We start from the raw sequence: 205,000 nt of genomic DNA, 5'->3' as shown, positions 1-205,000 counted from the left end.
TGATCTCATCTGATGTGTCCTTTCAAATTAAAAGACCCTTTTTCCACAATTAAATAGGAAAACTCAGATTTTGTATCACTGCTTTTCAGTGAAATTGAGAAAGTAATTGTTGGCGTATGGCAACACCGTGCAGTAGAGGGTTAAGGTAAATTAGGTCACTCAGAGCGGTTTGGTGTGAAACTCTGTTCTAGATAAACTGACCGAGTCAGAACCGCTCACAGTGGTGGTGATAGGAACCAGACGTCCCTCTAAAAGCTCCTCACAGAAAGTTCCTACATGAACTGGATCTGAATTCACTGATATTTGAGACATTCCTCTGAAAAAAAGTTGCTTATTTTTCACGGGGCTAAAAGTCACGTGTTCATAAGTAAACACATGAACTTGTCACACGATCATGCTTTTCCGTGTTTTCCGGGATGGCACATTTATTTTTATGAAAATGTATGTGAGGTGTCTAAAACTGTTTAATCGCGTTTTTAAGACATTGTTTTATAGTAGTTCAGAGGAACGTCTGGCCTAAAACATCATTTGTAACATTCATTTAATCCCAAAGATTTTTTTTCTTTATTCTGTTAAACCAGCATCAACATTACATATAATTCTGTATTGGGTAGTAAATTAAATATTTAACTGAATGTATTTAAATGATATTTGAATGTCCAACAGGCTCGATATGTCCATGTGTTCAGCATGAGAAAGTGAAAACATACAACCATTAGCTTGGGGCTAACTTGACATGACATGACATGACATGACATAACATGGTATGACATAACAACATGACATGACATAACATGGTATGACATAACAACATGACATGACATGACAACAGGACATGACATGACAACATGACATGACATAACATGGTATGACATAACATGACATGACAACAGGACATGACATGGTATGACATAACAACATGACATGACATGACATGACAACAGGACATGACATGACAACATGACATGACATAACATGGCATGACATGACAACATGACATGACATAACATGGTATGACATAACAACATGACATGACATGACATAACATGGCATGACATGACAACATGACATGACATAACATGGTATGACATAACATGACATGACATGACAACAGGACATGACATGACAACATGACATGACATAACATGGCATGACATGACAACATGACATAACATGGTATGACATAACAACATGACATAACAACATGACATGACATGACATGGCAACATGACGTGACATAACAACATGACATGACATGACATAACAACAACATAACATAAGGATGCTGGCGTTTCTATGCATTATAGTAACAGTGGATAAAAAGGTACTTAGATGTGAATCTTTAAAGATTAAACAGTGTTATATGATAAAAAGTCCATAAAGTCCAGATCATCTTGTGGTTTATTCCAGCTGCGCTGATATCAGAGCTCGAATGTTTATCCATAACAGTATCAGATATTTCCAGTCGAGTATGAGACACTCAAAAAAACGTGCTTAAAAATGCAAACATCTGGGTGGGTGAATGAATTTCATATGCAGATAAACATGTGGTCACTAGACATTCTTATAACCTAAGAGTAGCTCAGCCAGTTTGCATGGACGTCCCTGTAGTGACTGAGTTATAAGCCTTAATGTCGCTGTTGCTGGAACAAAACCTCGCATCTCTAAAATGGTGACTTTACAGGAGAAGGAAAAAACCTACTTTCTTTTTAATGGAAGTCAATGGAACCAGAATTTTTTCCAAGTCATTTTGAGACGTTTGTCTTGATCCATTCATCATCAAATTTACACACAATGATAAGGGCAACGAGCATTTTCAAAATATGTCAAAAACTGAAAAATGACAAAAATGGAGATTTTAAGGGGATAACAGCTGGACATTAAAGCCTCTGACCCCTTTGGTGCATTACTTTAACATTACTGAAGGAAAAACCTGAACTATCGCTTTAAGGCCGTGCTTTCCTGACTGTAACTCTAAGCTTCCACTCAAAGCTCCTGAATGTGCCGTCAATTCTAATGAATAATTCACAGATAGGCCATTACGAGCGTATAGCCGACGCAGTAAGTGGGGCAGAATCACATCAGCAGGGCTTTAGCACTTTAGCTTGAAGATCTGGGTTTATGGAGAAGGGTAAAGTAAAGGTGTTCAGACTGAGGGGTGTGAATTTATTTGACCGTGCGCCGGTGGAGACACTGACGTCTCTTATTTAGATTGTTTGACCCTCGGTCGATAACAGAAGCACCCTTTCAATTCATACCAATAGACTTCACTGTTGGAAGTTTGGCTTTGGAACAGATTTCGCCTGTTTAAGTACGAAGCTTCAGATCAAAAGGTCTTTAATATGAAGAACCACGTTCCGTCAGATGGATGGAGCTTCATACCAAACCAAATAACATCTGATTTTCATCCACGCTGAATCCTCTTTCCTTTAAAGAGGAATTCCTCCCATTTTTCCCACATAACTCAGTGTGTGAGGTGTAAACAGAGAGGTTCAGAGGGTTTGGTGTGAACTGGTTCAGACGTCTTTACAGTGGTGGTGATGGGAACCAGGCGTCGCCATGACTACAACACAGATATAGACGTTTTATTTACCATCCAGAACCACCAGAGAACCTCCACGAGTCTTCTGAGCTTATATGGAATGTTGATGATGGAAAATGGTGGAAAAACTGGAATAATCAGTTTTCTCTGGGGACTATTTTGCCTCATAACACCCTGCATATCATGTATCCCTCCACCATGAATAGAGTTTAAAAAGTATGTCTAAAAAAAAAAAGATCCCTTATAGAAAAATTGCAATTTCACATCCAAGGAAACATGTTTTTTAGTCACTTCATGTTATTTTTATTACATATGTGTGAAAAAATGTGCCGTATTATTGTTTACTTCTGAGTTTTATATGTGATGTTGAAGTTTTCTTTGGGGCTGTTTGTTCTCATGACGCCTTGTATGTATTGTAACATGTTTTAGATCAAACCTTTATCTTAAAGATACAGTAAAATAACATATCAGGCCTCAGGCAGTGAGTTCATAACCATCTCATGAACTTTCTGTGAGGAGCTTTTAGAGGGACGTCTGGTTCCTATCACCACCACTGTGAGCAGTTCTGACTCAGTGAGTTTCTCTAGAGCTGAGCGTTTCACACCAAACCACTCTGAACCGCTCGGTTTACATCTGAACCTTTTAATTATAGAGAATTTGCCCTTGAAGTGGATTTTATCAGCGTTATTGCTGAGGCATGAAGACGTTTAGCCTGCCTGTGTTCTCATTTGTACTGTGTTATTTGTCTGTGTGGTGACTGTGATTTGGAGGGGGGTGTTTGTTTGGGCCTGGCTGAGCTGCTCCACAGTCTGTTTCTGCATCGCTGATCAGCCTGGAAGGCAGCTGATGAAATTTAGGAACATCTGCTTCATCCCTTCTGCGCCTGATACACACATACCAGCACTCGCTGCCATGTCAGGGTCACTGCTGTGCTGAGAGTGAACCACAACCAGCCCCGTGCTTAGACACTGACCAGTGTTGAGTGGAGTAGAGGGGGCTGATAGATTGTGGAGGAACTGATTTAATACAGTCTGTAACCGAACACCGACGTAGTGGAGCTACGAGGAACCGCAAAGTGTGATAGAACCACAAAGTGTGATAGAAGCGAGCGCTATTCATTTTTACTGTACGGAAAACTGAGCCAGGACTGGTCCAGATGCCGCCACTGAACTTAAAGATGAAGAGATGCTGGCAGCGTGCCTGAATGTTCACTGAATCCATCAGAGACTCTTCTGCATCATCTGCAGTAAAGAGAAGCTGATGCGGCTGGTTAGTAAGCAGGCAGCAACGAAGGTCAGGCAACGGCACAGACAAAGGGTGGGCGAGGTGGGCAGTACCGCCCTGAAACGAAGCAGGGTCACCCTTTGGTGCACCTGAGGTGTGAAAAGTGAGACAGCTTGCGTTTTGGTGAAAATCTGTCCAGGCCACTCATGTCACTGCTGTCAGAACAAAACCTTGTATCTCCAAAATGGCAACTTTACAGGAGAAGCAAAAACCTGCTTTACTTTTAATGACAACATGACATGACATGACATGACATAACATGGTATGACATAACAACATGGCATGACATGACAACAACATAAGGATGCTGGCGTTTCTATGCATTATAGTAACAGTGGATAAAAAGGTACTTAGATGTGAATCTTTAAAGATTAAACAGTGTTATATGATAAAAAGTCCATAAAGTCCAGATCATCTTGTGGTTTATTCCAGCTGCGCTGATATCAGAGCTCGAATGTTTATCCATAACAGTATCAGATATTTCCAGTCGAGTATGAGACACTCAAAAAAACGTGCTTAAAAATGCAAACATCTGGGTGGGTGAATGAATTTCATATGCAGATAAACATGTGGTCACTAGACATTCTTATAACCTAAGAGTAGCTCAGCCAGTTTGCATGGACGTCCCTGTAGTGACTGAGTTATAAGCCTTAATGTCGCTGTTGCTGGAACAAAACCTCGCATCTCTAAAATGGTGACTTTACAGGAGAAGGAAAAAACCTACTTTCTTTTTAATGGAAGTCAATGGAACCAGAATTTTCTCCAAGTCATTTTGAGACGTTTGTCTTGATCCATTCATCATGAGATTTACGCACAATATAAAAGGCAACAGGCACTCTCAAATGATGTCACAAGCTGAAAAACTACAAAAAAAGAAGCTTTTGTTCCGACAGAATAATAATAATTATAAACTTACAAGTAAAATGTTTATTTCAGTGTTTTACAAACTGCGCTGCACTAAATCCAATTAAACAGGACTAATTATGCTCTGATACTCTGTTACCCTGTTCTTCAGTGGTCAGGACCCCCATGGACCCTCACAGAGCAGGTACTATTTGGGTGGTGGGTCATTCTCAGCACTGCAGTAACACTGATGTGGTGGTGGTGGTGTGTTAGTGTGTGTTGTGCTGGTGTGAGTGGATCAGACACAGCAGCACTGCTGGAGTTTTTAAACACTGTGTCCACTCACTGTCCACTCTATTAGACACTCCTACCTTGTCGGTCCACCTTGTAGATGTAAAGTCAGAGACGACAGCTCATCTGCTGCTGCACAGTTTGTGTTGGTCGTCCTCTGGTCCTTCATCAGTGCCCACAGGACGCTGCCCACAGGACGCTGCCCACAGGACGCTGTTGGCTGGATATTTTTGGTTGGTGGACTCTTCTCAGTCCAGCAGTGACTGCTGTCTGATCCACTCGAAACAATTAAAGTGAAATATTACCTTTAAAAAAAGCAGAAATGATCCAGTGAAGAAGAACTTTTAAACGGAAAACGGGGTTGGGATGCTGTGAGTAAGGGTCAGTATGTCAGTTAAGGTCAGGAAAGGTCAGTGTGTCAGTAGGTTATAGAGTCTGGAGGTCTCTGTAGCCCTTAGAAACTGGAGCGTCCGGCTTTATCTGTGATGTAGTACAGAGCTCTGAAATATAGACATGAGGATGAAAAGAAAAGCAGATGTGAAAGATGGGCGGGAATAAGCTGGGAGAGAGATGGAGTGGGAGCGAGAAGGAGAGAGAGTAAAAGCTTGGAAATGTTTCTAGCCGGAGAGGCAGGGCTGTAATTGCCTTCCTGCAGGGAGACGGAGGAGCGTGTGACGCTTCAGGAATACAGATGAGGAGAGAGATTTAAAGCACACACGTGCAGCGGCTGCACCTCCCCAAGCATGATGTCTTTATCACAGCCATGTCAGGCTGCTCCGCTCCACACATACACCATGGCGTCATGACGTTTCTCCTCACGTCTCCTCGGTTATTATGATCGGTGTCACTCTTGTGGCTCGTGCTCAGTCGTTGTAGTGATTTCTGCGCCATCGTTTCATTTATCACAGTCCAGGAAACAGGAATTCACTCCGTAATTCAACACGCTTTCACTGCCTGTTTGTTAGGGAATCTAGGCCCACCCCATATTAGCTCCAGCACTACCTTGATATGCCCGTTTTAGCCCCGCCCTGTGCTCCATCCTAGCTCCACCCCCATCCTTGTTATACTCCACTCTAGCTCCTCCTTCTTCCTACCTGTGCTCTGTCCTAGCTCCGCCCCCTCCCATGCTATGCTCCATCCTAGCTTCTCCTTTGTCCTAGCTCAGCCCCTCATAGAGCAGGTACTATTTGGGTGGTGGGTCATTCTCAGCACTGCAGTAACACTGACGTGGTGGTGGTGTGTTAGTGTGTGTTGTGCTGGTCTGAGTGGATCAGACAGCAGTGCTGCTGGAGTTTTTAAACACTGTGTCCACTCACTGTCCACTCACTGTCCACTCTATTAGACACTCCTACCTCGTCGGTCCACCTTGTAGATGTAAACTCATCTGCTGCTGCACAGTTTGTGGTGGTCATCCTCTCGTCCTTCATCAGTGGTCACAGGACGCTGCCCACAGGACGCTGCCCACAGGACGCTGCCCACAGGACGCTGTTGGCTGGATATTTCTGGTTGGTGGACTGTTCTCAGTCCAGCAGCGACACCGAGGTGTTTAAAAACTCCAGCAGCACTGCTGTGTCTGATCCACTCACACCAGCACAACACACACTAACACACCACCAGCACGTCAGTGTTACTGCAGTGCTGATAATGATCCACCACCCAAACAGTACCTGCTCTGTGAGGGTCCATGGGGGTCCTGACCACTGAAGAACAGGGTAACAGAGTATCAGAGAAACAGATGGACTACAGTCTGTAACTGTAGAACTACAGAGACCAGCTATACAGTAAGTGGAGCTGATAAAGTGGACAGTGAGCGCAGAAACAAGGAGGTGGTCAGTTATGCCAATGTTATGCCTGACCGGTGTATGGTATTTGTTTTGGTTGCGTGCCGTTACTCCCTAGTGTTTGTTTAGTGTCTCCTAGTCGCGATCCTTGTTTAGTTTTGCTTTGTTGTGTTTCTTTGTTTCTTTGTTTTAAAGGATACTCAGCTTACTTTGTTAGCCTGTGTGTTGACCCCGCATATGGAGTCGTATAATGATTTTTGGATTAGCGTCAGTAAACCGACTGTGCGTATGCATCCTGTCTCCATGCCCATTCATTAGCCTTTTATGGGTGTCAGATTCAGGCTGGACTGCGTTACTCTCCACTTAGAAGATAACAGCCATGTGTGTGTGTGTGTGTGTGTGTGTTAAAAGCATCTCAGGTTCAACTCAGGTCAGATCTCTCACATACCAGCATACCAGATATGACTCCCAATATTTTGCCCAAATCAGAGTGAAGCATTTTCCTCAAACACAGCCTTCCACACACTTCAGGATGACCTCATATCATCTGCCATCTGTCCTTGAGAGATGGCAGATGATATGAGGTACACTCACAGCAGTACAGCAGGTTCCCTTTGAGGTACAGGACTGTGCAAAAGTCAGAGTCCGCCCTTCATTCTTTTCAGGAAATATTTGGGAGTAGATTAGAAAAAAGATAATCCACTTGCGTAAAGAAGTCAAAGGAAAACAAGTGGAGTCCAGAGTCCAGGCCTCAACACCACTGAGGCTCCGTTCACATTACCAGGTTAAAGCGGCACAAATCTGATCTTTTGCCCTAATGTGAATCAGATCTGAAGTTTTCAGGGCTGTGTGGACACAAATCTGATCTTTTGCCCTAATGTGAATCAGATCTGATGTTTTCAGGGCTGTGTTGACACAAATCTGATCTTTTGCCCTAATGTGAATCAGATCTGAAGTTTTCAGGACTATGTGGACACAAATCTGATCTTTTCTAATCCAACCTGAGCTACTTTCATATGTGGTCCTAGATCGGATACGTATCCGATTTGTATCATTCAGCGTTACCATTTCAGGCCAGTTCATCACATTAATGACAGATTTGAGTCTCTTACCTAAACGAGTGTGAACCATCGAGTCAGAGGGATCAGATTTGAGCAACGAGGCTTATTAATTATTATCTAATTGTCTAATTATTATTATCCGATTGATTGGCGAGCCGGAGCATCTCATTGGCTGTTCACACTCACAGACGTTATGGACATACATGAGGCGCCGTTTTAACCTCATGTAACTCGAGTTTAAAATCTCTTAAAAATATTACGGCAGTGTTAAAGTGCTTTATGCTGATCAGGAGAGAAATGAATAAATTTACATTAAAAATGTTTAAGCATTTATAAACTATTTATAACCTTTGCTGAAATCTTAACTCATCCAATTTGGACTCACTCAGGGGTGCCACCTAGTGTTTGAGAAACCCAGAAGACAGTACAGTGTGGAAATTCTCCTCTTTACAAGTTCTTTAGCTAAACTCCAGATGTGTCTTTGGGAGTGGACTGCCACTCAGAAACAACTAGCCAGAAACTGACCATTGATGAAGGGCTAGAGGGTGGCTAACACAAACCACACATCAACAGGTGGAGCTACAAGGTCAGGGTTTCTGATAAAGTGGCCAGGGAGAGTATAATGCAGCTGTATATGAGCCTTGCACAGTGTAAACTCCTGCTGAGAGCTTGCTCAAGTATGTGACAGATGAGAAACAGTCGCCCTCTGGTGGACACTGTGGGAACGTCTTAGATATATTAGTCCAGTGTTTTCAGCTCCATTTCTGCTCAGATGTGTGTTTCCTGCACCGCCATGAGATCGGACTGAAAACGGTTCTGCTGAAGATGCTGAAAGAGGAAAATGCCTGACAATGTTGAGAGAAGATCGAAGATGGAGATAATTAAAACGATAATAAGAATGAGGAATAATGGCGAAACACGCCTGTTTCCTTCGCTCTACTGCGCCGACCAGCACAGACTGAGCAGCAGATCAACAATGAAAATGTCAGCCACGTGTAACTTTCACAGTTTCTACAAAGAATTTTAGACACAAGATTTATAATCTCTGTTCAAGAAGAGCATCAAGACGCCCAAGAACTTCTCCACTGCAGGTCTGATAGCACCTAAAAACACAACTCGATACACAGAACAACAGAAGTAGCAAGGAAAGTCCAGTGAGCATCACTGAAAAGTCACTAAAACTCCAGCAGCACTGCTGTGTCTGATCCACTCAGACCAGCACAACACACACTAACACACCACCACCACGTCAGTGTTACTGCAGTGCTGAGAATGACCCACCACCCAAATAGTACCTGCCCTGTGAGGGTCCATGGGGGTCATAATGTTGTGCCTGATCGATGTAGAACAATATACAGTACGTTCACCTCCACATTCAACCCATCCATGCAGTGAAACGCCACATACACACTAGGGGGCAGTGAGCACACTTGCCCGGAGTGGTGGGCAGCCCTATCCAGTTGGGGGTTAGGTGTCTTGCCCAAGGCCACGTACTGTTGGCTCAGGGGATCGAACCGCCGAGCTTCCGGCCACAGGGCCAGTTCCCTGACCGCAGCTACAGTCTACATAAACGTCTAAACAGTGACGGTGTTTATGTTTTAATTTCATGTTCTCAGTCAAACCTGGACGATTAAAAAGCAGTGGGTGATATGATCATTTGAATGATTATGTATTCAGTTTGAGAAATGACCATCTGTCTGTCTGTGTCTCTGCCTGTCTGTCTCTCAGATCAGGACGACGCTGATGCCGAGGCCTTTTTCTACCTGCTGATCTTGTTCTCCACCATCAGCTCTCTGTACACACTGATCTGGGATCTGAAGATGGACTGGGGTTTGTTCGACCGGAACGCAGGAGAGCACACCTTCCTCCGCGAGGAGATCGTCTACCCACAGAAGGTACGTCAGAGTCACCGCCCCGAAGCCAACTCACTGCATAAATACCACTGCGGGCGCTGACTCGAGTCAGTACTCCAACTCTGGAGTTATTACCGTCAATCTACTGTGCAAAACATGGTCTTAAATCGAGTGAATATCTAATATTTCCCATTCTGAGTTGGTTGTGCACTTATTATAAGATTATCTGCTCATTTCCAGAATCTTCTTGCTTATTTTAGATCACTCTATTAAGTAAAATTATCCCACTGTACTGGCAGATAATTGTGCTGGTTTGCGCCAACATAGTGAGATCATTTTACTTCATAAAATGACTCAGAACAAGTAAACAATGTCTAGAAATAAGTTAAATCATCTTCCAATAAGTGCACAAGCATCTCAACAGGAGAATTATTAGGATGTTTCCCTGGATTTGAGATGATTTTACTTGACTATATACCATTTTCTGCAGTGCACTGTCATTTTTACTACAGTTACTCAGATTGACATTCAGTTCTTCTGTTTGCTTTAGATTAAGATTCCCTTATTAGTCCCACAGCAGGGAAATTTCACCTCCACATTTAACCCATCCATGCAGTGAAACACCACACACACACTAGGGGGCGCCGAGCACACTTGCCCGGAGCGGTGGGCAGCCCTGTCCACAGCACCCGGGGAGCAGTTGGGGGTTAGGCGTCTTGCTCAAGGACACCTCAGTCACCTAGTGTCGGCGCTGGGACATGGTTCAGATGTCTTTCCGGTGGTGGTGATAGGAACCAGGATGTTATTTTTTGCAGTGTAGTCATTTGTAGCCCCCTGAAATTGATATTGGCCACATATTCAAATCATTCAGGCCCGAATATTCACAGCTTAATAATACTCACTGTTTACTGCAGGCGTATTACTACTGCGCCATTGTGGAGGACGTGATCCTGCGCTTCGCCTGGACGCTGCAGATCGCACTGACCACCATGACCAACATCCCCTCCATCCCTGACATACTGGCCACCGTCCTCGCTCCACTGGAGGTCTTCAGGTGCACAATAACACAAGCAGAGTTTCTTCATAGTACTGTGTTTCCAGGCCAAGACCCATTTGAGGGCCTTCATTTTTAAGTGGGTGTCGTTTTGTTGTTGCTGTTGTCGTCATTTAATCATCACATAATCAGTAATTGAGTTATGAAAAAAGGAAAAATTTGTCTTGTGCAAAAGTTTTAACTTAAAAATTTGAACACACTGTAACATAAACCATGAAGTGTGCACAGTCCACGTCTTACTGGCAGGTAAACAGTAGCTGTGTGTTCAAATCTGCACTAGTGGGTCTCTGTAGACTTAGAAAACTCTTACACTTAGAAAATCAGCAACACTGGGAATATATGGCTTTTTTAGCGGTGGTCATTTTGTGTGTGGGTCAAATGGCCTTCCTCTTAAAGCAGGCGTGTCTTGGCCACATCAAGCCATGAAACCCACCAGACTCAGAAGTCAAGTCAAGCCAGCTTTATTGTCAGTACTCCAGTATGTACAGGACATACAGTGACTGAAACTGCGTTACTCTCAGACCCCTGCGGCGTAACTATAACCGCGTTGGCCGTGTCATCAGGAGGTCGCGAGTTCGATCCGTAGCCGGGAGTCCAAGAGAGCACAATTGGCCTCGCTCTCTCTGGGTGGGTAGGGTGGCCCCCCTTCTTCCCCATCACTCAACATGATGCTAGTCAGCAGCGTGTGATTGGGGGAGTCCTTACTAGCATTGGAGACTAAATTGGGGAGAAAATTGGGTAAAAATATAAATATATAGACGATAAACAGGAAGAGTGTGAATTTAAATGGACACTGAAAAACACTAAACTCTAATGATAAAAAGAAAATAGGAAAAGAAAAATATAATCAAAATGAATATAAAATCATGTAAACAGAAGTGACTGTTTTCATGGCCTTCTCAAGGCCCACTCGTCCGTGTGGAAGGCACTCTCAACTGATTTGGGTTTGAATCCATCCTTGCACGTCATCAACACCCGTACATGCTGACTGTCTTCCTTGGGGTGGACGGGATCTTCCAGCAGGGCAACGCGACACGTCGCAGCGGGTTGCGATCTGCTAACTCACCACTAGATGGCACTAAATCTTAAACCCTGCCCCTTCAGGGAAAGCTGGAGCTCAGTTTCATTTGTGTTCAGTTGTATTCTACCTTCATCCAATATCTACCATCGCAGCATTCACAGTAATACTGAAATCTGACTGAGACACCCGTAAAACTGGAAACAAACAGGAATGAAATAAAAAATGATCATTTTAACGCTACAGTGGCCGACCTGGCCTGGCTGGGTCTGTTTACAGTGCATTGCTGATGGAGGAGTGTGAGTACTGTGTGGTAGAGATGTGTGGACGTTCCTGCACCTTCATCCTCTGCGTGTCTCCTTTAGGCGATTCGTGTGGAACTTCTTCCGCCTGGAGAACGAGCACCTGAATAACTGTGGTGAGTTCCGGGCGGTGAGGGATATCTCCGTAGCGCCGCTGAACGCAGACGACCAGACGCTGCTGGAGCAGATGATGGACCAGGAGGACGGAGTCAGACACCGCCAGGGCAAGAAGAGCTGGAAGAGGAGCTACAGCCTGTCGCTGCGGCGGCCGCTGCTGTCCTCACAGTACGAGCTCTCGCACTCTCGCACTCTCGCGCTCACACACTCGCACAGCTTTGGTAACGGGGCAGTTAAAAAGATTTTACACACATTTAGTCTAAAAGTGGACGTAGGTGTGGGCAGAACCACACTTTGATGTGAAAGTGCACAGTTTGGTGTGAATACCTGAACAGGGCTGACAGACAGACGGTCGTATGCAAATGTTTGTGCACCCTTGGTCAGTATCCATGACATCCTGTACAGCAGGGCATTCAAACTCAACCACTGAAAGGGCAACATCATAACATCTCAACAAATCTGTGGGTCAGTGAACACTTACACTTTCATTTGCTTGACCAGAATTGGCCACTTGTGATATAGATATATGTAGGCATAACATTATGTCCTCGTTTCTACTCTCACTGTCCACTTTATCAGCTCCACTTACTGTATAGCTGCACTCTGTAGTTCTACAGTTACAGAGTGTAGTCCATCTGTTTCTCTGATACTCTGTTACCCTGTTCTTCAGTGGTCAGGACCCCCATGGACCCTCACAGAGCAGGTACTATTTGGGTGGTGGGTCATTCTCAGCACTGCAGTAACACTGACGTGGTGGTGGTTGTGTGTTAGTGTGTGTTGTGCTGGTACGAGTGGATCAGACACAGCAGTGCTGCTGGAGTTTTTAAACACTGTGTCCACTCACTGTCCACTCTATTAGACACTCCTACCTTGTCGGTCCACCTTGTAGATGTAAAGTCAGAGACGACAGCTCATCTGCTGCTGCACAGTTTGTGTTGGTCATCCTCTAGTCCTTCATCAGTGGTCACAGGTCGCTGCCCACAGGACGCTGCCCACAGGACGCTGCTGGCAGGATATTTTGTGTCTGATCCACTCAGACCAGCACAACACACACTAACACGCCACCACCACGTCAGTGTTACTGCAGCGCTGAGAATGACCCACCACCCAAACAGTACCTGCTCTGTGAGGGTCCATGGGGGTCCTGACCCCTGAAGAACAGGGTAACAGAGTATCAGAGAGACAGATGGACTACAGTCTGTATAATCTCCCGAGTCAGAGTGGACTGTGCCCTGGGCCTCCTGTTTGATACATTGGGCTCTACAGAGAACAAACCTCTGCACATTTTAATGCGCAGTGACTTAATTTGTTTGCTGAATTTACTGTAATGTAAAAATAATCTATATAACAGGGTGTTTCATGTTTTTTTCCACAGTATGTTCAGAGAATTCATGCTAATTTGTTCAGTGCGTTCTCCAAAGAAGATTAACTCCTCTCTTAGAAAATCAGCAAGACATGCGGTTTGGCCAGGGGTGACGTTCTGACTGGGGGTAACGAGATGTTCAGTCTTTCTACCCAGACAGTAAGAGGATAGCGGCCACACTGACCTGGAGACAGACAGCTAAGCTGGCGGCCCACAGCCTTTTTTTTCTGAAAATGCCCCTTTTCGTTACTCGCAGTCAAATCTACTCGTTTTTCCTTTATTTCTTCTTATCGTCATCCTTCATAAATGATTGTAGTGAGTTATTCAACAGCAGTATCATAAATAAAGCTGGTTCTACAGCTGGAACCAGTTTAGCAGAGTTATCTGATATCAGGTCTGGTTCAGTATTTTTGGGTAGTGGTTTGTATATTTGTCTTAGTTTATTTTGTGCAAATTCTGTTTGAGGAGAGGCCTTGTGTGCAGGACAGTAATCTGGGTGGTCCGAGGGTGGGCTGGCGAGCCGATGAGCTTATTAAGACAGCAGACTGACACGTGCTCACTATGTGGGCAGTTCTGACCTGATGTGGTAACAAAAGCAGCATGAAATCTTGGCCTTTATGTAGCAGGGCTGATTTTACTTCTCTTCACTGTGTGTGGATGTTCTGCCCTCCGCTAACGATACGGACGCTAATCTGATGGACGGCTGTACCTTGTGTGTGTTTGTGTCGCAGGTCTAAGAAGGACACCAAGGTGCTGATCGAGGACACAGACGACGAAGCCTTCAGTTAAAGGAGTAGATCCACCAGACACGCTAACGTGGCTAACGGTGAATGGGAGGAGTGGGAGCCAGTTAGCATGATGACGTTAGCATCGTGCCGATTGTTGGCCACTCGGTTTCATTCACTGTTAGCAGATGGTCCACCTCCCACCCACATCATCACGGAGCTGCCTCAGCATCACACACACACACACACACACACACACACACACACACACACACACACACACACACAACCACACACACACAACCATACACACACACACAACCACACACACACACACACACACACACACACACACAACCATACACACACACACAACCACACACACACACACACATACACACACACACACACACACACACACACACACACACACAACCACACACACACAACCATACACACACACACACACACACACACACACAACCATACACACACACACAACCACACACACACACACACACACACACACACACACAACCATACACACACACACACACAACCATACACACACACACACACCCCCAACCATACACACACACACACACACACACACACAACCATACACACACACACACACACACACACACACACACACACACACCCCCAATCATACACACACACACACAACCATACACACACACACAGACACACACGCACACACACCCAACCATATATACACACACACACACACACACACAGACACACACACAACCATACACACAGACACACACACACACACCCAACGACACACCTACCCAACCATACACACATCCAACCATACATACACACACACACACACACACAGACACACACACACACAACCATACATACACACACCCAACCATATACACACACCCACACCCAATCATACACACACACACACACACCCAACCATACATATACACACACACACAGACACACACACACACACCCAACCATACATACACACACACACACACACACACACACACCCAACCATATACACATATACGCACACACACACCAAACCATACACACACACACCCAACCATACACACACACACACATACCCAACCATACACATTCACGCAAACACACACACACAATGTATTTTTTAGATTTTTTAATTTAACTTTTTAGAGTTTTTTTCTCAATGGTGAGATTTGGTTTGTATATTGATTTTTTAAAGGATTTATTAACACATACGAATAACAACATGACTGTTTACAAACACATAATAACCAAAATCTACAGGGAAAAAGCATCATTACATCAGAAAATCAAAGACTAACCTTCGTATAATAAAACGCTCAGCATGGTCTTCGGCAGTGGCCTATTTACCACAACTAGCAAACAGCAGCTCACAGCGCGTTATGCTTGTTCTTCTCTTTTGTTTCTTTTTTCTATTCATGCTCTTTTGTAATTTTTTCTGACTGAGTTCTGATGTTCCTCCGAGCACTTGCAGGAAAAGTGCATCGGTTTAAAGAGAAAATCAACAGCCCCAGACATGTGGGACGGAATCTGACTCACGCGAAGCTCCACGCTGTAATAACTTCATAGCTGTCTTATTTATCTGTGTGTGATTGTTTGGTTTTGTTTTGTTTTATTTCCACGAGCAGCTGAGGTTAAACTTTTTCTTTCTTTTCAAATCTGACTCATTTGTCCTCGCTTGGTGGTCACACCTCCCTGACCTACACTGCAGGCCACAAGTCTGGAAGCAAGCAGTGAATTTTATTTCATTTTTAAAAATATTTTACTAAGCTAACGATCACATTTGTTGTCCTTCAGTTTAGCCAAAGCAGTTTGTCCCAGAATTTTCCGCTGGTGTTGCCGCGCTGTGCTCTGAAAGGAGTCGTGCCGCCCGCGTGGCGGATTTTCAGGAGCAAAATTACATTGATCTCAATGGAATTTGCCGAGATCAACGTCACAGACGTCCAGGGCCAAAAAATCCCATGTGCAAAAAAACTGCTTGAGCTTAAGCGCTCTAGAAATTTAAACTGAAAATTGTTGTTTCATGTTCATTTTACAAAATTAGTGCTTCCAAATGGTCTGTCGTGTGTTTAGGATGATCTGCTGCTGAATCTTTAGTTGTCATTAATTTAAAACACAGTGTTTGTTGCAATATTCAGCCATATTTCCACCCAGAGAGGACGAGTGGACCGCGCAGCTCATTTCTGTGTCTATATGTGTGTGTATACATTTTTCTTTCTTTCTTTCTTTCTTTTTTTTACGTGATGTTTTGGCCACCAGTAAGACATACTCTGTCTTTGAGTGGCACCACAACTGGACATGACGGGATTCCTCCACAGAAGACAGCTGAAGTGACCGATCTCATCAGCAGCACATCGGGCCAGTTTTCTGACGGTGTTTGGCGCTGCCGTAGGCCAGGTTTAGCTCTCTGCTTAATGTTTGATACCACAGTTTTTTACCATTTTTAAGACAGAAAGCACAACAAACATCCTGCTCAAACCCTGCGCTAAGCTGTCCGGTTAAATCCCATTTCTCCAAATGCAGTTCATCAGCCAAGACGTTCCCTGCTGAAAAAATCCGCTCAGTATGAATTCCTTGCTGGTTTATGTTGGCCTAGTACTGGTGTTAGCTAGTCACCAGGAATGGCCATGCTGGTTGACCAGAGTACCAGCATTTGAAACAGCATATCGCCGCTGTTGGAACAAAACCTTGTATCTCCAAACTGGTAACTTTGCAGGAGAAGGAAAAAACCTACTTTGCTGGAATGGAAGTCAATGGAACCAGAAATCTTTCCCAGTCATTTTCAGCCGTTTCCTTTGGTCCATTCATCATGAAATTTACACACAACGTAAAGGACAACAGGTATTTTCAAATTACATCAAAAACTGGAAAACGGAGATACACACATATATATATATATATAAGTTCTCATATATGAGAAAATGCTTCTAGCACAAAAATCATGCCATGTAGAACCTTGTTTGGTGCTGTATAAGAAGATAACTTCTGGAAGCTTATAGCCACCAGCTTGCACCGTGCACACTCACCTCAAAGCACATGGAGTTGAACATCACAGAAACCATTAAAAGTTCCTACTGGTTCCAGTGCCCAGTAGTCAGTAATGGCGATTTGTGTTCTCCTGATGGGCTGGTATCATGGTCTAAAGGACTATAATGGTTTAACGGGTGTTCTGGGACTGATTCCAGATGCATTTGATGGTTTGCTAATAAAGCATCTGCCATTTTATCACGGGGAAGGGTGTTCTTAGGCACCACGCAAAGTGGTGTGATAAAATCTTCGCTGTGATAAAATCTTAGTAATGCACGGCCTCAAGTGGCTTATTGTCTTTATAAAATGCGGCCAACATAAAATGTGATCAAATACACAATTGCTGAGCAGATAATTTGAGTTACTATTAATAATAGTTGACATAAACAAGTATTCCGCCAAGAAATGTAGTTCCTTAAGAGTATGGTATGGCTCAAACGGCTCCCTGCTCCCTACATAGTGCACTACGTTGGAGTTTAAATACTGGATCCTGCAGCCCAACAGAGCAAAACACAGCAAAGAACCAGTCGTTTGGGATTCAGACACATACACACTCAATATATGAGGCACTGTTTGAATGTAGAGGCTAGAACTTCTACACTTTCATAGCTAGAACACTGTTTAGGGAGTCCAGAGCCGTTTGGGACTCATCCTGGGTTTGACGCGACTTCTGACTGAGACACAGACGTTTGAAGGGTGTAAGACACTGAAGTGACGTTGTTGGTCTTTTATACTGCAGTTTCACAGTAAATCACAGCGTCAGGCTTTAATTCAGGCCTGTGATGTTAATGATGGAGCTGTTTAGCCTGTTGGCCGGCTGACCAGCCTGCTTCTCGTTAAGAACATAAGTTGTCAGCCGCTCAGTTTAAACGAAAAAGGCGGCTCAGTCAGATTTTAGGCCTGAAACTGTCCGTTTTATAATGGAATCTAAAGCTGTTCAGGAAGCTAGTGGGCTCTAATGGTAACATTAAGCCAGATCCTGTTAGAATGCAAAACCAACAGGTTCTAATCCTGAGAGTTCTATTAGTCCTTTTTCAGCAGGGTGGTAGTCTTGGTTATGTGTTCTCTAACGCCGTGTGACGCTCTGGACAAAAACGATGCTACGTTAGCCGTGAAGCTCCAGTGTGTGAAGCTAAACACCAAACGTCTTGGCTGATGAGCCGAGTTTGCGATCAGTGGGGAAAACGGTGTAAATGTGGTTATTTTGCTGAACTACTGAGGAAAACATGACATTCTGTAGGGCAGGTAGTGATGACCTTGTGAAAGCTAGCTTCAGTTAGCATCAGTGTTTCAGTCGGGCTTGACGGCAGACCCACACACACACACACACACACACACACACACACACACACACACAGTCTCTCTCGGCACTTTGGGAGGGTTAGCTGCTGCGTTCCTCCGCTCGCGTTGTTCAGGTGTTGTTTTAGCTCTGCAGCAGAAGCTCCGGTCACTGAGGACTGTTAGTGCAGCCATATTTAACAGATTCTACTGTTATCATAACAATATGTTTATTATCTGAAGTGTAAAATACACTTTTTACACGGTAAACAATCCATATCTTGGCACATTGTGGAAAAAAAAAAAAGTGGTGTTTTATCTTGAAAAAATAAAAAGCTGTACCTTCTAATTTTGAGCTAATTGAACATGAAATAATAAATTGGCAGACTCTGATTCTCATTCAGCTCACTTACAGTGACCAGGCATAACATTACGCACTGACTGTCCACTTTATCAGCGCCCTGTTCTTGGTGTGGTGGTGGTGTGTTAGTGTGTGTGGTGCTGGTGTGAGTGGATCAGACACAGCAGTGCTGCTGGAGTTTTTAAACACTGTGTCCACTCACTGTCCACTCTATTAGACACTCCTACCTTGTCGGTCCACCTTGTAGATGTAAAGTCAGAGACGACAGCTCATCTGCTGCTGCACAGTTTGTGTTGGTCATCCTCTAGTCCTTCATCAGTGGTCACAGGACGCTGCCCACAGGACGCTGCTGGCTGGATATCTTTGGTTGGTGGACCACAGCAGCACTGCTGTCTGATCCACTCACACCAGCGCAACACACACTAACACACCACCACCATGTCAGTGTTACTGCAGTGCTGAGAATGATCCACCACCCAAATAGTACCTGCTCTGTGAGGGTCCATGGGGGTCCTGACCACTGAAGAACAGGGTAACAGAGTATCAGAGAAACAGATGGACTACAGTCTGTAACTGTAGAACTACAGAGACCAGCTATACAGTAAGTGGAGCTGATAAAGTGGTACAAATTGTACAAATAAAAGTTCAAGTAGCTCAAAACTCAATTTAAGGCAGGCTGGCAATTTTTTAAGTAAAAACACCAGTTTAACCAAAAAACATCATCTTAGCTCTAATCCAAATATCTGTTTCTCATTATGAGGTGATTATAAGAACGCTATAAGATGATTTATTGGTGTCTTTAACTTGTTTTAAGTCATGTTGTCTAATGAAAGTGTTGCACCACTGTACTTGGATCCTGCTGTACTCTTTAATAAAGATGGTTCTTCAAGGGTTCTTTAGAAAAGGCAGTGGTTCTGTGTAGAACTTTGAATGCTCAAAGACCCATTTGCCTGCTTAAATGATTCCTCGGATTGATGGAGAATGGGTTGTATATGATTTTGTAGAAAATGGTTCTGTACGGCACAAAAAACGGTTCTTCTGTTGTTGCAAGCTTGACATCATGACAGTACAAGAACCCTGCTTGGTGCTGTATAGAACCACATTCTCCATCTATCTGAGGAACAGTTTCACCATGCAAAGGGCTCTTTGAGTGTTCATGGCTGTATATAGACTCATTGTCTTTACTATAGAACCCTTCGTGAACCATACATAACACTGACATAACTGTGCTATAAACATGTCATGGCAGAGGTCGTATGTAATTGTTATGGCATGGTTATGGCATGGTTATGTCAGTGTTGTGTAGCAGCAGCAAGACAAGTGTACAAGATAGAATTGTTTGAAACAACCAAATAATGTCTAGAATAAGTTTAATAAGTCTCCTAATGAAAAACACCAGATATTTACACTCGTTCTGAGATGATTTCACTCGGCCAAGATACCTGTGTGTCCTCCTTTCTCATGTTCTTGTCTTTCTTTGCGCTCGTTGCTGTCTGGTTCTCTCTGTCCTGCTGGCGGCGGGCTTTTGCGAGCAATCTATGGGCTGTTAGTGAAGTGTGTGATGCTCTTTAGTTCAGAGAGCCGCGCTGCTCAGAGGAGTTCTTCGCTCTCTCTGTCTCTCTATTCACGCTCTCGTGCACTTCGTTATTCTCTACTTCCATAAACTGGGAAAGGTGACATCTCGGCAAGTGAAGCGATCGCACAAGCAGCACTGTGGGAAAGATCACTCCTCATTTATTAAAGGTCTGGACTAAATGGCAAAAGTAGTTTGTTTTTAAGGAGATATTTGTGAGGAGACACTTTACTTTGGAGTATATCAAGGAATATATATATATATATGTGTGTATGTATATTGGATTGTGATTGGTTCCAATGCTCCTCACTGTTGTAAAAATATGGAGCATTGAAATTAAATGAGTCCTTTTAAATAACCCTATATATATATATATATATATATATATATATATATAGAGGAAGAAAACCTTGTATCTTCAAACGTCAACTTTACAGGAGAAGGGAAAAACATACTCTAATTTTAATGGAAGTCAATGGAACCAGAATTTTTTCCAGGTCATTTTGGGTCGTTTCTTTTGGTTCATTTATCATGAAATTTACACACAATGTAAAGAGAAACAGGCATTTTCAAATTATGTCAAAGTGAAAAATCTCCATTTTTTTTTTGGTTTTTCAGGTTCTGACATAATGTTATATTAAGATGGTTATAATTAGATTGTTTAGCCTATTTCTAGACATTTTTACTTGTTTATTTTTATTTATTAGTTATTTAGCTAGAATTATCTGTTCAAATGCTAAATATATATATATCTATTGGATTGTGATTGGTTTCTAGGCTCCTCACTATATATATATATATATATATATATATATATATATATATATATATATATATATATATAAAATGCTCCTTATTAAAAAATGGCTAAAAATAAGTTGAATAATCTTACATGACAGTTACTCATATTTTTATTTTACCCATCTCTCATAATAAAAATATTAGTTATATTACATACATTCAAAATATTTTCACTTGCCAAGATATCATTTTTCACAACCTACAATAAATACTTGTGTTTATCAGTGTCAGGTTTTTTGAAGCATTTGATATTAACATTTGGGTGGAGCCGATAATATTCTCCTAAAAACCGTCAAATAAATATTCCAGAGTATGTGAAAATGTCCTTACAGAAGAATAGGACAGAACGTTTCCGGGCGTGTATCGGTGTAAGGCAGAGAATTAGGGGCTGTCCTCGTTCTGCCTCGCTCTGTGTGGGACTCTTACAGTATAAACTATCCTGACCTCCGAAGTGAACCTCCTGCTGTAACCATGCTGGAAAACTCGAAAAAGTGAGTCAGCCTGGCTGCCTCGAAACTGGGATTGTATTGAGCTTCAGTTAACGGAATGTAAGGAACACCGTTTTCCTACTGTTAGACGTTCGGTTAACTGGGCAGCGTCTTTAAAGGTTACTGACGCTTTCTTTTCATCACTTGAAACAGCAGTTTTTGTCTTTCAGTGCACCAAAGAGAAGCGTTTGGACCTTTTTAAAGCACTTAGGAGCTCAACTGCCTCTAAAATGCACACATAAAAAACACGCTTCCAATTGAAAAAATACATAATAAAAGTCCCCAGATTATATTAGATGCATTAAGAGACGACATCGGTTGTGCACTGGGGGAAACAGTTTTATGGATAGACGGTTATTGAAGTTATGGATCAATATTGTACACACAGACGCCCCCCAACCTCCTCCCAGATCGGAATTGACCGTTGACCTTCGCCCTCTGGGCCTTGAGCACAAACCCACTCTGTTAGAGTTGCTTTGCCGGTCGTCTTTGCCTGCATGCTACTTCGATGTTTCACTGTAAATACTTTAATTTATTTCCATGGCGTGTAGGAATGACGGTTAATGTATTGTACTAATTCTCATTTATGTAAATGTTTGGAGTTCTTTTGCTTGAATTAAGCAGTATTAGGGTTAACGAGGGGCATTTTGTTTTGTTCTGAATGTTCACAATCCTGCACTCTGTCTTATGTGTCACTGTCGTTAAGCTGTGTTATCAGAATAAGACGATGCTGTCGTGACTGTGGAACGTGATCGATCTTCTATTGGTGTTTCTGATCACCTGTGGCTTTTTCATCTCCACTGGCCAGGCCCATACGAACATCTGATACACGAGCGCATACAGTGTGTCCATAAATCTGAGATATTTATATCACTAAGATGTTGTTATAAGAATATTAGAAGATTATTCAACCCATCTTGGGATATTCTTCTCATTTTAAGTCATGTTGTCCAGTGAAATGATGCTGATTTCATGTCAAATCATCTGTGAAATAAGTAAAAGTGTCTAAAGTAAGTTAAATAATCTTATAAAACTCCCACTGTAATCTCATCACTGCAAAAATTGGTCTCGCGTCAAGTAAAATGATCTTAAATCTAGTCAAGAAATCCAATATTCCTCCTGTTGAGATAGTTTGGAGCTTGATTTAAGTTTGTTTAACTTATTTCTAGGCATTTTTTACTTGTTTTAAGTAATTTTGTTAAGTAAAATTGTACTATATTGGCAGATAATTGTGCTTGAAACCAGCTAAATTATATGCCAGTACCGTGAGATAATTTTACATACTAAAATGACCTGAAACAAGTAAAAAACAATTTGCCCAACCATGTCAAAATGGGAAATATTACATATATTTACTAGATATTACATGTTACACTAGAGTTAAGGTTATTTCACTTACTAATATGTCATTTTTGGCAGTTTATTTACATTAGATAATGGCACAAATGTACATATATACACAAGTTAAATATCTGAGACCTACATGTTATATTATTATTATATATATTTCTCATTATGAAAGACTCAAAGATTTTAGTACTTTTTTACTAGTGTCATTTTTTCCAGCCAGCCTAATTATCCCAGTGGCAGCTTGTTTTAAGACATACTGCTGCTAATATGATCATTTAATTGGATAAAATGACTTATAATAAGTAAACATGTCTATAAACAGGTTGAGTAATGTTCTTACTTCAGTCTCATACTGAGAAATATTAGCCATATGGACTAGATTTAAGATGTTTTCACTTGACAGGAGTTCATTTTTTGCTAGTGATTTTTTTATGAAATGTAGAAAGTCTACAGTATAGATAGAGTATGAATATAAATGCACACTATTCTGCCCCCAGGTGACAGTAATATTGTGCATATATGTAAATATGCCAGTAGATTTTTTTTGTAATTATTTAGTGGCTGCTTAAAATACAGCTACTACACAAGCCGAATAGAAAAAAGAAGCATTTTTTATTTTTTATTTGAAGAAAAAACAAAATCCTAACACAAAATTTTAAAAAATATACCTACATATTCTCATTTTAAGCGAAATGATCCTGATTTCAGGCCAAATCATTATAAATTAAGTAAAAGTGGCTTAAGTAAGTTGAATAATCTTATAAAACTCTCACTGTAATCTCTTCACTGCAAACAATGGTCTCTTGTCAAGTAAAATGATCTTAAATCTAGTCAAGAAATCTAATATTTCTCCTGTTGAGATTGTTTTGAGCTTGATTTAAGTTTATTGAACTTGGTTCTAGACAATTATCGCTTGTTTTAAGTAATTTTATTAAGTAAAAATGTACTATATTGTCAGATTGCACTTATATGACACATATGAAGCCCCTATATGTATTCGTGTATCATTTTTTCATATGGGCGACCAACAGCAGATGAGAAATAGAGTTGGTGAATACTGAGCCAACATCCATCCAGTTCCATGCTGAGTTCAGTGATGAAGTGAACCTTCCCAGCGGAGGGTTATTTTGTACATTAATTTTTTTTAAAATACCTACAAATACCCAAGTAATACATAAGCCCTGACATCATGGTTGTTTTTCTATCATCACTATTATTATTATTATTATTATTACTATTATTAATGGGGGGGAATCAAAGCTATGTGTCGGTTTATCTGCTTGCTAAACCCATGATGTTCCAGTGCTTGATATCTCTGCATCTTTTTCTATCTTCTATCTTCTCGATGTTGTACCTTTTCTTAAATTACCAACTGTGACGATGTTTGTAGTTGATAGATGGACGTACTTTTAAGTAAAACAAAAACTGAAATAGAAAATAGATGAAAACTTTAGTGGCTCTGTGTTTGAAAAGACATAAAAAGAGAAAATGTCTTACGGTTCCCTTTTCGCGGAGTAGTTTGTAAATGTTGAGTGTACTTATGCTCTTCTATGATGGTCGTACTGATGGTATCATTTGTATTTCTGTACACACTTTGGTGATCCTGTCATTACTTGGTTTTATAAACCACGCTTATTTTTAAAACCTTCACTTTGAGTCGCCTTTTTTATTCAGAGCATTACAACGATAATTCTGCATAACAAAACACTGAAGATGTAAACAGAGTCGTGCAGAGCGGTTTGGTGTGAAACACTCCGTTCACTGTGGTGGTGATAGGAACCAGACGTCCCTCTAAAAGCTCCTACAGAAAGTTCCTACAGGAGATGGTTCTGAATTCACTGCCTGATGACTGAGACGCTGTTTTATGAGAGTTTAGAGAACTTCAGCTCCATTCATGGTGGAGGGAGACATGCAGGGCGCTGTGCGGCAAAATAGTCCCCAAAGAAAACTCATTATTCCAGATTTTCCACTGTTTTCCATCATCAACATTCCATATAAACTCAGAAGACTCGTGTAGGTTCTCTGGTGGTTCTGGATGGTAAATAAAGTGTCTATATATATATATATATATATATATATATATATATATAGTCATGGCGATGCCTGGTTCCTATCAGCACCACTGTAAAGACGTCTGAACCATAGAGTAGAACGATGCTGAGATTTTCAGTCTAACTGTCATACATACACACATAAATCTGTCCAATAGTGTCCAGACAGTTCCTCTAATGAGTGAATTCAGCTGCTTTAATTTGCACCCACTGCATATAATCTTCATAGAAAAGCACTGACCAATATATTGAGACCCTCTGGAGAAGCCAGACATGAGCCTAAAATCACCATGTCCAATGCCAAGTGTGGGCTAGAGGGGTATAAAGCCCCCCAGCATTGGGCCGTGGAGCAGTGGAACTGTGTTCTCTGGAGTGATGGAGCTCCATCCAGTACCTTTGAGATGAGTTGGAGTGACCCAGAACCTGACCTCATCAGTACCTGACCTCACTAATGCTCAATCAGATCCTCACAGCAATGTTCCAACATCAGTAGCTGACCTCACTGATGCTCCATCAAACCCTCACAGCAATGTTCCAACATCAGTACCTGACCTCACTGATGCTCCATCAAACCCTCACAGCAATGTTCCAACATCAGTACCTGACCCCACTAATGCTCCATCAAATCCTCACAGCAATGTTCCAACATCAGTACCTGACCTCACTAATACTCCATCAAATCCTCACAGCAGTGTTCCAACATCAGTACCTGACCTCAATGATGCTCCATCAAATCCTCACAGAAATGCTCCAACATCAGTACCTGACCTCACTAATGCTCCATCAAATCCTCACAGCAATGTTCCAACATCAGTACCTGACCACACTCATGCTCCATCAAATCCTCACAGCAATGTTCCAACATCAGTACCTGACCCCACTGATGCTCCATCAAATCCTCACAGCAATGTTCCAACATCAGTACCTGACCTCACTGATGCTCCATCAAATCCTCACAGCAATGTTCCAACATCAGTACCTGACCTCACTGATGCTCCATCAAATCCTCACAGCAATGTTCCAACATCAGTACCTGACCTCACTGATGCTCCATGAAATCCTCACAGCAATGTTCCAACATCAGTACCTGACCTCCCTGATGCTCAATCAAATCCTCACAGCAATGTTCCAACATCAGTACCTGACCTCACTGATGCTCCATCAAACCCTCACAGCAATGTTCCAACATCAGTACCTGACTTCACTGATGCTCCATCAAATCCTCACAGCAATGTTCCAACAACAGTACCTGACCTCACTGATGCTCCATCAAATCCTCACAGCAATGTTCCAACATCAGTACCTGACCACACTGATGCTCCGTCAAATCCTCACAGCAATGTTCCAACATCAGTACCTGACCTCAGTGATGCTCCATCAAATCCTCACAGCAATGTTCCAACATCAGTACCTGACCTCACTGATGCTCCATCAAATCCTCACAGCAATGTTCCAACATCAGTACCTGACCTCACTGATGCTCCATCAAACCCTCACAGCAATGTTCCAACATCAGTACCTGACCTCACTGATGCTCCATCAAATCCTCACAGCAATGTTCCAACATCAGTACCTGACCCCACTAATGCTCCATCAAATCCTCACAGCAATGTTCCAACATCAGTACCTGACCTCACTAATACTCCATCAAATCCTCACAGCAGTGTTCCAACATCAGTACCTGACCTCAATGATGCTCCATCAAATCCTCACAGAAATGCTCCAACATCAGTACCTGACCTCACTAATGCTCCATCAAATCCTCACAGCAATGTTCCAACATCAGTACCTGACCACACTCATGCTCCATCAAATCCTCACAGCAATGTTCCAACATCAGTACCTGACCACACTCATGCTCCATCAAATCCTCACAGCAATGTTCCAACATCAGTACCTGACCCCACTGATGCTCCATCAAATCCTCACAGCAATGTTCCAACATCAGTACCTGACCTCACTGATGCTCCATCAAATCCTCACAGCAATGTTCCAACATCAGTACCTGACCTCACTGATGCTCCATCAAATCCTCACAGCAATGTTCCAACATCAGTACCTGACCTCACTGATGCTCCATGAAATCCTCACAGCAATGTTCCAACATCAGTACCTGACCTCCCTGATGCTCCATGAAATCCTCACAGCAATGTTCCAACATCAGTACCTGACCTCACTGATGCTCAATCAAATCCTCACAGCAATGTTCCAACATCAGTACCTGACCTCACTGATGCTCCATCAAACCCTCACAGCAATGTTCCAACATCAGTACCTGACTTCACTGATGCTCCATCAAATCCTCACAGCAATGTTCCAACAACAGTACCTGACCTCACTGATGCTCCATCAAATCCTCACAGCAATGTTCCAACATCAGTACCTGACCACACTGATGCTCCGTCAAATCCTCACAGCAATGTTCCAACATCAGTACCTGACCTCACTGATGCTCCATCAAATCCTCACAGCAATGTTCCAACATCAGTACCTGACCTCACTGATGCTCCATCAAATCCTCACAGCAATGTTCCAACATCAGTACCTGACCTCACTGATGCTCCATCAAATCCTCACAGCAATGTTCCAACATCAGTACCTGACCTCACTGATGCTCCATCAAATCCTCACAGCAATGTTCCAACATCAGTACCTGACCTCACTGATGCTCCATCAAACCCTCACAGCAATGTTCCAACATCAGTACCTGACCACACTGATGCTCCATCAAATCCTCACAGCAATGTTCCAACATCAGTACCTGACCACACTGATGCTCCATGAAATCCTCACAGCAATGTTCCAACATCAGTACCTGACCTCACTGATGCTCCATCAAATCCTCACAGCAATGTTCCAACATTAGTACCTGACCTCACTGATGCTCAATCAAATCCTCACAGCAATGTTCCAACATTAGTACCTGACCTCACTGATGCTCCATCAAATCCTCACAGCAATGTTCCAACATCAGTACCTGACCACACTAATGTTCCATCAAATCCTCACAGCAATGTTCCAACATCAGTACCTGACCTCACTGATGCTCCATGAAATCCTCACAGCAATGTTCCAACATCAGTACCTGACCTCACTGATGCTCCATCAAATCCTCACAGCAATGTTCCAACATCAGTACCTGACCTCACTGATGCTCCATCAAATCCTCACAGCAATGTTCCAACATCAGTACCTGACCTCACTGATGCTCCATCAAATCCTCACAGCAATGTTCCAACATCAGTACCTGACCTCACTGATGCTCCATCAAACCCTCACAGCAATGTTCCAACATTAGTACCTGACCTCACTGATGCTCCATCAAATCCTCACAGCAATGTTCCAACATCAGTACCTGACCACACTGATGCTCCATGAAATCCTCACAGCAATGTTCCAACATCAGTACCTGACCTCACTGATGCTCCATCAAATCCTCACAGCAATGTTCCAACATTAGTACCTGACCTCACTGATGCTCAATCAAATCCTCACAGCAATGTTCCAACATTAGTACCTGACCTCACTGATGCTCCATCAAATCCTCACAGCAATGTTCCAACATCAGTACCTGACCACACTAATGTTCCATCAAATCCTCACAGCAATGTTCCAACATCAGTACCTGACCTCACTGATGCTCCATGAAATCCTCACAGCAATGTTCCAACATCAGTACCTGACCTCCCTGATGCTCAATGAAATCCTCACAGCAATGTTCCAACATCAGTACCTGACCTCACTGATGCGCCATCAAATCCTCACAGCAATGTTCCAACATTAGTACCTGACCTCACTGATGCTCCATCAAATCCTCACAGCAATGTTCCAACATCAGTACCTGACCTCACTGATGCTCCATCAAATCCTCACAGCAATGTTCCAACATCAGTACCTGACCTCCCTGATGCTCCATGAAATCCTCACACCAGTGTTCCAACATCAGTACCTGACCTCACTGATGTTCCATCAAATCCTCACAGCAATGTTCCAACATCAGTGCCTGACCACACTGATGCTCCATGAAATCCTCACAGCAATGTTCCAACATCAGTACCTGACCTCACTGATGCTCCATGAAATCCTCGCAGCAATGTTCCAACATCAGTACCTGACCTCACTGATGCTCCATCAAACCCTCACAGCAATGTTCCAACATCAGTACCTGACCTCACTGATGCTCCATCAAACCCTCACAGCAATGTTCCAACATCAGTACCTGACCTCACTGATGCTCCATCAAATCCTCACAGCAATGTTCCAACATCAGTACCTGACCACACTGATGCTCCATCAAATCCTCACAGCAATGTTCCAACATCAGTACCTGACCTCACTGATGCTCCATCAAACCCTCACAGCAATGTTCCAACATCAGTACCTGACCTCACTGATGCTCCATCAAATCCTCACAGCAATGTTCCAACATCAGTACCTGACCTCACTAATGCTCCATCAAACCCTCACAGCAATGTTCCAACATCACTGCCTGACCTCAGTGATGTTCCATCAAATCCTCACAGCAATGTTCCAACATCAGTGCCTGACCACACTGATGCTCCATCAAATCCTCACAGCAATGTTCCAACATCAGTACCTGACCTCACTGATGCTCCATCAAATCCTCACAGCAATGTTCCAACATCAGTACCTGACCTCACTGATGCTCCATCAAACCCTCACAGCAATGTTCCAACATCAGTACCTGACCTCACTGATGCTCCATCAAATCCTCACAACAATGTTCCAACATCAGTACCTGACCACACTGATGCTCCATGAAATCCTCACAGCAATGTTCCAACATCAGTATCTGACCTCACTGATGCTCCATCAAACCCTCACAGCAATGTTCCAACATCAGTACCTGACCACACTAATGTTCCATCAAATCCTCACAGCAATGTTCCAACATCAGTACCTGACCTCCCTGATGCTCCATGAAATCCTCACAGCAATGTTCCAACATCAGTACCTGACCTCACTGATGCTCCATCAAATCCTCACAGCAATGTTCCAACATCAGTACCTGACCTCACTGATGCTCCATCAAATCCTCACAGCAATGTTCCAACATTAGTACCTGACCTCACTGATGCTCCATCAAACCCTCACAGCAATGTTCCAACATCACTACCTGACCTCACTGATGTTCCATCAAATCCTCACAGCAATGTTCCAACATCAGTGCCTGACCTCACTGATGCTCCATCAAATCCTCACAGCAATGTTCCAACATCAGTACCTGACCTCACTGATGCTCCATCAAATCCTCACAGCAATGTTCCAACATCAGTACCTGACCTCCCTGATGCTCCATGAAATCCTCACACCAGTGTTCCAACATCAGTACCTGACCTCACTGATGTTCCATCAAATCCTCACAGCAATGTTCCAACATCAGTGCCTGACCACACTGATGCTCCATGAAATCCTCACAGCAATGTTCCAACATCAGTACCTGACCTCACTGATGCTCCATGAAATCCTCGCAGCAATGTTCCAACATCAGTACCTGACCTCACTGATGCTCCATCAAACCCTCACAGCAATGTTCCAACATCAGTACCTGACCTCACTGATGCTCCATCAAACCCTCACAGCAATGTTCCAACATCAGTACCTGACCTCACTGATGCTCCATCAAATCCTCACAGCAATGTTCCAACATCAGTACCTGACCACACTGATGCTCCATCAAATCCTCACAGCAATGTTCCAACATCAGTACCTGACCTCACTGATGCTCCATCAAACCCTCACAGCAATGTTCCAACATCAGTACCTGACCTCACTGATGCTCCATCAAATCCTCACAGCAATGTTCCAACATCAGTACCTGACCTCACTAATGCTCCATCAAACCCTCACAGCAATGTTCCAACATCACTGCCTGACCTCAGTGATGTTCCATCAAATCCTCACAGCAATGTTCCAACATCAGTGCCTGACCACACTGATGCTCCATCAAATCCTCACAGCAATGTTCCAACATCAGTACCTGACCTCACTGATGCTCCATCAAATCCTCACAGCAATGTTCCAACATCAGTACCTGACCTCACTGATGCTCCATCAAACCCTCACAGCAATGTTCCAACATCAGTACCTGACCTCACTGATGCTCCATCAAATCCTCACAACAATGTTCCAACATCAGTACCTGACCACACTGATGCTCCATGAAATCCTCACAGCAATGTTCCAACATCAGTATCTGACCTCACTGATGCTCCATCAAACCCTCACAGCAATGTTCCAACATCAGTACCTGACCACACTAATGTTCCATCAAATCCTCACAGCAATGTTCCAACATCAGTACCTGACCTCCCTGATGCTCCATGAAATCCTCACAGCAATGTTCCAACATCAGTACCTGACCTCACTGATGCTCCATCAAATCCTCACAGCAATGTTCCAACATCAGTACCTGACCTCACTGATGCTCCATCAAATCCTCACAGCAATGTTCCAACATTAGTACCTGACCTCACTGATGCTCCATCAAATCCTCACAGCAATGTTCCAACATCAGTACCTGACCTCACTGATGCTCCATCAAACCCTCACAGCAATGTTCCAACATCACTACCTGACCTCACTGATGTTCCATCAAATCCTCACAGCAATGTTCCAACATCAGTGCCTGACCACACTGATGCTCCATGAAATCCTCACAGCAATGTTCCAACATCAGTGCCTGACCACACTGATGCTCCATGAAATCCTCACAGCAATGTTCCAACATCAGTACCTGACCTCACTGATGCTCCATCAAATCCTCACAGCAATGTTCCAACATCAGTACCTGACCTCACTGATGCTCCATCAAACCCTCACAGCAATGTTCCAACATTAGTACCTGACCTCACTGATGCTCCATCAAATCCTCACAGCAATGTTCCAACATCAGTACCTGACCACACTGATGCTCCATGAAATCCTCACAGCAATGTTCCAACATCAGTACCTGACTTCACTGATGCTCCATCAAATCCTCACAGCAATGTTCCAACATCAGTACCTGACCTCACTGATGCTCCATCAAACCCTCACAGCAATGTTCCAACATCAGTACCTGACCTCACTGATGCTCCATCAAATCCTCACAGCAATGTTCCAACATCAGTACCTGACCTCAGTGATGCTCCATCAAATCCTCACAGCAATGTTCCAACATCAGTACCTGACCTCACTGATGCTCCATCAAACCCTCACAGCAATGTTCCAACATCAGTACCTGACTTCACTGATGCTCCATCAAATCCTCACAGCAATGTTCCAACATCAGTACCTGACCTCAGTGATGCTCCATCAAATTCTCACAGCAATGTTCCAACATCAGTACCTGACCTCAGTGATGCTCCATCAAATCCAGTCATTCGTAAGCCTGAAGACCCAAGCAGAGGGCAGGATTTTCTGGAGAAACGCTGTCCATACGGTCAGCAGGAGATATGGAGTTGATTATGACGCCACTTTTCACAGACGTACGTAAAAAGGCCTCGTCTGTGAAAAGCGGTGATCGGTTCTCGAGGCAGAGAACTTATCAAAGAATTACTGTAAATAAGTGCATCACATAAGTGCATAAATTACTATTTTGAGGCCACAATTTACTACATAGAGACCACAAATAAATACTGAGGCCACAAATAAATATATTGAGGCCATAAATGACTATTTTGATACCACAATTTACTCTATTGTAGCAACAAATGAATATACTGAGGCCACAAATTACTACATAGAGGCCACAAATTACTATTATGAGACCACAATTTACTCTATTGTAGCAACAAATTAATATAGTGAGGCCACAAATTACTATTAATATATATATAATGAGGTCACAATTTACTATATTCATGCCACAAATTAATATACTGAGGCCACAAATAAATATATTGGGGCCACAAATTACTATTATAATACTACAATTTACTCTATTGTAGCAACAAATTAATATACTGAGACAACAAAAAATATATCGAGGTAACCAGTTATGAAAAATGTAACTCGTGTCTTCAACATATTAACTTGTGGCCACGCTTTATTAAAAATAAATCACCTTATGATGCCAGGGGCACCATAATTAATCCTTTAATTCCGTCTTCCAAACCCCTCATGTTTAATGAACGGATGTTTAAATGATTAGGGAATTATCAGCTGATATGATAATACGCGGCTGTAATATCGATCATCAATCGAACATATTGATCATTTCAGGCTTCACTGACAGTTTTGGGTGAAATGGTCCTTCCACACATCCGGGTACCATCCGTGGGCCTGTAAGCCCACCCATGCCGCGTTCGCGCATGCTCTGTGCGCTCTCCCACATTCGCTCCGCTGCCGCCGAATTTAAAGAGACAGGCGACCGTTTTTTAAAAATAACGTTTACAAACTGTTCAGTCCGAAAATATTCCTCCTAGTGCGGGTCTGTCGGGCTCTCCTCCAGCCTCTCGCTACTTTTTTTGGTTAGTAGAAGTTTAGCTTTAGATGCTGTAGCTAGTGGTTCGGTATTCGAGTTTTGAAGCCAGCGGTCCGTCCTGCCGCTGCTGGCCGGGGTTCGAGTCACTCTGCGCGGATTCAGCGGCTTCGGCGCTCCGCTGCTGCCTGGAGCGCGGCTACGTTGAAGTTCGCGTCGTTTCATCACAACAGAGCTTACTTCTCGGCAAATACGGAGGGGTGTAAACCTTTATTTTGTGTGGCTGTTGGGGACGATGGCGAAAATCCAGGCTCACAGCAGCACCACGAAGCAGCTAAACCCAATAAACCAGGACAACAAGGCCTTTATGAGCGCTCAGAAACAGCAGCAGCAGCAGCACTTTCAGAAACTGAAGGTAAGAAACGGCTCAAAAAGAGAGGAATAAAGACGTAAGACCCGGTGTTTTCCACAGGAACTGTGAGCGGCGTTGATTATCTCTTTGGCTCAGGATCTGAAACGAGGCTGAAGTTGGCTTCCTATTCGAATTTTTCCGTTCCACCTTAAATGGTGCAGCGGTTGCCTTCTGGCGCCCGACGCGCCACAACGTAACTGCTGCACCATTTAAGGTGGAACGGAAAAATTGGAAAGGGAAGCCAACTTCAGCTTCGCCGATCTCGGGATTTTTCACAGTGTTTGTGCTGAAGTTTTAGTTCTTCTTTCACAAAATCAGATTTTAAATAGCTACACGAACCCTGGTAAAAGACCCCCAAACCTCATAACATCGGTGCCTGTTAACCGCTAACTCTGATTAGCTTCTCTTTGTTTTGCCTCCTCAGGCTTTTCGCTTTGGCACCTCGAAAAAGCGAAAAAAGAAGCAGTTATGAAACCGAAAAACACACTTTGTGATGTTCAGTTGAACTTAAAAGCAGTTTAATCTCACCAAAGAGCTTCTAGAGCCTTGTGATTCACAGTTAGCCGGTTAGCCACCTGGGTTAGGTTAGGTTAGCTAGCTGCTCCCTGCTTTTGTGTACTGCTAATGCAGTTTGCCCATTTCTTGTGCTCATATCTCCAGTTCTGTGGTCTCAAGCTTGTGTTGGTGTAAGAAAAATAAGCCTCAGTGCTCATACGAATGAAATAAAGAAATAAGAGGAGTAAAGTAGCTGGATAGTAACACTAAAGGGGTTGTGGGCTGTATTTCAGCTTCACTGCCACTGCTGGTATTGTTTTACTGATAGCTGGTCAGTTAACGTTACTTGATTTCTTGGATTCAGCTGATCCTGTGAGCTGCTCTGCTTCTTTACTGCTAGTTTGCAGGTAGTTTTAGTAGGTCAGAGTCAGTTTTCCTGCTGGAGTCTCTTGTGGCTGTTGCTAACTGCAGAATTTACCACTCAAGCTGCTGCAGAAAACAAAGCAGCTTCTCAGATTTTCCCTTATGGTCATTATACACCGGTCAGCCAAAGCATTAAAGCCACCTCCTTGTTTCTGCGCTCATTGTCCAGTTTATCAGCTCCACTTACTGTATAGCTGCACTTTGTAGTTCTACAGTTACAGACTGTAGTCCATGTGGTTCTCTGCATACTTTGTTACCCTGTTCTTCAGTGGTCAGGACCCCCATGGACCCTCTCAGCACCGACGTGGTGGTCGGGTGTTAGTGTGTGTTGCGCTGGTGCGAGTGGATCAGATGCAGCAGTGCTGCAGAAGTTTTTAAACACCTCAGTGTCGCTGCTGAACTGAGAACGAAGTAACATCCAGCCAGCAGCGTCCTGTGGGCACTGATGAAGGACTAGAGGATGACCAACACAAACTGTGCAGCAGCAGATGAGCTGTCGTCTCTGACTCTACATCTACAAGGTGGACCGACGAGGTAGGAGTGTCTAATAGAGTGGACAGTGAGTGGACACAGTGTTTAGAAACTCCAGCAGCACTGCTGTTTGATCCACTCAGACCAGCACAACACACACTAACACACTACCTCCACGTCAGTGTTACTGCAGTGCTGAGAATGATCCACCACCCAAACAGTACCTGCTCTGTGAGGGTCCATGGGGGTCCTGACCACTGAAGAACAGGGTAACAGAGTATCAGAGAAACAGATGGACTACAGTCTGTAACTGTAGAACTACAGAGTGCAGCTATACAGTCAGTGGAGCTGATAAAGTGGACAGTGAGCGCAGAAACAAGGAGGTGGTCAGAGTGTTGTGGCTGATTGGTGTATTTTGATTAGTTTGTATGGATTTTAAACTGCTTTTTCAGAACAATCTGAATTTGAATTTAACATTTGAGGCATTTGGCTGACGCTCTTATCCAGAGCGACTTACAATTTCACGTTTTTTACGCAGGGAGGTGAAGGCGGTGAGTCTTGCCCAAGGACCCTTATTGGTATAGTGTAGGGTGTTTACCCAGGCAGGGGATTGAACCCCAGTCTACAGAGTAGAAGGCAGAGGTAGTTAACCACTACACTATCCAACCACAACAAGCTTAGTAGTTGCTTATGCGGCATTTGTGACACCATCTCAGTATGAGCCACAAATATAGTCCTCTAGTCAAGACATGGCTGTGCTTTTTGTCCCTTGCAGAGTTTTAACTGTGAGGGGAAAACTGCAGAAGTCTAATTGTATTTCTCCTCCACAGGTAGAAGATGCTTTATCATATTTGGATCAAGTCAAAATACGGTTTGTAAACGAGCCCGGAATATACAACAAGTTCCTGGACATAATGAAAGAGTTCAAGTCTCAAAGGTATGTCAGATAAAACGCATCTCAGAGCAGTTGGCTGTTTAGACCTTAATTAAAAGCTGGTGTAATTAGGCTGATTGTTAACCTCTGTGTTCTTCTCTCGCAGTATTGACACCCCTGGTGTGATAAACCGCGTGTCTCAGTTATTCCATGGACATCCGGACCTGGTCTTGGGCTTCAACGCCTTCCTGCCTCCAGGATATCGAATTGAAATACCCAAAAATGGAATGGCCTTTCTCCAGTCCCCTTTCACTGCACAGGTAAAAGTGTAAAAACGTTTTTTTTTCTTTTCCCCCAGTGGGGATTCAACTTTTTTCCTCTTGATAGCGATTCTGACTTCTGAACTCTGGTTTAGGGCCTGTACCAAGTACGGATCCGATAACAGTGCTCTGTTGTGGATGGTAGTTAAGCAATAGAAGCCGAGAAGGAGTGTGTTGGCACCGCTCTGGTTTGGTGGCTGTAGATCATCACAGCCGTGATGTTATTGGTGATAAAACACTCCTCGGGTGCTCTACTGCTTTAATACAGTTAAATAAATACAGTAAGAAGTTAATAAACCGGGCCGTGAACACGTTTAATATGTTTTAATGTTCAGTTCCTTCACCAAATTATAGCTCCTTACGTCAGAGTAACGAGCTCCACCCACTCGCTGCTCAGCCGGCAGTTCGTTCTCCAGCTCCTTACACTAAATTCCCAAACTGTCGTCTCCACTGAGCAGCTTTTCAGTCGGCAGCTGTGACAGAAGAACAGCTGAACAACCTGGAATCAGTCAGAAATGAACCCAACACCATTCGCCAGACGCGTCTGATCTTCAGAGTCGGACCAAATCAGACTGAGCCATAAAACTGACCCAATATCAGGTTCAGCTCAGTTTGGTCAGTTTCTCCAGATCAGTATTAATGTTGTTTTGTTCCAGCCGGTCTGTAAAGCTTCTTACAGCCCGTTTAGTTTGGCGAATGGTGTTGGGTTCATTTCTGGCTGATTCCAGGTTGTTCAGCTGTTCTTCTGTCACAGCTGCCGACTGAAAAGCTGCTCAGTGGAGACGACAGTTTGGGAATTTAGTGTCGTCTCGTCTTCAGAGTCGGACCAAATCGGCTGTCGGTCAGATGTGATTTTAACAGTGTCCGTTTTCTGTTTGGGGCAAAGTCAGAAGTAAAAACATTCAAACGGCTTGACGTTTACGTCTTAACGTCCTACAGCTGTCAGAGTCGTTGCTTAGTAGTTTAGTGATACAGTGTTTGTGAAGAACCCGTGATGTTCTGGTGAAATTACAGCACGTCTAGACACTTCTCAACCAACCAGCTCACGTAACCGGAACTCACTGTTGTATAAACTCTAATGTAACGTGGGGAGGATGGTCATACATCAAAAACTAAGGTAGAGTTTCTAGTAGCATGACGGCAGCCTGTTACAAATACGGTAGATTTTGACTTGCAGGCTGCCGGACCTCCATAAGTCAGGGTTTTTTTACAGGTTTGGTTGAAAGGGCTTTAAAAAGCGAAAGGAAAAATGTGCGGTTGTTTATGTTTCCATTTTCTAGCTCTGTCACATTTGAATTATTGATTTTCTCCGAGTCCGACTTTGGTTAATCTTGATCAAATTACACAGTTTTATACTATGTTCACCATACAAGGTTGAAGAGGTGCAAATTTCCTCCTCCTTCTGGCTCTAATGATGAAGCTGAGAGCTGATCAGAGTTAATGATCTTCTCAGCGAAGCTCGTTCTGCTCGTTAGTTTGTGCTGATGATGCAGTGATTCAGTCACGTGAGGTCACTGAGTAGGAGGAGCTCATGAGGGTCATTTCAGGACGCCCTTAATGACCCCACGTCCACATTAATGACAGATTTGGGTCACTTGCCTAAACGAGTGTGAATCAGAGAAATCGGATGTGCAAGCCTCACTGCTCAGTGTGAATGTAGCCTGAGTTGTTTTAAAACGGTTGCAGCCCCATTTGCAAGAGCAGAGCACAGTAACGTGGGATTCTGACTGCAGTTGGATGAAACGATGAAGCTCATTTGAATTATACACATGATTATAACACCCAGTTCAGCCCCAGAACACAAACAGCCCAGTCAGACCGAGTTCTGCATACTTAGTAAAAGGAAACAGGTACAGGTAGGTGCACGTTAACAGCGTGATGTCGGTGTCCACACCCTTCAGTTTTTAATGAAGGAAAACTGTTTTTCGAGTGGGCATTTAAAAAATCTTTTCAGAAATATCTGGATAGGTGTGGAAGGGGCCTGAGAAGCCGTATCGAATGTGGATCTGTGAAGTCTGACTGATACCAGTTCCATTTAATATGGTCAGTATTGGGCAGTAAATCTGGTCGGTGCACCACCAGCGAGCCGCCTACTGAATAAATAAGTTTTACGGTCAACTCTTAATTGCCCTTCACTGCCTGCAGTGTACTGTTGGTTCCTTCGGTTTGCAGTGCTCTAAATGCTGTTTGTTCTTACTCTACTACATTTGCACTCCTGTAGATGGAGCCTGACTGACGTGTTGGTTGGCTGACCGCAGGTTTATTAATGTTGGTGGTAATTTGTGGTTAATTAGCTACTTTTTTTAATGGGTACTCAGACTCTGGTGGTTCGGTCAGTGGCCACCAACTTCTTTGCGGGAGAGGTTTAGTTGTAATCTGCATATATCTGTATATTTCAGAACCGTATGTTGTTGTTTTTTTGTGCCCAAACTAAAATTCTGGGCTATTTTCAAACATAAGTTACCGGTCAGAAAAGCAGAAAAACTTTGCTTGGCACATTATAATTAGTTCAAGTTATTTGAATGTATATATTTAATGTATTTGAATTTTTTAAAACTTTACCAACATAATAATCAAATGGATTTGTGGTGAGAATTTTAAATAAATGTTGCATCCCTGAAAGTTCAAGGTTGCACAGAATCATAATTGCGGTTGAGGTGTTGTGATGTTAACGATAGCTGCTGGTTTGTTTCGACAGGTTTCTCCAAGTAAAGGTAAGAACAGCACCACCTGTGTGGGCAATGCGGCCAGTGTGTCGTCGTCGTCATCGTCGTCTTCTTCAGCGGCCGCGGTGGAGGTCAGTTCTGCTCCCAGTGAACCTGTAGCGTCTCCTCAGAGCGCCTCGCCCTCGGGCCCTCCGGAACCTTCTGCCAGACTGGCGCTGCCCCTGCCTAGCCAGTCACAGCCTGCCACCTCGTCTGTGTCTCCGCCCACCTCTGAACCCAGTCCTGTGGAGTTTGACAGCGCCATCAGCTACGTAAACAAGATCAAGAGCCGATTTTTGGACCATCCGGAAATCTATAGATCCTTCCTGGAAATACTGCACACCTATCAGGTAAGTGTGATGTTCTAGAAGGTCGTTCTGCACTTTTTAAATGAAACAGTAGAAGCCGTATCGCCCCCTACGCTTCCTGTAGTGTATTACAGTCTGTCAGAGCGACTGTGTGGATCATATGAACATTATAGAGCTTTTTAAATGAAACAGTAGAAGCCGTATCGCCCCCTACGCTTCCTGTAGTGTATTACAGTCTGTCAGAGCGACTGTGTGGATCATATGAACATTATAGAGCTTTTTAAATGAAACAGTAGAAGCCGTATCGCCCCCTACGCTTCCTGTAGTGTATTACAGTCTGTCAGAGCGACTGTGTGGATCATATGAACATTATAGAGCTTTTTAAATGAAACAGTGAAGCCGTATCGCCCCCTACGCTTCCTGTAGTGTATTACAGTCTGTCAGAGCGACTGTGTGGATCATATGAACATTATAGAGCTTTTTAAATGAAACAGTAGAAGCCGTATCGCCCCCTACGCTTCCTGTAGTGTATTACAGTCTGTCAGAGTGACTGTGTGGATCATATGAACATTATAGAGCTTTTTAAATGAAACAGTAGAAGCCGTATCGCCCCCTACGCTTCCTGTAGTGTATTACAGTCTGTCAGAGCGACTGTGTGGATCATATGAACATTATAGAGCTTTTTAAATGAAACAGTAGAAGCCGTATCGCCCCCTACGCTTCCTGTAGTGTATTACAGTCTGTCAGAGCGACTGTGTGGATCATATGAACATTATAGAGCTTTTTAAATGAAACAGTAGAAGCCGTATCGCCCCCTACGCTTCCTGTAGTGTATTACAGTCTGTCAGAGTGACTGTGTGGATCATATGAACATTATAGAGCTTTTTAAATGAAACAGTAGAAGCCGTATCGCCCCCTACGCTTCCTGTAGTGTATTACAGTCTGTCAGAGCGACTGTGTGGATCATATGAACATTATAGAGCTTTTTAAATGAAACAGTAGAAGCCGTATCGCCCCCTACGCTTCCTGTAGTGTATTACAGTCTGTCAGAGCGACTGTGTGGATCATATGAACATTATAGAGCTTTTTAAATGAAACAGTAGAAGCCGTATCGCCCCCTACGCTTCCTGTAGTGTATTACAGTCTGTCAGAGCGACTGTGTGGATCATATGAACATTACAGAGCTTTTTAAATGAAACAGTAGAAGCCGTATCGCCCCCTACGCTTCCTGTAGTGTATTACAGTCTGTCAGAGCGACTGTGTGGATCATATGAACGTTATAGAGCTTTTTAAATGAAACAGTAGAAGCCGTATCGCCCCCTACGCTTCCTGTAGTGTATTACAGTCTGTCAGAGCGACTGTGTGGATCATATGAACATTATAGAGCTTTTTAAATGAAACAGTAGAAGCCGTATCGCCCCCTACGCTTCCTGTAGTGTATTACAGTCTGTCAGAGCGACTGTGTGGATCATATGAACATTATAGAGCTTTTTAAATGAAACAGTAGAAGCCGTATCGCCCCCTACGCTTCCTGTAGTGTATTACAGTCTGTCAGAGTGACTGTGTGGATCATATGAACATTATAGAGCTTTTTAAATGAAACAGTAGAAGCCGTATCGCCCCCTACGCTTCCTGTAGTGTATTACAGTCTGTCAGAGTGACTGTGTGGATCATATGAACATTATAGAGCTTTTTAAATGAAACAGTAGAAGCCGTATCGCCCCCTACGCTTCCTGTAGTGTATTACAGTCTGTCAGAGCGACTGTGTGGATCATATGAACATACAGAGAGCTGTTATTTTAGGGAATCTCTGTCGACTTTTCTTTGCAGCTGTAATGTGATTGTGGTGTGTTTGTTGTGTTGCAGAAGGAGCAGCTGGAGCTGAAGGAGAACAGGAGCAGAAGCAGTTCGGGAATGACAGAGGATGAAGTTTTCTCCAAAGTGGCCAGCCTATTCAAAGGTCAGGAGGACCTGCTGGCTGAATTCGGACAGTTCCTGCCTGATGCAAAGAGATCACTGGTCAGAAAATAATTTTTTTTCTTCTCTGGACATTTTTGTGGCTTCAGTAGAGGGGGAAACATTTAGTTCCAAACATCTTTAACTCGAAGGCCAGAAACTTACCCCATGCATGCAGCAGTAAGAGAGGCTGTAGTGTGCGTCAGCCACCTTCTGCCAGTAGAGTCTGGCTGCAGACATGCGCTCTCTGCCACAACGGCAGAAACAGCCCTACGGCATGGTAACTCTTGGCTGCTGCTGCTTAGCGACATTAATTCATCGAAAACACGGCTAGAGTTACATTTAATGTACCTCCATGTTGAAAATAATCATAGAACACATTAAAAGTGTCTGGTTCCTGGGGGCTTTCAGTAGTGGCTAATGGTATTGGGTTGATATCACAGTATAAAGGATTCTGACTGTTGAATCAGGTGTTTTGAGACTGATTCCAGACCGTTTCCTAATGGCCTCTAACGGGAACGGGCTTGATGGCTGCCACTAGGCCGTAAAGCCATCAGGTTTTATTCCTGTGATAATGTACTGTTTTGGTGCCCACGGCGCTGCCTGCTTGGCGCTTTTCTACACTGTGACAACATTGAAATGTAATTCCTCAAAGTTCTGACGATGTTGTCTGACTTTCTAGGAGTTTGCCATCATAATCAGTATTACAGTTTGTGGGAACCGGTTCTGATCGTCTTCAGCCTGGCTTTCATGAATTTCAGCAGCCTTTTATTTTGAAAGGTTCATATTTAGTTGCCTTATTAGCAGTACGACAGTGGTAATATACATTAAGTATAACTCTTGTTGCCCAGCAGTATGTGCTTCGCTGTTTTTCCTCATAAAACCGACTACACTACTCCATAGGCTGGCAGTGCATGTCAGGCTGAGAGCGCATATCTGCAGCCAGACCCTTCATCTGCGGTCAGTGTGCTTTGTTTCAGTCGAAGGCACAGGCCAGCAGAGCTGGTGTATATGGTACTTAATCTTCGTTTTCTTAGAAAAGCAGTTGTGGTTCCTATTGGAATTAAAATGAGCTCTCGTTTTAGACACGAGCAGAGTTGTCCTCCTTCAACCCCTTGAGGTTACTGAGGTTTATAATGGCCAAATACCTCCAATTCATCAGCCATGCATGGCCGTTGGCTTCTGCATACGTGCGTGGCGTACGTTTCTGGCCTAACCGTCCATCTAAACACTGTTTTAAACCGGAGAGTTCTGTTCTGATGGGATGGTGTTTAATTCTCTGCGCTGGTTGACAGTTCACTGGTGGCTCGCTGACGGGGAAGGAGCACGTGAAGAAGCCAGATGAGGAAGATCTCAGCAAACAGAGCAAAAAACGGCCCCGCCCCGTCCTGCTGCCGCACATGACCCCCCTGCTAAAGGTCAGACCACTTTCTTCTCCATTCCTCAGAAACATTTCACTGAGCAGGACTTGGGCTAATTAAGATGGACAACCATCAACTTAGGCTTAAGTTATCTAATAGTAATATACCTTCCCATCCTACTGCTCAGGCTGGTCAATTCCTGCTCTCCTGGACGACTGAACCAGGGTTACAGTGCACGTTCTTTCATTTTACCTGCTTAGACTCCCCTAGTTTTCTCCAACTTTCCTCAGATACTTTCTCTGGGTAGACAAAGCACTTTCTGTAAGTCTGCTAAATTCTGTAAATGTAGTTTCAGCCTCAGAAGCTCCACACACAGACCTACACTGACTATCGGATATCTGTTCCTCTCTTACCCTGCATTTGCACCGGGAGACACTTTTCGCCTCTTGTCGCCAAAACCGCTGATCGCTCATCACCTGTGGTCGTTTCCGAACTCAAACTGACTGTTAGTTGCCATGGTTTCACTGACGCAAAACACTAATGGGATGCATTCCTGCTTTCTTTTTATTTAACCGCCCTGTCCGTGCAGCAGTTTGTAAGGGAAAGCAGCGTTTGGGCTTTGATTATTCCGTAATTCCATTTCTAGTCGGAATATTTATCTAGGAACCAAAAAAGGAGTGCATCGCTTCACAGTGGCGGAGATAAAGCGCATACTAGGCTTCTCAATGCTCGGTTCCTATTGGTAGTTGCCACATCGCTTCGCTCCTTATTTGCATAAAGTTAAACCCCACCCACTTCACGTCACCAACGTTCACACCATGTCCAAATCTCCAGCTCTCATTGAAGCGCCTTGTCGCGTCGTGTTGCCGCCGGTGTGAACGCAGGGTGAGACGGTCATCTGTGTTTTCTCAGTTACAGCGTCTGCTCGTCTGGGTGTACACACTTCATTTGTCCAATGGGAGGCACTCTTTTTACAGGTTTTTAGTTTAGTCTTTGTGTGTTTGGGAGCTACAGACACCAATACTGAAGACACGTTTCCGAAGTTTCGCAGCGTCCTGTCTTTTAAGTGTTTATCTTACGCATTTGCCGAAGGAAGCATTTTTGTTTCTTCCAGGTTTGTTTTTGTTGTATACTCTTGAACAAGTGGTTCTTTGGTAAAGAAAATGGTTCTTCATAGAACCATGAAGACTCAGAACCATTTGCATGGTGAAATGATTCTTCAGATCGGTTGAAATTGTCTTTTCAACCTTGTCCACCTCGAGGCCTTCCTGTCCATCACTAGAAAGCATGAAGGCCCACAAACAAAATAAACAGACTTGTTAATTTTTCAGCACTGTGACTTTGAGTGTTCATGGTTCCATATAGAACCTTTTTATTTAAATAACGGACCCTTGAAGAACCATCTTTGAGAGTGTAGCATGGCCTTGACTTGTCTACCCTTACACTTCAATGCTTCAACAGTCTGTGATTGGCTGTATTGCATGGCAATCAACCAAACCCTTTCCTGTCAGGAGGCTGTGCTGATAATAGGCAAGACTAAGTCTCAATCCCATCAATTCCCTCTGAAATGGGAGCCTCAAATAAAAAGAGCATCACTTCATTAACAGCTACTAGCGCCGCTCTGTGGGCGACCCTGCCCGTCTGCAGGGACAGCAGAGGAGGGGAAAGTTCAGCTCCTCACTGCTGGGCTTTAGTTACATTTAGGGATCAGACGCCTTCAAAGAGGGGGGCAGTTATTTATTATCACCCCCCCTAATTCTTCAGTGATATGAAGCTGAAGTCAGAGATTCACCAGATTCTTGTTCTAATTTTCCCATTCCACCTTAATGTAGCCCCCACTCTTCGACCTCCCCCTCTATCTCAACAGGAATCAGGACCCCCTACACCTAGACGTGAACACACAAAACAGAGGGCTAAGGGCTCAGTGGTAGGGGCGAGGGGTGAAATGGGATCGGGCCGAACATGGACGTTCCTGCACACTTTACTTCTGCTCTTTGCTTTTGAAGCAAGTTGATCAGCAAAGATGTGTTTGATGTTTGGGTTTTTATTTAACGCTGGAGTTTGATGATGTGGCGTCGGACGCGCCGTGATCTATAAACGTGGACTAAAGTGACTGACCGAGTTCAAAAGCAGTAGCTTCCATCTAGAAGCCTGAATTCCATCAGTGCTTTTGGAGCCAAATCGAAGGGCACTAGATCTCCAGGTCAGGTGCTAGTGGTTTAAATACAAACAAGTTCAACATGCTTGATTTTATCTTTCTTTTTCTTTTATCATTTCAGAAAAAGATGAAGTTTTCGTGCTCCAAAGACCAGTCGTTTGCCTCCGTTGGAAAGCATGGTGTCCTTCGCGAGTTCACCTTCTTTGATAAGGTATTTTCTCGCTGCTGACCCCTGACCAGTACCCAACAGTGTTTTTATTTACTCCCATTCAGTTTCCTTACACACACTCACACACACATGTACACCATTCAAACATAACACACTGACCACCTCCTCGTTTCTACTCTCATTGTCCACTTTATCAGCTCCACTTACTGTATAGCTGCTCTCTGTAGTTCTACAGTTACAGACTGTAGTCCATCTGTTTCTCCGTTACCCTGTTCTTCAGTGGTCAGGACCCCCATGGACCCTCACAGAGCAGGTACTATTTAGGTGGTGGATCATTCTCAGCAATTTAGCAGCACTGCTGTGTCTGATCCACTCAGACCAGTGCAACACACACCAACACACCACCACCATGTCAGTGTTACTGCTGTGCTGATACTAATATCAATATCATCTCCAAAGAAATTTAGTTTGGGTCAGCAACACTTTCACCAGAGACCTTCCAATATTATTTAACAGTAAACATAATTTTTTTACACTTCCTTCTGATTTTGGGTTCAGGTCCTGCTACAGGTTTGATCTTCCTCTGAGGCTTTTCCGTTCTCTCTGCTGTTCATCCACAGCTTTTTGACCGTTTTCTCTCCTTTCAGGTTCGTCGCCTGTTTAAGAGCCAGGAGGTGTATGAGAACTTCCTGCGCTGCATTGCCCTTTTTAACCAGGAGGTGGTGTCAGGAGCTGAGCTTCTACAACTCGTCACTCCATTTTTAGGGTAAAAACCGAGAGACAGCCTGTGTTTATCAAACATATTGTGACCCATTTTAAAAGCTTCCGCATGAACAGCACTTTAACAAACAAGCAAGCATAGAGCCAAACTCCAGAACAGGCAACAAAAACCGATAATTTTATATTTTGATTTTGTACTCTGCTGTTCTTAGGTGACCCCTTTAGTTCACTCACTGAAGCTGATGGTTGGTATTTTAAGGTTATGCCTTTTAAACGTGTATTCTTAATATAAGTATTATATCACTGGGGGAAGAGGTACTTAAGGAGGTTTCTGTGAAGTACCTCTTTATTTTTCTTGTCGTTAGTATTTTGTTAATTCAGTTCATGCTATAATGTACTCTTATCTGTCCCCACCCCGTAGGAAGTTTCCAGAGCTGTACACCCAGTTTAAGTCGTTTTTGGGGGAGAAGGAGCTCTCCCACTCGGTTTCTGGCCTTTCGGACCGCTATATGGAGGGTGGAGGCAGGGAGGTGGACTACGCGTCCTGTAAGAGACTCGGCTCCAGTTACAGAGCGCTGCCAAAAACATACCAGCAGCCCAAATGCAGTGGCCGCACCGCTCTCTGCAAGGAGGTACACGCTCACCTGTGCTCACTCACCTGAGCATGTATTTCATGAACATGTATTCGAGTGTAGTTTTTGAATAAATTACACCATTTTGATTCATTTTAATCTGAGTCTGAGAAATTGCTGTGTGCCTCCCTGAGGGAATCCTGTGCAGCACGCTTGTTTGTATTTTGCCTTGGCCAGCAGTTCTCAATGGAATATGCAAATCCATTATATCGCAGTTCCTTTAAGTCGTCTGCAGTTTATTTTGCACAAGTGTCGCTGTTTGGCATTTAGTTTAGTCTCCAGCCAAGTGAGTCGTCCGATTATCTTGCACGCAGATGTGGATCACAACCCAGTGATGGTTTCGGTTGTACTGGTAGGGGATTTGGTTGTACCTTCTACTCAAACCTTTATCTTCCTGCAGGTGCTGAATGATACCTGGGTGTCGTTCCCATCCTGGTCGGAAGATTCCACTTTCGTGAGTTCGAAGAAAACGCCTTATGAAGAGCAGCTCCATCGATGCGAGGACGAGAGGTTTGAGGTGAGACTTCTCATCATCCAAGCTATAAAAAAGAAAATGTTGTTTTTTTTATTGCTATACAGAATTGATTTAAGTATAGGGAGTGGTTTGGTGGAATAATTTACCAGGGCTCCAGACTGCGACTAGATACGACTGATAGTAACTGTTGGGCTATCGTGTCGCATGGATGCGCCCTTGCCTGCGTGCTCGGGGGATTTCGACCAGAGCGGCAAAACCATGACTGACAAAGCAGATGAGCTGGAGCCGAGCTGAGCTTTTTGCAGTGATGTCGGTATGTAGAGTCTCTGTCGCTCACCTGCTCGACCCCAGCCTGACTTGGGACCAATGAAGCAGAGAAAGACACACAAAGATGTACTTGAACAACTGTCCACTTCAAACACTTCATGAAAAAAGTACAACCACAGCAAGATTTCAGAACTTCTTGCCTTTCAGGGATGTCCATGGCTCAGGTATGATAACAAAGTAAACTATACTGCGAATTCTATTTGAAAGGAAGTAGAGACACACACACACACACACACACACACACACACACACACACACACCTTCTAAGCCGCTTCTCCTTCTGGGTTTTGGGGGCTTCTGGAGCCTGTCCCAGCTGTCATTGGGCGAAATGGCAGGATACACCCTCCACAGGTCAGCAAGTACATACAGCTGGAAAATTTGATTTCTTAACAAGAACGAATCATTAAAAAAAAAAAAAATAATGAAAAAACATGAAGAGTCAATGCATAAAAATGCAGGTGATTTCATGATTTCATCATCGCTAAGAGTGCTAGTAAACTCCCTTAGCTCGTGCAGTGTCTACAGCGTGGAGAAAAAGAGCCGAGAAAGAATTCAGAAAGCTTACAATTACATTCAACCACCCGCATGATGGCATGTGAGGAGCTACCCTTCAACAAATTCACCTCCCTAATCTTGTTAATGAGAAAAGCCAGCTGGATGCGTCAAAGAGGGCTGATATGTATGACAACAATCCGGCATGGTGGAACCCAGAGAGCTGACCTGATGTGTGTTGAAAAGCTTTATTTTTTGCATATTATTATTTGGCACTTAAAGCTACTGGCTGATACTTTGGAGCCCTTTTTTTATTTACAGGATTACCCACCTCATTCAATCAGATAGAAACTGCATTCCGAATGGCCTCAGTTGGACTAAACTATTCCGAGTGTTTACATGGATGTATTCTATTCCGATTAAGCTATTAGTCGGATTATTAATGGGTTATTATGCTGCATGTGAACATGGTTACTGTAGTACACAGTCTTAAACATAATTTATCTGTCTTTCCTTCCTGTAGTTGGATGTTGTTCTGGAGACCAACCTAGCGACCATTCGAGTGTTGGAGAGCGTTCAGAAAAAGCTGGCCCGCCTTTCACCAGAGGACCAGGACCGCTTCCGATTGGACGACTGCCTGGGTGGCACCTCTGAGGTCATCCAGCGGCGTGCCGTGTACCGCATCTATGGGGATAAAGCTCCCGAAATCATCGAGGGACTGAAGAGGAACCCGGCCACTGCGGTGCCTGTAGTATTGAAGAGGTCAGTACAGATATCTCTGTCTGGCCTCTCTTCTGGTGTAGAGCCACATGGTTCCCAGGGCCGTACAGCTCTGTTCTGTGATGGTGTGAACTCATAAGATCATTTATGGCTTTCCTGTGCTGCCAAATCAGGACCGAGAAATACAGAAGAAAAACTACACACAACAGTGGCCAATAGGCTAACGGCTGCTAACACCACAGAACATGTTCAGTTGCGGATATCACTCAACTTTACGCTCTAAACTTAGTTCACTGTGGTGGCTAGCACTTCTAGCCTGCTAATTCGGCGAGTGTTAGCTTAGCTCAGCAGGCTACCGCTCCAAGCACCCTATAATAGGTTCAGTTTCTGGACGCTCAGGTCGTTTAACTCGGTCATGAGCTTTTATCGTCTGCATTTGTAACAGTGCAACACCAGTTAGTCAGAATCAAACCTGTGTTGTGGTGTTTGGATCTAGAGCCCACTAGCTAAGCTAACTAGCAGTGCTGCTGGCTACGGTTAGCCTTTTTTAACAGCACACAACAGCAGCTCACCGTAGCATCTGCTACCCAGAATCAGCCCCGTTCTTTGGTTAGCAAAGCTGTTAGCGTGCTAAGCTAAAGCCCACCAGGTCCTGTCTCCTAGTTTAACGTTTAGCAGTTGCTGTGTTGATGCTTTGGCATTTATTGAAGGGTAGATTGAAAATGATGAACTGCATTTACTTACTTTACTTATTTATATACAATTAAAAACAGAATTCTTTCTTTTGCTTAATCATTCTTCTAAATTTTATACTGTTTCTCCTCCCTCTCCCACCATCCCCCCACCCATCATGGAGGGAGAAAAGGCTTGGAGACCCTCCTGCCGGGCTTCCACAGTTAGAAAGTTGTCATAAAGACGTCACGATAACGAAGGAGAACGAGTTATGACTTCACGTTTACGTTAACTTGAAGTCAGTGCTGGGTGATATGAGCTCAAATCAGTGTCACGATTAATTGAATATTTTACCTTGATTACGATTAATGAATGATTTTTTTTTTGTTTGTTTTTTGTTTGTTTTCCCTTAGTTCACTGGCAAGGTTTGTACAGTAAATATGCTCTGCATCGTAATGTAAATTGTCTCAAAAGCTGAATCAGAATTCATGCAGCTTTTACGTCAATCCAACTTGTCATGATTTCGCGCTGCTGAGACTCAAACATCTGGGGTGATACTTCTGTACAAAATTAGAAGAGATCCGAAACCCTCCGTGTTTGAAGAGATTTTGAGGGAAACGTCTGAATGCTCAAGGAGAACGAGGCCGCAGGAGAATGAAGAACAGTTAAAAGTCTGAAAGCGAGGTTTAAAGACTCCGAGGACACGAACCAAAGAAGTGACCGCGCCCTTTTTACGGCTCGAACACGTTCTGGGTGACGAGCCCAGCTGTCAGTCAGTGAAGCTTCATGGTGGCTCCTGTGATGCTGGTGTAGATGAAGCTGATCCTCCAGGAGCGACTGGCGTTCGTTGGCAGTTGTGATTGTTTACCTCTGGATGAAGACGTGACGCAGCGTGACGCTCTGGTCTTTAGAGCGTGTGGGTCAGTTTAGGAGCTGGTCTGTCCAGACTGATGTCCCATACAGACCACATTTAAAGATAATCTGAACAGCCAAACAAAAACAATCAGATTTGGTGGGTAAATCAGATTTAGGCCCCTTTTCCCTGCTGTGTGAACGCAGCCTTAGCTTCCATGTCGCAGGAGGTGTGTGGCGGAGTCTTGTGATTCATGTGCAGTAGAAAGTTTTAAGGGGACGGTACATGAACACACACAGTGGGAAAGGATGGGTCAGATTACGTCGGTTAGAGCTTCTGAATGTGAGTTTTGATCATTTTTGGATTAAACGGCCAGCCCTAGTTGAAGTCTTTCCTGCTAAGACCATCATCAGAAAGTTCTCACACACAAAACATCCTTATTAAAACATGTTTGATTTACATTATAGTTGGTGTTTTATCCCCCAGGTCTATATTCACTACTCACTCGTTCACGTACTCATTCACTCTTCCCTTCTTAAATGTGTATTTCCTGCATTTCCGGTTCGTTATTGGCCCCTGTTCGGGTGCTGATGGGTGACGGTGGTGGTTTTGGCCATGCTGATGTATTCGTGCTTTGTCTGTATCAGGTTGAAAGCGAAGGAGGAGGAGTGGAGGGAAGCCCAGCAGGGCTTTAATAAGATCTGGCGGGAGCAGTATGAGAAAGCTTACCTCAAGTCCCTGGACCACCAAGGGGTCAACTTCAAACAAAACGACATGAAAGCCCTGAGGTCCAAGAGTCTCCTCAACGAGATCGAGAGCATTTATGATGAGGTAATGTGTGCCCCCTGCTGGACTGGAACGTGTATAGCACAGATGAGATAAAAACATCTGTAATCATCATATTTTATGGTCTGTTTTATTTTAGATTGTTCAGGGTCTTATTCTGTAACAAATTGGGTTAGTGCCCTCAGTATCGAAGCTCAAAAAATTAGTATGCTGCTGATTACAACACTTGGACAATCGAAGAAGAAGAAGAAGAGGAAGAAGAAGAAATGTTTTGTGTTTCACTTTTATACACAAGACACAGAAAAATAGAACATATGTTCTTTAGGGATGCAACCATTTACTTGTTTAGTTGATTGTTGCCATTGATTATGGAAAAATATGGCATGTCTACTTAAACAGAAACGCTCTATAATGTTCATATGATCCACACAGTCGCTCTGACAGACTGTAATACACTACAGGAAGCGTAGGGGGCGATACGGCTTCTACTGTTTCATTTAAAAAGCTCTATAATGTTCATATGATCCACACAGTCGCTCTGACAGACTGTAATACACTACAGGAAGCGTAGGGGGCGATACGGCTTCTACTGTTTCATTTAAAAAGCTCTATAATGTTCATATGATCCACACAGTCGCTCTGACAGACTGTAATACACTACAGGAAGCGTAGGGGGCGATACGGCTTCTACTGTTTCATTTAAAAAGCTCTATAATGTTCATATGATCCACACAGTCGCTCTGACAGACTGTAATACACTACAGGAAGCGTAGGGGGCGATACGGCTTCTACTGTTTCATTTAAAAAGCTCTATAATGTTCATATGATCCACACAGTCGCTCTGACAGACTGTAATACACTACAGGAAGCGTAGGGGGCGATACGGCTTCTACTGTTTCATTTAAAAAGCTCTATAATGTTCATATGATCCACACAGTCGCTCTGACAGACTGTAATACACTACAGGAAGCGTAGGGGGCGATACGGCTTCTACTGTTTCATTTAAAAAGCTCTATAATGTTCATATGATCCACACAGTCGCTCTGACAGACTGTAATACACTACAGGAAGCGTAGGGGGCGATACGGCTTCTACTGTTTCATTTAAAAAGCTCTATAATGTTCATATGATCCACACAGTCGCTCTGACAGACTGTAATACACTACAGGAAGCGTAGGGGGCGATACGGCTTCTACTGTTTCATTTAAAAAGCTCTATAATGTTCATATGATCCACACAGTCGCTCTGACAGACTGTTATACACTACAGGAAGCGTAGGGGGCGATACGGCTTCTACTGTTTCATTTAAAAAGCTCTATAATGTTCATATGATCCACACAGTCGCTCTGACAGACTGTAATACACTACAGGAAGCGTAGGGGGCGATACGGCTTCTACTGTTTCATTTAAAAAGCTCTATAATGTTCATATGATCCACACAGTCGCTCTGACAGACTGTAATACACTACAGGAAGCGTAGGGGGCGATACGGCTTCTACTGTTTCATTTAAAAAGCTCTATAATGTTCATAAGATCCACACAGTCGCTCTGACAGACTGTAATACACTACAGGAAGCGTAGGGGGCGATACGGCTTCTACTGTTTCATTTAAAAAGCTCTACAATGTTCATATGATCCACACAGTCGCTCTGACAGACTGTAATACACTACAGGAAGCGTAGGGGGCGATACGGCTTCTACTGTTTCATTTAAAAAGCTCTATAATGTTCATATGATCCACACAGTCGCTCTGACAGACTGTAATACACTACAGGAAGCGTAGGGGGCGATACGGCTTCTACTGTTTCATTTAAAAAGCTCTATAATGTTCATATGATCCACACAGTCGCTCTGACAGACTGTAATACACTACAGGAAGCGTAGGGGGCGATACGGCTTCTACTGTTTCATTTAAAAAGCTCTATAATGTTCATATGATCCACACAGTCGCTCTGACAGTTTGGGTGTTTTTGTGTGTGTGTGTGTGTGTGTGTGTGTGTGTATGTATATGTGTCCAGCGTCAGGAGCAGAGCACCGAGGAGGGTGGTGTGGGTCAGCAGGGCCGTGAAGGGGGCCGAGTGGTCAGTGAGCCACACCTGGTCTTCACTTACGAGGATAAGCAGATCCTGGAGGACGCCGCCTCGCTCATCATCTACCACGTCAAACGGCAGCCCACCATACACAAAGACGACAAAGACCACATCAAACGCATCATCCAGCACTTTGTGCCTGACCTGTTCTTCTCCCGCCGCGGTGAGCTGAGCGAGACGGAGGATTGGACGGACGAGGAAGCGGAGGGAGAGGAGGGGGGTGGAGCCACAGGAGGAGATGGAGGAGGAGGGGGTAAGGTTGTGTAGTACAGGTGTACAGTGTGTCCCAATTCAGGGGCTGCATCCTTTGAAGGACGAGGTCTGTGAAGACGTGTCCTTCAAAAGCTGCTTGGACCCTCGAAGGATGAACTGAGGTCTGCTCTACGGCAAATTTCTTGTTTGCGTCACAGCTGTTCCCGCCCGAGCGCTGCATCACGAAACGTTGCTCCTGACAAGTCGCTCCCCCCGTTGGGTCGTTCGTCGCCATGGAAAAGACGGACACATTTCTTGGCTGCATATGACGGAGCTCTCGAAATGGCACGGCCTAGTCGCACAACTGTGACGCAGTCGGCCTTCAAATGCAGTCCCCGAATTGGGACACGCTGAAAGAATATCCTCTATAACAGCTATAGAACGCGAACAGATCAATCACCGCAGCACTGCCGTCTTTATCAACATGAGCAGAGCCAGATTTCAGTTCAGATCATTACTGAAGGACTCAGTAAGGATACAAAGTGGGAAAGAAGTCTTAGCTGAAGTGTTGGCACCACTTTAAGCTTGGTGGCAACATTATCCTACAAATGCTGTAAGAGCGCGAATGGACATTAGCAGTAGGTGATGTAAAGACTTCTTATGAAGCATTTTACAGCGTTTATTTATTTGAACATTGCAATGCATTGACATTCTCTCTGTTTTACTGTACCTTATGGAGGCCCTGAAGGGTAAGACTGGGCAGGGTCGTAGTTCCACTTTATTTATTTTTCCTGTCTGTGAAACACGGCAGAACTAGCTGAGAAAATACTTCTAGCATCGCCTGAACAGTTTGGGACTTGAAAAACCTCAACAATAAAAAGGAAAGAATATGGTTAAGTTAGCATATTACACCAGCTTTGACCACCAGGGGACATTGTTTTTGTTTTTCGCTTACTTGGCATTAGTTTGCTGGTAAGCTCCCGAGTTGTGTGGGGTTTTTTTGTAGAGGAAGTAATGTTTTTATAAGCAGCTGCCCCCTGCTGGTCAAATCTGGTGTAACTTGTTAAGTTTTGGCCAATATTATTTTTTTTCATCGTCACCTACCAAAGTAGCTTTACAGCAGAGGGCAAAAACATTCTTTACTTTCAATGTAAGTTAATGGAAAGAGATTTTATTGAAGTGGAAAAAACTGAGTGAGGTGTGTTTGTTTTTTTGTTGTTTTTTTTTTTTTGTTGTTTTTTTTGTTGTTTTTTTTTTTTTAACTGGCTGAAACAGAAAGCCATACTATTTTTAGAATTTTTGCTACGTCGAAACAAATAAATAATGTGGGACGTAGACTCAGGAACACCCTTCTATCTACACACACACATCGAGTCACTCACTCACCAATCAGGCATAACATTATGAACACCTCCTTGTTTCTTGTGTCTCCACTCATTATCCATTTAATCAGCTCCACTTACTATATCCTGATGTCAGTGTTACTGCAGTACTGAGAATGATCCACCACCCAAATAGTACCTGCTCTCTGGGGGTCCATGGGGGTCCATGGGGGTCCTGGCCACTGAAGAACAGGGTAACAGAGTATCAGAGAAACAGATGGACTACAGTCTGTAACTGTAGAACTACAGAGTGCAGCTATACAGTAAGTGGAGCTGGTAAAGTGGACAATGAGTGTAGAAACAAGGAGGTGGTCAGAATGTCACACCTGATCAGTGTAAACACAGATTGTGATCACCTGTGAATGGTAAATACTATAATTCTGGTACTTGTAGTTTTTTTTTTTTTTAATTCTTTAATAAAATATGGAGAGAGCGCAGTCATACTAGCCCGTTTGTACCAGCTACCACTGGTGCTACTTGTCTTTGTGGTTCTTCGTTAAAATATATTTGTTGTTTATTTATTTTTCAGGCCTAGGAGGAGGTGTGTCAGCAGGAGCAGCAGGAGGCCAGCAGCAGCTGAACGGTGAGGCCAGAAGGAGGCGCTGTAACTCTACGGATGCCTCCGTGGGTCCGATTGCACAGGAAGAGCCGTCGGAGGAGCAGGAGCAGCAGAAGGAGCTGGACGGAGTATATAATCTGTTTTTCGTTAACAATAACTGGTACTTCTTCCTGCGGCTGCACCAGACTTTGTGCTCGCGGCTGCTGAGAGTTTACCGGCAGGCAGAGCGGCAGCTGCTGGAGCATCGAGCAGAACAGAGCGCAGAGCGTGTCCTGGTGGCGGAGGGACGCCGGGACAAGGCCACGGATCTAGCCATGGAGCTACGGCTTAAACAGCCCAGTAAGAATGTACACAAACACACAAACTCCTGTTCTGTCTTAACATTATGAAATAATAGATGCCGTTTTGCCGCCTGTTCTTCCTGTGTTACAGAGTTAACATTACAGAGGCTTTTTAAATGAAACAGTAGAAGCCGTATCGCCCCCTACGCTTCCTGTAGTGTATTACAGTCTGTCAGAGCGACTGTGTGGATCATATGAACATTATAGAGCTTTTTAAATGAAACAGTAGAAGCCGTATCGCCCCCTACGCTTCCTGTAGTGTATTACAGTCTGTCAGAGCGACTGTGTGGATCATATGAACATTATAGAGCTTTTTAAATGAAACAGTAGAAGCCGTATCGCCCCCTACGCTTCCTGTAGTGTATTACAGTCTGTCAGAGCGACTGTGTGGATCATATGAACATTATAGAGCTTTTTAAATGAAACAGTAGAAGCCGTATCGCCCCCTACGCTTCCTGTAGTGTATTACAGTCTGTCAGAGCGACTGTGTGGATCATATGAACATTATAGAGCTTTTTAAATGAAACAGTAGAAGCCGTATCGCCCCCTACGCTTCCTGTAGTGTATTACAGTCTGTCAGAGCGACTGTGTGGATCATATGAACATTATAGAGCTTTTTAAATGAAACAGTAGAAGCCGTATCGCCCCCTACGCTTCCTGTAGTGTATTACAGTCTGTCAGAGCGACTGTGTGGATCATATGAACATTGTAGAGCTTTTTAAATGAAACAGTAGAAGCCGTATCGCCCCCTACGCTTCCTGTAGTGTATTACAGTCTGTCAGAGCGACTGTGTGGATCATATGAACATTATAGAGCTTTTTAAATGAAACAGTAGAAGCCGTATCGCCCCCTACGCTTCCTGTAGTGTATTACAGTCTGTCAGAGCGACTGTGTGGATCATATGAACATTATAGAGCTTTTTAAATGAAACAGTAGAAGCCGTATCGCCCCCTACGCTTCCTGTAGTGTATTACAGTCTGTCAGAGCGACTGTGTGGATCATATGAACATTATAGAGCTTTTTAAATGAAACAGTAGAAGCCGTATCGCCCCCTACGCTTCCTGTAGTGTATTACAGTCTGTCAGAGCGACTGTGTGGATCATATGAACATTATAGAGCTTTTTAAATGAAACAGTAGAAGCCGTATCGCCCCCTACGCTTCCTGTAGTGTATTACAGTCTGTCAGAGCGACTGTGTGGATCATATGAACATTATAGAGCTTTTTAAATGAAACAGTAGAAGCCGTATCGCCCCCTACGCTTCCTGTAGTGTATTACAGTCTGTCAGAGCGACTGTGTGGATCATATGAACATTATAGAGCTTTTTAAATGAAACAGTAGAAGCCGTATCGCCCCCTACGCTTCCTGTAGTGTATTACAGTCTGTCAGAGCGACTGTGTGGATCATATGAACATTATAGAGCTTTTTAAATGAAACAGTAGAAGCCGTATCGCCCCCTACGCTTCCTGTAGTGTATTACAGTCTGTCAGAGCGACTGTGTGGATCATATGAACATTATAGAGCTTTTTAAATGAAACAGTAGAAGCCGTATCGCCCCCTACGCTTCCTGTAGTGTATTACAGTCTGTCAGAGCGACTGTGTGGATCATATGAACATTATAGAGCTTTTTAAATGAAACAGTAGAAGCCGTATCGCCCCCTACGCTTCCTGTAGTGTATTACAGTCTGTCAGAGCGACTGTGTGGATCATATGAACATTATAGAGCTTTTTAAATGAAGCAGTAGAAGCCGTATCGCCCCCTACGCTTCCTGTAGTGTATTACAGTCTGTCAGAGCGACTGTGTGGATCATATGAACATTATAGAGCTTTTTAAATGAAACAGTAGAAGCTGTATCGCCCCCTACGCTTCCTGTAGTGTATTACAGTCTGTCAGAGCGACTGTGTGGATCATATGAACATTATAGAGCTTTTTAAATGAAGCAGTAGAAGCCGTATCGCCCCCTACGCTTCCTGTGGTGTATTACAGTCTGTCAGAGCGACTGTGTGGATCATATGAACATTATAGAGCTTTTTAAATGAAACAGTAGAAGCCGTATCGCCCCCTACGCTTCCTGTAGTGTATTACAGTCTGTCAGAGCGACTGTTGGGTGGCACAATTCTTCTTTAAATTGAGCTCATGATACTTCTGTTTCTTTAAAAAGGCTCAAATGTAAAATCTTCATTTCACTGATGAAGATGTGATAACAGTAGTAGACAATTTACGCACATCCTCAGAAGATGCTCCTTCACCAAATTTTCTCTTTGTCATCAGATTCATCTGCTTGGGGAAGGACAACCTACGAAATGCTACGAAATGTCCTTCCACATTAAGAATTAAGACTTCAGAACCTTCAGCCAACTGTGGAATTAGACCTCCACGTTTAACCCATCCATGCAGTGAAACACTCACATACATGCGCATTAGTGAGCAGACAAACTAGGGGGCAGTGAGCACACTTGCCCAGAGCAGGGGGCAGCCCTATCCACGGCACCCAGGGAGCAGTTGGGGGTCAGGTGTCTTGCTCAAGGGCACTTGAGGGGCTCGAACCAGCAACCTTCCGGTCACAGGGCTGGTTCCCTAACCTCCAGCCCACATTTTGCATTTTACATGTTGCACGCAATTACAGATTTCCACCAGAGAGGTCTCCAAATCCTGAAAACTTACATAGTGCAGCTTTACATGAATAAAATAAAAACACAATAATTGCCGAGATCCTGATTGTAAAACACACCAAAGAGAAAATAGGATGCAACTAGGATGCACTCCGATACCGATTCACTTAGCCAAGTTATTGTAGTAGCCCTTCTGAAATATGGATGTGTTTGTAAAATGTGCTGGCTCTGTGCTCAGGTGAGGTGGAGCTGGAGGAGTATTATCCCGCTTTCCTGGACATGGTGCGCAGTCTGCTGGACGGTAATCTAGAGTCCACGCAGTACGAGGACACGCTGCGGGAAATGTTCACCATCCACGCTTACATCGGCTTTACCGTAGACAAACTCATCCAGAACATCGTCAGACAGGTGACGGATGCATTCACTAATGCACAGTTACTATTTATGTAATCATGTAATATTATATCATTTTAAAATTATAATTTTAAACTGTTACATTAACTGCTAAATTATGACTATTACTATTAGCGCTTTATACTTCGTAAAGTTGTACATCAATGTTAATGTCAGAAAAAATAGAATGTGTAAAGAATTCTAGATTAAGATTTAAAAACTGTCAATGTTCATTTTTCATAATTAATTGAATTCTGTAATATACATTATGTACTTTTTAATATGTTACTCAGTAAAAAAAATTAATTGTTCACAAAGGATGCACTGAATTATTATTATTATTATTATTATTATTATTATTATTATTATTATAAAAAAAATTGGACATTTTTAATGAAGCTATTTTCCGGAGTGGAACTTTTACTCCTCAGCTCCAGGGCTGGAGCCGACTGCTCTAGGCTAATAACCATTTTTAACACGTTATTCATCCGTAGCGAGTCATACTGGAGCTGAAGTTTCCCAGCTTTCATATAGTTTCAAGCATTGGAGCAAAACGCAGCCGTGTCCCTCTCCTGACATTTTATTTTGACTTTATTGGGGAGGCGCCCAGTTTGTAGAATATTTTTGCGGATTTGTTTGTCCTTGTGTTTTGTTAGTGTGTCTGCTGGGATGTTAATGTTTAATAAATATTTTTAAACTGAAGTTTAGTCTTTTTTTTTTTTTTTTGTTCGACAAAAATACATTTAGCCTATTTAATATGCAATGATGAGCAAAGTGCGTTCACTAATTTCTAATTTTAAAGTTCTAATTTGGCCAGAGGTGTGAAGAACTTCTACGACTGTGTATATTAAATATGGTCAAAGTTAACAGCGAATTAACTTTTTTTTTTTTTTTTTTGGTTTCCTGTGTGTGTGTGTGTGTGTGTGGTGCAGCTGCAGCACCTGGTGAGTGATGAGGTGTGTCTGCAGGTGGCTGAGCTGTACACAGCCGAGCGAAAGCGCGGAGCGGCCGGCGGTAACCTCTCCTCGCAGTGCGTGAGAGCGGCCTGGGAGACCAGCTACCAGTGGAAGGCCGAGAGGGTGATGGCCGAGGAGAACTGCTTTAAGGTAACCACGGAAACGGGCAGATGAGGGCAGTACGGCCAAAGTTTTTGTCGTGTTTTAATTACAGTATCTGACTGATTCGGTATGTTTTGCAGCACAGATCTATTTCGGTAAAACCTTTTATAGACATAAATCTATTTAAGTAAGCGTATTTTTATAGATTAACTGACTCTAAACAAGAACCATTTTTACCCACCACAAGTCTGAAACACAGGCTGATTCAAAAAGATTGATCCGATTTCAAATGGTCATATTTTTCCGACCGTGAGGCGCCGAGGAACCAATCACAATCCAGTTGTGAGAGGAGGTCACAGAGTTTCTGACCGTCAGTGGAAGACGGCTCCCCCTTCAGTCTGAGAGGAGATGAGACCCCTGAGCAGAGCGTTCTGCGTTCTCCACGTCAATAAGAGTGAATCCGTCAGAACTGAGCAGTGGGATGTTGGTGGGCAGTGAAGCTCCAGCAGCTCAGAGCGTTCGGCGCTGGTTCCACAGCACTGGATGATCTCCGAAATCCCACTGAAAGAGCCGTGAGAGCAGCGACGCCCGACACACTCAGTCCAGTCTGGGAGGAGTTTGACTGTGGTGGTGATGTCGTCCGTCCAGCTGGAGGAGGTTCAGACTGAGACCTTGTACCGGCCGGGCGACCGGGGTCCTAGCTGTACAGATAAACCTATGTCATTGTCTCTGAGCCAAATTGTGCCGAGTTAGTGTTTTCCTCTGGTCTCTGCTACTCTGAACATCTGTGTCTGTGGGGTCATTTCAGGTCATGTTCATCCAGAACAAAGGCCAGGTCACCATGACCATCGAGCTGCTGGACACAGAGGAGGCCCAGGCTGATGACCCGCTGGACGTGCAGGTAATGTGTGCGTGCATGTACAACAAAATCAGAGCTGAAGAGGAGAAGTGTTGAGTTTGTGGATGAAAGCAGATGAAATGGGAGCCTCTAATAAAAGAGCATCACTTCATTAACAGCTACCAGCGCCGCTCTGTAGGCGACCCTGCCCGTCTGCAGGGACAGCAGAGGAGGGGAAAGTTCAGCTCCTCACTGCTGGGCTTTAGTCACATTTAGGGATCATACGCCTTCAAAGAGGGGGGCAGTTATTGATTATCACCCCCCCTAATTCTTCAGTGAAATGAAGCTGAAGGCAGATATTCACCAGATTCTCATTAAAATTTACCCGTTCCACCTTAAATGGGGCAGCAGTTCTGATGCCTGAGGCCCCAGACTGTAACTGCTGTACCATTTAAGGTGGAATGGGAAATTTAGCCAGCTAGCTACTGAGACGTCAACGTCAGTTTTTTATGCTTGTTATGAAGAAAAGGACCATAATACATTAACCTGAAATAAAACAATGGTTATCATAATGTTTTAACAATGAAAATTCTCACATTTGTGGGTTTTTTTGGTCTCTTGGGCTCTGTTTTGGTGTGTGTGTGTGTGTGTGTGGTGGGGTTTTTTTTTTTTTTTTTTTTTTCCCTCATATCTCTCTGTTTGGAGTTTCTCTGAAAAACCTCATGTAACCCCAGCACTTCACCCAACCCCTCTGTTTTAACAAGAATCAGGACACCCTACCCCTAGACATGACGGCACAAAACAGATGGGTGGGGCTAGGTGATGGGGGCCAGGGGTAAAATGGGATTGGGCCAAAAAATGCCCTGTGGGGGGTGTGTACAGGCATATGCAAAAGTTTGAACACCCCTGTTCAAATTACAGTTACAGTGAGGAGTTGGTTCATAGCCCTTTGGTTGTTTATGATATATAATCAAATTAGTCTGTGTTTTAATTGTGTGTGTGTGTGTGTGTGTGTGTGTGTGTGTGTGTGTGTGTGTTGCATGATTCTAGTGCCTCTCTACTTATATGGAGCAGTTTGTTGGGGCAGAATCATCCACATGTTCACAGGCGGAAGGATATTACTTCAAACCCGTGTTCCTGCCCAGGTAAAGAGCAAACATCATATTGGTTCATTTAGAAAGAGCTCTATAATGTTCATATGATCCACACGCTCATTCAAGTTGTATTTATATAGAGCCTCTCTCAAACGACAGAACTCGACCCTCCTCTCCCTGTTTTTAATTCAAAGCGGGGTTAGGAGGGCAGTGTTGTGTCTCTCGCAGTGCAGATGCCTGGTATAAACGTTAATACCGGTGCATCTTACTGCAAGATGTACACCCATCAAACACAACGTTCTGACCACCTCCTTGTTTCTACGCTCACTGTCCACTTTATCAGCTCCACTTACTGTATAGCTGCTCTCTGTAGTTCTACAGTTACAGACTGTAGTCCATCTGTTTCTCTGATACTCTGTTACCCTGTTCTTCAGTGGTCAGGACCCCCATGGACCCTCACAGAGCAGGTACTATTTGGGCGGTGGGTCATTCTCAGCACTGCAGTAACACTGACGACGTGGTGATGGAGGTGTTAGTGTGTGTTGTGCTGGTATGAGTGGATCAGACACAGCAGTGCTGCTGGAGTTTTTAAACACTGTGTCCACTCACTGTCCACTCTATTAGACACTCCTACCTTGTCGGTCCACCTTGTAGATGTAAAGTCAGAGACGACAGCTCATCTGCTGCTGCACAGTTTGTGCTGGTCATCCTCTAGTCCTTCATCAGTGGTCACAGGACGCTGCCCACAGGACGCTGCCCACAGGACGCTGCCCACAGGACGCTGCTGGCTGGATATTTTTGGTTGGTGGACTGTTCTCAGTCCAGCAGTGACACTGAGGTGTTTAAAAACTCCAGCAGCACTGCTGTTTCTGATCCACTCAGACCAGCACAACACACACTAACACACCACCACGAGGTCAGTGTTACTGCAGTGCTGAGAATGACCCACCACCCAAACAGAACCTGCTCTGTGAGGGTCCATATACCAAACTGATCGCTTTTTTTTTTTTAATCCATGATCAACATAAACACGTTTACCTGTTTCTACTTTACTGTGTCGACGCAAACGACGAGTTCATTGAGCGCCGTTTGGTGCAGCAGCAGCTTAAACGTTGAGTAGTGTGTGATCCCTGATTATTTGGTGTGGATCCCCAAAACTTGTTTGGTGTGAGAGACCCAGTTTTTTTATAATCTGTTAAGACTTTAAAAGTTATGTAGTGTACCCAAAGCATAAGGTCCGGGAATGTTCTGATTGATAAAGACTGTAATGAAAAACTCTGGAGAGTATTATAGTTATTAATAATAATAATAATAATAATAATAATATGTACTTTTTTCACTGAAAACGCTGCTTGTGTGATGTATTTAAAAGGCTGAGGAGTCTTGTTTCTAGTATAGATTTTGAAGGGCTTATAAAAAATTTTTTTTTAATGTGCTTATTTATGCTTTGTTTATCAGGATATTGTTATTGCTGGGAGATGTTGTGATTAAAGTGGTCCACTTGCGTTCTGTGTAGGAACCTGAGGCATTTCCGGCGCTGGCAGCTGAAACAGGTGGAGGCTCTGCGGTGTCGGAGGGAGTGGAGGGGGCAGCTCGGGGTGGAAAACGCCGGAAGCCTCGATTGTCGCTTTAAACTCAACACGCACAAGATGGTGTTCGTCATGAACTCGGAGGATTACATGTACCGCCGGGGGGCACTACTGAAGGCCAGAAAGGTACTGCACACCAAACTGACTTGCACTGCTGAAATCAGTCGGTTCTCTGGGCTGGCCTTAGTGCCGCTGCATTAGTTTTAATTGCTTCCCAGCGATCGGCACCAAGGGTAGATGAGTGATTTTGACTGTAGTGTTTCTGAAGTGATTTTAATCCAGTATGAATCTGCAGTGTGTAGTTTTACAGTCTGACTGTAATAATTGTGGAGTGATTTTAATCCAGTATGAATCTGCAGTGTGTGTAGTTTTACAGTCTGATGGTAATAATTGTGGAGTGATTTTAATCCAGTATGAATCTGCAGTGTGTGTAGTTTTACCGTCTGACGGTAATAATTGTGGAGTGATTTTAATCCAGTATGAATCTGCAGTGTGTGTAGTTTTACAGTCTGACTGTAATAATTGTGGAGTGATTTTAATCCAGTATGAATCTGCAGTGTGTGTAGTTTTACAGTCTGACTGTAATAATTGTGGAGTGATTTTAATCCAGTATGAATCTGCAGTGTGTGTAGTTTTACAGTCTGATGGTAATAATTGTGGAGTGATTTTAATCCAGTATGAATCTGCAGTGTGTGTAGTTTTACAGTCTGACTGTAATAATTGTGGAGTGATTTTAATCCAGTATGAATCTGCAGCGTGTGTAGTTTTACAGTCTGACTGTAATAATTGTGGAGTGATTTTAATCCAGTATGAATCTGCAGTTTTACAGTCTGACTGTAATAATTGTGGAGTGATTTTAATCCAGTATGAATCTGCAGCGTGTAGTTTTACAGTCTGACTGTAATAATTGTGGAGTGATTTTAATCCAGTATGAATCTGCAGTTTTACAGTCTGACTGTAATAGTTGTGGAGTGATTTTAATCCAGTATGAATCTGCAGTTTTACAGTCTGACTGTAATAATTGTGGAGTGATTTTAATCCAGTATGAATCTGCAGCGTGTAGTTTTACAGTCTGACTGTAATAATTGTGGAGTGATTTTAATCCAGTATGAATCTGCAGTTTTACAGTCTGACTGTAATAATTGTGGAGTGATTTTAATCCAGTATGAATCTGCAGCGTGTAGTTTTACAGTCTGACTGTAATAATTGTGGAGTGATTTTAATCCAGTATGAATCTGCAGTTTTACAGTCTGACTGTAATAATTGTGGAGTGATTTTAATCCAGTATGAATCTGCAGCGTGTAGTTTTACAGTCTGACTGTAATAATTGTGGAGTGATTTTAATCCAGTATGAATCTGCAGCGTGTAGTTTTGCAGTCTGACTGTAATAATTGTGGAGTGATTTTAATCCAGTATGAATCTGCAGTGTGTAGTTTTACAGTCTGACTGTAATAATTGTGGAGTGATTTTAATCCAGTATGAATCTGCAGTGTGTAGTTTTACAGTCTGACTGTAATAATTGTGGAGTGATTTTAATCCAGTATGAATCTGCAGCGTGTAGTTTTACAGTCTGTCTGTAATAATTGTGGAGTGATTTTAATCCAGTATGAATCTGCAGTGTGTGTAGTTTTACAGTCTGATGGTAATAATTGTGGAGTGATTTTAATCCAGTATGAATCTGCAGTGTGTAGTTTTACAGTCTGACTGTAATAATTGTGGAGTGATTTTAATCCAGTATGAATCTGCAGCGTGTATTTTTACAGTCTGACTGTAATAATTGTGGAGTGATTTTAATCCAGTATGAATCTGCAGCGTGTAGTTTTATAGTCTGACTGTAATAATTGTGGAGTGATTTTAATCCAGTATGAATCTGCAGTGTGTAGTTTTACAGTCTGACTGTAATAATTGTGGAGTGATTTTAATCCAGTAAGAATCTGCAGTGTGTAGTTTTACAGTCTGACTGTAATAATTGTGGAGTGATTTTAATCCAGTATGAATCTGCAGTGTGTAGTTTTACAGTCTGACTGTAATAATTGTGGAGTGATTTTAATCCAGTATGAATCTGCAGTGTGTAGTTTTACAGTCTGACTGTAATAATTGTGGAGTGATTTTAATCCAGTAAGAATCTGCAGTGTGTAGTTTTACAGTCTGACTGTAATAATTGTGGAGTGATTTTAATCCAGTAAGAATCTGCAGTGTGTAGTTTTACAGTCTGACTGTAATAATTGTGGAGTGATTTTAATCCAGTATGAATCTGCAGTGTGTGTAGTTTTACAGTCTGACTGTAATAATTGTGGAGTGATTTTAATCCAGTATGAATCTGCAGTGTGTGTAGTTTTACAGTCTGATGGTAATAATTGTGGAGTGATTTTAATCCAGTAAGAATCTGCAGTGTGTAGTTTTACAGTCTGACGGTAATAATTGTGGAGTGATTTTAATCCAGTATGAATCTGCAGTGTGTGTAGTTTTACAGTCTGATGGTAATAATTGTGGAGTGATTTTAATCCAGTATGAATCTGCAGTGTGTAGTTTTACAGTCTGACTGTAATAATTGTGGAGTGATTTTAATCCAGTATGAATCTGCAGTGTGTGTAGTTTTACAGTCTGATGGTAATAATTGTGGAGTGATTTTAATCCAGTAAGAATCTGCAGTGTGTAGTTTTACAGTCTGACGGTAATAATTGTGGAGTGATTTTAATCCAGTATGAATCTGCAGTGTGTAGTTTTACAGTCTGACTGTAATAATTGTGGAGTGATTTTAATCCAGTATGAATCTGCAGTGTGTGTAGTTTTACCGTCTGACAGTAATAATTGTGGAGTGATTTTAATCCGGTGTGAATCTGAATTTGCGTTCTGTCTTACTGGAATGTCATTACACATTGTCAGAGAGGAGAAGATGGTCTTTGTGTTCTTATCTTTGTCTTTTTTCCTGTGTTGTTCAGTCTCAGCAGTTTGTGGCGCGACTGCAGCACGAGCGTTTTGCGCAGTGGCACAGCTCATGGCAGAGCGAGAACATTTCGGCCTCGGCCGCCCGTGCGGTGCAGGCGTGGCTGCTGGGAGATAACCACGACGACCTGCTGCCCTGCAAGACCACCTGCACGCCCACACAGATCAAAGGTCAACCTGTCAACAAGTACCAGGTGCACTACAGCAGCAAAGCCCCGGCCTCACCGTAACTCAGCATAACAGACACTCTGCTGCTCTCTCGCTCTCTCTCTCTCTCGCTCTCCCTCTGTCTCGCTCTCCCTCTCTCGCTCTCCCTCTCTCGCTCTCCCTCTCTCGCTCTCCCTCTCTCTCTCTCCCTCTCTCGCTCTCCCTCTCTCGCTCTCCCTCTCTCTCTCTCTCGCTCTCTCTCTCTCTCCCTCTCTCTCTCTCTCGCTCTCTCTCTCTCTCGCTCTCTCTCTCTCTCCCTCTCTCCCTCTCTCGCTCTCTCTCTCTCGCTCTCTCTCTCTCGCTCTCTCTCTCTCTCTCTCTCGCTCTCTCTCTCTCGCTCTCTCTCGCTCTCGCTCCCTCTCTCGCTCTCTCTCTCGCTCTCTCTCTCGCTCTCTCTCTCGCTCTCTCTCGCTCTCTCTCTCGCTCTCTCTGAAACTGGCCGGACACTGAACGGTGTGATGAGGAGGACGCACACGGACGCTGAAAGATGGAACAAAGACTGCTTGGGGATGTGACCATGCAATCAAGCGAAATGTGAATGAATATTGAACTTTTTTTTTTTTTTTTTTTAAAGAAAACAAAAGAAAAGTCCATTGTAGTTTTTAGCAAATGAAGCCAGACGGCCTTTTGTTTGTTTGTGTGTTTGTATGGAAGCGCTGAGAGAAACGGTTTGTCTTCATCAACGATGCGGATTTTCCTCAAGAGCATATATAACGCGTTTGCGCAGCCGCTGTCATATGAAAACTTCTAACTCCATTTTTCAGTTTACTCGTATGTTTCTGCTCTGTTCAACATCGCCAGCTGCCCTGTACTGTGTGAACTATGGATCATGATGAATGATGGACCAGCACAAACGGTCCAAAGTGACTTACAATAAGATGTCAGTGTTTGTTTTTTTTTTTGTTTGTTTGTTTGTTTTCCCCCCATCTCTGAAATATGCAGTTTTCCTACGACAGCGATCAGCATTCCGTATCTGCACTTCTCCGGTTCTGAGTGATTACTGAATGAAAGGATCATGTCTTTGGTGTTCGCTGGCAGCCTTTTTTTGTCTTCACTTTGGTTTATTCTTTTATATATATATATTTTTTCCCTCTTCCTGGAACTGTACGAAGGATTGCCAGTGGCTGTGCACAGACTCACCAGTCCGAGTCGTTATTTTTATTTTTTTTTTTGTTTTTTTGTTCCACATCTGAGATCATGTATCATATCAACTTCGCCAAATCTTTTGCTTTTTGTTTTGGTGTAATTTTTACATATTAAAAACAGAAAATGATGAAATATCAGTGTTTTGAAAAGAATGTATAACATTTATCCTGTATCAGTCATCTTGAAATAAACAACCTAGTTGTGCAGTTCTTAAACACTCTGAATGGAGCGACATGGTTCTTGTCCAGGTGAACTTGCTTGGTAGAATAGTGCGAAACACTTATTATTCATTTTATTATTATTATTATTATTATTATAAATAGGGCAGAACAAGGCGCAGCCTTGAGGCCGAGTCACAACATGCTGACTAAATTTTGTGAGCATTTGAAGTTGAAGTGAGTTATTTTGCATTACAGATGGCACAAATAAATGGTGCATGTGGAACTTTGGGTTTGAAACATGACTGGGTATAAAGAGCATCTCAGAGAGGCGGAGACTTTCAGAAGTAAAGATGAGGAGGGTTCACCACTCTGTGAAACACTGCACCATCAAATAGAGCAACAGTTCAAGAAGAACGTTTCTCAACGTAAAACAGCAAAGAACTTGTGATCTTTGGGCCCTCAGGCAGCACTGCATTAAAAACAGACATGGTTCTGTAGTGGAAATCACTGCATGGGCTCAGAGACACTTCTGAAAACCACTGTCTGTGAACACAGTTCATCACTGTATCCACAAACGCTGTTAAACTCTAAAACACAAAGAAGAACCCAAATATAAACAGGATCCAGAAACGCTGCCACCTTCTCTGGGCCTGAGCTCATTTAAAATGGACTGAGGGGAAGTGGAAAAGTGTCCTGTGGGTCGACGAATCAACATTTGAAATTCTTTATGGAGATCACGGACGCTGTGTCCTCCGGGCTGAAGACCACTCAGCCTGTTATTAGTGCACAGTTCAAAAGCCAGTATTCATGATGGTTTAGGGGGCATTAGTGCACATGACATGGGTGATGTGCACATCTGTGAAGGCACCATTAAAGCTGAATGATATATACATGTAGCAACATCTGCTGCCTTTTCAGGGAAGGCCTTAATTACTTCAGCAAGACGATGTCAAGCCACATTCTGAATGTATTACAGCAGCATTGCTCAGTATTAAGAGTCCAGGTGCTAAACTGACCTGACTGCAGTCCAGACGGTCAACATCTGGTGCATTATCAAATGATAAATACAGCAAATGAGCCCCCGAATTGTAGAGCAGCTGAAATGCTGTATCAAACACACACGCACCTTTTAAGCTGCTTATCCTTCTGGGTTGCGGGGGAGCGGGAGCTGGAGCCTAACCCAGCAGTCGGGTGGAAGGCAGGATGCACCCTGGACAGGTCGCCAGTCCATCGCAGAGCAGACAGACAGACACAGACACCTAGGATTGGCAATTTGTCCAGGCAGTTTGAGGTTTCCCTGCTCAAACACACCCACTTGACCTGGCAATTAGCAGATGAGTGTAATCAGGTGTGTTGGAGCAGATTAATTCACTGCAAAACAGCAGAGGGCGCCCACGAGTGAGTCCTCAGTGAATGGAGTAAATGGAGCTAAACGGCTAAAAAGGAACAGTTAAAATAGTTTCTAATCACCCAGAACTTTCTTTTCATTTTAGACAGTAGATGGACGTGTTTCACTAAAAAAACGAAGAAAACTCACCTGTGGGTTTAATTTATTCTACAGTAAACAGGGTTTGGGGCAGCAGGAGGTACTGCTACTGAGAGCTGATTGGTTAGTGTTACTGCTACTGAGAGCTGATTGGTTAGTGTTACTGCTACTGAGAGCTGATTGGTTAGTGTTACTGCTACTGAGAGCTGATTGGTTAGTGTTACTGCTACTGAGAGCTGATTGGTTAGTGTCCCTGCTACTGAGAGCTGATTGGTTAGTGTTACTGCTACTGAGAGCTGATTGGTTATCGTTACTGCTACTGAGAGCTGATTGGTTAGTGTCCCTGCTACTGAGAGCTGATTGGTTAGAGTTACTGCTACTGAGAGCTGATTGGTCAGTGTTACTGCTACTGAGAGCTGATTGGTTATCGTTACTGCTACTGAGAGCTGATTGGTTATCGTTACTGCTACTGAGAGCTGATTGGTTAGAGTTACTGCTACTGAGAGCTGATTGGTTAGTGTCCCTGCTACTGAGAGCTGATTGGTCAGTGTTACTGCTACTGAGAGCTGATTTGTTATCGTTACTGCTACTGAGAGCTGATTGGTTAGAGTTACTGCTACTGAGAGCTGATTGGTTAGTGTTACTGCTACTGAGAGCTGATTGGTTAGTGTTACTGCTACTGAGAGCTGATTGGTTAGAGTTACTGCTACTGAGAGCTGATTGGTTAGTGTTACTGCTCCTGAGAGCTGATTGGTTGGTGTTACTGCTACTGAGAGCTGATTGGTTAGCGTTACTGCTACTGAGAGCTGATTGGTTAGAGTTACTGCTACTGAGAGCTGATTGGTTAGAGTTACTGCTACTGAGAGCTGATTGGTTAGTGTTACTGCTCCTGAGAGCTGATTGGTTAGCGTTACTGCTACTGAGAGCTGATTTGTTATCGTTACTGCTACTGAGAGCTGATTGGTTAGAGTTACTGCTACTGAGAGCTGATTGGTTAGAGTTACTGCTCCTGAGAGCTGATTGGTTGGTGTTACTGCTACTGAGAGCTGATTGGTTAGCGTTACTGCTACTGAGAGCTGATTGGTTAGCGTTACTGCTACTGAGAGCTGATTGGTTAGTGTTACTGCTACTGAGAGCTGATTGGTTAGTGTCCCTGCTACTGAGAGCTGATTGGTCAGTGTTACTGCTACTGAGAGCTGATTGGTTATCGTTACTGCTACTGAGAGCTGATTGGTTAGTGTCCCTGCTACTGAGAGCTGATTGGTTAGTGTTACTGCTACTGAGAGCTGATTGGTTAGTGTTACTGCTACTGAGAGCTGATTGGTTAGTGTCCCTGCTACTGAGAGCTGATTGGTTAGTGTCCCTGCTACTGAGAGCTGATTGGTCAGTGTTACTGCTACTGAGAGCTGATTGGTTAGTGTCCCTGCTACTGAGAGCTGATTGGTCAGTGTTACTGCTACTGAGAGCTGATTGGTTATCGTTACTGCTACTGAGAGCTGATTGGTTAGTGTTACTGCTACTGAGAGCTGATTGGTTAGTGTTACTCCTACTGAGAGCTGATTGGTTGGCGTTACTGCTACTGAGAGCTGATTGGTTGGCGTTACTACTACTGAGAGCTGATTGGTTAGAGTTACTGCTACTGAGAGCTGATTGGTTGGCGTTACTGCTACTGAGAGCTGATTGGTTGGCGTTACTGCTACTGAGAGCTGATTGGTTAGCGTTACTGCTACTGAGAGCTGATTGGTTATCGTTACTGCTACTGAGAGCTGATTGGTTAGTGTCCCTGCTACTGAGAGCTGATTGGTCAGTGTTACTGCTACTGAGAGCTGATTGGTTATCGTTACTGCTACTGAGAGCTGATTGGTTAGTGTTACTGCTACTCAGAGCTGATTGGTTAGAGTTACTGCTACTGAGAGCTGATTGGTTAGCGTTACTGCTACTGAGAGCTGATTGGTTGGCGTTACTGCTACTGAGAGCTGATTGGTTGGCGTTACTGCTACTGAGAGCTGATTGGTTAGCGTTACTGCTACTGAGAGCTGATTGGTTGGTGTTACTGCTACTGAGAGCTGATTGGTTAGCGTTACTGCTACTGAGAGCTGACTGGTTGGCGTTACTGCTACTGAGAGCTGATTGGTTAGTGTTACTGCTACTGAGAGCTGATTGGTTATCGTTACTGCTACTGAGAGCTGATTGGTTAGTGTTACTGCTACTGAGAGCTGATTGGTTAGCGTTACTGCTACTGAGAGCTGATTGGTTAGCGTTACTGCTACTGAGAGCTGATTGGTTAGCGTTACTGCTACTGAGAGCTGATTGGTTAGCGTTACTGCTACTGAGAGCTGATTGGTTAGTGTTACTGCTACTGAGAGCTGATTGGTTAGCGTTACTGCTACTGAGAGCTGATTGGTTAGTGTTACTGCTACTGAGAGCTGATTGGTTAGCGTTACTGCTACTGAGAGCTGATTGGTTAGTGTTACTGCTACTGAGAGATGATTGTTTAGAGTTACTGCTACTGAGAGCTGATTGGTCAGTGTTACTGCTACTGAGAGCTGATTGGTTAGCATTACTGCTAGAGCGTGATGATTGGCTGTTCGCGCTCGCTGACGTCATTAATCTACATGAGGTGCTGTTTTAAACTCCTATAGCTCGAGTTTAAAAGCTCTTAAAATTATAACAGCGGTGTTAAAATGTTTTATGCTGTTCAGGAATTGATTGAATTCTTTTACATTAACATGTTTATAAACTATGATGTTGTTCAGATGCTCCATATCAACCCATTCGTTTTGGACTCACTCGGGCGCGCCCTCTGCTGTTTGAGACACCCGGAAGAGTGGAAATTCTCCTCTCTGCCAGCTCTCTGGCCCTTCTTTAGAGTGAATCTGCTTTTGTGCCAGTAGAGGGCGCAAACTCTATGTTCTGCAATCTCGCTCTGTGCAGGGTGTGGGTAGGTTTGAGGTGGAGAGTCCGAGACAGAGAGAGAGAGAAAGAGAGAGAAGAGGGGAAAAACGAGTAATGTCTCTGCAGTCATGGATTTACGCTCCGAGCTGCTGAAGTCCATCTGGTACGCTTTCACCGCGCTGGACGTGGAGAAGAGCGGAAAAGTGTCCAAATCTCAGCTGAAGGTCAGTAACAGAACTTAAACACCTTCTATACCTTTTATATCTTCATATCTAGAACGTTCCTCTCATCATCCGGAGCAGGTGCAGGATGAACATGCAGGGATGCTGTAAGTGTGTGAAGTGATAGAAAAGTGGATGAAGCCCTCGATAAAAGTGTCCTGGTCAGTTCTGTTTGGGTTTCCTGTGCGTTTCTGTGCGTTTTTTTAGAGGAGGCTCAGCTTCGACTTTGTCCTCAGCTACATTTCCTGTGTTACCCATCCTCTGCCACATGGTCTCTAGTAACTGCCTCTCTGCTGAATGTTCCTTATTTTGGAGAAGTGTATGGTTGTTTAAGCAGAACTTACATTTACATTAGATTACATGTTATTCTTGCCCAATCAGGTTTGGGAACAAGTTCAAGAAATACAGATTAATACAGTAAACAGGACACAGAGGCCACATGATCTCACTAGAAATGACTGGCTTCCCTCACCCTGTAGCTTTATTAGACAGTCTGGTGACTGATTTGCACTTTTGAAGCTGTTTCTTGTTTAATAACATCAATAAAGAATAGATTTTATTCAAGTGGCTTCTTTTCAAAGCCTCTTTACAAGTGATTTACATGAAGATTTAAAGGAGGCTCTTTGCTAAAAACGAGTAAAATACAAAGGAAAAGATTCATAATAGTGTCAAAAAGAGATTTTGGCAAAGATAACACAATATTAGTCACGTTTGAATGGAAATAAACTGTCAGCGCTGATCATCATTAACCCTGTACTGCATTCATTTTGTTTTCTAGCACAAAAAATAGCTGAATCCTTTGTACTGAATGCTTCCAAGACTTTATTCCCTCCTAAGGACTATTATTTAGTAATCACATGGAAAAAATAGCAATGGGAAATTTTCTAGCTGTATTTTTTATCGTATTTTTGCTGATTTTTATGACGTCATTGCAGTTTTATGTACAAAACAGTTGTTCATTTCCACATGACATCCCATTTTTCAACTGACTGATATATGTTAATGAGCTCTGCTCTGATTGGCTGCCCTTATTCAAAAAGCAGTCCAGGCTGAAACGCTCCTTATAACTTTGGGGCGAGTGCTGCTGTAGGCTGGCCATATGTAAACATATCGGTTTTTGTGACATCACAACGCAGCTGGGGGTTAAACTTTAACCATGTTTACATATTACACTTCAATAAAAAGAGAAAACGGTCTTTTTTTTATGACATTGCCCTTTTAATAAAAAGTCGGAACAGCTTTATTTTACCCAAAACCCACTTTGTTTCATAAAAACACAGAAAAGACACGAGTAAGATCGCTTTTAGAGGAATAAACGGATAAATGAGTGAAGGAACAAGCAGAACAGCTCAACCGGCCTTTAAAACAGAATTCACAGAGTGGAAAAAGGCGCCGCTCACTCTTTACAAAACTCAAACTGTCATATGTTTGCAAAAAAGAGCTCAAATGAGGGGGCGTGGTTAGGAATTGGGCCCAGACTGATATATCAGGTGGCCGATAATATCGTCCGATATTGACGGCGCACAGTTTTTCCGATATCTGCAAAAAATGGGGTTGATAATGTGGTGAAAATCAGTGCCATTTTTGGCTGCTGGGATTTGAACCCACAACCTGCTGACATCAGCAAAGTGTGTATGAGCGGTCAGTGCCAGCTCACGTCAAGATATGAGAGAAAGAGCCAGTTTGGTCAGTGGTGTTGATCCGTACCAGATCAATAAGCTTTAACACCCAGTAACATCCAGACAGTGATAACGACCTTAAATGCTACATAAGCATCACCGTTGCAGGAGATAAAAGCACATAAATCAATAGAGTCATTGATTAAGTGTTAACTGCATTCACTGTCTGTCTAAAGATGAAGAGATTCAGCTGTTATTGCCGGCATCATCCTGCATGCGCTGCATGTGCAGTGACATATATACAGTATCTCACAAAAGTGAGTGCCCCCCCACATTTCTGCAGATATTTTATTCTCTATTCAGGGGACGACACTGTAGAAATGAACCTTGGGTATATCTTAAAGTGGTCAGTGTGCAGCTTGTACAGCAGTGCAGATTTACTGTCCTCTGAAAAGAACAACACACAGACATTAATGTCTAAACAGCTGGCAGCACAAGTGAGTCCACCTCACAGTGAACGTGTCCAGATTGTGCCCACTTGTGTCACCGTCCCTCCCTGGTGTCGTGTGACTTGTTAGAGTTACAGGGGTCCAGGTGTGAACGGGGAGCAGGGCTGTTAAATTTGGTGTTTTGGGTACAATTCACTCACACTGACCACTGGATATTCAACATGACACCTCTTGGCAAAGAACTCTGAGGATGTGAGAAATAGAATTGCTGCTCTCCACAAAGACGGCCTAGGCTATAAGACTGCTAAGACCCTGAAACTGAGCTATAGCACGGTGGCTGAGGTTTTTCAGTGGTTTTCCAGGACAGGTTCCACTTGGAACAGGCCTCGCCAGGGTCAACCAAAGAATTGAGAGGTTGAAGAAGTGGGAGGTCAGGCTGTCAGTGCTCAGACCACACACCACACAATGCATCAACTTGGCCTGCGCGGGCGTCGTCCCAGAAGGAAGCCTCTTCTGAAGCTGATGCCCGCAAACAGTTTACTGAAGACAAGCAGTCCAAGAACATGGATCACTGGAACCACGTCCTGTGGTCTGACGAGACCAAGCTAAACTTGTTTGGCTCAGATGGTGTCCAGCATGTGTGGTATCGCCCTGGTAAGGAGCACCAAGACAACTGTCTCTTGCCTACAAGCATGGTGGTGGTAGCATCATGGTCTGGAGCTGCAGGAGTGCTGCCGGCACTGGGGAGCTGCGGTTCATCGAGGGGACCCTAACGACCCTAAACACACCTCCAAGATGACTCAGTAGCTGAAGGTAAAGGTAATGAGCTGGCCAAGTATGTCTCCAGACCTAAACCCAACTGAGCACTCTCCTCAAGGAGAAGGAGCGCAAGGTGTCTAACATCCACCTGCTCCGTGATGTCTTCATGGAGGAGTGGAAGAGGATTCCAGTAGAAACCTGTGCAGCTCTGGTGAAGTCCAAGCCCAAGAGGGTTCAGGCAGTGCTAGATAACAATGGTACTAATGATATTCAATGATATTCTGCCCAGAACACAGTGAATTTATAGAAAATGACTGCATTTAACATTCAGCACAACTGATACTGATTTTAATATCAGTCACGCTCTTTGAGTAGTTTCTCCTTCAGCATCACTCAGTTCATCTTCCGTGTGTGCTTTTCATCCGGTGATGAAGTTATTAAAGCTGGCCGAGTCCAGAATCCTTTAAAGCTTGCGTGAGTGCATGAGCACTAATGCGCCGAGGCTTCTCTCTGATCACTCGCAGGCTCTCTGAAAGCTGCTCGAGCTGCTGATGGGAGGCAAGGGCCGGCGGATATTGTGGTTTATTCTGAGCCTCTCGGGCTGTTGATCTGATAACGTGTGCGGCCCCCCTTTGCATCTCAGCTCTGATGTCGTCCATACTGGAGGTTTAAGCTCAGATACTGAGCTGAGATCCTGATAAATGAAGGGATGATGCCACTCACAGTGTCCTGTGTTTAAAGGGCTCATATCCTACATTTATATTGTATTTTCTTCGGTCCACGTTTACATGATCACCGACCTCTTTTATCCCTTAGTATTGATTCTGTTCCTTTAATATATTTAATGATATATGTAAATGAGCTCTGTTCTGATTGGCTGAAAAGAAAAAAAAGCAGTTAGGACCACTCCTTACATCAGCCTGAATGGCTGGGGCTACATTGCTGTAGGCGTAGATGTAAATGCATTGTTTTTTCGTGACGTTACCAAAGCAATTTGTGCTGTTTTTTGCATGATTGTTCCCAGAAATGGTGCATTTTGAATCTAGGCATGCTTTATTTTCAAAATGATGGTGTTTTCCATGATATGGGCCCTTTAATTCATTTTCCATTGGAAGACTAAATCTGCATGTTTAACACTAAAACTGCACTACATCTGCACCCTTGGCATTGCAGTTTAGTTCAGGCCTACATGTAGCCCTGCAGGAAACTGGCTGTTGAAGTGCTACGATTAAGTGTGTGATGTTTGACTCACTCTGCAGATCTTATTTAGGTGGCGTCACTATGCGTCTCTTTCAGGTTCTAAAATAAGTTCTAGCTTATGAAGCACAATCACCAGGATCAGTCTGAGTGTCTTCTTTTTCAGTTCCCTACTGATTTACTGTCCTGCTACACACCACACACTGCTATATACACACCCACACATACAGCAGCAGTTTGTTCTCACCAGACTGATCCGTTTTTATGATTTTAAAGGGCCTTTAAATGGAAAAGAGTTTGATGTATTTTGTAGGAAGTTTCACTCCTCAGTCCATACAGTGCACATATATATGCCTCAATACAGGAGGTCCAATCAGAGCAGAGCTCATTTACATATCATCAGTGTCAGAACAGAATGTGAAAACACCGTCTGCTCATTACGCTGTTTCCAAATTTCTTGTCACGTTATTTAGTTTTTTTTACCTTTTTGTCTTCATTTTATTTGGTAAATTTCATTTCAGCTTTTCAGTCGCTTGTAATTTGCCCGACTACGTTGTAAATGAGGCACCCTCAATGTACTTCCAAGTCGAAACAAAGGTTAATTATTTGATTGATTGACTTAATCATTGATTGATAATTGATGACATGAAGTTTGGTCTGACAGCAACTGTAAATCAGTCTTAAATGAACAGCCTGTTTAATTAGATGCAATAAAGAAAAGTTGGAAAATTATGCATGTAGGAATGAAGCAGGGCTGTGTTTGGTGCATAAACACAAAATAAAAATAAAAAATTAAATAAAAATAAAAAATTAAATAAAAATAAAATGCACAATATGGCACTTTCTATTTATGTCAGTACAATATGTTTCTAGAGCTTGAAAATTTTGAGATAATGTTGAGATTTGATGGTTAACGATGCAATAATTTGTGCCAGTATATACTTTTTTGATGCTTTTCAAACTTTATATATGTATATATATTTCATTGATACCATTGCACTGATCAACTGCGTGTTAATTACAAAGAAAGTATAATTCGTCCTGTTTAACTGGATTTAGTGCAGCACAGTGTGTGAAATATTCAATACAAATAATTGCATTTATAGGTTTTGTAAGTGTTTTTGAATGTGGAACTACTTTGTCTGTTCCAGCTTATCAGATGTCAGAGAAAATAAATATTGTGGTATAGTTTGTGTTGTGAAAACTCAAATGCCATAGACTGTCATGATGTTCAGTTTTTGCAATACATTATTTTGATGTTGACTGTTTTTCCTCTGTGCTGCAGGTTCTGTCCCATAATCTGTGTACGGTGCTCTGTATCCCGCATGACCCGGCGGCTCTAGAGGAGCATTTCAGAGATGATGATGATGGCCCAGTTTCCAGCCAGGGCTACATGCCCTACCTCAACAAATACATCCTGGATAAGGTACAATTACACACCTCTATCAGCTTAAACATACAGGATAAGGTACGATTACACATTCCCAACCGACAAATACAAACCGGAAAATTTACCGTTATACATTCCCACTCGACAAATACATACCGGATAAGGTACCATCACACATTCCCAACCAACAAATACATACCGGATAAGGTACCATCACACATTCCCAATCAACAAATACATACCGGATAAGGTACCATCACACATTCCCAATCAACAAATACATACCGGATAAGGTACCATCACACATTCCCAACCGACAAATACATACCGGATAAGGTACCATCACACATTCCCAATCAACAAATACATACCGGATAAGGTACCATCACACATTCCCAACCGACAAATACATACCGGATAAGGTACCATCACACATTCCCAACCGACAAATACATACCGGATAAGGTACCATCACACATTCCCAACCGACAAATACATACCGGATAAGGTACCATCACACATTCCCAACCGACAAATACATACCGGATAAGGTACCATCACACATTCCCAACCGACAAATACATACCGGATAAGGTACCATCACACATTCCCAACCGACAAATACATACCGGATAAGGTACCATCACAAGTCATATAAGTCATGTGGTATGATATTTCAAGAATAAAGTTGTAATATTTTGAGAAATAAGTCATAAAGAGAATGAAGATCAACATGATCCACAGAAAGAGAGGAGTGAGTGGAGCTCCGGTGCCTGGACAGCAACCGAGACCCCAACGCGTTATAGCAGCCCTTCTACAGTTAACCCCCCTACAGTTAACCCCCCTACAGTTAACCCCCCTACAGTTAACCCCCATACAGTTAACCCCCCTACAGTTAAACCCCCTACAGTTAACCCCCATACAGTTAACCCCCATACAGTTAACCCCCCTACAGTTAACCCCCATACACTTAACCCCCCTACAGTTAACCCCCATACACTTAACCCCCCTACAGTTAACCCCCATACACTTAACCCCCATACAGTTAACCCCCATACAGTTAACCCCCATATACTTAACCCCCCTACAGTTAACCCCCCTACAGTTAACCCCCCTACAGTTAACCCCCATACACTTAACCCCCCTACAGTTAACCCCCATACACTTAACCCCCCTACAGATAACCCCCCTACAGTTAACCCCCCTACAGTTAACCCCCCTACAGTTAACCCCCCTACAGTTAACCCCCATATACTTAACCCCCCTACAGTTAACCCCCATACACTTAACCCCCCTACAGTTAACCCCCCTACAGTTAACCCCCCTACAGTTAACCCCCATACACTTAACCCCCCTACAGATAACCCCCCTACAGATAACCCCCCTACAGTTAACCCCCATACAGTTAACCCCCCTACACTTAACCCCCCTACACTTAACCCCCATACACTTAACCCCCCTACAGTTAACCCCCCTACAGTTAACCCCCATACAGTTAACCCCCCTACAGTTAACCCCCCTACAGTTAACCCCCCTGTAGTTAGCCCCTGTATAGTTGGCCCACTTTATCCTCCAAATATTACAACGTTTTCTCAAAATATGACTTTATTCTCGAAATATTGTGACTTTTTTCTTAAAGTCTACTATTTTTGTTTTTTTTTCAGTGCTCCTCTCCTCGCATGTTCCTAATGTTATTGATGTTATTGGTGTGTGCAGGTGGTGGAGGGAGTGTTTGTGAAGGAGAACGTGGACGAACTTTGCTGGACTCTGACAGCGAAGAAGAACTACAAGCCAGCGGGAGGGAGCATTCTGTCCCACAAAGACGCTTTCCGCCTCTGGTGCCTCTTCATCTTCCTCTCGGAGGATAAATACCCCCTGGTCATGATCCCTGATGAGGTGAGGCCTTTTATCAGTGTTTTCTCAGTGTACATTACAGCTACATCACCAGATTTTACGTCATTGTAGTACAAATTATTAAGTACAAGTTATTCATTTTTCATGTTGAGGAGATTAGATTAAATAATCCACTTGCAGAAGGACGGAGAACATGAGAGAAAAATAAGTTAAAAACAGGAGTTTCAAAATGTGGCTCCTAACAACCATCTGGAAGACCTGGAAGACCCCAAACTGCCCCCATCAGATAAACAGCGCTGAAAGCTTTGATCTCTGAGAGAGAGGAGAAGATCAAGCAGCTTCAGATCTGAAAACATCCACAGGTGTTTCTGTCCATCCTTCCACTGTGAGAAGACCACTCAGCGCTGTGGGTCTGAAAGGACGTGTAGCTGATCAAGAAGAACCTCACTGAGAAAAGGAGACGGACACATCAAACAAAGAAGCTGAACGATGGACTGACCGCCCCAGAGTCCAGACCTCAGCACCACTGAATGGGATTGATTAGTTCAGAAAATCATCAACCAGCTTCTCAGACTGAGCTTTGGAGGCGTGTCTGCAGATTCTCTGAGGAGCTGAAAGTGAGGATCCTGAGAAGAACGGAAGCTGGAATGAAGGGAAGATAAATGAATAACTTGTACTTAATGGTTGTTTTGACTGGAAATGAAGGGGGTCTCTGACTTTCACACAGCGCGTTATCTTTAGTTTCCTAAGATTTCTGAGAAAACGTTGGTTTGTAGATTTAGAGAAGCTTAATGAACTGTGACCTTCAAAGAATCGTCGGTCGCTGTTGATGCTAACTTAGGTTAGAATAGCTGTATTAACTGTGATTATTATTAGATAACTAATAATATAGATCTGCCTTGCAGCCTCAGTGATTTACCATAAACCGACCTATAGAAATACATTGATATCGATAAATATCCACTTAAGAATACGCTGCAAAAAATTGTCTTGTCAAGTAAAAGTACCTTTTACATAGTCAATAAATCCAATATTTCTCCTGCTCATATTGATGTAAGCTTAATTTAAGATAATTTTCCTTATTTATAGACATTGTTACTTCTTTTTAATAAGTTTTTAAGCTATATTATCTCACTATGTTGGCAGATAATTGTGCTTGTTGTAAGAAATGACTTAATAAAATGACCTAAAATAAGTAAAAAATAATGTCTAGAAATAAGGAAAATAATCTTAGAATAAGTGCATAAGATATATTAGATAAATCAACTACATATAATCATTGCTGGACAATAACTGAGTAACTGAGTAAATGTAATGAGTTTCTGTACTTTAGTATTTTTGGTGTATCTGTACTGAAGTTTCTCCGTTCTGGGCGACTTTCTCCTTTCACTCCACTACATTTCAGAGTCTAATATCCGACTTTTTCCTCCTACATTCTGAGAAATCTGTCGTTCCTTTTGGTTTCTGTGTGTATAAAAACGTAACATGTCAAAACGAAAGAAGCGCAAAGCCAGAGCACCAATCAGGGCCCAGCGGTCACTTTGTTTAGAGCTGGTTTTGACCTGTTGGTCATACCGACCCAGTGCAGCACGCGGTTCAACGTCAGCGCAGCAGCGTAAAACTTTGGGAGTCTGTTCAACATAAATGATGAACTAACCTAACTTTGTGTAAATAGAGCTCAATATAGAAATATGTCCACATATGCAGTCGAGACTGACGCGGCTTTTTTCTGAATTTCTACAAACACCATTTCATTTTATAGTAAATGAGTTTGGGCTGGTTTATGTTTATGACCAGACGCCTACAGATCAACATAGTAAAGGAGCTCATCTGTGATCCTGAGTTTAAAGCCAGTTTTTATTCAACTTCAACTTGGAACTAAGTTGTAAATAAATCTGAAACTGAAACTTTGCTTGTGTGTAAAAAGTGATTTCAGAGCCACTCGGTTCTCCCTGATGGAAACTGTTTACCTTCAGTGTTTTGTGCTTCTGATCATTTTAATAGACGTCAGCGTCGCTAATTAATGACGTTCTATTAAAAGACTGGTTTACCAAGAGAGACGCTGGAGGACTTTCACCTGAAATGAGTTCATGAAGCCAGTCTGGTTATAAAAATGATAACAGGACATCAGAGCCAGAATTCCTCTTTTAGTACTTTTACTTTATACTTAAGTACATTTGAAGGGAAATACTTTAGTACTTTTACTCCAGTGGAGGTCTAAAGGGAGGAACTTCTACTTTTACTGGAGGAATATTTTACGTAAGATCTTTTTACTGGACAAGAGAGAACTTCTTGCAGTGTGTAAAAGATTAGTAGAGTAGAAACTGACCACTAACAGTGTCTAATAAGGCAGAAACAACAAAAAACAAAGGAAGTTCATGTTGAGTGTCATCGCTGTTCTACATGCACAGGACAAAACAAACGTAGTATCTAACTGGACACATGACGGCTAATTTGTGAAAGTGGCATCTGCATGTGGATCTGTGCTGTTCATTTGAGTCTGAAGTGCTGCGTTGGGGTGACGCCCTTCTTAGTACAGCCAGCTTACGCACAAGAAATAAGGAAGTACCAGCATGATGTTGTGTTCTCAGGGCTGGAGGTGATTGGTCATGTTTTTCTGAGGTTATTACATTAGTATTTTTGTCAGTATTATAGCACTAGGACTGTGTAGCTCAGCAGAACAAGTGTATCTGCAGGAACATGGGAGAATTAGACTCCTATAAACTGCAGGCCTGCAATCAAATGCAAAAATCTGGTCAAATCCCATGTAAATAAGTGAAGGCATCCTCTATGGAGAACACACGTATGCACACTTAAATACACACTCACTGTTTATTTGCTGGATTTAATGGGGAAAAACAGTCAAACGAAATGTGCCCTGTGCAAACGTTACTGCCCATTTTATATTTGATGTATGTTTTATGCAAATAAATAGCGGCTGTGCTGTAAAATTAAAAGAACAATGACGTGTGTTCTCTGTTATTAATGAAGGTTCTGTTCAGGAATGTTTTCCTTCATCCAGGTACAAACAGCGTAAATGTTCCCTCAAAGCTCCAGCAGTGGTTTTCAGTGGGGATTGAACCGGAGATCTTCCGGTCACGAGGCTGGTTCCCTAACCTCCAGCCCATGACTGCCCCAATTACTGTGGTTCAGTGATGTTCCCTGACTAAAGGTACTGAGATGGAGCCTTGAGGGTCCCACCCCAGTGACTAGAGGGGAACTGACCCAGAGACGGTTTAGCATCTTCATTCGTCATTTGACCAACTTTTGCACACGTCTGTATAGTAACTGAATAAACTGCATACCTACTGTCACGATTGGCCCCTCCCCGTCCTCCATGTGCTTTTGTTTTCCTTTGGCCCTGTCCACGTGCTTCCTTGTTTGGATTCTTCCCTGTCCTGTCCCCTTGTTTCCAGACCCTCCCTGCCCTTGATTGTTTTCACATACGCCTTGTTAACCTGTTCCTGTATTTAAGCCCTCTGTTTCTCCCTAGTTGCTTGCTGGTCTTTGTATTGTATGGTGTTTGATTTTCTGGCCTCCGTTGTATTTTTTGTCATTGGGTTTAGCCCCTTGTTCCTTTTCGTCATGTCCGTCCCTCATTCTCTCCGTGTTTGACCCTGGACTGTTTAGACCCTGATTATGGATTTACCCCAATAAATCTCGCTTCTCTCAGCACATGCGTCCACCTCATCATCGCCCCCCCCGCGTTACAGTTACACCTTACATTAAGACGTAATCTGACCTGGGGTTTTCAAACTGTACCGTAGGCACAGTCACACGTAACAGCCTTTCTCAGCGGAGGTCTGAGAAAGGTTGAGGTTTATCAATCAGGGACGCTTAATGATGTCACATTAATGATGTCAGAAGTGTCCTGGCTTGATGTGATTGTCTCACGGCGTTTTAGGAGGACGCTTTATTTTCGATTTCCCTCTAACAGATTAGTTATTTAGTGCTTGCTCCCTTTTCCGTGGGGCTGCCAACAATACAAAAAGCCGGTTTTATTCTCTTTCGTTGCTTTGTGAACCTGTTATTTGCATTTCTGCCTTTTCCGTAAGCAGCTGATGTCAGTAGACGTGGTGTCTAAACTGCAGTAGCAGCAGATTTTTATTTTTTCTTTCATTTTGACGCGGAAAGTATTTTTAGGTCATCTTCCTGTGAAGCATGCTGGAGTCAGTTTTCTGGGTGGGTGACATGACGACGCGTGATCGTTAGTATGATTCAGTTATGCTATGAACTATGAGCCTGTGATGGGTTTGGTCAGCACTTCTGATGCGTATGAACAACGTATCGTATGCATAATCATAAAAAAGGTGGATTGAGTCCAGTTAGAGAGCGTAAACAACCAGCGAACAGTTGCCTGCAGAAGTGTGCACCCTGATTTTGTTGGTTTAATTTAAGTGCAAATAAGTGAACACATCCTCACTCCTGCAAAGTTGGATGCACAGTTACGATTCGTTTTTTAGCATAAAAAATGTACATTTTATGTTTTTCCTCCATACGTTTAAGCAAATAAATAGCAATTGTGCACTAAAACTTACAAGTTGCATATTTAAAATCATATTTATTTAAGTTCACTTTAGAGAATATGTTACTTATTTTCATAGATTCATCAACAAAAATGCAAAAACATGCAAAAACGTGAAAACATGCACGTGGCTGTGTAGTAACTGCACAAGCTGCACGGTAACAAGTGTCTGAATGAACGTCTGCCCATATGACATCATCTTATTTTATTCTTTTCTTTTTCTCGTTTATTTTGTAGACCCACTCTAACTAAAAACAACTAAACGTAGTGATCCACACGGAGTGCTGTGAGAATTTCTTTATGTACTCATGTGATTTTTTTGCTATATCACACAGTCTGAGTTGATCTTTTATCTTTCTCAGCTCACTTTGACGTCTGTCTTCTGTCTTTTCTCATGTCTTCGCTCTTTTCCGCTGCTTTTTGGGTTCTCTTTCCGTGAGGTTACAGCCTGGTTATTTCCTGTAGGCAGGTTTGCACAACTGTTGGTGGTGGCAGAACAGCACGCAGAGGTTTCGCTGAACCCTGAGGAGAAGTTAAAAAAAGCCTGACAGAGAAGTGCAGGTGCTGTTTAGGTCACGTTATGATCCCTGTTGTGCTTTGCATGCCCGGACGCAATTAGCCTTCTTGAGCACTTAAACAGTAGAGTAGTAGAGGAAAGCACCGTTTCAGTTATTGTGCATTTGGATTTAAGTCCTGCATTTAAGTTCACATAGTGTCATTTAAACAAGCTTCTCTTGAGAAATTGATCTGCTGGCAATATTCTGTTCACCAAGGCAGCTCAAAGTTACATGCTTTTCTCTGGTGGTGTCCCACAGGGGTAAACTCTAGGTCCACTTTTAGTTTCATGGTAATCACAGAGAAACTGTCTGCTCCTGTTTTCTATCATAGAAATCCTTAAAAGTAAAAGAAAAGCGTATAAGCAGCTGAACAAAAGAATTCAACAAAACCCAGCAGCTGCTCTTAAGTAGGGCTGGGTGTCGCTGAATGTTTAATAATAATAATAATCATCATCATCTTTATTAAAATTGCTGCTCAGTATGTTTTGCAATACAAAGTAAAAAGTGTAAACAACAGAGAAAGAAGAGCAAAACAATAAAATACATAAACAAATAAAAATGCAACAAATAAAAGCGACAACAGAAAAGGGGATATATTAAAACTATTTCAAATTAAAATACACTAGATAAAAGTATAAATTAAAATCCAATAAAAATGCATCAACTAACAAGAAAGTAAAAGAAATATTCCAGTAAAAATAAGAGAAAAAAATAAAAAACAGCTAGTTAAATGCTAAAGTAATAACATAAGAAATATGTTTGAATAGCATCACCTTGACTTTGATGCCAGTTCAATTCTTGAGCAAAACATTTTTCCAGTACTTGCTTTTAAATTGCAAACCGGAAGTGGGTGTGGCTTGAAACTGTGCCACTGTTAATGATATACATATCGAATGTAATTCAGACAGCCAATCAGCAGTCTAGATTTTGGATGCCGCTAAAAATAGACAGTTATTCGCTGCTCTGGAAGATTTAAACTCTAAAACTGTTTGAAATCTGTTTTTTCTGCTCAGGTTGAGTATTTACTGAAGAAGCTGTGCATGGCCATGAGCGTGGAGCTGAACGGGGTGGAGCTAGAGGACTTTATATCCCAGGGTTCTGTTCAGCAGAATGGCTTTACTGTGTGGGCTTTCCTGGAGATGATGAACACCGGCAGGCTAACCAGGGGAATCGCCAAGGAGTCCATCAGCATGGCCATAGAAGAGGTGTACCGGGAAATAGTGGGGGATGTGCTGAAAGAGGTGGGCATGCACTTAATTTCAGTCTGGCACCCTGTGTAACTTTGGCTCTGAAACTGGCCACTTTCTTAGAAACACCCACCTTGTCCTTCCACTCACTGGCCACTTTATTAGAAACACCCACCTTGTGCTTCCACTCACTGGCCACTTTATTAGAAACACCCACCATGTGCTTCCACTAACTGGCCACTTTATTAGAAACACCCACCTTGTCCTTTCACTCACTGGCCACTTTATTAGAAACACCCACCTTGTGCTTCCACTAACTGGCCACTTTATTAGAAACACCCACCTTGTCCTTTCACTCACTGGCCACTTTATTAGAAACACCCACCTTGTGCTTCCACTAACTGGCCACTTTATTAGAAACACCCACCTTGTCCTTTCACTCACTGGCCACTTTATTAGAAACACCCACTTTGTGCTTCCACTCACTGGCCACTTTATTAGAAACACCCACCTTGTGCTTCAACTAACTGGCCACTTTATTAGAAACACCCACCTTGTGCTTCCACTCACTGGCCACTTTATTAGAAACATCTACCTTGTACTTCCACTAACTGGCCACTTTATTAGAAACACCCACCTTGTGCTTCCACTCACTGGCCACTTTATTAGAAACACCCACCTTGTGCTTCCACTCACTGGCCACTTTATTAGAAACACCCACCTTGTGCTTCCACTCACTGGCCACTTTATTAGAAACATCTACCTTGTACTAGCTACGCGTGGCTGATATTTTCACTGTTGATCTGGGTTTGAGTTCCGTTGTCGGAGAGCAAGGAAAATAAGCATGTTTAATCATTGTTTCTCATTTTCATGAACATCAATATTAAAAGTCTTATGTTTTGACTGTGGCGTAGGCCTGCTTTATCTTTTTTCTGCTCTTTTCCTGTCTTCATTGGTCAAAAATTCAAAACATCAGTCAGCAGGGGTCGTTTGGTGGTGCCTTTCCACTGATGAGTGGAAGGGCTGATAAATTGTGCAGAATTGGACGAGCTGCAGTCTGTAACTGTAAACCCACTAACTGCACCTGTAAGGTGGGGGTTTCTAATAAAATATCCAGAGTGTATAACTACACAGTAGGACATTTGGCTGACGCTCTTATCCAGAGCGACTTACAATTTGATAATTTTACACAGGTAGGCCAAGGTGGTGTTAGGAGTCTTGCCCAAGGACTCTTATTGGTATAGTGTAGGGTGCTTACCCAGGTCGGGGATTGAACCCCAGTCCACAGCAGAGACGGCAAAGGTGTTACCCACTACACTAACCAACCACTCATATACAGTGTTCTTTATCAGGCCTCTGGTAGTTCCATTTCTTGTAAATAACATTAGGAGTTTGTAATTAAGTGGGTATTTTAAAGAATTGCAAAAAAAAGCCTTGAGATGTAAAAAGAGAAAATGTGTGTGTGTGTGTGTTCAGGGTTATCTATGGAAGAAGGGTCAGCTGCGGCGGAACTGGACAGAGCGCTGGTTCACCCTCAAACCAAACGCTCTGGACTACTACACCAGCGAAGACCGCAAAGACCGTAAAGGCAGCATCACACTGGATTCTAACTGCTGTGTGGAGGTGAAGTGTGCTTGTCAGATGTGGTCAGGGTTTATTTCTCTGGTTTTTTTGTACTGTTATCAGAGAATGAGTAATGCTAACCAATCAGCTCTCAGTAGCAGTAACACTAACCAATCAGCTCTCAGTAGCAGTAACGCCAACCAATCAGCTCTCAGTTGCAGTAACGCTAACCAATCAGCTCTCAGTAGCAGTAATGCTAACCAATCAGCTCTCAGTAGCAGTAACGCCAACCAATCAGCTCTCAGTTGCAGTAACGCTAACCAATCAGCTCTCAGTTGCAGTAACGCTAACCAATCAGCTCTCAGTAGCAGTAACGCCAACCAATCAGCTCTCAGTGGCACTAACGCCAACCAATCAGCTCTCAGTAGCAGTAACGCTAACCAAACAGCTCTCAGTAGCAGTAACGCTAACCAATCAGCTCTCAGTAGCAGTAACGCCAACCAATCAGCTCTCAGTTGCAGTAACGCTAACCAATCAGCTCTCAGTAGCAGTAATGCTAACCAATCAGCTCTCAGTAGCAGTAACGCCAACCAATCAGCTCTCAGTTGCAGTAACGCTAACCAATCAGCTCTCAGTAGCAGTAATGCTAACCAATCAGCTCTCAGTAGCAGTAACGCCAACCAATCAGCTCTCAGTGGCACTAACGCCAACCAATCAGCTCTCAGTAGCAGTAACGCTAACCAAACAGCTCTCAGTAGCAGTAACGCTAACCAATCAGCTCTCAGTAGCAGTAACGCTAACCAATCAGCTCTCAGTAGCAGTAACGCCAACCAATCAGCTCTCAGTAGCAGTAACGCTAACCAAACAGCTCTCAGTAGCAGTAACGCTAACCAATCAGCTCTCAGTAGCAGTAACGCTAACCAATCAGCTCTCAGTAGCAGTAACGCCAACCAATCAGCTCTCAGTTGCAGTAACGCTAACCAATCAGCTCTCAGTGGCACTAACGCTAACCAATCAGCTCTCAGTAGCAGTAACGCTAACCAATCAGCTCTCAGTAGCAGTAACGCTAACCAATCAGCTCTCAGTAGCAGTAACGCTAACCAATCAGCTCTCAGTAGCAGTAACGCTAACCAATCAGCTCTCAGTAGCAGTAACGCTAACCAATCAGCTCTCAGTAGCAGTAACGCTAACCAATCAGCTCTCAGTAGCAGTAACTCTAACCAATCAGCTCTCAGTAGCAGTAACGCTAACCAATCAGCTCTCAGTAGCAGTAACTCTAACCAATCAGCTCTCAGTGGCACTAACGCCAACCAATCAGCTCTCAGTAGCAGTAACGCTAACCAATCAGCTCTCAGTGGCACTAACGCTAACCAATCAGCTCTCAGTAGCAGTAACGCTAACCAATCAGCTCTCAGTAGCAGTAACGCCAACCAATCAGCTCTCAGTAGCAGTAACTCTAACCAATCAGCTCTCAGTAGCAGTAACTCTAACCAATCAGCTCTCAGTAGCAGTAACGCTAACCAATCAGCTCTCAGTAGCAGTAACGCTAACCAATCAGCTCTCAGTAGCAGTAACGCTAACCAATCAGCTCTCAGTAGCAGTTACGCTAACCAATCAGCTCTCAGTAGCAGTTACGCTAACCAATCAGCTCTCAGTAGCAGTAACGCTAACCAATCAACTCTCAGTAGCAGTAACTCTAACCAATCAACTCTCAGTAGCAGTAACTCTAACCAATCAGCTCTCAGTGGCAGTAACGCCAACCAATCAGCTCTCAGTAGCAGTAACGCCAACCAATCAGCTCTCAGTAGCAGTAACTCTAACCAATCAACTCTCAGTAGCAGTAACTCTAACCAATCAGCTCTCAGTGGCAGTAACGCCAACCAATCAGCTCTCAGTAGCAGTAACGCCAACCAATCAGCTCTCAGTAGCAGTAACGCTAACCAATCAGCTCTCAGTAGCAGTTACGCTAACCAATCAGCTCTCAGTAGCAGTAACGCTAACCAATCAGCTCTCAGTAGCAGTAACGCCAACCAATCAGCTCTCAGTAGCAGTAACGCTAACCAATCAGCTCTCAGTAGCAGTAACGCTAACCAATCAGCTCTCAGTAGCAGTAACGCTAACCAATCAGCTCTCAGTAGCAGTAACGCTAACCAATCAGCTCTCAGTAGCAGTAACGCTAACCAATCAGCTCTCAGTAGCAGTAACGCCAACCAATCAGCTCTCAGTAGCAGTAACGCTAACCAATCAACTCTCAGTAGCAGTAACTCTAACCAATCAACTCTCAGTAGCAGTAACTCTAACCAATCAGCTCTCAGTGGCAGTAACGCCAACCAATCAGCTCTCAGTAGCAGTAACGCCAACCAATCAGCTCTCAGTAGCAGTAACGCTAACCAATCAGCTCTCAGTAGCAGTTACGCTAACCAATCAGCTCTCAGTAGCAGTAACGCTAACCAATCAGCTCTCAGTAGCAGTAACGCCAACCAATCAGCTCTCAGTAGCAGTAACGCCAACCAATCAGCTCTCAGTAGCAGTAACGCTAACCAATCAGCTCTCAGTAGCAGTAACGCTAACCAATCAGCTCTCAGTAGCAGTAACGCTAACCAATCAGCTCTCAGTAGCAGTAACGCTAACCAATCAGCTCTCAGTAGCAGTAACGCTAACCAATCAGCTCTCAGTAGCAGTAACGCTAACCAATCAGCTCTCAGTAGCAGTAACACTAACCAATCAGCTCTCAGTAGCAGTGGTTTTATTCTATAAGGTTTATACTTTAGTGTTGAAATTAAATACTTTTACTTTCACTCAGTTACATTTTCAAAAGGAGAAATATATATATATAATATATAATATATTCATCCATCATATTAAAATTCAAATATTTTTTTTTATGTTTCAACGTTTGATTTTCTTTTTCTTCATTAGAGCATCCAACCAAATTTAAATCAGTGTAAGGTCAAATTTAAATATCAAATATCTTGTTTTTTATATTTGGCTCCTCATTTCCGTTTAAAATGAAGTCTGTCATTGGGTTTGACATGAACCTGAACTTTCACTCAGAGGGGAATTTCACACTGTGTGAATAACAAACATCTGACACTTCACTGTAAAGAAACGTACCCACTCAGGTTTCTCTCCAGTGGTGCTGACAGAAACCAGGGGTCTGAGTGTTTATATGCAGTGTTGTCTCACAGCGCCCCGCGTGTTTCCCTCCACCCTGAGTGGATCTTAAGACCAGAATCTCCTCCAAACATTAACGGTGTCTCACAATTCAGAGCCATCTCCTGTAGGAACTTTCTGTGAGGAGCTTTTAGAGGGGGACGTCTGGTTCCTATCACCACCACTGTGATAGGAGCCAGTGTTCTGACTCGGTCAGTTTATCTAGAACAGAGCGTTTCACACCAAACAAATGGCGCCAGTTATGCGCTGGAGGTCAGGGAACCGGCCCTGTGACCGGAAGGCTGCTGGTTCAATCCCCTGAGCCTACAGTACGTGACTAAGGTGTCCTTGAGCAAGACGCCTAATCCCCAACTGCTCCGCGGGAGCTGCGGATAGGGCTGCCCTCTGCTCCAGGTAAGTGTGCTCACTGCCCCCTGGTGTTTATGTGGAGTTTCACTGCACGGATGAGTTAAATGTGGAGGTGAAGTTCCCCTCGTTATGGGACTAATAAGGGTCACTTAATTAATTGAATTGAATAAAAAACATTCTGAATGACTCTGCTTACATCTTAAGCAGTTAATTGGTGGAATTCTCCTTTAAATACAGTTTCTCTGGACTTTCCCTTAAGAGATGTTTTATGTTCTTCAGGTTCTTCCAGACCGAGACGGTAAAAGATGCATGTTCTGTCTGAAAACTATCTCGAAGACCTTCGAGCTCAGCGCCTCGGACACCAAACAGAGACAGGAGTGGACATCAGGTCAGTCGGTTCTGCTGTGTCCAGATTCACCTGGTTTTGTTTTTTGTATAGTTTACGTGCTGCACATCTGCATGAACTGCACTCATGTTGCCTAAAGAGTGAAACCTAATTTTTAATTGAGGAGTAATTAACACAAATAGGACATGAGTGTGTGTAGTACAGTGTACAATATATACAGTTATTCTATTAATATTTTATTAAAAAAGCATAAACAAATAAAACAGAGCTGCTGGAATGAGCTCCTAATTTATTTATACATAATATATATATATATATATATATATATATATACAAGACCCTGCTGGGGTTCATCCTAAAGTTAGGACAGGATTTAGGAGGTTTAGTCTGGTTAGGATGTTTGTGTGATGCTGTTTTCTGATCTGGAGTTAATGATGAGATCATGAAGGGAGGAGCTGATATTCTGGAATAGATACTGAACTAAATTCAATCGTCTTGGAGACTAAACTGATCAGATTTCAGGTTTAAGCAGTTTATCAGGGAGGCGTAAGAGGGCGGAGATTATACAAGGCTGTGAAGCGTGTCTCTGTAGAGGAAGTGTTCATTTATTTACACTTAGTAAATCAATTTGGGATTGGGATTGGGATTGGGATTGGGATTTGACTGGGCAGGTTCAAACCTCTGCGTTTTGAGATTTCCTGTGAAGTCATTAGGAAACATCTAATATCATCTAATATCTAGATATCAGTTTTCATCGCTGTGCTGACGACGCGCAGTTCCCTTTTTCTGGCATGAGTCTTGAACGCTGAGCGTCGGACTGCAGTGAGATGTCATGGTTGTGATGTCATGGGTGTTTTGGTGCCTCTGATTGGTCCAACCCGTCGACAGGTGGTGCCCCAGCTCTGTGTTATTAGCTGATTTTTTCAGACATGTTAAGACAACGTTGCTGATGACGTATTACACTTGTAGCGAGAAGGGTTCTACATAGTCCCTTGGCTTGTAACAATAGTGGAGCCCTTTTTGGTGCTGTATAGAACCATTTTCAGGGAGGTTCTTTATAAAACTCTAAAAAAAATCTACAACACATTCTCCATTAATCAGACAATCCCTTTAAATACCAAGAACCCTTTTAATTATGCTCAAATTATGCAAAGAACACTTCCTCGGGTGCTCGTCATTCTATATAGAAGCATTTCCTTTTCTAAAGAACCTGAATTTTCAAACTGTGACTTTGATGTGAAAATGATGAATCGTTGAGCTCTATGGTCAGAGCTTTTAAAGCGAAAGAGGAGCTCAAAGGAGTTGAATTCACTCAGAAGACTGTCTGGATCCTTTTGTACTGATAGTGTGTTTATTGTGAACTGAGAGGTTCTCCTGATTGAGAGTGTTTAGTGTGAACTGAGAGGTTCTCCTGACTGGAAGTGTGTTTAGTGTGAACGGAGATGTTCTCCTGACTGGAAGTGTGTTTAGTGTGAACTGAGAGGTTCTCCTGACTGAGTGTGTTTAGTGTGAACTGAGAGGTTCTCCTGACTGAGTGTGTTTAGTGTGAACTGAGAGGTTCTCCTGACTGAGAGTGTGTTTAGTGTGAAGTGAGGTGAGAGGTTCTCCTGACTGAAAGTGTGTTTATTGTGAACGGACATGTTCTCCTGACTGAAAGTGTGTTTAGTGTAAACTGAGAGGTTCTCCTGACTGATGGTGTGTTTAGTGTGAACTGAGAGGTTCTCCTGACTGATGGTGTGTTTAGTGTGAAATGAGAGGTTCTCCTGACTGAGTGTGTTTAGTGTGAACTGAGAGGTTCTCCTGACTGAGAGTGTGTTTAGTGTGAAGTGAGGTGAGAGGTTCTCCTGACTGATGGTGTGTTTATTGTGAACGGAGATGTTCTCCTGACTGAGAGTGTGTTTAGTGTGAACTGAGAGGTTCTCCTGACGGATAGTGTGTTTATTGTGAAGTGAGGTTCTCCTGACTGAGTGTGTTTATTGTGAACTGAGAGGTTCTCCTGACTGAGAGTGTTTTTAGTGTGAATTGAGAGGTTCTCCTGACTGAGTGTGTTTAGTGTGAACTGAGAGGTTCTCCTGACTGAGAGTGTGTTTAGTGTGAACTGAGAGGTTCTCCTGACTGAAAGTGTGTTTATTGTGAACTGAGAGGTTCTCCTGACTGAAAGTGTGTTTATTGTGAACTGAGATGTTCTCCTGACTGAAAGTGTGTTTAGTGTGAACTGAGGTGAACAGAGATGTTCTCCTGACTGACAGTGTGTGTAGTGTGAACTGAGAGGTTCTCCTGACTGAAAGTGTGTTTAGTTTAAAATGAGAGGTTCTCCTGACTGACAGTGTGTTTAGTGTGAAGTGAGAGGTTCTCCTGACTGAGAGTGTGTTTAGTGTGAACTGAGAGGTTCTCCTGACTGAGAGTGTGTTTAGTGTGAACTGAGAGGTTCTCCTGACTGAAAGTGTGTTTATTGTGAACAGAGATGTTCTCCTGACTGACAGTGTGTTTAGTGTAAACTGAGAGGTTCTCCTGACTGATGGTGTGTTTAGTGTGAACTGAGAGGTTCTCCTGACTGATGGTGTGTTTAGTGTGAAATGAGAGGTTCTCCTGACTGAGTGTGTTTAGTGTGAACTGAGAGGTTCTCCTGACTGAGAGTGTGTTTAGTGTGAAGTGAGGTGAGAGGTTCTCCTGACTGATGGTGTGTTTATTGTGAACGGAGATGTTCTCCTGACTGAAAGTGTGTTTAGTGTGAACTGAGAGGTTCTCCTGACTGAGAGTGTGTTTAGTGTGAACTGAGAGGTTCTCCTGACGGATAGTGTGTTTATTGTGAAGTGAGGTTCTCCTGACTGAGTGTGTTTATTGTGAACTGAGAGGTTCTCCTGACTGAGAGTGTTTTTAGTGTGAATTGAGAGGTTCTCCTGACTGAGTGTGTTTAGTGTGAACTGAGAGGTTCTCCTGACTGAGAGTGTGTTTAGTGTGAACTGAGAGGTTCTCCTGACTGAAAGTGTGTTTATTGTGAACTGAGAGGTTCTCCTGACTGAAAGTGTGTTTATTGTGAACTGAGATGTTCTCCTGACTGAAAGTGTGTTTAGTGTGAACTGAGAGGTTCTCCTGACTGACAGTGTGTGTAGTGTGAACTGAGAGGTTCTCCTGACTGAAAGTGTGTTTAGTTTAAAATGAGAGGTTCTCCTGACTGACAGTGTGTTTAGTGTGAAGTGAGAGGTTCTCCTGACTGAGAGTGTGTTTAGTGTGAACTGAGAGGTTCTCCTGACTGAGAGTGTGTTTAGTGTGAACTGAGAGGTTCTCCTGACTGAAAGTGTGTTTATTGTGAACAGAGATGTTCTCCTGACTGACAGTGTGTTTAGTGTGAACTGAGAGGTTCTCCTGACTGACAGTGTGTTTAGTGTGAACTGAGAGGTTCTCCTGACTGAGAGTGTGTTTAGTGTGAGCTGAGAGGTTCTCCTGACTGAGAGTGTGTTTATTGTGAACTGAGAGGTTCTCCTGACTGAAAGTGTGTTTAGTTTGAAGTGAGAGGTTCTCCTGACTGACATTGTGTTTAGTGTGAACTGAGAGGTTCTCCTGACTGAGAGTGTTTTTAGTGTGAACTGAGAGGTTCTCCTGACTGAGAGTGTGTTTAGTGTGAACTGAGAGGTTCTCCTGACTGAGAGTGTGTTTGTGAACTGAGAGGTTCTCCTGACATATAGTGAGTTTTGTGTGAAGTGAGAGGTTCTCCTGACTGATAGTGTGTTTAGTGTAAACTGAGAGGTTCTCCTGACTGAGAGTGTGTTTAGTGTGAAGTGAGAGGTTCTCCTGACTGAGTGTGTTTAGTGTGAACTGAGAGGTTCTCCTGACTGATAGTGAGTTTAGTGTGAAGTGAGAGGTTCTCCTGACTGAGTGTGTTTAGTGTGAACTGAGAGGTTCTCCTGACTGAGAGTGTGTTTGTGAACTGAGAGGTTCTCCTGACTGAGATTGTGTTTATTGTGAACTGGGAGGTTCTCCTGACTGAGAGTGTGTTTAGCGTGAAGTTGGAGCGTTTAGCCTGACTGAGAGTGTTTTTAGTGTGGAGTGAGGTGAGAGGTTCTCCTGAGAGTGTGTTTAGTGTGAAGTGAGGTGAGAGGTTCTCCTGAGAGTGTGTTTAGTGTGAAGTGAGGTGAGAGGTTCTCCTGACTGAGAGTGTGTTTAGTGTGGAGTGAGGTGAGAGGTTCTCCTGAGAGTGTGTTTAGTATGAAGTGAGGTGAGAGGTTCTCCTGAGAGTGTGTTTAGTGTGAAGTGAGGTGAGAGGTTCTCCTGAGAGTGTGTTTAGTGTGGAGTGAGGTGAGAGGTTCTCCTGACTGAGAGTGTGTTTAGTGTGAAATGAGGTGAGAGGTTCTCCTGACTGAGAGTGTGTTTAGTGTGAAGTGAGGTGAGAGGTTCTCCTGACTGAGAGTGTGTTTAGTGTGAAGTGAGGTGAGAGGTTCTCCTGACTGAGAGTGTGTTTAGTGTGAAGTGAGGTGAGAGGTTCTCCTGAGAGTGTTTAGTGTGAAGTGAGGTGAGAGGTTCTCCTGAGAGTGTGTTTAGTGTGGAGTGAGGTGAGAGGTTCTCCTGAGAGTGTGTTTAGTGTGAAGTGAGGTGAGAGGTTCTCCTGAGAGTGTGTTTAGTGTGAAGTGAGGTGAGAGGTTCTCCTGAGAGTGTGTTTAGTGTGAAGTGAGGTGAGAGGTTCTCCTGACTGAGAGTGTGTTTAGTGTGAAGTGAGGTGAGAGGTTCTCCTGACTGAGAGTGTGTTTAGTGTGGAGTGAGGTGAGAGGTTCTCCTGAGAGTGTTTAGTGTGAAGTGAGGTGAGAGGTTCTCCTGAGAGTGTGTTTAGTGTGGAGTGAGGTGAGAGGTTCTCCTGAGAGTGTTTTTAGTGTGAAGTGAGGTGAGAGGTTCTCCTGAGAGTGTGTTTAGTGTGAAGTGAGGTGAGAGGTTCTCCTGAGAGTGTGTTTAGTGTGAAGTGAGGTGAGAGGTTCTCCTGACTGAGAGTGTGTTTAGTGTGAAATGAGGTGAGAGGTTCTCCTAAGAGTGTGTTTAGTGTGGAGTGAGGTGAGAGGTTCTCCTGACTGAGAGTGTGTTTAGTGTGAAGTGAGGTGAGAGGTTCTCCTGAGAGTGTGTTTAGTGTGGAGTGAGGTGAGAGGTTCTCCTGACTGAGAGTGTGTTTAGTGTGAAGTGAGGTGAGAGGTTCTCCTGAGAGTGTGTTTAGTGTGGAGTGAGGTGAGAGGTTCTCCTGACTGAGAGTGTGTTTAGTGTGAAGTGAGGTGAGAGGTTCTCTTGAGAGTGTGTTTAGTGCAGAGTGAGGTGAGAGGTTCTCCTGACTGAGAGTGTGTTTAGTGTGAAGTGAGGTGAGAGGTTCTCCTGAGAGTGTTTTTAGTGTGAAGTGAGGTGAGAGGTTCTCCTGAGAGTGTGTTTAGTGTGAAATGAGGTGAGAGGTTCTCCTAAGAGTGTGTTTAGTGTGGAGGGAGGTGAGAGGTTCTCCTGACTGAGAGTGTGTTTAATGTGAAGTGAGGTGAGAGGTTCTCCTGAGAGTGTTTTTAGTGTGAAGTGAGGTGAGAGGTTCTCTTGAGAGTGTGTTTAGTGTGGAGTGAGGTGAGAGGTTCTCCTGACTGAGAGTGTGTTTAGTGTGAAGTGAGGTGAGAGGTTCTCCTGAGAGTGTGTTTAGTGTGGAGGGAGGTGAGAGGTTCTCCTGACTGAGAGTGTGTTTAATGTGAAGTGAGGTGAGAGGTTCTCCTGAGAGTGTGTTTAGTGTGGAGTGAGGTGAGAGGTTCTCCTGAGAGTGTTTTTAGTGTGAAGTGAGGTGAGAGGTTCTCTTGAGAGTGTGTTTAGTGCAGAGTGAGGTGAGAGGTTCTCCTGACTGAGAGTGTGTTTAGTGTGAAGTGAGGTGAGAGGTTCTCTTGAGAGTGTGTTTAGTGTGGAGTGAGGTGAGAGGTTCTCCTAAGAGTGTGTTTAGTGCAGAGTGAGGTGAGAGGTTCTCCTGACTGAGAGTGTGTTTAGTGTGAAGTGAGGTGAGAGGTTCTCTTGAGAGTGTGTTTAGTGTGAAGTGAGGTGAGAGGTTCTCTTGAGAGTGTGTTTAGTGTGGAGTGAGGTGAGAGGTTCTCCTGACTGAGAGTGTGTTTAGTGTGAAGTGAGGTGAGAGGTTCTCCTAAGAGTGTGTTTAGTGTGGAGGGAGGTGAGAGGTTCTCCTGACTGAGAGTGTGTTTAATGTGAAGTGAGGTGAGAGGTTCTCCTGAGAGTGTGTTTAGTGTGAAGTGAGGTGAGAGGTTCTCTTGAGAGTGTGTTTAGTGTGGAGTGAGGTGAGAGGTTCTCCTGACTGAGAGTGTGTTTAGTGTGAAGTGAGGTGAGAGGTTCTCTTGAGAGTGTGTTTAGTGTGGAGTGAGGTGAGAGGTTCTCCTGAGAGTGTTTTTAGTGTGAAGTGAGGTGAGAGGTTCTCTTGAGAGTGTGTTTAGTGCAGAGTGAGGTGAGAGGTTCTCCTGACTGAGAGTGTGTTTAGTGTGAAGTGAGGTGAGAGGTTCTCTTGAGAGTGTGTTTAGTGTGGAGTGAGGTGAGAGGTTCTCCTGAGAGTGTTTTTAGTGTGAAGTGAGGTGAGAGGTTCTCTTGAGAGTGTGTTTAGTGTGAAGTGAGGTGAGAGGTTCTCTTGAGAGTGTGTTTAGTGTGGAGTGAGGTGAGAGGTTCTCCTGACTGAGAGTGTGTTTAGTGTGAAGTGAGGTGAGAGGTTCTCTTGAGAGTGTGTTTAGTGTGGAGTGAGGTGAGAGGTTCTCTTGAGAGTGTGTTTAGTGTGGAGTGAGGTGAGAGGTTCTCCTGAGAGTGTTTTTAGTGTGAAGTGAGGTGAGAGGTTCTCTTGAGAGTGTGTTTAGTGTGAAGTGAGGTGAGAGGTTCTCCTGAGAGTGTTTTTAGTGTGAAGTGAGGTGAGAGGTTCTCCTGAGAGTGTGTTTAGTGTGAAATGAGGTGAGAGGTTCTCCTAAGAGTGTGTTTAGTGTGGAGGGAGGTGAGAGGTTCTCCTGACTGAGAGTGTGTTTAATGTGAAGTGAGGTGAGAGGTTCTCCTGAGAGTGTTTTTAGTGTGAAGTGAGGTGAGAGGTTCTCTTGAGAGTGTGTTTAGTGTGAAGTGAGGTGAGAGGTTCTCCTGAGAGTGTGTTTAGTGTGAAATGAGGTGAGAGGTTCTCCTAAGAGTGTGTTTAGTGTGGAGGGAGGTGAGAGGTTCTCCTGACTGAGAGTGTGTTTAATGTGAAGTGAGGTGAGAGGTTCTCCTGAGAGTGTGTTTAGTGTGAAGTGAGGTGAGAGGTTCTCTTGAGAGTGTGTTTAGTGTGGAGTGAGGTGAGAGGTTCTCCTGACTGAGAGTGTGTTTAGTGTGAAGTGAGGTGAGAGGTTCTCTTGAGAGTGTGTTTAGTGCAGAGTGAGGTGAGAGGTTCTCCTGACTGAGAGTGTGTTTAGTGTGAAGTGAGGTGAGAGGTTCTCCTGAGAGTGTGTTTAGTATGAAGTGAGGTGAGAGGTTCTCCTGAGAGTGTGTTTAGTGTGGAGTGAGGTGAGAGGTTCTCCTGACTGAGAGTGTGTTTAGTGTGAAGTGAGGTGAGAGGTTCTCCTGACTGAGAGTGTGTTTAGTGTGAAGTGAGGTGAGAGGTTCTCCTGAGAGTGTGTTTAGTATGAAGTGAGGTGAGAGGTTCTCCTGAGAGTGTGTTTAGTGTGGAGTGAGGTGAGAGGTTCTCCTGACTGAGAGTGTGTTTAGTGTGAAGTGAGGTGAGAGGTTCTCCTGACTGAGAGTGTGTTTAGTGTGAAGTGAGGTGAGAGGTTCTCCTGACTGAGAGTGTGTTTAGTGTGAAGTGAGGTGAGAGGTTCTCCTGAGAGTGTTTAGTGTGAAGTGAGGTGAGAGGTTCTCCTGACTGACAGTGTGTTTAGTGTGGAGTGAGGTGAGAGGTTCTCCTGAGAGTGTGTTTAGTGTGAAGTGAGGTGAGAGGTTCTCCTGAGAGTGTGTTTAGTGTGAAGTGAGGTGAGAGGTTCTCCTGACTGACAGTGTGTTTAGTGTGGAGTGAGGTGAGAGGTTCTCCTGAGAGTGTGTTTAGTATGAAGTGAGGTGAGAGGTTCTCCTGAGAGTGTGTTTAGTGTGAAGTGAGGTGAGAGGTTCTCCTGAGAGTGTGTTTAGTGTGAAGTGAGGTGAGAGGTTCTCCTGACTGACAGTGTGTTTAGTGTGGAGTGAGGTGAGAGGTTCTCCTGAGAGTGTGTTTAGTGTGGAGTGAGGTGAGAGGTTCTCCTGACTGAGAGGAGATAATGATCTCATAAATTTTGCTTCAACCCAATTAACGGGTTGTCGTTAGGAAACATAATATTTCAGATTTTTCATAGCTATGCTGACGATATCCAGTTCTCTCCCTCCCTCTCTCCCTCTCTCTCCCTCTCTCTCCCTCTCTCCCTCTGTCCCTCCCTCTCTCTCCCTCTCTCTCTTTCTCTCGCTCCCTCTCTCTACGTCCCTTTCTCTCCTTCTCTCTCTCTGCCTCTCCCTCTCCCTCCTTCTCTCTCTCTGCCTCTCTCTTCATCTCTCACAGCAATCCAGACAGCGATCCGTCTCCATGCAGAGGGGAAGACGTCTCTCCATAAGGATTTGAAGCAGAAGCGGCGGGAGCAGAGGGAGTTCAGGGAGCGGAGGAGGGAGGCGAAAGAGCAGGAGCTCCAGCACCTCCGCAACCTGCAAGAGGAGCGAGAGAGGAAGATGGCGGAGCTGGAGCTCCTGAAGGAGGCGCAGAGACAAGCTCAGATACTCCTACAGCAGGAGGAGGAGAGGAGGAGAAAACAACATGAAGAACTACAGCAGGCGCTGGAGGAGCAACTCAGAGAGGCAGAGGAGGTGAGTGGGAGGGAGGGTGAGAGTGGGAGGGAGGGTGAGAGGGGGAGGGAGGGAGGGAGGGAGGAAGGGAGTGAGGCAGGGTGAGAGAGAGAGAGGGAGTGAGTGAGAGGGAGTGACTGAGAGTGAGTGACAGGGAGGGAGGGAGGAGAGGGAGGGAGGGTGGGAGAGAGACAGAAAGAAAAGGATGGAGGGATGGAGAGAGAGATGGAGGGAAGGAGACAGAGAGAGATAAAGGGAGAGAGATGGGGAGAGAAAGAGGGAGGATGGGAGAGAGGGAGAGAGAGAGATGGAGGGAAGGAGACAGAGAGAGATAAAGGGAGAGAGAGAGATAGAGGGAGGGAAGGAGAGATAAAGAGAGGGAGGGTGGGTGAGAGGGAGGGAGTGAGAGGGAGTGAGAGGGAGGGAAGGTGGGCGAGAGAGAGGGAGGGAGTGAGAGGGAGAGAGGGAGAGGGGGAGAGAGAAAGAAAGAGGGAGGGACAGAGAGAGAAAGGGAGGTTGAGATAGAGGGAGGGAGAGAAACAGGGAAAGGTGGAGGGAGAGAGGGGAGAAAAAGATGGAGGGAGAGATGGAGGGAGGGAGAGAGGAAGAGGAAGATGAAGTGAGAGAAAGAGGTAGGGAGAGAGGGAGAGGGGGAGAGAGAGGGAAAGAGGGAGGGACGGAGAGGGAAAGGGAGGTTGAGATAAAGGGAGAGAGGGAGAGAAACAGGGAAAGATGGAGGGAGAGAGGGGAGAAAAAGATGGAGGGAGAGATGGAGGGAGAGAAAGAGGGAGGTAGAGAGGAAGAGGAAGACGAAGGGAGAGAAAGAGGTAGGGAGAGGGGGAGAGAGAGAGAAAGGGGGTGGGACGGAGAAAGAAAGGGAGGTTGAGATAGAGGGAGGGAGAGAGGGAAAGAAACGGGGAAAGAGGGAGGGAAAGGGAGAAAAAGATGGAGGGAGAGAAGGAGGGAGAGAAAGAGGGAGGGAGAGAGGTAGGGAGAGGGGGAGAGAGAGGGAAAGAGGGAGGGACGGAGAGGGAAAGGGAGGTTGAGATAAAGTGAGAGAGGGAGAGAAACAGGGAAAGATGGAGGGAGAGAGGGGAGAAAAAGATGGAGGGAGAGATGGAGGGAGAGAAAGAGGGAGGTAGAGAGGAAGAGGAAGACAGAGGGAGGGAGAGAGGGAAAGAAACGAGGAAAGAGGGAGGGAAAGGGAGAAAAAGATGGAGGGAGAGAAAGAGGGAGGGAGAGAGGGAGGGAGAGAGGGAGGGAGAGAGAGAGGGAGGGAGGGAGAGAGGTAGGGAGAGAGGGAGAGGGGGAGAGAGAGGGAAAGAGGGAGGGACGGAGAGAGAAAGGGAGGTTGAGATAAAGGGAGAGAGGGAGAGAAACAGGGAAAGATGGAGGGAGAGAGGGGAGAAAAAGATGGAGGGAGAGATGGAGGGAGAGAAAGAGGGAGGTAGAGAGGAAGAGGAAGACGAAGGGAGAGAAAGAGGTAGGGAGAGAGGGAGAGGGGGAGAGAGAGAGAAAGGGGGTGGGACGGAGAGAGAAAGGGAGGTTGAGATAGAGGGAGGGAGAGAGGGAAAGAAACGGGGAAAGAGGGAGGGAAAGGGAGAAAAAGATGGAGGGAGAGATGGAGGGAGAGAAAGAGGGAGGGAGAGAGGAAGAGGGAGGGAGAGAGGGAAAGAAACGAGGAAAGAGGGAGGGAAAGGGAGAAAAAGAGGGAGGGAGAGATGGAAGAGGAAGACGAAGAGAGAGAAAGAGGTAGGGAGAGAGGGAGAGGGGGAGAGAGAGAGAAAGAGGGAGGGACGGAGAGAGAAAGGGAGGTTGAGATAGAGACGGAGAGAAACAGGGAAAGGGGAAGTGAAAGACAGAAAGAAAGAAGGAGGGAGAGAGAGAGGGAGAGAGGGAGAGAAAAAGGTAGAGAAAGAGGTAGGGAGGGAGGGAGAGAGGGAAAGAAACGGGGAAAGAGGGAGGGAAAGGGAGAAAAAGATGGAGGGAGAGATGGAGGGAGAGAAAGAGGGAGGGAGAGAGGGAAAGAAACAGGGAAAGAGGGAGGGAAAGGGAGAAAAAGATGGAGGGAGAGATGGAGAGAGAGAAAGAGGTAGGGAGAGAGGGAGAGGGGGATAGAGAGAGAAAGAGGGAGGGATGGAGAGAGAAAGGGAGGTTGAGATAGAGAGGGAGAGACGGAGAGAAACAGGGAAAGGGGAAGTGAAAGACAGAAAGAAGGAGGGAGAGAGAGAGGGAGAGAGGGAGAGAAAAAGGTAGAGAAAGAGGGAGGGAGAGAGGGGGATAGAAAGAGAGGGAGAGAAAGAGGGAGGGAGGGAGGGAGAGAGAGAAAGGGAGATTACTGTAGAGATAGGAGCGCTGTTTGTGGCTGTAGTGTTATAGCGTGGCTATACCCGTGGCTGTAATGTTATAGCGTGGCTATAGTTGTGGCTGTAGTATTATAGCGCCTCCATACCCGTGGCTGTAGTATTATAGCGCTGCTATACCTGTGGCTGTAGTATTATAGCGCTGCTATACCCGTGGCTGTAGTATTATAGCGCTGCTATACCCGTGGCTGTAGTATTATAGCGCTGCTATACCCGTGGCTGTAATATCATAGCGTGGCTATACCCGTGGCTGTAGTATTATAGCGCTGCTATACCCGTGGCTGTAGTATTATAGCGCTGCTATACCCGTGGCTGTAGTATTATAGCGTGGCTATAACTGTGGCTGTAGTATTATAGCGCCTCCATACCCGTGGCTGTAGTATTATAGCGCTGCTATACCTGTGGCTGTAGTATTATAGAGCTGCTATACCCGTGGCTGTAGTATTATAGCGCTGCTATACCCGTGGCTGTAGTATTATAGCGCTGCTATACCTGTGGCTGTAGTATTATAGCGCGGCTATACCCGTGGCTGTAGTATTATAGCGCTGCTATACCCGTGGCTGTAGTATTATAGCGCTGCTTTACCTGTGGCTGTAGTATTATAGCGCGGCTATACCTGTGGCTGTAGTATTATAGCGCTGCTTTACCTGTGTCTGTAGTATCATAGCGCTGCTATACCCGTGGCTGTAATATCATAGCGTGGCTATACCCGTGGCTGTAGTTTTATAGCGCTGCTATACCCGTGGCTGTAATATCATAGCGTGGCAATACCAGTGGCTGTAGTATTATAGCGCTGCTATACCCGTGGCTGTAGTATTATAGCGCGGCTATACCCGTGGCTATAGTATTATAGCGTGGCTATACCCGTGGCTGTAGTTTTATAGCGCTGCTATACCCGTGGCTGTAATATCATAGCGCGGCTATACCCGTGGCTATAGTATTATAGCGTGGCTATACCCGTGGCTGTAGTTTTATAGCGCTGCTATACCCGTGGCTGTAATATCATAGCGTGGCTATACCAGTGGCTGTAGTATTATAGCGCTGCTATACCTGTGGCTGTAGTTTTATAGCGCTGCTATACCCGTGGCTGTAGTTTTATAGCGCTGCTATACCTGTGGCTGTAGTATTATAGCGCTGCTATACCCGTGGCTGTAGTTTTATAGCGCTGCTATACCCGTGGCTGTAGTATTATAGCGCTGCTATACCCGTGGCTGTAGTATTATAGTGCTGCTATACCTGTGGCTGTAGTTTTATAGCGCTGCTATACCCGTGGCTGTAGTATTATAGCGTGGCTATACCCGTGGCTGTAGTATTATAGCGCTGCTATACCCGTGGCTGTAGTTTTATAGCGCTGCTATACCCGTGGCTGTAGTATTATAGCGTGGCTATACCCGTGGCTGTAGTTTTATAGCACTGCTATACCCGTGGCTGTAGTATTATAGCGTGGCTATACCCGTGGCTGTAGTTTTATAGCGCTGCTATACCCGTGGCTGTAATATCATAGCGTGGCTATACCCGTGGCTGTAGTTTTATAGCGCTGCTATACCCGTGGCTGTAGTATTATAGCGTGGCTATACCCGTGGCTGTAGTTTTATAGCGCTGCTATACCCGTGGCTGTAGTTTTATAGCGCTGCTATACCCGTGGCTGTAGTATTATAGCGCTGCTATACCCGTGGCTGTAGTTTTATAGCGCTGCTATACCCGTGGCTGTAATATCATAGCGCGGCTATACCCGTGGCTGTAGTATTATAGCGTGGCTATACCTGTGGCTGTAGTATTATAGCGTGGCTATACCTGTGGCTGTAGTATTATAGCGCTGCTATACCTGTGGCTGTAGTATCATAGCGTGGCTATACCCGTGGCTCTAGTATTATAGAGCTGCTATACCTGTGGCTGTAGTATTATAGCGCTGCTATACCTGTGGCTGTAGTATTATAGCGCTGCTATACCTGTGGCTGTAGTGTTATAGCGTGGCTATACCCGTGGCTGTAGTATTATAGCGCTGCTATACCTGTGGCTCTAGTATTATAGCGCTGCTATACCTGTGGCTCTAGTATTATAGCGCTGCTATACCTGTGGCTGTAGTATTATAGCGCTGCTATACCCGTGGCTGTAGTATTATAGCGCTGCTATACCCGTGGCTGTAGTATTATAGAGCTGCTATACCTGTGGCTGTAGTATTATAGCGCTGCTATACCTGTGGCTCTAGTATTATAGCGCTGCTATACCTGTGGCTGTAGTATTATAGCGCTGCTATACCTGTGGCTGTAGTGTTATAGCGTGGCTATACCCGTGGCTGTAGTTTTATAGCACTGCTATACCTGTGGCTGTAGTGTTATAACGTGGCTATACCCGTGGCTGTAGTTTTATAGCGCTGCTATACCTGTGGCTGTAGTGTTATAACGTGGCTATACCCGTGGCTGTAGTTTTATAGCGCTGCTATACCCGTGGCTGTAGTTTTATAGCGCTGCTATACCTTTGGCTGTAGTGTTATAACGTGGCTATACCCGTGGCTGTAGTTTTATAGCGCTGCTATACCTGTGGCTGTAGTGTTATAGCGCTGCTATACCCGTGGCTGTAATATCATAGCGTGGCAATACCAGTGGCTGTAGTATTATAGCGCTGCTATACCCGTGGCTGTAGTATTATAGCGCGGCTATACCCGTGGCTATAGTATTATAGCGTGGCTATACCCGTGGCTGTAGTTTTATAGCGCTGCTATACCCGTGGCTGTAATATCATAGCGCGGCTATACCCGTGGCTGTAGTTTTATAGCACTGCTATACCCGTGGCTGTAATATCATAGCGTGGCTATACCCGTGGCTGTAGTATTATAGCGTGGCTATACCTGTGGCTGTAGTATTATAGCGCTGCTATACCCGTGGCTCTAGTATTATAGCGCTGCTATACCCGTGGCTGTAGTTTTATAGCGCTGCTATACCCGTGGCTGTAGTATTATAGCGCTGCTATACCCGTGGCTGTAGTATTATAGCGCTGCTATACCTGTGGCTGTAGTATTATAGCGCTGCTATACCTGTGGCTGTAGTGTTATAGCGTGGCTATACCTGTGGCTGTAGTGTTATAGCGCTGCTATACCTGTGGCTGTAGTGTTATAGCGCTGCTATACCTGTGGCTGTAGTGTTATAGCGCTGCTATACCTGTGGCTGTAGTATTATAGCGCTGCTATACCTGTGGCTGTAGTGTTATAGCGTGGCTATACCTGTGGCTGTAGTATTATAGCGCTGCTATACCTGTGGCTGTAGTGTTATAGCGTGGCTATACCCGTGGCTGTAGTATTATAGAGCTGCTATACCTGTGGCTCTAGTATTATAGCGTGGCTATACCTGTGGCTCTAGTATTATAGCGCTGCTATACCTGTGGCTCTAGTATTATAGCGCTGCTATACCTGTGGCTGTAGTGTTATAGCGTGGCTATACCTGTGGCTGTAGTATTATAGAGCTGCTATACCTGTGGCTCTAGTATTATAGCGCTGCTATACCTGTGGCTGTAGTATTATAGAGCTGCTATACCTGTGGCTCTAGTATTATAGCGCTGCTATACCCGTGGCTGTAGTATTATAGCGCTGCTATACCTGTGGCTGTAGTATTATAGCGCTGCTATACCTGTGGCTGTAGTGTTATAGCGCTGCTATACCTGTGGCTGTAGTGTTATAGCGCTGCTATACCTGTGGCTGTAGTGTTATAGCGCTGCTATACCTGTGGCTGTAGTGTTATAGCGCTGCTATACCTGTGGCTGTAGTATTATAGCGCTGCTATACCCGTGGCTGTAGTATTATAGACGTCTGGTTCCCATTACCACCACTGTGAAGGGTTCTGACTCGGGCAGTTTCTCTAAAACGGAGCGTTTCACACCAAACCACTCAGAACTGCTGAATTTTTGAGAAATTGCATCTCAAATTTACTTAAATTTGAATAGTGATCTACAAATAGTGCTGAATATTAACTATTTCTTCTTTATTTTACTTTCTTATTTTAAACATTTCAGAAATGTAAAGTTTTCTGTTGTTAATGTCTTCATGGTCTCAGACTTTGATGTAGGTTAGAAACACGAGCAGAGCTGTTCTGTGTGGTAATTTTTTATGTTCGAGTTGAATGCATAAATTAACTGAAACACAAACATATGGTACACACCTAAAAAAGATGGTTCCATGTAGAACCATGAACACTCAAAGAACCCTTCATATGATTAAACGGTTCTTTGCATCATGAGGTGGATCTTCAGATTGATGGAGAATGTGATGTAATTGGTTGTATATAGAACCTTTTTAACTTTTAGAACCTTGGTGCTGTATGGAATCCTTTACAAAAAGGTTCTAAATAGAACAACCTAAAGAAATAGTATATATCTTGTACATTTGTGAAATAGATGGAAGTTTAGTTGGTTCAAAAAGGTTCTTGTTTTTTTATGATGTCAAGCTTGTACACAATAAAAGAACCCCTTCTGGTGCTATACAGAACCCTTGAAGTTCCATCTTTTTTCAAGAATGTACAAGTTATATACTATTGTTGTAGGTTTTTCCATCTAGAACCTTTTTGTAAAGGGTTCCGTGTGGCAAAATGTTTTTTCTATTGTATACAAGCTTGACAGTGTAACAATAGCAGGACCCTTTTGGATGCTGTACAGAACCAACTCATTCTCCATCAATCTGAAGAACCTTTACACCATACAGAGAATCATTTAATCATGCAACGGGTTCTTTGAGTGTTCCTAATTCTATATAGAACCAATTTCTTTACTAAAGAACCCTTGAAGAACCACTTTTTTAAGTGTGTAGATTTTCATGTCCTCCTTGTTTTTTGTGTTTATAAACATGCATTGAATTAAACCAAATAATGAATCTATATGTAATAATAATAAGAGATGTATCGGTGTGTCTGTGTGCAGGCACGTGCATGCATGCAGGCTGAGATGGCTCTGAAGGAGGCAGAGGCGGAACGACAGCAGAGGAGGATCAAGGAGCTGGAGGAGCTTCAGCAGCGGCTGGAGGAGGCGCTGCACCAGGAGGTTAAAGCCAGACAGGACGAGGAGGCTTTCAGATACACACAGACCCGGTAATCATACATCACACAGCATACATCACACATCTCAAATCATATATCACACATCATACATACATCACACATCATACATTTACATTTACAGCATTTTGGCTGACGCTCTTATCCAGAGCGACTTACAATTTGATCATTTTACACAGGTAGGCCAAGGTGGTGTTAGGAGTCTTGCCCAAGGACTCTTATTGGTATAGTGTAGGGTCTTTGCCAAGGTGGGGACTGAACCCCAGTCTACAGTGTAGAAGGCAGAGGTGTTATCCACAGAGGTGTTGATCACACATCACACATCATACATGACACATACATCAAACATACATCATACATCACACATACATCAAACATACATCACACATCACACATCATATATCACACATAAGAGGTGAAGAAGAGGGTACAGGCAGGATGGAGTGGGTGGAGACGGTGTCGGGGCTGATGTGTGACAGAAGGAAAGCAGCAAGAGTGAAAGGGAAGGTTTACAAGACAGCAGTGCGTCCTGCTGTGATGTTTGGTTTGGAGACTGTGGCTCTGTCTAAAAGACAGGAGGCTGAGCTGGAGGTGGCGGAGATGAAGATGCTGAGATTTTCGTTGGGAGTGACGGGGCTGGACAAGATTAGAAATGAGCAGATCAGAGGGACAGTGAAGGTGGAGTTATTAAATGTTTACATGTGTGTAATTAAATCATTACTTAGGTTGCTTTCAAATAAAGTGTCACTGAAGAAGGAAAATGTTCCTGAAACTCAGCGCTGTGTTTACTCAGTAGTAAAGCCGAGTGCTGAACAGTGAGTTCCTTCGACGCCGTTAGATGAAGTTCCTCAGGAAGTGGCTAGAGGAAGTGATGGGCTTACATTAACATACTCTCATACACCCAGTCACTCTCCATCACACACAGCAGCGCATCCTGTTTAAATGCGGCATTTTTAAGCAATTTTAATGCTTCTTCACATTTACATAATTGAAGCAGACGTTCTGGTCTTAAAGCCTCAGGAGCCTAAATCCATGTCTCTGAGGTGCGAGTCTGAGCCGGTCTCTGAGGTGCGAGTCTGAGCTGGTCTCTGAGGTGTGAGTCTGAGCCGGGTCTCTAAGGTGTGAGTCTGAGCCGGGTCTCTAAGGTGCGAGTCTGAGCCGGGTCTCTGAGGTGTCATCATTATCCACTGTCCACTGTGTGACTGAACTGTGCGAGTCTGAGCCGGGTCTCTGAGGTGCGAGTCTGAGCCGGGTCTCTGAGGTGTCATCATTATCCACTGTCCACGGTGTGACTGAACTGTGCGAGTCTGAGCCGGGTCTCTGAGGTGCGAGTCTGAGCCGGGTCTCTGAGGTGTCATCATTATCCACTGTCCACGGTGTGACTGAACTGTGCGAGTCTGAGCCGGGTCTCTGAGGTGCGAGTCTGAGCCGGGTCTCTGAGGTGTCATCATTATCCACTGTCCACGGTGTGACTGAACTGTGCGAGTCTGAGCCGGGTCTCTGAGGTGCGAGTCTGAGCCGGGTCTCTGAGGTGTGAGTGTGAGCCGGGTCTCTGAGGTGTGAGTGTGAGCCGGGTCTCTGAGGTGTGAGTCTGAGCTGAGTCTCCGAGGTGCGAGTCTGAGCTGGGTCTCTGAGGTGTCATCATTATCCACTGTCCACTGTGTGACTGAACTGTGTGAGTGTGAGCCGGGTCTCTGAGGTGCGATTCTGAGCCGGGTCTCTGAGGTGTGAGTTTGAGTCGGGTCTCTGAGGTGCGAGTCTGAGCCGGGTCTCTGAGTTGTGAGTCTGAGCCGGGTCTCTGAGGTGTGAGTGTGAGCTGGGTCTCTGAGGTGTGAGTCTGAGCTGGGTCTCTGAGGTGTGAGTCTGAGCCGGGTCTCTGAGGTGTGAGTGTGAGCCGGGTCTCTGAGGTGCGAGTCTGAGCCAGGTCTCTGAGGTGCGAGTCTGAGCCGGGTCTCTGAGGTGTGAGTCTGAGCTGGGTCTCTGAGGTGCGAGTCTGAGCCGGGTCTCTGAGGTGCGAGTCTGAGCCGGGTCTCTGAGGTGCGAGTCTGAGCCGGGTCTCTGAGGTGTGAGTGTGAGCCGGGTCTCTGAGGTGTGAGTCTGAGCTGAGTCTCCGAGGTGCGAGTCTGAGCTGGGTCTCTGAGGTGTCATCATTATCCACTGTCCACTGTGTGACTGAACTGTGCGAGTCTGAGCCGGGTCTCTGAGGTGTGAGTGTGAGCCGGGTCTCTGAGGTGCGAGTCTGAGCCAGGTCTCTGAGGTGCGAGTCTGAGCCGGGTCTCTGAGGTGTGAGTCTGAGCTGGGTCTCTGAGGTGCGAGTCTGAGCCGGGTCTCTGAGGTGCGAGTCTGAGCCGGGTCTCTGAGTTGTGAGTCTGAGCCGGGTCTCTGAGGTGTGAGTGTGAGCCGGGTCTCTGAGGTGTGAGTCTGAGCTGAGTCTCCGAGGTGCGAGTCTGAGCTGGGTCTCTGAGGTGTCATCATTATCCACTGTCCACTGTGTGACTGAACTGTGCGAGTCTGAGCCGGGTCTCTGAGGTGCGATTCTGAGCCGGGTCTCTGAGGTGTGAGTCTGAGTCGGGTCTCTGAGGTGCGAGTATGAGCCGGGTCTCTGAGTTGTGAGTCTGAGCCGGGTCTCTGAGGTGTGAGTGTGAGCTGGGTCTCTGAGGTGTGAGTCTGAGCTGGGTCTCTGAGGTGTGAGTCTGAGCCGGGTCTCTGAGGTGTGAGTGTGAGCCGGGTCTCTGAGGTGCGAGTCTGAGCCAGGTCTCTGAGGTGTGAGTGTGAGCCGGGTCTCTGAGGTGTGAGTCTGAGCTGAGTCTCCGAGGTGTGAGTCTGAGCTGGGTCTCTGAGGTGTCATCATTATCCACTGTCCACTGTGTGACTGAACTGTGCGAGTGTGAGCCGGGTCTCTGAGGTGCGATTCTGAGCCGGGTCTCTGAGGTGTGAGTCTGAGTCGGGTCTCTGAGGTGCGAGTCTGAGCCGGGTCTCTGAGTTGTGAGTCTGAGCCGGGTCTCTGAGGTGTGAGTGTGAGCTGGGTCTCTGAGGTGTGAGTGTGAGCTGGGTCTCTGAGGTGCGAGTCTGAGTCGTGTCTCTGAGGTGCGAGTCTGAGTCGTGTCTCTGAGGTGCGAGTCTGAGTCGTGTCTCTGAGGTGCGAGTCTGAGTCGGGTCTCTGAGGTGCGAGTCTGAGTCGGGTCTCTGAGGTGCGAGTCTGAATCTGGTCTCTGAAGTGCAAGTCTGAATCCAGTATTTGAGCCGCGAGTCTAAGTAGAGTCTTTGAGGTGCAAATCTGAGTCGAGTCTCCAAAGTGTGAGTCTGAGTCTGATGCACAAAAGCTCAAACAGAACTAAAGTGCGATGAACTGTAAGTAGTGAACACTGGGAGAGCGCCCCCTGCTGTTTATCAGAGCGCCCCCTGCTGTTTATCAGAGCGTCCCCTGCTGTGTATCAGAGCTCCCCCATTAGTTATCAGAGCTCCCCCTGCTGTTTATCAGAGCATCACCGCTCCCCAGTCTCAGTCTCCATTTCCCAAACGCTATAGCCGAGCGCACTAACGTTACTCCTCCTAATAAACAGACACACATTCAGCTCCGCCTCCTCATTATTCACCACCATCACTGTAATATTTCATCATCAACATTAACACAGGAAGGTGGTCAGAGGGGCGGTGGAGTTTGAGTCAGCAGCGTCTGAGATGTTTAAAACGCAGAGTTAGAAAAGAAAAACATCTCCCAGTGAAAGCCGCGTTTTACAGTAGAAACAAATGGAGCTCATTATGCTGGTAGTGAACTTCGCTGCCTGACTCAGCCGCCTCAAAACCAGAGAAACGGACCTTAAACAGAAGTTAGGACCCTGTTGGGGTTCATCCTAAAGTTAGGACAGGATTTAGGAGGTTTAGTCTAGTTAGGATGTTTGTGTGATGCTGTTTTCTGATCTGGAGTTAATGATGAGATCATGAAGGGAGGAGCTGATATTCTGGAATAGATACTGAACTTCAGTCTGTACTGAAGTCGTCATGAGATTTCATGGTTAAGCAGTTTCTGTAATGCAGCCCCAGGTTCCTATCACCACCACTGTGAACAGTTCTGACTCGGTAAGTTTCTCTAGATCAGAGCGTTTCACACCAAACTCTGAACCACTCGGTTCACATCTTGACCGCTAATTATGGAGAAATGTTTAAAAATTCCCCTCCAAGGCAAGAGGATTGATTCTCTTACTATAAATAATAGGAGTTTATTTGTCTTGATCGTTTTCCTGCTGTAGTTGTGAAAAAGCACTTTGTTGTTGTGAGAAATAAGTTTGAATTTGACCTTCACCTCCTCAGGTTGCTGGCTGAGGAGGAGGAGAAGATTAAGGCTCTGATGAGTCTGCAGGAGGAGCAGGAGGAGTGTATCCAGCGAGCTCAGAGGGAGAAGCAGGAGATGAAGCAGGAGATGGAGACTAAGAGCCGCGCTCTGGAGGAGGCCCAGAGGCAGCTGGAAGAAGTCCGAGCCAATCGCCATAGAGTGGACCAGGATGTTGTGGTCAGTTCATACACACGAGATGGTTTCACAATTCAGCTTTGTGCTGTACTTTTGTGGTCTCCACCTGTACATGTACACTGATCAGACGTAACGTTCTGACCACCTCCTTGTTTCTGCGCTCATTCTCCACTTTATCAGCTCCACTTACTGTATAGCTGGTCTCTGTAGTTCTACAGTTACAGACTGTAGTCCATCTGTTTCTCTGATACTCTGTTACCCTGTTCTTCAGTGGTCAGGACCCCCATGGACCCTCACAGAGCAGGTACTATTTGGGTGGTGGGTCATTCTCAGCACTGCAGTAACACTGACGTGGTCAGTAAAAACTCCAGCGGCTCTGCTGTGTCTGATCCACTCAGACCAGCACAACACACACTAACACACCACCACCATGTCAGTGTTACTGCAGTGCTGACAGTGACAGTGTGGCCACAAGGAAGCCTTCCTAGAAGAGCAGAGGATGTTACTGCAGCAAAGGGTGCAAGAAAGGGGAGGTGCTATGTATGACTTTGCTGTGCATGATGGGTATTGTAGTGAAAGAAGATGGAGATGATTGTTTTGATTAATTGATCCTCACAGGCTGCCCAGAGGAAGCTTCGGCAGGCCAGCACTAACGTCAAACACTGGAACGTCCAGATGAACCGGCTGATGCACCCCATCGGACCAGGAGGTAGGCGTGAGGGTGGTGTTTGAGTGTGTGGTGACGTGCAGGCTGATGTGCAGTATGTAGGACACTGAACACAGACCTGAGTTTCTGTCTCTGTGATTAGAGCCTTCACTCCGCTCACTCACTGTGGCGTGGTGTGGGCGTTCTTACTTTAGCTCAAACCTCAACATGCCCTATTACTGAACCACAAAGCATCATGGGTAATACCTCACTGGGTTTCGTGTGTCTTCTGGCGGTGTAAATCTGTGACCTCACAGTTCACAGTGACTTTTTTTTCCTCCGAGTTTTTCTCCTTAATTTTGTGGTGTCCAGCTGTTGTCCTTCCTCTCTCGCACTGTCCTAACAGCAAGCAAGCGTTCAAATGTAGTATCATATCACATCGCAGAGGCTTCAGGACGTCCACACTGGATACACTGAGCATGTAAACAAACCACAGATCTGTCGGAAAATAGCCGCTAGACTAATGAAGCTGTGCAGCTGCGGCTTTGGTAAACTGAGGTTGTATAACGGGTTACGTGTTGAGTTTGTTACCTCACTCAGTTTGTTTACATGCACTCAATAATCCGATCATAATAATAAGTCATAATCAGTAATAATAATGTCCTAATCAGACTTCGTCAGTTGTCTGATTATTTAAATGGTTGTGTAAACGGCGTCTGATTAAGAAGTCTGATAAAGAGGCTGGACTTTAGCTCAGTGTTCAGATTTCTCAGTGCATGTGAACTCTTACTCTGATTTCTTTCGGATTTCTCAGTTTGCGCATGTGCGAAAACAGACGATGTGCTTTCCTGAGAATATCGTGCTCAAAAAGCAATTCCCACCTGTAAGTTTAATTACGAAGTGCATATTAAGTCCTGTTTAATAGTGTTGGTGCCACACAGTGTATAAAATGCTGAATCACTGTGTTCATAGTTTGTCATGGATTTTTTAAACGTGCCACAACTTTGTTTTCTCCAACTTTTCGGATGTCATAAAAAATGAGTATTGTCCCGTATATCATGAAAACTTCTTGAATTATTGTGATGTTGCATTTTGGCAGTATCGCCCAGAGTAACGGCGCAGATGAAGTCAGTTGCTTGCGGTAAAAATAAACAAGTAAGACTTTATTAATGAAGACGTAATCCGAGCTCGTAGTCACAAAAAGGGCCTGGGTCAAAACCAAACAATCCAAAGGGCGAGGCAAAAGATCAAAGTCCAGAGAACAGTCCAAAGGTCAGAACACAGAGATATTACCACAGGCAGATAATCCAAAGGGAATAGCAAAAGAAGTAATCGGAAAACAGGCAAACGGGTCAGAAACAATCAGGCAGATATACAAAGAAAACGCTCAGTAGGTCAACAACCGATACAATACGTCACACTGATCCTATGCAAAGCCCGGGCTTATAAGCTAAAGCTAATTAGTCATGACATACAACACAGGTGAACCAAATCAGGATTCAGGAGAGTGAGACCGGTGATTGGAGTGGGAAGGCAGGTCAGAGGTGGCAGGAGACGTGATTTCCCAGAGGAGTCTGGGGAATGGAGTGAGTGTCAGAGCCTGAGGGATGTGTGACACCCAGCTTTGCATTCAAGAAATTTATTTTTTTTATTACTTATTTTTTAAAACATTATCTTTACATGACTTTCCACAATTCCACAATCAGGTGCTATTTATCCCTCAAAACTTTTAGCAATTAAAGCTAATTGAACTTCACCTTTTCTCTGTTTTCAACACTGAATCTAAGAAAATTAGCATTTCAACTTCCACAGAATGTCTAAATTCATCTCAGGAACAAAAAGACAGTCACAGGGTTGACAGTCACAGGGTTGACAGTCACAGGGTTGACAGTCACAGGGTTGACAGTCACAGGGTTGACAGTAACAGGGTTGACAGTAACAGGGTTGACAGTAACAGGGTCGACCGTTACAGGATCGACAGTTACAGGGTTGACAGTAAAAGCATTGACAGTAACAGGGTTGACCGTAAAAAGGTTGACAGTAACAGAGTTGAGTAACAGTGTTGACAGTAACAGGGTTGACCATAACAGTGTTGATAGTAACAGGGTTGACGGTAAAAGTCAACAGTAACAGTGTCGACAGTAACAGGGTCGACAGTAACAGGGTCGATAGTAACAGGTTCGACAGTAACAGGGTCGACAGTAACAGGGTCGATAGTAACAGGGTTGATAGTAACAGGGTTGACCGTAAAAGTCGACAGTAACAGGGTCGACAGTAACAGGGTCGACAGTAACAGGGTCGACAGTAACAGGGTCGATAGTAACAGGGTCGATAGTAACAGGGTTGATAGTAACAGGGTTGATAGTAACAGGGTCGACAGTAACAGGGTCGATAGTAACAGGGTTGATAGTAACTGGATTAACAATACCAAAATTGACAGTAACAGAGGTGAGTAACAGTGTTGACAGTAACAGGGTTGACAGTAACAGGGTTGAGAGTAACAGGGTTGACCATAACAGGGTTGACCATAACAGTGTTGATAGTAACAGGGTTGACGGTAAAAGTCAACAGTAACAGGGTCGACAGTTACAGGGTCGATAGTAACAGGGTTGATAGTAACTGGATTAACAATACCAAAATTGACAGTAACAGAGGTGAGTAACAGGGATGACAGTGACAAGGTTGACAGTAACAGAGATGACACACAAATGATGTAGAAAAATAAGGAAAGGAAAAAATGGAGATGTATTTTTTGGACAGGAATATTATTCTTTACTTTCTTTTTACAGTGAATCGAATTGTAATTAGTTTTGTGACACACATGCAATTTTTAATAGACATTTCTATGACAGACAGTTAACATTTCTTAAAATCTCATTCTCCTTGTGTTTGTGATGTCCAGAGAAGCGTCCATCTGTAGGAGGATTTCACTCCAGCTTCAGGATCCCTATGCAGAAAGACCCGGGACTGCGGCTCTGGCAGAAAAGCAGCGAGCAGGACGAGGAGAGCAAGGAGAACGCGGCTAGAGGAGACGCTGACAAGAAACGCCTTTCGCAGGGCTCAAACGGAGACATTGACGTGCATTGATCCCCTCAGAGAGATACAAAGCCACTGTCTCCTCCAGCTCACCGCTTCTCCATCCTGGAGCTGGATTCATAAAAGCTTTCTGAAGAAAAACCTCAGGAAAGATCTCCAGACAAACTCTGACCATGTTGTTCAATGTAGTTACCAGAAAAAAAACCAAGTCTGCAGACATGGATAACTCCATCACTGAGTTATCTGTCATTCTGAGCAGTTTGGTGTGAAATGACTCAGACGTCTTTACAGTGGTGGTGATGGGAACCAGGCGTCGCCATGACTACAACACAGATATAGACATTTTATTTACTATCCAGAACCACCAGAGAACCTACACAAGTCTTCTGAGCTTATATGGAATGTTGATGATGGAAAATAGTGGAAAATCTGGAATAATGAGTTTTCTTTGGGGACTATTTTGCCGCACAGCGCCCTGCATGTCTCCCTCCACCATGAATGGAGCTGAAGTTCTCTAAACTCTCATAAAACAGCGTCTCAGTCATCAGGCAGTGAATTCAGAACCAGTTCATGTAGGAACTTTTCATGTAGGAGCTTTTAGAGGGACGTCTGGTTCCCATCACCACCACTGTGAGCGGTTCTGACTCAGTAAGTTTCTCTAGATCAGCGTTTCACACCACACCACACTGAATGACTCTGCTTACATCTTAAACCTTTAATTATGTATGATTTGTACGAAATTGGTAGATTCCTCTTTATTATTATTTTAATTATTTTCTTAAGTCTGAAAAAATACATTTAAAAGATATTTTTAAAGATGCTTTTGTGAATCTGGGTCCTGGACTTCTCCTGCCGTGCTTATTTTAGTGTTTAGTTATTATTGAGCTTAGGGTTGGGCCATTTGACGATATTATCATCAAAATGTGGAAAATTTTGACCAATGATATTATTTTTATGTCGAGAGAGTCATATGCAAATTTGTGGCTTAATTGCTGAATTTCTGAATTGCATGGGTGTTTAACAGTGTAAAAGATGCTGTACATGAGTCAGGAGGGTTTGTGAAAAGCACCAAGTACAAATAAGGCCGACTTTTATCTTCATATTTATATATTTATTTATTAATAGGCCTTTTTGCAATATGAAAAAATAATGCCGTTTATCTGTCTAGATCTTTGAAAAAGACTTTCCTGTGATTTTGAAATGAAAAATCTTAATATCGCTCAACCCTGGCTTAGGAAAACACTAAAATTGTTGTTGTCAAGTGAATTTTTTTTTGCTAATCTTTTTAGACATTCTCTTTCCACCACTTGTAAACTCCAGCTGGGTGATTCCACAATCAGGTGCCATTTAGCCCTCGTTATTCCTAAAAATGAAGGTTAATTAAACTTCATCTTTTCTCTTCAACTTTCCACAAAATGTCTAAATTCATCTCAGGAACAAAAAGACAGAATACAGAATTTGTTACAGTTACAGAATTGACAGTATCAGAATTAACTGTAACAGGGCTGACCGTTAGAGGATTGATAGTAACAGAGTTGACAGTAACAGTGTTGACATTAATAGAGTTGAGTTATGTCGTTGACAGTTACAAGATTGACGTTAACAGGGTTGACAGTAATAGAGTTGACAGTTATGGGGATGACAGTAACAGGGTTGATAGTGAGAGAATTGACAGTAACAGGATTGGCAGTAATTGGGTTGACAGTTACAGGATCAACAGTTACAGGGTTGCTGGTAACAGAATTGACAGTAACAGGATTGGCAGTAACAGGATTGGCAGTAATAGGGCTGACAGTTACAGGATCAACAGTTACAGGGTTGCTGGTAACAGAATTGACAGTAACAGGATTGGCAGTAACAGGATTGGCAGTAATAGGGTTGGCAGTAACAGGATTGGCAGTAATAGGGTTGGCAGTAACAGGATTGGCAGTAATAGGGCTGACAGTTACAGGATCAACAGTTACAGGGTTGCTGGTAACAGAATTGACAGTAACAGGATTGGCAGTAATAGGGTTGGCAGTAACAGGATTGGCAGTAACAGGGTTGGCAGTAACAGGATTGGCAGTAACAGGATTGGCAGTAATAGGGCTGACAGTTACAGGATCAACAGTTACAGGGTTGCTGGAAAATAGAGAAAGGAAATTCAGACCAGGAGCTTCCTGTTGAATATGTGACCCTCATAGGGCTGAATGTGTTCAGATAACAGGGTTGAGTGAACGCTGCATTTTCTTAACCTGTAATGGACGAGTCATGAAAAAAGGGTTAGATTGAATGGATCCAGGCATTAATATGAGAATAGTATGATTTTGGAAGAATCTGAATGATCATATCTCAAACGATTGATCTGAAACCTGCACGGGTTTCAGTTTAAAACGTCTTTAAAAACGCTTCACTTCTCATGCATATTTGTAGCTGTAATGTCAGTGGGACACAAATGGCACCTTAATCGCAGGACCGCCCATCTGCTGCTTACATTGTGTGCACATCTCATGATGAATGGGCCAATAAAATGGCCTAAAATGAAATTCTCATTACATTGACAGCAACAATAAGCAGGACAGGGCTCGTCCAGGACCAGGACTGATAGAGTGCTGTAGCAGGAGAGACCCAGAGCTGAGAGAGAGAAGGGACCATATCAGATTGGAGAGGGTGTCCAGTGTGGTGATTAGGGCTGGGTATTAGAGTTCAGTACTTTTCTGCTACCAGCAGGTCAGTTAACCGTGTCAGTATTCGAATACAGTGAGCACGTTGCTAATGACGCGAGAATCAGAGGCTGTGCAGCCAGGCTAACTACTTTAGCTGCTGTTGGCCACACACTTTAAATCAGTGGTTCTTCAAGGGTTCTTCAGTAAAGAAAATTATTCTATAAATAACCATAAACCCTTAACGGACCCTTTGCATGATTATGCATGGTTAAATGGTTCTTCAGGTTGATGGAGAATTGAAACTGGTTCTACGTAGCACCAAAAAGCTTCTTCTGTTGTTATGATGTCTAGTCTGTAACGATATAAGAACCCTTTTTGGTGCTATACAGAAGCAGACACAACATATTCTGCATCCGTCTGAAGAACCATTTCACGGTGCAAAGGACCCTCTAATCATGGAAAGGGTTCTTTGAGTGTTCGTGGTTCTATGTAGCACCATTTTCTTTACTTAGGAACCCTCAAAGAACCATATTTAAAGGGTGTATAAAAGTTTGACACTGTAACAATAGAACGGAGCTAAATAGAACCATATAGGCCAACACGCTCTCCATTAATCTGAAGAACTATTTAGGCTTGGCAGTTGAATAAAGGCAATGAATCTAAACAGAACCAGTCACATGCTGTACGGAAGTGAATGGCATCCTCAAATCCTTAACAAAGCAACATGTGGATAAATAAAAGATAAAACAGTACTAAAACTATAAAATGGGATTTATGCAAAATACTTTGTGCCATAATTGTAATATTTTATATCGTGTTTTTGTGAGATTCATTCATCCATTTTCTAAGCCGCTTGTCCGTCAGGGTCGCGGGGGGATGCTGGAGCCTATCCCAGCCGTCTTCGGGTGAAAGGCGGATACACCCTGGACGCCAGTCCATCAGAGTTTTTGTAAGATAATTGTTTTAATCATTTCTTGCCCAGAATTGGGTGTTCTTACCGGGTATACCGGTCCGGGTATTGAAAGATGCCACGCCCTAATGAGGGCTGACCAATAGGAACGCTATATGACAGGCTTGACTTTGGGCTGAAGAAGTCCGACGTTAAAGTAGCTCGTAGTGCTCTGTTCTTCACGGCAAGGGCTCATAAATGTGGGCGCCGTTCTAAGTATTGCTGCAATAGATTTGTGGCCGAGGTACATCCATGAAACCGTGATTCTTTTTCTGGATTTTTACAAACGGTGAATGCGTTGCTTGTATGTACTAAATGTTCAATAAAGGAAAATGTATCAAGATGTGAATGTCTCTAGTGTTAGTGCTGTAGGCCAGACTTTCTCAGAGAGGGTCAGATCAAAATACCAGACGTAGAAGACAAAATTATTCACAAGATTATTCCAAACTTCACGTTTTTGAAATATGAACAACTTCCGACTTTCCTATCACTGTGTAAAAGATGCATACGGCTGCTTTTATTGCTGGGATGCTTATTTAGGGTGATTTGGATCAGTAAGTACTTACCAAATTGTTTTAGAGTAATAATAAAATATGATATGAAGCATATTCCTATTCAATTCTGCATATATATATATACATAAATCAGGCATAACATTATGACCACTTACTGTATAGCTGCACTCTGTAGTTCTACAGTTACAGACTGTAGTCCATCTGTTTCTCTGATACTCTGTTACCCTGTTCTTCAGTGGTCAGGACCCCCATGGACCCTCACAGAGCAGGTACTGTTTGGGTGGTGGATCATTCTCAGCACTGTAGTGACACTGAAGTGGTGGTGGTGTGTTAGTGTGTGTTGTGCTGGTCTGAGTGGATCAGACACAGCAGTGCTGCTGGAGTTTTTAGACCCCTCAGTGTCACTGCTGGACTGAGAATAGTCCACCAACTAAAAATATCCAGCCAACAGCGTCCTGTGGGCAGCGTCCTGTGGGCAGCGTGCTGTGACCACTGATGAAGGACTAGAGGATGACCAACACAAACTGTGCAGCAGCAGATGAGCTGTCGTCTCTGACTTTACACCTACAAGGTGGACCGATGAGGTAATAGAGTGGACACAGAGGAACTGCAGCGTACTGGCCACAGGCCAATTCAAATATGTTTGCAGGCTACATTTGGCCCCGGGGCCAGTCTTTGATAACCACTGTAATAGGCCATTGGTTAATTAAGACTATTGTTAGCCTTTTTTAAAGGGCCCATATCATAGAAATCTGACCTTTCCTTGTTTTTTGTTTGAAATTAGAGCTTTATGTAGTATCTCAACATTAACATTTAAAAACTAGTCCATATCTGGAAACTAATCTTCAAAAATAGTAATAATAAATGTATTTTTGATCATGTAGTAATGAATTATGACTGTTTTTTTTACATAAAACCCCATAAATGAGAATTAGAACGTAGGTATAAGCCCTTTAACGCCACTTGCTGAGGCCGGAGATGCTCAGTTTTTTTTGACTGCCGTTCCTGTAAGAAGGAAATAAGCTGAAAGACTGAAGCTCTTGCGGTTTGTACATTTCCTGCTTGTGCTGCAGATAGCACACGTCACGTCTTAGGCTGAGCTGAGCCTTCAGAGTGAGATTTTATCACTTACTGCAGGCCTTTTTTAAAGGGCACCAGAACCGTGGATGCAAAAAACAGCCTTACAGTGTGCTTTCAAAGCAGAAGTACGAATAGAGTGAGCAATAAGGAGACAATTCATTTCACAAAGCAGACGGTTTATCTACTCTAACGACTCATCTGAGCTGTCCCGCTTTCTAATTTAGCTCAGGATCCTGCGCTGAAGTGAGGATCGTCTGCTGTCCAAACAGGACTACACGTCACCTCCCTACGAACAGATTGCCAGTGAAGTAAAACTCTAAAAAAAATGTTTTAGAGCTCAATTTCTACAAAAAATGCTGCTGTAATTGGACGTCCACAATTTTGCAGCACAGCAAAATAATAATATGTTATTATTACTATCAATATAGTGCATATATGGAACCTTCACTGCAATAACAGCCTGTTCTGGCAATGTGACAAAAACTAATTTACATATACCAACATATTCGGCCCATAGCATCTTAGCCCCACCCACTGAAACAGAAGGTATAAGGAGTGTAAATACAGAACAGCCAATCAATCAAACCCACTAATAATAATGAATAGCAAAGTTTTATAAGAACACTTACAATACATGGTATTTATAACCAGCTCAAAGTGCTACAAAAACAAGTTATGAATAAACAAAAATATATTTTTGGCAGATGCTGAGGAGCAGGGCTGTTTCTGGGGGCCCTAAGTAACGTTATAACTGATTGATTATGGTTTAAGTTAGTAACCAAGTGCGGTTTGGTGTGAAGTGGTTCAGACGTCTTTACAGTGGTGGTGATAGGAACCAGGCGTCGCCATGACTACAACACAGATATAGACACTTTATTTACCATCCAGAACCACCAGAGAACCTCCACGAGTCTTCTGAGTTTATATGGAATGTTGATGATGGGAAAACAGTGGAAAATCTGGAATAATGAGTTTTCTTTGGGGACTATTTTGCCGCACAGCGCCCTGCATGTCTCCCTCCACCATGGATGGAGTTGAAGTTCTCTAAACTCTCATAAAACAGCGTCTCAGTCATCAGGCAGTGAATTCAGAACCAGTTCATGTAGGAACTTTCTGTAGGAGCTTTTAGAGGGACGTCTGGTTCCCATCACCACCACTGTGAGCAGCTCTTAGAACAGTTCAACATTTACAAACGTAACATGAAGCATATAAGTGTAATATACGCCTTCCATATATCATATATTGTTAAATGTTACATATATTTGTAAATGTTGAACTGTAAGAGCATCAAAACATTACATTAGTGAAAATATTGTTTCCTGACAGACTGACAGACCAGTTTAGTACTGAGAAGCAAATACATAAAGCGGTACCAGTCAGAACTGAACTGGGATGTATGGTCCATATATTATGCATATATGATCAATATTTAATACTTACATATATGTACACAAACTATCGGCACATATATTTTTGAAATACGTGTCTGACCCTTTATAATTTATGGCAGTATATGGATGAATTATTGGAATTTTCAAAAATGGGTGGACGTCCCCTTTAAGAGCGCGACCCAGTTAACGCGGCGTGGTGTTCCTCCGGTGCGGTAGGGGGCGCTACGTGCACGCGGGTGTGTATTATTTCCAGATCAGTGCGGGCTGTTCCGGAGACTCTGAGTGTGTGTCCTCAGTCGGGGTGTGTGTGATGGCTCCGTTACTCCGCGCGCTGCGCGCGGGGCTCCGCTCCGTGTGCCTCGCTCGCGCCGTCTCTAACAGCGCGCGCTCCCGGGGCGCCGTCGTGACCGAGCTGCAGCCGCGCGCGGCTGACCGAGAGGAGCACGGGGAGGTCAACCAGTTCCAGCACGTACGTAACGCGCACATCACGCGCTCGCGCAGGTCAGACACAACACGGGCGCGCGCGGAAAGCAGAAAGCAGACTACACACGCGCGCGGGCTGGAAGCGCTTTAATGCCTCCCGGTGTGACCTGTCCTCTGCACGGAGGGTCACGGTATGCAAATCAGCCTCTAACCAATGACCGGAGCTTTTGTCCTGCGTTTCGCGCCTCCTAGCCAATCACAGACGAGCCTCTGAGTCACGTGACCTGACAAACGTAAATAATGTACGGTCGTTCTTAAAGGGTTCTTTGGTGAAGGGAATGGTTCTATTTAGGACCATGGGTTCTGTACAGCAGCAAAAAAGCTATGTAGTCCATCTGGTTCTCTGATACTCTGTTACCCTGTTCTTCAGTGCTCAGGACCCCCATGGACCCTCACAGAGCAGGAATGCTACTGGTGGTGGTGTGTTAGTGTGTGTTGTGCTGGTCTGAGTGGATCAGACAGCAGAGCTGCTGGAGTTTTTAAACACTGTGTCCACTCACTGTCCACACTATTAGACACTCCTACCTTGTCGATCCACCCTGTAGATGTAGTCAGAGACGACAGCTCATCTGCTGCTGCTCAGTTTGTGTTGGTCATCCTCTAGTCCTTCATCAGTGGTCACAGGACGCCGCCCACAGGACGCCGCCCACAGGACGCCGCCCACAGGACGCCGCCCACAGTACGCTGCCCACAGGACGCTGCCCACAGGACGCTGTTGGCTGGATATTTTTGGTTGGTGGACTATTCTCAGACCAGCAGCGACACTGAGGTGTTTAAAAACTCCAGCAGCACTGCTGTGTCTGATCCACTCAGACCAGCGCAACAAATACTAACACACCACCACCAGTAGCATTCCTGCTCTGTGAGGGTCCATGGGGGTCCTGACCACTGAAGAACTGAAGTCGTGTGTTCATGAAAATGTATTAATATTTAGAATATTGATGATGGATTCACCTCATAAATCATGACACACTGCTTTACCCTGCATGAAAGGGCATAAGCTGCTTTTAGCAGTAAGACGTGTTGGTATCAGCGATACTGGCCCTGCACTTACTTGGTATCGGATCAATACCAAATTTTGCAGTATCAAACACCACTGCTGGGGGGGCTTTATACCCCTCTAGTCCACGCCCGGCATTGGACCTGGTGACCTTAGGATCATGTAGAGCTGCTCCAGAGTGTCTCATTCTATTGGCCAGTGCTTTTCTATGAACTTTATATGCAGTGGGTGGCCTTGAAGTAGCTGAACTCATTAGAACACCTGTCTGGATACGTTCGGGTAGATAGGGCTGATTTTCCTATTATGGATTAAGCCAGGATTAGCCTTAATCTGGGTCTGGGAATATAATATAATATGTATGAATAAAGGACACTACCAATAGGAGAACAGTGTTGGTTCATTCTGAACCAGGATCTTTTCTCTTGACTTTGCAGAATCCAGATTACCACGGCTTCTCCTCAGACCCATTTGTGGATGAGTGGAACATGAGGCTGGCCTTTTTCTTCAGCATTTCCATGGCCATCGTTATTGGAGGAACCTTTATCCATTATTTACCAGACCACGGGTAAGCAGAACAGACTGTAGAAATAATGTAGGTATTGTGATATAAACCGAGTCTGTTCTACAGTTTCTCATTAGGCTGAATGAATAACCGACTCTAAATGTAGGTATTGTGATATAAACCGAGTCTGTTCTACAGTTTCTCATTAGGCTGAATGAATAACCGACTCTAAATGTAGGTATTGTGATATAAACCGAGTCTGTTCTACAGTTTCTCATTAGACTGAATGAATAACCGACTCTAAATGTAGGTATTGTGATATAAACCGAGTCCGTTCTACAGTTTCTCATTAGGCTGAATGAATAACCGACTCTAAATGTAGGTATTGTGATATAAACCGAGTCCGTTCTACAGTTTCTCATTAGGCTGAATGAATAACCGACTCTAAATGTAGGTATTGTGATATAAACCGAGTCTGTTCTACAGTTTCTCATTAGACTGAATGAATAACCGACTCTAAATGTAGGTATTGTGATATAAACCGACTCTAAATGTAGGTATTGTGATATAAACCGAGTCTGTTCTACAGTTTCTCATTAGGCTGAATGAATAACCGACTCTAAATGTAGGTATTGTGATATAAACCGAGTCTGTTCTACAGTTTCTCATTAGACTGAATGAATAACCGACTCTAAATGTAGGTATTGTGATATAAACCGAGTCTGTTCTACAGTTTCTCATTAGACTGAATGAATAACCGACTCTAAATGTAGGTATTGTGATATAAACCTAGTCTGTTCTACAGTTTCTCATTAGGCTGAATGAATAACCGACTCTAAATGTAGGTATTGTGATATAAACCGAGTCCGTTCTACAGTTTCTCATTAGGCTGAATGAATAACCGACTCTAAATGTAGGTATTGTGATATAAACCGAGTCCGTTCTACAGTTTCTCATTAGACTGAATGAATAACCGACTCTAAATGTAGGTATTGTGATATAAACCGAGTCCGTTCTACAGTTTCTCATTAGACTGAATGAATAACCGGCTCTAAATGTAGGTATTGTGATATAAACCGAGTCCGTTCTACAGTTTCTCATTAGACTGAATGAATAACCGGCTCTAAATGTAGGTATTGTGATATAAACCGAGTCTGTTCTACAGTTTCTCATTAGACTGAATGAATAACCGGCTCTAAATGTAGGTATTGTGATATAAACCGAGTCTGTTCTACAGTTTCTCATTAGGCTGAATGAATAACCGACTCTAAATGTAGGTATTGTGATATAAACCGAGTCCGTTCTACAGTTTCTCATTAGGCTGAATGAATAACCGGCTCTAAATGTAGGTATTGTGATATAAACCGAGTCCGTTCTACAGTTTCTCATTAGACTGAATGAATAACCGGCTCTAAATGTAGGTATTGTGATATAAACCGAGTCCGTTCTACAGTTTCTCATTAGGCTGAATGAATAACCGGCTCTAAATGTAGGTATTGTGATATAAACCGAGTCCGTTCTACAGTTTCTCATTAGACTGAATGAATAACTGACTCTAAATGTAGGTATTGTGATATAAACCAAGTCCGTTCTACAGTTTCTCATTAGACTGAATGAATAACCGGCTCTAAATGTAGGTATTGTGATATAAACCGAGTCCGTTCTACAGTTTCTCATTAGGCTGAATGAATAACCGACTCTAAATGTAGGTATTGTGATATAAACCGAGTCCGTTCTACAGTTTCTCATTAGACTGAATGAATAACCGACTCTAAATGTAGGTATTGTGATATAAACCGAGTCCGTTCTACAGTTTCTCATTAGACTGAATGAATAACCGACTCTAAATGTAGGTATTGTGATATAAACCGATTTTATATCACAATACCTACATTTAGAGTCGGTTATTCATTCAGCCTAATGAGAAACTGTAGAACGGACTCGGTTTATATCACAATACCTACATTTAGAGTCGGTTATTCATTCAGCCTAATGAGAAACTGTAGAACAGACTCGGTTTATATCACAATACCTACATTTAGAGTCGGTTATTCATTCAGCCTAATGAGAAACTGTAGAACGGACTCGGTTTATATCACAATACCTACATTTAGAGCCGGTTATTCATTCAGCCTAATGAGAAACTGTAGAACGGACTCGGTTTATATCACAATACCTACATTTAGAGTCGGTTATTCATTCAGCCTAATGAGAAACTGTAGAACAGACTCGGTTTATATCACAATACCTACATTTAGAGTCGGTTATTCATTCAGCCTAATGAGAAACTGTAGAACAGACTCGGTTTATATCACAATACCTACATTTAGAGTCGGTTTATATCACAATACCTACATTTAGAGTCGGTTATTCATTCAGTCTAATGAGAAACTGTAGAACGGACTCGGTTTATATCACAATACCTACATTTAGAGTCGGTTATTCATTCAGTCTAATGAGAAACTGTAGAACGGACTCGGTTTATATCACAATACCTACATTTAGAGTCGGTTATTCATTCAGCCTAATGAGAAACTGTAGAACAGACTCGGTTTATATCACAATACCTACATTTAGAGTCGGTTATTCATTCAGTCTAATGAGAAACTGTAGAACGGACTCGGTTTATATCACAATACCTACATTTAGAGTCGGTTATTCATTCAGTCTAATGAGAAACTGTAGAACGGACTCGGTTTATATCACAATACCTACATTTAGAGCCGGTTATTCATTCAGCCTAATGAGAAACTGTAGAACAGACTCGGTTTATATCACAATACCTACATTTAGAGTCGGTTATTCATTCAGCCTAATGAGAAACTGTAGAACGGACTCGGTTTATATCACAATACCTACATTTAGAGTCGGTTATTCATTCAGTCTAATGAGAAACTGTAGAACAGACTCGGTTTATATCACAATACCTACATTTAGAGTCGGTTATTCATTCAGCCTAATGAGAAACTGTAGAACGGACTCGGTTTATATCACAATACCTACATTTAGAGCCGGTTATTCATTCAGCCTAATGAGAAACTGTAGAACAGACTCGGTTTATATCACAATACCTACATTTAGAGTCGGTTATTCATTCAGCCTAATGAGAAACTGTAGAACAGACTCGGTTTATATCACAATACCTACATTTAGAGTCGGTTATTCATTCAGCCTAATGAGAAACTGTAGAACAGACTCGGTTTATATCACAATACCTACATTTAGAGTCGGTTATTCATTCAGCCTAATGAGAAACTGTAGAACGGACTCGGTTTATATCACAATACCTACATTTAGAGCCGGTTATTCATTCAGCCTAATGAGAAACTGTAGAACGGACTCGGTTTATATCACAATACCTACATTTAGAGTCGGTTATTCATTCAGCCTAATGAGAAACTGTAGAACAGACTCGGTTTATATCACAATACCTACATTTAGAGTCGGTTATTCATTCAGTCTAATGAGAAACTGTAGAACAGACTGGGTTCTTGAGTAAAAAACATTTTTCTATGTAAAACCCGGAACATTCAAAGACCCCTTGATTAAAGGGTTCTTTGTATTGTGAAGGCGTTCTCCAGATTGATGTAGAATGTGTTCTAAATGGTTCTACATTGACATTTTTTCATAAAGGGTTCTTCTATTGTTACAATTTCAAACCTTTTTTCCCCAGAAAGGTTCTATGTAGAACCATCTACAGTGCATTCTCTATCAATCTGAAGAACCATTTCACTATGCAGGGAACCATTTAAACATGCAAAGGGTTGTTCTGAGTGTTCATAGTTTGATATAGAGCAATGTTCTTTACTAAGGAACCCTTGAAGAACCATGCGTGAAATGTGCTGAATGTGTGATGAACCTGCAGCTGTGGATCCGCCCTTTCGTCTGCTTGGCTGCCAGCTGCTGTTTTCGTTTCTCCTCACCCTTTTCGTCTGTTTTTGAGTGCTTTGCTTCATTTTGTGTGTCGTTTCTGTCATTATCAGCACTGCTTTTGTATTTCCCTGCTAGCAGGAGCATAGTGGGCCACTGTCAGCCCACTGATGGCAAAGCAGGTGGTCCACTGACGTTTTGCTCAGCGTTTTCCGGGTGGTCCAGCAGTGGTTATGCAGAGTAATGGACAAAATTCCACTTTTCATCAGTTATTTTCTATTTACAGTCCAGTTTACTGATTTTGTCCTTCCCTCCTTTCTTTGGTTGTGCTTTGAATTTAACGCAGCATCAGCAATATTTAAAATCATTTTACATTGTGCCTAGTCATTTATTTTGTAATATTTTTCTTAGTTTTTCTAAAATAAAAGTCTCTGTGCATCTAAAATCTGTTTGAGGAGATGAAAACCTAGTTAGAGCTTGTGTGCGGGACAGTAATCCAGGTGGTCCGAGGGTGGACCAGCAGTGGGGTGCTGACCTGCTCACGGTCTGAGTTAGAATACAAGCCGCCCTTAATCATTTTTATAGTTTAGTTGTGTTCTGAGAGCGACGGGAGACCGCCAGCCTGTCGATCACCAACATTAGCCTGACTAATAGATTAATCGTGGCTCCTGTTTATACACGGTGCGTGAAGGAGTTGCCGAGCGGGCGAGTCAGGGATGTTTATGGTGAGTAAAGCTCCAACACTGTTGCAGAAGAAGGGCTTTAAATAGACCCTTTCACGCTCTGACGGCGTTAAGAGGAAATGGCGACAAAGCAGGTAGCAACACATCTGGTTAGCCTGCCACTCATTTCAAAACATGGAAGTAAGAAGCTTCTCGAGTCGTCCTGAGGACCTTCCTCATATCTCACACAGTGATGTAGACCGATTCATAAAGAACGTACACACACATCAAGAAGAATGAAGGATATGGGTTTGAATTCCAAGTTACTTTAACCTACACTCCTAAAAATGGTTCTTTAAGGGTTGTTTAGCCACAAAGAAGGGTTCTGTATAGAACCATGAACAACCAAAGACCCCTTTGCATGATTAAAGTGTTCTCTGTGTGGTGAAATGGTTCTTCAGATTGACGGAGAATGAAGATTCCGCACCCGCCCGCTCCTGCTGGATTTCATCCCCCTCTCCCCCTGGATCGTTAGTCCCGCACCCGCCCGCTCCTGCTGGATTTCATCCCCCTCTTCCCCTGGATCGTTAGTCCCGCACCCGCCCGCTCCTGCTGGATTTCATCCCCCTCTTCCCCTGGATCGTTAGTCCAATTGTCCATTTAAATTGTTTATACATATGATTTACTGATCGTTCTACTTTATTTAGGCCGTTCATTAATTTGCAGGAATTCACTTCATGTGTCCCGCTCCCACCTGCAGTGGGCTGGTTTCCCGCCCTTCTGCTCCTGCACACAAGCCCGAAAACTAGACCCACGCCACAGGATATTGTGAATTCGATTAATCACCCAGCCCTAGTTTATTCATTATATCACAGTAACTGGCACCCGGAATTCTCTCCACTGGGTATAACCATCAATGCGGTGACCAGACGAGTGAAGAGTATGTGGACCGAGGGAGTTGGGGCGATAACGACTGTCTGTTCTTCTCTTTTCTCTGCAGTATGAGGCAGTGGGCTCGCCGCGAGGCCGAGCTGCTGATCAAACAGAGGGAGGCTCAGGGGCTGCCGCTCATCGACGAGAACTACTACGACCCCAGCAGGATCGTTCTCCCCTCGTCATCGGACGAGTAGTACCCTTATCATTTGTGTGTGACTGTACATTAAATTCTAGTAAACTATCACAATAAACATCTAATGTTGTTACCACGCCTCATCCGACTGATGTGCACCTTTGGTTCTGATGCATCTCCACATTACAATGACTCAGGTAAAGGATTTTGAGTTTAAGCTCCATGCACTGTTTAAGGCTGGGTGCTGGAGCCTATCCCAGCAGTCATTGGGCGAAAAGCAGGATACACCCTGGACAGGTCGCCAGTCCATCGCAGGGCAGCTAAGAAAAGTTAGCTTTCCGTTCTGGCACCAGCGAACAAAAGTGGAATTGTAAAGTTTTTTTGAATACAAGTAAACTGATGGCTTGCCTACAAATCACATAAATACAAAATAAAAGACACACGCACATATTGTGGAAGAAAATATTTTAATATTAATTGGTCAATTAAGTAAAATAAAGTCATATATATATATATATATATATATATATATATATATATATATATATACTTGCTGTTTTCAGAACAAAACCTCGTATCTCCAAAATAGTAACTTTACAGGAAAAGGGAAAAACATACATGAATTTCAGTGTAAGTCAATGGAACCAGATGATGGGTCCACTCACACCACCCCAGTTTCATATCACCTCTCCGTCTTCTCTCTTTTAAATATATATTATATATTTAAATAAATCTAAACTCATTTAGACGATTGAAGTGATTTCTAATTAGTTTTTTTTTCATTTTCGGATTTTTCCGCTCCTCAGTTTATCAACAGCCTTGAAAGTTTAATCTATTATTATTATTATTATTATTATTATTATTTAATTCTTCATTCTTTGATTTGTCTCAGTTCGCGGATCAAAAGGCTTGATTTAAAATCTGCTGTTCGCGTTTTTCTCCTTTTCCCTGTTTTTATCTACGGAGCAACTTTTATTTGCGCAAAAACCTAAGACACTTCCGCTCTCTGTCCCGCCCCTCTGGTGGGGAACTGAGCGCTGATTGGATGGGCGCCGTTGAGGCCTCCCGCGCTATAGGTGGGGATGAAAGGCGTGGGCGTGTCCGCGGCGTGGCAGTGGGCGGGGCCTCTGGGCGGCGGAGAGGAGAAGAGAGAGAGTGAGAGAAAGCGGAGAGAAAAGACGGTAAATACCCCACAAACACGCTCACATTTCCTCCGAAACGGGCTTCCTAATCTTATATAAGGCAGCGGATGTGATCTAGACTGGAAAAGCTTTGTTCAACTCGGTAGAAATAAGTTTACGGGCTTTGTGTAGCCGGTTAGCACGCAGGCTAACGGAGTATGTGGCGGAAGCGGAACGAAGCTGAAGTTGGCTTCTTATTGGAATTATCCGTTCCACCTTAAATGGTCAGCAGTTCTATTCTGGCGCATGGGGTGCCACTTGAGCTGCTGCGCGGTTTAAGGTGGAACGGATAATCGCACTAAGAAGCCAGCTTAAGCCTAGTGGAAGCGGGGTTTAGACCGAACTGCAAGGTTTACTCACTTTATTTTTAACAGATTTATTCACTTGAACATCAAATATGAATCACAAAACCCGCAAAATGACTAAACTGTTTTGCCTGTATCGTTCACACGTTACCGCGTTATTAAAGGGGAATTCCACCTATTTTTCTAAATACATGAATAATTAAGTGGTTATGATGTAAACCGAGCGGTTCTGAGTGGTTTGGTGTGAAACGCTCTGTTCTAGATAAACTGACCGAGTCAGAACCGTTCACAGTGGTGGTGATGGGAACCAGGCGTCCCTCTAAAAGCTCCTACAGAAAGTTCCTACATGAACTGGTTCTGAATTCACTGCCTGATGACTGAGACGCTGTTTTATGAGAGTTTAGAGAACTTCAACTCCATTCATGGTGGAGGGAGACATGCAGGGCGCTGTGCGGCAAAATAGTCCACAAAGAAAACTCATTATTCCAGATTTTCCACTGTTTTCCATCATCAGCATTCCATATAAGCTCAGAAGACTCGTGTAGGTTCTCTGGTGGTTCTGGATGGTAAATAAAATGTCTATATCTGTGTTGTAGTCATGGCGACGCCTGGTTCCTATCACCACCACTGTAAAGACGTCTGAACCATTTCACACCAAACCCTCTGAACCTCTGTGATTACACCTCACACACTGACCTATGCAGGAATTACCCTTTACTACCCTTGATTCCAGACGAAATGCTGGATCTGCAGGTGTCTACAAACGGTACTACAGTAGATCTACAACAACATCACAGTGAAGCTTCCTACCACACTCACACCATACATCACCTGAGCTCTTACAGGATCACATACTGTGTTTTAAAGTCAGAGTGAAGTTTGACTTTCAGACTGTGCAACAAGGAGTGCACAGCTGATGAGATCACATATCTCCAGCGCCGATGTCTAGACATCATTTATAATTTAAACATATTTACGAATATACATAAATGTAACAAAGGCAAATGCACATACACATACTAGATAGCATAGACAGACACAGACAAATACACACTATACTGCCAAAAGTATTCGGTCGTCTGGCTTCACACACACATGAACTTGAGTGGCATCCCATTCTTAATCCATAGGGTTTAATATGATGTCGGCTCACCCTTTGCAGCTATAACAGCTTCAGCTCTTCTGGGAAGGCTTTCCACAAGGGTTAGGAGTGGACATTGACTCCGCCTCCATCTTTAATTAATACGAACAAATTCATTTTTCACTCCTAACTCTGTTGTCAGATTAACTGGGGCTCTTTTGTCTCTCACTGTGTGAATTACTGGGACATTGAGCTACTAGTGAGCAACGAGGGCTGAAAGCGGTGCACACAAGCTTTCTTCATATCTCACTATTCTGACACAATAAACAAAACAAAACAAAGCATTTAAACGTTTTTATATGTATTGACTTGTTTCCTCAATCACGAAAAACAAAAATCCACATCTGTACACATTTCCATTGAAATAAATTCCATAAAAGCTGTTGAGGAGAATAAATGCATCATTCAGCCGATTGAGCTGCTTCAGAATAGGTGGCCGTTTTGTCTATAAACCTCTTGCTGGCCATATGCCATAATATCTGTTTTACCTCATTTTTAAGATGATTTTGGTATGTTTAGCTATTGTTTCACTTATTATTTTTCTTTTTGTTTATTTTATTACTGTTCTTTTTATTGTATTTTATTTTTATTTATCTATTTTATTATTGCCAGTTTATTGTCTCACATCTTTTATTTCTGTTTATTTCATTAATTATGTTTTCTATTTATTTTATCTTACTTTATCTGAACTATTACCTATTCAGTCACTATATTGTTGTAATTTTATTTACGTCTATAATTATCTGGTTTTATAGATTCTACTATGGTGACTGACTTTTTAAACTTTTTTTTAACAGTTGATTAGTTTTACTATAATCATGACTTCTCAGTCCCTGGTCTCTGTATTGACTCACCTTTCTGTGGTGATTTTCAGATGGCTGCAATTCGCAAGAAGCTGGTGATCGTCGGGGATGGAGCCTGTGGGAAGACGTGTTTGCTCATCGTGTTCAGTAAAGATCAGTTTCCGGAGGTCTACGTACCTACAGTGTTTGAAAATTATGTTGCAGACATCGAGGTGGACGGCAAACAGGTCAGTTCCCTGACGCCAACGCTTTGGGTTTACATCTGGGTTCCAGTAATTACTATAAATATCCAGTTTTTACTATGAATTAATCAGAATCAACAAGGATTTATTCAGTATCTACTACGAATTACTCAACATGTTGTCGGGAGAAAACCTCGTATCTCTAAAATGGTGACTTTACAGGAGAAGGAAAAAACCTGTACTTTTAATGTAAGTCAATGGAACCAGACATTTTTCTGAGTTATTTTGAGTTGATTCTTTTGGTCCTTTCATCATGAAATTTAAATACAGTGTAAAAAGCAACAGGTATTTTAAAACGGTCAAAAACTGAAAATCAACAAAAATGGAGATACGAGGTTTTATTCCGTCAGCAGCGAAATCCTATAAATTTAGTTTTTACTACATACTTAAAAACTTAAAACCCCACAAACCTAAAAAAGGGGGTTCTGCAAGGGTTCCTTAGTAAAGAAAATGATTCTATGTAGAACCATGAACACTAATGGAGAATGTGCTGTAGATGGTTTAGATGCTTTTTGAAAAAGGTTCTGTGTAGCATCCAAAAGGGTTTTCCTGTTTTCGAAAAGAACCATTTTCTTTCTAAGGAACTCCAGAAGAACCATCTTTTTAAAAATTGTATGTATACAATGAATTATGCGATATCCACTATGAGTTATTTAGTAACTAGTATGAATTATTAGGATCTGCTATTTATTATTCAGTATATATTATAAATACTGTAACTTATTGACTGTTTACTGTTAATTATGCAGTATCTTTTTGTGAATACTTTTTTTCAGTAATTTTTCAGTGTCTACTATGAATTATTTATTACCTACTGTGAATTTTTAAAGCATTTTCTATAAATTATTTAGTTTTTACTATGAATACAACGAATTATGCAATACCTACGAGTTAGTCAGTAACTACCATAAATAATTTAGTAAATTGTATAAACTTTAAGTAACTGCTGTGAATTATTTAGTGTGTATTATGAATACTATTACTTACTTATTAAGTAAAACATTCAGTATCTTATATAAATATAATAAATTATTTAGTGTCTACTATAAATATTTAGAGTACAGCATGAATATTCAATAACCACTCAATTAGTCAGTATGTATTATGAATACTAACTTATAACTTATTCACCAAGTTAATCGTTGAGTATCTACTATAAATACTATGAATATTCAGCATCTTCTGTGACTAATCAGTGTGTACTGTGAATGTTCAGTAACTATTTATTTAGTATCTTATATTTAACATAAATAATTAACTATGAATGAACAACAAATTCTTCAGATTTTTCACTGAATACTATGAACTATTCAGTTACTACTATGAATTGTTCAGCGTCAACTATGAATTATTTAGCATTTTTTGTAAATTATTTAGTTTTTAATATGAATACAATGATTATGCAATATCTATGAGTTAGTCAGTAACTACCATAAAGAATTTAGTAACTAGAATAATTTATTAGTATCTGCTGTGAGTTATTCTGTATGTATTATGAATACTATAGCTTCACTGTTGATTGTTGAGAGTCTACTATAAATACTATGAATATTCAGCATTTACTAGGAAAATGATGTGTGTACTGTGAATATTCAATAACTACTATGAATTATTCAGTGTCTTATGATTAATATTAATTAGTATCTGCTAAAAATAATTCAGTAACTATGAATGAACTATGAATTATTCAGTATGTGCTATAAACAGTTCAGTAACTGAATTATTTCATATATAATTTAAATAACTATGAATGAACTATGAATTATTTACTATCTACTATAAATAATTTAGTAACTACGAATGAACCTTGAATTATTCAGTATCTAATATAAATAAGTATGAATGAACTGTGAATTATTCAGTATCTAATATAAATAATTCAGTAAGTATGAATGAACTATGAATTAATTAGTATCTGTTATAAACAATTCAGTAATTATGAATTAACTATGAATTATTCAGTATCTAATATAATTCAGTAACTATGAATGGACTGAATTATTCAGTATCTACTATAAATAATTCAGTAAGTATGAATGAACTCCGAATTATTTAGTATCTAAAATAAATAATTCAATAACTATGACTGAACTGTGAATTATTCAGTATCTACTATAAATAATTCAGTAACTATGAATGAGCCTTGAATTATTCAGTATCTAATATAAATAAATAAGTATGAATGAACTATGAATTATTCAATATCTACTATAAATAATTCAGTAAGTATGAATGAATTATGAATTACTCAGATTTACTATTATTATAAACTCAGATTTACTAGTATTATGAACTACTGAGTGTCTAGTGTGAGTCATTACGTGAGTTCTGTAGTTATGAGTGGGAACGTGAAGTTGGACCTTCAGAGGGGTCTGGGGGTTAAAGTAATGCAGGACATAAAGAACGTTGTGCTGTTGTGGTTTCAGGTGGAGCTGGCGCTGTGGGACACGGCAGGACAGGAAGATTACGACAGGCTGAGGCCGCTGTCATACCCAGATACTGACGTCATCCTCATGTGCTTCTCCATAGACAGCCCGGACAGCTTGGGTGAGCGCCGGTCACTCTTCAGCCGGGAAATAAGACGATCCGTCGCTGCTGTTAAACTATATGATGGCACGCTCGAGCGTTCTTCAGTAAAGAAAACAGTTCTGTATAGAACCATGAACACTCAAAGGACCCTTCGCATAATTAAATGGTCCTTTGCATCATGAAGGTGTTCTTCAGATAAATGGAGAATGGGCTGTCGATGGTTCTATATAATACCTTTTTTAAAAAATGGTTCTATCTAGCACCCAAAGCTTGACATCATAACAATAGAAGAACCCTTGTTGGTCTTGTGTAGAACCATTTCCACAGCATCTACAGCACATTCTTAAGAACCCTTTCATGATGCAAAGAACCCTTTAATCACAAGTTCTTTAAGTGTTCATGGTTTTATATAGAACCATTTTCTTTACTAAAGAACCCTTGAAGAGTCTTTTTTTTAAGAGTGTATGAATACAATAAATTATGCAATATTCACTGAGTTATTCAGTAACTTCCATAAATGTAGTTAATAGAATGAATTATTAGGATCTGCTATTAATTATTCAGTGTATATTATGAGTACTGTAACATATTCACTGTTTAATGTTAATTATTCAGTGTATATTATGAGTACTGTAACATATTCACTGTTTAATGTTAATTATTCAGTGTATATTATTATTACAGTATCTATTATGGGAAATACGACGAGAAATAAGCAACAATATGTTGTTGCTTTTGTGTTAAATGATATGATAGATTAAATTCTATGCTTTTCTGATGATACGGCACCATTAGCGCATAAAACCGTGGAATATTGTGATTAAAGATGTAATGCCTTATATAGAGTAATGATAAACAGTGTATTGGAAAACTGTATTAATAAGCCTCTTGCTTTATAGTGATCAAAACTGGTCATCTGGGTTCAGCTTAAGGCCAGAGTGGGTGGAGCTTGTGCATTGGACACACCCACATTCAAATGGACAGGCTGAGCTTCTAAATGATAGACTCTCTGTGTTTTGGGGGTTTGTTTGATTAGAGGGCAGCGCGGCAGGAGCTGAAATAGGCATATGTGAAAGTTTGTGGCAGAAATAATTTTTTATTGATTTTCTAAGTGAAAATAAGTGAACACATCCTCCACAGAGAACACCCGTCTGCACAGTGTAGGCATTTGTTAATAGTTCCGTCGCCCTATATTATTGTGTACGTGGCTTGTGACGTTATATCAGATCTGAAGCATCAACCAGACGATATTGAAGAGCAGTTTTTTTCCGATTTTAGCTATTTTTAAATTTTGAACTGCAGCTGTTTGATTGAGCTCCTGTATCTTCTTTGTCTCCACAGAGAATATTCCAGAAAAGTGGACGCCGGAGGTGAAGCACTTCTGCCCGAATGTGCCCATCATCCTGGTGGGGAACAAGAAGGACCTTCGCAATGATGAGCACACGCGACGGGAGCTGGCCAAAATGAAGCAGGTCTGTAGAAGCTACTGGGCTTCTTTTCATGGCTTCACAGTGGGTCCTTAAAAACTCTTAGTTTATCCAAATTTACATTTTACAGATTACAGTTCAAATTTATGTGGTCGTACATTTCTGGATACAGGTTGTTATTTATTTATTTAAGAAAACATGACATCATACACATTGAATAATATGGTGTCACCATGGCAACCTATGTTAAACTAGTGTGGTGGTTGGTTAGTGTAGTGGGTAACACCTCTGCCTTCTACACTGTACTCCTTACACTATACCAATAAGAGTCCTTGGGCAAGACTCCCAACACCGTCTTGGCCTCCCTGTGTAAAATGATCAAATTGTAAGTCGCTCTGGATAAGAGCGTCAGCCAAATGCCATAAATGTAAATGTAAACGTAGTGTTACTTGCTGGTGAGCTAGCACACACGGAGATGGTGATGGGGGTGTGAGTTACTTTAAAGAGTATTCCTGCTTGTATATAGGAATATTATTATATCACCTAATCACAGTCATTGATCACATTTTATCAGTTATTGAAGCTGTCTGCAGTCATTTTTCACAGTCGTTAGATTTCACAGTTATATATACATTATCAGGCAAAACATTATGACCACCTCCCTCCTCCCACTGCCCATATAGCTGCACTCTGTAGTTCTACAGTTACAGACTGTAGTCCATCTGTTTCTCTGATACTCTGTTACCCTGTTCTTCAGTGGTCAGGACCCCCATGGACCCTCACAGAGCAGGTACTGACCACTGAAGAACAGGGTAACAGAGTATCAGAGAAACAGATGGACTACAGTCTGTAACTGTAGAACTACAGAGTGCAGCTATATGGGCAGTGTTACGCCTGATCAGCCTGTGCTGTGTGTTGGACTGAGACGAATAAATGTAAATAAAAAAAGCAGAAAATTCATTCATTGCGAAATCATGAATTTTATGAAAACAGAAAAGCTTCTGCCTTTTTAACGCGCTCTAACATGTTCAGAGTGCAGCGCTGAGTAATGTTTGTTTGATTTTAATATGTAAGCTTTGCTCGACTCTACATGTGATTCACTGGAACTGTAGATGCTTGTATGTTCGACAGCACAACCGGGGTGAGCTACTAAGTAAACATAGAAGCAGGTGGCTAATGAGCCAGTTTGGCCACTTTAGGCTCATACTTAAGGCATCGGTAGTTGCAAGAAAAAGAAATTACGATTAAATTGTTCATTGCAATTATTTAGACGTCAGTTGATCATCATTGACAGCTGCACTGAAACTGGTGATCTTGACAGTCGTAGGTGGAATTAAAATCCGAAGTGTTGGGAATACCTGCACCCTGGTTTTCAGCACTTTGACATTTTTGCAGTGGGGGCAGTTTACATTCTTAGATGCTTCCTGGCAGATTCCAGTGTTTTTACACTGGCTTGCACCTCACATTACCACAAGTGGCCATTCACAAGAGGAGTATGTTTGTGTAGTTTAGTTTCGGTAAGCTGATAAGCCAACTAAGCAATGCAAGCCTAAGTGTAGCGAATTTAAAATTGGTGAATAATTACTGTCTTTGTTTAAGCTTCGGGTTTAGAATAAGAACCGTAGTAGTCATGTGACGGCTCTTAACATGGTGATGAGGATCCCCTCAAGGGGATCTGGTGATGACAGGCTGTGTTGTGTGAAGTCTGTATTGAAACAGTGAGACTCACTCAGTTACGTTAAGCAGGCTAAAGATTCTCCACAAGGTGGAGACATAAGCACCCAAGAATGTTTGGGTGCATCATCAAAAGGGAAGATGATGTTCAGAAGAGGCTGATGGAATTCAGGAAAAACTACGTCAGAGTTCAGTTGACCAGACGATTCTGGTTAAGCGACTCTTGGTATAGCCACAGCTCGCTTTAAACCTCGATGTAGATGATGCCAGGCTTGCCTGATGGATAACCAAAAAAGGTGAGTTGGTCCAGTTTCGTGAAAAGTGGCTAGTTACCTTGGGCCTCACTCTCCAGTATCTTCCTAAGTTTTTTCTTGAATGAGTTCTTGAGAAAGGTCCTAAGAAAAAGTCGGCGTCAGGTTCATGACTGTTCTCACCTTTGTGCTCTTGAGTGTGTGTAGACCCTGTTCTTACGCTCACTGGTTCTAACGTCTAGCACTCGAACCCTTCACTCTGTATCACTACAGTACAGTAATGCTAATTTAATCATTCTACTGGATATGCAGTGTTAAGTGAGTGCCAGGCTAACGGTGGTGCACATTTACTGGAGGAGGCTTTAGTCCAGCATGCTTCACTTTACTTAGAGCGGACTAATACAGCTTATGAGCTCTTATAATGTGTTATGAGCGGTAATTATAATGCATTATGTTAACAATTCATAATGCATAATAAGCATGGCTATAACATGTAATGCTTTTTATACATATTTATAGCCATGTTTATAATGCCTTATGAATGCATTATAACATTATGAATGTGTTTACAGACGCTTACAAATGTGACATTCATAGAAAGTGTTACGGCGTGTTGGTCTGTGGATAATTGCTTCACTCTGTTTCCTGTCTTCATAAACAGGAGCCCGTTAAAGCGGAGGAAGGGCGAGACATGGCCAACCGCATCAACGCCTCCGGGTACCTGGAGTGCTCCGCCAAAACCAAGGACGGTGTGAGGGAAGTGTTCGAGATGGCCACAAGGGCAGCGCTGCAAGCCAAGAAACGTAGCAAGAAGAGTGGCTGCGCTCTACTATAGAGGAAGAGGGGAGTTTTGAGGGAAGGGGGGAGGAGGGAAACCAAACCAGGCCACAGAAAAGAGAGAGAGAAAGACATATGGGAGGGAGGGAGGGCGCGCCCCCTAGTGTTAGCTAGGCATTTAGGGAGGGTCATTTTACAAAAGCAGGCCAAAGGACCTAAAGATTGCGGGGAATCAACAAAAAAAGGGACCTAGATATTTCTTTCCAGCACGACGCGTTGCTGTTTGTCCATTTCCAGATCAGGGTTAGCCTAATAAAGCCTTTGTAGTGGACATAGGTCAGGTCAGGAAAGCGAGTTTGGTAAAGTTCGTCAGGCATAGACAGCGATTTGCTAATTGACACGTCCAGGCTCCGCCCACAAATGTGTTCTTTTGTAGCTAACGGTTGAAATTTACTGGAATTGCGTTCGACTCTAATAAGAAATCGTAACTTTTTTTTTTCTTCAAAATTCGAGGGTTGGGACAATGAAGGTAAAACCACAGAGCAGCACACGGATAAGGATCACTGTACTTCATCAGTTCTGAGTTCTGTGCTGGATCAGCCTCTTTTTAATTGCTTAATAAAACAAAATTTCCAAATATTAAACAGAATTAACAAAAAATAAACACCAACATAAGGAAGTTTTTAAAATATTTGGCCCTAAATTTTTTTCCATTTTTCGGAGTGTCTCGATTATATCGTCAGTACTAAACTCAGAACTGAACCCACACCAGCAGGATCTAAAGAATGCACCTATGTTTACAGCAACCGAGCCTTCATAGGCAGAACAAGGCCAGTATATACACCCCAGACTTTATCTGCAGTGCAAAACTGAGTAGCTGGTACCAAAAGCAGGACGAGTTGACTGCACAGGCACCATTCAGTGGAAAAACGGCTTTTAAATCAAGTGAATATTTTCTATATCAGTAACCTTATTTACATGTGTTGTACTGTAATAGCACCAGTATTTACATTTTAATGAATAACGCTAATCAGTACATTCAGTGTTTTCTACTGCAGGGTACCTGCTCAATCGACCCGACCCTACTTGCTTTTAGTACCAGCTGTAGATATAGCGCCCCCCAGTGTAGCTGCTCGTCACTGCGACCCTGCCGTGACGTGGAGAGATGCATTTTGTTCAGAAGAGGCAGCAAGACAAAAGACTGATAAATGAAAGAGAGGAGGGTAAAGAGAGCGGTGTGAGTGGGTGAAGTGTAGCGCGTGTTAAACGTTCAGTAAAAATGATTTGGATTTTTTCATCATGCCCACGTTTAGTCCAAAGCTTTCTCACGGTCGTCTCCAGACGCCCTCGTCACGCGATCACGTCTAGCCGTTAGGTCGAGTGGGATTGCTTGTCTGACCGTACGACGGTTACACGTTTGTGGGCGGAGCCTCGACAGGACAAGCGCTGAATCTGAAGTAACTTCTGTTCATACGATTATGACGCCCAGATTTATGTACTGTAACGGGGGAGTCGCGTCCGATTCAGGCTCTGCTCGGCTCTGCTCGGCTCTGCTCGGCTCCCAGGGACCCAGTTTTTGTTCTTTGCTGTCAGCTGTACTGCTACTGTCCTGTGTGCGCTCATCTTTTTCTCCCCTCCAGAAGACACACTAACCCCCGTTAGTTAAAGCGATAGTTTGACGAAAAGTGAATATGCTAATTGGTGGAGTATAAGGCTACGAAGATGATCAACTCTGATCAGCTCTCAGCTTCATTATTAGAGCGAGGCGAAGGAGAAAAAGGTGAGATGAGCTGCTTTACCACCGTTTACAGGCTTTAACGTCTGGTCGGCGCTGTTGCCATGGTAACGCTGAGCGATGGGCACGCGCAGTGGAAAGAAATGCACGTGAATTCCGATCTGAGCGTCACACGGCCACGAATCGAATACGTATCAGATAGGACCACATATGGAAGTGGCTCAGGTCGGATTTGAAAAGATCAGATTTGCGTCCACACTGTCCTGAAAACACCAGATCTGAGTCACATCAGGGCAGAAAATCAGATCTGTGACACTGAAATCTGGGAATGTGGACGAAGCCTAAGCTCCATTTGCCTCTGAGCTTCAGGGCGAAACTAAAGAAGCAAATTTGACACCAAACATCTTGGCCTATCAACTGCATTTGAGCGGCAAGTGTTGAAATCCACCCCCCAAACTATCGTTTTAACAGAGCAGACCCCTCTCTAGCCCTGCCCCCCCTCCCTCAGTTTAGTCACTGGTTGAAATCGTTATCAGTCTCATGCGTCTCAGACACAGCGAGCGTTTTTGACCTATTTAAATGTAACTCACGTTTTTGCCTCTTGCCTATAAAGTTCTAAGTGAAACGCGTTTAGCAGTAATGATGCTGCTGCTTTACTTTTGTGGCTATTTTATATGCGCCTTTGTGTCTGTGATTTTTTTAAAGGAACTATCAGGTCAGTCAGCGCTATCGAAGCTCAAAGCCGATCAAACTAAAGGCCGCAGTCTCGCGGGCCGTCAGTTACGGTTTCTTTTTGGTTCCTCTGGTTTGCCAGGTTTTTATAGCTGATGTTGAGAAATGGATTCCTTTATTTCTTCAGAAAGAAAAGAAAAAGAAAAAAAAAAAACCCAAACAAACCCAGAAGCTCCCTCCGCTGGGTTTTCCTTTACTGTACTATGTGCTTCAGCTGTTTGCAGCACGCTGTACGCTTTAGCAGTTTTGTGGCGTTCTACTGGCTCGTTCTGTTTCGTTTTCATTTATATTTTAAATATACGATGTTAAATTAGAACTTATGTCTTAAACGGAAGAAAAAAGTCCAAAGTAGTGGATATTTGGAGAAACGGTTTTATTGCCATGTTATAAAATGCAAGTAATTTCTTAAGAGATTCTGCATTTGATTGTAAGAAAAGAAAAAAACCTTTGATGCATCAATAATGTTTTGTATACCGACGCATCTTTGGAGTTTTAAAGTACGAGAGAAAATAAAAAATCTTCTAGAGTAAGTCTTCGTGATGTTTTTTTTCAGGACTCGGATGTAAACGTGGGGAAACAATGTGTGTCACACTGTGCAGATGTAGCTGGAGTGTTTACAGTGATCTGTGCAGGCTGGCAACAAACTCCTGATAATATGGCTCTGAAAGGAAAAGACAGAAAACAAAACAGTCAACCTAAAGCCTTAAACTGCAGGCTTAATATTCCGTCAGCAATCTTGACAATGTAACTACTATGATTACTACTATTATAACTACTAATTATTCAATATCTAGTATAATTTATTTCCGTTTGAATTGTTCCGTAACTAATATTAATTATTAGATATCAACTATGAATTGTTCAGTAATTACTATTAATTATTTAATATGACTTGTTCAGTTACTACTATGAATTATTATTCAGCTATGAAGTGTTCAATATCTACTACAAATGATCAATATCTAGTATAATTTTTCCAGTATGAGTTGTTCAGTAATTATTTAATATGAACTTTTTAGTAACTACTACTAATTATTAGATATCAGCTATGAATTGTTCAGTTAGTGGGGGGGGGGGGGGGGGTGCTGGAGCCTATCCCAGTGGTCATCGGGCGGAAGGCAGGATACACCCTGGACAGGTCGCCAGTCCATCGCAGGGCAGACAGACAGACACAGACAGTCACACCCAGGGGCAATTTAGCATCTCCAATCGGCCTGACTGCATGTCTTTGGACTGTGGGAGGAAACCGGAGAACCCGGAGGAACCCACGCAGACACGGGGAGAACATGCAAACTCCACACAGAGAGGACCCGGTCACCCGGCCGGGGAATCGAACCCAGGCCCTCCTCGCTGTGAGGCGACAGCGCTACCCAGTATGAATTGTTCAGTAATTACTATTAATTATTCAGAATGAACTATTCAGTACTTACTATAAATTAATTCAGTTGTAACTATTCAGTACCTACTACAAATGGTTCAATATGTACGTTGACGTTCAGTATCATTATTTACTCTCATGAACTCTGCAGGACAAGCCGTCTACAAGGGTTGACGACCCTGAGTAAAAGTGGGAAGTGGGAGTAAGTACGACTGTGTGTGCAGTACACACCTGAGTCAGGCTCTATGACGGAGTGTCTGATGAGGAAGTCCAGCACCACCATGGCACAGTTGGGCTTAAACTCCTCACTCGCAAGCAGCTCCTTCACCTCAACGGACAAATACACACATTTATTTCACTCAAACACACTACAGAAGAAATTATACCTTCTCATTAGAATAGATACACTGCAAAACATGGTCTCGCCAAGTGAAATGATCTTAAATAGATCTTAAATCTAGTCAGTATACACTATGTTTCCAAAAGTATTCACTCCCCCATCCAAATCATTGAATTCAGGTGTTCCAGTCACTTCCATGGCCACAGGTGTATAAAGCCGAGCCCCTAGGCCTGCAGACTGCTTCTACAGACATTAGTGAAAGAATGGGTCTTACGTCACCAAGCGCAATGCAAAGCGTGGAATGCAGTGGTGTAAAGCGCCGCCACTGGACTCTAGAGCAGTGGAGACGTGTTCTCTGGAGTGACCAATCACGCTTCTCTGTCTGGCAATCCAATGGATGAGTCTGGGTTTGGCGGTTGCCAGGAGACGGTACTTGTCTGACTGCATTGTGCCGAGTGTAATGTTTGGTGGAGGGGGGATCATGGTGTAAGGCTGTTTTTCAGGAGTTGGGTTCGGCCCCTTAGTTCCAGTGAAAGGAACTCTTAAAGCTTCAGCACCAAGAGATTTTGGACAATTTCACACTCCCAACTTTGTGGGAACAGTTTGGGGACTTCCTGTTACAACATGACTGCGCACCAGTGCACAAAGCAGGTCCATAAAGACACGGATGAGCCAGTTTGGTGTGGAAGAACTTGACTGGCCTGCACAGAGTCCTGACCTCAACCCCATAGAACACCTTTGGAATGAATTAGAGTGGAGACTGTGAGCCAGGCCTTCTCGTCCAACATCAGTGTCTGACCTCACAAATGCGCTTCTGGAAGAACGGTCAGAAATTCCCATAAACACTCCTAACCCTTGTGGAAAGCCTTCCCAGAAGAGCTGAAGCTTTGGAAATATAGTGGATCTAACATTTCCCATTTTTAGTGGTTGTGCACTTATGATAAGATGATGTAGCTTATTTACAGAAATGTTTTAGCAAGCAAAGTTTATTTATATAGCACTTTTTACAGCAGCTTTACAGAAAGAAAAGAAAATCTGGGTCTGAGCCCCAGTGGCAAGGAAAATCTCCCTAGGAGCAGGAGGACGAAACCTTGAGAGGAACCAAGACTCAGAAGGGGAACCCATCCTCCTCTGGTCGACACCGGACAGCAAACCGTGTTAGTATAAAGTATTATGGTATTATAGTACAAAGCGGGAAAAACAGGTGGGCACTGGTTAATTAGATTAGTTATGATGCAGCAGCAGCATCTGAGGGTGAGGACTGCACAGCCCTGTAAAGCATGAAGCTCAGTGGTGGTCAAGCTGGTCCAGAAGGCTGGTGAGCAGCGGCACCTGATCAAGGCAGAAGAAGCAGCAGCATCAGACGCACAGGATGGGCAGCTGATCAACTCGGCAGAGAAAGGAAAGAGAAACACAGAGTCAGTTCTGTAAAGAGTGACTGACCACAGATTACAGTAAAACAGAGCAGCAGAGACTCCAGCAGGTCCAGACCTGACAGGGAGACTAATCACCAAAGGCTCCACTGTACAAGTAAGTTTTTAGCCTAGACTTAAAGACTGAGGCTGAGTCTGAGTCCCGAACATTAACAGGAAGATTATTCCAGAGCTGGGGGGCTCTGTATGAGAAGCTCTCCCCCCTGATGGAGCTTTATTAGTTCTAGGTACCAGTAGTGAGCAGCACCTTGTGATCTAAGTAGGCGTGATGGTTCATAGTGGGAGAGAAGGTCACTCAGGTACTGAGGGACGAGCCCGTTTAGAGCTTTATAGGTCAGTAATAGGATTTTATAATCAGTGTGAAGTTTAACTGGTAACCAGTGCAGGGCTGATAAAACTGGGCTGATATGGTTGAACTTTCTGGTTCTTGTGAGACTCTGGCTGCAGCGTTCTGGACCAGCTGAAGCTTGTTGAGGCTTTTGCTGGGACATCCAGACAGCAGGACGTTACAGTGTCCAGCCTTGAGGCAATAAATGCATGAACTAGCTTTTCTGTGTCCTGTAGAGATACTGAATTTCTTAATGTAGTGATATTGTGGAGATGCAGGACGGCTGTTCTAGTGATATTAGTTATATGTGCGTTGAAGGACAGATCAGCGTCCATCACAACACCAAGACTTTTAACAGATGTGCTTGATGCAGCTGAGATGTTAAGTTTAAGTTAGACAGTTTGTTTCTAGCTGCTTTTGGACCAAGAAGGAGGACCTCTGTGTTATCAGAGTTAAGTAGGAGAAAGTTACTCAACGTCCAGTCTTTAATGTCTTTTATACAGTCCTCAATCTCGCCAACTTTCATTTTACTTGTTTTTGGTCATTTTATTAAGTAAAATTGTCTCACTATGCTAGCAGATCATTTTTCTTAAAACAAGCACAATTTTCTTCCAGTGTAGAGAGAATTTTACTTATTAATTAAAACAAGTAAAATGTTTAAGGTAGTTGATCTAAAAGTAAGCTTAGATCCATCTCAGCAGGAGAGATATTAGATTTCTTGACGATAATTTAAGATAATTCTACTTGATAAGACACCATGTTCTGCAGTGTACAGGCGTTTTACCTTTATTACAGGGTAGTATACCTTCTTTATGGGGTTCTGTAGGGTAGTAGTATAAATTTAACTTTATCCAGATCAGTGGTTCTGAAAGAGAGAGGCTCCAGATTTTTGATTACCTTCTTTATAGGGTAGTAGTAAAAGTCCTGCACTTCTCCATCTCCAATCTCAGGCCTGAAGTTGCTGGGCAGCTCCAGATCAAACACAAACTGGCACTCAGGGAAAACTCCATCTTCATCTTCATACGTGTAGCTGCAGACGGAGGAGAGAGTCAGCTGGACAGAATCAAACTCATAATAGATGCTTTTAAAAAGAAATTTGTTTATTCCAAAAATGTCCACAGATGTTTTCACAATCGGAGAGAATCACGGTTATTTTGAATTAGGTTAAGAAGGAAAACTTCCCTGTAAAGGTCAACGCTTCTACGCCGCTTATCCTTCTGGGTCACGGAGAAAGACGGAGAGTCAATGGGTGGAAGGCAGGAAACACCCTGGACAGGTCACCAGCCCATCGCAGGGTAGACAGACAGACATACATGCGCACACACACCTGGGGGCAATTTAGCCTGTCCAGTCAGCCTGACTGCATGTCTTTGGACTGTGCAGGTTGACCACAAAGTGGTCGTCCACGTAAAATGACAGAGCGGGGTCAGCGGATGCTGAGGGGCATAGTGCGCAGACGTCACCAACTTTCTGCAGAGTCAATCACTACAGACCTCCAAACTTCATGTGGCCTTCAGATCAGCTCAAGAACAGCGTAGAGAGCTTCATGGAATGGGTTTCCATGGCCGAGGAGCTGCATCCAAGCCTTTACATCACCACGCGCAATGCAAAGCGTGGAATGCAGTGGTGTAAAGTGCCGCCACTGGACTCTAGAGCAGAGAACGATTTGGGGACCAACATGACTGCGCACCAGTGCACAAAGCAGGTCCATAAAGACATGGATGAGCCAGTTTGGTGTGGAAGAACTTGACTGGCCTGCTCAGAGTCCTGACCTCAACCCCATAGAACACCTTTGGGATGAATTAGAGCGGAGACTGTGAGCCAGACCTTCTCGTCCAACATCAGTGTCTGACCTCACAAATGGAAGAATGGTCTTCTGGAAGAACGGTCAAAAATTCCCATAAACACATTCCTAAACCTTCTGGAAAGCCTTCCCAGAAGAGCTGAAGCTGTTACAGCTGTATAGGGTGAGCCGACATCATATTAAATACCATGGATTAAGAACGGGATGTCACTCAAGTTCATATGCGTGTGAAGCCAGCTGAGCGAATACTTTTGGAAATATAGTGTAAACGGAACCCATAGATGACTAACGTTTTCTGCAAGGTAGTATTAGATTTGCTCATAGTAGAAGAAGAGTAGGACGTTAAAAATACGTACTGAAGCTCTTTCGGTTTAAACACCTGAATGGTTTGAGTGCCGACATCACAACTAGGGGAGAAGGTGGGCGTGGACTTTATTCCCAAGTTAGATCTTAGTGTTTTCAAAGCGAAATGGCTAATTATAAAACAGTAATTTAGATGGGTGTTACTGTAAACGGTCAAATGTTTCATATAAAACGTTTTAAATGTGTCCTTAAACATTCTGATGGGCAGGTTTGTGTGGATTTACCCTCTTGATGCTGTAGAAGGGATTTAGAGTGATGTACCTGATGGTTCCTACAGGTGTTGCCTTCTCTGCCACTGATGCAGGGATACACGCCTCCTCCTCACACTCTTTCACCAGAGTGTGTTTAACAGTGCAGCCCGCCGCCAACCCCCCTGCTGCCTGCACACACATCAGCGTCACCTCAGTAACCCTCTTAACCTCAGTCATCGTCAGAAAATCCACAAAATCAATCAGTGATACTTTCAGTTATCAATACAGTGCTGGTTACTTTGCAGAGACATCTAGAAAACTCTAGAAAAGTCAGAGACCCCCTTCAATTATTTAATTTCCAGTCAAAATTTATTATAGATATAAAATAATCCACTTGCATAAGCAAAGAGAACAAAGGAACCTGGAGCTCAAAATCTGATTACAGAGAAAATGTGACTCCTAACAGCCACCTGGAAGGGCTGGTAGACACCAAAACTGCCCCCATCAGATAAACAGCACTTAAAATGTTGCACTGATTTTTCTACATTTCCCCATAATTCAGTGTGTGAGATGTAAACAGAGCGGTTCAGAGGGTTTGGTGTGAAAGGGTTCAGACGTCTTTACAGTGGTGCTGATAGGAACCAGGCGTCGCCATGACTACAACACAGATATAGAGATTTTATTTACCATCCAGAACCACCAGAGAACCTCCACGAGTCTTCACTTCCAGACCTCAGCTCCACTGAATGGGTTTGATTAGTTCAGAAAATCATCAACCAGCTTGTAAGACTGAATTTTGGAGGCGTGTCTGCAGATTTCTTAAATGGGTGGTCTAAACAGGGGGTCTCTGACTTTTGCACAGTAGTGGATAAACGTGTGAATATATAAATGTGGATTTGTATACATTTACCAGGTTGTCCAGCTTTCCAGGGTAAGTTTGTTTAGTGTTTGATCTTCTCGCCAGCCACATGCTCAGATTACCGTTTCCATCCCGACTGAAACCGCTAACGTGGACGCCGTAGCGCTTCACGCCAAACAGGCCTGAAACCGACAGTTCAAATCAAATGCACACTGTTTTTCCTCCTCACTGTAAATACACTTTTGACTGAATGAATACATTTGGGGTACATCAGAACTGGGTTCTCCAGTATCTTCCTAAGTTTGGTCTTAAACGTGTTCTTGATGAAGGTCCTGAGAAAAAGTCTCCGCCAGGTTCATGTCGTGTTCTTAAAGCGCAGAACTGTTCTCACCTCCGAGTTCCTGAGTGTGTAGATTCTGTTCTTACCTAAGAACAAACCCCACGTAAGAGAACACTGGTGAACATCAGAATCGTCTTAAGAACGGCTGGTGAATGAGACCACCTCCTTGTTTCTGTGCTCACTGTCCACTTTATCAGCTCCACTTACTGTATAGCTGCACACTGTAGTTCTACAGTTACAGACTGTAGTCCATCTGTTCCTCTGATACTCTGTTACCCTGTTCTTCAGTGGTCAGGACCCCCATGGACCCTCACAGAGCAGGTACTATTTGGGTGGTGGGTCATTCTCAGCACTGCAGTAACACACGGTGGTGTCTGAGTGGATCAGACAGCAGTGCTGCTGGAGTTTTTAACCACCTCAGTGTCTCTGATGAACTAAGAATAGTCCACCAACCAAAAGTATTCAGCCGACAGCGTCCCGTGACCATTGATGAAGGACTAGAGGATGACCACCACAAACTGTGCAGCAGCAGATGAGCTGTCGTCTCTAACTTTACATCTACAAGGTGGACCGACGAGGTAGGAGTGTCTAATAGAGTGGACAGTGAGTGGACACAGTGTTTAAAACCCCAGCAGCACTGCTGTCTGATCATAATGTTATGCCTGATTGGTGTATGTATCACTGGGGTTGGAAGAAAACCTTGAAAATGGGAACTTTACAGGAGAAGGAAAAAACACACTTAACTTTTAATGTAAGTCAATGGAACCAGACATTTTTCTAAGTCATCTTGATCCGTTTCTTTTAGTCCATTCATCGTGAAATGTACACACGATGTTAAGGGCAACAGGTGATTTCAAATGATGTCTAAAACTGAAAAATGGAAAAAAAAATGAAGACAAGGTTTTCTTCCGACAACATAGATGTTAGGAGCTACTGACTTATCTAAAATATTAACACTCTGAATCTTTTGTTTTACTTTAAATCAACTGGTTTCATGTTAATAATCTCCCTTAACAGGTTCAGTCACTGGCAGGTTCATTGTGGCTTTATGTCAGTGATGTTCGCAGCACTTCAGCCTTAAAATGTAACATTTCGTTCACTTTTCCTTTTGCATTATTTACACAGATTGTAGGTTTTTCATTCATTCCTGATGGTGTAATAACGATGACAGGCTGTAAACTATGACGATGTAAAGGTTCTTTAGTGGTTCTGTTTAGAACCATGAGTTCTACAGAGAACCATTTAAATGGTTCCTTGCATGGTGAAATGGTTGTTCTGATTGATTTAGAATGTGCTGTATATGGTTCTATATAGCACCAAACTAGGGTTCTTCTATTGTTATGATGTCAAGAAGGACCCTTTTTTGGATGCTGTATAGAACCATATACAACACATTCCTCATCAACCTGAAGAACCATTTCACCACGCAGATTAAAGCATTAAAATGGTTCTGCATATTCTTAATAGACCCATTCTTTTTACTAAAGAACCCTGAAGAACCATCTGTTTTGAGAGCGTAGCTGGTGAGCGATGGTGTGACGAGCTCTTACTGGTCGCGGCTCTCTCCATGTGCATCAGCGGAGCGTCGCAGTACCTCGGCATCACCGCGTACCTCTGCAGCAGAGAGAGGAGCAGATTCAGCACAGAGATCTTTAGAATCAGGGCTGGTTCTGAGGGGGTGGAGTCGTAAAAAACGGACATGAATCATGCCCCCCCTGTAAAACTAGCCCCCTAAACCTTTCCCATCCTTGTTGGAATACCGTAACATCACAAAATGGTAAGATCCCAGCCTCCACCACCCGGAACCAGCAGAGGGGGGTGGCAGCAAGGTCCCATAAGTTCAGGGAACTCCAATTCCCAGAAGCCCTCAGGCTGATTAGGCCCAACCTGGCTACCTGTGGACTCCTCTACTTAAGGCTGTGGCACACAGCAGCCCTTTGTCACACCTTTGCAGAGGGGTGACCGGTACGGTACGCAGCCCCGGTGGTATTTAAAGAAAAATAAATAAATAAATAACTTTAAAAAAACCACTTAAAAGCCTAAACAAGAAACGACTGCTAGATTCCAGACACAAGCTTCACCTCATTCCTCCAGCCTTTCAGACAGGCGAAGGCTCCTCCATCCCTCAGCTCCTGCAGGACAGCCTCCACAGCAGCTGACCTCCTCTCCAAAGAGTCCAGCCCTGGGCAGAGAGCCACAGCGCCCCCATGTGGAGGGCTGAAGACTTCAGGAAACCTGCAGAGGACGGACACCACATTCGGGGGAACCCAGCCCACCTGCTGCCCCCCAACCTCAAACCGCAGGCACTTTTCCAAACTGGAGCCTGGAAGAAACCACAGCAGAGAGGTCACACATACCTGCTAAAAGATGGTTCTTCAAGGGTTCTTTAGTTAAGGCAATGGTTCTATTTAGAACTATGAGCTCTATACAGAACCACTTGCATACCTAAACCGAAATGGTTCCTCAGATTGATGGAAAATGTGTTGTATGTGGTTCTTTATTGCACCAGAAAGGGTTCTTCTACAGTAACAATCTTGACCTCCACACAGAAGAACCATTTCTGGTGCTATATAGAACCACACACACAACACGTTCTCCGCAATCAATCTGAAGATCAATTTCACCACAACATGGCTCCGTGGAACACCGAAAAGGGTTCTTCTCTTGTTGACATCGTCACAATAACAGAACCCTATTTAGTGCTTTTCAAAAAGGTTCTAGACAATAGAACCACACGCCTTCTGCATCAATCTGAGGACCCGTTTCACCACATTCAAAAGGTTCCACACAAACCCCATGGTCCGAAACAGAACCACTGCTTTAACTAAAGAACCCCTGAAGAACCACGATCTTGAAGCGTGTACTCGGCCTCACCTGGAGGAGCAGCGGCATTAAAACTCCTGCACACCTGGTGAATGGAAGCTGTTCATCCGGCGCAGAAGCTGCAGCACCTTTTCAGACCACAGACTCATCTGGACAGCGAGCTTTTCTCCTCATCAGCGCAGAAACGCAGCAGGTTTATACGGAAATGCTCTTTATTTACAAGCCCTGAAACCCAGTCCTGCTACTCGGGGCAGCCGCCATGCTTCACGTCTGCGCTCGCTGATTGGTCCAAAATCAGCGGCAGTTCACCGGCGTCGCCATCAGGTGGCGACACTAGGCAGCAAACTCTTCCACTCACTATTCACTTTGACTGGGTTCTGTTACAGAACTTCTGTGTCAAAATGATACTCAAGATCAAAGCAGTTCGAGTTGATACTCAACTACATTCACAAGCAAGTACTTTTGTACTTTTACTCAGTATCTAAATACCAATTACTGAGTACAAATTAAGCCACCCATTAAAATGACAGGGTGCAGTGCAGGGTTCAATAAACATGAGAAAACTACTACTATTACTAACTATAATAATAATGATAATAATAATAATAATAATAATAATAATAATAATAATAATAATGGGGTCATTCTACCTTTGTAGTGGCAGGGAAATGAGCTCAAAGTAAATCCCTGAAAGTTAATGGGTGTGTTCTTTGTTTCTTTTTCTAAATTAGCCAACCAAACGATGAATCTACTCTTCCACGTTTTATGTTCGTGATGTTTAGCCTGTCACAGCAGTGGCTTCACAGATAGATGCTATGGTGTCCCTGCTGGTTGCTAAGATGTTGCTAGGGCATTGCTATGGTGTCCTAGGTGGTCGCTGAGATGTTGCTAGACCTTTACTATGGTGTCCCAGGCGGCCGCTAAGATGTTTCTAGGGCATTGCTGTGGTGTCCCACAGCATTGCTAAGGTTTTTCAAAGGCTTTGTTATGGTGTCCCAGGTGGTTGTTAAGGTGTTTCTAGGGCAATGCTATGTTGCATCAGGTGGTTGCTAGACAGGGCAAGTCAAAGGTGTTGCTACAGCATTGCTATGGTATCCTAGGTGGTTGCAAAGGTGTCCCAGGTGGTTGCTGAGATGTTTCTAGGCCTTTGCTGTGGAGTCCTAGGTGGTTGCTAAAATGTTTCTAGGGCATTGCTGTGGTGTCCCAGAGGGTTGCTAAGGTATTTCTAGGGTAATGTTATGGTGTCCCAGGTGGTTGCTGAGATGTTACTAGACTTTTGCCATGGAATACCAGGTGGTTGCTGGCCAAGGCGAGGCATAGTTGTTGCTAAGGCGTTGCTACGGTGTCCCACGTGGTTGCTAAGGTGTTCCTAGGGCATTTCAAAGCCAACAGCTGCTGGCATTACTTACTAATGTGTAAGTTCTATAGTTACAAGGATGAGGACCTGCATATAGACCAGTCATGCGGGTCTACCAGACCCAGATTAAGCCTAAGCCTGGTCAAAAAAATGTAGGTTTTATTGGTGAAACACCACTGACGTTGCAGTTTAGTCCAAAATGCTTAATGCTTAATCAGGGCCCACACAACTGGCTCTTAGTGTTTAAAGAGTGATTCGATTAAACCAGAAAAAGCGTAAGGATGTAAAATTAGAGAACACAGTGAAGCTTTTTCTACATCTTCGTGGTCTCCAGCTGATTTATGTTATGGGGTGAAATATACGTTATAAAAGTGTTAGTATTTAACTCCCTTCATGAACTCCAGCAGCTCTGAATCGGACAGTGTCTATTCATTGAAGCGGCATGCGAGTGCAGACGCCTCGTCTCTCCACCATCAGCCGGACCCAAACAGAATGTGTAAAGTCAAGCCCAGGCAGTTCTTTAGTGGAATATGTAATGAGTAATGATACACATATTTTCAAATCAGTCCGTTTTGCAGTTTAGAGGTCCAGATTCAGTTGGATTTTTGATGTTATATGAGTTAGAGGGCCCATATCAAAGAAAAACGAATTTTCCTCGCTGTTTTTGAGTTTGGTGTAGTATGTATATATAAAAAAACATAGTGTTTAATAAACAAACACCCAGAACATACAAACATTCATATTACAGCAGTTTAGTCCCGCCCCTCCATGTTGAAGGTATAAGGAGTGTTTTAGCCTAGACAGCTTTTTTGAAGAAGGGCAGCCAATCAGAAGAGAGCTCATTTACATATATCCATCTTAAAGGCTCACTAACAAAAACAGCCTGTTTAACTGCTTAAGTGTGAATCTGTGTCAAAAATTAAGTAACTTAAGGGCTAGTCAAGTCGAGTCCTGAGTCGTTTGAGGTGCGAATCTGAGTCAAGTTGTGAGTTGTTTAAGGTGCAAGTTTGAGTCAAGTCTTGAGTCCAAGTTGAGTCATTAGTTGTTTAAGGATGAGACTAAGTCGAGTTGTGCGTCATTTAAGGGTGAGTCTGAGTTGAGTCTTGAGTCATTTAAGGGTGAGTGTGAGTTGAGTCTTGAGTCATTTAAGGGTGGGTCTGAATAGCTTCATGAGTTGTTTGAGGGTGCAGCTGATGAGACTAAGTCGAGTTGTGCATCATTTAAGGGTGAGTCTGATTTGAGTCTTGAGTCATTTAAAGGTGAGTATGAATTGAGTCTTGAGTCGTTTGAGGGTGCAGCTGAATTGAGTATTGAATCATTAAGAGGTGAGTCTGAATTGGGTCTCCAATTACTTTCTTTCTTGGCATCAGCTTTTGTTTTCTGGCAGTGTGTGAGCTAAGGAGCAGTTTGGGCTCTAGCCTATTTATACCAGCTAGGATACTTTCTCTCCACTGACAACAAAGCACTTTTGTAAGTTGCTCTGAATAAGAAAGCCCGCTAAATTCTGTAAATGTAAATGAGCCTTAAGTTACTTAAGGGTGAGTCGAGTCTTGAGTCATTTAAATGTGAATCTGAGTCAAGTCTTGAATCGTTTAAGGGCGAGTACGGGTCACATCTTGAGTCATTTAAAGGTGAATCGGTGTTGAGTCTTGAGTCATTTAAAGATGAGTCTGATGTAACCCAGTTAAAATAATACCTGTTTTAAATGAATAGACTGTGTGAAATCCCACCAAAATCCCTGTAGATGGCAGCATTGTTACACGTTATGTGTGTTAAGTGTACTGAGCTAAAGGTGTACTGTCTCTTAGAAGTAGCTAGACTAGCAATGCCATTTTGCGATATCCCTGAGTCAGTGGGAATACAAGCTGAGAGGAGGGAGCTGTAGGCCGGAGTGTATGGCTCAAATGTGCCAGCTCACAGCTGAATGTATGGAGAGGGAGACTCGATGTGTACTCTGTCTACAATATATTGTCTCTATTTTTCCTATCCAGTAAACAACATCTGCCAACACCAGTCTGTCGCTCTTCTTCCTTCCTTCATTCGCCAATCCAAAAACAACAGAACACAACGCAGAGTAATCGTTAACGGTAGTGTGTCAGTCAGATGAACAATAAAGACTGGCAGGACACACCCGTTACAATGGTGCCATGCCCTTAAAGGAGGACTACTGGACGGACACCAGTTCGTCCGCCAAGGTTGCTGCATTCACAACTGAAGGGACTGTGGACTTCAAGGGGGAACCGAGCGCAGTCATTCGGCAGGGGTGTTGTGCCCGCGACAGATGAGCACCCATTGCAGAGGAGAGGAGTTCCAGTGGACGGAGCTGATTCAGCGTTCGCTACAGGTGGCTGCTTGCGACGCCAGTTGCGTTACTGCCAGCCTCAACAAACTGTGAGACTGACACCAGCTGGTTGTGTGAATCGCTGTATGCAAGACGGCTCGCCATTGATGGACACTGGGACCAACATCTGGTTGTTTGCTAAGGTTTGCTGCATACACTAGCTTCACCTGCTTCTATGGATTCTGGGTAAAAAAAAAAAAAAAAGAGAAAAAAAAGAAAACCTGAATGCTCTGATGGTTGTGACATTAATTACTTACAATAGGTTTTTTAGGAGACTTTCCTTTTTTTTGTATAATTGTGACATTTTCTCCTCTGATTATATGTGTTAGCATTAATTGTGTTTTCTTGTGAACTAGTCTGTGTGGCGGAAGAAACATGGCAGAGTCAGACACAAGTAACGTGGGGGAAGATAGTAACAGTGAGGGAAATTTAGACACTTTCAACCCAGTGGGTATGGGGAGGGGTTTTTTCAGCAAGCCCATTAGTCCCATGATGCCCGGACAGAGTGTTAATTTGGGTACTCCAGGATTATCTTCTACACATTATGTTGAACGAACTAGGCCAGTTCAGTCCGACCAGAGCCCTGATTTAAGTGCACTTATCACTCAGTTAGCTGAGAAATTGGGAGAATCCATCACAGCTCAGTTGAGGTCAGATAGTGGGCGTAGTGAAGGCAGCAGACTCGGTGTGGATGTGAAACAGAATTCAGAAGTCACTCTGTCTAATGTTAGGCTAGTGATGCAGTCGGACGCTAAGGAGCCTCCTATATTCAGGGGAGATAGTTCAGACAAATACACAGTCCAAGAATGGGAAAATCTCATGATGCAATATCTAAGAAAGCGAGCCATCCCAGTGCAGGAGCATTCTCAGGAAATTCTGGCTAAACTCATGGGCAAGGCAGGTGATGTAGTGCGAATCAAGCTACGTAACACTTCAGCTGATCACTTGTGTAACCCCCCAGTGATCTTTCACATTCTAAAACAGCATTTCAGCGATTTAAACTATTCTAACATGCCGTTAGCTGACTTCTATAACACGCTGCCAAATTCAGATGAGGATGCTATGGATTATTGGATACGCTTGAATAAAACAGTCAATGTGGCTGAAGAGTGTTTAAAAAGGCAAGGCCGCCGTATTCATGATCTAAGTCATGAGGTTAGTATGATGTTCCTCAAACACTGCCCTGATGAGTCCCTTTCCAGGGTTTTCAAGTTCAAAGCTGCAGAGAAATGGTTAGCTTCTGAGATTCAGGAACGGCTAGATGAGTATATGCAGGAAAAGAAAGCCTTGGAAGTTTCGCAGTCACGGAGACATGGTATTCGGGAGCACTCTGTTCACTCCCAGTCTTTTTCACCGGTGCCTAGTTCACCCAGTTTAGACACTTCTTTACCATCTACTCTTGTTCCGGCACAGCCTGAGCAATCAGCTGTGAGTGGTGATTGTGTGAAAATCTTGGTGCAGCTGTTAGACAAACTTGTCACTCAACAGACACAGACGCCCAGTCATAATCATCCTTCCCAGTCAGTTCCTTACAAGGCCTGCAGAGTTTGTAGCGCCACTGGACATTCCACTCTTTCTCATTGTCGGCGTGAAAACCTCTGTTTGAGGTGCTTGTCCCCAGGTCACTGGAAGAAGGATTGTCCATTAAAGGGTGGCGTAGTGTCCAACAGTCAGCAGTTAAAGGTAGTCAACCCTCATTTAGAGTGGAACGATGCAGGTGTAGTTCAGGAAACACTTCATCATCCTGGTGATGCAGAGGCTTTGTTTGAACAGTGTCGCGCTACAATGCCCAGTGGTCACAAACTGATTTATCAGTCCAGCCAGAGAGTGCACACTTTCAGTGAGTTGTTCTATTGCCCGGTTCTGGTCAACTGTCTGGTTTCACTTAAGGGAATGCTGGATTCTGGATCCATGGCTTGTACCATAAACAAAACTGCAGAGGAGAAGCTGCGTGAGGGTGGTGCATTGTCCACAGAGATGCGTTCAGCGAGCAACATTGTATTGGTCGGTTGTGGTGGTGCACAGGCTCAGCCGGAAGGTCTATATGATCTGGAGCTGCAGCTGTATAACACAACGTGCCTTGTTCCAACTCTTGTCGTTCCGGGACAGCGTGATGAACTTATCTTGGGCTCTAACGTGATCAAGCACCTGCTCCATGTAGTGAAGAACAGTGACAATTACTAGGATATGGCTTGTAAGCAGACTGATAGGTGCAGTGAGGGAGTTCAGCAGTTCTTGTCTATGTTTATGGGAGTGGACATGTGGTCGGGGACTGATATGCCTGACAAAATCGGCACCGCCAAGCTTCCCAGAGCGGTCACTCTCAAGCCCAGAAGTGAACACTTGGTGTGGGGCAGACTTCCCGCACATGGTCCCATGTCTCCGGGCAGCACAGTCATTGTGGAACCCACAAGCTCCAGGGCCATACCCCGCAATGTTCTTGTTGGTCGTGTCATTTCTCCCATGTGGGGCGACAGGTGGGTCCCTATGACCATTGTCAACCCATCAGACCATCACATAACCCTCAAGCGCAACTGTAAGCTGGCCGATGTGTCGCCATGTTTGGCGGCTGAGGACTTGGACTTGTTTCAGAGCAACCAAACAATTCAGGGTGCTCCTCATTCCAGCCCTTCGCTCTGTAGTTCTTCCACGAACTCGGCTGGCCCAAGAAACCTGTCAGACATTGGTCTAGGCGACATAGACATTGACTCTAGCCAGCTCAGCGAGTCGTGCAACCGTGAGTTGGTAGATCTACTCTATGAGTACCAGGACATTTTTTCAAAGCATCCACTAGATTGTGGTGAGGCTAAGGGTTATACCCATCGTATCCATCTTACAGATGACCGTCCATTCCGCCTACCATATCGCAGAGTTCCTCCAGCGCACTACCAGAAGCTGAGACAGGTTCTTTCTGAGATGGAGGAGAGAGGCATTATCAGGAAGTCCACAAGTGATTACGCATCCCCTCTTGTGATGGTTTGGAAAAAGGACGGTGGCCTACGGATATGTACAGACTTCAGGTGGCTCAACGCTCGCACCTTGAAGGATGCCCATCCACTACCACACCAGTCGGACTGCCTTGCAGCATTGGGTGGTAATTGTCTGTTTAGTTCCATGGATCTCACCTCAGGTTTTTACAACATCCCGGTCCATGAAAATGACAAGAAGTACACGGCTTTCACAACTCCAATGGGGCTCCTGGAGTACAATCGGTTGCCGCAGGGTTTGTCCAATAGCCCTGCCTCGTTCATGCGCATGATGCTCAGCATCTTTGGGGACCTGAATTTCTTTAAACTCCTCTGCTATTTGGATGACCTTTTGGTGTTTGCTCCATCTGAGTCTGAAGCACTAGGCCGTCTCCGTGTTGTGTTTCAGAGGATGAGGGAGAACAACCTGAAGTTGGCACCGAAGAAATGTCATCTCATGCAGAAACAGGTGAGGTTCCTTGGACACATTGTTGACAGCGGGGGTGTATCAATGGATCCTGCGAAGGTGGATGCCATAACGAAGTTGACTATTCATGACTTGTTCGACGATGATGGGTCTACCCCATCTGTCAGCAGAATTAAGTCTTTCCTCGGCATGGTATTTTACTACCAGCATTTTATTCCAAGTTGCTCTGCTATCGCAAAGCCACTTTTCGCACTGACTGGTGGACAAAAGAGAAGAGGCAAAACCATTAAGATCCAGAAACACCCAGGTACATTCCGCAAATTGTCTCCTGAGGACTGGACAGACGATTGCACTAGAGCATTTCAGGAGCTAAAGAAAACGCTGTTGGAGTGCGTAGTGCTCGCACATCCAGACTTTGCGAGACCATTCATTCTGTCAGTCGATGCATCTCTGGACGGGCTTGGTGCTGTTCTTTCGCAAGTACCTGAAGGTGAGACCAAGGCCAGGCCGGTCGCCTTCGCTAGTAAGACTCTCAACGCGGCACAGAGAAAGTATCCAGCCCATCGCCTTGAGTTCTTGGCTTTAAAGTGGAGTGTGTGCGAAAAATTCAGTCATTGGCTCAAAGGCCATGAGTTCACGGTCTGGACCGACAACAATCCGCTAACATTTCTTCTGACAAAGCCGAAACTTGATGCTTGTGAACTTCGCTGGGTCTCCAAGATTGCTTCATATTCGTTTGACCTCAAGTACTTGCCAGGGAGGAACAATGTCGTTGCTGACGCCCTGAGTCGTGATCCATTTGCTAGGGTCATCAGTCAGAGGTTGTTGGGTGAGCCCTACCATGCCCTGGTGGACGAAGCATGTGCTGTGCATGTCGATAGAGTGCAGAAAGTGTTCCAGATCAGCAGTCAGCCTCAGGTCCTGCATGGATGCTACCCCATGCAGTACCTACAGTTTGCAGAAGATCTTGATAGTGCAGAGATTCATGCTCTCTGTGAAGTCCATTCTGACTGGACTTATGCCACTGAGTGTAGGGCCATTTCATTGACACAGTCTGTTCAGCAGCTGATGGCTGGCCAAGACGTTCTTCCTGAGATCTCTACGCAGGAGCTCAAGTCTGCTCAGCAATCAGATCGTTGCATTTCCAAAGTGTTATCCTTTGTCAGTGAGAAAAAAAGACCTTCTAGGCGACAGAAATGTGGCGCTGACCTCATGACGTTGAAGCTGTTGAGGCAGTGGAACCATTTGGAACTCCGCAATGGTATCTTGTATAGGGTAGTAAAGGACCCTGTTTCCAAACAGAAGCGATTCCAATTTGTGTTGCCACAAGCTCTGAAAGACAAAGATCTCTCTGGTATCCACGACCTGGCTGGTCATCAGGGACAGGACCGTACCTTGAGTCTCGCGAGACAGCGTTTCTATTGGCCAGACATGGAAAGAGACATCCGTAGCTATGTTCGTTGTTGTCAGCGTTGTGTGGTTGGAAAGACTCCTGAGCCTGCTGCGCGCGCACCTCTTGAAAGCATTCATACATCCGCACCTATGGAGATGGTGTGCATAGATTTCTGGTCGGCCGAGGATAGCAAAAAGAGGTCAGTGGATGTACTCGTTATCACAGATCACTACACAAAACTGGCGCATGCCTTTCCTTGTGCCAATCAAACGGCCAAACAAGTTGCCAGAAAGTTGTGGGACAATGTATTCTGTGTCTATGGCTTCCCGGAGCGTATTCATTCAGATCAGGGTACCAACTTTGAGAGTAATCTGATAGCAGAGCTCCTCCATTTGGCAGGCGTGGCCAAATCTCACACCAGTCCTTACCATCCTATGGGTAATGGGGGGACAGAAAGATTCAACCGTACCCTCGGTAACATGCTCCGTGCCCTTCCACTCGAGGAGAAACAGAAGTGGCCGCAACAGATTCAGACTCTCACTTTCACTTACAATGCCACGGTCCATGAAACAACAGGCTACGCGCCTTTCTACCTAATGTTTGGTCGCATTCCCAGGCTACCAGTGGATATTCTTTTCAAGCAAGTGCTGTTTGACCCCAATGTGTCCGACTATGACTGCTACGTCAAATCTCTAATTTCGGGGTTAAAGGATGCCATGGAAATTGCTCAGAGGCATTCATCTGCTGAGCAGCAGCACCAAACGTACCAGTACAACAAACGTGTTCGAGGTCTTCACCTCAACATGGGTGACCGTGTCTTGGTGGCTAACAAAAGTGAACGTGGTAAGAAAAAATTGGCTGATAGGTGGGAAGATGGCGTGTACACAGTTGTCGAAGCGCATCCCGATGTTCATGTTTACAAGATTAAGGATGTCACTGGACGCACACGGGTTGTGCACAGAAATCTATTACTGGAAGTCAATTTCTTGCCTGTGCTTGACACTAATCAATCAGTTGAGGGACATGATGCTAGCCTTGTTTCAGATTGTGATTCCAATCAGGAGGACAGTAATAGTCCATCTTTTTCCAGCTCTGAATCCGATTTGTCAGCGGCGTCTGAAGTACCTGTTCCGCACAATTCATATTGTGAGACTAGGTTTGTAGTTTCGTCTGAGATCTCAAATTCATTGGACATGATTGGTTTGACTGAGTCAAACGTAGGTAGTCCAGCGTTAACATCTGAACATCTACCTATGCCTTGCCCAGATCCAGCCTCTGGTGTAATCGTAGATGGTCCAAATGACAGTAGCTTACACACTGATACAGTAGCCGTGCCTGACTCGTTAGTTAGCACTGATCCAGTTACACAAGTTGACAGTTCTATGAGAACTCGTGCAGGTAGACTGGTCAAGTCTGTTAATAGACTTCCATGGTGCAGAAACCCTTGTTGAGGAATAGGGTTGTCTTGAGTTAGGGTGGATCCTGTTTCGATTAGATGGATCATTCTCATATGCTGCCTGTTTTTTTTGTTTTTTGTTTTTTAAAAAAAGTGCCTTTGTGATTTCAATATGGATAGCCAAGTGCCTTGTGGCGTAAGAGGCGTCATATTTCTCTAGGGGGGGATGAGACCTGATCAATCTTGTCCTTCTCTTAATCTCTGAAGGAGATGACTTTTCAGTTGATGTGGACTAGGTCTACATATTCACTTGTGCTGGTACATAGTCTCTTATGGATCTATGGCTGGGCTTAGTTCTGGTTACAGGATTTTGGTGGATTTCAGGGGGGGTGAATGTAACCCAGTTAAAATAATACCTGTTTTAAATGAATAGACTGTGTGAAATCCCACCAAAATCCCTGTAGATGGCAGCATTGTTACACGTTATGTGTGTTAAGTGTACTGAGCTAAAGGTGTACTGTCTCTTTAAGAAGTAGCTAGACTAGCAACGCCATTTTGCGATATCCCTGAGTCAGTGGGAATACAAGCTGAGAGGAGGGAGCTGTAGGCCGGAGTGTATGGCTCAAATGTGCCAGCTCACAGCTGAATGTATGGAGAGGGAGACTCGATGTGTACTCTGTCTACAATATATTGTCTCTATTTTTCCTATCCAGTAAACAACTTCTGCCAACACCAGTGTGTCGCTCTTCTTCCTTCCTTCATTCGCCAATCCAAAAACAACAGAACACAACGCAGAGTAATCGTTAACGGTAGTGTGTCAGTCAGATGAACAATAAAGACTGGCAGGACACACCCGTTACACTGAGTTGAGTCCTGAGTCATTTTGAGGTAAATTCCTGGCAAGTTCATGAGTCACGGTCATTTCAGGTCATTTAAGGGCAAGTCCAAGTGATATCTTAAGTAATTAAAGGTGAGTCAGAGTTTAATTTTGATTCATTTAAAGATGAATCAGAGTCGAATATTGAGTCATTTAAGGGCAAAACCGAATCGAGTCCGAGTCACTGAGCCCCATCATCAGTAGGCCTTAAAAATCCTCGTATGGAGCAGAGAGACTAAATCATACTGACACGTTTGGCTCCTGTAAGCAGCAGAAACTGATTCTCACTCAGTCACGAACAAAACGAGCAAACTGCTGTGTTTGCTGCGAGGGGTCAGCCGAGCTCACTTGTGTAATCATATCCGACAGCGGAGAGCACTTAGCTGGAACGAATCCAAGCACTTCAGGCCTACGGAGGGTTTCCATCCCAAAAACACATCCGTTTAAAAACACGTCCGTTTAAAAACGGACAGATTTATCCTGATAAATATGACTCAGTCCATTGTGGCGTGTAATGAGGTTTAATAAGGGCCTAATTTCGCTGTCTAACCGTATTAGACAGGAAGCTGTAGGAGGGGCGAGTGTTTGCACATTTGAAATGATTCTTTTTTTTTTCAGTGCACCTTTCACTGTTTTATTTCGGAATGAATAACAGGAAGTTTGCGCTCGTAGGCCGAGGGAGCGACCGGGCTAATCGTGTTCAGTGTGGGAAACAAAAACAGGAGCGGTGTGTTTATTATTCTGTCTGAAATGCAGACGGATGTTTACAAACACGAATTAAACCGTGTATTTGTGCCAGTGTGATTTAATGCATCCTGCATGCTTTAAAAGATTATTTTTATTAGTGCAGGTGTCGACAGAAAAATTCAATTAGATATCATCTCTATTATGTCGAAACCTTGTTTTCCATTTTCTAACTGTATACACTGACGGCACCAGATGTACATTATATGTACATTTCATGATGCGTGGAGAGCAGGAACAGTTATAAAATAAATGATGTGCAGTGGCTGTAATGAACAGTTGCTCTGGGCTTGTCTACAATATGCAAAGTCAAAAATATGAAATATACACAGAACTGTAAGCGGCGGACGCATTACTACATACATTTAAATTATGGGCCACCCAATAAACTTGAAGGGACTGTATGTGTGTAACTACAACTTACCCATTAGTTTCACTGAAACTACTGAATATTCATAGTTGATACTGATTCATGGTTGTACTGAATGATTTGTAGTAGATAGTGAATCATTTATTGGAATAACTAAAAAATGAACAGTAGCTAATGAATAATTCATAGTAGACACTGAATAATTCATAGTAGATACTGAATAATTCATAATAGATGCTGAATTATTTATACTAGATACTGAATATTTTATAGAAGTTATTGAATAATCCATAGTAGACACTGAATAATTCATAAAAGACACTGAATAATTCATAGTAGACACTGAATCATTTATACTAAATACTGAATATTTTATAGTTGTTATTGAATAATTCATAGTAGATACTAAATAATTTATAGTAGATGCTGAATCATTTTCACAAGTACCTAAATAATCAACAGTAGCTGATAAATAATTCTCCTAATATCCATAACAGTTGCTGAATTATTCATGATTACTACATAATTCATATTAGAAACTTTACAATTTATACTAGTTACTTTACAATTCATACATACTGTTTGTGGCTGCTGATTATGTAATGTAGTTACTGAGTCATTCATTTTAGATACTGAATAATTATTATATTTTACAATCATTATAATATTATAATTCACAGTAGAAAGTGAATGATAATGGTTACGATGAATAACTGAATGATAGGCAGTTTAAGGGCTCAGGTCTGAACCCGTCACAGAGCGAACTCTTGTCTAATGTTTATGTTTATGAAGATGATAAAAATATGCCTGTTCTGATGCGTCGGATGGTCTTGCTGCGGCTGTAGCTGCTGTGGCGTGTTTGTTGTATGTAAAAAGGTAAAATCTTGCTGTAGAGTCTGTGGGTGAGTCGTGTGGTCAGACTGAGCGGTGAGGGAGCAGGAATTTCTCAGAAGGCCGGACACAAAGCAGCCTTTCATTCTGCAGAGCCTCCATACTGTTCCACTATCAAACACGCAGGAACCGTTAGAGACGAGACACTTAAAGGAACGTTTGGCTGAAAAATGACATTTACAGAATTTTCCTCCTCAACCCGAAAGATCAGCCGAGACACGTTTACTGTCTGAACTTTCCTTCTTTAGGAAAGAGGATGAATAGCACCAGGAACACCCATAGAACCATTTGCACGGTGAAATGGTTCTATTTTGGTGGATAATGTGTTGTTTATGGTTCTATTAATACCAAAAAGGTATTAGGTTCTTCTACTGTATACAGGCTTGACATTGTAACTGTGGAAAAAATGCTTTTTGATCCATATCGAACTGTATACAACACTATATTCTATCAATCTGAAGAACCATTTCACCATGCAAAGAACCATTCAAGCACGCAGATGGTTCTTTGAGTGTTCACACTAAATAACCCTTGAAGAACCACCTTTTAAGAGTGTAGGTACAATTAATAAAACTCACACACCAATGGGCAAAAGTACGGAGCCCCGCTGGAGGCATCCTGTATATACAAAAATAATGCGTGGCCACAACTTAGTAAGGCGTGGGAATGAAATCGTAGCCACGCATTAGGATCTCATACCCATGCTTTACTAAGTCGTGGCCACGCACTATTTTATTTATACAGGACGTCACCAGCGGGGCTCCGTACAAAAGTATGTTGTATAGCTAAAACAGTAATAACAGAAACATTAGGCTCATAGTCCCAGTGGACGTCTATTTCAGTTTATTAAAGTGGAAAATTCCATAGATTTTTCAGAATTTCTGCAAAATTAAGTGGCTAAGATGTAAACTGAGCGCTTCAGAGTGGTTTGGTGTGAAACTCTGCTCTAAAAGCTCCTCAGTTTAGAGAACTTCAACTCCATTCATGGTGGAGGGAGACATGCAGGGCGCTGTGCGGCAAAATAGTCCCCAAAGAAAACTCAGTATTCCAGATTTTCCACAGTTTTCCAGCATCAACATTCCATATAAACTCAGAAGACTCGTGTAGGTTCTCTGGTGGTTCTGGATGGTAAATAAAATGTCTATAAATAAATAAATAAATAAAATGTTGTCGTCATGGCGACGCCTGGTTCCCATCAGCACCACTGTAAAGACATCTTTACATCTGCAAAGTCATGTATTTCACACCACGCTCTGAATCACACCCTTGTTTACAAATCAAACGTTGGATTAATTTGAAAAGTCAGCGGTTTGAGTCGAGTGTGTGATGATTTAGATGTGCAGTTAGCATCACGCTATTTGACATAGATAGGCTGCTAGTACTTGCTAGCTAATTAGCCTTGTAGCTTCTCAAATAAATATGCAAATTTCAGAAAACAAACGTTTTTGAAAAAAACAAAACAGCACAGACCTGCATGAATTCCCAGCTGGTTTATTCTGGTTCAGTGCTGGTTTGGCGCTGGTTTAGCTGGTCACCCAGTATGGTCATGATGGTTGACCGGCATACCAGCATCAAAAACACAGCTTATGCAGGTCTGTGCTGTTTTTTCCAGCAGGTTATTCCTTTAATAGTCGTGTCCGGATGGAAATAAATCTGAAGTGATAGAAATCTGAGTGTTTATGTCAGATTATGTCAGGATAATCACTCGTGCCACAGATAAGGCTGTTCTGGCTCTATTAGCCTATTTGTCTGGGTGCGGATTGGAGGGGTGTGAGGAGTTTGGTGGAGTTCTTGGGGCGAATGAAAAGGCAGCTTTGTTTAAAGTGTTTTCTTTCCCCTCTCTCTCTCTCTCTCTCCCTCTCTCTCTCTCTCTCTCTCTCTCTCTCTCTGTCTCTCTCTATCTCTCTCTCTCTCTCTCTCTCTCTCTCTCTCTCTCTCTCTCTCTCTGTCTCTCTCTCTCTCTCTCTCTGTCTCTCTCTCTCTCTCTCTCTCTCTCTCTCTCTCTCTCTCTCTCTCTCTGTCTCTCTCTCTCTCTCTCTCTCTCTCTCTCTCTCTGTCTCTCTCTATCTCTCTCTCTGTCTCTCTCTCTCTCTCTCTCTGTCTCTCTCTCTCTCTCTATCTCTCTCTCTCTCTCTCTCCCTCTCTCTCTCTCTCTCTCTCTCTCTCTCTCTCTATCTCTCTCTCTCTCTCTCTCTCTCTGTGTCTCTCTCTCTCTCTCTCTCTCTCTGTCTCTCTCTCTCTCTCTCTCTCTCTCTCTCTCTCTGCCTGCTTCCTCTCCACCCCATCCTCCCCCTCTCACACCTTTTTTTCCCTGCATTTTTTCCCCCTCACAGTATAAGAGCTCTGTCAGATGCCCTGCAGGATCATTCACTCTCAGCTGTTGGTGGGCTTCAGGTGGGACTCCCTCGCCATGGCTCATCAGTTAGTGATTCTCTGTGTGTGCCTGTATGCGTGCACAGCGGTTTGTGCCTCTGAAGGTATCCAAGCGACAAGAAAGGACAAGAAGCAGACGAACCGTTTCATGCCAGCAGCAGCTGGACACAACATACCTGTCCATCCAGGTGAGAGCAGCAGAACAGTATGGTGAGGTTATCCATATATAGACATTACTGTTATTATTATTATTATTATATGATGATTATGACTAATTAAAGAATTGTTTATTGTTATTACTTTATGTTTAAGCCACTAGAGGCCATGCTTTACAATGGGTGGGGTATAAAATCATTGTTACACAAGCTAAAATGTAAAATATGATGAAATGCCCAAATGTTTTATAAACAGTTTAGGGTATTTTTCATAATAATAAATTATTCTGCCAAGAAATGTAGCTCCTTTAGAGTATGCTATGTTGCCAAGCAGCCATAGATTGCTAAAACAGGACAAGAAAATTCAGTTGCAGCAGTTCCACCAAGATGACACTGCTGATTTCCTCTAACACGTCTATGAGATTTCCAGTGCTATGTTAGCTCCAAGTCAATGCTGTTGTATGCAGGTTTGGGATATAACGTTATAACGGAATACAGGTCCTGTGAATACATACTCAGAATGCAGAAACAAAAGTATGTGTATTAAATCCAAGTTACATTTTGTGAATGCAGTATTTGGAATACAGTTGGTTTTTATATTTTTAGGTGAAAACTTTTAGAGTACTTGACCACTAAATGTGAAAAGTATTTATATACTGTCTTTAAAAGAAACACCATCGATAGTTTAGTGAACCAAATAGTTAACCTTTGGTTAGGACTTCTTCATTAAAGGTTCCTAGCGCACACACGCCTTCTAAACTACTTATCCTTCTGGGTCGTGGGGGAGCTGTCACTGGGTGGAAGGCCGGATACACAATGGACAGGTCACTAGTCTGTCACAGGGCAGCCCCTCTCGCTGTGAGGTGACGGCACTACCCTCTGCAGTATTTACACTTTGAGAATCAATAACAACATGCAGTTTGACCAGGGGCGCCAAAACTTTTGCATATGACTGAACAGTGGTGGATGATTTTAAGTTCTTGTCCTCGTTCAGTGGTCCATGGTTGCTTGGCTCTGATAGCGTTCTCTAAAGGAGCTTCATTTCTTGGTGGAAGAATAACTGTCGCTCACTATAACGAGCTGTTCACTGAAAAAGTGTGTATTTTATCAGAGTTATGTAGTCGCTGTCTTGTAAAAGTGGTCATGCGTTACAGTGATTTCACCACATGTAAGAGTGTTTTACTCCGCTTTGCATCATGCCACCCCTTACCTATGATAAAATCACAGTAGCGCATGGCCTCCCGTGGCTTTTTGCTTTGGGCTCAGTGCATCAACGCAGTGAAATGTAGTGCTTATCACAGTTACGCTCTAGCTGGACTACAGATGCACTGAAGCTACTGACTGTGTGTATGTCAGTGAGCAGGTCTCAGTGCTTGGTGAATGGGATCTTTCTGTTTGAGGGAGCCGTCTGGTCTCCAGATTCCTGCAGCGTGTGTCAATGTAGATCCGGAGCCGTTCGCTGCCATGCAGTTCCCTGCCTGGATGCAGGTACACAGTTCACCGCTCTTCTCTTAGAGAGCCCATATCCTTGTTCTTCACTTTCCATTTATGCTGTTTAACTTAAACTTTATCCATCAGAATTAAACAGGCTGTTTTTGTTCCTGTGGCTTTAAGACTCACACACAATTTGTATGTCGGCTGTAATTTAAATCAAGACATTTTTAAGCTTGAAACAGGCATAAATGTAACACTCTTTGCTTTGGAAGTCTCAGTTTTTAAGTAATGCCTTATTTAAAGGCTTCGACTTGAAGTCTGCTGTTTATGATTGTAGCGTTAGCCTGTTAGCCAGCTAGCTGTCTGCTTACCCTCTTAGCCTACTAGCTAGTGAGGGCAGAATAAGTTACAAACAAAAATAAGAAACAAAAGTTATACAAAAGCAATACACAGGCTTATAAGTATATAAACACTCTTTACTATGGTAGCCTCAGTTTTTAAGTCACATCTTATTTAAAGGCTTCAACTTGAAGTGTGTTGGTAGCGTTCGCCTGTTAGCCGGCTAGCTGTCTGCTGATCTGATCTTCTAGTGAGGGTGGAGTCCAGTTATAAAGAGAATCTAATGGGTGAAGCAGTTAAATCGAGTCTGTTAGGAGCAAATAAGTGATGTTCAAGGGGCAGTTTGTCATCTGGCTGCATTTTATAGGCTCAGATCATTGTCATTACGAAGCCACAGGCTCCTGTCTGCTAAAGCTTGTTTAATGCCGCAGCTTTTCTTTTTTATTTTTTAACATCGCACCACTTTACCTGAAAACATGGACATACATCACCTAGAAAATGAAGAATATTCAATATTCCTTTGTTTCGTGTTTGGTCTCAGCGCCGCTCCTACAGGGTTTTGCGGCGTCTCGCGACGTCCACCGTCTGATCTCGCGAAAGAAATCAGAGTAAGAGCTCACATGCACTGAGAAATCTGATTACTGAGCTCAAATCCGGCTCTTTTTATCAGATTTCTTAATTGGATTTCTAGATCAGATTTCTAGATCGGAGTACAGTGTTTACATGAACATTTGAATCAGTGGATAACTGCAGAGATCCACTTGTGATTCAGTTGTCCGTGATACGGACCCTTTAAAAGGCTTAAAGATGTCCACTGTGCTGTAAGAGGTTCGCCACAATTTTTCAAATCCACTCACAGTGGTTTGATACGAAACGATCAGGTGTAGAGAAGGTTAGAGGTTTTGTACAGGTTTCTTTACAGTGGTGGTGTTAGGAACCAGGGGTTGCCATGACTACAACACAGATATAGACATTTTATTTACCATCCAGAACCACCAGAGAACCTAATTCTATTTTGCCTCATAATTCAATTCAGCTCAATTCAACTTTATTGTCATTATACAACACAGGGTAGTACAGTATAACAAAACACTATGGGGCTACTTTTCCAGTGCAGTAATAAAAGATGCATAGTAAACAGTGCAAAAACAAAAGACAGTAAACGACAGTAGGTTCAGGTATCGAATGTAGACAACGTGCATAGGCAAGTGTTATAGGTGTACTGGACGTATAGACGGTTAGTGCATAGTCAGATATTCAAGTGTATCAGGTATATAGACAGAAATGTGCTGATGAACTGCAGTCCAGTAAATGCAGAGGTACTATTGGTAAAGAGATGTAAACAGTGATCTGTATATAAAATGTACAGTGCAGGTACAGAGTAGCAGCATAATGTTCAGGTAACATCTTAAATAAACAGTAACAGTATAAATATAAATATACTAGAAATAAGGCTCAGTCAGAGATGAGGTGCACAGCATACAGTCCTCTGAGCTGGTGGAGCTCAGTGTGTAGAGTGCTGGGTGATCAGGCTGATCATTAACAGACTGTAGTGTTGTTGTTAAGCACAGGTCGATGCTGCCGGTGTGACCAGTTTGACACCCTGCATATTATGTATCCCCCCACTATGAATGGAGTTTAAGGCCGAAATCGTCTCTAAACTCTCATAAAACAGCGTCTCGGTCATCAGGCAGTGAATTCAGAACCAGTTCATGTAGGAACTTTCTGTGAGGAGCTTTTAGAGGGACGTCTGGTTCCCATCACCACCACTGTGAACAGTGCAATTTCTCTAAAACAGAGCGTTTCACAACCAAACCACTCTGAACGACTATGTACATCCTAGCCACTTAGTTATGTGGACCTTTTGAAAATCTGATGGAGTTCCCCATCTTGCATTCGTGTTTCATGTTGTTCATACTTTTAAAGATAAAAAGATTCAACTTTATTGTCATTACTCAGTACAAGTACATGGCAACGAAATGCAGTTAGCATCTACCAGAAGTGCAAATAGTAGCAAATAGTGCAAAAAGAGAGTGTGCAAGTGTGCAATAAATAGGCATAGTGCAACATTACAGTATATAGAATAAATTACTTATAGATATGCAAAAAAATAGATTATAGATGTGTAGATATATACATGAACATGTTGGAGATGTACACTGTATAGAATAACTGTTGCGATGTGTTATTTACATGGCAGTAGAATGTTACATTTGTGCAGTGGTAATAATGATGAATAAAATAAAACAAAACAACAGCTCTGATTGGTGAGTGTAGTATGAAAGGCAGTGTTCATAGTCCGCTGTGTGCAGTATGAGTGGTAGTGTTATCAGCGAGGTGTGGAGTTCAGCAGAGTGATTGTGGAGGGAAAGAAGCTGGTTCTGGCCCGGATGCTCTTGTATCTCCTCCCGGATGGAAGTAGGTTGAACAGTTTGTGGTTGGGGTGGGAGGGGTCCTTAATGATGGTGGTGAATGTCTTTGATGGCAGGGAGCTGCACGCCTGTGATGCGCTGAGTAGTCTTTACTATCCTCTGCAGGGATTTCCTTTCCGCCACAGTGGAGCTACTGTACCACACGGTCACACAGTTGGTCAGTATGCTCTCGATGGTGCATCTGTAAAAATTTGTGAGGATCTGAGGAGACAGCCGGTCTTGTTTTAGTCTCCTCAGGAAGTAAAGACGCTGCTGTGCCTTCTTGATGAGATGGGAGGTGTTGAAGGACAATGAAAGGTCTGCCGAGATGTGGATTCCCAGGAACCTAAAGCTGGACACACGTTCTACCTCTGCTCCGTTGATGTAGACAGGAGAGTGTGTGCAGCCCTTGGTTTTCCGATAGTCCACGATGAGTTCTTTGGTTTTGCCTGTGTTCAGGATGAGGTTGTTGGTGGTGCACCAGGAAGTCAGGTGCTGGATCTCCTCCCTGTAGGCCGATTTTATCCGTTTTCATAGATGACAGTACAGATTTGCAGGTTTTTAACTGCATTAGCCTCATAACTGCAGTGAAATCTAAAGACGTCACATATGCAGGTCTATATGAGATTTCCTAAAGACAAATTCCACCCATTTTTCTAAATTTCTGCATAAAAACTGCTGGCTCTTATAGTCTTGACTGTGTGGTGTCTGACGCACTGTTGTCTATAAACATGGACCAAAGCATAGACAGAAGTCAGGCTTAAGACGGCCGCTACTGAATTTACGTTTACATTTACATTTCTGGCATTGGTAATTTTACACAGGTAGGCGAAGGCAGTGTTAGGAGTCTTGCCCAAGGACTCTTATTGGTATAGTGTAGGGTGTTTGCCCAGGTGGGGATTGAACCCCAGTCTGCAGTGTAGAAGGCAGAGGTGTTACCCACTACACTAACCAACCACTATTGTTTAGCAGTGCTAACTCAATTTATTCCATGTTTATAGGTGACAGTGAGTCATACAGTGGCAGAAACCACATCATCAAGACTATTAGAGACACTGAACACCTCCACATACTTTGAGACAAGGGATGATTTGGATATTCAGTTAGTTCAGTGGAGCTCACAGGTGAATTGAATAGGGTTTGAGGTCTGAAAGATTGTGGTGCAGGTCAGGTCTGTGGAAACCACTGGCGCACAGCTTGTTTTTCTGTTTGTCCAGCTCCTCTGGCCAGCAGGCCTGCGGTCAGAAAACAGAAACCAGCCAGTGGAGTGAAGCTGGAGAAAACGAACCAAGGAAAGAGCGTCCATCAGCAGAATGGGAAGGAGAAGAGCGTCCCAGAGGTCAAGCCGAAGGTAAAGACAAGTCCAGTTAAGACTGTGGAGGTACAGTAGGCGAGAGCGAGGCACAACCTCACAGCAAACACATTTCGTTTTTTCTGAAATAATTGAAGAAATATTTAAGTTGGAATAATCAGGTTTTTATTCAAGCAACATATAACTCTTTGCTACAAATGAACACTTGAACCTCGTTTCTAGCTCCTACCGTTCATGTTTGAAGCTTCACGTTTGTTTGTCATTTGCACAACATGTTAGGACATTTATGTAAGTAAGCTGAACGAATTGATATATAATAAATTTACACAAAATATAGAGGAAATATACATTGTAAAGTGGCTTAAGTGACTCAGTGTTATTGTTCTTCAAAGTGGCTTAGTGTTGAGGTGTTATTGTCCATAGCAGAGATGATATGATATAATAACAACACTGACAGAGTGACTGAGTGAATTGGTAGTTCGGGACGGACCCATTAACTGGGTTGTTCTGGCCTGGATGCTGTGGAATCTCCTGCCTGATGGCAGGATGTTGAACAGGCCATGTAGTGGGTGACTTCTGTCTGACTGGATCTCTTTGATCTTCCTGAGGCAGCTGGACTAGTAGACATTCTGTAAGGATGGTAGTTTGTTGCCTATGATGGCTTCTGCCATCCTCACCACTCCTCTAAGGGCCTTGCAGTTGCAGGCAGTGCAGCTGCTGTACCAGACAGTGATGCAGCCGTGAGGAAGCTCTCTAAGGTGCATCTGTAGAAGTTGGTGAGGATCTGAGGAGGCAGACCAAACTTCCTGAGCCTGAGGAGATGCTGATGGGCAGATCTCACAATAGTGTAGATGTGGAGGGACCAGGGAATAAATAAAGTAAGAAGTTAATAAACCGGGCCGTGAACACGTTTAATATGTTTTAATGTTCAGTTCCTTCCTCCTAATTATAGCTCCTTACGTCAGAGTAACGAGCTCCGCCCACTCGCTGCTCAGCCGGCAGTTCGCTCTCCAGCTCCTTACACTAAATTCCCAAACTGTCGTCACCACTGAGCAGCTTTTCAGTCGGCAGCTGTGACAGAAGAACAGCTGAACAACCTGGAATCAGCCAGAAATTAACCCAACACCATTCGCCAGACGTGTCTGATCTTCAGAGTCGGACCAAATCAGACTGAGCCATAAAACTGACCCAATATCAGGTTCAGCTCAGTTTGGTCAGTTTCTCCAGATCAGTATTAATGTTGTTTTGTTCCAGCCGGTCTGTAAAGCTTCTTACAGCCCGTTCAGTTTGGCGAATGGTGTTGGGTTCATTTCTGGCTGATTCCAGGTTGTTCAGCTGTTCTTCTGTCACAGCTGCCGACTGAAAAGCTGCTCAGTGGAGACGACAGTTTGGGAATTTAGTGTCGTCTCATCTTCAGAGTCGGACCAAATCGGCTGTCGGTCAGATGTGATCTTAACAGCGTCCGTTTTCTGCTTGTGGCAAAATAAGAAGTAAAAACGTTTAAATGGCTTGAGCGTCTCCTACAGCTGTCAGAGCCGTTGCTTAGCAACGGCGTCTCAGTGGAGTGATACAGTGTTTGTTAGAATGCTTCTGAACCAATCAGCTTGCGTGGCTGTAACTAATTGTTGTATAAACAAAACTAATATATTAAAGTAATATAAGGTTGGATTTGTGATTTACAGCTCAGTAACCGGAAAAAATGACTTACATGCCCTGAAAACTCTCTTTGGCTCAGATCTCTTTAAAACGCTGATGAATCACTCTGAATTTTGGTGGCAGATCACGGCTAAGAGACCTGGTGATGTGGCCAGAAGCTCACGCTGATTGACCTTCTTTAACAACATAAAAAGTCTGTGTTAAATTGTGCCCCATGTTAGGTTGTTCCCCACGATTCCCTATTCAAAAGTCAAAAATACCCTGTTCAAAAGTTTTAAAGTGCTCATCATTCTTATCATTATGATTTTGCTAGGGATAATAACTTAACTAGTGTAGATTTGATTACTAGAAACTAGATAGTAAAACTGTTAAATCTCTAATTTAATTAAAACAATGATCATTTTCCTGCAATGATACATTTACACTATTTTTTTTATCTTCCCTGAAATTTGACCTTTGGAAATACATCATATTTTACTGATATTTTATTCAATTTCATTAGAACTTTATTTTGGGTATTCGTTATAGAGGCATATGCAATTGTTTGAACACCTCTGGTCAAATACTCTTACATAATATTCTCTACAGAGCACCAGCAAAATTTTAAAAGGCACTTGTAAATTTTTATTGAGCAATTTCTATTTGCTTACAGTTAAACATATCATAAAAATATAAAACATAAAATATAATCATGACATTTACACAAGCCACAAATAATATAATATATTTTTAATTTAGTTGTTGAATTCAGCAAATAAACAGCAATTGCATATTAAAATGTGCAGAAGTGGGTCATATGTAGATGTTATCAACAACAACAACATGGAATTTGAGCAGGGGTGCACAAACTTTTGCATACGACTGTATTCGAATGTCTTTCAGGTTCCCAGTCGTTTTATAATCATCTGCAGCTATAACATTTCTTTATATTTTGAACTGATTCCTACTAATTATTCATATTAAACATGTATTTAATTCATTTAATAATTAAATCAATTCATTTAATAGTTTAATAATGAGGTTCTTATAATATCTGATGTCAGCTCTGCCCTCCACATGCTCTAAATCAGTTTGTGTTTATCCCTCAGGCTCCACCTCCTGCACTGAAGAAGCCACCGCCTCCACCAATAAAGAGACTAGAAATAGTTAAACCTCAAACGCAGCCGCAGTGGTGGGACAGGAAGCTGGTCCTGGGGCCGAGTGTGGTGGAGAGAAGGAGATTTGACCACGATGACCATGATGACGACGACTACATGGAAGACGACAGTGACAGCAATGATGACGATGACGATGATCGCACCTTCTTAATTAGCAGCCCAAGCAGCCAGACTGACAGACTGGCATCAGCTCACAGGGTGGCATATGAAGGCAGACTGGCATCAGCTGGCAGAGCACCATCAACTGGTAGACTAGCATCAGCTAACAAAGTGGCATCAGCTAAAAAAGTGGATCACAGAGTGGCATCAAGGGACAAACTGGCAGCGTTCCCTGCGCAGAAGCCAGCATTGCCACCAACCCTAAGACCTTTTGCCCTGCCTACTAAACAGTCTGTAGTTTTACCCGCTGGGAGGCCCTTGCCGGTGCCCGGCAAGCACTCAGCAGGCCCAAGGGGTCCAGGGCGTCCATTTATTGCCCCGTACGTTTATATGGAGTCCCTCCCAGCTGGCTGCCTGCTATACGAGTCCCTGATCGCCTGCGGCAGCACAGGCCTCACGCACCTGCCCCTGATCAAAGACACCGGCCTCCGCATACTCTACCTGTCAGGTGAGCTAAAATAAGACCAGTTTAAAGGGACAGGCTAGGACTGGGGTTGTCACCTAACAGACCATGGTCTGGCCACGGAAGAAGAAAAAAAGGTCATATTTTAGCGACATGCATTAACATGAGCAGTCCCTATTTAAAGTATTTAAAGGAACAATTCAACCATTTAAAAGAGTTTAACGACAAAGCAAATGTGCACAATTTATGCCCATATCATACATTTTGATGAGCTCTGTACATCACTGCTCCACACTCTCACTATCTGCACTCTAGTGCTATTCGGTATCTGTCTGTTTGTCTATTTGTCTATCTATCTGTCTGTCTGTCTGTCTGTCTGTCTGTCTGTCTGTCTGTCTGTCTGTCTGTCTGTCTATCTATCTATCTACAGTTACACTTACAGCATGTAGGAGGCGCTCTTATCCAGAAAGAGCTCTGTCTGTCTAGAGAAAGGATCTTTACTAGTTACCAACAGGTTAGAGAGAGAGACGGTCCTGAGCTCAGATACTGACAGAAACAGAGTCCCTGCAGATACAGAGAGAGAAAAGGAGCAGAGCTGAACACAGAACTCACTACAATATAATACAACACACTACAACACACTACAGTACACTACAACACACTACAATGTACTACAACACACTACAATACACTACAGTACACTACACCACAAGACAATACACTACAACACACTACAATACACTACACTACAATACAATATAATACAACACACTACACTACAATACAGTACACTACAACACGCTACAATATAATACAACACACTACAACACACTACACTACAACACACTACACTACAACACACTACACTACACTACAACACACTACAAAACACTACAATACAATATAATACAACACACTACAACACACTACAATACAATACACTACAACAAACTACACTACAACACACTACACTACACTACAATATACTACAATACAACACACTACACTACAATACACTACAACAAACACTACACTACAATACACTACACTACAACACACTACAACACACTACACACTACAACACACTACATTACTATACAATACACTACACTACAATATACTACACTACAGTACAACACACTACAATACAATACAACACACTACAACACACTACACTACAACACACAACACACTACAATACACTACAACACACTACACAACACGCTACAATACACTACACTACAACACACTACACTACAATACACTACAACAAACACTACACTACAACACACTACACTACAATACACTACAACACACTACACTACAATACAATACAATACAATGCAATACACTACAACACACTACACTACACTACAATACACTACACAATACAATACACTACACTACACTACAATATAATAAAACATGCTACAACACACTACAATACAATACAATACAATACACTACAACACACTACACTACAATACACTACAATACACTACACAATACAATACACTACAATACACTACAATACACTACACAATACAATACACTACACTACACTACAATATAATAAAACACGCTACAACACACTACACTACAATACACTACAATACACTACAATACACTACAACACACTACAATACACTACACTACAATACACTACACAAAGAGACGGTCTGCGTGTGAAGGCTGCGAGAGACTCTGCTGTTCGGACAGCCAGGGGGAGTTCATTCCCCCACCTCAGCGCCAGTACGGAGAACAGTCTCGACGCCCGTCTTCCACGTGCCTTGAAGGATGGCGGGTCAAGCCGAGCTGCACTCGAAGCTATCTGTCTGTCTCTCTGTCTGTCTGTCTATCTATCTATCTGTCTATCCACCCATCCATCCATCCACTGGAGCTACAAGTCTAGTACAGACACTCAGGCTCAGAATGGCTGCTGCTGTTTTTATCTATGCTAATGTACTTTAGTCCATGTGTATCGAGAACAGTGAGTCACACCACATAATCATGTCCGCTAGAGATGCTGAGTGTGACGTGGAGCGATGAGGCGGATGCATGTGCGGAGTTTTATTTTGTATACTATACACGAGGGCTAACAAGGGCTAACAGGACACAGGTTGAAACACAGGTGGCAACAATCAGGGGCGGAGTCAGAAAAAAGGGGGCAGGACTTGAATGGAAAAAGTTCAAAACACAAAGCACATGGACAGGACAGGGCGGGGCCAGTCGTGACACTGAGCAAACGGCTGTTCCTTTAAGACGTATTGCAGAAGGAGTGGGTGGAGACAGGTGCAGGTATGTCCAGGTGTAAGGTTATGAAGACTGAGTGGTTGAAGATAATGATAATGATATTGGATGGAGCAGCGTCACTGCAGAACATCCGGTTCTATTGGCCTGTGCTTTTCTATGGAGATTATATGGAGTTTTTGCAGAATAAAGCCACTGAGTTCACTCAGTAAAACAGCTGTCTGGATACTTTTGGACCGATAGTGCGTAAGTGTCCTGGTTTAGTGACAAGTAAGTATTTTTGTCTGTTCTTTTCACAGATAATAAGATCAGTAAGATTCCCACTCGGGCTTTCGCCGGCTTGCCCAACCTGGAGTGGCTCGACCTGAGCAAAAACAAACTGGACGACTTCTCTCTGGGCCAGGACGTGTTTAAAGTGAGTAGTATTTGATGACAGCAGTAAAATATATACGCTCCCTGTACACTTTATTTGGTCCACCTATCATGAACCTGCACTCATTGTCCATCTTATCAGCTCCACCGATCGTATAGAAAAAATAAGAAAACATTAAAACGCAGCCATTGAAACAGTCAATAAATAAAAAAAATAAAAAAACAGTCAGTAAAGAAAATGAAGTCTAGGATGGACAGATCCAGAACACGTAGAATATAGAATGACTTTTATTAGACCCTCTCTTACAGTGCGGTATGAGTTGTTGCTGAGCAGTGAGAGCTGATTTACAGGGCCTGTAATAGATAAAGCATTATGGACATGTAGTGTTGTGTAACTAACACCTTCAGTGGGAGCAGTGAGCAGCTGTGTGGGTGTTCTCCCACACTCCGCTGATCCAGACACTGCCAGGACAAATCCCACCTCTGTGCTGCTCTGAAAACCAGAGTGTTATCAGTCAACAGAGACACCGCTGTCAAACACAGCGCTATCAATTTATACGCTTTACCATGTCACACCTGCGCGCCAAGGCTGGCTGGAGCCAAGCTGCTCGGACAGGTTTCAGAGGAACAGCGTGTATGAGATTCAGAGGAACAACAGACTTTTAGAGTCTCACACTACGTTTAATCATTGTTCCCTACACTGGACCATCAGGACCACCATATAAAACACTGTTACAGGGAACAGAAAACATTGTGAACATCTATGAACACTGTCGCCTCACAGCAAGAAGGGTCTGGGTTCGACTCCCCGGCCGGGTGACCAGGGTCCTCTCTGTGTGGAGTTTCTATGTTCTCCCCGTGTCTTCGTGGGTTTCCTCACACAGTCCAAAGACATGCATGCAGAATAATTAGACCCACTAAATTGCCCCTCAGTGTGAGTGTGTCTGTCTGTCTGTCTGCCCTGTGATGGACTGGCGACCTGTCCAGCTTGTATCCTGCCTTCCGCCCAGGGATAGGCTCCAGCTCCCCACTGTGACCTAGAAGGATAAGCAGTTTAGATGATGTGAGTGTGTGTGTGTGTGTGTGTGTCCCTAAAGTGCTGCCTTACAGAGTGCACTCACTATTCTATCAAAGTGAATCCGTGAAATGATCAGAATTTTGGACACAGTATAGAGCTCTGTATAGGGAATAGAGCACAGTTTCAGATCATGCCTAAAATAGTGCACTATATAGTGAACAAGTCATAATTTTATACGCATTGTATAGCGAATTTGAGGTATAGCACAAAATCGTGCACTATATAGAAAATATGGCATATTTTTGAACACACTATATAGTGAATAAGCCATAATGTTGGATACTCTGTATTGGGAATAGTTTTGAACATAACCTAAAACTGTCCACTATGTGGTGATCAAGGCCGTAGTTTGAGATGTAGCTCAAAATAGCGCTGTATATAGTGAGTAAGATGCACTATATTTCCAAAAGTCTTCACTCCCCCATCCAAATCATTGAACTCAGGTGTTCCAGTCACTTCCATGGCCACAGGTGTATAAAGCCGAGCCCCTAGGCCTGCAGACTGCTTCTACAGACATTAGTGAAAGAATGGGTCGCTCTCAGGAGCTCAGTGAATTCCAGCGTGGTGCCGTGATCGGACGCCACCTGTGCAGCAAGTCCAGTCGTGAAATTTCCTCACTACTAAATATTCCACAGTCCACTGTCAGTGGGATTATAACAAAGTGGAAGCGATTGGGAACGACAGCAACTCAGCCACGAAGTGGTCGGCCACGTAAAATGACAGAGCGGTCAGCGGATGCTGAGGGGCATAGTGCGCAGAGGTCACCGACTTTCTGCAGAGTCAATCACTACAGACCTCCAAACTTCATGTGGCCTTCAGATCAGCTCAAGAACAGCGTAGAGAGCTTCATGGAATGGGTTTTCATGGCCGAGCAGCTGCATCCAAGCCTTACATCACCAAGCGCAATGCAAAGCGTGGAATGCAGTGGAGACGTGTTCTCTGGAGTGACCAATCACGCTTCTCCATCTGGAAATCCAATGGACGAGTCTGGGTTTGGCGGTTGCCAGGAGACGGTACTTGTCTGACTGCATTGTGCTGAGTGTAAAGTTTGGTGGAGGGGGGATCATGGTGTGGGGTTGTTTTTCAGGTGTTGGGCTCGGCCCCTTAGTTCCAGTGAAAGCTTCAGCACCAAGAGATTTTGGACAATTTCATGCTCCCAACTTTGTGGGAACGGTTTGGGGACGGCCCCTTCCTGTTCCAACATGACACCAGTGCACAAAGCAGGTCCATAAAGAAACGGATGAGCCAGTTTGGTGTAGAAGAACTTGACTGGCCTTCACAGAGTCCTGGCCTCAACACCTTTGGGATGAATTAGAGTGGAGACTGTGAGCCAGACCTTCTCGTCCAACATCAGTGTCTGACCTCACAAATGCGCTTCTGGAAGAACGGTCAGAAATTCCCATAAACACTCCTAACCCTTGTGGAAAGCCTTCCCAGAAGAGCTGAAGCTGTTATAGCTGCAAAGGGTGGGCCGACATCATATTAAACCCTATGGATTAAGAATGGGATGTCACTCAAGTTCATGTGTGTGTGTGAAGCCAGACGACCGAATACTTTTGGCAGTATAGTGTATGTTTGTGAACACGTTGCATATTGAATTGGGCATAGTTTTGGACATAGCCCAGAACAGTGTGCTATTTGGGTAAACAGGACCCAAAATAGTGCATTATACTGTGACTAAGGCATATTTTGGCTGCCTGTGTGGTGAAGAGGCCATCATTTCAGGATGTAGTTACACAGCTGGCTCTGTGTGATGACGGCTGAATTTGGAATGTGGTACGTAGCTTCGATGTGCGGCTCCTGCAGGCCCGGAGTCTAGAGCCGGGGGTTGGTGTTTACACTAAAGGTGTGAGGTTCATGCTATAACTGAGCTGTGCATGTGTTTGGCTTTGTGTATGTGTGTTTGTTCTGTGCTGTTGTAGAATCTGACCAAACTGCGGAGGCTGAATCTGGACGGGAATAATCTGACCAAAGTGCCGCCTCTGCCTCCGTCTCTCCTGGAGCTCAAGATAAACGACAACAAGCTGAGCGGACTGACGCCACACAGCTTTAGGGGTATGCACTCACTATTCAGTTAGGGTCCCAGGAAGCACTGCATAAATTATTTAAACATTTAAACATCCAGCAAAGTGTGAATGTAAAAAAAAATATAGAAAAATAATAAAACACTTAAAAACTGCTGATCCGCCCTCTCTAAGAGCTGTGTGGGTGTGGCCTAATATTCTAATGATACTAATGATTCACTGTTCACAGGGTCCAAAGTCACAGGGCACCGTTTTATCTTATTTTAGTTATAAGATAAGCCTCCATGATGCGGTGCTGAAGGTGGTGATTTTCTCAGCATACACAATTTGCTCGAGATGCCTCCAGAGATAAAAGTCGAGAATAAAAGAAAAAATAAAATAAAATCTGTCCTGTGAATTTTGACTCACCCTGTAGTGGACTATATTAGTAAAATCCATCCCTTTCGTTTGTTCAAGGCTTTGAAACGAATGTGAAAGTTGTAGTTATGACAGTGAAATGGAATTAGATGAGTTCTCTCAGATAAACAGTGCACAAGTATTAATCTGCATCTCTGCCTCCAGGTGTGTCTCAGCTGCTGACGCTGGAGCTGGAGGACAATGAGTTCCACGATGGAAACGTTTCTCCTTTGGCCTTCAGAAACCTCGGCAAGCTCATCTACCTCAGGCTGGACGATAATGACTTCAGAGCCATTCCCTCAGGCCTGCCGACCTCACTTCAGGTCAGACAATCAGATTCTTCTTCTTCTTATTATTATCTTATTAATCTTATTATAAACCTCTTTAACTTGAAGTCAGACTTCAATTCCTTATTCTCAACTATAGAGCATACCCATGATCACAATTCATCACAGATATTTATTTAATTATTCACAGTGGTTGTTAGTCTGTATTGAATAATTCACAGTAGTTAATGAATAATTCATAGTAGTCACTGAATAATTCATAATGCATACTGAATAATTCATAGTAGATGCTGAATGTTTCATAGTATATACTGAACAATATTTTGTAGATATTGAATAATTCACAGTAGTTAATGAATAATTCATAGTAGATACTGAATAATTCATAGTAGATACCGAATAATCCATAGTATATACTGAATAATATATAGTAGATACTGAATAATCCATAGTAGGTACTGAATAATTCATAGTAGATACCGAATAATCCATAGTAGGTACTGGATAATTCATAGTAGATACCGAATAATCCATGGTAGATACTGAATAATCCATAGTAGGTACTGGATAATTCATAGTAGATACTGAATAATCCATAGTAGGTACTGAATAATTCATAGTAGATACAGAATAATCCATAGTAGGTACTGAATAATTCATAGTAGATACTGAATAATCCATAGTAGATACTGAATAATTCATAGTAGATACCGAATAATCCATAGTATATACTGAATAATATATAGTAGATACCGAATAATCCATAGTAGGTACTGAATAATTCATAGTAGATACCGAATAATCCATAGTAGGTACTGAATAATTCATAGTAGATACCGAATAATCCATAGTAGATACTGAATAATCCATAATGCATACTGAAGAATTCATAGGATATACTGAATACTTCATAGTAGATACTGAATAATCCATAGTATATACTGAATAATTCATAGTAGATACTAAATAATCCATAGTAGGTACTGAATAATTCATAGTAGATACCGAATAATCCATAGTAGGTACTGAATAATTCATAGTAGATACAGAATAATCCATAGTGGATAATTCACAATGAGTTTTAAGATTAAGAATATAATTACTGCCTGCAGTTTAAAGGGTTCATTTGATCAGTGAAGGAATAATTTGGCAATTATTGCACTATTACCCTAAATGTAGTCATTCAGCAAGCCATAGTTACCAAATGTGGAGGTGTCCAGCATCTCGAGTAGACCTGATTATGTGATTTCTGACCCTGTATGACTGACTGTTCCCTGTAAAAATACAACTGGACAGAGTTTGAGTGGAGTGTGTGATGACTTAAGCTGCAGGTAGCTCCATGCTAACTGGTGGGGTATAAGCTCCCAGCACTTGTCAGCTACCTTAGCCTCATAGCTCCAGTGCTGACTGTGAGGCCATGTCCTCCACTCCTCTCTCCTCCTTCTCCACGACTTTGTCTGCAGGAGCTGCGTCTCTCTGATAACCAAATCGAGGTTGTGCATGCTGGACTCCTCAATAAGACGGTAAACCTGAGAGTGCTGAACCTCAGCCATAACAAAATCAGAGAGGACCGCATCGCACCCAGAGCCTGGATCCATTTACGGTGAGTTTCCTCCTCAGAGTCTGTGTCTACATGCAGAAACGTTCTCCAGTCTGACTGAGAACATTCTGATTACAGATCCAGACCGAGGTGTTTACTCTCACTCTCAGTTTACATGCTCACTACAAGTGACCAGATCCACAATAACACACATGCATAGAGAACCACTGGTGAGGTCATGATCACCAGTGTTTACACATTTATCTGCTTATTAGGCCGTCAGCAGTTTAGCCCCGCCCACTCATGCATTTACATTTACAGCATTTAGCAGACACTCTTATTTCAGCTTGGTCTGCTTTTTGAATGAGCTTAATTATATACATCAGTCTTAAAGGCCAGTGGTGGACAGTAACTGAGTATCTGAGTAAATGTAATGAGTTTCTGTACTTTAGTATTTTTGGTGTATCTGTACTGAAGTTTCTCCGTTCTGGGCGACTTTCTCCTTTCACTCCACTACATTTCAGAGTCTAATATCCGACTTTTTCCTCCTACATTCTGAGAAATCTGTGGTTCCTTTTGGTTTCTGTGTGTATAAAAACGTCACATGTCAAAACGAAAGAAGCGCAAAGCCAGAGCACCAATCAGGGCCCAGCGGTCACTTTGTTTAGAGCTGGTTTTGACCTGTTGGTCATACCGACCCAGTGCAGCACGCGGTTCAACGTCAGCGCAGCAGCGTAAAACTTTGGGAGAGTCTGTTCAACATAAATGATGAACTAACCTAACTTTGTGTAAATAGAGCTCAATATAGAAATATGTCCACATATGCAGTCGAGACTGACGCGGCTTTTTTCTGAATTTCTACAAACACCATTTCATTTTATAGTAAATGAGTTTGGGCTGGTTTATGTTTATGAACAGACGCCTACAGATCAACATAGTAAAGGAGCTCATCTGTGATCCTGAGTTTAAAGCCAGTTTTTATTCAACTTAAACTTGGAACTAAGTTGTAAATAAATCTGAAACTGAAACTTTGCTTGTGTGTAAAAAGTGATTTCAGAGCCACTCGGTTCTCCCTGATGGAAACTGTTTACCTTCAGTGTTTTGTGCTTCTGATCATTTTAATAGACGTCAGCGTCACTAATTAATGACGTTCTATTAAAAGACTGGTTTACCAAGAGAGACGCTGGAGGACTTTCACCTGAAATGAGTTCATGAAGCCAGTCTGGTTATAAAAATGATAACAGGACCAGATCAGAGCCAGAATTCCTCTTTTAGTACTTTTACTTTATACTTAAGTACATTTGAAGGGAAATACTTTAGTACTTTTACTCAAGTGGAGGTCTAAAGGGAGGAACTTCTACTTTTACTGGAGGAATATTTTACCTTGGGGTCTCTACTTTAACTCAGGTACATGGTTTGTGAACTTCGTTCACTTCTGTTAAAGGCACAGTAACCAAAAACGTGTAATTCTAATGGGTGAAGTGAAGCTGGGAAATGGTGATGTTTTTAAATAGAATTATGACTGTTTTTAATGTGTTAACTCCAATGTTATTAGACCTCAGAGGAAAGTGAAATGTAGAGTACAGGCCCTTTAATGTGAGCAAGAAAGAGGCTTTTTTAGATTAAGTGGTTTCTGACACTGTTTGAAATACCGTTATTTATAAACTTGGATAAAACTATAGACACGTCTTGGCTGCTTGACTGCATCTGGTGTCCAGGGGGACGTTAATTTGTCTTCTCTGTATTTAGTTCTACCCTACACAGCTTTACTTTGCATACTGGCCAGACAATTTTCTGCTTTTCCTATAGCACCACCTAGTGGACAATAGCTGTAATGCATCTTCTGTTATGCCGCCATAAAGCACATGTTTATTTTTCCCTTTTCAATCAGTAAACTGGAGTCGCTGGACTTGTCCTACAATAAGCTGGTGCACGTCCCATCCTTCCTGCCTGTGGGGCTCCGTCAGCTCATGCTGCACCACAACCAGATCGAGCGCATTCCTGGGTACGTGTTCGCCCACCTGAAGCCGGGGCTGGACTCCCTGGACCTCTCCTACAACCGGCTGCGTGAGGACGGGGTCAGTGAGGTGTCCTTCATGGGCCTTTACCACTCACTGACCGAACTGCTGCTGGACCACAACCAGCTCAGAGCCATACCGCGTGGAATAATACAGTTACGAGCCCTGCAGCTACTGCACCTCAACCACAACTACATCAGGTTAGTGCACTACTCCATACATACTACACCACAACTACATCAGGTTAGTGCACTACTCCATACATACTACACCACAACTACATCAGGTTAGTGCACTACTCCATACATACTACACCACACCTACATCAGGTTAGTGCACTACTCCATACATACTACACCACACCTACATCAGGTTAGTGCACTACTCCATACATACTACACCACACCTACATCAGGTTAGCGCACTACTCCATACATACTAGACCACAACTACATCAGGTTAGTGCACTACTCCATACATACTACACCACAACTACATCAGGTTAGTGCACTACTCCATACATACTACACCACAACTACATCAGGTTAGCGCACTACTCCATACATATTACACCACACCTACATCAGGTTAGTGCACTACTCCATACATACTACACCACAACTACATCAGGTTAGCTCCATACATACTACACCACACCTACATCAGGTTAGTGCACTACTCCATACATACTACACCACACCTACATCAGCTTAATGCACTACTCCATACATACTACACCACACCTACATCAGGTTAGCGCACTACTCCATACATACTACACCACACCTACATCAGGTTAGTGCACTACTCCATACATACTACACCACAACTACATCAGGTTAGTGCACTACTCCATTCATACTACACCACAACTACATCAGGTTAGTGCACTACTCCATACATACTACACCACACCTACATCAGGTTAGTGCACTACTCCATACATACTACACCACACCTACATCAGGTTAGTGCACTACTCCATACATACTACACCACACCTACATCAGCTTAATGCACTACTCCATACATACTACACCACACCTACATCAGGTTAGCGCACTACTCCATACATACTACACCACACCTACATCAGGTTAGTGCACTACTCCATACATACTACACCACACCTACATCAGGTTAACGCACTACTCCATACATACTACACCACACCTACATCAGGTTAGTGCACTACTCCATACATACTACACCACACCTACATCAGGTTAGTGCACTACTCCATACATACTACACCACAACTACATCAGGTTAGTGCACTACTCCATACATACTACACCACACCTACATCAGGTTAGCGCACTACTCCATACATACTACACCACACCTACATCAGGTTAGTGCACTACTCCATACATACTACACCACACCTACATCAGGTTAGTGCACTACTCCATACATACTACACCACACCTACATCAGGTTAGCGCACTACTCCATACATACTACACCACACCTACATCAGGTTAGCGCACTACTCCATACATACTACACCACACCTACATCAGGTTAGCGCACTACTCCATACATACTACACCACACCTACATCAGGTTAGCGCACTACTCCATACATACTAGACCACACCTACATCAGGTTAGCGCACTACTCCATACATACTACACCACACCTACATCAGGTTAGCGCACTACTCCATACATACTACACCACACCTACATCAGGTTAGTGCACTACTCCATACATACTACACCACACCTACATCAGGTTAGTGCACTACTCCATACATACTACACCACACCTACATCAGGTTAGCGCACTACTCCATACATACTAGACCACACCTACATCAGGTTAGCGCACTACTCCATACATACTACACATCAGGTTACTACATCATGTTAGCTCTGAGAACCACTGACAACATCGTCGTGTGTTTAGATGTGTATTTGTCTAACGTTGTTTATTTGTTTGTGTGTTTGTGTCTGCAGTTCTGTGCCGATGAACTCTCTGTGCGACTCCACAGCTCGTGAGGACTCTCCTCTGCTCTCCGTTCACCTGCAGAACAACCTGATCGAGCGCCGTCTGATTCCGCCCACAGCGCTGTCCTGCATCAGAACGTACCACAGCGTCCTGCTGCGGCCTCAGAGACACGAGTACATACACGAGTAACACGAACACACACGTGTACCCAGATCCTGGTGCTATTCTCCTCCTGAAGGCCCCACCCCTTCTACCTACTGCCCTTACCTGGCTCAGGTGGACCACAGATGCCTTTCTCAGCTCTCTCTCTCTCTCTCTCTCTCTCTCTCTCTCTCTCTCTCTCTCTCTCAGGGCAGATTTTATGTCTAAAAGTCTGTAGACTCCAGTGTTTCTTCTGCCATTAACTCATAAAGTGAGTTTGTCCTCCTTTGCTGCTGTAACAGCTTCTACATTATTAGAAAAGATGGTTCTTTGAGGGTTCTTTAGTAAAGACAATGGTTCTTTATAGAACTCTGAACATGCAAAGGCAGTTTGCATGCTTAAGTGGTTCTTTGCATGGTGATATGGCTCTTCATATTGATGGAGAATGTGTTGTATATGGTTGGGTAATGAACCAGAAAGAGTTCTGCTGTTATGATGTCATGCTAGTATACAATAGCAGAACCCTTTCTGGTGCTATACAGAACCATATCCAAAAAGGTTCTATATAGAAACATACACGACTCATTCTCCATCAATCTGAAGAACCATTTCACCATGCAGAGAACACTTACAGAACCTCGGTCTTTACTAAAGAACCCTTGAAGGACAAAGAGTATACTCTTCTTGGTTCTTCAAGGGTAAAGAAAATGGTTCTATATAGAACCATGAAAGGGTTCTTCAGATTTATTTATGTGCTTTAGGTTCTATGTAGCACCATTTTCTTTACTAAAGAATCCCTGCAGCACCTTTAAGAGTGTAGATATTAGAACATTGCTGTGAGGGTTTGATGGAGCGTTAGTGAGGTCAGGTACTGATGTTGGAACATTGCTGTGACGATTTGATGGAGCATCAGTGAGGTCAGGTACTGATGTTGGAACATTGCTGTGAGGGTTTGATGGAGCATCAGTGAGGTCAGGTACTGATGTTGGAACATTGCTGTGAGGATTTGATGGAGCATTAGTGTGGTCAGGTACTGATATTGGATCATTGCTGTGAAGGTTTGATGGAGCATCAGTGAGGTCAGGTACTGATATTGGATCATTGCTGTGAAGGTTTGATGGAGCATCACTGAGGTCAGGTACTGATATTGGATCATTGCTGTGAGGATTTGATGGAGCATCACTGAGGTCAGGTACTGATATTGGATCATTGCTGTGAGGATTTGATGGAGCGTTAGTGGGGTCAGGTACTGATGTTGGAACATTGCTGTGAGGATTTGATGGAGCATTAGTGTGGTCAGGTACTGATATTGGATCATTGCTGTGAAGGTTTGATGGAGCATTAGTGTGGTCAGGTACTGATATTGGATCATTGCTGTGAAGGTTTGATGGAGCATCACTGAGGTCAGGTACTGATGTTGGAACATTGCTGTGAGGATTTGATGGAGCATCAGTGTGGTCAGGTACTGATATTGGATCATTGCTGTGAAGGTTTGATGGAGCATTAGTGTGGTCAGGTACTGATATTGGATCATTGCTGTGAAGGTTTGATGGAGCATCACTGAGGTCAGGTACTGATGTTGGAACATTGCTGTGAGGATTTGATGGAGCATTAGTGAGGTCAGGTACTGATGTTGGAACATTGCTGTGAGGATCTCAGTGAGACTTAGTGAGGTCAGGTACTGGATCATCACTCCTCCCAGTGGTACTGGATGGAGCTCCGTCACTTTAGAGAACCCAGTTCCACTGCTCCACAGCCCAATGCTGGGGGGGGGGCTTTATATCCCCCTATACCCCTCTATACACCAGGCTATATTCGGTGTTCCATGTCATTACATCATTATGCAACTAAGCCAAGGCAGACAGTAGTTTGGACACCTCTGGTCACCTCTGGTTTTCTAAGTGTGAGTAAGTGAACACGTCCTCTACAGAGACACACGTCTGCACATTTTACTGCACAGTAACTGATTATTTGCTGAATTGAACATATTGAAGGAAAAATAAAATATAAATGTTGCCTGTGCAAAAATAATAGCACGTTTAATATTTTGTTGACAAAAACTTGCAGAAAACTGCCAAAATCTTGTAGATGATTGTGTAAGTGGCAAAGTGTGGATGTGTGTTGCAGTTATTTAGTCCACATTAGAGACACCCAGTGACACAAAAAGTGAGTTTTTTAAAACCGATGGTTGTGAGACAGTGCAAAAATCTGAAGATAGAAAGTTGAGGGAGAGCAGGGGGCAACCTGACGCAGTCTTTTCATATTGTTATGCTGTGAAATGTAATAAATGCTGCCTGCTCCCTCTGCCTCTGAGGCAGCAAGGCGCCGAGTCATATCCAGATGTTTGATGGCACCGTAGCTGTGTCCTTCGCCACCTTACACCGCAAAAAAATGATATTGAGGCAGGTGAATTAATCCTAAACCTAGTCAATATATCTGATATTTCTCATCGCAAGGTTGTTGTCAGAATATTATATGATTGTTGAACTTGAGTTTTTTATCTGTTTTAAGTCATTTTATCTGCTGAAAGTGTCTCGTTCCGTTGGCAGGTCCACCGGTGGAACGAGACGCTTTAATTAGATCAAATTACTTCAGACATTTAAACAAAACTGTAAAAATAAAACGAATAATCTCGTAATATTAAAATATAATAAAAATCTCTTAAAGAGAAACATTACATGTGTTGACTAGGTCTAAGATTATTTCACTTGCTCAGAGATCTGAGGCAAGCAAGACATCGAGACCGCTGCCTTCAGTTTCGGACACAGTAAAGAGGCTGTGAGACGCTGCTTTTGGTTATGTTCCCATAGCAACGTCATCTGTGAATGTTCACAGCGATCAGATCATGTTTTTCCAGATTCATCCCAAAGAGAAAGTTTTGATCCTATAAAAGTGACTTATTTCACCAGAAGTGTTTGCCTTTATTGAGCTGGACTGAAATCAGTCATATATTATTTTAGCAATATATCAGCGAAAAGTGCAGCCTCCACACGGGCGGGTTAGTTTAACACGGTGCTTCAACTAAGACCCCCAAAGTAAACAATCAGAGACCTCCATATAACACCCCCTCATATACACTCTGGTCTGTTTCGACAGATTCATCCAGAAGTATAATAAATTGAATGTGAATAAAATATATTTTATACAGGCTGATATTTGATCTGTCAGCTTATTTTTTGCTCATCTTATTATTTCAGATGCAGATGTTTTGAAGTAGGTTGGAAAACGCATCCAGTTCAAGCAGCACAGATTCGTACTGAACTCACTGTATTTGCCTGAGTTTCATAGACTCTTTAGAGACTGTGAACTCCGCATGGGGGTGAACCTGGGGAGGTTGTTTACAAACAGTAAGAGCTCAAAGCCAAAAGTACGTCTTTATTTATAGCAGAGGTGTGTAAGCTTTTATAAATCATCTCTTCTATCTTTATCTTAAATACTTTTTATTTATTTAGCAAAAAGAATAGATGAATAAATAAATACTAAGTGTTGTGCCCTGCTGTCCCCACCGAACGCCAGCGATCTCATTTCTGAGCCGGGAGCACAGATAGTCATCGACTTCTCAAATTACAGACACTGCGGCCCATAAAAGTGAATGTTGATCATAATTGAACGTGTCACAGTTACAGCCGACGTTCCTCCTCACGATCGTCCATGAACAGGAATCATTAATCCCTCCTTCTGCTTTCCTGTCTTCCTAAAATCCCACCAGTGCTTTGACTTGGGTGCCGTGATTTGCTTGTGATGTGTGTGGCTGCTGTTCCTTTTATGAGCAGCTCTAATTCAAATACGTTGTGATATTGAGATATTAAGATATTATTCTTGTTATTGCATTTATTGATGTTAGCTTCCTTCACTTACTGTAACATTCAGATGCCATTAATGGCAGTAAAGAGTGTCACATCAATTTCTGTTGTTATTTTATTCAGTAATGGTTTCTACAGTGTTGATGGGAATTTTATATACTGAATAAAGGATTTAGACACCAGAAGAGATTTTCAGGTGTTTTATTAAATGTTTTCAAAGCTTGTGTGAACAACAAGTTCATTATATATTAAGGGAATATACTGCAGCTGTTTATTTCTATATCTATATAGAGTAGTTTCATCATTAACAACCATCAAATAAACAAACCCCGCTCAGCTCCGCCCTCTAAAGACGTCATTAACGACCATCAAATAAACAAACCCCGCTCAGCTCCGCCCTCTAAAGACGTCATTAACGACCATCAAATAAACAAACGCCGCTCAGCTCCGCCTTCTAAAGACATCATTAACGACCATCAAATAAACAAACGCCGCTCAGCTCCGCCTTCTAAAGACATCATTAACGACCATCAAATAAACAAACGCCGCTCAGCTCCGCCCTCTAGACGTCATTAACGACCATCAAATAAACAAACGCCGCTCAGCTCCGCCCTCTAAAGACGTCATTAACGACCATCAAATAAACAAACGCCGCTCAGCTCCGCCCTCTAAAGACATCATTAACGAACATCAAATAAACAAACGCCGCTCAGCTCCGCCCTCTAGACGTCATTAACGACCATCAAATAAACAAACGCCGCTCAGCTCCGCCCTCCAAAGGTGTCATTAACGACCATCAAATAAACAAACGCCGCTCAGCTCCGCCCTCTAAAGACGTCATTAACAACCGTCAAATAAACAAACGGCGCTCAGCTCCGCCCTCTAAAGACGTCATTAACAACCATCAAATAAACAAACGCCGCTCAGCTCCGCCCTCTAAAGACGTCATTAACAACCATCAAATAAACAAACGCCGCTCAGCTCCGCCCTCTAAAGACATCATTAACAACCATCAAATAAACAAACGCCGCTCAGCTCCGCCCTCTAAAGACGTCATTAACAACCATCAAATAAACAAACGCCGCTCAGCTCCGCCCTCTAAAGGCGTCATTAACAACCATCAAATAAACAAACGCCGCTCAGCTCCGCCCTCTAAAGACGTCATTAACAACCATCAAATAAACAAACGCCGCTCAGCTCCGCCCTCTAAAGACGTCATTAACAACCATCAAATAAACAAACGCCGCTCAGCTCCGCCCTCTAAAGACGTCATTAACAACCATCAAATAAACAAACGTCTCTCAGCTCCGCCCTCTAAAGACGTCATTAACGACCATCAAATAAACAAACGGCGCTCAGCTCCGCCCTCTAAAGACGTCATTAACAAACATCAAATAAACAAACGTCACTCAGCTCCGCCCTCTAAAGACGTCATTAACAACCATCAAATAAACAAACGCCGCTCAGCTCCGCCCTCTAAAGACGTCATTAACAACCATCAAATAAACAAACGCCGCTCAGCTCCGCCCTCTAAAGGCGTCATTAACAACCATCAAATAAACAAACGCCGCTCAGCTCCGCCCTCTAAAGACGTCATTAACAACCGTCAAATAAACAAACGCCGCTCAGCTCCGCCCTCTAAAGACGTCATTAACAACCATCAAATAAACAAACGCCGCTCAGCTCCGCCCTCTAAAGACGTCATTAACAACCATCAAATAAACAAACGTCTCTCAGCTCCGCCCTCTAAAGACGTCATTAACGACCATCAAATAAACAAACGGCGCTCAGCTCCGCCCTCTAAAGACGTCATTAACAAACATCAAATAAACAAACGTCACTCAGCTCCGCCCTCTAAAGACGTCATTAACAACCATCAAATAAACAAACGCCGCTCAGCTCCGCCCTCTAAAGACGTCATTAACAACCATCAAATAAACAAACGCCGCTCAGCTCCGCCCTCTAAAGACGTCATTAACAACCATCAAATAAACAAACGCCGCTCAGCTCCGCCCTCTAAAGACGTCATTAACGACCATCAAATAAACAAACGCCGCTCAGCTCCGCCCTCTAAAGACGTCATTAACAACCATCAAATATACAAATGCAGCTCAGCTCCGCCCTCTAAAGACGTCATTAACCACCATCAAATAAACAAATGCCGCTCAGCTCCGCCCTCTAAAGACGTCATTAACAACCATCAAACAAACAAACGCCGCTCAGCTCCGCCCTCTAAAGACGTCATTAACAACCATCAAATATACAAATGCAGCTCAGCTCCGCCCTTTAAAGACGTCATTAACAAACATCAAATAAACAAACGTCACTCAGCTCCGCCCTCTAAAGACGTCATTAACAACCATCAAATAAACAAACGCCGCTCAGCTCCGCCCTCTAAAGACGTCATTAACAACCATCAAATAAACAAACGCCGCTCAGCTCCGCCCTCTAAAGACGTCATTAACAACCATCAGATAAACAAACGCCACTCAGCTCCGCCCTCTAAAGACGTCATTAACAACCATCAAATAAACAAACGGCGCTCAGCTCCGCCCTCTAAAGGCGTCATTAACAACCATCAAATAAACAAACGCCACTCAGCTCCGCCCTCTAAAGACGTCATTAACGACCATCAAATAAACAAACGCCGCTCAGCTCCGCCCTCTAAAGACGTCATTAACAACCATCAAATAAACAAACGCCGCTCAGCTCCGCCCTCTAAAGACGTCATTAACAACCATCAAATAAACAAACGCCGCTCAGCTCCGCCCTCTAAAGGCGTCATTAACAACCATCAAATATACAAATGCAGCTCAGCTCCGCCCTTTAAAGTTTCCATGGTTACGCTGCAGTCATTTGCATGGTTCTCCTCAGGAAAGACTTGTAGATGCTGTTTATAAGACTTTCATTCTGTTACTAAAGTTGAGTTCTTCTGTTCGTTTTCCCTCCCACTAAAGTCTAAATCTAAAACCCCTGACGGCTCACATCCTTCCGGTCAGCTCTCTCCTGGCGGGCAGCACACTCTGTCTTTGATCCAGGACAATAGCTCACCTTTTTATCTCAAATTATGCAGACAAACTGCGCTGTGTCTGCATTTAAAGAAATGAATGATGTTCCTCGCTGAAAATGATACGCTGCCTCATTCACTCTTTGTCTTGACCACAGAGTTAATTATACTGCCCTCGACCAGCCGTCTGTGTGCTCAGCGCTGGTGTATGTCCACTTTAAAGGAATAGCTCAAAGAATTCATCACCACTATCATCCACAACCTCATCACAAATGTAGCCGAGCGTTCAAGACGTGCTATCTGAACTTGGTTTCCTTAGTTTTAGCAGTAATGTAGCTAAAAAGTAATGGAAGCTTATAGCCCACCAATTAGCATGTTGCTAATGGCATGGTAGTGGTTCAGTAATCTCCATAAGACTTGATTATGTAGTTTCTAGCATTGTGCATACTCACTGTAATCCATGAACATGATCACAGTGTTGTTCCCACTGGAACAAATCCCCCCTTCAAAATGATCCGGATGATAAAAATAGAATTATAACACAAGTTCATTAATAAGAAAATATCTGAACTGCACTACTGACATATGGAGCAGTGGGCTATACCCGTTTCCATGGTAACACTACCCCCAAGTCCAAGATTATGGCCTACACATGTCTTACACAAAACACATTTCTATAGTTTAATGATTACGCTACATCCATTTCCATGATTATGCCACTCCTATTCCCATGGTTACGCTATATCCATTTCAATGGTTACACTACACCATTTGAATGGTAAGGCTACGCCTATTTCCAGTTATTCTACACCCATTTCCATGGTTACGTTACACTATTTGAATGGTGAGGCTACACCTATTTCCATAGTTATTCTACACCCATTTCCATGGTTATCTTACACTATTCAAATGGTAAGACTACACCTATTTCCATAGTTATTCTACACCCATTTCCATGGTAACATTACACCATTCGAATGGTAAGACTTCACCTATTTCCATAGTTATTCTACACCCATTTCTGTGGTCATGTTGCAGTCATTCCATATTTATGCTGCACATCTCTATAGCTATGCTGCATCTGTTTCTGTAGTTATTTTATAACGTAAGCATGATACACTACATTCCATTACAGTCTAAATGCTAATACATTTGAGATGAGAATTGAAATATTCATATCTATGTTGCAGAGAAAGAACGAAGATGAGAAGGTAATCTACTCTGTTAGCATTAAACTTACTGTTTTTAGCTCTGATTACTGGATAAATAAACTGACTTAGTCAACATTAGTCTGGTGTAGACGTAACATTAGCTGCTGCCGTACAGAGTCTGATTGTTTTGCCCCATCTGTAACATCTGTAGCTGAAGTGAACTGTCTGCTAAGAATTGTGAAAAAGCCCAAAGCAGGATGTGAATATCTCATAATGACCTTAATGTTGGCCGAGTGTAGATGTGTAGTGTACGTGTGTAGTGTACGTGTGGCTGTAGTGTACATGTGTAGTGTACGTGTGTAGTGTACGTGTGGCTGTAGTGCACATGTGTAGTGTACATGTGTCTGTAGTGTCCAACGTCTGTAGCTGAAGTGAACTGTCTGCTAAGAATTGTGACTGAAAACAGCCCAAAGCAGGATGTGAATATCTCATTATGATCTTAATGCTGGCTGAGTGTAAAAGCGTAGTGTATATGTGTCTGTAGTGTACATGTATAGTGTACACATGGCTGTAGTGTATGTGTGTAGTGTATATGTGTCTGTAGTGTATATGTGTCTATAGTGCACGTGTAGTGTTTATGTGTCTGTAGTGTCCAACGTCTGTAGCTGAAGTGAGAATTGTGACTGAAAACAGCCCAAAGCAGGATGTGAACGTTAATGACCTTAATGTTGGCTGAGTGTTACCGTTTTGTGGGGGGGGTGAAGGAGGTGGGCTCCAACTTCATAGTGTCTGCCCCGCACTTCTGAAACCAAAACTACAGCCTTGCACGTGCCTAAAAAGAGGAGCAGTGTTTATCCTGGAGCCTGAATTTTGTGCCTCTTTTTATAGATGTTACATTTACAGATAACAGTGAGTCACATAGTGTCAGAAACCACATCATCAAGGCTATTAGAGACACTGAACAACTACACGTAGTTTAACGCTGCACACGTCACATCAGTTAAAACTATGTTTCAACAGTCAGAGTTACTGAGTTGTTGGGATAGTTTTAAGAAACTAAAAGAATAAATTAGATTTTCAGGCTAATTGGAAGCTGCTTACAGTTATTGATCCAGCTGATAGACCAAAACATATCGAAAATAGGCAGACAACCCCTTGAAAGGGTCAGCAAAGGAGTTCTGGTTTATTTTGGAAGAGATCGCCCACGTTTTCTCAGCTCTAACCGGTGGACAGGCGGTCAGACAGGCACATCTGGATGCAAAAATAAAGCGTGTGATTACAGCGGAGAGAGAGAGCCTGTGCTCATTATTCTCATGACAGCGCAGCCTCGGCCCAGGCTATTTCAGTCCACAGCTACTTCTCCTCTTTAAGTGGTAGTGCAGGGCCAGCGCAGGGTTTATTTTCAGCCGCTCTTTCTCTCCCAGATACACTTTCCTCCAGCTGCTTTTCATCGATCCCATCATCCATAAACACACGTCAGGGCAAAATGTTTCTAAAACAACACTAACACTCTGTAAAAACAGACTAACAAAACAAATGTAATGTGCACTGTTAGATGATAATCTGGGGCATAACTACCTCAAATTTCATCACTTACACCCATCTTACCCCACTTATACACATCACAAGATCTGTGACACTTTTCATCATAAGAACAATGTGGACAGATTTAAAAGCTGCTCAGTGTTGGGGCTCTTTCAGCAAAGAGTGAACAGGATTTTTGCAATTAAATATACTAAACATATACTACAACAGTGTCTACTATGAATTATTCAGTGGCTATATATATGTGTATAGTATGTGTAGTAAACGTGTCTGTGTGTCTGTAAGTGTGTCTGTAGTGTACATGTGTAGTGTATATGTGTCTGTAGTGTACATGTGTAGTGTATATGTGTCTGTAGTGTATATGTGTCTGTAGTGTATATGTGTAGTGTATATGTGTCTGTAGTGTACATATGTAGTGTATATGTGTCTGTAGTGTACATGTGTAGTGTATGTGTCTGTAGTGTACATATGTAGTGTATATGTGTCTGTAGTGTACATGTGTAGTGTATGTGTCTGTAGTGTACATGTGTAGTGTATATGTGTCTGTAGTGTATATGTGTAGTGTACATGTGTCTGTAGTGTACATGTGTAGTGTACATGTGTCTGTAGTGTACATGTGTAGTGTATATGTGTCTGTAGTGTACATGTGTCTGTAGTGTATATGTGTAGTGTATATGTGTCTGTAGTGTACATATGTAGTGTATATGTGTCTGTAGTGTATATGTGTAGTGTATGTGTCTGTAGTGTACATATGTAGTGTATATGTGTCTGTAGTGTACATGTGTAGTGTATGTGTCTGTAGTGTACATGTGTAGTGTATATGTGTCTGTAGTGTATATGTGTAGTGTATATGTGTCTGTAGTGTACATGTGTCTGTAGTGTATATGTGTAGTGTATATGTGTCTGTAGTGTACATATGTAGTGTATATGTGTCTGTAGTGTACATGTGTAGTGTATGTGTCTGTAGTGTACATGTGTAGTGTATATGTGTCTGTAGTGTATATGTGTAGTGTACATGTGTCTGTAGTGTACATGTGTAGTGTATATGTGTCTGTAGTGTACATGTGTAGTGTATATGTGTCTGTAGTGTATATGTGTAGTGTATATGTGTCTGTAGTGTACATGTGTAGTGTATATGTGTAGTGTATATGTGTCTGTAGTGTATATGTGTCTGTAGTGTACATGTGTAGTGTATATGTGTCTGTAGTGTACATGTGTAGTGTATGTGTCTGTAGTGTACATGTGTAGTGTATATGTGTCTGTAGTGTATATGTGTAGTGTACATGTGTCTGTAGTGTACATGTGTAGTGTATATGTGTCTGTAGTGTACATGTGTAGTGTATATGTGTCTGTAGTGTATATGTGTAGTGTACATGTGTCTGTAGTGTACATGTGCAGTGTATATGTGTCTGTAGTGTATATGTGTCTGTAGTGTACATGTGTCTGTCGTGTATATGTGTAGTGTATATGTGTCTGTAGTGTACATGTGTAGTGTATGTGTCTGTAGTGTACATGTGTAGTGTATTTGTGTCTGTAGTGTACATGTGTAGTGTACATGTGTGTGTAGTGTATATGTGTAGTGTATGTGTCTGTAGTGTACATATGTAGTGTACATGTGTCTGTAGTGTATATGTGTAGTGTATGTGTCTGTAGTGTACATATGTAGTGTACATGTGTCTGTAGTGTATGTGTGACCGGTCTGGACCGCAGGCAGATCAGTTTCACACCCAGACACCTTTTAATACGGAGCAACGCTGCTGTAATACCTGCAGAATGTGGTTTGACACTGTCTTGCTGAAATAATCAAGGCCTTCCCTGAAAAAGACGTCGTCTGGACGGCAGCACATGTTGGTACATGTATATATCATTCAGCTTTAATGGCGCCTTCACAGATGTGCAGGTCACCCATGCCATGTGCACTAATGCCCCCTAAACCATCATGAATACTGGCTTTTGAATTGTGCACTGATAACAAGCTGAGTGGTCTTCAGCCCGGAGGACACAGTGTCCATGATCTCCAAAAGGAATTTCAAATGTTGATTCATTGGACCACAGGACACTTTTCCACTTCCTCTCAGTCCATAAGCTCAGGCCCAGAGAAGGTGGCAGCGTTTCTGGATCCTGTTTATATTTGGGTTCTTCTTTGTGTTTTAGAGTTTAACAGCGTTTGTGGATGCAGTGATGAACTGTGTTCACAGTCAGTGGTTTTCAGAAGTGTTTCTGAGCCCATGCAGTGATTTCCACTACAGAGCCATGTCTGTTTTTAATGCAGTGCTGCCTGAGGGCCCAAAGATCACGCCCAGCTAATACTGGTTCTTGTCCCCGTTTTTGAGTCTCTTAATGATATTCTGTACCGTAGACGATGAAAAGCAGAAGTTCTTTGCTGTTTTATGTTGAGAAACGTTATTCTTGAATTAAAATGGGCAAATATTTTTCCAAAAACAGTAACATTTCTCAGTTTCAACATTTGATATATTGTACTTGTACTGTAATTGTTTTCAATTTAATACAGGGTTTAAATGATTTGCACATCATAGCATTTTGAATTTTATTTTTATTTATATTTTGCACGGTGTTCTAACATTTTTTGGAAACGGGACTGGATAAGCACAGACTAAAGTACATTAGCACAGCTAAAGGCAGGTCAAATTCAGGCTGCTACTGCTGTTTTTAGCTATGCCACGTACTGTTTCTTGTTTTTCTTTATAGATAATTGGTAATGACGGCTTTTTTTTGCCAAGCTATTCTTTTAAGCTTCAGAACTACAAGATGTGTATGTACACTGTCTCTTGCCTGGTCAAATGATACTAAATTTAGATCCCATGCGTCAAACACGAGACCAGATTAAGCCCACAACACAATCCCATCTCACCCGCAGAAGTATTTTAATCTTTATTAGCTTGTTTCACAGTGTGCTGCACTACATTCCCCAGCATGCACTGCAACATAATGTGCTCTGACTCTCTATGTCTATGGTTACACCTCATTTCTACACAGTTCCACACCAGCCATAACACCAAACACACCAGCTACATTTAAGCTGCAGTTCAACCAGTATTAACGCCCAACATCAGCTCAGAAACAGGCTGAACTAGCAGTAAAGAGAGGATACCAGGTGTCCAGTTCAAGCAAATATATAGGTTTAAAACACCGAGCTTCTGGGGACGTTTACATTTGGGGTATTCATGTAATATTTCAAGCTCTACTTCAAGAGTGTAGATTTTGCTGTTGAAGTTTTCGTGCATTTCAATAACATTGCATTTTCAATAAACAGTGGTCAGTTTGATTTTTAGCCAAATGTTAATTAAAAATGCAATAAAAACATAGACGTTCTCTGGCCTATGGATTATTTCATATTTAATATGAGATTTTTTAATATGGCCCTTTTAGTGGTTGAGTTTGACACCCCTGATCTAGGTGATGTAATATTTCTTACGTTTAGATTGTTCTGCACTTATTAAAAGACTATCTAACATATTTCTAGGCATGTTTGACTTGTTTTAAGTTAAGTGATACTTTTTTTTATCCCACAAACGGGGAAATTCCACCTCTGCATTTAACCCATCCATGAAGTGAAACACCACATACACACTAGGGGGAAGTGAGCACACTTGCCCAGAGCGGTGGGCAGCCCTATCCACGGCGCTCGGGGAGCAGTTGGGGGTTAGGTGTCTTGCTCAAGGACACCTCAGTCAAGGACTGACTGGGGATCGAACCGGCAACCTTCCGGTCACAGGGCCGGTTCCCTAACCTCCAGCCCACGACTGCCCCCAATTCAAGTGATTTTATAAAAACTTTCACTATATTAACGGGTCATTTTGCTCATTATGAGAAATTAAAAAATATCCTTAAAACTAGCAAAATGATCTGCCTGCTTAAAAAAAAACCACAGAAACTATTCAAAGTGTCTGTTGGTTCCTGGTGGCGTCCAGTGGTCTCTAATGGAATTCTGTGCTTTCCTAATGGGTTGATATCACATTGTAAAGGACCATAAAACAGCAAACCATCAGGTTTTAATCCCAGTGGTTTTTACTGGTCAGGGCTGTCAATGCAGTGAAATCTTTTCATGTCAGAAAAAATCACCTAAAATATCTAGAAATAAGTTATTCTTTTAATAAACGTACAACCGTCTTGAAATTAGAAATATTCACTACATTAACGATCGTGTCACTTGGCAAGCTGCCTTCTTTTGCAGTGTAGCATACAGGCACCACTTATAATGACAGAAATATGGGATTTGGAAGCTCTGAGTCGCTGAACTGCAGTGAAAGCGAACTCTCTCCAGTGCCTCCCTCTCTCTCTCACCACAATGCCGCAGCAGAGGTGGGAGGGGAAGCGTGCGCAAGTGGGAATGGGCAGTTTTAGTTTAGGAATGCCCTTTTCCCTTCTGTCCCGCGGTGTTGGGTTGCAGGTGCTGCTCCACATGCTGGCAGGACGGTCACCCAAAACGATGAGAAAACACTGAAGCTCAAATACCAGCAGGAGAAACCAGAGGAAATCACACCGGCATCTGCAAACCACCTGCATCAGGTAAGCACACCAATCAATATTGCTATTATTATCATTAATAGTGGTAGAAGAAGAGGTTTTCACACTTACAGCAGATCTGATGCTTAACTTCAGCTTAGCTCATGTTGTTGGACAGGGATTAGGTCTAGCCTACATTTTCCTCTCAGTGGAGAATCTCCATTCAGAATGCTGTGCGGTCCAGGACTAGGCTTGAAGGGGAACTCCACCAAAATTTCTGCATCATTAATCGGTTAAAATTCAGAGCGTTTTGGTGTGAGAGAAACTTACCGAGTCAGATAGGAACCAGACGTCCACCTCTAAAAGCTCCTCACTGAAAGTTCCTATATGAAATGGTTATGAATTCACTGCCTGTAATTAAAGCACTTTAACCGAATCATGTGGGAAGAATACTTTTCCTCAGTTTTCCCATCATCAACATCAGTGAATAAAATGTCTATATATGTGTTGTCGTCATGGTGACCCCTGGTTCCTATCACCACCACTTTAAAGACGTCTGAGCCATTTCACACCAAACCGCTTTGTTTACATCTCACACACTGAGTCATGCGCAAAATCTTAAAAAACTGGTGGACTTCTCCTTTCATCCTCAGGGAAAGTGACCCCTAATGGTTCCAACCTAAATCCGGTTCAGCAAGACGAATCTTGACACGTGGAATAAGTTCCTCCTCAGACTAAATAACCTCCTGCTTAGGTCTCTAATTTGTGGCAGTTGCGCCACCTACGCGCGGCGTTTAGAGCCCTGTTTACTCTGTTTATTGTGGGCTGATTATTATGGGCGGGTTATTAGGCTGTGCCTGCTGTGGGCAGTGAGGGTGCATTTCTGGAGCTGGTTACAATCTTGAATGAACAGAACGGTCAGTCACTCTGGACCTGCTGGACCAACGCCAGAGTCCAGTAATCACCACGGCTTAGGAGCTGAGCAGTGTTTACGGTTCTCTGTGAAACACAGAGGAACCACCAGGTTTACTCCTTCACTGCTTTCCTCCTTTCGTTTTATTCCTCTTTCTTTCCGTCTTATCTTTCTTTTACTTATTTGCCTCAGTCTTTCTTCACCTCCTTCATTCTTTCTTTCTTTCTTCACTGCCTTCTTTCTTTCTTTCTTTCTTTCTTTCTTTCTTTCTTTCTTCACTGACTTCATTCTTTCTTTCTTCACCTCCTTCATTCTGTCTTTCTTTCTTTCTTCACCTCCTTCATTCTTTCTTTTTCTTTCTTTCTTCACTGCCTTCTTTCTTTCTTTCTTTCTTTCTTTCTTTCTTTCTTTCTTTCTTTCTTTCTTTCTTTCTTCACTGCCTTCATTCTTTCTTTCTTCACCTCCTTCATTCTGTCTTTCTTTCTTTCTTTCTTCACCTCCTTCATTCTTTTTCTTTCTTTCTTTCTTTCTTTCTTTCTTTCTTTCTTTCTTTCTTTCTTCACCTGCTTCATTCTTTTTCTTTCTTTCTTTCTTCACCTCCTTCATTCTTTTTCTTTCTTCACCTCCTTCATTCTTTCTTTCTTTTTACCCTTACTTTTTCCTTCCTTCTTTTTCTTTTTTTCTCTTTCCTTCATTCTTTATTCACCTCCTTCATTTTTTTCTTTCTTTCTTGCCTTACTTTTAACTTCCTTCTTTTCTTTATTCCCCATTTCCTCTCTTCTTTTTCTGTTTTTCTCTTTTTCTTTCCTTCATTCTTTCTTCACCTCCTTCATTTTTTTCTTTCTTTCTTTCTTGCCTTACTTTTAACTTCCTTCTTTTCTTTATTCCCCATTTCCTCTCTTCTTTTTCTGTTTTTCTCTTTTTCTTTCCTTCATTCTTTCTTCACCTCCTTCATTGCTTCTTTCTTTCTTGCCTTACTTTTTCTTGCCTTTTTATGTTTTTCTCTCTTTTTTTCATTCATTCTTTCTTCATTCTCTCTTTCTTTGTTTGGGGACACTTCACCTTCTTTAGGACATAATCTTTGATTTTCAATCTTATTTTTCAATGACGTGAGAAAAAACTCCATTACCACTGTTTTCAGACTGACACAGAGTCTGATACCACACTCAGTACCCACTTAGAATGAAGTAGCTGTGAGTGAGTGAAATGTACCTTGACAATTAAATCATTAAATCTATCTGATGTTAACTGAAGTGCATTAGCTCACTATGCTACATCAGTGATCTCTGATTGAACAGCGCTGCAGTGGAGGTTTAGTTCCCTGTCAGAAAAAATCTTCTGTACAGCTGTGAGTAAAGTAGTTTTCATAGTTTTGATCCTCATTTCCGTCTTGTTGGAGTCGTTTGATTGGCTGGTTAAGCTGTAGCTGAATGTCCTCTAAATCCAGACAGACACTGTGTGATTTTAGAAATCTTGTTTGAATAGACCATCATGTTCAGACAAAGCTACGATTTATAAACTCACACTGTACATAAATGCTTCGTCTGACTGACCTGCTACAGACGCTCTGTCTACAGATCGTTATC

At 43.1% G+C, this 205,000-nt stretch overlaps 8 protein-coding genes across 9 annotated transcripts in view; 7 read left to right on the top strand and 1 right to left on the bottom strand.

Annotated features, from left to right (window-relative positions):
* Positions 1-14,580, top strand: part of xpr1a (xenotropic and polytropic retrovirus receptor 1a) — a 135,278-nt gene extending 120,698 nt beyond the window's left edge. Inside the window, exons 12-15 of the mRNA XM_037535920.1 lie at positions 9,531-9,697; positions 10,570-10,709; positions 12,093-12,314; positions 14,241-14,580. Coding sequence (XP_037391817.1) covers positions 9,531-9,697; positions 10,570-10,709; positions 12,093-12,314; positions 14,241-14,298 — 587 coding nt within the window. The 3' untranslated portion in view covers positions 14,299-14,580. The remainder of the gene's footprint in view (positions 1-9,530; positions 9,698-10,569; positions 10,710-12,092; positions 12,315-14,240) is intronic.
* An 18,930-nt stretch (positions 14,581-33,510) lies between these two features.
* Positions 33,511-66,411, top strand: sin3b (SIN3 transcription regulator family member B). The gene is made up of 20 exons (XM_037535586.1): positions 33,511-34,033; positions 36,250-36,356; positions 36,460-36,613; positions 39,312-39,668; positions 41,493-41,645; positions 42,878-43,000; positions 45,223-45,312; positions 45,918-46,036; positions 46,412-46,622; positions 47,023-47,139; positions 48,440-48,678; positions 50,809-50,992; positions 52,966-53,290; positions 55,141-55,509; positions 58,362-58,531; positions 59,449-59,622; positions 60,383-60,475; positions 61,463-61,557; positions 63,023-63,221; positions 66,038-66,411. The coding sequence occupies exons 1-20, from the start codon at positions 33,914-33,916 to the stop codon at positions 66,269-66,271; spliced, it is 3,633 nt and encodes a 1,210-aa protein (XP_037391483.1). The 5' UTR covers positions 33,511-33,913; the 3' UTR covers positions 66,272-66,411.
* Positions 66,412-71,981: 5,570 nt separating this feature from the next.
* def6a (DEF6 guanine nucleotide exchange factor a) lies at positions 71,982-115,845 on the top strand. The gene is made up of 11 exons (XM_017683300.2): positions 71,982-72,160; positions 77,467-77,607; positions 79,288-79,467; positions 85,521-85,748; positions 87,171-87,317; positions 91,059-91,167; positions 99,653-99,951; positions 107,199-107,365; positions 111,644-111,842; positions 112,419-112,509; positions 115,349-115,845. Exons 1-11 carry the CDS (start codon positions 72,065-72,067, stop codon positions 115,531-115,533), a joined length of 1,842 nt encoding a protein of 613 aa, XP_017538789.1. The 5' UTR covers positions 71,982-72,064; the 3' UTR covers positions 115,534-115,845.
* Positions 115,846-122,305: 6,460 nt separating this feature from the next.
* On the top strand, positions 122,306-129,791 carry ndufb11 (NADH:ubiquinone oxidoreductase subunit B11). Its single transcript, XM_017683293.2, has 3 exons — positions 122,306-122,531; positions 123,980-124,110; positions 129,580-129,791. The coding sequence occupies exons 1-3, from the start codon at positions 122,373-122,375 to the stop codon at positions 129,707-129,709; spliced, it is 420 nt and encodes a 139-aa protein (XP_017538782.1). The 5' UTR covers positions 122,306-122,372; the 3' UTR covers positions 129,710-129,791.
* Positions 129,792-130,708: 917 nt separating this feature from the next.
* Positions 130,709-142,975, top strand: rhoaa (ras homolog gene family, member Aa). The gene is made up of 5 exons (XM_017683297.2): positions 130,709-130,829; positions 133,150-133,305; positions 135,747-135,867; positions 137,191-137,321; positions 139,863-142,975. Exons 1-5 carry the CDS (start codon positions 130,731-130,733, stop codon positions 140,034-140,036), a joined length of 681 nt encoding a protein of 226 aa, XP_017538786.2. The 5' UTR covers positions 130,709-130,730; the 3' UTR covers positions 140,037-142,975.
* On the bottom strand, positions 142,800-152,577 carry tpk2 (thiamin pyrophosphokinase 2). 2 transcript variants are annotated; one of them, XM_017683295.2, is made up of 8 exons: positions 152,390-152,577; positions 151,563-151,804; positions 151,032-151,095; positions 149,193-149,323; positions 148,353-148,471; positions 146,822-146,954; positions 144,055-144,151; positions 142,800-143,106 (listed from the first exon to the last, which is right to left on the bottom strand). In XM_017683295.2, the coding sequence occupies exons 1-8, from the start codon at positions 152,451-152,453 to the stop codon at positions 143,060-143,062; spliced, it is 897 nt and encodes a 298-aa protein (XP_017538784.2). In that variant the 5' UTR covers positions 152,454-152,577; the 3' UTR covers positions 142,800-143,059. The 2 variants fall into 2 exon arrangements, with proteins under 2 accessions (XP_017538784.2, XP_017538785.2); XM_017683296.2 differs by having other exon boundaries at positions 144,055-144,145.
* Positions 152,578-167,456: 14,879 nt separating this feature from the next.
* si:dkey-6n6.1 (uncharacterized protein LOC100170811 homolog) lies at positions 167,457-189,102 on the top strand. The gene is made up of 10 exons (XM_017683291.2): positions 167,457-167,627; positions 168,951-169,082; positions 172,996-173,129; positions 175,835-176,510; positions 179,015-179,130; positions 182,088-182,220; positions 182,751-182,908; positions 184,336-184,475; positions 186,304-186,630; positions 188,396-189,102. The coding sequence occupies exons 1-10, from the start codon at positions 167,477-167,479 to the stop codon at positions 188,574-188,576; spliced, it is 2,148 nt and encodes a 715-aa protein (XP_017538780.2). The 5' UTR covers positions 167,457-167,476; the 3' UTR covers positions 188,577-189,102.
* A 13,333-nt stretch (positions 189,103-202,435) lies between these two features.
* Positions 202,436-205,000, top strand: part of bgna (biglycan a) — a 20,171-nt gene continuing 17,606 nt past the window's right edge. The window contains exon 1 of the mRNA XM_037535919.1: positions 202,436-202,564. The gene's annotated coding sequence lies outside the window, so the exon portion shown is untranslated. The remainder of the gene's footprint in view (positions 202,565-205,000) is intronic.

This window comes from Pygocentrus nattereri, chromosome 28 (assembly GCF_015220715.1).
Source record: "Pygocentrus nattereri isolate fPygNat1 chromosome 28, fPygNat1.pri, whole genome shotgun sequence".
NCBI lineage: Eukaryota > Metazoa > Chordata > Actinopteri > Characiformes > Serrasalmidae > Pygocentrus > Pygocentrus nattereri.
This window is presented reverse-complemented; position numbering and strand designations above follow the sequence as displayed.

What these genes read in the sequence shown, in the direction of transcription:
- rhoaa (XM_017683297.2), top strand. Translation starts at nt 130,731, where the DNA reads ATGAAAGGCGTGGGCGTGTCCGCGGCGTGGCAGTGGGCGGGGCCTCTG. An exon ending in GAAAGCGGAGAGAAAAGACG is followed by an intron (nt 130,830 to 133,149) that starts GTAAATACCCCA and finishes GGTGATTTTCAG; the next exon opens with ATGGCTGCAATTCGCAAGAA. An exon ending in AGCTGGCCAAAATGAAGCAG is followed by an intron (nt 137,322 to 139,862) that starts GTCTGTAGAAGC and finishes CTTCATAAACAG; the next exon opens with GAGCCCGTTAAAGCGGAGGA.
- si:dkey-6n6.1 (XM_017683291.2), top strand. Translation starts at nt 167,477, where the DNA reads ATGGCTCATCAGTTAGTGATTCTCTGTGTGTGCCTGTATGCGTGCACA. An exon ending in CAACATACCTGTCCATCCAG is followed by an intron (nt 167,628 to 168,950) that starts GTGAGAGCAGCA and finishes TGTGTATGTCAG; the next exon opens with TGAGCAGGTCTCAGTGCTTG. An exon ending in AGAGCCTGGATCCATTTACG is followed by an intron (nt 184,476 to 186,303) that starts GTGAGTTTCCTC and finishes CTTTTCAATCAG; the next exon opens with TAAACTGGAGTCGCTGGACT.
- ndufb11 (XM_017683293.2), top strand. Translation starts at nt 122,373, where the DNA reads ATGGCTCCGTTACTCCGCGCGCTGCGCGCGGGGCTCCGCTCCGTGTGC. An exon ending in AGGTCAACCAGTTCCAGCAC is followed by an intron (nt 122,532 to 123,979) that starts GTACGTAACGCG and finishes TTGACTTTGCAG; the next exon opens with AATCCAGATTACCACGGCTT. An exon ending in CATTATTTACCAGACCACGG is followed by an intron (nt 124,111 to 129,579) that starts GTAAGCAGAACA and finishes TTTTCTCTGCAG; the next exon opens with TATGAGGCAGTGGGCTCGCC.
- def6a (XM_017683300.2), top strand. Translation starts at nt 72,065, where the DNA reads ATGGATTTACGCTCCGAGCTGCTGAAGTCCATCTGGTACGCTTTCACC. An exon ending in ATTCTAACTGCTGTGTGGAG is followed by an intron (nt 87,318 to 91,058) that starts GTGAAGTGTGCT and finishes TATGTTCTTCAG; the next exon opens with GTTCTTCCAGACCGAGACGG. An exon ending in TTCAGATACACACAGACCCG is followed by an intron (nt 107,366 to 111,643) that starts GTAATCATACAT and finishes TCACCTCCTCAG; the next exon opens with GTTGCTGGCTGAGGAGGAGG.
- sin3b (XM_037535586.1), top strand. Translation starts at nt 33,914, where the DNA reads ATGGCGAAAATCCAGGCTCACAGCAGCACCACGAAGCAGCTAAACCCA. An exon ending in AGTTCACCTTCTTTGATAAG is followed by an intron (nt 45,313 to 45,917) that starts GTATTTTCTCGC and finishes CTCTCCTTTCAG; the next exon opens with GTTCGTCGCCTGTTTAAGAG. An exon ending in CTCGTCACTCCATTTTTAGG is followed by an intron (nt 46,037 to 46,411) that starts GTAAAAACCGAG and finishes CCCACCCCGTAG; the next exon opens with GAAGTTTCCAGAGCTGTACA.
- tpk2 (XM_017683295.2), bottom strand. Translation starts at nt 152,453, where the DNA reads ATGAGTCTGTGGTCTGAAAAGGTGCTGCAGCTTCTGCGCCGGATGAAC. An exon ending in ACACCTGTAGGAACCATCAG is followed by an intron (nt 146,955 to 148,352) that starts GTACATCACTCT and finishes CTCCGTCTGCAG; the next exon opens with CTACACGTATGAAGATGAAG. An exon ending in CGTCATAGAGCCTGACTCAG is followed by an intron (nt 143,107 to 144,054) that starts GTGTGTACTGCA and finishes TTTTCCTTTCAG; the next exon opens with AGCCATATTATCAGGAGTTT.